Source organism: Rhizophagus irregularis, chromosome 14, assembly GCF_026210795.1.
Source record: "Rhizophagus irregularis chromosome 14, complete sequence".
NCBI classification, from domain to species: Eukaryota; Fungi; Glomeromycota; class Glomeromycetes; order Glomerales; family Glomeraceae; genus Rhizophagus; species Rhizophagus irregularis.
Window position 1 is genome coordinate 1,118,382 of NC_089442.1, and position 222,576 is coordinate 1,340,957.

The following is a 222,576-nucleotide window of genomic DNA, read 5'->3' on the forward strand; positions in this document are numbered from 1 at the left end:
TATAATAATATATTAAAAAAAACATCGGGAAAATGATTTTTCTATAAGATTATATTAGAAAAAACATTTCGCAACTTTTTTTTTGATATTTTATTGAAAAATGTTGCGAAAACATTTTTTCTATAAGATTATATTAGAAAAAAATGTTTTGCAACTTTTTTTTTGATATTTTATTGAAAAACGTTGCAAAAACATTTTTTCTATAAGATTATATTAGAAAAAAACGTTTTTAAAATTATTTTTAAATTAAAACTAATACTAAATTAGCTAAATTAGAATTAAGCAGTATTAAGAAAAATTCGCGAGAATTTCCCTTGATACTGCTTAATTTTTTAAATTAAAACCTAATACTAAATTAGCTAAATTAGAATTAAGCAGTATTAAGAAAAATTCGTGAGAATTTCTCTTGATACTGCTTAATTTTTTAAATTAAAACCTAATACTAAATTAGCTAAATTAGAATTAAGCAGTATTAAGAAAAATTTGCGAGTATTTTCCTTGATACTGCTTAATTTTTTAAATTAAACCTAATACTAAATTAGCTAAATTAGAATTAAGCAGTATTAAGAAAAATTCATGAGAATTTCCCTTAATACTGCCTAATTTTTTAGGTTAAAACCTAATACTAAATTAGCTAAATTATAATTTAAGCAGTATTAAGAAAAATTTGCGAGAATTCTCCTTGATACTGCTTAATTTTTTAAATTAAAACCTAATACTAAATTAGCTAATTAGAATTAAGCTATTAGGTTGTAACATAGATTTTTTCGAATGTCATGATTTTATTGAAATGAACAAGTTCAAAATAAATCATATTTCATATACTTTACATTTTATAGTCCTAACTCCCCTTTAAACAGAACTCTTGTTTTATTGAAAAATATTGCGAAGACGTTTTTTCTATAGAAAAAAACATTTTGCAATGTTTTTTTTTTGATATTTTATTGAAAAACGTTGCAAAATATTTTTTCCTAATATAATGATATAGAAAAAAACGTTTTCACAACGTTTTCCAATAAAATATCAAGAAAAATGTTGCGAAATGTTTTTTCCTAATATAATGTTATAGAAAAAATGTTTCGCAACATTTTTCTTGATATTTTATTGGAAAACGTTGTGAAAACGTTATTTCTATATCATTATATTAGGAAAAAATGTTTGCAACATTTTTCTTGATATTTTATTGCGAAATCGATTTTTCTATAAGATTATATTAGGAAAAAATGTTTTGCAACGTTTTTCTTGATATTTTATTGAAAAACGTTGCGAAAACGTTTTTTCTATAACATTATATTAGGAAAAAATGTTTCGCAACATTTTTTTTGATATTTTATTGAAAAACGTTGCGAAAACGTTTTTTCTATAACATTATATTAGGAAAAAATGTTTCGCAACATTTTTTTTTTATATTTTATTGAAAAATGTTGTGAAAACATTTTTTATATAACATTATATTAGAAAAAAACATTGCGCAACGTTTTTTTTCAATAATTTAATAAAAATCATTTGGGTTAACCTGAAATTTTTTAGGTTTCAGGTCAGGTCAGGTCAAACAGATAATCTGATATAACCTGACCTGACCTGACCTGACTAGAGCACCGCACGGGTCGGGTCAGGTCGGGTAATTTGTCTGACCTGAACCAAAAATTTTTATCAGGTCGGGTCGGGTCGGGTAATTTGTCTGACCTGAACCAAAAATTTTTATCAGGTCGGGTCGGGTCGGGTAACCTGCTCTGACCTGACCTGACCCGTTTGACCTGAAAGTATTCAGGTCATTTCAGGTAACCCGTTTTGACCTGAAAATATTCGGGTCATTTCAGGTGACCGGGTAATCTGATTTATAAAAAAAGAAAAAACGTTGAGAAACATTCTTTTTAAATTAATTGTATATTAAAAAACGTTTTTGCAACGTTTTTTTTTATTTAATAAAATGCTAAAAAATGCCGTTTCGGCATTTTTCCATCAAATAATATGAAAAAATGCCGTTTTGGCGATTTTTTCATAAAAGAAGTGGAAAAAAATGCCGTTTTGGCATTTTTCCATAAGATAATATGAAAAAAGCCGATTTGGCGATTTTTTTCATAAAAGAAGTGAAAAAAAATGCCGTTTTGGCATTTTTTCATTAAATAATATGAAAAAAATGCCGTTTTGGCGATTTTTTTCATAAAAGAAGTGAAAAAAAATGTCGTTTTGGCGATTTTTTTCATAAAAGAAGTGAAAAAAAATGTCGTTTTGGCGATTTTTTTCATAAAAGAAGTGGAAAAAAATGCCGTTTTGGCATTTTTACATAAAATAATATGAAAAACGCCGTTTTGGCGATTTTTTTCATAAAAGAAGTGAAAAAAAATGCCAAAACGGCATTTTTCCATAAGATAATATGAAAAAATTGCCGTTTTGGCGATTTTTTTCATAAAAAAAGTGAAAAAAAAATGCCGTTTTGGCATTTTTACATAAAATAATATGAAAAAACGCCGTTTTGGCGATTTTTTTCATAAAAGAAGTGAAAAAAAATGCCAAAACGGCATTTTTTCATTAAATAATATGAAAAAAATGCCGTTTTGGCGATTTTTTTCATAAAAGAAGTGAAAAAAAATGTCGTTTTGGCGATTTTTTTCATAAAAGAAGTGAAAAAAAATGTCGTTTTGGCGATTTTTTTCATAAAAGAAGTGAAAAAAAATGCCAAAACGGCATTTTTCCATAAGATTATATGAAAAAATTGCCGTTTTGGCGATTTTTTTCATAAAAGAAGTGAAAAAAAAATCCCGTTTTGGCATTTTTACATAAAATAATATGAAAAAACGCCGTTTTGGCGATTATTTTCATAAAAGAAGTGAAAAAAAATGCTAAAACGGCATTTTTCCATAAGATAATATGAAAAAATTGCCGCTTTGGCGATTTTTTTCATAAAAGAAATGAAAAAAAATGCCGTTTCGGCATTTTTCCATAAGATAATATGAAAAAAGCCGCTTTGGCGATTTTTTTCATAAAAGAAGTGAAAAAAAATGCCAAAACGGCATTTTTCCATTAAATAATATGAAAAAATGCCGTTTTGGCGTTTTTTTTTAATAATATTATATGAAAAAATGCTGAACCGTTTTTTCTACAATTTTTTTTATTTTTTTGCAATATTTTATTAAATTTTAATGATCAACAAAAAAATGAAATTATGCAAATATTGAATGATGCAACAATTTAACAGGGAATTTTAGTGGCACAGGAAGAGTTTTTGCGAAAAGTTGGCATTAGAAGTTTTTTTCATTGTCATTGTCATTGACATTGACATTGACATTGACATTGACATTGACATTGTCACTGACATTGACATTGTCATTGACATTGACATAAAGTTATATAAGATTAATCTGAGAGTTTTTTACCAAAAAGGAAATTTTTTTATAAAAAGGGAAATGATTTTCAATTTCAAGGCAATTCAGCAGGTGTTTTAATAACAAATTGAGAAATGATTTCCATAGAAAATCTCGTGACAAAATTTATAATAAATTTAAAAATAAATGATCAACAAAATCGTTACTAGTTTTATAAAAAACGCCCAATAATATCTTTTTATTGTTTTAATATATTCTATACTCCCTGATCCTAACGTGTTTACTTTTATTGACATTATTAAAGGAATTATACCTATGTCACTTTCGGATTTGTTGAATTCTTGGACCACAAAGAAAAATGTTGCTGATGTTTTGATTCAAATGAGACAGTTTATTTTCAATGAAATATTTGAAGAGGTTTGGATTCCACGGTGTTCGCACTTGAAGGAATTTGAACGTTCGTTAGGGTTGACTAAAAAGAAAAAATTAAAGTTTAAAAGCGTTCGTTCATTACCTAATAATAATAGTAGTAATAATAATTTTATTCATTATGATTCTTTAGATAGTATTAGAAATTACATTTATTTTGGCAAAAATATAATAGAATTTTATACTAATCTTACTTCGTAGCGCCATCGTAGATTTTAGTAGTTGATTTATATAATTTTATAGGGTCAATTTTACTTTCTTCTGCAGGGCGGGCTTCAACTTACCAAGTTTCGGCTAGTGTATGGGAGGTAGTGGGTTAATTAAAGAAATGGTTTTTAGGTGTAGTTGGTTATATCTTTAATAGTTTCGTATTTAATTGCCCCACCGTCGAAGTAGATTCTTCTGATAGTTTAGTTCATTTTTTTATTTTACTTTTTCATTTTTGATATGTTTATAAAATTTGTTTTCACTAACTATTACTGTTTAATAAAAATAAAAATAAAAATATATTCTATACTCCCTTTTCAAAATTACTCCCTTTTTTTTTTTCTTCATTTTGCAATATGGCATGCTCAAAAGTATTATTAGGAAATTTACCCGAATTAACAGAAGATATTATTCAATATTTTCGAGATGACATTTCAACATTACATTCATGTATTTTAGTTAATAAATTTTGGTGTCAAATTACGATTCCATTATTATGGAAAGATCCATTTTCAATGAAAAATCCTAAAAATCTTCATTTTATTGAAATTTATTTACAAAAAATAAATGAGAAAGACAAAGAACAATTAAATAGATGTGGAATTAATAATAATGTATTTCCTTCAAAAACATTATTTAATTATTCCTATTTTATTAAATGTATAAATACAAGAAACATATATTCCATTATTAAAAAATGGATTAATGTTAACAAACGTTTACTTGTTCAAAAGGACGTATTTTTTATTTATTAATTAAAGTATTTATTGAAAATGAAGTTAAATTAAAAACTTTTGAAATTGAAATTTCTTATAATTACCTTATGAATAAAAGAAATTTTAATAAGATTTTTAGATTAATCTTACAAAATCCAAAATTCATTAGTAATATAAAAAATTTGAAACTTCATTTTGATAAAGAAATTGTAAAATATAAATTTGATTATAATTTTTTAAAATGTTTTTATCATCATTGTAATTTAATTTCATCACTTCATATTAGATTTTCAGAATATGAAAGTTTTAGAAATAACCATATTACAATTGAAAACCAATTATCACAAATTATTAATTCACAAAAAAATCTTGAAAAAATTATTTTTAAACTTGATAATTCTACAAGTACAAATAATAATATATCATTATATAACATCATAGGTGATTCTAATAGTCTCAAAACCTTTAAAGATAATTATATTTTATGGAATCGATTTTAGGAATATATTATATATAAAAAAGGCATTTGAACAATTAAATGTTTTAGAATCTATTCATATACTTGAGTGTCTTATTTTTAATTCTAATTTTATTCAACAAATCATTGATCTTAACAAATTTAAATTAACATCTTTATTTATAAGGGATGAAACTACGAGGGACAAAAATTTACAAATTGAATTAATGCAATTATTATTTCAAAAATTTGGGGAATATTTAGAAAATATTGGATTTGGCTCATATGTAGATGATGTACTAAAATATAGAGCATTAGAATTTATTAATAATTATTGTAAGAAAATTAAATTTTTTGATACATGCAGTATATCTAGTGTTAAGAAAGTTCATATTGCATTAGATTCAGTCGGACAAAACCTTAATTATTTTTCCATATATATTTTTTATAATCATGATGAAAATTATAAACTTACAATGGAAATGATTTTAAGATTAGCACATGTACTTCCTTGTAAGTTAGAATATTTGAATTTAAGTTTTACTGGTACTCCGATTAGAAAAAATATTTGGGAAGTATTTTTTAAAAGTTTAGGACATATTTTTATTAAGAAATTATTATTCAGAATTAATAATTTATTTGATCATATTTTACCATATATAAAAGAATATATTATGAAAGAAAAAAGGGTTGAATATTTAGCTATTGAAGCACATATAGAAATCCAAGTAGGAAGTGGCACATATAATATATATCGGCATAATAAAGAGTTGTTTACTATGACAGATGAATTGAAGGAATTTGAATCATATAATATTAAAGTTAGGGAATATAGTGATTTATGTATTAGAGCCTATGAATTTATAGATGAGATGTATTAGCAGGGATATATATAATGTATATTCATAAATGAATTTATATTTACTGTATATCTATTAATGGAATTTATTATAAGTAATATTATTCATTTTTTATAGTAAACTTAAAACAGAATAAAATAAATATTATTGGATTTTTAAAAAAACACTATTTTTATGTGATTATTTTTTTGCGCTTATAAAATAATCTAAATTTTCAACACTGTGACGACTAGAAATCTGAAAAAGAATGAATATCATAATTAAATAAACAACACAAAAAAAGAAATAGAAAATTGTAAAAGTGTATGATATAATTATTTTTTAAAAGAATAAATTACCAACAGATATCCTGATAGAGCAATCTTTATCCGAATAAAATTATCAAGTTTGCCATATTATCTGGATAAAAAAGCCTAGGAAATTCCACTTTCAATTCCTACCTGGAATTATAGTTTTATCAAAATTTTACTTATATAGTGATTTAAAACAAAATTAAATGGATATAAAATTATTCAGTCTTAATCGATTGTAGTTACACGCATTGTCACTAAGTTTTATAATGACTTATGCAATAATTTGCTATAATTAATGCTCATTAGTTAAAGCTGCGCATAATTATCTAAACACATTACACACTATTAATCAGAATGAATTGTATGAATTGTGCGACATCAGAATCATATATAATATACCCAGCTCGACATAATAATAAAATTGATACTTTCCTTCAATTACAACATGTCGTGTTCAAAAATATTTTTAGGAGATTTACCTGAATTAACTTATGAAATTATAAAATATTTTCAGAATGATTATTCAACTTTATATTCATGCATTTTAGTTAACAGATTATGGTGTCGTTTAGCAATTCCATTATTATGGGAAAATCCATTTTCAATTCGTACCGGAAACTATGATTTTATTGAAATTTACTTATATAATAATTTAAATAATGATTTAAAATTATATGAATATAAAACTATTAATAATTCATTATTACCTACGAATACACTGTTCAATTATCCTAGTTTTTTAAAATATTTGAATACATATAAGTTATACACTTCTGTTGATAAGTGGTTTTGTTCTGCTATTAGGAATTCAAAATTCGGAATTGGAACAGATCGATATGATCATGTTAAGAGATTAGTTCATATGTCACTATTTAAAATTTTTATTGAAAGTGAAGTAAATTTACATACTCTTGAAATTGAGGCCTTAAGTATTTATGACAAAGCAAGTTTTAATGAAATTCTTGAGTTAATATTGCAAAATCAAAATTTTATTCACAATATTGGAAACATGAAACTTTATACCAGATTTGTTGAAGACAATATATATAATAACCATGTATTACAAATGATTCATTTACATCAAAATCTTAAGAAAATTTTTATATATAGAAATTATTTATCTTTATATCAATCATTATTATTATCAAAAGATTATAATTGTTCAAATACCTTAAATACAATTATTTTCTATTACATCAATTTTAGAAAAATAATCAATCTTGATGAAATATTTGAACAATTAAATGTTTTAGAATCTGTTCATATTGTCTATTGTTATTCCTTGAATAATAGTTTTATTCAACAAATTAATAATTTAACCAAACCATTTAAATTAAAATCTTTAATTTTATGTGGGATACTACAAATTGAATCATTGCAACAATTATTACTAAAATCTGGTGATTATTTAGAAAATTTCGGCGGGAGTGGAATTTGTTATAATTATTGTGATTTATTACAATTAACAAAATATTGTAACAATATCAATTTACTTTATCTTAATGGACATGAAAGTGAGATTACTATTCTTCAAAAAATCAATTTAATTGAAAGTATTAAACAAAGTCTCAATTATCTTATAATCAATATATGTGAAGATTCAGCAATTTATAGTTCAATCATATTAGAAAATCTAGGACAAATTCTTCCTTCTAAATTGGATTATGTAAATTTGAGTTTCATCATTAAAGATAGTTATTTTAGAGTATTCTTAGAAAATTCTCAGTATATTTTTATTAATAAATTTTTAATAAAATTAAAAAGGGGTAGTGATGATATTTTACATTACATAAAGGAATATATTATGAAGGAAAAAAGAGTCAAGTATTTGGCTATTCAGGATAATAATAAGAGGGAATTGTTGTATTTGAAAGATGAAGTGAAGGAATTCGAGTTACATAATATTATAGTCCGAAGACATAGTGATTTAGTAATTGACTTTGATGACTTAATATGGAATATTGAAAAGAAAGATATTTGATTAATTATATTAAATATAGATGAATAATCATAAATAATATTTGTAAAATTTTTACAACTGATTGATTAAAGTTACTTTAAAACTTTGCTTTTCTAAAACAAATTATTTATTTATTTATTATAGTTATTTTTTTTGTTCATGATTAAAACTTAGAGATGAGTTACCGCAGCTTGATTTTTAAATAATTTTAATCTTACATAAATGACATAATTAAATAAAAATTAAAAATGTTTAATGTTTAATTCTATAAATTAAAATGTTTAAATAATTAAATTAGAATAAATAATAAATTTATTTTATAACTAGCTGTAGTTTGTTGCGTTGCAACAGTATTAAATGAGTTTAAGTCAATATAACAATAAATTTTTTGTTTTATATACATAAACTAATATTAACATGTTTTTTTTATTTTTAGGTAAAAAATATATACTTTATTCTAACTAAAAAAGATCATACAAAGCATATTTATTCAATAAAAAAATATTCTAAAAAAAATAAGGAAGATCTAAGCCTGCCTAAAGACGAAATAAATAATAACGATAATATAAATAAAAAATATAGTTTAGATTATTATAAAGAGAAAGATCCGGTCAAAAAAAAAGGATCAAAAAAAAAATATTAAAAAAAAAATGATCCGGTTTAAAAAAAAGAGACAGAAAAAAAAGATACAGTTTAAGAAAAGAGAGAAAAAAGATTTTAAAATCAACGCGATCTGCTGCGGTTGATCATCCTGAATGGCCGAAAATGAAACATGATTGGTAAAGTGTTACATACTTGGGAATGTATTAATTGCTACTGACGTGATAAAATCTAACCATTCACCCATTAACTATATAGGACAAACTTTTTGTTATAGCCAAATTAAGCAAATTTCTCATTATTGCTTTATTAGATTTATCAAAATTTCTTCAGAAATGTAAGATGACACAACAATTATTAAACTTATGAACTAGTATTTCTATTGCTTGTGCAATTAAATTCTTTTACGAATAACGTCTACTAACGCTACTAACCAATTATAATAAATAAAACCTGCTGTTAAAAAGAACTAAATTCCAGTTTAATTATGATAAAATTTTTATTTTTTTAATTAAAATTCATCTAAGGATTTTGTACAAGAATAAATTTGCTTTTTTCATCATGCTGGTATTTTTTTATTAAGCTATAAATAAACTACCATTGCATAATTATTATTGATATTTTTGACGTTGTTTAATCAATAGTTTATTGTATTTATAAGATGATCATTGGCGGCTGTAGAATAAATAACTAATATGTAAATTCCCCGATAAATAGCTTTATAATAAATCAGACTGCATACTTATTAAATAATCAGACACTTGGCAAAATTTCGATGCTGAGACATTTTCAGTGACTTAATACATTTTTTTTCTTGATTGTCCAAAAATATAAAATTATTCTCTCCGTGAAATATTATTTATATTGTTATGATATAGTCTATCAATTCATTATATCCTTTTTCATTGCAATTGTGTGATAAACATCATATGTATTTTCTTTGGCACATTTAACAAATATTAAGAAAAGAAGTATTTTGATATTTTTCTACCTTTATTAAATTTTGGTGCATTTTTTTTACCTTTATAATAAAAGTGCATTTTTTATTATACTTTCATTTACATTTTAGTGATAAAATAAAAGATTATTTTTTATTTAATTTATGTTAATATTAAGTTAATAAAAATACATTTATTTTATTTTATTAAAATAAAAAATAATGGTTAACTTTGACGGGTATTGGATAATCTGTTAAAATTGTCCTGCTGATCCAAATTTTTTTTTTTAGCAAAAATTATTTTTTTATGTATGGCAAGCCGAGCTGGACTAAACTATCAGGCATTGGACGGGTGAAAAATCAAGCATGGATTGACAAAATGTTACACCATGCCTGACATTTTACCTGTTCATGCTTGATTTTCATCTGTCCCGTGCTTGATATTTATCTGTATGTGCTTGATATTTTTATCTGTTCATGCTTGATGTTTATCTATCACGTGCTTGATATTTTTATCTGTTCATGCTTGATGTTTATCTGTACGTGCTTGATGTTTTACCTGTACGTGCTTGATGTTTTATCTGTATGTGTTTGATGTTTATCTGTACGTGCTTGATAATTATCTGTACGTGCTTGATGGTTTTATCTGTACGTGCTTGATGGTTTTATCCGACCATGCTTGTCATTTTTATCCGTCCGTGCTTTATTTTTTTATCCGTCTGTGCTTGATATTTTTGTCCGTATGTGCTTGATGTTTTTGTCCAACTGTGTTTGATTTAATCCAACTATACTCGATAATTTTATCTTTATCAAAAATTAGTTTCTTTGTCAGCACAGGGTTGATATTTTGTCGGTCACATGTTTTTAAGTTTAGCGTAGTTTTAAAAAAAATTTTTTTTTTTTATTGGCTTTTTTTTATAAACAAATTTTGTAGGGAATTTTTATTTTTAATATAGGCAAAGGCTTTGTTCGGTAGAATTTCTTTGGGAATTTTTTAATAAGATTTTTTTTGATAAAAAATTTCGTTAGAAATTTTTTTTCACATTTCTGAGTTTTTTTTTTGATGATTATTTCGTTAAAAACTTTTATTTGATAGAAATTTTATTGGAGAATTTTTTTTTAATAAGATTTTTTTTTTTTGACATATACTTAATTTGTTGGAACAATTTTTTTTAACAAGGAGAGATTTTTTTTTTTGATAGAGAATTAATTGAGAATTTTTTTTTTTTGTAGAAAATTATTTGAAGAATTTTTTTAATAGGGAAGATTTTTTTTTTAATAGATAATTTCGTTACTAGAAAATTTTTTTAACTAGTGAGATTTTTTTTTGATAGAGAATTTTGTTAAGAATTTTTTTTTAATAGGAGGGAGTTTTCCTTGATAAAGAATTCTTTTGGGAATTTTTTTTAATAGGTGAAAGTATTTTTGACGGAGAATTTTATTAGAGAATTTTTTTTTTTTGTTGATAGAAATTTCATCATAAAATTTTCTTTTTAATAGGTAAGATATTTTTTTTTTTGATAGTTAATAATTTTTTTAACAGGAGATTTTTTTTTTTGATAGAAAATTTTGGTAAAGAATTTTTTTTTTGGAATTTTTTTTTAATAGGAGGGAAGTTTTTTTTTTGATAGAAATTCTTTTGAGAACTTTTTTTAATAGGTAAGAATCTTTGAATTTTTTTTTAATAGGGAAAATGTATTTTTTGATGGAAGATTTTCGTTAGAAAATTTTCTTAATCAGGGATATTTTTTTTGATTGAGAATTTCATTAGAGAATTGTTGGTTGAAAAGTCTTTTTATATTTTTGATGGAGAATTTTGTTAGAAGTCTCAATAGAAAATTTTATTGAAAATAGTTTTTTTTTAATAAGGGTATCGAGAATTTTGGCTTGAAATTTTTTTTTTAATAAAGAATTTCATTAGAGATCTTTTTTTATAAAATTAAAAAAAATACTAAATTACATTAATAAGATTAAGATAAAATTAAAAAAAACTATGATAGAATCCTAAGTAGCATAGTAAATTAAGCAAATTTTATATACTAGTAAAGCTCTGCATGAGCTGACATAAATTAAAAAGTTAATAATGTTAACTTTAAGAAAAGTATATAGCAGAAATTTGTTTGAAGTGTTTTTTCTTTTTATCATTAATTGGAAACATTTTTGAAAATCTACTATTTTAAATACTTTTAATTAGGGATGGCAACGGTCACGGTCATTAACCGGTTATGACCGGTCATGACCGTGACCGATATCGGTCGGTCAAAGACCTCTGACCGACCATTTGACCGACCGGTCTGACCGACCGGTTAACCGACCGTTTGACCGACTGTTTGACCGATCCTGAAAACGTTTGCGAAACGTAATTTAATAAAAAAAATGTTTCGCAAACGTTTTTTTAATTATTTTAATAGAAAACGTTGCGAAAACATTTTTTATTAAGTATTTCAATTAAATTACGTTTCGCAAACATTTTCAGGATTGGTTAACCAGTTGGTCAAACGGTCAGTTAACCGGTCGGTCAGACCGGTCGGTCAAACGGTCGGTCGGTCGGTCAAAGGTTCTTGACCGGTTATGACCGACCGATGACTGACCATGACCGACCGTTGCCATCCCTACTTTTAATATATATAAATTAAAATTGTGATTGCCTGGGTTTTTTTCTAATTTTTGATCGGTTATTATTAAAAAGATATTTTTTAAAAAAAATTTTTTGCAAACATATTTATTCAAAATAATCTTATTTAATGAAATTTTATTTACAAATATTAAAATTTAAGTCACATTACGATTTTAAAGAAAAAAATCACCATATTTATTTTTATTGAAGTGTACAAATAAAAGAAACAATAACAATAAATAAAAAAGATAAGTAAATTACAATGATCAAGGAAAAAGATGCTAATAAAAAAATAAAAATAAGAATGGAGTAATGGAAAGTAATAGAAGATGAAAGGGAGTAAAAAAGAGTAATGAGAAGTGATAGGAAACAAAAAGGAGAAATAGGACATGATGAGAGACGAAAATGAGTGATGAGAGACAAAAAGAAGTGATTGGAGACAAAGAGGAGTAATGGGTGACAAAGAGGAGTGATGGGAGATAAAAAAAAGAAGTGATGGGAAGATTAAGAGGAGTGATGGGAGACAAAAGGAAGTGATGAAAGACGAAGAGGAGTGATGGGAGACGAAAAGGAGTGATGGGAGACGAAAAGAAGTGATGGGAGACAAAGAGGAGTGATGGGTGACGAAGAGGAGTGACGGGAGATAAAAAGGAGTGATGGGAGACGAAAAGAAGTGATGGGAGACGAAAAGAAGTGATGGGAGACGAAAAGAAGTGATGGGAAGATTAAGAGGAGTGATGGGAAACGAAAAGGAGTGATAGGAGATGAAAAGAAGTGATGGGAAGATTAAGAGGAGTGATAGGAGACGAAAGGGAGCGATGGGAGATGAAAAAGAGTGATGGGAGACGAAAAGGAGTGATAGGAGACGAAGAGGCGTGATGGGAGACGAAAAGGAGCGATAGAAGATTAAAAGAAGTGATGAGAAGATGAAGAGGAGTAAAAATTTATTAAAATTGTAAAATTTAATAAAAAATTTCCGATAAATTTTCAATCAATTTTTTATAAAAAAAAAGATTCCAAATGAAATTCTTTATTAAAAAAAAATTTCAAGCCAAAATTCTCGATACCCTTATTAAAAAAAAACTATTTTCAATAAAATTTTCTATTGAGACTTCTAACAAAATTCTCCATCAAAAATATAAAAAGACTTTTCAACCAACAATTCTCTAATGAAATTCTCAATCAAAAAAAAATATCCCTGATTAAGAAAATTTTCTAACGAAAATCTTCCATCAAAAAATACATTTTCCCTATTAAAAAAAAATTCAAAGATTCTTACCTATTAAAAAAAGTTCTCAAAAGAATTTCTATCAAAAAAAAAAACTTCCCTCCTATTAAAAAAAAATTCTAAAAAAAAAATTCTTTACCGAAATTTTCTATCAAAAAAAAAAATCTCCTGTTAAAAAAATTATTAACGAAATGATCTATCAAAAAAAAAAAATCTTACCTATTAAAAAGAAAATTCTATGATGAAAATTTCTATCAAAAAAAAAAAATTCTCTAATAAAATTCTCCGTCAAAAATACTTTCACCTATTAAAAAAAATTCCCAAAAGAATTCTTTATCAAAGAAAACTCCCTCCTATTAAAAAAAAATTTTAATGAAATTCTCTATCAAAAAAAAATCTCACTAGTTAAAAAAATTTTCTAGTAACGAAATTATCTATCAAAAAAAAATCTTCCCTATTAAAAAAATTCTTCAAATAATTTTCTACAAAAAAAAAAAATTCTCAATTAATTCTCTATCAAAAAAAAAAATCTCTCCTGTTAAAAAAAATTGTTCCAACAAATTAAGTATATGTCAAAAAAAAAATCTTATTAAAAAAAAATTCTCCAATAAAATTTCTATCAAATAAAAGTTTTTAACGAAATAATCATCAAAAAAAAAACTCAGAAATGTGAAAAAAATTTTCTAACGAAATTTTTTATCAAAAAAAATCTTATTAAAAAATTCCCAAAGAAATTCTACCAAACAAAGCCTTTGCCTATATTAAAAATAAAAATTCCCTACAAAATTTGTTTATAAAAAAAAGCCAATAAAAAAAAAACAATTTTTTTAAAACTACGCTAAACTTAAAAACATGTGACCGACAAAATATCAACCCTGTGCTGACAAAGAAACTAATTTTTGACAAAGATAAAATTATCGAGTATAGTTGGATTAAATCAAACACAGTTGGACAAAAACATCAAGCACAGACGGACAAAAATATCAAGCACAGACGGATAAAAACATAAAGCATGGATGGATAAAAATGTCAAGCATGGTCGGATAAAACCATCAAGCACGTACAGATAATTATCAAGCACGTACAGATAATTATCAAACACATACAGATAAAACATCAAGCACGTACAGATAAAACATCAAGCACGTACAGATAAACATCAAGCATGAACAGATAAAAATATCAAGCACGTGATAGATAAACATCAAGCATGAACAGATAAAAATATCAAGCACATACAGATAAATATCAAGCACGGGACAGATGAAAATCAAGCATAAACAGGTAAAATGTCAGACACGGAGTGACATTTTGTCTAGCCATGCTTGATATTTTATCGCACAATGTCTGATAATTTTGTCCAACTCGGCTTGCCATATTTATGGACATGATATCATGATGTTCTTTTTTTTTGACACTACATCCTGAATTTTTCTATCAATTATTTAATAACAAAAAATTTTTTTTTTTTAATATAAAAGTTACCAATTTATTTATAGTTAAAATTATTAAAATTATCGATTTTTTCAACATAATTTCAGCCAATCAGCCAATCCGAACCATGTTGTTATAATTTATAACCAACCGTTGTTTGTATAAAACTTCGATTTTTAATCAATATTGGATATTGAAGTTGATATTGATACCAATATTGATATTAAATATTAATTTCATGTTTTATAAAATGCTCTCAATAGATACTGTATGATGCTATCCAAATTAATCAATTTAGTAAATTAGTTATTTAACCGATCAATTAATCATTTTAAAAATTTAATTTTTGTTTTGACAAGATTTTAACCCAATTAAACTATTTTATAAAAACTTGAGAAATTTAAATTATTATAAGAAAAAAAAATATTGGTAATAATAAAGAAAATGAAACCCTTCGCAAATAACAAATCACTTATAGGTATGTTGAAAATGGAGTATTAGCTGCTGTAAGTTTTAAGATAATTTTAATAATAGCCACTATTATATAGTAATTTAATTATTAATTTAAATATTTTCATAATAAATTAATTTTTTTTAAAAAAATAGCACAAAATGGTACGGTAAGGGAGAAAGTTTATAACTAAATAAAAATGTATAATTCCTTATTTAGGCAGGATTATTATATAATTTTCATTTTTTCTATTAATAGAATTGAGCTTCTGATTAAATTTGATCTGCATATTTATTGAGTAACAGTGTTGAGTAACACTTAAAAAGTAATGGCGTACATGATTTCCAATTCGATTTGTGACACGGAAATTTTGTAACAATCATCACATATTTATGTAACTGTTTTGATGTCGCCTCTATAAAATAATTAACGTTCATTACGCCGATTTTTTTTTTTTAAAAAAAAATCCTTAATCATGTCATCTCAAAATGATATTATATGCGAAAGTTGTGGTAAAATATATTCATATATAGGTGAAAAATGGTGTAAGCCATGTTTAATAAATAATTTAAAAAAAAATTTTACAAACTGGACTAGTGGAAATGAAAAAATTGATAAAATTATTCAAGAAATACAATCAAAGATTAATAAAGAGGAAGATATAATTGTTGAATGGATACCTTATAACCAATTCAATAGTATTAAAAAATTAATCAAAGATGATTTTGCTACAGCAATATGGAAGGATGGCTCATTAATATATATTAAACAAGATAGGAAACGTGAAAGAGTACCTAATAAAGAAGTTACTTTAAAATACTTGAATAATTCGCAAGATGTTATTAATGATTTGCTGAATGAGGTATGAAACTTCTAATTTTTTCAGTATTTAATCTTTAAAAAATGTTTTTTTATAACAACATTTTTATATTTAACAGATTAAAGCATATTCTATTAGAGTTGACGAATGTAAGATTCCTAAAATACATGGAATATCCCAAAATCCAGATACAAAAGATTACGTTATAGTGTTTCAAAATGATTGTAATTGCAAAGAATGTGGTGATATATATACAGATATAGAGGTTAAATGGTGTAAACCATGTCAAATAAATAATATGAAACAAAACTTGGCAAATTGGACCAGCGGCAATGAAAAAATTGATGAATTTATTCAAGAAATCCAATTGAATATTGAAAAAGATGATATAATTATTGAATGGATACCTTATAACCAATTTAGTGATATTAAAGAAATAAAAAAAGATGATTCGGCTAGTGTATATTCGGCAATATGGAAGAATGGTTTATTAAAATATAATTATGAAGAAAGGAAATATAAAAGAAATCCTAATAAAAATGTCACTTTAATGCGTTTTAATAATTCACAAAATATTATTAATGACTTTCTAAATGAGGTATGAAACTTCCAATTTTTTGTAATAAATTTTTAAAAATATATTATAACAACTTTTTATATTTAACAGATTAAAGCATATTCATTTAAATTAAATGAATATACAATGTGTGGAATATCCCAAAATCCTGATACGAATGATTATGTTATAGTGTTTCAAAATGATTGTAATTGCAAAGAACGTGGTGATGTAGATACAGATAAAAAATTTGAATGGTGTAGACCATGTCAAATAAGTAATTTAAAACAGAATTTTTCAAGCTGGACTAGTGGAAATAATGAAATTGATAATTTTATTCAAGAAATGCAATTAAAAATTGAAAGTCATAATGATATAATAGTTGAATGGATACCTTATAACCAATTTAGTATTATTGAAGAAATAAGCAATGGTGATTTTGCAAGAGTATATTTGGCAAAATGGAAGAATGGTTTACTAGAGTATAAAGAAGGAAAATATAAAAGAAATCCTAGTAAAGAAGTTACTTTAAAATGCTTAAATAATTCACAAAATGTTATTGATAACTTGCTAAATAAGGTATGAAACTTCTAAATTTTTGTACTTAATCTTTATAAATACTTTTAATATACCAACTTTTTTATGTAACAGGTTAAATCATATTCTATTAAAATAAATGAAGGTAACATTGCTAAAATATATGGAATATCCCAAAATCCAGATACAAAAGATTATGTTATAGTATTACCAACTGATTGTAATTGCAAAAAATGTGGTGAAATATATACTAATATACTTGTTAAATGGTGTAAACCATGCCAAATAAATAATTTAAAACAAGATTTTGTAAACTGGACTAGTGGAAATGAAGCAATCGATAATTTTATTCAAAAAATGCAATTAAAAATTGAAAGATATAATGATATGGTTGTTAAATGGATACCATATAACCAATTTAATATTATTCAAGAAATAGGTAAAGGTGGATTTGCTACAGTTTACTTAGCAACTTGGAATTATAGGAAAGTTGCTTTAAAATGCTTGCATAATTCCCAAAATATTACTAATGAATTTTTAAATGAGGTATGAAATAATTTATTTTTTTTAAGCTTTATTAAATACTTTTAAAATGATGAATAATGATATTTTTATTTTTAATAGATTAGTGCATATTCTATTCATTCTGTTGATTGTATTCTCAAAATATGTGGAATATCTCAAAATCCGGATACAAAAGACTATATTATTGTACTTGAATATGCAAATGGGGGAAGTCTTAATAATCACAATAATGATATTATTAGGGATTACAATTGGAGGGAAAAATTGTATGTGCTAAGTGATATTATTAAAGGTCTTAAAAAAATTCATGAAAATAAAGCAGTTCATCGTGATTTTCATACAGGAAATGTATTGGTATTATTTATTGATTGTGCTCGATATAATGGATCTGGAAATACTGCAAGTAATATATATATTTCAGATATGGGATTTTGTGGAGAAGTTAGTAATATAGATAAAACAAAAATTTATGGAGTTATGCCATTTGTAGCTCCTGAAGTATTAAGAGGAAAGCCATATACTCAAGCAGCAGATGTATATAGTTTTGGTATGATTATGTATTATATTGCAACTGGAAAACAACCTTTTGCCAAGTGTGCACATGATAATGTTTTAGCATTAAATATATGTAATGGAATTAGGCCTGAAATAAATGAGCAAGAAGCACCAAAATTTTATATTAATCTAATGAAAATGTGTTGGGATCCAAATCCAGATAATAGACCTAGTGCATCTGAAGTGGATGAAGTTTTTGCATATTCTAGTTTAGGTATATTTGAGGAATTTAATAAGCAAATTAAAGAAGCAGATGAATATAGAAAAACAAATTTTTTATCTATTGAAAATAGTCAATCAATTCATCCACAAGCTTATTATACTTCTCGATTGCTCAATCCATTTACAAAAGATCTTTCAAATGATTATACTGATTGTTTGGACTGTAATATTAATGATTGAACTAAAGTTAGTATAATTAGTGTTATTTATTTTTATTGTTTCAGTCAAATAGTTTAAAAAAAAGTAATTACTATATTTTATTGAATGTTGATATACATGATAACATTTGATAATATCTACTAATATATTTATTGTTTTATTATTTTATTTTTATATCATTATTTGTAAGAATTCTTTGTCATGCTTGTAATGATGGTAAATCTTCCACACATCCATATTTATGAAACTCCAACAAAGTTTTAGAAACAGTAGATTTGCCAATATTAAGTTGTCCACCTGACATTCTACATGAGGATTTTAAAATTTTATTTATTATATTAGTATAACATGAAATATGAAAGGTGTCTGTTCTTTTTTTTTGTGCGACATCCATTTTAGAACACAAACTTGTCGATCAAACTCCTTATTTTATATAGGATGCAACAAATTTAAGCTTACTATTATATTAACAAGTTTTATAATTAGGATTTAAGAAATTATTATTTTTTTTTTCTTTATTGATTGATGTTATTGTATTTTGTTCAACACTAATTATGGAGTATATGTAATTTTTTTACATAAGTAAAATTAGTTTGTAATTGAACGAATAAATATAAGATTTGAAAATATAAACTTATGGTGATTAGACCTGGGTCGAAAACAATATAATCTAAGTAAAAAATCATGTTACTTTCAATATGTATTGTACCTGGTTTGCATGATGCTTATTTACAAAATCTAATTGGACGGTGTGAATATTAACTTTGAATAGTAAATTCATTATAAATTGAGTTATAAATATTTTTTGTTCATTGCCTTTTGTGTTCATTTATTATTAACATTTAACATTTAAATCGCAAATAAATGTATTATAAATGTTTCTAATAGCTCATTAAATTTTAGTTTCTGAATAAAGAAATAAACCAACTTGATTCTATTTATAATGTATTATCCCAAGCATATAATATATAAAAAATGAATAAATATATTATATGTCCAGTAATTAATTCCCAATATCAATATTATGAAATTATAAATTTGACAAATCTTTTTTTAAATGATAAAAAATTGATTGCAAGCTCACGAACTTCATTTTGATGTCCTGATTTATTCTTATCACTTCATACATAATTCACTAAAAAATATTGTCAAATTCAAGTCCACCATTATTACTTTGTTTTATTATTTCAAACCTTTCATAGTACCAAAAAGAAATTTTAGAAAATTTATAATTAAAAATATAATTTTTCGGGTTGAACCAAAAAAAATTAAAAAGTTGTTTTTTTTTTTTGGCCTAAAAAAAAAAGAATTGGAAAAATAAAAAAAATATTAAAAATCAAAAATTTCAGTCTATAAGAAACGGTAAGTTTAAAAAAAAAAAATAATAACCGGGATAGCTTCATCAATGCGATCTGCTGCGGCTCACGTCATTGGTTCAGGTACGCGCACATGACCATAATAACCTCTGGCGCAGAAACATCAAGGAGATAAATAGTACTACTATTAAAAGAGTCCATATATAGTAAAATTATTGATTTAAATGGATTAAATGGATTGACTCAACTTTTAAAAAGATGGCATAAGAAATTTGCAATTATGTAAATTTGGTGACTCAAATCTGTGGCTTTGTAATACTAATAAAAAGGATCTTTATAATATCAAATTTCTTTTTTTTTTTCAAACAACATTACAATATTTTGAAATATGTCACATCTTGTTGAAGATTGTCTTAGGATTATTTTTACTAAATTGCAATATGATTCAAATTCTTTATATTCATGTATTTTGGTGAATAGTCTTTGGTGTATGATAGGAGTACAAATATTATGGAAAAATCCTTATGAGACTCTTAATAATCGTAATCAATATAATAAATTTTTTAACACAATAATTTACTTATTACCAGCATCTTCAAAGAAATTATTAAATGAAAATAATGTTGTTACACTTTCGATTCCTTTTTCAACAAACAAACCATTATTCAATTACATTAGTTTTTCTTCCAAAATTTCATCAGAACTTATATATAATATGGGGCTTGCATTAATTAATGAAGTACTTAATTCTTATGAATATCAGGAAAAGTATAAAATATTGGAACAAGAAATTTACAAATTATTGATTAGTAATTGCAAAAATATAACAGACTTTAATTGGTTTACAACATTGCCTTTATATCAATATCCTGGGGCATCAACTTTCTTTTCTCAGCTGCGTACCCTTGATATTGAATGTAATCAAAGTTTGGATTCAGAAAAACTGTTAGGAATGGCACAAATTTGTCAAAATATCGAAATTTTGAAAATATGGTATTATGGAAGGGACATTCCAGGATTAATTTTTTACGCTCAAATTTCTGTATAATAGCTCTATGCAGGGTTATTAATAAGGTCATTCAATTAAAATAACTAACCTATTTTTCATTTCTAGTAGATTCATTATATTTTCTTCGACTGATACACTAGTTTACATAATTATATTGACATCTGAAGAATCCACTTGCTTTACATTCACGTTTATCTAATATTATATTTAAGGATTAATATTTTTTTCGCATATGCGATATATCGCTCATCCCTTTTTTGATAACAAGTTAACGGTAAATGTAAAATAAGAGGGAGCTCTTATTTTTTTGAATTATATTTAATATAAAGGATTTACTTTTGATTTTAAAATAAAAATTTTTGAATGTTTTACATAACATAAATTGTAATTTTATTATGTATAGGCGCGTTCTCACCTATTATATAATGTTCAATATAAGCCCATAGGTGTATGACGTGGATAGTTAGTTTTGGATAATATTCCCTATACTTTTTACACTAAATTGTTATATTATAAAAAAAATCGATATATTTAATATATATACTATCAGCTAAATTTATTGATTGGTCAAATATTTGAACGTTAAAACTTTCTTAGAAAATTCATGTGATAAACTAATTAATTTTCTTTTATTGGCGGATTTTCATAATAATTATTAGTACCTTTAGCCTTTAGGTAATAATAATTTTTTATATATTTCATTCGCTAGTTTACTTTCGGATATAGTGAGTGAGTTTATTTTTAAAAGTATACTAATACTATTGTACTAATAAATTAATAAAAGATTTTTTATAACAAGATTGTGTTTAGATTTATAAAAAAAATTTATGAGATTTTTTTTTTTAATAACAATAGTTTGGTATAAAAAAATTTCTAGGATTTTTTTTTAATAACAATAATCGGTATGGTACAATAGGGTTACCATATAATATTAAAGTCTAATTAAAAAAAAATTGTCATATTTATATAATTTGGATTGTGTAACATTGAAAGTGTGATATTCTTGCGTCCGATCTATTTCGTATTTATTATATCATAATTTGGTTGACTTTCCTGACTACGATAATCGATCTTTAAACCAATACATTTCCGGTTAATTGAAATTTTAACTGGATTTCTGATGGATTAATACTAACCAAAAAAAGTATAATTTTTCTTATTAATTGCATTTTATTTGCGGTCATTTCTGCCACGACTCTAATAATAATTTTTTTTTTGTTATTTTTCGGTTTTTACTGTAAAGACTGAAACTACCTTTTTAGTCTTTTTTTTTATTAATTTTTTTATCCCTCATTTTATTATTATTCTTTCTTTCGGTTAACTTGGTTTGGGTCAAGACTATAATCAGATTAGAACTATGTCCTACGGCTTTTTCGATGTTTTAGTGAGATTTTTTTTAGTCAATGATAATGTTTCTGACTAATAAATTCGCGTGAAAATTTTTTTTAGTGAGAATTTTTTTGTTTATGAGATTGTTTTTTTTCAATATTATTTCCCCAACTAATAAATTTGCGTGAAAATTTTTTTTTGATATTAACGAATTTTTTTTAGTAAGATTGTTTTTAATTATACAGATATATAGTAACCATATTAATAATTTTTGTAATTAAATCATAATAAATTTTTTGATGATAAATTTATTAAAAAACTTCGTAAAATCAGCAATCTTCAGTACCACACTCTTAGAAAAGAGAAGGTGACTTTAAACATGCTTGGATATATGTTTAAATTTGAAATTTCCAAAAATAGAGGAGGGGAGTAAAAGTTAATTTGGAACGGACTAACGAAAATATATTATTCAATTTACTTAGAAAAAGTACAAATACAAATATCTATTAGATCTATGTCTTATAGCAAGATTTGTTTATTTTTTTCATAGTATCGTACTTTAAATATTATTTTTACATTTTCATGATTATCAGGTTATTACAATAAAATTATTTCGTTAACAAAGTGAAACGCAATTTCTTAAAATTAAAATTATGTTGTCGAAAATTTCGAGTCCATCCATATCATGTGACTTCCAATTACTAATGACAAAAAGAATATGCATGAAGTCATTGATCGTCAATATATTTATCATTTATTTATTTATTTGTACCTCTTTTTTCATTTTTCTTTCTTAAAATGACTTCATTTTTTTATCCCAATCTTTCGAAAGATTTTTCCTTAATTTTAAATGATGCTGATGATTATAATGTTATTATTAAAGTTGGAGAAAATGAAAATACAAAAGAATTTCGTGCTCATTCAGTAATTTTACGTGCTCGTTCTCCTTATTTCAAAAGTGCTCTTTCATCTAATTGGATCACAAAGAAAAATGATATGATCATGTTTAAAAAAACGAACATTACACCAAATATTTTTAACTTAATTTTAAGGTATGAATAATTTTTCATTTTTTTTTTAATTATTCTTATCAAATTAAATTAAATAATTTATTCATTAAAAAAAAATGTAATAATAATATAATTAGATATATTTACGTTGGCGAACTTGATTTAACTGGACAATCTAGTAAAGATATTCTTGAATTATTAATCGCATCGGACGAATTACTTATTGGAGAGTTATTTAATTATGTTCAAGATTATTTAATTGAAAAACGAATTGAGTGGATTCTTAAAAATTTATTTCTTGTTTTACATATTGCGTTTAAAATCACTGATTGCAAGAAATTACAAGATTATTGTATTGATATTATTTGTGAAGATACACATTTATTTATTACTTCAAACGAATTTCTTTCTCTAGATAAAGATATTATTTATAAAATACTTGAAAGAGATGACTTACGAATTAAAGAAGTCATCGTTTGGGATCGCTTAATTAAATGGGGTATTGAACAGACTCCTGGTTTGGGAAATGAGAATTGCTATGTAAACTTGCATCACTTAATTAAATGGGGTATTGAGCAAACTCCTGTTTCGGAAAATGAGAAGTGCGATATAAGCAAATGGTGCAATGAAGATTATGAAGCATTAAAGGAAATATTAAATCAATTTATTCTTCTCGTTCGATTTGTAGAAATAACTTCTGATGATTTTAATAATAAAGTCAAACCATATAAGAATATTATTCCTAATCACATTTATGAAGAAATCGAAGAATTTTATAATAAAGGTACCTTTCCAAAAATAAATACTTTACCACCTAGAATAGGAAAACTTGATTCAAAAATTATCAACCCAAAACTCGCAAAAATAATTATCAAATGGATTGTTAAAGAAGATTTCTGGATTTTACGTTATAAATTTAATCTTATGTATCGTGGTAGTATTGATGGTATTAGTTATGAAACATTTAAAAATAAATGTAAAGGTCAAATGGAAAGTTTGGTTTTAATTAAAGTTAAACATACAAATAAAATATTTGGTGGATATAGTTCTATTGGGTTTAATTCCATTGGAAATAATGTTCCAAGTCTTAATGGTTTTGATAATACAAAGTATTATTATTCATCGGATAATTTTATTTTTTCATTTGAAAATGATGATGATACTCAAAATATGAAAATAAGTCGTGTGAGAAATTATAATAAGGCTATATACGATTATTATGGTACTGGATTTGATTTTGGTTTTGATTCATTGTTTATGTATCATAATCAATGTTTGTATGCTAAAAATGATAGTAAAATTTACGAAGATAATTTAAATACAAATTCAGTTTATGAGATTGAAGAAATCGAAACATTCATTGTAACTAAACAATAATTTCAATATTTACTATGTAATTTACTTAATTAAAAGATTGGTTTAATTACGTGTGTATATATAGTAAGCAAATTATTCATTGTTAACTTGTATTTTCTTACCTTTATTTTACTCTTAATAATTTTATTTTTCTTTTCATTTTTAACATTACAATTGAATATAATGCTTATTCAAATCTGAAAACAAAAAAAGTACAAAAGAATATCATACATATTCAGTTATTTTACATCATCTCTTATGATCTTAAGACTTGTTAATAAATTAATGTCAATTTCAGCCTGCACTATAGTAATGATTTTGCCAACTTTACTGAGCATGATTGTCAATTAATTTCGCTATTCTCGTAAAACTTGATTTCATGTTAGTTTAATTTGATAAATTTCTTTGAATTTATGAATAATTTAAATTTAATCAAATAGTAAATTGACCAATTAACTTGAAACAAATTTGCCAGAATAATATTTAGCATTGGCATAGTTTTGTATTTCGATTAAATTCACTGTTCATGCAAAGAATATTTTTATAGCGTAAATTACTGTTCAATTATATTATAATAAAGATTCATACTATATTTATATTATAACTCATCATATTAGCGTATAAATTTGTCCCATATAGGCGACATAAACAATGAACTAAATTACTTTTACAACCTAACCTTTAATAATAAAAAAATGACACATAAGTACAATATAACTACTATGGAAAAGCCAAGAAATTATTTGTAACTTCTATGAAAGAATTTATACATTAAATAATATTTTTTAAAAGCTCGGAATTACTTAGATTTTGGTATACATAATTTTAAAATATTAAATAATAATAATACCTTTAAAATATTTTAATATTTGCTCACTTGACTGAAATATAACCTTACGGTAAAAGTTAGAGATTGTTAAATTGTTCCGCGTCAGTTGAATTTATCTGTATAATCACAAGAAATTGCATAATTGTTAAATAATTTTTTAAAAAAAAAAATTTTAATTCAAAATCGTGACATCCAAATACGATTTTATTGAATGTAAATACTGTGGTAATTTATATATAATTAGTCGATTCAAATGGTACAAACCATGCCAAATAGATAATTTAAGACATATGTTTAAAACTGGGCCAGCGGAAACGAAAAAACTGATAAATCAATTCAGGAAATAACAATTTTACGCAGGTGCGTTGCAACGCACCCACAAATTATTAAATAGTAAATTTGCTGATCATAACGTGATCATAAATGATCGACAAATTACTATTTAAAAATTTCCAAAAAAGGGGTGCGTTCAAACGCCGGTGCGTTCAAATTTTAAACCCTTAATAATTAATAGATTTGATAATATAATAGACCAGTTTAAATATATTAAAGAAATGGACAGAAATGATTCCACTGCACTATATTCAGCAATATGGCCATTAGAATATGAATACAAAATGAAATAGGAAAGAGTGCCTAATAAATGCGTATATATAATTCACAAAATATTATCAATGAATTTTAAGTGAGGTAAGAAAATTTTAATTTTTTGTAATTTAAATTTAGTACTGTCAAAAGTACGCAATAATAACTATAACTAAAAAGACTTCTTTTGAACTCTTTCTGTCTATTTTTTCGTCCTGAAATTTTCGGACTAATGATCGACAGGAAAGAATTGTGAATTTTTTTTTTTTATTAATTTTATAAATATTGCGTCATAAATTTCATAAATTATCTTATTTTTCCAGATGTGGACATTTATAAGCGTAGTAATACTATCACACAGTTAAACCGAATGGTTTTGCAAACAAATATTATAATAAAAATATTTAAACAACAAAGATTACTATGTACATGAAACAAATTATCAGTTACGATTAAAATTATATTATATTATCAGTTACGATTATAATAAGTATAAAAATAAGAAAAATAGGCAATTTCTCAATGTGATTTAAGTTGTCATTGATTGATCATTGACCAACATCCGTCATCCGGGTAATCCGGCGTAAAAATTTTGTTACACAATGCATTAATAAATGATGTACATCCGAAAAATTCCGTATACTTAATAGGGTTAAAAAAATTATTCTTAGATATTCAAATTCATTTGTAATTTATAAAAGTTATGTACCCTTTTAACAAAGTTATCAAAAAGCTAATTAAGTCATCACATGTTAAGGAATATAAAATATGTGATAAATGTAATTATATATGTGATGCAAAACTTTTTCAACAAAATTTTGGAAATTGGACTAGTGGTAATAATGAAATTGATAAATTTATTCAAGATACTCAGCTTTCAGCTCATAATGATGTGAAGAAAGCATTAGAATGGATACCTCATAATAGATTATACAATATTAAATATATTGCAAAAAATGAGTTTGGCAAAAAATATAGAGCAAATTGGATTGATGGAAATATAAATAATCGGAATGTTGTAAATCAAATTTGGGAAAGAATAAATTATAATATGTTTGTAATTCTGGTAAGCTTAAATAATTTAAAAAATCTTACACAAGAATTTAAAAATAAGGTATGATAAACTTATTTAGTAAAATTTTAAAATTTTGAATATTTTGGTTTTTACTAATATTACTATCTTTTACAGATTAAAATAGAATGTGAATTTTATGGAATAACTCAAGATCCAGAAACAAAAAATTATATAATGGTTTTAAATAATAAATGTAAAAAGTGTAATAGTGGTATATGTAACATAATATACTTTCAACATAAATTCATAGATTGGACTAGTGGTAATAATGATATTGATAAATTTATTCAAGAGACTCAGAAATCAGTTCATAAAGAGAGTGAAATATCACATGCATTAGAATGGATACCTTATGATAGATTGTATGATATTAAATATATTGCAAAAGATGGTTTTGGCAAAGTGTATAGGGCAAATTGGATTGATGGCTATATAACTTATTGGAATATTGAAAATCAGAATTGGAAAAGAAAAGATTATAATATGTTTGTGATTTTGAAGAGTTTAAATACTCTAAAGAATCTTACATTAGAAATTGTAAATGAGGTATAAACTTCAGTTATTACTTAACAAAATTATTAACATTTTATTTAATAATATATTATTACATTTGTAGATTAAACTTGAACATGAAATTTATGGAATAACTCAGGATCTAGAAACAGAAAATTACATGATGGTTCTGAATAATAAATGTAAAATGTGTAATGGCATATGTTACGCAATACATTTTCAACATAAATTCATAGATTGGACTAGTGGTAATAATGATATTGATAAATTTATTCAAGATACTCAGCTTTCAACTCATGGCAATATAAAGAAAGCATTAGAATGGATACCTTATGGTAAATTGTATGGTATTACATATTTTGCAAAAGATGGTTTTGGGAAAGTATCATATGAGGTATATTGGATTGATGGTTATATAATTAATTGGAATAATGAAAATCAAAATTGGAAAAGAAAAGATTATACATCTGTGTTTTTGAAGAGTTTAAATAAAAAAAATCTTATATTAGAAGTTGTAAATAAGGTATAACCTTCAGTTAGTATACTTAACAAAATTATAAACATTTTATTTACTAATAAACTATTACATTTATAGATTAATATGGTTTATGGAATAACTCAGAATCCAGAAACAAAAAATTATATGATGGTTTTGAGCCATGAATGCAAAAAGTGCAACAGTATGTGTAACATAATACACTTTCAACATAAATTTATAGATTGGACTAGTGGTAATAATGATATTGATAAATTTATTCAAGATACTCAGCTATCAGTTCATAAAGATAGTGAAATGTCACATGCATTAGAATGGATACCTTATGATAGATTGGAGAATTTTAAATATGTTGCAGAAGGTAGTTTTGGTAAAGTGTATAGGGCAAATTGGATTGATGGCTATATGGCTAATTGGAATAGTAAAAATCAAGATTGGAAAAGAAAAGGTTATAATATGTTTGTAATTTTGAAGAGTTTAAATATTCCAAAAAATCTCATATTAGAAATTGTAAATGAAGTATAAACTAAGTTATTACTTAACAAAATTATAATGGTTTATTTACTAATACATTATTATATTTATAGACTAAAATTGAACATGAAATTTATGGAATAACTCAGGATCCAGAAACAAAAAATTACATGATAATTCTGAATAATAAATGTAAAATGTGTAATAGTATATGTTATGCAATATACTTTCAACATAAATTTATAGATTGGACAAGTGGTAATAATGATATTGATAAATTTATTCAAGATACTCAGCTATCAGTTCATAAAGATAGTGAAATGTCACATGCATTAGAATGGATACCTTATAGTAGATTGGATGATATTAAATATGTTGCAGAAGGTGGTTTTGGCAAAGTGTATAGGGCAAATTGGATTGATGGTTATATGGCTAATTGGAATAGTGAAAATCAAGATTGGAAAAGAAAAGGTTATAATATGTTTGTGATTTTGAAGAGTTTGAATATTCTAAAAAATCTTATATTAGAAATTGTAAATGAGGTGAGGTATAAACTTCAGTTATTACTTAACAAAATTATAAAAATTTTATTTACTAATACATTATTACATTTGTAGATTAAAATTGAACATGAAATTTATGGAATAACGCAAGATCCAGAAACAAAAAATTACATGATGGTTCTGAATAATAAATGTAAAATATGTAAAAGTATATGCTATGCAATATACTTTCAATATAAATTCATAGATTGGACAAGTGGTAATAATGATATTGATAAATTTATTCAAAATACTCAGCTATCAGTTCATAAAGATAGTGAAATGTCACATGCATTAGAATGGATACCTTATGGTAGATTTGAAGATATTAAATATATTGCAGAGGGTGGTTTTAGCAAAGTGTATAGGGCAAATTGGATTGATGGTTGTATAACTAATTGGAATAGTGAAAATCAAAATTGGAAAAGATATGGAAATAGAGATGTAATTCTCAAAGGTTTAAATAATTTAAAGATTATTACAAAATTTACAAATAATGAGGTGCAGTATAATAAATTTAATACCAATAACATTTTAAAGTTTTTAATTTTTACTAATATATTCGTATTTGTAGGTCAATATATCTTTTGGAATAACTCAAGATCCAGAAACAAAAAATTATATGATGGTTTTGAATAATAAATTTAAAATATGTAAAACATGCAATGGTATATGTCATGCAATATACTTTCAATATAAATTCATGGATTGGACAAGTGGTAATAATGATATTGATAAATTTATTCAAGATATTCAGAAATCAGCTCATTATAATGTAGAGAAAGCATTAGAATGGATACCTTATGATAGATTGTATGATATTAAATATATTGCAAAAGATGGTTTTGGCAAAGTGTATAGGGCAAATTGGATTGATGGTTATATGGTTTATTGGAATAGTGAAAATCAAAATTGGTTAAGAAAATGTTATAATATGTATGTGATTTTGAAGAATTTAAATACTTCAAAAAATCTTATATTAGGATTCGTAAATAAGGTAATAAGCTTCAGTTATTACTTAACAAAATTATAACATTTTATTTACTAATATATTATTGCATTTGTAGATTAAAATTGAACATGAATTTTATGGAATAACGCAAGATCCAGAAACAAAAAATTACATGATGGTTCTGAATAATAAATGTAAAATGTGTAAAGGTATATGTTATGCAATACACTTTCAACATAAATTCATGGATTGGACTAGTGGTAATAATGATATTGATAAATTTATTCAAGATACTCAGAAATCAGTTCATAAAGATAGTGAAATATCACATGCATTAGAATGGATACCTTATGATAGATTGTATGATATTGAATATATTGCAAAAGGTGGTTTTGGCAAAGTGTTTAGGGCAACTTGGATTGATAGTTTTATAACTAATTGGAATAGTGAAAATCAAAATTGGAAAAGATATAATGAAAATATGTTTGTAGCTCTGAAAAGTTTAGATAATTCAAAAAATGTTACATCAGAATTTATGAATGAGGTATAATTTGATTAATTAATTATTTTTTTTTTTTTTGATCATAATACTTAGATTGTTTGCTTTACTAATATATTTTGTATTTTTGCATTTACATCATAGATTATGCTGCATAATAAAGTAAAAATAGATAATAATGTAATTGTTAGATTTTATGGAATAACTCAGGATCCAAAAACAAAAAATTATATGATGGTTCTAGATTATGCAGAAGATGGAAGTTTACGAAATTATTTAGATAAGGAATATAAGCTTAATTGGGATATAATGTTTGAATATTTACAAAATATTATTGTTGGACTTAAATGTATTCATGAAAAGGAATTTATTCATCGAGATTTGCATATTGGGAATATATTAAAGTTTAAATATAAAACTGCTATAACTGATTTGGGATTATGTAAACCTGCAAATTTAGAAAATGCAAAAACCAACATATATGGTGTTTTACCTTATATAGCACCTGAAATTTTAAGGGGACAAAATTATACCAAAGCTGGTGATATTTATAGTTTTGGCATAATAATGTATGAAGTGATTTCCGGATTACCCCATATCATGATTTAAAACATGATAATAATTTAGCAATAAAAATTTGTAAAGGACTTAGACCAAGATTTAACATTAAAGTACCACAATTAATTGTGCATTTAATTAAAAGATGTTTAGATGCCAATCCATTAAATCGACCAATAGCAAAAGAAATAATTGATATTTTATTTAGATGGCAATATGAATCTAGCAATGAACAAACAATAGAATTACGAGCACAAATTAAAGAAGCCGATGAAATAAACAATAATTCGCCGAGTAGCAGTATACTTACTTCAACTAATTTAGGAATATCATATAATACACATTCAGAAGCTATTTATACAAGTAGATTACTCGATTTTAATAATCTTCCTGTACCAAAAAATTCTGACGATTATTATGAACAAAATAATAATATAATTAGCGAGGAATTTTCAGGTATCATTTAATAATTTTATTATTTAAAACACAAATCAGTCTTTAAAGATATTAATAAAACTTTTTATTAAATAGAGTCTTTACAAATTGATATTTCTCAATTGAATATTAATTAAGATGCAAGTTTTAATTCTTATGGCTGGTCGATGATTAATATTATTCGATATATTGTTCTATTTTTTTTTTTAGGTTCAAAATATCGAATTTAATAAGCACAGTAAAAGCTTTTAGCGCATTTCCTGAACCACTGTTAGTTACTAGTTACAAATATTACAAATACTATTGTATGTATCATTAGTATATATAGATTTTAGATTTTACTAATTTTTTTAAAAAAACTGTTTTTTTTTTATATTAATCATTACAATATAAAACTCTGTTTAACAACATGATCGTTAAATTATTTGAAATATAGTATTTTTTTTTTACTTTTCTTCATTAATTAGAAGGGCAATTTTTTTTTATAGCTAAATTAGTGGGAATCACGATAAACAGAGTTTAAATTTTAACGATCTAAATTATATATGTATTTATTTTATTTTATTGGTTAAATAAATTATTAAAATTTAAGCAAATACAGGATTTTAAAAAATGGAAATTTCTTAATTAATAAATTTGGTACAATTTGAAGTCTTTTAAATTATAATTAGTTTATAGCAGATTTTATACACATTTAAATAATGGCAAGATAAAATTTTCAGATTCTATATGAAATTATTTTATTAATCTTTATTTAATATCAAGAAATATATAAAAATACAAAACGCATATTTTCCCGTCCTAACAAAACCACTGACTAAAAGTATGAATTCTTTTTTAATGAAAGATCAAAAGTAAATAATATTGCTGTGAATTTTTCTTGTGCTATACAATTCAACAACTGAATATTCCAATTGTAAATAAAAAACATGATAATTAAACTTAATTTTGAGCGATCCAGACAATTTTTGATAAACATTTAGAATTTATAAAATATTATTTGCTCTAGAAATTTTGTATAAAAACAAATCGTTATAATCCTTCCCAAAAAACTGATCTAAATTGAATATTCAGTTTCAGTTTCTCAGTTTATGATAATACATTATAAAATGTTTTTTACTCATCTGATAATTCAAAATCAAAATTTATTTTGTTCAATCTTATCATAATTTTAGGAATCTATTGATAATATTACTAAAGTATTTAAAACTGTATAATAAAATTTTAATGTATGACCAGGAAAATTCTTTTACTCGACGTAGTGTTATATAAATGGATGATCCGGATGACCGATCCGTAAATAACGGATGATCCGGATAACCATAATGATCCGTTACTATAAAATAATACTAATCAAACGGATGGATCCGGCAGAAATAGCAGATGACTATCTCCGGGGTGGTTTCGAATCGGACAAATCCGCGGATTGGCGAATTGACGGATCGCAACACTAACTCGACTCGACGAGAGCAATAAGACTCGTTCCAATGATAGATCCAAGAACCACTGCAAGTCCACCTTTTGAGATGAACGTTATCTGGATTAGCTTATATCATAGGAGTACTATTCGAATTTACAGAATCAGTTGGTATTCTCCTATTTAAATTTCAATTTATATAAATTTTTGATTTATTATCATTTTTTTTTTTTGAAGGATTTAAAATTAAAAAAATTCAAATTATTATAATCATCTATACCGTTTATACAAAGATTAGATGCTTTATTCTGTTAAGAAAAATAATAGAATCGACTTATAAATTGCTTATTAATAAAATAAGCATTAATTTAATTGTAAAAAAATTTTACCATTTTCGAAATGAAGTAATGTATGATATTGTATTCACTGTCAAATCAGCGGAATTTGATTGGGTATTACATTTAGCACAATCGATGCTAAACTTTGATTATAATCACTAGCACTTTTAATATTAAAAAGAAATATAATAAATCGAAATTGATCAATTGATCGATAAAAATGAAGAACTTATAAAAATTATTTAAAAAAAATTAAATACAATACTGGGGTTTCTACGTTCATTTTCAATAACTACGGTATTATTTAATAAAGAAGATCCAGATCACGCTTATTTCGATTAAAAAAAATATATGTATTTACTGTATTTACCAAGTGTTCAATAAAATTATTCAAACGGTCAAAACTCATAAAAACCAGTATAGATTGTGTTAACAGAAAAATTTCGTGATAATCTAGTTTATTATTATTAAGATTTATTGTATAAATAGGAATTTTACAGTTTTTAAAATTGAATTTAAATATTTTTATTATTTTATAAGAAATAATGAAACATGATAAAGTACAGCTCTATAAATTACTGTAACTTAGGCATAACCAGAAAATATTTGAACTCAATAATTGGGTAGATCAGACTTACGGAGAACATGATAATACATAGTGAAAAAGCTAAATAATAAGAAGGTTTTGTAGAATAATAAAGAACTTTATCAATACATCTCTGAATTTGGAATATGAGCGATATGTTTATCTTAATAGTTAATGTAAGAAAATGAAATATTAACTTTTTTTTTTTGATTGAGTATACTTTTACTGTGCATGAAAATAGTGGATAAATTATATTTTCCCGTACAAATCCCCTTAACATATACATCGCAATTTCTGAACCGTTTCCGGCGTCTTATTTTTTTCATTATAAAATGTAGTAATATCACACGAGTTAAACAAATGGTTTTGTAAAACCAATTCAATATATTTAAACAATAAATGCAATATACCACGACATTGTGATATTTTTTTTAAGAGAAGTGTCATAAATATTGGCGTTTAATAATCGTAATTTATTACTTTATATATTAAGTAACTTTACGGCTTAGAATTAAAACAAAGTTATCTAATTAGTAATAAAATCGGCGACAATTGTTACAAATTTATAACATGTAGTATATTATCTCTATTGAATAAACGAAACCAAAAAAAAATCAAAATACACCAAATGATTTTCTAACTTAAATTAAAATTAGAAACTTTTACTTGACTATCACTTACATTTATTATCATAATACTTAAGAATATTATCAAGAATAAAAATGAAAACTAAAAAAAATGAAATAAATGGTATTCTTATTTTGTTTAAATGTATATATTAATTAGGTTTAACCAATAAATTGATTTGATCAAAACTGTTTTTCTTCTTTATTGGCCTACATTATGATTCTATTAAATTCATATATATTAATACTTTTCTAAATGAACTCACTAAAAATACAACAATTAACGTGATGATATTAATTTTATTTATTAAATAAATCCTTTAGTTATAATAAATGTTTCGATTTCTTCAATACCGTAAATTTCTTCTGTGTTTAAATTATTTCCATAATTATGAGAATTGTTATTGGCATATAATTTATATCCATTAAGTGGTGCCATAAACAATGAATCAAACCCAAAATCAAATCCAGTTTCATCATAATCGTATATAGCTTTATCGTAATTTATCACACGACTTAATTTCATATTCTCGGTATCTTTACTGCTTTCAAATGAAAAAATAAAGTTATCTGACGAATAATAATACTTTGAATTATCAAAACCGTCAAAATTTGGAACATTTTCTCCGATTGAGTGAAACCCAATAGAACTATATCCACCAAAGATTTTATTTGTTTGTTTTGTTTTAATTAAAACTAAACTTTCTACTTGACCTTTACATTTATTTTTAAATGATTCAGTACTAATACCATCAATACTACCACGATAAATAAGGTCGAACTTGTAACAAGAAGTAAAGAAATTTTTTTTATCAATCCAATTAATAATTATCTTTGCAAGTTTAGGTTCGATAATCTTTGAATCAAGTTTTCCTATTCTAGGTGATAAATTTAATGTTGTCGGTAAAGTATCTTTGGTATCTTTATAATAAAAACTTTCAATTTCTTCATAAATTTGATTAGGAATAATATCTTTATATGTTCTGATTTTATAATTAAAATCATCAGGATCAATTTCCATAAATCGAATGAGAGGAATAAATTCATTTAACGTTTCCTTTAATGCTTCATAATCTTCATTATTCCATTTATTACTATCACAATTCTCACTTCCTAAACCAGGAGTTTGTTCGATACCCCATTTAATTAAATGATCCCAAGCAACAATTTCTTTAATCAATAAGTCATCTCGCTTAAGCAAGTCATAAAGAATATCTTTGTCTAGTTTGATAAAGCTATCTGAAGAAATTAATAACTCTGGATCAAAACAAATGGTTTCAAGACAATGATTCCGTAGGATCTTGCAACTTTCAAGGTTCTGTACAATATTAAGGATAAGAACGAAATTTTTTTTAATCCAATTTTGTCTTTGTTCGATCAAGTATTCTAGTAAAAATGAAACTAATTCTTCAAGAAGCAACTCATCAGATGCGATTAAAAGTCTAAAAATATCTTCACTTAGTTGTTCTTCCAAATTAAGTTCACCTGTATAAATATATCTTAATAGTATAGAATAATTTACAATATATATTTATATTTTTTTTTGAATAAATAAATAATTTATTAATAAATTAAAATTAAATTAAATTAGATTATTTAGGAATAAAAATATTTTTACCTTAAAATCATTTCAAAAACATTTGGTTTGATATTTGGTTTATTAAATATAATCATGTCATTCTTTTTTGTAATCCAAGAGGATGAAAGAGCACCTTTGAAATAAGATGAACGAGCACGTAAAATTACTGAGTGTACACGAAATTCTTTTATATTTTTGTTTTTACCAACTTGAATAATAACATTATAGTCATCAGCATCATTTAAAATTAAGGAAAAATCTTTTGAAAGATTGGAATAGAAAAATGAAGTCATTTTTAAGAATGAAAAAAAAAAATGAAAAAGCAGGGTACAAGATTTAAAAGTTTCACTAAAAAATAAATATTGATGATTATTTGATGATCAATGGCAACAATGACATTTCGTACCACTTGAATAAATTAATGTAATTTCGTTCGCCAAAATGTATAATTTTTAATATTAAGGAACGTCTGGAACTAAATTTTAATTGCTACGGAGTAATAAATAATAAGAAATTAGATAAGCAAGATAATTAATACAAAAAATGATCGCATAACTGGGATGGGCTTGGATCGGCAAAAAAATTTTCCGGCAGGTCATAGCCTCATATGGTCTACGCCGATGATGTAGCAGTTGTAGCACTGTAAAGGTTATGGCGCAGTAGAGTTAACCATGAAATTCAATGAAGGGTGTTAAAAAGATTTACCATTTAGATGAAGGTATTCATTTTCGAATTTAAAAGGTTCAAAGGATGTTTAGTGTTAGTACAGTGTAGTTAGTTTTTTTAGTTTTGTTAGTTCTTTAGTCACTTCTTTCTGTGCGACTTTTTAGATAGTATTGTTTTTTTTAAGGATTTTAATAACGGTTTTTCTTTTATAACTGCAGCAGTAATTGAATACTGCACTAGTAGATAGCTAATTCATAATAATTTTATCTATATGTTCTTTCTATGTACTTTTATATATTAATATTGACTAATAAAACTGGTTAAAAAAAAAATAAAATAATTAATATATAAGTGACTATGACGACTATGACAGATAAATACCGACGAAAGATTGTGTTACAAATGTGAAAGTTTTTATTAGTTCGTAAGAATAGTACTGTACGTTTCGGTAATAACGATAAAGTTTAAGTTCTATTTATGGTACTTTGATTGTTCTGCTGAGTTTCTGATCAGATCATATCAAATTTTTAGAATCTGATTCGGATCCAAAAAAATAGAATTTTTTAATATTTTTTTTATTCTTTTCTTTTAAAAAAAAGAATTTTTATTTAAAAAAAAAAAAATTTGCTTCTGCCGAATAATTTGATCAAAAATTAAAAGAAATTACTGTAAAAACCGATACATACTGATGAGGAAAAAATCGGGTAGACTTTTAAGTATATTTATTATAAATCTTTTACTAATGCCAATCCATTTCTAAATTTGCTGCGGCAAAATCTTGTAATGTAATTTTTTGTCACGCATGTTCATCCTGTTCATCCTGTTCATCCAACAACCATGTTACACGTTAAGTTCACGTGGCAAGTCGCGTCTATTTAAGACGATGATTTTTTTTTTTTCACTTTAAACCTTTAAACATTAACATAATAGACATGAAACGAACAACCTCCGTTAATTTTATTAATAGCGCTAACAAGGGTACTCTTAGTAAAAGAGAAAGACAAAAACGTTTTCAACGCGTCAAAAATGAGAACGAATACGAATATTGGAATTCAATTATAAACAAACATGTCAGCCTTCTAGGAGGAACAACTAAAGTCTTTACGCGTGATGGCGGCTCTTATAATCTTTTTACTCCGGGGATAAATGTTATCCTATCACTTCAAGAAATTAATAAAATAGTTTATAAAGAAAAAGAATGTTTCATTACCCTTTACAAGTTAGAGTTTATGGAATCTCGACTGTTCCCTCTAATTCTATTAAACGGTCGTCTTGAAAATAATTCACAAAAGGAAACTTCACGAATATGCGGTAAAACTAAAATATTTATATTATGATTTCATTTGATTAATTCAATTTTATTAACTTTATTAATTTAAATCCTCTTTCTTTAAAATAAAGTCGAGTTGTTAACCCGAATGACCAAAATTTATCCAATGAGTAAAAATCTCAATGATTTACCGTTTCTAAAGATGAACTCTGCTTATAAGGATTTATTTATATTGAATATTTCAATAATACGTAATATTCATAATATGTTACAATGGCATTTAAAATTGATCGATAGAAATAATGATGATAAGAAGTTTATTCATCTTTTGCTTCTAATTTCTCGTAATCTCCTGGCGATCAAAGATGCTCCTGGCTCTGGAAATCTTACCATTAACGAGAAATTAAAAGCTCATTTTGATTTGATCGTTCAATTTTGCAACGAGAATCTTTTCGAGATCATTATGATTATGGCGAGCGATAAAAATGAGGCTATTTGGCATACACTTATCTTAGAGATTTTTTATCATATTCTTGAGTATAATAGTTCTGACGATTTATTCATAGACCCAAAAATGGTATAAGCAATTATATTTGATTATTTAATTTATTTTGATTTTATTTAATACTAATTAATGTGATTTATAGGAAGCATCATCAAAAGGGGTTAAATTAATGGAACAAATGAAAAATAGACAAGATAAAATACGTAAAAAATTTTCTAAGGTTTGTCCTAAAGTATGGGTAGATACAAAAAAAGGTTATGAGAAACCAGTAGATATTCGACAAACCTGGCAAGAAATTCCAAAATTTGATTCAATAGAACTGAGAGAAAAAACTGTGAATGGGCAAAGGATCTTGGTAAGTATTTGATTATTATAATCATTAAGATCATAGTTTTTTGCGATCTAAATGTCCTGACTATTTATTTTAATCATAGACTGAACATGTTAATAAGAAAAGACGCGTGGTTCTTGATGATCAAACTCGGAAATGCATAAAATTAGCTTCATTAAAAATAATTACAAGCAATGCGTTCGAAGGTATTTTTTTAATAAATAAAATAAATTATTAATTTAAACAATCTAACTTATTAAATTATGTATTTATTGTATAGTACTCATCATCACGATCCAAAAAGAAATTGAGGCTAATCTAGATAATCCTGACATTAATAAGATCATTGCTTATTATTTGTATTTAGTCGATTATATTTTAAATTTCAGGATACGGATAACTTCAGAAAATTCATTATTTTTAAAAGATGGAGTCTTGTCAAATATATCTAAGATATCTGATATTTCTCAAGTACTTCCTGCTATAACTGTCGAATCGTTCGAATGGACGTTTTCCTTATTATTTAAATGCGAACCAAAGGAGGTAATATATGAATTAACATGTTTTTTTAAAAAATAATTAGTATGTATTAAAGATTTCTTTTGTTCATATAGAATTCGAATCGGATTTTACAATATGCTTTTAAATGCTTAAAAAGTATGTTATTAACAATAAAACATGCACTTAATGGATCAAATCACGAAATGGCGCTGTCTATATTAAAATATGTATATGATAATGAAGTTTATACAAACCGTATCCTTGATCTTCTCAAGAATATAGAAATTCTTACTTTCAAAGAACAAAAAGCATTACTTTCTGTTGTTCATGTTTATTTAGAAACATTAGATCATTATGAGGGAATGACACAATTGTCCGATGGGCCCCAAAAGAAATTCATCTCTGATGAGATTATAAAAAATTATTGTAAGATACTGGAAGAATATAACAAATTAGATGATGAAGAACTCAATTATATAGTAGAATTCTTTTATCGTATCTGGTATAAATATGATCTTGAAGGGATGTTTTATAAGATAACGATCATGTTTCTTTTTAGTCGTATCTTGGATGATATTGGACATCGTCAAGAAGTGACGCTGGGTCAAGATGAATTATTGTCATTTATTTTAAATATTAGTAACAAGTTACTTAGTGAGCTTCCAAAGAATTCTTTATTATATGTTGAACTTTTGTACCCCAAAAATTCTGAAGATTGTAAAATATCACAACAAGGATATAATCGCAATTGTAAGATTTAAACAATAGAATAAAAATTTGGAGTGGTGATGGGATATTTTTAAAGTATTTATAGTATTTGAATATGAATATATTTATATAGCGTATTTGATATAATGAAATTAAATAATGAATCATTTTATTCTTTATTGTTTTCGGATTAAAATTATATTATTCATCTTTCACATCATTTATTTGGAAAAAAAAGTTGAGAATAAATTAACCAGACGTTAAAATGTTGTATTTAATCACCTGAGATGACTTCGTAATTTCTAGATCATTATTTCTAAATCCTGTAAAACTTATTGCTTGATCGAAGTGTACGAAGGGTTAGTAATTCCCTTATAAACAATGAATCATTAAATAAAGATGTGCGAAATGCGAAACGCATGTAAGAATTTTATCGTTAGTTGATATTATATTAAAAGATTTGAAATTAACATAATTAACATCCACAACCGCTAACAAAGAAACGGATATTAGCTAAATAATTTAAGCTCACTTCATGTGATAATTTCCAAATATGATCAAAGAACGATGAAAAAAAATAATTTTAGTTACGAAGGATAAAATGGAGCGTTTGGCGAAGAATAAAATGATTTCTTCGCTTGTGATATATTGAACTAATATTTATATTTTTATAATAAACACTATTTGTCAGTATATATTATAGATTTTAATAATGGCGAGTAGGATGTATTAAATATTAAATGCAAATAACGTATAAATCATTCATAATTTCACAAATCAATTTCACAAATCAATGGTTATTGAAGTGTAGAGCTCAAATTAAATGTTAAATTTAACGAAAAGCGAACCTAATCCAGATTTAGATTGGTATTTGATGAATCATGTGATATGATTTTATTGAATAGTAAATATTAACCGATTTTCTACTATACGTACAACTAATGACTTTTTTTCTTTATTAAATAAAAAAAAAAATTTCTATATAACATAAAAAATACTTAATTTACTTAATTTACTTAATTCACTTAATTTACAATAAATGTTTCAATTTCTTCAATATCATAAACTTCTTTTGTATTTAAATTATTTTCATAATTATTATTATCATTATTAGCGTATAATTGATCTTTATACATAAATAATGAATTAAAACCAAAATCAAAACCTGTTCCATGAAAATCATATATAGCTTTATCATAATTTATTACTCTACTTAATTTCATATTTTGATTATTATTTTCATCATTTTCAAATGAAAAAATAAAATTATTTGATGAATAATAAAATTTTGAAAATTCATTACCATAAAAACTTGACATAATAATATTATTATTATTATCTTCAATTGAATTAAATCCAATATTACTATATCCTCCAAAAATTTTATTTTTTTGTTTAACTTTAATTAAAACTAAACTTTCTACTCTTCCTTTACATTTATTTTTAAATATTTCATTACTAATACCATCTATACTACCACGATAAATAAGATTGAATTTATAACGTGAAATCCAAAAATCTTCTTTATTAATCCATTTAATAATTATTTTTGCAAGTTTTGGTTTGATAATCTTTGAATCAAATTTTCCTATTCTAGGTGGTAATGTATTTATTTTTGGAAATATACCTTTATTATAAAATTCTTCAATTTCTTCATAAATTTGATTAGGAATAATATCTTTATATGGTTTGATTTTATCATTAAAATCATCAAAAGTGATTTCTACAAATCGGATTAGAGGAATAAATTGTTTTAATGTTTCCTTTAATGCTTCATAATCATCATTATTCCATTTTTCTCTATCACATTTCTCATTTCCTGAAACAGGGGTTCGTTCAATACCCCACTTAATAAAGCGATCCCATGATATATCACAATTCTCATTTCCTAAACCGGGAGTTCGTTCAATACCCCATTTAATTAAATGATTTAAAGTATTTTCATTTCCTAAACCAGGAGTTTGTTCAATACCCCATTTAATTAAATAATCCCAAACGATAATTTCTTTAATTTGTAATTCATCCCTTTCAAGAATTTTATAAAGAATATCTTTATCTAAAGAGAGAAATTCATTTGAAGTAATAAATGAATGTGTTTCTTTACAAATAATTTCAAGGCAATAATCTTGTAATTTCTTACAATTAACAAGTTTAAATGCAATATGTAAAACAAGATAAATATTTTTTAAAATCCATTCAATTTTTTTTTCAATTAAACATTCTTGAGCATAATTAAATAATTCATCAATAAGTAATTCATCCGATGCAATTAACAATTCAAGTATATCCTCACCAGATTGTTCAGTTAAATCAAGTTCACCAATATAAATATACCTAAAAAAAAATAAAAATAAAAATATAATGTTATTTTTTTTTCGAAAAATTTTCGGAAAAAAAAATTGAAAAATTATTTCTTACTTTAAAATTAATTCAAAAACATTTGGTGTAATGTTTGTTTTATTAAATAAAATCATATCATTTTGTTTTGTAATCCAATTAGATGAAAGGGCACCTTTAAAATAAGGTGAACGAGCACGTAAAATTACTGAATGCGCACGAAATTCTTTTATATTTTCTTCTTCACCAACTTTAATAATAACATTATAATCATCTGCTTCATTTAAAATTAAGGAAAAATCTTTTGAAAGATTAGAATAAAAAAATGAGGTCATTTTAAGAATTGAAAAATAAAAAAATGAAAGTACAAAGACACACAAAAATTTGAATGAAATATTTATACGGGAATAAATATTGATGATCGTTGACCTCATGCGCCACTTCCAACAAAAAATTTCGTAACAGGCGCAGCAAATTTAAGAGATTAGTAAACTGCACATTACAAATCGGAATTAATTAAGGGAATAAATCGATATAACATTTCCTTTAACGCTTCATAATCTCCATTGTTCCATCAAATAGTGAAAGTGATTAGTAATTGTACATTCTTATCTAATTAAATGATCTTAAGCAACAATTCCTTTAATCAACAACGTTCTAGCAAATCATTATTAATCATCAATAACCCTGGGTTAAGAAAAATGATTTCAAGCAATAAATCTTTTAAAATTTGCAACTTGCAAGTTTACATACATATTATTATATGACATCTGTCATATAATAATATAACCAAAAACGACAAAACAAAGGGAAAGTGAGGAAAATAAGAGAGAATCAGAGGGGTAGTATTAAGAACAAGAACAAAATTTTTTTGAATCAAATTTCTTTTATAATCAATCAAGTACTAAGTAATCTCGTAAATATTCAAACTAATTCTTCAAGAAGTAGCTCATTAGATACGATTAAAAGTTTAAGAATGTCTTCACATGGTTGTTCTGTCAATTTCACTTCATCTGTGTAAATATAAATTATATATTATAATAAAGCAATATAATAAATTAAAATATACTTTACTTTAACGTCATGTCATGTCAAAACCATTTGAAGTAATGTTTGGATTATTAAAGGTAATCGGATGTAATCAAATTAGATTGAAGGAGCACCTTTGAAAGAAGGAGAACGAGCACGTAAAATACACGAAATGTTTTGTATTTTTGTTTCGCCAGCTTTAATAATAACATCATAATCGCCAGCATCATACAAGATTAATAGTCTGTTGAAAGATTAGAATAAAAAAAATAAAATCATTTTATGAATGAATATTAAAATGAAAGTACAATTAAAAAAAGTTATACATACGCATGGATTAAATAATTTATACAAATTAGCTTCATTGTAAATTTAACTCATTGACGTTCGATGACCCAATGATCTGATCGTTTGACCACTTTTCGGGTTAGGAATTACTTGGATAAAGTTGAAGTTTTGAACTTTATATTCAAAAATCATAAATACAAATAAATAATATAGCGGAATCTCTTCAACATATGTTAATCTCTTATCTATGTCATTTGGATCATTTATCATAAAATATAGGACAAATTGACAAATTAGTAATCACGTCATCACGTAATGTACAAAATTTTTTTTGGAAATTCCTACCGATAATTAATAATTAATACTAGGAAATGGAACCGTTGTGAATTCAGGAAGCAAAAAAATTTGCGATTTTATTGGTTGTCGATCACGTGAATAGACGTCCGGCGAAGCGAAGGACAATTGTTTTGTGATTTCGTTCAAGTTTTATTCATGAATTTTACCGATTTTTTTTTTGTTTCAAAGATATACTGTATAGTTTATGATTAATAAGTTCAAAAAAAATTATAATTACGCGTTGCAAAAATCAAACTTATTTAAATATAAAAAGAAATTTATTTAATATGTAATAAAAAAAATATAATAAAAAAAAAATTATTTAATAATACTACTTCCTTCAAACATTTAATAATTTAAATGACTGGTCATTTGACAAATGACTTAAATGGCTTGTAATTCATTTCAAATAATTTGCTGAACACTGCATGGTCTTCAATTATTATTTCCAACAATGAATACTATATACTTCAATTTCTTCAATTTTAAATATTTCATTCGTATTTAAATTATCTTCATAGGCATGACTACGATTGCGAGCACATATATATTGATCTTCATACATAAATAATGAATCAAGACCGAACTTAAATCCAGTACCATCACAACATATAGCCTTATTATGATCTTTTACACGACTTATCTTCATATTTTGAGTATCTTCACTATTTTCAAATGAAAAAATAAAGTTATCAGATGAATTATAAAATTGTTGAAGATCACGAAATCCATCTCCAATCGAATTAAATCCAATAGAACTATATCCACCAAAGATTTTTCCTGATTGTTTAACCTTAATTAAAACTAATCTTTTTAATGGACCTTTACATTTATTTACAAATGAGTTTCTACTAATACCATCAATACTACCACGATAATCAAGATAAAACTCATAACGTGGATCTTGAAATGCATAAAAATCTTTTTTAGTAATCCAGCTTATAATAATGTTAGCATGTTTTTGTTTAATAACCTTTGAATCAAAATTTCTCATTCTAGGTGGTAAAGTTGTTATTTTTGGTAAATTACTTTTATAATTATAGTAGTTTTCAAAATCCTCATGAATATTATTGGGAATAATATCCTTATAAGGTCGGACTTTCTTAAAAAATTGACCGTAAGGTATATCAATAAACCGAATAAGAGGAATAAGTTGACTCAATGTTTTCTTTAATGCTTCACAATCCTCATTATTCCATTTGCCTTTGTCATTACTCAAGCCAGGAGTCTGTTTAATACCCCATTTAATTAACTGTTCCCAGGCAGTAACTTCATTAATCTTTATGTCATCTCGTTCAAGCATTTTGTAAATAGTATCCTTATCTAGGGAGAGAAATTCATTTGAAGTACTAAACGATCCACAGGTCGATTCAAAACAATAATCTTGTAATTTATTACAATTATTAAGTTTAAATGCAGTACTGAAAACAAGATGAAAATGCGTTGCAATCCATCCACTTCGCTCTTTAATTAAGTAAACTTGAACATAATCGAATAATTCTTCAATGAGCAATTCGTCTGATGCAATTAGCAATTCAAGGATGTCTTCACTAGGTTGTTCGGTCAATTCAAGTTTACCAGTATAAATATATCTATATGTATAATAATATTATTTTAATAAATTAATATAATAAAGATAATAATAATTATAAAAGTTCATTCACCTTAAAATCATGTCAAAAACATTTGGAGCAATGTTCGGCTTAGAATAAAATATCATGTCGTTTTTCTTTTCAATCCAACATGAAGAAAGAGCACCTTTAAAATAAGGAGAACGAGCACGCAAAATTACCGAATGTGCATGAAATTCTTTTGCATTTTCGTTTTCACCCACTTTAATAATTACATTATAGTCATCGGCATCATTTAAGATTGAGAAAAGATCATTCGAAAGTTTGGAATAAAAAAGTGGAGTCATTTTAAGAAAAATAAAAATATAAGGTAGACATCAATGATTTTTTTTTTTAATTTATATAAATATTAAAAATCTACAAGCATGATTATGTTTCAGATCCAACTAAGTTAGGACATTTGAAGATAATCGATATGTTAACCTGTTTAAGTATGGAACATGGATAGGTGTATTTAGTGTTGATTCATTATCTAAACTAATATGGCAAATCTTTTTAGCCCGTTGATCTGCAGCGTTTCGGTAGGTTATACAAACAGATTGGCAGCTGACCTTTACTGACCAAACGGAAAATTTAAGTCATTCTATAATGAATTTCATTAGGCAAATGACACATTTTGGAATTTAACCAGTCATTTAATTCATTTGAAGAATATTAAATATTCTGAAAATTATTAATTAATTATTTTATTTATCCGAAAATTAAGAAACTATGCAGTAAAAAAGGTGTGATTTTTTTATTACTATTTGATATCATAAGCCAAAAAATAATTATTTAAATCTATCTTTTTTTTTTGTCATAAAATAAAATCATATATCAATAAATATTTTGAAGTCACTTGACCCTGAGCACATATCCATCACGTGTTGACGCAATAATCGTTTTACAAATGACCCAAATGACAAATACCAAGGGGTTATAAACTTTGGCAAAATAACTCCACTGACGAATTTAGTGAATTTCACGAAATTTAATTGAAGTCACCAAAAATTTCCTAAACGGGCTTTAAATAAACAATATCATATTTTTTCAGGATAATATTTGCGTATTATTTAAATATGGTTTAATCAAAACAATTAATAAAAGTATATTGTGCTAACTAATACATAATATATATATATAAATTAAATATTCTGTAAAATAACAAATGGCGAATTTCTAATTCTTATTTAAATACAACAATTGACACAAAATACTGTGATAGTGTCAATTAATCTTGTAAATTCAGCTCATACAAATGTAATACTTACTTCTTACTTTCTCAATTAAATAAACAGAATTTCTCATTACATTTTATTAGTTAAATGAAACATTTTCAAGTTATATTCGGAATTTTGTTTGAATTTAGATTAAAAATTATTCCTAAAATTACACTATGAAGTTATTCATTATATTAGTTATTATGCAAGCATCCTTCAATGCATATGAGTAAATAAACTCATTAAACTATTTCTTTATTTGTTCATATATAATGCGTTAAAATACCAGATAATAAGTCTGGAAAAAAAAAATTATTAAAAAAAAATTGTAACCACATTTTTTAATAGACGAAAAATATTTCTTTTATTGTATATTCAATATGAAATTTTATAATCTTTAGCATTTGAGCAATCAATGTGAAATTACTTTTTTATGAGATATTATATTATAATTTTATATTTGATTTTTGGGATATTTAAATATATTTGTTAATATAACAAAATTAAATTATTTTAAGCTGATATACTTTAATTTAAAAGCTTTTATTTATATGATAAAATAATACTAATAAGTAATGAAAATAAAATAAAATAATGAATATAAATAATTTACTATAAAAGCCTTTATCAAATTTTATACTATACGAACACATTTATATATTTTACAAAAAAAGAATTTTTTACATTTAATAATAAAGAAACATATTTTCACTCATTTCATTATTATTATTTTCTTATTCGTCTGTAAAAGAAGTCCTTAAATGACTAGAACTAATTTTAATGGATTTTCCTATTTTAAATTAAAATAAAAAATAAATAAATAAAATATAAATATAAATTACTAACATCTAGCCTAATTAATATTTACCATTATTACCATGAGAATTAATATTTATTTCTTCAATTTTTCGTTTAGTTCCAAGTGTGTCGGATCTATTACTGGTATAAAATTACGTTTTGAATTATTTGAATTTACATATGTAAAGACGAAATCTTTTAATTCTAAATACCTAAAATCTAGGTCAAACTCCAGTTCTCTTGAAATATATTCTTTAAAAATTTAATATATTCGTTTAAAAATTAAAATATTAGTATTTTACATTTATTTATCTACGATCAGTATCTTATTCTAGTAGTACATACCTTTAGAAGAATTACTAATAGATGAACATTTGGAGATGAAAGAGTTTAATGATCTACTTGTATAAATAGCACTCGGATGAGGCTTCCACTAAACTCGGGTCCAAGTTTCTTCAAACTTATTAACTCTTTTCTTTTTGTTTCTGCTTGGTTAAATGGTGCAATATTTTTATTTGTAAGATACCATTTACCGAGAGTTATGCGAACTTTTGTTATAGAGGGTCTTTTCTCAGGATCAGGATCCCAACAACTTTTCATTAAATTAGCAAAACATTCTGGTGTATCTTCTGTAATTACAGGTCGTTCTCCATCAAGGATTTTATAAACCAGATTGATATCGTGTTCAACATTAGAAAAATATTACAACCTGTTGTAAGTTCCCACATAATCATACCCATACAATAAACATCAGATTTTTTAGAAAATGAAGACTTTTTAAATATTTCTGGTGCAATATAAGGTATAACTCCATATATTTCATTATTTGAAGTGCCATTTGCTGGTTGTGTTAATCCTAAGTCTCCAATTTGCCATTGATGTCTTTTGTAATTTGACAAATCAAATAATATGTTTCCGCTATGAAAATCTCGATGTATATAATTTGCTTTATGAATAGTTTCAAGCCTAAAATAAGTAATTAATTAATAAATTAGATATTATTACAAATAAATTCAATAAACATATTAATGTAAATACCCTTCTGAAATTTGCCATAAAATAGCTAATTTTTCTTTATTCCACGTAATTTTTGAAAAATTTTGTTGTATCCAATTATGTAAATCTCCTCCTGATGCAAATTGCATAACTAATATATAATCATCAAATTTAGGATCTCTTGTAAAACCATAAGTTTTAATAATATGATGGTCCATTTTATAACAATATTGATTGGATTTTAGCTATAAATTTCAATATCAAGGATTAAAATTCAATTATTTTTTTTATAAACACTTAAAGATAATATTATACTTACCTCATTTAAAAAATATCTACTAATATCTTGAGAATTTTTAAATCTTTTTAAAATGACAGTTTCATTACTACTTCTCTCTCGATCATAACTAACTTTTATTGAGCCATCTAGCCAAGTTGCTAGGTATATAATACCAAATCCTCCTCTTGCTATTTCTTTTACATTTGTAAATTGAGAATATGGTATCCATTCCATTAATATTTCTGCTATAACAACATGGTAGTAAATAGAAATAAATAAACTATTCGGGATGAAATAATTGCCAATGTTCTTTATCTTATCAGTAAACTCAGCTAATTTCAATTGATTGTGGATTTCAAGTCTTGAATTATCAAGAAAATCATCTAAATCACTATTCCCAGTGCTAATTTTTGTGACATCAAAAATAATAGAAGATACACTTTTGCATTTTTTACATTGTGATTGATTTGTAATTCCAAAAATAATATTTGTTGTTAAACAATATCTACATCCGATATAAAATGTAAAACAATTCTCACAATACTTTTGACAGTCTGATGTAAATTTTAATAATGTAGAACAAGAATTGCAACTATTAATATTTAGCCACCACGGTAAGTAGGGATGGCAACGGTCACGGTCATTAACCGGTTATGACCGGTCATGACCGTGACCGATAACGGTTGGTCAAAGACCTCTGACCGACCATTTGACCGACCGGTCTGACCGACCGGTTAACCGACCATTTAACCGACCATTTAACCAATCCTGAAAACGTTTGCGAAACGTAATTTAATAAAAAAAATGTTTCGCAAACGTTTTTTTAATTATTTTAATAGAAAATGTTGCGAAAACGTTTTTTATTAAGTATTTCAATTAAATTACGGTTCGCAAACGTTTTCAGGATCGGTTAACCAGTCGGTCAAACGGTCGGTTAACCGGTCGGTCAAACAGTCGGTCGGTCGGTCAAAGGTTCTTGACCGGTTATGACCGACCGATGACTGACCATGACCGACCGTTGCCATCCCTAACGGTAAGTAAAAAATTGTGATAGGTTTTTTAGTCAAAGTTAATTCTACACATTCAGAAGAAATCGAATAGCAATCTGAGCACAATCTGATGTTACAATAACTGCAAGTATCTATTTCTTGATATAATGATTTTCCACATAGTCTACAATTTTTCTCACTTTCAATCATGTTTTCGAATGAATCACTACTAAAATACGTACCATAATTAGATATTTGTTTAAAACAAAATATTCCCAAGCAATTTTTGCAGCATTTTTGAATATTTTGTGGTTCTTTTGTCATACTTATTTCATGCTCACCACATTCTAAGTTCTCCGTTAATACATATATGTCCAAATATAAATTATTATCAGTTATATTAGCAAGATAATACAATAAGCATTTTTTGCAATAGTATTGTTCACAAACTGTTTTAACATATTCATCTCCACAATGAATACAATTGAGATCATTCATATTAAATGAAACAAATAAAATTGGTACGGGACTAGATTTTAATTTTGGTGTTGGATCGAATGAAACATAATTTAATTTCTTTGTAAGTTCCATTTTATTATTATGTTATGTATAGTATAAAATAATTATCAATAAAAAAATTTAGAAAATTACAAGCATATTTATAATTTATCATTTAGATTGTTTGTGCTATAGAAAGTACTTTTCTAGATCTTCCATATGCATGGAATTCTGAGAATTTTACCATTGTACTACAGAAAGTATTTGGAAGTACTTTATTGAAAGGCAAATTCATGATATTCACTTTATATATACATTTCTAAAAAAGCATTAGCATCTAATTATTTAAAAATGTTTCACATCATTATTGAAACGTGGATTTACCTTCAAATTCCATAGATAGGTTAAGAACAAAGTTACGTTCAGATATTTTACTTTTTAAAATAAAATTTTAAGAGTTTGGTTTTGAGAACCTCGTATATTTTGCCAATAGTTCTTAATAATATTTTCCAACCAAAAGAAAAATAATAATAAATATGATATGATGTTTGTGAGAATCTTTTTGAGTCTTGGGTTTTTATTGTAAAATGATTAATAAAGGAATTTGATCAATTTTAAGTTTCGTGTAACAATAAAGTCCCCAATATACAAATTTTTATAGCTAGCTGATATACTTTTGATTTAATTAGTCGGTGACACCCTAATAAGACCTACTATATATTTACAAAATGGGTTTGGAATGTAGAGAACATAAAATAAGAAGGAGACCCTATAAGAAATATGTATATGGAAAGGATACATTTTGTATACATTTTTTGTACGTTTCTATAGATTCCGTATACAAATTCCGTATATTTAATAAGCAATTCATTTTTGAACATTTTAACCCTTACTTTGATGAGTTTGATCTTCTGATCTTCCTTTCTGTCTTTCCTTTCCTTTCTCTTTCTCTTGTCTTATTTTTGTTATTTTTTCTAAATTTTTCTTCTTTCTTCGTCACCCCTTTTAAAATAATTTTTTTTTTCGTACCTCACTTTAAAAAAATTTTTTTTTCGTCACTCTCCTTTGAAAAAAATTTTTTTTCGTTACTCTCCTATGAAAAAAAATTTTTTCTTTTATTCCCACTCTTCTTTTTTTTAAAAAAAAATTCTTCTTTCTATTTCTATTTCCTCTTTATAAAAAATTTTTTATTTTACTAACTTTGACGTCCTCCCTTTAAAAAAAAATTTTTTTTAACTTTCCTAACTTCGTTACCCCTCTTTTTAAAAAAATATTTTTTTTGGTTTATTCTTTATTCCCTTTCTTTTTTATTTATATTTAATTTCATAGGCCAGCAGATTTTTTTGTGAGAAGATTCAGTTTCTTTTTTCTTTTTTGTAGATCAGTTTGGAAGTCCTTTTCTTTTTGTAGGATAATTCAGGATTTTTTTCTTTTTTTAGGTCAGTTCAAATTTTCTTGTTTTTTTGTAAGTTGGGTTCAGATTGTAGATTGTTTCAGTTTTGTTGCTTCAGAGTCTTCTTTTTTTGTAGGTCAGTTTTGGATTTATTTGGTTGTTTTGGTTTCTTTTTCATTAGACGCCTCATAATTCTTTTTTATGTAGTTCAGACATTCTGGAGTTCTCTTTCTTTTTTTGTAGGAATGCTGACCTTTGGTGACTTGGACGATTGCAGATACTATATGGGGGTTTTGTTTCCAATCTTTTTTTTGTTCTTTTAGGTTGTTTGACTTCAAATGAACCTGAACTTATAGATAATTTTGGTTGCAATAGGTGGTTTTAATAAGGAGTGAATTTTCATAATGTATTTGTACTTTGTTTATTTTTTATTTTTTATTTAATTTAATAAAGTAAAATTAGATTTATGTAAATACAATTATAGTAAACTGTAATACAAATAGGGATGGCAACGGTCGGTCATGGTCAGTTATCGGTTGGTCATAACCGGTTAAGGGCCTTTGACCGACCAACCATTTTGGCTGACCATTTTTCTGACCGTTTAACCGACCGTTTAACCGTTTTTTTAATGAACTTAATTAAGAAAAAACGTTAAAGTGTTTTTTTTTTTGATTAAATCCACTAAAGAAATGTTATAACAACTTTTTTTATTGATTAAGTTCGTAAAAAAAGTATTAAATGATTAAATGGTCAGTTAACGGTCGGTTAAACGATAGTAAATTCAGTGACCAAATTATATAAATTTCGTGATAAAATCAGTGATCAAATTATGTAAATTCCATATAAATTCCGTGCAAATTCCATATCCAAACCATATTTTTAGTGATACGGAATTGTGCATTTTTCCATATCCTATTATGATACGTTATTTCTAAGGAAAAAAAACTTTATAAAAAACGTATCCAATTTTTTTATAAGGAGAAAAGTAACACAAAGTATTCCAAAAGTTCTGCGGAAATTGCTCAAGAATTTGATGTTTTAATAAAATGTTATTATACAATGATAATTATTTGACAAATTATATTGCTATACAAAAACAGCCATATATATGGAAAAAAAATTTGATAATGACAAGCAAGGTAAACCTTTGCCTATCTTTTTATATGAAAACCGCCCAAAAATTCGGGCAAAATCAAAATTTGATAAAAATAAAATAACAGATCTTAGATCATCAAAAGTTTCTTCCAAATATATTATGGAATTCTCTACGTAAATATCTTTAATGATGTCAAAAAAATGAAATTATACTGCAGCAAGTGTGGGTTTTCAAGTTTAACCTTGCGTGATCACTTTCAGATGTGCGTACGTACACTGGACCTGTGGTGGTATGAAAGATGACCTCCTTGGTCAGTTGGATTCTACCTGTGGTCTGGCTCACCCTTTGGGTACCTTGATGCAAATAGGTTGTTACCTACCAGCTGTGTTTTTTTAAAAAAAAAAATGAAATTATGATCCATAAATAAAATTCGCCATTTAACCTGCTCGAAAGTATTCCTAAGTTTTAATCATAAAAATAAATGTCACTTTTAATTACAAAGAAAAATACAAACAAGTTCAAAAAAACTTGTAAAAAAAACTTGTAAAAAAATTAAAAACATCTTTTTTTTTATATGAAACATTAGCAGTTAGTGGTGTATAAAATTCATGCGCACAATGTGTACGTGTGGCGACTGTGACGTGTGCACAATTTTCTAAATTGGATGTGCACCGTATGCACAAAAAAAAAAAATTTCATAGTGCACTATTAATTTCATAGTGCACCATTAATTTTTTTGTGCACAAAAAAAATTTTATATAGTGCACAATGTGCACAATTTTGTGCACAAAAATTCTATTTAGTGCACAAAAAAAAAATAATAGTGCACAATTCCGTGCACAAAAAAATTTGATAGACAATCTAATTTTTCTTTTTATTTTTTTAAACGTAAAAAGAATGAGAGACATCACAAATGATTATACTCCTCAAGAAAAAAGATCACAAAAGAAAAAAAATATTCACATTCAACCTTAAATAGAATCCACTTTGGGCTTCAAAATATTCATGGTTACATTATGAAAAAAAAAATGGAAGAAAAGTTATATTAAGAGTACTCTTAATATGCGTTTTTAATTGGTCCTCAAAATCTTGAAATTTTAATTTTTTAGCGGCTTACAATTAGGCTGTGCACAAAAATTTTTGTGATGTGCACAAAAAAATTTTCACACGTGTACATTTTTTTTTCAGATTTATACACTGATTGTACTGTACCACTCAGTGGTACAGTACAATAATAAATGCTATTATAAATTATTTATATTTTAATATTAAAAAAATAAACTGGTCTTTTAATATAAACCGGTCTCTAAAGTAAACCGGTTTTATATGAAAAACCGGAGACCGGATTTTTCAATAAAAATTTTCCAAACCGGTTTTTGATTAAAACAGGCTGAAACCGGAGACCGGAAACCGGTCTTGGAGCTCTAACTAAAATTAAACATTTTTTTTTTTTTTAAAAGAGAAATTTGAAATTTGGTTTAGAACCTGCAAGAAGTTATCTAATACATTTCAATATGATTTATTACGTTAAATAATAAGGTAAACTTAAGATACATCTTTTGTTTATGCGCGGAATCTTCGATAAAGAAAAAAAAAACAAATGGCGTTATATCCGTTATTATAATTGCCTTCTTTTGCATTCCCATTGAACTTGGATTAATAATAATACAGACAATAAAGGAAAGTTGTTTATCGTACACATGAATAAATATTTATTCTTAGTGAATTGTACAACATTTAATTATATTAAGGTCGACCACAGTTTCAAATACCAAACAAATACTATGCGGCGTTAAGGAGTAACCATATTTAATTGAATATAGTAAAAAGGTCAATTTATATTTTTATCTTAAGAAGGAAATGTTTCTTCATGGCTAAAAAAATCCGAATATATTCAATAATATATAAGTATTGTTAAATATAGAACGGTATTTCATGTGTGATATGTTACATGTAAAATTAAGGTTGCAGTTACATATGGGCATTACACAAATATTTTTTTATCAAATGAGGAAATTATTATAAAAAAAACAAAATCGAAAAATATATAAATAAAATTTCTTTTTTTTTAAAAAAAAAAGAAAAAAAAATCCTTTTCACTTACTTTTTAGTTAATCCTTTGAAGGATTAATAAAAAAATCTTTTTTGAGCACATATAAAATATATAACGTGTAAAAGTGTAATAATCAATGTTTGCGTTCCAGAAAACCAATCAAACACCATCGCAATTATACAGCGACGAAGAAAGAGCGGAGATTAAGTCAATTGCTTCTTTTGAATCAAAGTATAGTAACAAAAGGAATATTTATAATGGTCATCAATATATAGCTATAAGTCCAGATGGTACTCAGATAGTAACATTAAATACCACAACTTATCAATTAAAATTATGTCAATCCGATAATATATCAAAATTAAATACTTTGAATTATGTTAGTCTTAAAAATTTTGATGCTCCTGCTGTAATTTGGAGTTTAGCCGTATCTAATGAAATTACTTTACCTGATCGGACAACTGATGTGTTAATTGCCGTCTCTTGTTTTGATGATGATGTTAATAATGCTGATTCAACTATTAAACATACTTGGGTCATTTCTTCTGCTAAACAAGTGAGAATTTCTTCTTCAATTAATGATATGGGTGGTATAATTAAATTCTTGAATGATGAAAGTTCGGTTTCTGAAAAGACAGATTTGGTTCTTATAAATTCTTATGGAATTTCAAGATTTTCTATTCATCATGATAAAATCAATTCTATGATAAAAGAAAATTATGTTCATGGTTGGTTTAGTCTCTTCTCTGATAAATCCGTCGAAAATTTTAATTTACCAAGTAAATTATCAAATAACGAAATTTCTAGTTTTTCTATTCAACAAAATTTAGTAAAAGATCGTTTTTTAGTAGAAAGTTATAAAAATAAAATACAAACTGTTGAAATGTATAATTTAAGAACAAGTTTATTGGAAAATACTTTTCAAAAATCTGAAGAAAATGCTGCTTCATTTTTAGGAAGAGGTTATTCTTGTTATGCTATATCAAGGAATGAATCTTTATTCGCTTATTGTCGTGGTGCAAATAGTATTACCATTTATTTAATGGAGAATGGTTTGGAAGTTACTACAAAAAAATTTAATGAAACGAATATTCAAATACTTTTTTTTGATTTCGCAAAGAATGATGAAAAATTATTGATCGTTATTGAAAAAAAAAGTTATAATGAAGAAACTACACAATTCGTTAATACCCCTACTATTGTAGTTTGGGATTTATTTAGTAGTTCTGATAATTGTATTAGAAGGATAAATGATACTTTTTCGTTATTTCCTAAAAAATGTGAACATCATCAAAGGTTGGCTAGTTCTTCAGGAAATCTTATTACAATTACGGATGATGGGAAAATCACTTCTTTATTACAAGATTCTGAAATAATTAAATTATTAGATCCTGAAAGTTATAATACAAGAAATGCTATTCAACTTAACAATAATATTCAACTTGATAAAAAGTCCAGTTCTCCCTCATCAACTGTCGTAACAACTAATACTACCACGAATTATCATTCAATTTACGATTCTTATGGAAAATATTTAGGTTCTAAATTCGAAAATAGAATTATTAGTAATCCTGAACCTTGGATATTAAATAAAAATTATGAACGTACCTCGGTTTATCTTGATGATAATAAATCTATTCAATTATTTATTGGTGAATCCACTGTTCAAGTGTGGCGTAAAAGAAAAAGTGGAGCGTCAACTACAAAAGCATCATCATCATCATCTACGAAAGTTCTTGAATATATTTGGACAAATAATTTTAATAGACCAATGCAAATCCAATCTTTGGAAGTTAGTCATAAAGAATTCTCTTTAACATTATATATTCCTTCCATAAATTCACTTTCCGAACCTGGAGATACAGTTACACTTGAATGGCCTGAAAAAGTTAATCCCCCAGTACATGCTTGTGAAGCATTGGAATTTTTTAATAAGAAAAAAGGCCAACCTTTAGATCCAAAAAGGCAACATCAATTTGATGAATTGATTCAACAAACTGAACGTATCATTAGAAAATATTTAACTAAAAGATGTGGTTTATGGAGGATGTTAGATATACGTTATGATATTATGGCAAATCTAATTCGCGGTAATTGTACATATATTATTAGAAATATTTTATTTTCCATATCTGATAGAAAAAATAATTATTTACATATTCCAAGATGTAATTCTTGGGGTGGTCAACTCACGAAAGATACTGATCTTGAGATCTCTATCGCATGTACAAAAGGTGGTTATCGTAAAGATACGATTATAGTTAAATATTTATTAGATTATTATTCTAATAATGCTTTATATTCTTCAAATTGGATGTTTACCGTTGCTAAAGCAATTCCGATCCTTTATGAATATAATTTAGAATTTTACGTTGAAGAACTATTTCAACAACGTTGTTTTGGTGCCAGTGAAGTTTACTTGGATCAATCTAAAATTCGTGATAAAGACATGGATAGAAGTAATCAGAAAGATGTTCATGCGTTAAACGTAAATTTGGGTCTCACCAAGAAAAGAAAAGAGCGTAATTTCTTACAAAAATCAATCGTTAAAGGAAAACAAAGGTAGAAATTAATATTTTAATAATTAACGAGATTAAGTGTAGCACAGACCATAAACGAAAATAATTAATTTTTTCCTATCATTTTTTTTTTAGTGGAGAGAAAATTATTTCAGATTTAGTGAGCAAAACAACTTCTGCCCCTAGTTCTTCACTTATTAATCAGGTTTACATGGTACCTCTTCCCGATTTTACCGTATATCCTGAGAAATTTGAAGATAAACGAGTAGAATATTGGAAGATTCCTTTCAAACTTTTAAAATTATTATTTTGGCCACGTGGTCATGTGCTTAAAAAAAAGCATCAGATGAGTCCATTCTTGAGAATGATAAGAGCAGACAACGGCGCAGAAATTTATGATAATCCATCAATGGCCGCAGTAATTGACTTTAAATGGAATGCGGCAAGAAATCATTTCTTAAGACATGCACTTATATACGTTGTATTTGCATTGCTTTTTGCAATCTTAAACGGTGCAATTAAAGGAATAAATTTTGAAAGTAATTTGGGAGTTAATATAATGCTCGTTTTATTTTATTGGTTGGGATTTTATTTATTAAATACTGAAAGAATTCAATTGAAATTTGAGGGATGGAGAAGATATTTTAGCTTTTATAACTTTTTTGATTTGTTTTCAGTCATTTTTCCATTAGTGATAAATAGTTTAGATATATACTTTGGTACTAAATTCCCAGATCCAGATGAAGAACCAGAAAAATTTCAAGAGCAATTTGTACAAATTACAAGAGACTATCGATTATTTATTATTTTTAATTCATTTGCAGTTTTAGTAATGTGGTTGGAACTTTTTTTGGTAAGTTTTTGAATGATATTTATATATACATAACGTTTGAATATTTGATACTAACTTTATTTTTAATAAAAATAGTTGTTACGATATTTTGAAAGATCTGGAGCTTACATTTATATTTTGGTTAATATCTTTAAACAAATTATACCTTTCTTGATTTTTATTCTAGTGGTTGTCCTTGGATTTGGTCATGCTATGTGAGTGAAGGTTTTAAAAAAAAATTCCAAAAAAGTAACGTTGACGATCGATATTTTTACTAAATTTCATAATAAAATTTTAATTTATTTTTAATAGGTTCGTTTTACTTAATGATACTGCAAACATAGACATTAAACCTGATGGTTCCTCTTTTACAATCACACCTACTGATTCTGATTCAGATCAACCATTACCATATAATGTGGAACAATTTATTAATGTGGATAGTAAATCAGATAATTTTTACACAAATTTTATTAAATCTGTTGAATCGGTTTTCTTTTGGACTGGCGGTCGTTGGGATCAATTAGAACAATGGGAGTTTTGGCCAGTAGATGTTTATTCTATTATTGGTAGTATCCTTCTCGTTACAATTTTACAGAATATGTTGATTGCGATCATGACGTAAGTTTTAATATATAAAAAAAAAATAATAATGTTTATTTATAATAATCATATTTCAAATAAACTTATATATAATATTTAATTTTTAGTGGTGCATATGAAGATGCAAAAGAAATTGGTAGACATGCAGTATTAGAATATCGAGCCGAATTGATCGAAGATTATGAAACGGTCGAAAAACCTCTTGGAAATAAAAGAGGAAATCCTCGTTATATATATTATATTGGAAAATCAGATTATATTGAAGAATGGTTAAGAAAATCTGAGAAAGCAAGAAAAAATCATGAGAATTTCTTATCAAAAGTTGATGACAAAAATCCTTGGGATGATGATGATGATGACGACGAAGAAGAAGATGATGATAATGAAGGAGGAGGATATCATTATCAAGATCTTTCTACTGAGACTGATTCTACTGCATCACCAAGAAAAGAACAAGAAATTCCATTATCATTATATTGGTTTGTTGATGAAAATGATAATAAGGAGAAATTATCAAAATCAAAATCTTCAAATATTTCATCTAAATCAACTAATATTATTCAAAATGATGGTGATGGTGATGAAACAAGATTATTGAAAGAAAAAATTACATCCATGGAAAAAGAATTTTCTGGAAAATTGAATTCTATGGAAGAAACTATCAAAAATTTAATCAATATAATACAGAATCAAAAATAACTTAAATTTTTTTTTAAAAAAATTACCTGATAAATTTATTTAGTTTAAAAAAAAAAGTTAATATTTTTGAACATTTTTGAGCGTTTTTTATTTTTTATTATTTTTGTAATATATATTATTTATATACATTATGTAATTTTAAAGTACGGTTATTAAAGACTTTTATTGGCATTATAAAAAATATAAAATTTCACTTATTACCAATTGACACTATAAAAAAATATATAAATCGTTTTTAAAAGTTAAAAATGGCTTTTGAATGTCATATACAAAAAAAAATATTAAAAAAAAATTTTAAGTACAATAAATTGCTTCGAGAATTTAAGTGATACAAAAAATCAATAAAACAATGATCACCAAAAACTAAGTTTTATTGCATTGATGTAATGTGTTTTGTGGATTAAAATTAATCATTTGTTTATTATTTAGTAAAACCTGTAGGGGTGCGTGACTGATATGTTACTGTTACCACTGGTTTTGACGATTGGAGGTAGTAATTGAAAGATAAATAAGGTTAGGTTAACAATCTGTAACGTTAAATAGCAAGTGGTGAATATGTGTATAAATAATGAACAATTGGTAATAAAGCGTATACGATGTATAACGAAAGGTCAATAAACGATAATAAATAATGCGGTAAAATGAGATGGATTTAATACGCGAAATCGGAAACAATTCGGCAGGGTTATCTATACTTTAATAAAATACAATATTACTGCCTCTTTCGGCGCACTGTAATATTTGTATATTTATCTCTTTATAAAGTAAAACCAACACACACTTTCAAACCCTCCACAAATACATCGTTCAAAATTCGGTACCAATTCGCCTATCGAACATATTCGTCATCAGACCAATTTTACCCTCCGGCCAAATTCGCTGATCAGACGATTTTGTCCAGTTAAGCCACTTCTGTCTTAGCCACCCACCTATATGTATAATTATTTATTCTATGTCTGACGAAGAAGTTTTTTGCGAGAATTGTGTATCGTTGTATTATTAGGTCTTCCACGCCTAAATGACACCAACCTAGATAATAGGTGAAGTATTAGAATCTGTTTTTAATAAAAAATGGGCTGAAAAAATTACCCATCAAGTTAAACAAAGAGATGAATTGAAAGAGTAAGAAAATATTTGAGATAATTTTTTATTTATTTATTTATAATAATACACTAAACTACAATAAATTACCTGAAATTGTCTTGTCTGTTACTTTATAAATAAATCATTTTCTGCATTCTTAAAATTGGATATTTCTGATCAATAAAAAATTTTTGACTGACTTTATTAAAATTTATAAACTTTCATGCAACCTAAAAATCTTCAATTTTACTATATATTACTAAGTAAATTTTATAAAATCCGGTAATTTACTGTATATCACTAACTTATAATTTTCTTATTGATCGATACATTAGAATAATAATCTAACAATGGACATAAGTAATAATAGATGAGAAAGTCCCCAGCAAATCGCATATTCTAGTTTTTTTATTATATATTCGAGAGTAACGGTTATTGGTAAAGAAAAAAGAAGATTTTTTTTTTGCGTATTTTTAAAATTCATGTATGTATGTATGTGTATATATATATAATTTTTTTTATACATGTCAATATTTTTAAGTTGATACGATGATAAATTTCACGATAAAACCAAACAATTATCACACGCTCAGAAATTTGAATTTACATAAACATCCAACACCTGATGAAAAAAAGATCGGAACTGTAATAACTTGTAATTAGATAATTAAATAATAGATTGCTTAGTGAAACGATCAAATATTTGAACTATCTCACAAAATATATCTCAACAATTTGATCTTATTTCGGAAAACCTTTCACGCGTTCTTCATTGTAACATTAATCTTCAATAGATAGCAATTAAATCATTATTTCAATTGGTATTATGTTTCAAGTTTAGGTAGATTTTATGACAAAACTTTAATATTACAATCTATTATATAAATTAGGTATTTTTAAAAATATTATATTTTTTTTGGAATATGTAAATTATAACTTTAGTTAATTACTAGCAATCACTCGTTGCTTCGCACCGGGACCAATGAGTTTGTTTAAATAGAAAAATTTAGTATATATATATATATATTATAATGTAATACTAAGTAAATTGAAGATGGTTACAGTAGTTTTTTGTTTATTTAGTAATTTAATTAGGTCTTTCGGTTCTTCTTTGTAACTACTAAGGTATGTTTTTTATTTTTTTATATTTGTTTATTTATTACATGTAATTTCCATTCCCTACTAACTTTATTTCTTCTTTTAATTTTATGGGTTTGGTTTTACTTGGTCCCCTGTTTATCTCATTTTCGTTCCTTCTCCATTTTTTTGTTTTCTTTTTGTCTCTTCATTTCTTTTGCTCTTTTTATTCTTCCCTTACTTCATTTTTTCCATTGTTTTTTATTTCCTCTTCGTTCCTTTCGTCCTTTTCGTTCCTTTACACTACCCTTCGTTCCTTTTTTACACTACCCTTTGATCCTTTCATTTTTTATTTTTTATTCCCCTTTGCTCTATTTCGTCCCCCTCCATTCTTTTCATTTTTTTCATTAGTTCCCACTTGATCTTTTTCGTTCCTTTTGTTTCTTTCACTCCCCCTTTCCCTTTTACTCTCCCTATTTTTTCATTCACCCTCATTTTTTGATTAATTTTTTAGAAGTATTTTTGAAAAAACTTTAAAATTATGAAAATACTACAAATATTTTTATTTTAATTATAAATTTTATAATTATTTCTTATTTTATATTACATCAATCTTAAACTTATAACCAACTTAAGAAAAATATTTGAATAATTAAATGTATTAGAATCTATTCATTTCATTTACAGTATTATTATTCTTTTGGTACTTAATTTAACTAAACCATTTGAATTAAAATCTTTATTCAAAGATCTGGTGATTATTTAGAGAATTTCGGAACTTGGATATGGATTTGGTTATAATAATCTATTAAATCAACAATTTCTTCAAAAAGAATTGATATTTTTACATATTTTATAATTAATTAATTTGATTTTTAATGAAACTATTTATCCAGCGTTCAATTTAATTGAAAAAAATCTTACTCATCTTTCTATCAACATCGGTCAATTTTCCTATATCTGATATGTTATAATGATTTGTAAATATATTATTATAATATTTTATTTTTTATTTAATAATAAAAAAAATTGAAAGAAAAAGAAAAAAAAATTTAAAAAAAAATTTGGGGTCAAGAAAAGGATAAAGAAAGAAATCAGTTAAAAAAAAGGGAAATTTCTGAAAAAAAAGGAATCCGAAAAAAAATAAGTACGAAAAAATCTGAAAAAAAGGACAATAATCCAATCGAAAAAAAAAATTTTTTTTTAAAAAATAACAACACGGTCTAAAAAAAAAAGATCGAAAAAAAAATAATATAAAAAAAATTTGTCTTAAAAGACCATAACAATGGGGATTATTTAATAAAAAAAAAAATTAAACCCTAAACGTGAAAAGAATGAGAAAAAACAAATTTTTCGGTTTGAAAAAAAAACTAAACCGAAAGAAGAAAGGGATAAAAATTTTTTTCAGTTTGAAAAAAAAAACGAAAAAAAAAATTCCGATTAAAACAGTTAAGGTAAAATGAAATTGTATTAGTTGATTGGATTGGAATGTACACGGATAAATAGAGGCATGTCACAGGTTTTAATTATATGGCATGGATTTCAAGTTACACAATTCAATTATTATGCAGAGACTAATCCAAACGTCAGACAAACTTTTTTAGTTACATAGTTTTTTAGTTATATAGATTTATCAAAAAATTTATACAAAATATCTATATAATTAAAAACAATCTCAAAAAAAATTCGTTAATATCAAAAAAAATTTTCACAAATTTAGTTAGTTGGAAATAATATTGAAAAAATCAAACAAAAAAAGTTCTCACTAAATCGAAAAAAAATCTCAATAAACAAAAAAAGTTCTCACTAAATCAAAAAAATTGTCACTAAAAGACTAAAAAGGTAGTTTCGGTTTTTTGGTAAAAACTGAAAATTATTATTATAGAAATGGTTCGTGGTAACCAAGAGAGCGGAAATAACCACAAATAAAATGCATAAGAGGAATTATACTTTTTTTGTTAGTAATAATCCTTCGAAATAAAAAAAAAATCCAGTTAAAATTTTAATTAACTGTAAATGTATTAGTTTAAAGATTTGTTATCCTGGTCAGTTAATTATGATATAATTATGATATGATAATTACGAAATAGATCGAACTCAAATTATTTATACAGGGTAATCTAAATATGACAAAATTTTTTTAATTAGATTTATTATTATTGGTATGTAAAATTTTTGTTAATTATATAACAAATAAGTTTAATAACATCATAGAATATAAATTTTGCAATGATAAACTCTCATTTAGTATAAAGGATAGTATGAATAAATTTTACCAATAAACCAGTAATAAAATAATTAAGCTATAATAAAGAAGTATATGAAAATAATTATGTAAAACTATAACCGTTTTTTGAAACTATATTATTCTCAGTTTCAAATGATCGTTGACAATTATCCGTAGCGTGTATACCTTAAAATCATTTAAAAATATTTAAAGTAATTTAATCATAATCGTACCTTTGAAATAATACTGCATCATGAGCACAAAAGTGCATGAAATTCTTCTGTATTTGTATTTTTATCAACTTAAATAATAATACTTTAATTTTATTATTTAACTTTTGAAAGGATGGAATGAAATTTGAAGTCATTTTTGAGAATGAAGAAAAAGTTAGAGGTACCGTACAAAGTTTTTAATTCTATTAATAAATAATCTAAAACAACGTAATACGTCAAATTTAATACTAAAAAAAAAACTAGTTCTTCTATTCACGACTAACTCATATTATACAAATCCGTTTAACCATATATACCAGTTAACATAACGCATTTTAACTGCAATATTTCCAAAAAAGCGATAAATTAATTATTCTATAAATTTATTCAGAGCTTATCGTGAATTTAAAATAATACTTAATAACTAGTTAATTTCAGTATCTTTGAATATCTTTTAACTAATTTAATTTTTACCTACCCAATATTAAAAGATAATTTATCTAAATATATTGAATATTTAATCTTTTTTTTTTTATCCGAAATTAAAAACTATCTTTGCTATTTGACATGAAACACCAAAATATTCTGATAAAGTTGCGAATTACTTTTTTAGAAAATTAACTTAAATTGATAAAATTATTGGTGTAAGAAACAAAGAAAGAGCAAGTAATACAAAAAATAAACTTCGAAATTACTTTTTTAGAAAATTTAAATTGATATATTTTATATGTGCGTCATTTAACATTTACAAATATAACATTAATTGCTACTTGGCGCAATAAAGCATAAGTAGTACAAAACGTAAACTTCCATGCATATTACAGTAACTAACTAGCCAGTATTTTTTTGTTCCAGTATCCACCACAGAACACAGGAGCAAAAATCGAGTGTATTTTAATAGCATCACGGGATCAGTGATCGTTCGGGTTTTTTGATCGAAAATCCATTAACCAATCCTATCATGTGATCAAAATCAAAATTGAGTACTTTGATCGGCTTATTGAACGGTTAACCTTGGTCACCTTATTTTTCGTATAATAAAATATTTTTCTTTTTTAAAAATGGCAAATAAGCAATACCATAAAGTAAGGTTAGCATTCATTATTATTTTTCTATTTACGGTCTGTGAGAAAAGTCCTTGAATAACTAGAACTAATTTTAATGGATTTTCCTGTTTTAAATTAAAAATAAATAAATAAATAATATTATAAATGAAATTAATAATATATAATTAACCTAATTAATATTTACTATTTTCATGAGAATTAATATTAATTTCTTCAATTTTTCGTTTAGTTCCAAGTGTGCTAGTTCTACTAGTAGTATAAATTACGTTTTAAATTGTTTGAATTTAAAATATATAAAGATGAAATCTTTTAATTTTAAATACCTAAAATCTAGGTCAAATTCCAATTCTCTTGAAATATAATCTATAGAAATTTAATATATTCGTTTAAAAATTAAACATTAGTATTTACATTTATTTATCTAAGGTCAACATTTTATTCTAGTACATACTTTTAGAAGAATTACTATTAGATGAACATTTGGAGATAAAAGAGCTTAATGGTCTACTTGTATAAATAGCACTTGGATGAGGCTTTCCGCTGAACTCGGGTCCAAGTTTCTTCAAATTCATTAGCTCTTTTCTTTTTATTTCTGCTTGATTAAATGGTTCAATATTTCTATTTGTATGATACCATATACTGAGAGTTTTACGAACTTCTGTTATGGAGGGTCTTTTCTCAGGATCAGAATCCCAACATCTTTTCATTAAATTAGCAAAACATTCTGGTGTATCTTCTGTAATTTCGGGTCGTTCTCCATCAAGGATTCTATAAACCAGATTGATATCATGATCAACATTAGAAAAAGGTTTACAACCTGTTGTAAGTTCCCACATAATCATACCCATACAATAAACATCAGATTCTTTAGAAAATGAAGACTTTTTAAATATTTCTGGTGCAATATAAGGAATTACTCCATATATTTCATTATTTGAAGTGTTATTTGCGGGTTGTGTTAATCCTAAGTCTCCAATTTGACATTGATGTTTTTTATTATTTGACAAATCAAATAATATGTTTCCACTATGAAAATCTCGATGTATATAATCTGCATTATGAATAGTTTCAAGTCTAAAATAAGAAATTAATTAATAAACTAGATAATTATTATAAATAAATGCAATAAACATATTAATGTAAATACCCTTCTGAAATTTGCCATAAAATAGCTAATTTTCGTTTATTCCACGTAATTTTTGTAAAATTTTGTTGTATCCAATTATGTAAATCTCCTCCTGATGCATATTGCATAACTAATATATAATCGTCAAATTCAGGATCTCTTGTAAAACCATAAGTTCTAATAATATGATGTTTAAATTCATAACAAGATTGATTTGATTTTAACTATATATAAATTTCAATATCAAAAAATAGAATTAAATTATTTTTTTATAAACATTTAAAATAATATAAATATTGTAATATATTTACCTCATTTAAAAAATATTTACTAACATCTTCCGAATTTTTAAATTTTTTTAAAATGATAGTTTCATTACTATTTCTCTTTCGATTAATATCACCTTTTATTGGGCCATCTAGCCAAGTTGCTAGATATATAATACCAAATCCTCCTCTTGCTATTTCTTCTACATTTGTAAATTGAGAATATGGTATCCATTCCATTGATATTTCAGATATATAAATAGAGGAAAATAATTCATTTGGGATGAAATAATTGCCAATGTTCTTTATCTTATCAGTAAACTCAGCTAATCTCAATCGATTGTGGATTTTAAGTCTTGAATTATCAAGAAAATCATCTAAATCACTATTTCCACTGCTAATTTTTGTGACATCAAAAATAATAGGAGTTACTCTTTTGCATTTTTTACATTGTGATTGATTTGTAATTCCAAAAACAATATTTGTTGTTAAGCAATATCTACATCCAATATAAAATGTAAAACAATACTCACAATACTTTTGACAGTCTGATGTAAATTTTAATAATGTAGGACAAGAATTGCATTCATTAATATTTAGCCACCACGGTAAGTAAAGAATTGTGATAGGTTTTTTAGTCAAAGTTGATTCTATACATTCAGAAGAAATTAAATAGCAATCTGAGCACAATTTGATGTCATAATAATAATAATCATGATTAATATTATATATTTCTTGATATAATGATTTTCCACATAGTCTACAATTTTTCTCACTTTCAATCACATTTTTTAATGAATTATAATAGAGATTGTCACTACTAAAATGTACGAAATTATTAAGTAATTGTTTAAAACAAAATATTCCCAAGCAATTTCTGCAGCATTCTTGAATATTTTGTGGTTCTTTTGTCATACTTATTTTATGCTCACCACATTCTAAGTTCTCCGTTAATACAGATACGTCCAAATATAAATTATTATCAGTTATATTAGCAAGATAATACGATAAACATTTTTTGCAATAGTATTGTTTACAAGCTGTTCTAACATATTTATCTCCACAATGAATGCAATTTGGATCATCCCTATTAAATGAAACAAATGAAATCGGTACGGGACTAGATTTTAATTTTGGTGTTGGATCGAAAGAATCATAATTTAGTATCTTTGTAAGTTCCATTTTATTATTATGTTATGTATAGTATAATATAATTATCGATAAAAAAAATTTAGAAAATTACAAGCATATTTATAATTTATCATGTAGAACTTTCCGTTTGTGTTATGGAAAGTACTTTTCTAGATCTTCCATATGCATAGAATTTTGGAAGTACTTTATCGAAGGGTAAGTTCATGATATTCACTTTATTTATATATATCTAACATTCCAATTGGAAAAAACATTAGCGTCATTGAACATGACATTACATAATGATAGTGATTAAAGAAAAAGAAAAGGGAATAAAAAAGCGAAGAAAAATGGAAGAATTACTATTTGAATAATATTATACAAAACCGTTTAACTATATATACCAGTTAATATGATGCATTTTAACTGCAATATTTCCAACAAAGCAATAAATTAATTATTCTGTTTAAATGTATTCAGATTTTATCGTGAATTTAAAATAATATTTAATAACTAGTAGTTAATTTCAGTATCTTTGAATATCTTTTAACTAATTTAATTTTTACCTACCCAGCATTAAAAGATAATTTATCTAATATATTGGATATTTAATTTATTTTTATATAATCTTTAATCTTTTTTTTTTATCCGAAATTAAAAACTATCTATGCTATTTAACATGAAACACCAAATATTCCGATAAAGTTTCGAATTACTTTTTTAGAAATTAATTTAAATTGATAAAATTTTTGGCGTAATGAAACAAAGAAAGATTAAGTAATACAAAAAGTAAACTTCCACGCATAAAATTTAAATTACTTTTTTAGAAAATTTAAATTGATATATATTTTATATGTGCGTCATTTAACATTTACTTAATTGCTACTTGGCGTAATAAAACAAAGCATATGTAGTACAAAACATAAACTTCCATGCATCTTATGTATAAAAAAGGTGCAGAAGCTGCAGCGATCCAATGTTAAATCCCTCGGTATAGTCTTAATACCCTCATGTTTCTGCTTATCTAGCCGAATAATAATAGCATTTTCATTTATGAATTTCCACAAATTGCTTCAGTCATAAATTGGTTTTGTTTCATTATGACGATTAGAAATTTTGTGAGGTAACTTGGAAATTATTTTATTAAATAAACTAATATATTTAAGTTAAAATAATTGAATCCTTCAGTTCTAGAAACGATTTCGACACTGCTATTTTATTATGAGGTAACTCCATCAAAAAGTACCACATCATGTGATATAGCTCAAAATTAGTATATTAATTAATTATAACGCAGTTATGTTTTAACTAATGTTGACCAATATATTTTTAAGTTGATTGATCAGATTTGTAAACTAATATTTTTTTTTAAGTTCGAGCGCAAGTAAACGACCTTATTAGTATCCCTTGATAGTAATTTAATTTTGACCAAATTAACTTCGATATCGTTAAAGGCACATAAAGGCACAACAAAACTAAAAAATCCGACCGAACGAAATTGAATTGGAATATTAACGAAAAATTATAGTAAACTAATTTATTTTAAACCATTTCTGTTACGTGATCAAATAAGTATATGGATTGTTTTCATTATTAAAAGACATCTGCTAGCTTGATGAAAATTTATAAAGTTTAATAAAGAAATTCATCTTGCCATAGACATAAAATCTTAAGATTAATAATTGATTCATAAAAAATTTCAATCATCGAACTTATAATATTTTATTAAAAATAATGCGCGATTTTCTTAATCTAATTTTTAAAAAAATTTAATCTGTTCAAAAAAAAAAAAAATTATATTGCTTAATATGCATCTGTTTATTAAAAAAAAATGGTCTGGTAGGATAACAGATAATCAACATCACCTACTTTTCCTCTTCTTCAATTATCGTTGCCTTTTAATTGTTTTCTGCTCCACCATCAAATTTATTACATTTACAATTGGATAAGATTGAATCTTAATAATCGCGTCAAATCTTCAGGAATCTCGTCATCAACCGGCCGTAATCAAGCGTCCCAAATTCCTAAATAATAATAATAAAATAATAATAAAATAAATAAATTAATAAATAACGAAATAAAATTCTTTAAAAAATATAATTGCGTCAAATAGTTTAAAAACAATTCAAACCTATATAATAACGTTCTCTTTATAATTGTTTCACCAATTTCTTAAATCTTAACTCTTTCGTTCGATTGTTCATTACTTGCATTTTTGATTTTCCCTAAATACCATTTAGTCAACTCATCTTCGCTATAGTCTGATTTAACATTAAAAATATAAAATGAATAACGAATATTATACGTTCTCTCTCACTTCTATAGAATAATAAATAAAAACTTACATATTGTTACATTTAGTTATGCCCTTATAAAAGTAATTTCTTCCTTTCGTAAAATACGCGATTTCTAATTTTCCCTTTAAATATCAAAGCCTGTAGTTTTAGGACAGTAAATATGATTTTTAGACTTATCGACGGGAGAAAGTAAATAAAGGAATGACGTAGAACGTTATCTTTAACGCTTTATTCCATTTAATCCCATCACTATTCTCGCTTCCAAAAGTTTATATATACTGTACCTCATTTAATTAAAAATCTAGACGACGATTTCTTCAATATCAAGTCACTTTGAAATATTTCTTCCGGAGAGGAGGAAAATTATTTTGACATAATTAATAATTTTAGTTCGTACAAAAAGTTCCAAATCAATTTTTATAGATTACTACAACTTACTGGATAGATGCTCTTAATACCACAAGTTAACTCATTTCGTTGTTCTTCGGTCAAATAAACTAGATCTTCAAGTTTGTCGGCACCAATTATTCTTCAAGTTCGCGTGTGTAAATATAATATATTTGAAATTAAGTTTACTTAAAGCGAAATTGTTCTCCGGAGAAAAAGTATATCGTTTAAATATTTAATAACATATTTAAACGTGAAAGTTAACGCAAATTAGAATTCAAAAATTTCCTGCGCCATTTTGTCGATTAATCAAGTATGGTCAGTTGACGTTTGGTTAACCAAATTAGGTTCGCCAGCTCGCTAGCGAGCGTCATTATATAAACAATTCTGAATTCGTTAGTGAATTCGCCAGTGAATTCGCCAGCGTCATTATATAAAATATCTCTCAACTATCATTCTTCGCTTCGCGGTGAAATTAATTTTATTAATTATTATAAATTATTAATATTCTTAAAAAATAAATAAATAAAATCTATTTTATACATAAAACTTTACAATACATAAATGATACATAAATCTATTTCCATATGGGTCTAAATAATTCAATATCTTCAACTTGATAAGTTGAATCTTGTTTTAATAATCTTTCCTTATAACTAATTTGTTTACATTTTATACTTAAATTATCAAAATAAATAACCAAATCACCATTACCAAAAACTAATTGATTATTAAAATCATGTAAACCATTATATAAATTCTTAAATAAACCATCAATTTTTTTATAAGATTTAATATTTTGATCAAAATTAAATAAAAAACTACCACTTTCATCTAAATGATTATTAGAAAAATAATAAAAATGATTACTATAACCACCAATAATTTTATCACAATTTTTTAATTTAATTACAAGTAAAGTAGAACATTTTAATTTTTTATATTTTTCCCTAAATGATTTAATATTTAAACCATCTAAACTTCCTCTATAAATTAATGAAAATTCGTAAGGATTATTTTTTGGTAATAAAAGGTTTAAATCATCATCATTTTTACCACCATCAATCCAATTTGATAATATAGCAGCTTGTTTTGAATTTAATGTAACGGAATCAATAAAACCTCTTCTTGGTAAACTTGGCATTCCAATTTTAGTTTCAGCTCCAATCAAATGATGTGCCATAATATCCTCATAAACGTCATAAGGAATTATTGATTTATAAGGTCTAATTTTTTCATAAAAATCATCCGAACTAATTTCTCTAAATCTAATTAATTGAATTAAACCATCCAAAGTTTCTCTTAAATCTTCAATATCTTTATCTATCCATTTATTTATATTAATATTTGATAATACACCTCTCGTATTTTCTTTTCCCCATTTAATTAAAAAATCCCAAATATCGTCCTCTTCTATATATAAATTATCCAAATTTAACATTAAAGAAAGAATTCTTTTTTTTAATTTTAATGAATCCTTTGATTTAAAATAATTTTTAGCTTCAACGCAAATGTAAGAAATACAAAAATTTTGTAATTTTCTACAATTTTCTAATTTAAAAATATTATTTATGACGGTAGAAAAATTTTCTATTAACCACACCTTATGATTTTCCACGAGATATTCTTGAATATAAGCAACAACTTCTGGAAAGTTTAATTTTGATGATGCGATCAATAATCCAAAAGTATCTTCCCCTGAAGTTGATCCCAAATCAATAATTCCCGTATACATGTACCTTAAAGAGTGAGGTAGCGTTAAAATTTGGCGTAAAAGTATTTTTCGTAAAAGTATTTTATAAATAAAATTATATTTTACCTTAGGATCATAGAGAAGACGTTCGGAGTAATATTCGTAACACGTAAAATAACCATACTTAGATTTCTTTTCGAAATATTTTCTCTGGTTTGAGTAATAATTTGTTTAAAATATTCGGATCTTGCGTATAATATAATCGAATGTGCATTAAAAATTTTTATATTACTATCATTTTCTCCCATAACTTCTATTGTAACATCTGAATTATAACATGGTTTTTCTAATAAATAAGAAAAATCGCTGGATAAATTTGTCAAAAATTTGATAGTCATTGTTGTTTACAAAAAATAAATTTTATAATATAATATAAATATATAATAATTTCTTTTTTATTCACTTTTTTTCTCAAAAAAAAAGTTTTGACGTTATTTTTTATTTTATTTTTTTTAAAAAAAATTATTTTATTTTTTATTTTTTATTTAATATTTTTTTTTTTTTATTTAAATATTTTCTTTTTTGTTTTTTTTTAAAAAAAAAAAATTATTATTAAGAAAAAAGGGGAAAATATAATTTTTTTTTAAAGAAAAAGAGAAAAAAAAATAATTTTTTTTTTCGTAATAATTTATTTTTTTTTCGGATTAGTTTCGTTTTAGAATTTAATTAATATTATGGTCTCATGCATTTATGTGTAACAAATTATATAAAGGAAATGATACAAATGTTTAATATCTGTAATATCTGTGAACACTGTGAACACCCATCCGCATCGCATTACTTATAAAACTTTGTATCAAATATATTCCAAGGGGGTAACAACCTGTCGATCTTTATTTATTTATTTTTCTTTTTCGTGCCCCCCTGATTCCGCAGTAACCTAAAATCGTAAAAAAAAAAAAAATTATTCATTATATAAATTTTTACATAATAAAAAATCTTTTTTAAACAAACATAATAACCAAATTTTTAATAATAATTATCTAATCGGAAAATTTTTTTTATACATTATTAAATATTAGAAAGACGCTAAACTTTAAATGAATAAACCATTTAAAAAAAATAATTTTTATTTCGTTACACGACATTACAAATCTATCAAGTATCTTCCATTTATAATGTGATCTGCGCCACCTTTCAATTTTTTTATTTCTCTATTTTTGTAAATATTACAATGAAAAAATCACCATTTAAAAAAAAAAATAAAAAATAAAAAAAAATTTTTTTTTGTTACAATTGTTACAACTTACAATCCATTTCTCCTTTTTTTTCAACACTCTTTACCTTTTTTCTTTTTTTCTAGAATTCTTTAGAGTAAACATTTCAAAAAATAATAATGAATTCCGTAACAGAATTTTATCGAACGTTATCGAATGATTTACAAAAATTAATCGTTGATGTTAATGAAAGTAAAATTGTTAATATTAAAGTTGGAAAACATCCTCATGTAGAAAATTTTAGAGCCCATTCAAATATTTTAATGGTTCGTTCCCCTTATTTTAAGGATAAACTTTCAACACAAGCTATCATTGACTCTGTTGATGAAAATAATATGATCGTTGATATAATTCAAGAAATTGATGCTGAATCCTTTCCAGTTATTTTACGGTAAGTTTTAGCGAAAAGTCTTTTTGCGGCAAAAAATTTTTTTTTAAAAAAATTAATCCTTGTATCCTTGTAAATCCTTGTCATACCAGGTACATTTATACTGGGGTAGCGGATTTATCAACACTTGATGCACAAGGTTTATTAAATATGTTAATAGGGGTCAATATTTTACAACTTGAAGAATTATCTTATCATTTACAAGATTATTTAATTAATAAATATTCTAATTGGATTCAACAAAATTATGTTCAAATTTTATCAAAAATTTCAAAAAATCAAGAAAATTTCGCTAAAATTTCATTTTATTGTTTTGAAAAAATTGGTGAAAATCCTATATCATTATTTTCTTTAAAAGATTTTACTAAATTAAATGATGATATTTTTTATATAATCTTGGATCAAGAAACATTACAATGTGATGAAGTTATCGTATGGGAAGCTTTAATTAAATGGTCTATCGATCAATCTCCTAATATTAAAGAAAAATCTAATAATGATGATATTTTTAATACAAGTAATTGGAATGATGAAATTTTTGATAAATTAAAAAATATTGTTGATAAATTTATACCATGTATTCATTTTTTTGAAATTAGTTCTAGTGATTTTTATGGTAAAATTCGTCCTTATAGAAAAATTTTATCACCTGAAACTTATGAAGAAATATTGGCTTATCATATGAAAGAAACAAAACGTAAATCAACTAAATTATGGCCAAGGTTAGGTAAAATTGATTCAGAAATTATAAAATCAAAACAAGCAACAAGTATAACTAATTTAATAGGTAATCATTATTCTTTACAAAATAAAAAAAAAATTTCTTTCTCCCTTTTATATAGAGCAAATAGAGATGGTTTTAATCCTGGTATATTTCGTAATCAATGTAATGATCAAGGTTCTAGTTTGGCTTTAATTAAATTAGATAATGGTAAAGTTATTGGTGGTTATAATCCATTAGGTTGGATGAAAATTGATCCAAAAGATAAAAATGATTATTCTAAATCATTTTTATTCTCTTTTGATCCTAATTTAGATATTAGATCAATGAAATGTATTAGTGTTAAAACTCCAATTTTTGCTTTTAATAATCAAAATCAACAAGCTTTACATTTTGGTACTAGTGATTTAATTATTAATGGTAAAACTGGTACTTGTATTGTTAAAGATTTTCAAAATCCTATCATTAATACTCGAAATTTCAATATTGATAATATTGAAGTTTTTGCTGTAAGAATGAAGTAAGTAATCAGGATGAAGTAATTAGGGTGAAGTAATTAGGACGAAGTAATTAGGGTGAAGTAATTAGGATGAAGTAATTAGGATGAAATAATTTGAGTAATAAGAGTAGAAATATTTATGTGAGGAAGCGATTATGTATTTATGTGAGAAAGCGATTATAAATTATTTTGTATGTATCTACAGTATGTGCTATGTGCAGTATGTGAGGAAGAAATTATAAATTATTTGTATGTATTTAAATTATAGATATATATTTGTTTTTATGTATCATATTATTAAATAAAGTATATTTATATGATAGCATATATTTTGCTCAAGAAAGAAAAGAATTGCTAAACCAATAATAACATAGGACTTCATATCACGCTGATTTCATCAAATTACAATTGTTATTCAATCGTATCCTTTAAGACCTTCGTATCCATTTTCATTTCTGGGATCCTGTCTTTCAAGAGATTCATTTGATTCATTCTTTTTGCTTGAAGATCAAACCAAGGACAAAACACGGAAAACGCCTAAAATGATAATTCACAAGTAGGTTAACGTTACGTTAACTAAGATGTGCTTTTTACTCCCGCTCCTTTTCCCGTTTATTATTAGTAGTAATTTAATATCTCTCACGAATTTAAAATTTATAAAGTTCAAATTATTTTAATATATATATTTAACACTATTAAATAATTCATTAAACATGATCAATATGAGAACGAACGTTCATATTGAAGAACAATGCATTTTTGAAACATGTTTGAACGTAATAAACGTGCATGAAATTCGATCTTAAATGGTTATGTATAATGAAACAATCGTCGGCATCATTTATTTATTGCTGATCCGCTGATCCGCTCTTCTTTATAAACCTATAGTTGGTAATTTGTTTACCTCCGATACTCCCCCGATGTTCCTCCTGATAGCCCAAATTTGAAAAAATAAAGCGATTATGGCGCAGTAATACTGGTAAATTATAAATACTCGACAAAAAAAAAAAAAAAAAAAATTTAATAAAAATCTCCAATATATTCTTAATATTTGAATTTAAAGAAATGACTTTGAATTTTCAATCATGTCTTTTTAAAGACATTTCTTCAATGTTAAAAAATGCCGACGATTATAACGTTATTATTAAAGTTGGAAAATCTCAAGATATAAAAGAATTTCGTGCACATTCAAATATTTTAAGATCTCATTCTCAACATTTTAAAAATGTTATTCCTGCCGATATTAATAAAAAGAATACTATTTTTACAATAATCAAACCAAATATTACTCCTACCATTTTTGAAATAATTCTCAAGTATTGTGATCAAAAAAAAATTTTTTTTTTTTCCTAATTTTTAATTTTTATGAATTTATTATTTTAACAATATCTTTCTTTAAAAAAAATTAAGATATATTTATACCGGAGAATTTAATTTCAAGAATAAATCGGGAACGGATAGTTTTAAACTATTGGTTGCATGTAGTAATTTACTTCTTGAAGAATTAGTAGAATATTTACAATCTTTCTTAATTGAACAACATTCATCTTGGATTCGACAAAATTTTGTTCTTGTTTTAAATGCTATATTTAAATCTCCTATTCTCAAAAAGTTACAAGATTATTGTTTGTACAAATCCTTTAATAATTATAACTTCAAGTGATTTTCTATTACTTGATAAGGTTACTCTTTTTTATTTACTTAAACGAGATATTTTACGTATTAAAGAGACGGCTATTTGGGAATTTTTAATTAAATGGGGTATCAAACAAATACCCGGATTGGAAAATAAATATAATCAGAATGAGTGGACTGATAAAAATTATAAAGATTTTAAAAATACATTAATTGATTGATTAAATTTAATAATATTAATTCTAATGATTTTTATGATAAAATTCGACCATATGAAGTTATTATTCCAATTAATTTATATGATGAAATTTTGGAATATCATTTAGTTATTAAACCTAAATTATGTATTTATAATTCAAAGATTATCAAACCAAAACTTGTTAATGTATTTATTAATTGGATTGATAAAGAATTGAAAGATCCTATATATATACGTAATGAATATGATCCAATATATAAATTTAAACTTATTTATCATGGTAAACCTAATGAGATTCTTAGTAATAATAATAATAATAATAATTCATCTAATGAAGATTCTTTTGCAAATTTAATTTTAATTAAGACTAAAGGATCAAATACTAAAAATTTTGGTGGATATAATTCTCATGGTTTTGATCATCAAAATTTTAAAAATATATCATTTTATCGTTTATCAGATAATTTTATTTTTTCATTTATAGATAATGAATATATTCAAAATATAAAAATAAGTCGTATTAAACCTTTTCAATTACTGAATTTCTTCAAAATACTACTTCTAATACTTTCATTATTGATAATGAAGATTTAAAAGTAAATTGTAAATCTTATGAAAAAGATTTATGTACATCGACTTATAAAATTGAAGAAATTGAAGCTTATAATGTAACTAAATTTATATAATACTCTTAATAATTTTGAATTATTTGTTACTTGTAAGTAATTATATTTATTAAGCTCTAGTGCTTGACGCATGTGATATTAGTACTACTGTTCACATTTGAGGAAATAAGACAATTTATGACGCAATAATTATAAAATTGATAAACAAGTCGAAAATTTTAACTTACGCATTTTCGTTTCCGACCTTTTAAAGGAATTCTTTAATGCTACTAAGTAATAATTATTATAATATTATTATTCAAGTTGGAGAATGTCAAAAAGGATTTCATACTCGTTCAAACATTTTAAGAACTTGTTCCTTTAGAAGTGCTTCGGCTGATATTATTAAGAAGAATAATATTTTTACAATATATAAACTTATTCCTCTAATCTGTATAACTATCTTAACAGATACATTTACTATACGGTAAAACTAATTTAAAGAATCGATCAGGAGTGACCAAGTGAATAACTTTGGATTGTTGGTTGCATATTATGTGTCTCTTCTTGAAGAATTATTCAACTACACGCAATATTACTTAGATGATAGTAAATATCCTGAATTCAATAAAAATTTTGCACTTGTTTTATATTCAGTCAAACTAATTTAATAAATTACTAGATCATTGTATTAAATTTGTTTATGATACTAATCCACTATTAGTCAAGTGATTTCTGTCGCTCGATAAAAATCTTAATCGAGATTACTTTCACAATTTTATTAAAGAAGTGATTGTTTGGAAATTGAAATCTGTGATTAAACAAACACATTAGTTGGAAATAAAAAAATCAGGATAAGTGGACTAACAAAATTATGAAAATTCAAAGAATACATTAAATAATTTTATTCCTCTATTAAAATTTAAAGTCATTAGAGATTATACAACAAAGTTCTACCATATGAAACTATTGTTCTAAATTATGTATTCAAAATTCAAAGATTATCCGAACAACCCTTGTTAATAGTATATAATACAATGTTGAAGTTCGTCCTGAGCGTTAGTCGTACTAATTAGTAGATGTAAAGGGGTATTAACAAATTTAATTTTAATTAAAACTTAAAGTTTAAATAATGTATTCATTATTTAATTGCTAATGAATCTCATATTAATAATCAAGAATTACGCATTAAAGCTACTTGTATTTATGAAAATGTTTTATATGAGGAAGAAAATTACAAATTTATAAAATTGAGGTATATACTACATTGTAGTTATATTAATTAATTTATATTGACCCTATTTATTTTTAATATTTTTTAGTATTACAGCTTATCTGTTATTATTTAACTTTTCGCGAAATGTTACAGTTATTAAAACAATTTAAGCATATTTATTCAGGTGAATTGAAAGCCAAATATTTTCCGATAATTAATACAAATTCTTGTAATTGCAATAGTTACTAGTGAACGTGATTGGTAATTTTGCATTATTTTGATATAATATTTTATGCATAATTAGGAATTCTTTAACCAAATTAATAGACCTTAAATGTACTTCATTATTTTTATTATATAATATTCACAATATTTTAGCATAATAATAATATATATGTTGGTAATTTTCAATTGTTTTATTTGTTTAATTACAAATTGATTTTATTTATGTAAAAGAAACTTTACATATACTCTATAATCAATGTTAAACAAATTCAAAGAAAAAAAAAATAAAAAACAGATATTCTAGTTAATATAGATAATATGATAAAATAAAATACTAAATAATATTTAATAATAAATCAAATATGTTTATTATTCATTTTCAATTAATCCCTATAAAATAAATAATTTAAAATTTTAATTCCTTACCTAAAAAGCAAAATTAAATAGATATAACTTACTTTGTAAAATCAATAACTTCCACTGAATTACTGTAAGCAACATCGATTTTTGAAAGATCTTTTGTAAATGGATTAAGTAATTGAGAAGTATAACAAGCCTGTGGATGAGTGGTTAATTGATTTCTTCTAATAGATGAAGGATTTGCTTTTATATATTCATCTGCTTTTTCAAATTGCCCTTTAATCTCACTATATCTAATAGCACACGTAGATTTACGGAAAAATCCAATTAATTCTTCTATTTCAATGGCATTTGGTCTATTTTCTGGATTTGAATCCCAACACCTTTTCATCAGGTCAATATAACACTTTGGTGCTTCTAGTTCATTTATATCAGGTCTTGTTCCACTACATATCTTTACTGCTAAAATACTATCATGAGCACAATCGGCAAAAGGTTGTTTTGCAGTCATTATAAAATACATAATCATACCAAAACTATATATATCAGCTGTTTGAGTATAAGGTTTTCCTTTTAACACTTCAGGAGCTACAAAAGGCATAACTCCATAAATATTTTTTTCATTTATATTACTAACTTCACCACATAAACCCATATCTGAAATACATATATTACTATCAGGATTTGAGTAACCATTATAACCATTAAAAGATGATAAAATATTTCCTGTATGAAAATCACGATGAACCATTTTATTTTCATGAATTTTTCTGAGACCTTTAATGATGTTATTTAGTGCTTTTAATCTTTCTTCCCAACTCCAATCTGCAACATGATTACCAATATAATCATCAAGCTTTCCACCATTTGCATATTGAAAAATCATAATATAATCCTTTGTATCTGGATTTTGCGATATTCCATATATATGAAGAATATGATCATTATGTATGGAGTATTTTTTAACCTAATGAAATATAAAATGTTATAATATTGAAGGAGATTCAATTGACTAAATGAAAAATTCATACCTCATTTAAAAATTCATTAGCAACATTTTGTGAATTATGTAAACATTTTAAAGCAACTTGTTTAGGTATCCTTTCACCACGTACATAGCTTGGACCATCCATCCATATTGCTGAATATACTGTAGCAAAACCACCTTTTCCTATATTTTTAATATATTTAAACTGGTTATATGGTATCCATTCAACTATTATATCATCGTATTTATTAATTTTTGATTGCAATTCCTGAATAATATTATCAATTTTTTCATTTCCACTAGTCCAATTTGTAAAATTTTCTTTTAATTTATTTACTTGGCAAATCTTGCACCATTTACGCGCACGATCTACATAGTATGTATATATATCACCACAGTTTTCACAATAATTATATTGAAATACCACCATGATATAATCTTTTGTATTTGGATTTTGGGATATTCCATAAATTCCATTATTAAAATTATCAACACTATTATCACCACTATAAGAATATAATTTAATCTGAAAAAAATACAAAATGTTATTGCAAGTACTTTAATTGAATTACAAAAAAATTAATAATTAATACCTTATTTAAAAATTCATTGGTAACATTTTGTGAATTATATAAATATTTTAAAGTAACTTCTTCATTGGGCGCTCTTTTCCATTTTATTTCACGATAGAGATCACATTTTAATGGGCCATCCATCCACGTTGCTGAATATAATGTAGTGAAATCATCTTTACCTATTTCTTTAATATTATTAAACTGATTATACGGTATCCATTCAAATAAATATTTATCGCCGAATATATAATATGATCGTAATGCATTATTATATAAATTCAATTGTATTTCTTGAATAAATTCATCAATTTTTTCATTTCCACTGGTCCAGCTTGCAAAATTTTGTTTTAGATTATTTATTTGACATGGTTCGCACCAATCATACTGCTTATCTGTATATTTTTCACCACATTTTTCACAATAACCATCTTGAAGTACTATAATATAATTTTTAGTATCTGGATTTTGGGTTATCCCATATATTTTAAGAAGTTGATGCATATCTTCTATATCTACATTATTATATGATTTAACCTATTTACATAAAGTTTTTGTAATAAAAAATAATTTAAAAATTACATTACAAAAGAATTAATTGAATTACAAAAAAATCAGAATTTCATACCTCATATACCTCATTTAAAATTTCATTAGTAATATTTTGTGAATTATTTAAACATTTTAAAGCAACTTTGTAATTAGATACCCTTTCATAATTCTTTTTATCACGGTAGTCATATTTTAATGGACCATCCATCCATATTGCTGAATATAGTGTAGAATCATCATTTTTGCCTATTTGTTTGATGTCATTAAACCGGTTATAAGGTACCCACTCAATTATACAATCAGTTCCATTACATATTAATAATTGCATTTTTTGAATAAAATCATCTATTATTTTATTACCACTGCTGATCCAGTTTGTGAAATTATTTTTAAAATGACATAGACTACAAGTATATAGTCCTAATACGCCACAGTATTCACAATAATGACCATCTTCAAGTACTATAATATAATCTTTTGTATCTGGATTTTGGGTTATCCCATATATTATAAAAATTCCATTAAAACTATGTTTAATAACATACAATTTAGCCTGTAAACAAAAAACGTATATATAAGAAAAAGTAATTATAATAAAAGTACTTTAAAAATTAAATTACAAAAAAATTATTGAATTAAAAAAATTAAAAAAGTTGAAAATTTCATACCTCATTCAAAAATTCATTGATATTATTTTGTGAATTATATAAACATTTTAAAGAAACTTTCTTATTAGGTATCCTTTTACCTTTCTTTTCATCATAGCCATATTCTATTGGACCATCCATCCATATTGCTGAATATAGTGTAGTGAAATCATCTTTGCCTAATTCCTTGATATTATTAAACTGGTTATATGGTATCCATTCAACTAATATATCATCGTATTTATTAATTTTTAATTGCATTTCTTGAATGAATTCATCAATTTTTTCATTTCCACTGGTCCATTTTTTGAAATTATGTCTTAAATTATCTATTTTACATGGTTTGCACCATTTATCGTTTCTACGTGTATATAAATTACCACAGTATTCACATACAAAATCATCATGAGATGACATGATTTCGAAAATTTATTTTTTTTAAAAAAAAAATAGTGATGTGATCAGCATTAAAATAAATTACGCAATTTTCATGCAGGTAAGTTGGTTCACGTGATTTTAATTTTACGCCCAACGTAATAAAGTTCGGCCATAACTGAACACAAAAGTATTATACGGTATATAGCTATATGCAGTAACAGGGGAAACCAAATATTTTTAACGCAGAACAATGTAAGAGGTTGATAATATCATATTCATCGATAAATAGACGTCAATTTAATTATATAATCGAGTGAACAAATGGGCGGACTTATAGCAAAAGGTGGGGCTCGGACAATCACGTGATTTCGAAAAAAATGAACTTTAATATTATTGGTTAATTTAATAAATTATAATTTATTCCATCATTTTTAAAGATTTTTAAAATCAATTTTTTGCAAACTAGGGTAAATTTTTGCAAGGAATTCATTAAAAGCATTAGTTTTTTTTCTAAAGCATCTATATTATTTGTTAAATGCAATAATAGAAAAATACAAAATTTGCAAATTCTTAAATAAAAAATTTTTTTATTAATATATTATAAACAAAAATTTTTTTTTTCTGAAAGGTTAAATAAAGTAATATATAATTAAAATAAAATTTCAAAAAAAAAATTTTGGCCAAACCCCCCTTTTGCTACAAGTCCGCCCAAATAGAAATAAATTTTAAATTAGAGATCTAAATTTTATATGGAAACCCTATGAAAAAAATGCGTTCGGAATTTATCCTGAAATTGTCCAGTAAATAATTCCGGACATTTGATGTGTCCGGAAAATGTTCCAAAGCGGAATTTGTCCGGTTTTAGCTTAGCCGGGATTTGTCTCAAAAGATGACAAAAGCTTGTATTATCTAAAAAGATTTAAAGTTAATAATATTCTTAGTATAGTTTTATTTTGCTTTATCTATTGTACTACATATTACATATATAATATAAATGTAGGTTTGTAGAAGTATATAGAAATGAGTAATATAAAGTGTTGGTCATTACATTCTACATAGCTGGTTTAAATTAATTAATTAATTGAAATATATTGATATAATAAAATAGAGAGGACGTCTCCGTATAAATAATTTGAATTGTGTAACTTGAAATCCCATGCCATGCTTCCGGCTTCCGCCTGATTTATTTATGGTGTAATGAAGGAATTTATTAATTACAAGGCGCAGTATTATATTTGGTTAAATGTTTAAAGTGTATAAATCTTTAATGTATTTAATGTATAACACTCCCGGATCATGATTCATGAGTATGGGAATTAGGATCGGGTTATTACTAAATAAGGAAAGGGAGACGAAGATCAAAAAAAAGAAATTTTGTAATTATGAAACAAGAAATTGACTTATTAGCAGGGGAGCAGGGGAGCTGCCATTCGATTCATTCATTGTGTTATAAGATAATAAGAACCATCTAAAAGAGGAAACCAAATAGTAAAGCTTTATTCACTAGTAAATTATTATTTTAAAAAGAAAAATTATTATTAAAAAAAAAAAAATCTATATAACTAAAAAAATTGTCTGACATTTGGATTTATAGTCTCAATGTAAATAATTTGGAAATGTGTAACTTGAAATCCCATGCCATACAATTAAAACCCGTGACAAGCCTCCGCCTGATCTATTTATGGTCAAAAACTATTCGATCCGTGTGCATTCCCAATCAACTAATCCAATTTCAGTTAATAAAATTTTACCTTAATCGTCCTTTTTTTTCGGAAATTTCCCTTTTTTTAAACTGATTTCCTTTCTTTATCCTTTTTCTTCCCCCAAATTTTTTTATTATATTAAATATATTTACAAAATTATTGTTTTTTTTTAAAAAAAATCAATATAACATATCAGATATAGGAAAATTGACCAACATTGATAGAAAGATGAGTAAGATTTTTTCAATTAAATTGAACGCTGGATAAATACTTTGATTTTCAAATTCATAAAAATCAATTAATTAATTATAAAATATGTAAAATGTCAATTTTTTTTGAAGAAATTGTTGATTTAATAATAGATTATTATAACCAAATCCATATCCGAAATTGTCTAAATAACTATAAGATTTTTGAATAAAGATTTTAATTCAAATGGTTTAGTTAAATTAAGTACCAAAAGAATAATAATAAATGAAATGGAGGAACGAAAAAGATGAAGCGGGAATGGAATAAAAATGAAAGGAACGAAGGGTAGTGTAAAGGAATGAAAAGACGAAGAAACAAAGAGGAAATAAAAATGACAGAAAAAACTTTACTGTCAAGGCCAATTTTTTTACAATTATTATACCATCCATGTAATCATAATGTTACATATACATACATGTTATCATGTATGTTAACATGAATATTGACAGGTTTTTGAATTATAATAATAATGTAATAAACCATTACAAAATAATAATTGTCAAGTATTATGCAATAATTATTTTTTTTCTTAATAAATAATTATTTTGATATATATGTTGATATAATTTGTTTAGATCTAATGCATTACACAAATATTATAATATGATAAAATTCAGCATTACAATATTTTATTTACATATATTGCCAAATATAATTATAATATTTTATCTATACATTTTAATCAAAACTTTTGACCTTTAACGTTATGTAAATTTTGCCGATCGGTCATATGAATCATCACATTTTGACCAATGGCAATACTAGTCAAAACGAAGGATCAGCTGATCGGACTAGTCAATTATAGTCTGTGCGGCAAATGATAAACTTTTTAAGCTTTAAAAAAAAAACTTTTTTTCGGTAAGTTTCAAAAGTTTCGTTTTGAAACTTTTTTTTTCTTTTTTTTTTTAGGTATCAGTTTCAACTTTTGCTTTAGATCGGTAAGCTTTGAAAGTTTCATTTCAAAACTTTATCGTTATTTTGATTTTATTTTAAAATTAAAAAATTGTATTTTATTTTTTTTAGTATCATCGGTGCTTTGAATTGGTAAGTTTCAAAAGTTTCGTTTGTTTCAAAACTTATTTTTTGGATTTTAAATAAAAATTTTTTTTTTTATTTTTTTTAGGATTTGTCATTGTGCTTTTGATTGGTAAGTTTTGTAAGTTTCACTTTTGAAACTTTTTTTTTGTTTTTTTTTAAATAAAAATCTCTAATTTCTTTATTTTTTTAGATATGAATCAGCTTCAACTTTTCGCTTTGGATCAGTAAGTTTTGGAAGTTTCATTTCAAAAAATTTTTTAAATTCTTTTTTAATATTATTTTGAAGAAACTAATCATTCTTCTTTTATCTATTTTGTAAGTTATCAAGTTCGGTTTTTAGATGTAAGTTTTGAAGCGAAACTTTATTAAATATATTTTTTTAATTTTGAAGAAACTAATTGTTTCTTCTTTGTCTATTTTGTAGATTTTTGTCTTCAGCTTTGGCTTGGTTTCTTGGGAAGTTTTGAAGTGTTTTGTTTCAAACTTTTTTAGTAAATTCTTTTTTTAAAATTGTTTAATTTTTATTTTATTTTTTTTTTATATTTGGTTATTTCTTTGGTACTTTGGATGGTAAGTTTTTGAAGCGAATGCTTTCAAAATTTTTTGGATTTTTTTTAAAATAAAAAAATTATTCTAATTTTTTTCTTTTTTTAGATATCGGTGCAAAATTTCTAATCAGTAGATATTAGCTTTGCAAGCTCTGAGTCACTTTCTTGCAAATGCAATCACAACTGAAATATTCATACCTTATTCCATTTCGCTGACACCTGAATTATTTTGATCGGCACCTTCATGTGACATTGTGACGTGCGGCCGATTTTCAATTGGTAAGCTTAAAAGTTTCGCTCAAAACTTATTTTTTTTGGTTTTTTAACTAAAAATTTTTTTTTTTAGGTCTACTTTAGATGGTAAGTTCAAAGCAGTTCATTTCGGAAATTTTTCTTGGGGGTTTTTTTTTTTAAAAAAAAAATTTTTTTAAGGTTTTTTCTCCTTTTTTTGTAGATATCGGTAGATTGAATGATCGGTAAGTTCCAAAATATGTTTCGTTCTCAAAACTTCTAAATTTAATTATTCTTTGTTAATAATTTTTTTTTTTCGTAGGTGTATGACTTCTAAATTATGATCAGTAAGTTTCAAAATAGGTTGAAACTTTTTTTTAACTTTGCTTTGAAAATCTAACCATTTTTTCTTTTGTTTATTTTGTAGGCAACATCTTCGATTTTGGGTCTGCTCTTTAGATAAGTTTCAAATTGAAGATTAAGGATGTATTGATGGTAATTTATGGTTTCATCTTCACCCGTTAATAATTGTTGATTAGCAACCTAGAATGCATTTCATTACACAGATGTACAGGAGAAGGATTACATAATAAAAATAATATGGAATACATTTAACAAATTTTATTATTTAATTAATGATTATAGCAGAATTATTTTATTAATGTAATATCTATTATAATACTATTATACTAATAATAATATACATGTTATAAATATAAAACATTGATGTTGTAATTATGTATAATATATCTATTGTAATGCGAAATAAACCATGTAGAACATATTGTAAAATTCATGTTATAATACATATATGACATAGTGTTTTAATATATTTACCACTATAATAGCAGGTTGGCGCTCATGAATTTTATAACATACTTATGATAGGGTTTTTATATGGTTATCAAAAAAGTCTACATTGATAGTAAAGAATGAAGGAAGGGAAGAATAAAAAGAGCAAAAGAAATGAAGAAACAAAAAGAAAACAAAAAAATGGAGAAGGGACAGAAATGAGATAAACAGGGGGACCAAGTAAAAACCAAACTAATAAAATTAAAAGAAGAAATAAAGTTAGTAGTAGGGAACGGAATTACATGTAATAAATAAAAAAAATAAAAAAATAAAAAACATACCTTAGTAGTTATAAAGAAGAATCAAAAGACCTAAAAAAGAAGGAATTCAAAATGTAAAATAATCAGCACATTAATTTAGCCAATAAAATATCACCGGGTAAATTATATAGGTTCAATCACCCAAGGTGAAAAATTATTAAATCGCCCAGGGTGAAAATACACTCAAACGTCAAATCATTAATATAAACTATATTATTCTAAATATAATCTATATCATTCTAATATTATAAATATAAATTAATACATGTTATTTATTATTTTTTGTTGACTAATTATTACCATATTAAATTCTTAATTATAAACAAAAAACTACTGTAACCATCTTTAATTTACTTAGTATTGCATTACATTATAATACTAAATTTTCTATTTAAACATACTCATTTGTCCCGGTGCAAAGGAACGGGCGACTGCTAGTAATAAACTAATACTAAATTGTACTACAATCTAGATTTTTTGAAGATATAATAATATTATTAAGATTAATCACTTTTTTAAGAACGATAAATCAGCTGTAAAATAGTGATATAGTGATCTGCAAATTCGTATAAAAAAAAAAAAATTATTATTACGATAAATCAGCTGTAAATAGTGATATAGTTATCTGTTAAAAAAAATAATAATAATAAACTAATGCTAAATTGTACTATAATCTAAATTTTTGAAGATATAATAATATTTTATTTTTAATATTAATAAATATTTAAAAGTTACTGTAAATTTCCTATTAGTATAATGGAGTAAATTATTATTAAAAAAAAAAATCAAAAAATTATTAATTAAGAAAAAATTCATTTTGAAAATTTTGAAAGTATTTTTCCTTTTTTAAATTTTATGAATTCTTTGATAAAATTTTTTTTTGGATAAAAAAAGAGATATAAAGATAAAATAAATTAATAAATATAAATTTTTTAGAAAAGAGAAAAAAATAGATCAAAATGGAAAACCATTATTTCCTTTATATTTTTATGATTTTTTTTTGATTTTTTTTTTTCAACGAAAAAATTTTTTAAAGAGAAAAAAAATAAATTAAAAAGGAAACCCATTTCCTTTTTCATCTTATAAAATTTTTTTAATTTTTTACGAAAAAAAATTTTTACAAAAGGAGAAAAAAAAGTAAATTAAAAAGGAAACCCATTTCCTTTTTTCATTTTTGTAAATTTTTTTTTGATTTTTTTTTTCATGAAAAAAAAAAATTTTAACGAAAAGAGAAAAAAGTAAATCAAAAATGGTAGGGTATTTCCTTTTTTATTTTTATAAAATTTTTTGATTTTTTTTTTCAACAAAAAAAAGTTTTTTTACGAAAAGAGAAAAAATTAAAGCAAAAATGGAAAGTTATTTCCTTTTTCAATCAAAAAAAAATCTAAAAAATGTTAGCTTCGCTATACTAACATATATATAAAATTATCTGAGACTTTTTCATCCAAATTTGGACTTATGGTTAGATCAAATGCAAAATCTAACCCATAAAAATGCACTAACTAATCCATAAAAACGAACAATTTTTCACAATTTTTCATAATTTTTCATTTTAAGATATGATTGTCAATGATCTAATGCATTCCGGGATATGATCATCATTTTGGCACAAAAAAATCTATCGAATTATTTGATATGAGGGTTAACGTTGAAAATGATATTTTTGAAATTCTAATGATGAGAAGAAAAAGGTTTGTTAAAGGTAAAATTTGAAAAAGACAAAATTGAAAAGTGTCAAGAAGAGAAAAGGGAAAACCTTAGGAAATATTTTTAGACTTAGGATTTATCTTGATGAAATCATTTTGACAAAATAAGAAAAAGGGAAATTCAAAACACTTGGAATTTATTTTTACGAAAATTGTTTCAGTATAAAAAGGGAAAGGGAAAATATTTGATCGATGAAAAAGGGAGATTTCCGAAATTTACTTTTATAATTTTTAGTATTTCATTATTATTAAACCAAGCATTATAATATTTGTGTATATCTATACTATTAATAAAACATCATTTTTATGACAATGGTGTGCATTCCTATGGAAAGCCATCCTTGACAAAAGGTTGACATCCAGACATCATGTTGGATAATGTCTAGAGCATCATGTCAAATATATGTAGAATAATGTTTGTACATCATTCAACATGATATGGCACGCCAGACTGGACAGATGTTTAAACGTAAAAGCTAAATCATTTGACGTTTAAGGTTAACTGCGAAATTCAAATGATTTGCTGTACCAACAAACTGTTTGACTTTATAGTTAAATTCTTTGCCAATACTGTCAAACAGTTTGGCGATATGAAAATAATTTTCCATATTTGGTTAAAATTCAAATGGTGCAATTTAAGTACATAATAATTTTCTTTTTAAAAGTCTCGTGAAATCCTATTTCCTTTATAGGAAATTTGTTTATGGATTTGCAAATACTTTGGAATTAATGGCAAATGCTTTGGGAATTAATGCAAATGCTTTGGAATTAGTGACAAATGGTTTATAGTTAACGCCAAATGCTTTGTACTCCAAAGTCAAATGATATGGTGTTAACGTCAAATGATTTAGCTTTTACGTTAAACATCTGTCCAGCCTGGCGTGCCATAACATGATGCTCAAGCATCAACCGACATGATGTCTTAGACATCATGTTACCAAATATAGTAAATTTTATTTTGTGTAACTTATAAAATATACTATATTTGGTAATTTGATCAGCATGATGTCTAGACATCATGCCATATGGTTGATGTCTTTCACATCATGTTAAATAATGTACAAACATCATCCTACATATATCAATAGACAATATGGAAAGCCGTCCTTGACAAAAGGTTGATATCCAGACATTATGTTGGATAATGTCTAGACATCATGTTTGATATATGTAGAATAATGTTTGTACATCATCCCTATAAAAAAAGAAAATTCGGAATTTGTCCTGAAAAGTATGGAAAATGTCCAGAAATTTTCCGTGCGTCCGGAAAACATTCGGAAATGGTCATGTTTTGGAACATTTTCCAGACGCTCGATTCTGGACAAATTCCGGACAAATTCTGGAGTGTCAAGAAAATGTCTGGAATTTGTGCGTCCGGAAAATGTTCCAAAACGTGACCGTTTCTGAATGTTTTCCGGACGCACGGAAAATTTCCGGACATTTTCCATACTTTTCAGGACAAATTCCGAATTTTCTTTTTTTATAGGGCATTCAACATGATGCTCAAGCATCAACCGACATGATGTCTTAGACATCATGTTACCAAATATAGTAAATTTTATTTTGTGTAACTCATAAATATACTATATCTGGTAATTTGATCAGCATGATGTCTAGACATCATGTTGGTTGATGTCTTTCACATCATGTTAAATAATGTACAAACATCATCCTACATATATCAAACATGATGTCTAGACATACCATCATGATGTTTAAATATTATATTTCATGATGTTTGGACATCAACCTTTTGTCAAGGACGGCTTTCCATACATTCCAATCAACTAGTCCAATTTCAGTTTTAAATAAAATTTTACCTTAATCGGAAATTTTTTTTAGATTAATTTTTTTATTTTTGGTTCCTTTTTTTTCAAACCGAAAAATTTGTTTTTTCTCATTCTTTTCCCGTTTGGGTTTAATTTTTTTTCCCAAACTGAAAAAATTTTTTTTATTATTAAATAATCCCATTGTTTCAGTCTTTTATATATTGTTTTTTTTCAATCTTTTTTTTTAGACCATATTGTTATTTTTTTAAAAAAATCGGAAATTTCACTTTTTTTTTTAACCTGATTTCTTTATCCTTTTTCTTCCTCCCAAATTTTTTAAAAAAATTTTTTTTTCTTTTTCTTTCATTTTTTTTTATTATTAACGTTAAATAAAAAATATTTTCATATTTATTTTTAAGATATAGACATCAGGTCCGGGACTACAAGCAACTACTAGTAGACTGAAATATATAGTAACGATACAAAACTAAACTAATGCGAAAATAAAAAATAAAATATTAGGGAATTGCCTGGGTCTTCAATCACGTGACAGATTTAATAGCCAGATTGGCACATGATCGCGTCATATTTATTTGTTTATCGAATCTTGTATGTTCGTTTCCTCGGTTCTTCGGTCTCAAGGTATTTTCTTTTTTTTTCTTTTTCTTTTATTTTTATTTCTACACTTTGCTTACTAACTCTATTTCATTTTTTTAGGTCCTTTAGTCCTTCCGGTTATGCAGTTGTTTTTCACTTTACGTTTCGTTTCTTACTTATTTTTTTATTTTTTCTTATTTTGTTTCTGTTTCATATTTCGGTTTTCATTAATTTTATTTAATTTTTTTAGATATTTTGATTTTTTCGGTTCTACAATTAATAAGGGTATGTTTTTTATTTTTTATTTATTTTTTTTATTTCGTTTCTATCTTATATTTCGTTTCTTACTAACTTCAAATTTTTTTTACTTTATGGTTTTATTTTTTACTTGGTTTCCTATCATTACCCAACCTCCTATCATGATCATTTTCCATTATCTCTTTTTCTTTCCTGTTTACTTCCCATCATTTCTTTTCGTCTCCCATCACTCCTCTTCATCTTCCCATCACTTCTTTTCGTCTCCCATCACTCCTTTTCATCTCTCGTCATGTCCTATTTCTCCTTTTTGTTTCCTATCACTTTCCATTACTCTTTTTTACTCCCTTTCATCTTCTATTACTTTCCATTACTCCATTGTTATTTCATTTTTTATCAGCATCTTTCTCCTTGATCATTGTAATTTATTTATCTTTTTTATTTATTGTTGTTGTTTCTTTATTTGTATCACTTCATTAAAAATAAATACGGTGATTTTTTTCTTTAAAATCGTAAATGTGTGTCTTTAATTTTAATATTTGAAAATAAAATTTCATTAAATAAGATTATTTTGAATAAATATGTTTGCAAAAATAATTTTTTTAAAAATATCTTTTACAATAAAATTCACCGATCAAATTAGCAAATCAGCCATCAGCCGATTAATAATATATTGTACATCATGTGACATATTTGAAAAAAAACCCAGGCAATGATTGCCAAAATATTATATTATACATATTTATAAAAAATCAATATAACATATAGGAAAATTGACCGACGTTGATAGAATGATGAGTAAGATTTTTTTCAATTAAATTGAATGTATAGATTTTAATTCAAATGGTTTAGTTAAATTAATAATTTATCAAGTAAAATGAGTACCAAGGAATAATAATAAATGAAATGAATAGATTCTAATACATTTAATTATTCAAATATTTTTCCTAAGTTGGTTATAAGTTTAAGATTGACGTAATATAAAACAAGAAATAATTATAATATTTTAATTAATTAATAAAAATATTTGTAGTATTTTCATAATATTAAAGTTTTTTTGAATATACTAAAAAATTAATCAAAAAAAATGAGGGTGAATGAAAAAATAGGGAGAGTAAAAGGGAATAAAAGAAACGAAGGGGAAGTGAGGGGGAGTGAAAGAAACAAAAGGAACGAAAAAGATCAAGTGGGAATGAAAAAAAATGAAAAGAATGAAGGGGGACGAAATGGAGCAAAGGGGAATAAAAAAATGAAAGGAACAAAGGGTAGTGTAAAAAGAAGTGGGAATGGAAAAAAATGAAAATAACAAAGGATAGTGTAAAGGAATGGAAATGGAATAAAAATGAAAGGAACGAAGGGTAGTGTTAAGAGAATGAAAGGAACAAAGAGGAAATAAAAAAACAATGGAAAAAATGAGGGAAGGGAAGAATAAAAAAAAGCAAAAGAAATGAAGAGACAAAAAGAAAACAAAAAAATGGAGAAGGGATGAGAATGAGATAAACAGGGGACCAAGTAGAAACCAAACCCATAAAATAAAAGAAGAAATAAAGTTAGTAGGGAACGGAAATTACATGTAATAAATAAACAAAAACAAAAAAAAACATACCTTAGAAGTTACAGAGAAGAACTGAAAGACCTAAAAGAATGAAATACAAAATGTAAGAAACGAATGGAATAAAAAATAACTGATAAGAAGAAACGGCCATATAGTGCTGGTCATATCTTAATAGCAAAATCGAAGAGCCAAAGGACCTAAAAAAACGAAATAAAGTTAGTAGGAAACAATATGCAAAAAGCAAAAATGAAAAAAAAGAAAGAAAACGTACCTCGAGTGCCATGCAAAGGAGTAAAAGGACCTAAAGAAAAAAAGATTGTCTGAGTACGTTTAAAAAAAGAAATAGACAAACATAAGAAATGATTCCGGGTAAATTATATAAGTTAAATCACCCAAGGTGAAAAATTGTTAAATCGCACAGGGTGAAAATTAAGTTATAATCTTCCTTAATTAATCCGAATTTCATTCTACACTCAAACGTCAAATCATTAATATAAGCTATATTATTATAAATATAATTTATATCATTCTAATATATTATAAATATAATTTAATACATATTATTTTATTATTTTTTGTTAACTAATTATTATCATATTAAATTCCTAATTATAAAGAAAAAAACTGTTGTAACCATCTTTAATTTACTTACATTATAATACTAAAATTTTCTATTTAAACATACTCATTGGTCCCGGTGCGAAGCAACGGGTGACTACTAAGAATCTGATAATAATTCTTTTTTTTAGAAACAAAATTTCGCCATTTTAATTGATCATTAGTACTGTATTTGTATAACATGTACATAATGCATTCTTTATCAAAAAAATATATATATTTATTCTACAATGCAATGATTAATTTTACTGAATATCGACACTTTCTGCATTTAGTTATTTATTGAAAGTTATATATTTTTATCTTCCAAAATAGTTTTTTTTTTTAAATATTTTGTTATCATGTTAACTGTTTAATAAGATTATTTAAATTAGGAAGTTCATCATATAAGTATTAATTTAAATTTGAATAGTGTTCATTTACATATAAAAAAACTGGTGAAAATAAATTCCAAATTAGGAATTGGTTATTGGCATGACGACTGAATTCATTTCATAAGAAATTACAATAAAGTAAATCATTACCATGTGATCGATTCTCGTCATCTGAAAGTAAAAAATTTATTAAAGCAGAATAAAAATCAATAGTGAAATGAGTGAAATGGTTTCTAGATTCTTATTTATTATTTGAACTTCATAACTTTCTTCCAAGTATAACGTATATTGGCCCAAGTGAGTAACGTAAAGTCACATGTTCATCTACGTAGCAGTGTAGCACTTGCTACAATACAGAATTCTGACAACCATAATATCGATAGTCTACAATCCCGACACCAAGGTCCTGATAAACACGAAACAAAATCCCGATAATCACAAATCCTGACAATTAAAAATCCTGACAGTTAAAATCCCGAAGTTTTTTTTTTTAAAAAAAAAATTCAGTGGCGCAGTAATGTGTCTTTAATTTATCCAATATAATTATTTGAATTATTTGATTAGTATTAACGCAAAATATTTGTAAAATTTTATCAAATTTTATTAATATTAATGCAGACCAACCAAATCAAATGAATTTTTTTTTTTAATTTTAATTAAGAGAACTATGTTGGTATATTACTATAAAATTTGCTACCCAGTACATTTGCATAATCGTGCCGATCAGGGGATAATGTACATAGCCCCAAATTTTTATTATAATCATATTTCATTTACCATTTTTATTATTTTTAGCTGGTGATGAGTAACTATAAGAATTTTTCTTCAATTTTTGTCAGTGAATGATTTCCGGATATAGGATCGGAAAATCTTTTTAAATTCGAGTGGAATAAATTGTAATAAGATCAATAAAAAAAAATTTTAATATAATTTTGAGAATCTGTACAATAGTCAATAGTCATCTTTATCTCGTATAATGAAACATACTAAAGTTGACGACTGAATAGTGAATACATCGAAAATTCATTAATTACTGCGCCACAATGAATCATGTGATCGATTTTCGTTATTCTGAATCAATTAATCAATTGAATGTCCATTTGGAATTAAAAAAAATAATGAAATAATTATTAAATTCTTTGAACTTCAGATCTAACTTTCTTCCGAGTATTCCTACTAGTATAACGTGGATAAGCTGAGTAACATGTTTTAATTGTTTCATCCCACGTACTTGCATTTGCGTACACTTCAAATCTTCGTATAACAAAAATTGATTGTACTGTACGAGGTGTATTCACGTACCCTGAAATAAATTTCGTCTATCACAACTATCGGAACGCTAATAAAACTCGTTTACTCCCAAAATTTCTATAGAAAAAATCTAATTTAGTAATAATTAATATGTACAGTACATATAATAAGCAATAAGAATTTTTCTTTGAAATGAACTGCTGTATGTTAATTGAAATGATTTACAGAAAAATATATTTGTGATATAGGATCGGCATTTTTTGACTGACCTTTCTTTCAGACTTGAAAATATTTTACATCTTGCATTAAATTCTTTTTAAAATCGAATGGAATAAATTGTAGTAAAGTCAATAAAAATATTAAATGGAAAAATTATAATGGAATTTTGAGGGATTTGTAAAAGAGTTAATAGTCATCTTTATCTCGTAAAATAAAATGAAGGGTTCCGTAGTCAAGATCATCGAATACTTGATAAGGAATTAATTAATGGGATGATCACAATTTAAATTAATTGCATTTATTACATAAAGCCATTTGCTGATGGATTTTAAGGGGTAAAATTCAAAATTGGAAAATCGGTTGTTATTCTGCTTAGATTTTGCCGATCATGCAGCAGAAATTAGTGTTTAGCATAATCAATTCTGTTTTTATTTCCGCAATATATTTAAAATAATACCAATAACGGATGCCTGAAGTGATAATTTTTTCTTATAAATAAAACTAGCAGAATCAAAGCTTATATAGTTATTTTATTATACAAAAAATTCATCAATTATGAAGTACATGGTTTTTATTATTGTATCATTTCTTATATTCTTCAAAACTTTTGCTTTTAAAGCTTTTGATCAATGTGATAGTAAGTCATCTAAGAACAGATTTATTTATTGCTTTATTTTTCTAAGATATCTAATTTTAATAATCTATTCTTTTTTTTACGTTCTTGTTATTTTATCATGGTAATAAGGAGATTTTACTGATTTTGATGCCACTTCAGGCATTAAATTCCTGTCAAATCATCAGATCGAATTAACATTAGAAGGACCAAACTCAAGAGAAAATCCTGGAAATTTGCCATGTTGTGTGCAACAGGGGCCAATGATTATTAGTAATTATACGTTTCATAATAGAGATCACTCCCTTATTTATACTATTGTACCAGAAAATAAACGTATATTGGTAAATGGATACACTAGAACAGATATCATAAATGCGAATGATTGTTCGAGTGGAAACTTTGATTGTAATTCACTTTATCAAGGATCATTTATTTACACGCGGGCTGATAATTATGATCCCACGAAATTTTTCAAACCAGGAGAGAATATCGGGGTGGGAATAACTATATATTCTGCTTGTTTCCATCACTTAGAAACGGTTTGCTTAACTACTTGTAGGTATACCGGTGGTTTAATTTATACTCCACCACAATAAATGGATTTTTTTTTTTTGATATGCGGATTTACTATGAAATTCCGATCATCAGAATCCCGTTATAACACAAACTCGGCGCTCACAATCCTGATTATCCCGACACTTAATATCCTCACGAATAAAAAAAAAATACATTAAGAAAATTACATTTTTATTTAATATAAAGCAAAAAACTGAAATTTATTTTTCCTAATACTATTTTCACATTTAATACAATCTAAAAATAAACACCCCGAAAAATCCTAATAAAATGACTTTATTGTTCCAAAAAAATAAATAAAATAAAATAAATTTATGAAAATTGTTATCGCAATTTTCGAATTACTGTAAACAGTATAAACGAGAAAAATAATGATTTTTTTCAAAAACCCGTGAAACCAGTAAATTTTATTGCATTTTTGGAAGGAGAAGGTGCGATTATAACATGAAAACCTTGATTTTAGGATGAAAAATCCAACTCTTATGTAAGTTTACTTATAGAGAACTTTTTAGGTTACACGAAATCTCAAAAGTCGCTTATATGCAAACTTGCCGAAAAATTAAGTTTTCTGCTCTAAAATTAACATTTTCAGGTTATAATCGCACCTTCTCTATCTAAAAATGCAATAAAATTTACTGTTTTCGTGGGTTTTTGAAAAAAATCATTTTTTTTATTTTATTTTCCCATTTAAACTGTTTTCAGTAATTCGAAAATTGCGATAAAATGGTTTACGAAATTGGCTTTTACATTAAGATACTAGAACATTTTTTTATTGAATTTTCGCAATCACGTGATCAATTTTCGTCTTTAGAACGCACTTTACTTATGTAACTAGCAAAAATATATATGTAATTATACCTGAATCATATCGTTATTTTCGACAAGGTTATATCCAAATCTTTCACCCACTATAATATATTTTTAAACGAAAATCTTTCGAAGTTATACGTATTATAAATGAAGTAAATCTACTTAATCTTTTTTACACTGTAAATTCATTTTGTTCTATTTGTTAATATTTTGTTGAATAATAGGATGTTGACCACATACTCAATTTAATAAATTTTTCCAAATGATAATTTCATTATTAATATAAAAATTGTCTCGTTTTAAATTATTTCTAAGATAGATGGATTAAAGTTAAGAAATTGTGTTGATTCAAACTAAATGAGGCTGATAAAATCACAAATTCACAGAATTATAATTTTGTTAAAAAAAAAAGATAGTATCAGAAAATAGAAATATTTCATTTATCTTTAGCTCTAAAAAGTTACTAATAATATAAGAAAAATACTTTGGGAGAATTTCAAAATTTAGGTGAATAATAATGAAATAATCATTCTTTTTTAAATATTTTCAGCAAAAACAGTTTTTAGATTCTTTTTTTTTAAAAAAAAACGGTGAAATTCTTTATATTTGATAATCATAAATGAACATCACACTTTGATTTTGATGGTAACAAATTAACAATTTTCGTTAGAATAAATACTAAAATTGTCAACGGTGCCAATAATCAGAATTTCGTATCGACCACCACATCGATGATCGATCACTGTATTGATTAACCATCACCACCACCACGAAACATCAAATGAGTTTAACGACGACAAAGAACTTAGAAATATATATCGAAAATACATATTATATACTATGAAATCTACTTGTATAATTGAACTTTGGAAGGATAAATATTCATTCTAATTTAACAGGGGTCGAAAATAAAATATTTATCCTAACTCATGTTGTCTAAATTGAGAACGAAAAAAATTTCAACTTGGGACAAAAGAAATTATTATGCTCTATTTTCATTGCAATCTTTACATGATCATTTGCCACGTCCCCCTTCCAATTCTCCTCTATTATAGTGTGTTTGTTTGCTATGTCCCTCTCTTCAAGTTCACCTGAAAGAAGCAAATAACGAACTTGTATATCAAACTGTAATTGAGGTTTACTCCTACCTAAATTGTAGGTCTTTTTGCTGGTAAAGACGGTTGTTATCACGCTTGTTGTACGATCGGATCTGGAATTTGATGTAAAATAAAAAAAAAATGGTAAATATAAGCGTAACCCACATGATGCACTAATTCCTATCTTTAAATTCTCAATAAATCTTAAATAAATCAAATTAGTTTAAATTCTTAATAAATCCAACTAAAACATTTAAACCCTTAAATAAACTTTGAGTCTTTCTCACTAAATTAAAGTCTGGTAATATCTATTACAACCAAACGGTAAACCATATAAAGTCCAATTAAATGTAAGTATTATTGCCATATAAATTTACTAAATCTTGAAACCTTAAATCAAATTAAAGGGAATATTTCGGGTACCGTTCATTTATATGATATCTTGCCTTATGAATGAAAGCAGTCCGCGCCGCAGACTAGACACTAATTGTGTAACCGAAAATTGTCACCATTTCAATTAGAAACTGAGAACTATTATAATTTCTAAAATAGTTAATAAAGGATGAGACACATTCGATTATCATGAGTATTGATATTTCGCGAGGCAAATTGGAAAAATTACCACTTTCTCTTCTACCTTTTTCTTCTATTATATTTCGTCAAGTCAAGTCTCCACACGGTCAAATATACTTGAGCGAATATAAAAACTGAAGTTGCTTGGGTAGAGAAACCTGTGTATAATCATTTATCCTTATATTCAAAGTTAAATATGATCATATGGATAAATGAGAAGTTTATTTTTAAAAAATAATTTCTTTCTCATTTTAATGCCACGTTGCATAGGTAACGGATTTATAGGGTAATATACTTAACGGGATCCTCCTGAAATCCCGACAACCATAATCCCGATGTGATAAAATCTTGACACTCCTATTCCCGACTAAGACAATATCCCGAATGATTAAAATACCGAAAGAATTATATCCCGAATAGTCCAAAATCTGGAATTCAAAATTCCCGAAAGTTCAAGTTACTGATGAGTCAAAATCCCGACACAATAAAGAAAAGAATTTTTTCATGTGACCATTTATGTAATAAACCGGCGTAAATGGTGTAAGATATGCCAAGTAAATAAATTAAAAGAAAATTTTACAAATTGGACTAGTGGAAATGAAAAAATTGATAATATTATTCAGGAATTGCAATTAAAAATTAATAAATATGATGATATAATAGTTAAATGGATACCATATAACCAGTTTAATTATATTAAAAATATAGGAAAAGGTGGTTTTGCTATAGTATATTTAGCAATATGGATGGATGGTCCATTAAGATATTATAACGAAACAGAATATAAAAGGACACCTAATGAACAAGTTGCTTTAAAATGTTTACATAATTCACAAAATATTACTAATGAATTTTTAAATGAGGTATGAATTTTTCATTTAGTTAATTGAATCTCATTCAAAATTATAACATTTTATGTTTCATTAGGTTAAAAAATACTCCATTAATAGTGATCATATTCTTCATATATATGGAATATCACAAAATCCAGATACAAAGGATTATATTATGATTTTTCAATATGCAAATGGTGGAAAGCTTGATGATTATATTAGTAATTATGTTGTAGATTGGGTTTGGAGAGAAAGATTAGAGGCACTAAATAACATCATTAAAGGTCTCAGAAAAATTCATGAAAATAAAATGGTTCATCGTGATTTTCATACAGGAAATATTTTATCATCATTTAATAATTATTATTCTTCTACTTTAAATCCTATTAGTAATATATGTATTTCAGATATGGGTTTATGTGGTGAAGTTAGTAATATAAATGAAAAAAATATTTATGGTGTTATGCCTTTTGTAGCTCCTGAAGTGTTAAAAGGAAAACCTTATACTCAAGCAGCTGATATATATAGTTTTGGTATGATTATGTATTTTATAATGACTGCAAAACAACCTTTTGCTGATTGCGCTCATGATAGTATTTTAGCAGTAAAGATATGTAGTGGAATAAGACCTGGTATAAATGAACTAGAAGCACCAAAGTGTTATATTGACCTGATGAAAAGGTGTTGGGATTCAAATCCAGATAATAGACCAAATGCCATTGAAATAGAAGAATTAATTGGATTATTCCTTAAATCTATGCGTACTATTAAATATAATGAGATTAAAAAGCAATTTGAAAAAGCAGATGAATATAGAAAAGCAAATCCTTCATCTATTAAAAGAAATCAATTAACTACTCATCCGCAGGCTTGTTATACTTCTCAATTACTTAATTCATTTACAAAGGACCTTTCAAAAATCGATGATGTTTACAGTATTTCAGTAGAAGTTAGCGATTTTACAAAGTAAGTTATCTATTTAATTTTGCTTTTTAGTTAAAGAATTTATTCAAACTTTAAATTATTTATTTTATAGGGGATTAATTGAAAGTGAATAGTAAACATATTTGGATTCATTATTATCATTATTATTATTATTTTTTTTATTTAATCATACTATCTATATTAACAAAAACATCTATTTTTGCTTGCTTACCTTTATATATAATATTTTGTTTAACACTGATTATAGAGTATATGTAAATTTCTTTTACATAAATAAAGTCAGTTTGTAATTAAACAAATAAAATACTTGAAAGTACATTTAAAGGCTATTAATATAATTCAAATTTGGTTAATGAGCCCCTAATTATATGTACATATAATATATTATACTGAAATAATTAAAAAATAAACACATTCAGTAGTCATTACAACTATTTGTCAAATATTTGCTGCCAATTAGTGTTCCGAAAGGGTCGGGTCAAACCCGGGTCATTTGACCCGACCCGTGTTTAAAATCCGAATCGGGTTTATCATTATTTGACACGAGTCTTATATTCAACCCGACTCGTCGGGTCAGGGTCACACCTTTGCTTGACCCGGGTTGACCTGGGTTGACCCGGGTTTAATCAAATATTTATATTTAAAATATTTATAAACGTTTACATTACACGATTTTTAATTTCTAACTTTGTTTGTGTATAAAATGAGTGAAGCTGAGAAATTAACTCTTGGAAAGCGAACTTATTTAAGAAGTCTATAACACTTGAGCAGATCGAAATCAAGATGTTCCACTATGATGGAAGATATATGTTTAATAATAACTAGTCTATTTTATTAGATTTTATTAATTGTTATGAAAATATACTAGTTAAATATAGTAAAGTATTCACAGTTTCACACCTAGCAGCAATGGTAAGAGATTATATTGTAATCATTGAATAATATTAAAATTGGTTAAATTTTTTTTTTACCTGTAATTGAAAGTGTTACAGTTGAAGATTTTTTCTGGAGGAACCGGCCAAAAGAAGCAATCTAAAACCAAATACAAATCACGCGTGTATATGTTTGAAATCAGGCTGGGCGTAAGGAGGATTTAAAAAATTATAAAATATCTGAAAATTTTATTTGGACCCGGGTTATCCGGGGGTTAAACTATATCGGGTCGGGTCAGAGGTCGGGTCATGTAAATATTAACCCGGGTATTTGTACGGGTTGGTTTTTATACTCGGGTCAAGTTCGAATACATCCTCAAACCCGACCCGACTCGACCCTTTCGGAACACTACTGCCAATTCATCTGAATAAATACATGCAAATCATTTTAATAACTAACGTTTTGGATATGGTAAAATTAAAAATACAATATTTGACATATATTAAGATAAAATAGGTTAAATATATTTTATGTATAAAATTAATTTATATAAACATATGCAACTATTTAACTATGGTACAGTACTCAATTTAAATATTTCCATTAATAATGCCAATAAATCATTCATCTTGACTACCATGATTAATAGGTAATCCTCGATATAAATAAAGATTGAAGGACATTATAGATAATATAATAAACCTTTTTACCAACCAATTAACGATTATATTAACAAAACTTGATCTGAAAATCTTTGAATTTTAAATACATAATTTATTGTTTAGTGCCATTCAATCGCAGATTCCAAAGGGACCTCAAACAATGCTAAAAAGATAAACAATCGAGTTTGCGTAGAGTAGACCAAAATAATTTGTTGATTCTTTCTTTTTTTAGATAATGCCAGCCAGAATTTTGTGACACCTTAAAATTATCTACTGGCATTATGCGCCTCTGATAGTAAACAAGAAACTGGTTCAAGTGCTGACATTGATTGGTTAGAAAAAGCCATCGTAGAAGAACATATTAAATTTTATGATTATTCTCATTTTAATAATATACAAGAAATTAGTATTGGTTCTGTCGGAAGTATCTTTCGTGCAAATTGGAAAGATTCTGACACTGTATTATTTGTTTTAAAATCATCATATAAATTAACCGTTCAAGAAATTGTAAATGAGGTAAAAAAAAATAATATTAATATATTATTTTAACTGCGAATAAAAAAAATATTTCTAACTGAAAAAAAAAAAATTTATTTTATTAAAATTTTATTATAGCTGAAAATATAACGTGAGGTGGATTTTCTTACAAATATTTTGTCATGGAATATGCTGATGGCGCCACGTACACAGTTATTTGATTGAAAATTTTAATTGACTCTATTGAAATGATAAATTACGGTTAGCAATACAACTTGTAAACGCTATATCATGTAAACATAATGAACATAATGAAGATATCGTTTACGGAGATTTGGTAAAATTTTTTATAAATTTTTTTTTTATAATATTAATCAAAATAATTTTTTTAAAATCAAATGATTTTTAATCAAAAATTATTTTTTTTTCTTATTTTTTTATTCTTTATTATAGAATTCTTATAATATACTCGTACATCAGAACAATATCAAGTTAACCAATTTCTTAAGCCTCAAATAAAAATAATTTATTTAAATTACGAAATATTAAATTGATGAAATCTTATTTGAAGCTTAGCAAAAATTTAATAAGCCAATGATAATGAATTCTTTAAAAAATAGTTAATAGTATTATAAAATTAATAATCATAATTTCTAAAGAAAGTTTATAAAAAGTCTAATCCAATATAATTCAATATCAATATGAAAATCTATATTTTTTGTATTTGAAACTGTAAAAGTATGCCAATTCATTCAATCCATTTTATTTGAAAGTTTAAAATACGCGACTGTAAGTTGCGAACAATTTTGAGAATAACTGCTTTTATATTACTGTATCTAACTCATTTATTTATTAATATAGACAATATTAATTTTATACTAAAGCTATTTTGTCCAAAAGAAAAAGTTGGTAAATGTAGAAAAAAATATTTTCTTACAATAATTTGGTAGAATTAGTTCTTTTATTTATTTGTCAGAATTACAATAATGGAAGTCTGTCTCAAAAGTGTATTATCTAAAAGGATTGAATTTGTTCGGATTTTTAATCGCAAAATCCATTAATAAATCCAAACATGTGATCAAAATCAGAATTGAGTTGGCTGATTGCTGGCAAAAATTTCCAACAATAACCACTTAACACGTTTGTTTTTGCTTATTTTTAAATCTTGATCAAAAAATTCTACTTTTTTGTAGGTCGGTAAAATGGGGTCACTGATCAAGTTGCATAATTTCACCATCCAATAATTATCACGATCAAAAATCCGATATTTGCTTTATCTATTGTACAACATATTACATATATAATATAAATTGTCATTATTTTCATCAATTTCTTAATATTATTTTAAGTATATAGAAAGTGAATAACATAAAGTGTAATATAATTGATTTCATTGGTCATTATATTCTACGTGGCTAGCTTAAATTAATTGAAATATATTGATATAATAAAATAGAGAGGATGTTAAATAATAAGAATCTGATAATCTAACTTTCTTCCGAGTATTCCGGGTATAACGTAGATTAGTTGAGTAACATGTTTTATCCTATGTACACGCATTTCAAATCTTTGTATAACAAAAATTGATTGTACTGTACGAGGCATCATGACGGATTTATGAAATACCCCAAAATTTGTTCGTCATGTTAAATTAAATAAATATTGACAATATTTTAGTCACCAAATTTCTATTTAAGTCCCAAATTTATTAGTGAACAGTCAAAATGAGCTCTAAAAAATTTTTTTGTGTTTCTGCAAGTCAATTTTAATTCCCGAGGCGCAGCAGGGTTTTTGCCAAATTTCACTGCAATGTACCCTAAAATAAATTTCGTCTGAAACGATTATTAGCGTGTACAGTACACATGATAAGCAATAAAAATTTTTCTTTAAAAATGAACTGCTGTATAATAAATGCCGGTTAAACTTTGTCAATGAAATAAATGATTTACAGAAAAATATTCGTGATATAGGATCAGCATTTATTCTTTTTTAAAATCGAATTGTATAAATTGTAGTAAGGTCAATAAAATATTAAATGGAAAAATTCTAATGGAATTTTGAGGAATTTGTAAGAGTTAATAGTCGTCTTTATCTCGTATAATAAAGTTCGAAATCTGATCATCGGATACTTGATAGGGAATTTTTTTTTTTTTTGATAAACGTAAATTTTATTATTAAGTAATAAAAAGTATAGAAGCACACATTTTACACAGTAAAAATCAAAACTTACATTGAAAATTAACATAGATAAATCTATATTAATTCTCTCCTTATCAAAACTTTGCCACTTCAAGCAAAGCAAAAACTATCGCTACCAATGTGCTATTCACAAAAAAAAACCCCCATTCTACACTAAACTAATACAAAACTAATATATATATACGTTATCCTAAAAATTTCAACATGTTTTTCATATTTTTCCTATTATATCTTGTTTTACTACTATTTTCTAAATTTTCTACCAATATACTACCAAAGCACAACTCAAAGCACATACCTTTTGTTTGTGTCGTCGCGATGGTATTAAACTTGATGACGGCTCACTTTGTTGCCACTCCATCGAACAACCATTTAACCTCGAGGTGAAATTTCTATCACGTGTTCGTGAATCTTTTCTTTTAACTCGCCATTCTCGTCTATATAGTCATCTTATTTCTTCAATTTTAATTCTTTTCCAAATTCGCTGTTTCTCATCGATTCGGTTATTGCGCTCATTAATCCATTTCTTTATTAAAACATAATATAATGAATCTCATCCCATTAACTAACGATTTTTTCCAAAAAATGCTTTATATTCTTTCACATATTCTTTAATAACTGTATAATCACTGACTAAAGCGCTATCTTCTAGTTTTTTACTAGCTTGCCAAAAATATTTCTCTTTTACTTGGTTATATGTCAACCGTGAATCAAACATCCTAAAGAAATAATTACGTTCACCTTTTGTAATAGACACATTAACGCCACCATTTTTATATATTTGTTCATACGCGTTACTAAAACGCAGCGTAGCCCTAACCGTCCTGTATTTATGACATCGTTTAATTCTCATGTACTCTATATATCCTACATTTTCATTTAACTGACTATAAATTTCCATATCACTCCAATACCAAGGTATATCGTAAAACGTAATATCATGTGATTTTCTGGAAAAATGTTGTTCCAAGGCTCCAAGCCTAACCTCGCTGATCATTCCATTTCTAACATTTTGTGAGTTTCCATATTAGTCACTTGACTCAGTGACTTATCCTCTTTTTTCTCTAGCGCCTTCAGTTTTCCCCCATATTAAATTATTTTCCTCCGTTTTCTCCAAAATGATTCGTTCCTTTGCCGTAACATCAGCTTCCAAATTCCAAATTCTATTTTCCAAGTCTACAATCCCTTTCAGTCCGTCGTTTTCTTTTGAGATTTCAGCAATTTTAATCTTGTCAGCTTTACTCTGAATTATTATTGGTTCGTTGTTTTTTTCCGCAGCAGTTTTCTCACGTTGCAATAAATCTTTTACTATACTCGAAACGACCTCACTACTCAATTTTGTTAAGAAAATTGTTATAAAATAGTACAGCTTAGGCACTAGCGTCTCTCTTTTGTCAAGGCGTACCAGCATTTTCTCTGGCGTAAAAAGAGCGTTCGGTCCTAATATTTTTTTGATATTCCATAAATTCTTGCGCTTTACTACGTCTATCAAATACTTGTCGTATATTTCCTCGAAGCAGTCATAATATTTGTCCATTATCATCTTATAGTCGTTATCAACACACTTCATCGACTCCTCAGAACTTATACTTGCTGTCTATGCCATTTTTTCCTGTTATTTTATGTATTTTATCATTATTTGTTAATAAAAAAAAGGTCTTTCTTCTTCCTAAAATTTTGTTATGAAGGATCGACGGAAAGAGTTTTTTATACTTGATAGTGAGATCATCCCATCAATTAATTATTACATAAAGCCATTTGCTGATCCCTATAAAAAATTTTATCAGTTATTTCTGTAAAACTCCGTAAAATTGAGCCTGTGATATAAGGTTATTAATTCTGGAAATATGAGCCTTTTACGGAAAAAGACGGAATATAAAAAACGGATTGACTTTTTTTACAGGGGATGGATTTTAAGGGGCGATATTTTTAAAATAATACCAATAACGGAATCCTAATGTGATAATCTTTTCTTATAAATAAAACTAGCAGAATCAAAGCTTCTATAGTTATTTTATTATACAAAAAATTCATCAATCATGAAGTACATGGTTTTTATTATTGTATCATTTCTTATATTCTTCAAAACTATTGCTTTTAAAGCTTTTGATCAATGCGGTAGTAAGTCATCTAAGAACGAATTTTATTTATTGTTATATTTTTTTAAGATAGCTAATATTAATAATCTATTCTTTTTTTTTTACGTTCTTGTTATTTTATTATGGTAATAAGGAGATGGTACTAATTTTGATGCCACTTCAGGCATTAAATTCCTGTCAAATCATCAAGTCGAATTATTATTAACAGGACTACACTCAAAAAAAAATCCTGGCAATTTCCCATGTTGTGTGCAACAGGGGCCAATGATTATTAGCAATTATACATTTTTTAATAGAAATAACTCCCATATTTATACTATTATACCAGAACATAAACGTTTATGGGTAAATGGATACACTAGAACAGATATCTTAAATGCGAATGATTGTTCGAGTGGAAACTTTGATTGTAATTCACTTTATCAAGGATCAAATAGTTACACGCGGGCTGATAATTATGATCCCAAAAAATTTTTTCAGCCAGGAGAGAATATCGTGGTGGAAATAACTATATATTCTCATTGTTTCCATCACTTAGAAACGGTTTGCTTAACTACTTGTGGGTATATCGGTGGTTTAATTTATACTCCACCACAATAAATGGATTTTTTTTTTTGATATGCGGACTTACTATGAAATTCTGATCAGAATTCCGGTTATCTGTTATAACACAAACTCGGCGCTCACAATCCTGATTATCCCGACACTTAATATCCTCACGAATAAAAAAAATACATTAAGAAAAATTACATTTTTATTTAATATATAGTAAAAGACTGAATTTTATTTTTTAGTATTTTCACATTTAATACAATCCAAAATTAAACACTCCGAAAAATTCTAATAAATGACTACATTGTTTCAAAAAAATAAAATAAAATAAATTTACGATAGAAAAGGAACTTTCATGAAAAATTTTTAAAATGGTTTGCGAAATTGGCTTTTACATTAAGATATTAGAACATTGATCTTGTAATTTCTTCAAATTTATTTAAATTTAGGCCGACATTATGAATTTGGCCAGAATTAAAATTTGAAAATCGTTTTAACTGGTTAAATTAACTTTTGATTAAATTTAAACTTTTATATATTATATACTTAAAGGGACATTCTAAACTAAAAATTTTATTATAGTATTCAGGGAATGGCCTTTTACTGGTTTCAGAAAGCGGCAGGAAAGGGTTATAAAGAGTCAATGCACAATCTTGCCTTACAATACTACAAAGGTGAAGGGACAGAGAAGGACTTGGAAATGGCCCTTCACTGGTATCAGAAAGCGGCTAATAAAAAAATTTTGCTCTTAAAATTATGACATCTTCCTTGTCCGCTAATAATTAAGAATCATAATATAATTTTTGCATCTGGATTTTCAAATAAATTAAGAATTTTATCATCATTTCTAATAGAGTACTTTTTTATCTATTAAAAATTAAAATGATTATATATTAAAAAAAAAGTACCTAATTAAATTCAAAATTGTTTATCAATTTTTAGTTACAACTAGTATACTTTACAATAATTTGTCATTGTAAATAATTTTGTTTATTTTTTAAAATGCAGACTAAATAAAATTATTACTTAAATTAATATTTCATAATACCTTAATAAAATTTGTTCTATTTTACTTATAAATAACACTTAGTATGTAGAATTCACAAAATACTTATCTTTGGTGATAAAATAGGATTAGGGTATAAAGATTAGGAAGGCTGAATTATTTTTATCTATGATGTTAGAATTTAATGTTTGGCCAACGAATGAAATAACCGAATTAACTACATTTAGCCACGGTCAAAATCACACGAATCACATGCCTTAATGATTACTCGTAATAAAATTATGATAAAAATTATAATAAAATTATTGCATCAAATGCATCATCATACTTGACATACGCCACTTGTCACATAAAATTGAGTTATAACATTAAATTTACCAGCCTTACTAAAATTTTATTATCAAAATACATAATTCAAAATATCAAATTAACACTCTATTAAATGGTAAAATTAGTTAACAGTCTTTACTAAAATTTAACATCAAGCAAATTTATCACAAAAAATGCATAACCAACAATAAAACATTTCACATTATAATCAAAAAAGTATAAAATTTTCATAATTTGTGTAATATTATTATTGTGATTTAAAATTCTTTCGATCTACAGTATTAATAATTAAATTTAATTTCAAATCTTTGTCCATTGAGTTCATTACTTGCAAATGCAGTAATTTTATTTGGACCAAAAGATAATCCAAAGTTAATGCTTCTGTTGTCAAGATTTGCATCTAATAATAAAGATTTAATTGTATTAATTTTCCATTTCCATTAAAAAAAAAAAATATGGCATCTAAAACTTACCTGGAAGATCAGCGTTTAATACTTCAAGTAATTTCATTCCTGGTCCATCAACTTCATCAACATATGTTGCAGATTCTTCATTTGTGCAATAAACTTCAAATTTTGCATGTGTTTGACCTGATTCGGGTTTAAAATTAAAAGTGAAGATCTGATCTGGTGAAACCTTAGTGCCTCGTTCGACCAAAGAAATAAAATTTGAAATTTTTCCATCAGAAGTCTTCCTATTATCTTCTTTCCAATTTGAGGCAAATCGAAAACCATAAGTATGTTTAAGAATAGTTGAAATAATATTTTTATTTCCTGATTTATTTGAATTTGAATTTATTAATGATATTCCATAATCCGTCGCTCCACGTGAAATTGCAGTTGATAGATGTTCAGTAGTTGAAATAATTTTCACAGTATGATGGAATTCTTGTTTAATTCTTCTTTGCAAATATTTATTCTCACCGAAACCTCCAACTAAAAACATTGCTGAGCAAGTTTCTTTATTATTTGAAAGTTGGATATGTATTAAACGAATAATTCTATCAATAACAGTATCAAACATTTTTTTTATATCATTATATTTAATATCAATAAACCAGTTAATTTCTTCCATAATTTCTCTTGTTTCTTTACTGACACTGCGCGGTAAAAATGGAAAATTTTCCTCAACATCTAGCGTATAATAAAATTCCGTATTATCTACTGCAAAAGTCTTCTTTAAGTGTTGACAGATATTATAAATATTTTGTAATTCGAAATAATAACCATTCGTTGATAATATTAATAATGGATCAATCCCATATTTTTCATGTAAAAATGTAATTATTTCTTTATCAATAAATATACTTCCACAGAAATCTCTAACGCGATTGGTAATTTCGCTTAATTGTAATGGATTATTTTTAACCAACTTGTGAGTAGTTATATCTATAGTACTTTCGCCGCAGTCAACAATAATAAATGGCTCTATAATATTTAAATGATAATTAATTAAATAAAATTCTTTTAAAGTAATTTAAATAAATAATTACGATCTTACCTTCTGTAGATAATAAGTTATATTTCTGTAATTCATTTTTTATACAATAAGTTGCTGCAGCCTCAGCTGTAGTAAAAAAGTAAAAAAAAATCAAATAAAAAAAATGAATTTAAATAATTATTAATTTTCTTTTTTTTTTTACTTGAAACTTACATTCTGTAATAAATTGTATCTTTTCCGAAGATTTATTTCTAACGAGTTTTGCATTATGAACACGTTCTCTCATAATAGCTTCGTCTTTTTCTGAATACTCCTCAGAAACAGTAAGAACAAATAATACATTTTCAAAGTATTTAATATTTGGATAACTTCTTGCAATTATATCTTTTGTACTCTTAGAGATTTCAATTAAATAAGTAAATAATTTAATTAATATTAACGTTAAGATAATTCAGATAAGACACATTACCTTTCCAATATTTCTAAGCAGATCATATTCATACAGATAAGAATTTGATTTTGAATTACTATCCGACAAGTTACCCAGACGTAATTTGTATAATTCAACAATTTTGAGGTAATTACTAAATTGAGTATCGCAACATAACGTTTTATATACATTTTGCTTAAGTATTTTATTGTCTTGCTGATACGAATTACTTCGGAATATTCCTTGTTTTCCAACTTTATGAAGAGAGCGTGCGTAGGAAGCTGATCCAAAATCTAATCCAACCACGACTTGAATATCGGAATAAATCCCGGATTTTTCTGTATTTTTTCCTAAACCTTAAAAATTGCATAAACAAAATTAATTTTAATGTTTAATCAAATTGATAATTTTGAAATACATTATTTACTTACTTAATGAGTATATGGAGGAATCATTACTATTTATATTATTATTTAAAGATAAGATTATTTGGTTATTAATATTATGATTTTTTTGTTCATGATTATCTTTTTTGATTAAAGGTTCACATTTTTCTTGTACTTTATTATCATTAACTTTATTTAAATTTTTTATTCCTAAACTATTTCGAATGTTTTGGGAAATTATTTCAAGTTGATCTAGTTGTTGTAATAGTTCACTTTTTTGCTTTTCTAAATTTTTAATATTTTGTTCAAGTTTTTCATATTGATTTTCACTTTTTTGAAGTTCAAGTTGCTTGTCTTTTTCTTGAAGTTTTTCTTTTAAAATTTGAATTTCTTGTTGAAGGTTTTGATTTTTTTGTTTAAGATTTTGGTTTTCTTCTACTTGATGAGCACATTTTTCCTTTAAATCATTAAAATCTGCTATAAGTCTTGCAATAGCATCTGACGTCATTATTTTCAACTTTTTTCTTTTTCTTTTTCGTATAATTAATTAAAAATCACATACTGTACGTATAACTTTCTTTTATAACAAAAAATGATTAGTATGAAAAATGAGTAACTTTGTATACCAAACATCATGTGTTTCTTTTCTAAACTTTTTAAGGCATAAAATAAAATATAAATGATGCAAAATTTTATTTATGTAAGAATAAATTGATGTAAATAATATTATTTATATTATTTCGAAAAAAAAAAATATTATGTAATTCCCAATAATATATTACACAGCTATTACATTATTAATACATGGAGGAGATTTAATTTTTTAATGAATATTATTTTTTTCTTTTTGAACTTTCACATTTTCACAGATTTCATTGTGATGTAATTTTGTCATTGATGATCGGCTCGGACATAAATCGTATCGAATTATGAACGGTAATAAAATATTGTTTCCATGATTCAATGTGTATTAAAAGCAATGTGACCATGAATAAATTTATGTTTCGAAACGAATAGCGAATTATAAGATATTGTCATTTGCTATGAAATATTACAAAAAGTGACGGTTCGTGTGCATTTCTACAAAGAATTTGTTGAGAGTTGTGATGACATGTTTTATTATATTATTGAGTCAAGTTGGTATAAAATATCAACATAAAGTCGTCATAGTTGAGTGTATAAATAATGTATTCTCATTATTAGAAAATATAACATTCTCCATCATTTTATGTTACTAAAAAAAATTATATCGCTATAATTCCATTTTAATTGGTATAGAATAAATTAAAATAGGAAATACAAGAGGTTATTGTAAAAAATAACCTGTTTATTATAAATAAAAATAAAATTTTAACATAGAACGTGTGCACAATATTTGTATTTTAAACGTCGCTTCTTGTCATACTTTCATGAGGTTAAAAATGACATTTCAATGAATTCGTGTATAATGAATGGAATAATCTGTCATGATTTTACAATGTTTATATACTTAAATCAATATACGGTAGTAAATATATTTAATAATTTGAATAAATTTATTAAGATTATTTAAATTACAAACTAAGAATTTTGTAAAACATTTACTATTCTAGTCTTAGTGTTTAAATAATCCATGATAAATAAATAAATAAATAAATGATAATAATTTAAAAAAATAAAAAAAAACATTGTTAAATGTTTATTCAAAATCCATCTAAAGTTAAAAAATAACAAATTATAAATTAATTATTTGCTTTAAAAAGAAATCTTATTTATTTAAGAACTTACCATCAGGAATTTCCAGTTCATCTTGTTCTTCTGAATGAAGATTTGGATTATTATATACTTCGTCATCATCTATAAAGAAAATAAAATTAAAATAGTATAAAAATTGTGTGTTGTTACGTAAAATTTTCACCTACCATTGACATGTTGTTGAGTTATTTCCTTTTCATCATCTAAATTTTAAATAAAAGTCACGTTAAATAAATGAAATTGATAATGTAATTTTATTCGTTAGTAATTTACTTACTATTTGACTTTATTTGCAACTTTTTAAATAATTTAGATAATTTTTTATTACTATCTAAAAATTAAGATACAAGATTTATATATAAAACAATCTCGATTTGATAATAATTAAAATATATTACCTCTAAAAATAGTAATTACTTTTGATGATTTGCTATTTCGCTTATTTGATTTATTAAAATCACTAACTAAAATAAATATCAATTATTAAACATCATTATGTAATAATTCAATGCTGTAATGTTAATAATTACTTACTATTGTCAGGAATGTTAAAATCATACAATTTACTATGAAATTCTATTAGTAGTAAAATAAAGTATTTTAAAACTAAATTATTAGTTACCAAAAAATGGTAGAAATTATTATTTATACGGCTATACCTTCTTGTTCTTCTATTATAATAAAAAGATAACATTAAATAATATATTTTAAATAAATATATTCATTAATAAAATTTTATACACTCATACCTTCTGTTGCATTTCTTGGTTCAGGTAGATTTCCAAAGTTGTGAATTTTACTGCTACTTGTGTAATTTGCTCCTACTTTATTCATTTCTAAATTATCCATTTCTAATTTGAATAATTCATCTGACATATTTTGATAATGTAAATTAATTCTTCTCATTTTTATCTCAAGTGCATTAGCATCAGGTCTTTTTAATGGATCAGCATCCCAACATTCTTTCATTAAATTTTTATATTCTAATGGAGTTCCTGGCACAATTTTTGGTCTTATACCATTAATAATATTCATTACAATATCATTTTCATGTTCATAATTTATAAATGGTGGTTGCCCAGATGAAATTTCCCACATAAGAATTGCAATACTATAAATATCAGATGCAAAAGTATATTCTCTTCCAACAATAACTTCGGGTGCTATGTAAGGAAGATTTCCATATATACTTGTTGAAGATTTATCAGCAGGTCCACAAAATCCAAGATCACTAACACACCAAGAATTATTAAGTTGAGAATATAATATATTTCCAGAATGTAAATCTCTATGAATTGCTTCCTCATCATGAATATAACTAAGTGCATGAATTATATCATAAGTAATATTGATTCTCTTTTTCCATGTAAGTTGATTATGATTTTGTTGTAAATATTTTCTTAAATCCATATCCCTTTTCATCATTACAAGCATATAATTTCCATTTGATGGATTTTGAGTTAAACCATAACATCGAACAACAACCGCCCATTTATTACTTATAGTTAAATGTGATTTAGCCTAAAAGGCAATAATTTGTAAAAATGCTCATATTAATACAAAGTCTGCATAATTTTATATGATAAATTTAGAATATAATTATACAAACCTCTTCAAACCAACTTTGATTTGCACTTTCAACACTTTCTAACGTTTTGAGTACTACTTCTGTCACCATGTTTTGCATTCCAGATATTTCACCTCTTTTTAATTGTTTTTTTTCATAATCCCATTCATCATATCTTCCATTAATCCAACTTGCTGTATAAATTTCTGAGAATCCACCTTTTGTTAAATATCTAATATTTTTTAAATTACTATATGGTATCCATTCAACTATTACATTTGGTCTAGTTGTTTCCAATTGACATTTCTGTATTAAATTATCAATATCATCATTCCCAGATGTCCAATTTGAAAAATTTTCTTTTAAATAATTTCGGATACAATATTCGCAGTATAATGTGGCTAAACATTCTTGGTTACAATTTTCACAAATTCTTTTTGTACCATCATTATTTATAACTTTATTTCGATCATAATTTTTAGTTATCCATCTTATTGCATAAGTTTTTTCATCATTTGTAAGAATTTTATCAGCAAGGACTGTTTGTTTTTTAAATTCAAATTGTTTGTGTATATCATTGTAAATATTATTATCTGTTAATGTTGTTATTCTATTAATTGTTGTACCAATTAATTCATATCGAAGAGTGGACATAATATAATCAATAAGAAAGAAAGAAAGAAAGAATTATTTTAAGTTTGTTCATTCCGAACTCCGTGATAAATTAATAAAATGCAATGTTGATCAAACTTCATGTTGTGCCAGTTTTACCTTTCATAACCAAAAAAAGAAATATTATCGTTGATCAAAAGGTTACATTTTGCAAATACTTCAATAAGATCACGTGACTAAAATGGGATGTGCCGTTTTAGGGATCCTTAACCTGTACCCCGGGTATATGATATTATCCTGTTCCCCCACTTTCTTAAATATGATTGGCTCAAAATCGAGCCACAAAATTTGTGTAACTTTATCTTAGAAAATATTTTTCATTTCGCAAAAAAAATAGGAACGAAAGAAAGCAATAACACATAAAATTAAAAAGAAAAAAACTTTCAAATATTTCTTTGACATGTATATTTCAGTTTATAATGATTTTATTTGTACTTTATTAAATTTTAATAAACAAACATAGATTATACTTTTAATTTTTAAATTACGTGACATAATATCTACACGAAATATAACAAAAATTAAGAATAACTTCATGAATATTCAAATAACTTGATGAAAATTAATATTTAAATAGTCTCTCATACCCGTAAAATAGCCTTTGAAAACGCGTTCGCTTTGGTTAAGTTGTAACTATATAATAAAGTTAAAAAACAGGGGCGGCACAGTTTTTAATTTCAAAAAACTCCGGTAAACTTCAACTAGTACCAAGTATATATTTAAATAGTTTAATACCATTATAGCTGCTCAAACAATTTTATTTAAAAAGAGAAAAGGGGAAAGGGGAAAGAAAAAGCGAGAGAAAGTGTACTGTATATTATCGTTATTGATAAACAAATAAATTAGTATATGACGTAAGAGGGGTACAGGATAAGAGTGTATACCCCTAGGAACAGGTTAAGATTCCCGACCGTTTTAACCGTCACCGTTCACGTGACTGCCGCGTTCACGTTGTTTATAATTATCTCAGCGACATGAGTGGTATGATGCTTATTTGTCACCCCCTGTAAGTGTATGCAAATTGTTTGAATGCAAAAGGCTGATGTCTAGACATAATGTCGGTTATATGTAGGATGATGTATGTACATGATGTCCAGACATCATGCTAAATATATTAAATTTTTATTTATGGTAAATTTACCGATTTTCTGTGAATTTTTAAATTATATGCCCATTTCTTTTTTCTTAAAAATAAATAAATAAATAAATAAAATCTTTTTTTTAATAAAATAAAATAGAATAGAATAAGAATAAATTAAAAATTAAATAAATAAATAAATATAAAAATAGTTACATAAAAACGTTTTTTATTTTGACTTTTTTAATTAAAAAAAAAGCGAATTTTTATTCTTTTTAATGGAAATGGCAGGTTCGGCGTTTTTAATTAAAAAACGTTTTTTTAAGTTTCTTTCCCTATAAAAAATTTTTCAGAAAATGATCACGTGACGTGTCTGAGCAGCAAATCCAATTATTTCAACTATAACAAGTGAAACCTTTAATTTCTTAGCTTCTCCAATCTAATAGTCAGTATTTGTTATTCAGTTTCTGTATAGCCAATTATTTTTCAATACCATTTAAATAACAATTTGGTTAGAAAAATATATCAAAAAAGATATGATAATATAAATCTTTGCTATTAGTTAGCTTGAATTTCTGAGCTTATAAAGAAAAAGTCATATATAACAAGTTAACATTAAACATGGCAGGGAGCTATAGTCATAGTATAATTAGAACTGTAATAATTCTGACTTTTTTTTTAATTAAGTTGGTTTATACTACCATACAGTATCATAATTATTATGATAAATAGTTTTTAAGATTTAAAGAGAATTTCTAAATTTTAACTGGTGGAAAAATTACTGGTAGATCATGTGATTGTGTATTAAATATTCATGTGATTTATTATGATGATGCAATTTCATTTGGCTCGCTTCGCTCGCCGGGCTTTTCTAGCCAAACCATAACTTTCACTTTATTTGTAAAATTTTTGATTATATTTAACATATCTATAAAAAAAAATGAGAAATTACTCTTAACTAGCTATTAACATAATTTTTTTCTCATTTGGTAAAGGATGATCATTTTCGGTTTATTTTGCTTGTTAATCATTTTTGGCTTAGTTATTTCACTTGTTAATCATTTTAAGGTTAATTATCTTGATTGTTGTTTATTTTTTGGTTTAAAAATAAAAAAATATATATATCAGAATATGTGATTAACTTTAAATAACAATACAGAAAGATTGTTTATTACTTGATAAAGCATTTATTTAATATTTACTATCATCATTTTTGGAATTACGGCTCTGGAAAAAAATTTTTCATGATTATATTGTAATAAAACAATTCTACTATCCGATTGTTGATCATTTTTAGTTCTGGAAAATTATGATAACTGAATATCATAATAATAAGACAATGATAATGAAATTTTACCATTTAGTTGTTGTTTATTGTTTTGTTTCAAAATAAAAAATTACTTGATATAACATTTATTTAATTTTATCATCCAATTGTTGAGAAAAAAAAATTTTATGATAACATTATAATAAAACAACAATCTTATTATCTGATTGTTAATCATTTTTAGAATTACTACCCTGAAAAAATTTTCATGATAGCATTATAACTAAAGTTGCCTGCCAAAACTCTACAGGCTATTGTCGAAATGTCGAAACTAAAACCTGTAGAAATGCCGAAATGCCGAAATAGTTTCGACATGTCAAAATTGTCGAAACCTAAAAATATTACGTTTCACGTATTAACTCGGCGTCCAATGATCGTAGAAAGATGCACCATATCTCGTTGGAATCGTCTCATAACGACGAATCGAATGGTGGTTAGATCGTCTTTCTACGATCACTGGATGCCGAGATATTGAGCGAAACGTCAAAAATCAGCATTTTGTATTTTGCGATACTGCGCCATTTGACGTTTCACTTAATAACTCGGCATCCAATGATCGTAGAAAGATGCACCATAGCTCGTTGGATTCGTCTCATAACGACGAGTCGAATGGTGGTTAAATCATCTTTCTACGATCATTGGATGCCGAGATAATAGACGAAACGTCAAACGGCGCAGTAGCGCAAAATACAAAATGCCGATTTTTGACGTTTCGCTCAATATCTCGGCATCCAGTGATCGTAGAAAGACGATTTAGCAACCATTCGACTCGTCGTTATGAGACGATTCCAACGAGCTATGGTGCATCTTTCTACGATCATTGGATGCCGAGTTATTAAGTGAAACGTCAAATGGCGCAGTATCGCAAAATACAAAATGCCGATTTTTGACGTTTCGCTTAATATCTCGGCATCCAGTGATCGTAGAAAGACGATTTAGCCACCATTCGACTCGTCGTTATGAGACGATTCCAACGAGCTATGGTGCATCTTTCCATGATCATTGGACGCCGAGTTATTACGCGAAATGTAATATTTTTAGGTTTCGACAATTTTGACATGTCAAAATAGTTTTGACAATTTTGACATGCCGAAACTCCCTAATTTCGGCAGGGAACTTTAATTATAACGATAATGTAATGACGACGATAATGAAAATTTACCATTTGATTATTGTTTATTTTTTGGTTCAAAATAAAAAAAAAAAATGTATCTATATTTAAATAAGTAATACAAACAAATTGTAATATTAAAATTTGTCATCCGGTTGTTGATCATTTTTGGCTAACAAAAAAATTATTCAGTTTTCACATGATTTGCTAAAAATTTTATCCCATAATTTTTAAGCAAGAAAGATCATTCTATATAAGTGCAATATCACCCTATGGGTGGGTGGGTGGCGCGTCACGTTATTGCTATGACTTGAAATGATTGACATGTCATGATAGGTTAACGTTAACTTAACGTTAACATAAGATTAGTTTTTGAGTGATTTCCATTTTAAGATGCTGATCCCCCATCTTTGGTATTGATTTGCTGATTATATAAATACATTTCAAATCAAGCTTTTCTATTTTAGTACGATCGGCAACCAACAAATCTTTTAGTGTTTTAATTAAGAATTTTTCTAACTATCACCGGGGGCGGGGTGATGATCACCAGTGACTGAAATTATGACGATCGACCAGCATTAAAAAAATATAGTGCCGGTAAAAATTGATAATTCTGGCCAACGGTGGCTATAATTAATATATATATTTGTATGTCAACTTACAAACAGCAGTTTGTAAAGAATGCAATCATCTTTGTCTAATGGATTATCTAATATTATTAACTAGTTTTTTTTTAAATTGGAATCAAAAAACCAAGAATGAACATAGCTTATAGCCTGGTTAAATTATTAATACAATTTTCACAATCACGATTAAATTTAAATTTTGCTAAAAGTTTATAATAATTATTTGGTAAAATAAAATGTAATACTTTTCAGGTTATATAATCAAAAGAAATCTTATCCATATTTATATTTTTACTGATAATCAAATATAGTACAGAGTTGTATTTTTAATACTGTAGTCATTATCAAACTTTTTTATTATATTTTATTTTTATTAAATATCAGCAACACTTGTCAATCATTAATGTAACAATCACTGAATGTTTCACTTACTGGATTACTGGTAGCAGTTTGAAACTAAACTGACATGAGGTGATTGAACATTTCAAATTTGATTCAACTGTTCAAACTGTGGGTTCAACTTGTGGTTTCAAACCACAGTTCAAGCTAATTTTTAATAAAATGATTAACGAATTGAAATTTTTTTTTTTTTTTTTTTTTTATAACATGTGATTATTCTTTATTCCTATTTTTTATATAACTTTCCGATGGATTCATTAACAGGCTGAAATTAATTTTGAAAAAAAAAAATTCAAAAACAAGTTATAATATTTTTATTAACGTTTTTTTCCTTTTTGTAAAAAAAAAATCACACGTTTTCTCGTGTAATTATGATAATTCATAACTCTATTTCAAGTTACGATGAAATTACTATCTTTTTTTTTTTAACTAATAAATGAGACTCACCGTTAAAGGCATTGTCATATATTTTCTACGCTTAATTGAAAATTTGTTTTCCGACATGACTCGAATTTAGAGCTTGTCTGTAAACATAATATTTAAATAGTAAAAAAATAATGTTAAAATTGTTACCATATATTGTTAATATGTATTTTCTAATATCATACAATAATCGTGTATCTGAAATAAAGTTTTCTTATTGTCGCTTTTTTTCTGGTACCCAATATTTTTCATTAAAAGAAATAAAACCCTATAAAAAAAATTTGGAAAAAACTTTGATAAATGATCATTTTTCTAGTTTTTATTCCGAAGACATCAGTGTTAATACAGTTCCGGTTAATCAAATTTTTTTCACTAACAAGTAAACATTAAACATAACAGGGAGCTTTAAACAGTTTTATTTAAAATGAACCAATATAATTGACAAGCCTTAAATTTGTATTTAAATGTTAAATATTATTATTAAAAAGTTATGATAATTATGTATCTTGTTATATATTTAAAACCCAAAAGATGAGAATAATTTATCATATTTATCTTGCAGGTGACTATATTCCATTATGACCTTTTATTGAGTCATAATCGAGAGCAGTTAAAGTTAAAGAATCCCAAATCTTGGCCCAGCTAATTGTGAGTCTAATGGCACTGTAATATCTGGTAGGGTTAGCCCTTGAGTTTTATGTACTGTTAAAACAAGCAAAAGCACTCAAATAGGAAATTGATGTCTTGAAGCTGGTTTTCCATTGTAATTAAATCTATAAGGTCTTCATTATGAATTTCCATTATAATGCCAATTCAACCATTGAAAATTCCATTTTCATATAGCAATATCAAAGTCATCAAGAGAGTATAAATCGAATTGCCATTTCAAATATTTATTAAAAATATTTTTTATTCTTATCTTTTCAATACTTTGATTTGAATGAAATGTAAATACTATTTTCTATGCTTGGTCTGGCCTGATGGTTAATCATATACCAATTACATCAAAAAAGAGAGGTATAGAAGCTTTGAAAATCTAGGTTGAATTGGATTAGATAGTTCGAATTGACCCGAAAAAGTCAACAACCCAATCTGATCTGATCTAACTCAATCTTATAAAATTTATTTAATCTCTATATGTTCTGGAACTTACAAATATAGTAATTTACCAATTATTTTTACAAATTATAGGAAACTGTAAATTCTGGAAACATATGGCGTTAAACGCAATAATTTACTAGTTATAATTCATAAAATTATTGGGAATTGTAAATTCTAGAAGCATATGATGTTGAATACAGCGAAAAAAAATTTTAGACAATCATTCACGACAATATCACGTTTCTGTATAAGTATGCATAAATTAAGAACATATATTGTACTTTTGACACAACTTACCATAAAGACAAACAATTTTATTAATAATTACTAATTATAACTTTATTAGTAAAAAAGTAGAATATATAAAAAAAATAATATATATAATGAAAGATAGAATATATAATGAAAAAAAAATAGAATATATATGAAAAAATATAATGTATAATTATAACATTAATAATCGTTCACGCCATATAAAAAACTAGTATTTTTATCAATTACTCCTTCATCATAATATTTCTGTACAATTTCAACATGCTCTTTGGTAAAATGATAACATCTATCAAAACGTGTGATAAATTTAATTGGTTTTCTACCTCTCCAACCTTCAAAAAATTTTTTTAGATTATTAACTGAAAACCTCCAATTTTCATTAAAGGCAAATTCATCAAAATTTCTTGGTGAATAATTTAATAAATAATTTAATACTTCATCACAAATAGTTTCACGTTCATGATCATCACCATCATCTTCTTCAAAATTTAAACAAATGTCTAATTTTCTTAATTTATTACAATTTAAGATAATTTCTTTCACACCACCTAAATTTTTCAAATAAGTATTAATAATTAAGCTTTCAATATTTGGGCAATTTTTAGCAATTACTTTGAATAATTTTATATTATATACAGCATCTCCCCCCCGAAAATTATTCCATGTATCAATTTCTTTAATATTTTGAGAATTTTCAATTAACCTACAAACTCCATGAGGTGGTAAATATTGTGCTTTGAGATATTGAAGTTTTGGAAAAGAAGCAATTAATAAATACTTTTTCCAGTCTTTTTCTGATAAATAACAATAATTTTCAAATTTAAGCTTTAATTGCTCTAAATTTATTAATGATGGCAAGAATTTTAATGAGAGCAAGACATTCTCTAAAGAAAATCGTTTTAATGTAACTGCTTTTTTTTCTATTGTTTCACTTAATTGTATACTTTTCCTTTCACCTTTTATGCTATTATGTAAGTAAAGTGATTGTAAATTTTTTTGATTATCAATAAATTTGATTAATCCTGGAATATATTTATCATAATTCCATAATTTCAAATTTTCAATATCTTGACAAATTTGCGCCATTCCTAATAATTTATCTGAAATCAAACTTTGATTACATGTAATACCAAGGGTACGAAGTTGAGAAAAGCAAGTTGATGCCCCAGGATATTGATATAAGGGTAATGATGTATTCCAACGAAAATTTGTAATATTCTTACAATTATTGATAAATAATTTATAATATTCTTGTTCTAATATTTTATATTTTTCCTGATATTCATTGGAACAAATTGATTCTTCAATTAATCCAAGTCCCATCTCATTGATAAGATTTGGTGAAATTTCGGAAGAAAAACTAATATAATTAAATAATGGTTTATTTAAAAAAGGAGTTGAAATTGAAATAACATTATTTTCAATTAATAACTGCTTTGAAGATGTTGGTAATAAATCAATTATTGTATTATAAAATTTAATAAATTGTAAAATTTCATAATTCCTTATATGATAAGCTTTTTTTAAACTTCGATGATTAAGAAGAAATTCATAAGGTTTTTCCCATAATATTTGTACTCCTATAATACACCAAAATCTATTCACCAAAATACATGAATATAAAGAATTTGGAACATATTTCAATTCAGTAAAAATAATCCTAAGACAATCTTCAACGAGTTGTGACATATTTCAAAAATATTAAAAATATTGAAATGTTGGAAAAAAGATACCATAAATCATAGTCTCTATTTATTATTGTAAGCCACAAATTTGAGTCGCACAATTTGAGCGCACAATTTGAGTTGCACACAATTTGAGTCGCACAATTTACACAATTCTAAGATTATCTATTATTCAATTAAAGCTTAACCCTTTTTAATCTTTTTATAAGGAGTCTACATTGATTGATCAAGTATATTTTTTTCACACTGTGTACTATAAATTATATTTTTTCGATGGCGCTGTCATATCATTTATTTTGATAATCTACTCTGAATTTGGCTAGTATTTGGCTTATAGCAAGTTTGCATGATTATATAACCATATGCATGTTTGCCTTATGAAATAAAAGTATACTGCAATTACATTGGCTCTTACCTACTTAATATTTCATAAATCAATATAATGTATATCGGTAAAAATAAAATCGAGCAAGTTTCATCGGGAAATCAAGTCAAGTAAACAACCAGGATAATTTTGGTAAAGCCGATCATAATTTTAAGGAGAGTTCTATTGGTCATACAATAGAGTTTCAGATATTCATTGTTTAGTAGTCTAAAAGAAGGTAAACACGTTCCTTCAAAATATTACTGCTTTTGGTGAAGTCTAAATAGTCTAATGGCTTATTTGACAGTTGGATGACATCGTTGAATATTTAATAAAAACTAAATTGTTCAAATAATGTAACCTTAACTATACATAGATTCATTTATTTTGTATCTAATAGCAGAATTCTTATAGCGTAAAATTTTTAATTATAGTTAACACAAATTAAGATTCGTTGCCTGATACTGTATATGAGGTTACATTGTATGTAAATGAAGATTAAAATAATTTATTTATATTTTTTTAAGGTAAAGGTCGTTCTATAACTTTCCTTTTGGTAATTTAACTACTTTATATGCTTCATTTCTTCATAGTATAAATATTAGTTGTTTTTAAATTTATCTTCATAATATTTCCTCCAAAAAGATACATTCTCAGGATAAATATTAAATTAAGCTTGCTGTTACTGCACTTTTACGTTTAATATCTCCAATATCTCCAAATGAATCCCAACTAGCACGATAAATAAGTTCAAATTTGTATATTGGAACATCTTCAGCACGAATATACACAGTTGAATCTTCTGATACTTTTTTACCAATATAATTAGTAATTACATTAAAAAACCCTTGTTTGATAATCTTTGAATCATAAATATATAATTGTGATTTCTCTACTAAGTAATATGGCATAACTTCATCATAAATATTAATTAATTGGAATAATAGCCTCATTCACTTAACGTATTTTATAAATATTCATAGTCTTCATCAGTTAACTCTTCATTATTTTTATTCTCTAATTCAGGTGTTTGTTCGATGCCCATTTAATCAAAGAATTCCAAATGATCACTTCTTCAATATAATTACGAAAATCATCTTGTTATCTTGTTTAAGTAAGTAAAAGAGCACATGTTTGTCAAGTGACGGAAAATAACTTGAATTAAAAAATCGATAAGGAATATATAATTTAATATAATGTTCTTGTAATTTTTTTAAAATTAGGTATAAAATTAAATATAGGACTCAAAACAAGAACAAAATTTTTTTTGAACCCAAAGTGTTTGTTATTCTATTATGTCACATTGTATATATTCGAATAATTCTTCGAGAAGCAAATGATCACATGCAATCAATAAATTAAAATCATTCAAACTAGATGTTCTGTACTTAAACATTACCAACTATGAGTTCATAATAAATCAATAATTTTCATATTTGGTCAAATTACAATAGATCGACAATACTGAAATTTTATTTATTTTTCGACGGAAATTACTTTGGATGATTTTATTAAGATGGAAAACTCTTAACCGTTCCAAGCTCTATATCATTAGGACCATTTTACAAATTAACATTAAAGAAATGTTTAAAACTTAGAGATAATATAGCTTCTGCTAGGATTAACCATATATATCTGTTGCATGATTAAAAATTCATTCTATATACTTATTATTTTATATTAGTAAAATTACATAGTAAAATTATACTTCGATAAGCGTTAATAAAAACTTTATATTTCCAAATTGAAGCTTAATTCTGGCCGGAATTTTGCGTAGTGAATTAATTCCAGTCAAAAATTATTGCCGGCTAGCATTAAGTTTTTACTGTAATGGATAAAGATTTTTAGACTGGTTCCAAGCTAGTGACATAATGTCGACTACCAATGAAGAATTCTGATGAAACAAGGTTATCATCTAAAATCTTGACGTTGGTAACTTTTATAAAATATAACCTTTAAATTCGTGTTACTTACTTTTCAATGAAAGGTATAAAAGTAAATTTTAGTATAATAAATAACGCAATATAGTATAGAATGTGATTAGTGTTCTTGAAATAAAGATTGTAATATTTGTGGAATATTTGTACTAGTTCGAATAGGTCTTTTAGTTAACTGAAAATTTAATGAAAAAAACTAGCAGAAATTACCAACGACACAGAGATTGAATTTGAGAAATGCTAACTATCTGATAATTGTTCAATAAATTAATAATAAATTATGGATCATTATAGTACAAAATTTTCAGGAATTATTTCTTACAATACATAATTTTTTGGGAATTTTTTTTTTTTCTAATGATTAATCTTGTTGCAATGCAACAGGCTACAACTAGTATTTACCTCTTACAATTTTTGCATTAAATAACTTCATACAATATGTCGTACATGCTTTGACCAAAATAGCTTTACTATATTATACAATTTCGGTTTCATATTTTAGTATTTCTACTGTTACAATGGAAAATAACATTTGCTAAGTGATAAATATAAGGTATTGATATTTGTAATAATAATTATCTTAACCTCTCATTATATACACATTAATATTTTTTAACTCCCAAACATAAAAATAATATATATAAATATTTACATCTGTTGTTAATCAGCGTTCAGTAAATGTTATTCCTCAATTTCAGTAATTTCATTAATTTGATTTTGATTCCTAGTTTTAAAATTCTGGATTCTTATTAAATGATGACTTTTAGGAAAGGAAGGTTGATATTTGATATTCATATTTATTTTTAATAAAGGTTGTTTAACTAAATAATATTCCATAATATCATCATAAATACCAATTGGAATAATTGCTTCATAAGGTCGAACATTATCATAAAAATCATCAGAAGTAATATTAGTAAATTTAATAAGGGGAATAAAAATACTTAATGTATTTTTTAAATATCCATAATCTTCTTTAGTTAAATTATTTTTATTCTCTAATTCAGGTGTTTTTTTGATACCCCATTTAATTAAAGAATTCCAAATAATCAATTCTTTATCATATAAATGAATTTTTTTAAGTAAATGAAAAAGAATGTACTTATCAAGTAATAGAAAATCACTTGAATTAAAGAGTATTAAAGGATTTCTACAAATGAAACTAATACAATAATCTTGTAATTTCTTAAAATTAGGTAAATTAAATATTATATTTAAAATAAGAACAAAATTTTGTTGAATCCATGATTCTTGTTTATCGATTAAGTAGTATTGTACATATTTGACTAATTCTTCAAGAAACAAGTCATCACATGCGATCAATAGATCAAAATTATTTTCACCTGATTGATTCTCAATATTAAATTTGCCCGTATAAAAATATCTTCAAATATATATATATATGTACAGTATATAAAAAAAATGTTAAAACAAAATTTTATAAAAAATTACTTATCAAATTAGAAAAAACATACTTTAAAATAATTTCAAAAACGGTAGGAGTAATGTTTGGTTTATTTATTGTCAATATATTATATTTTTGAATTATATCATTTGAAATTATATATTTAAAATGTTGAGAATGTGCTCTTAATATATTTGTATGAGCATAAAATTCTTTTGTATCCTCATTTTCTCCAACTTTAATAATAACATTATAATTGTCAGCATTTAGCAATGAAGAAATATCTTCAAAAAAATCTGAATGAAATTTCAAAATCATTCTTATTGAAAATAAAAATAAAAATATAAATAAGTTTTTAAAAAAAAAATATGAATGAAATAGAACAGGTAAAATAATAAAAATAATTATAATATTTTTTTTTTGCCACGATGATTAATAATGCAAGATGACGCTGGTATTTAATTCTTTAAACAAAAATTAAAAAATGATCTTCAATCATATGACTGACCAGAATAACGAAAATGTCAGCCAGATTACTAAGAAGGTAATAAATTCAGCCGACATTAACCAACAACCAAATCATCATATGATTCATTCTAATTTTGGTTAGAAATTTTCTTTCTAGAATACAAATTTGGGAAAATTCGGATTATCGGAATTTTGTTACCATGAGATTACCGAAATTACCAAATATGGGTTAACAATAAGTCCATAAAAGCATAAAAGCTTTACATTTGGTCAAGAATAAAGATCGACTGTTAAAATTCACGCTCAACCATTTTATTTAAGAAAAATATTAAATCTTTTTAAAAAATGAATATTGATTTTCATTCTACCTTTTTAGGAAACTTTTCTTCAATGTTAAATAATTCTGATGATTATGATATTATTATAAAAGTTGGAAAATATCAAAATATTAAAGAATTTAAAGCACATTCAAATATTTTACGTGCTCGTTCTCAATATTTTAAATATGCAATTTTGAAAGAATCTATTACAAAAGAGGATGGTATGATAATATTAAATAAACCAAATATCACTCCAAATACTTTTAAGATGATTTTAGAGTAAGTTATTATTATAATTTAATATTTATTAAATAAAGTCTTGGTTAACTTACAATTTCTCTTTTTTTTTTTAAAAAAAAAAGATATATTTATATCGGTGAAATTAATTTGACAAATCAAGCAGGCAAAGATATTCTTGATCTTTTAATTACATCTGATGATTTACTCTTTGATGAATTATTTTATAGTGTTCAAAATTATTTAATTGAAAAAAAATCAACTTGGATTTTACAAAATTTACTTATTGTTCTTCTTACTATATCTAAACTTGAAAAATACAAAAAGTTACAAAATCATTGCATCAAATCCATTTTTGTGGGAACTAGACCATTTATTACTTCAAAGGATTTTCTATTATTAGATAAAGAAATGCTTTATTATATACTTAAAGAATATGAATTACGTGCTTTTAATATTGAAGAATCAGTTGTTTGGGAATCTTTGATTAAATGGGGTATTAACCAATTACCTGAATTAGAAAATATATCTAATCTAAATGATTGGACTGATAAAAATTATGAGGATTTAAAGAATATATTAAGTAAATTTATTCCCCTTATTAAATTTTTAGAAATTAATTCTAAAGACTTTTATCATAAAGTTCGACCTTACAAATTCATCATTCCAAATGATATTTATGAAGAAATTACGGAATATTACTTAGTTGAATGGCCTAAACTATATAGTTATATTCAAGGTCTTCGAGACAGAGAAAATCTAAATCTATATATACCCTACAAACCCAGGAAGCCAAGTCAGTGGCACAGCTGAGCCACGGATTTTTTGTTTTTGTTTATGTGTATTACCTGTATCACCTGTTTAATTTATGAGTCGATACTACTATTTGTGTAACTTATTTTATATATACGATAATAATAGTGAATTAGTGATCGTATTAAAATTTTTTTAACACTAAATAAAATAAAAACTTATTTTTGTCTTTGATAGTTTCATTCCTGTTTCAGAATTTAGTTTAAAAGGATAAGACTTTAACGTTTATTAAAATTTTTGTTTGAAAAATTAAACGCGTTGCAAATAAAACTCAAGATTCCAAATGTAAAGAAAGTAAGTTATTAAATCTGTGTACTGTAACAAGTAAAAATTACGTTAGATTAGCTAAAAGTAATTTTTCTCTACTGTACAAATTAAATTATTACCTTTCTTTAAGTGCATTTTCGATAATATCATTATCGTCCTTTCTTCTTTTAACATTTAACTTATTTTTTCCCAAAACATTTGTAGGTCTTTTCCCACGAATTTTATTTGGTATCCCAGAAGAATTTTCCTTGTTTTCTTGGTTTTATTTGTTCTGTGTGATCTTGTAAATGGATGTGGTGTAATTTTTAGTTTATTACGATCTAAAAACTTTAACAAAAATTTTATTAATAATATATTTAGGTAATTACAAAAAATGAATAAAATTTTCTTACTTCTTTCATTTGAAACTCTGCTTGCTTTTTTATTTCAATTCCATTGTCTGTATTTGGTATATTTTGTATTCTTTGTATAATTATTTTTAAATCTTCCAGTTCTTCACATAAAAGTTGATTAGGATTAGCGTTTGAATTTAATGACTTTGATCCGGAGTTTCTTCATGAAATTGATTAGCAGTATTTGAATTTAAGGTATATTGATCTTGCATCATGTTGTTATTTTGATAAAATGCTATCCTTTCAGAATCTAATGATAGATTCCATATTTCTAACCCTCCAAGAACACTAGCCGCTGCACGAATATGTTTACACAAAAGAGGACTGGTCTTGACAGTTACATCACATAAATATACCTCATATACTTTGGACGAATTTGATTGACTTTTAACAATACAATATCCATTCATTGGATCTATAATGTCAATCATATTATTTTCTGCAATTTCACATGCTTTAAGTTCACGAGATTTAATTTCATTAAATTTCTATCAAAAATAAAAAAATAATAAATAAAAATTAATATTAGAACAAATTATTTAAAACAATAAATACTTACTTTTTCATTAAAAATTTGCTGATTAATTTGAGTGTAAAATCGAATAGTAAAAAAATCAGGGCATTGATTTATCAAAATATTTATTAGCGTGTCTATCCTTTTTTTTTCTTTCCATGCAAAAATTTCCACTTTAATGTCTAGGAATTAAATAATTAATTTAGTAAATTATATAATTAAGAAGATAATATTACATTTATAATTACTATACTCACAGAAAAAAAATCTTTCTATTAAATTATTTGTCTCATTAACCATCCAACCTGTAGCAAATTTTGGTTTATAAATACTTGCCCAAAGTTGTTGTCATGACTGCCATTCTTTTTTATAGTAAGAAAGTAATTTTGTTAAGTTGTTAGTAGTTAAAATCCATTTAATAAAATCTTGTTCTAATTGATTAAATCCTTCAATAGTAATAACTAATTTAAGCTTTCTAACAAAAGCAATAACTGTTGGTCGTACATCTAAGGAAATTCTACGACACCATCTAAAAATTAAATTAAAAATTATTAATTAATTATTATTTTGTATTCAAAACAATTATAATATACAACCTTTCCCATGCTTACATGTAATGGAAAAAACAAAGAAACATAAGAACTTTTTGTTCTTTATAAAAGATGTTAATAGCTAGAATTTCAGTATCACTTTTATCAATTATAAAAACTTTTTGTGAAAAAGCTATACTGTAATATGAAGTACCTCAAAAAATTTTGTAATAGGTTCATGACTTTCCCAACTAGTAATCATAAAAGCTAATGGTATTCCATGACCTCCTTCATCTCCTATGATAATGCTATATAAAAGCCATCTATATTGATTAGTTGAACCAGTAGCATCTAAACAGCACATATCCCAATTTATTTTCTCACAAGAATTGCGCATTTCTTGTGTTTGAATATGGATTACAGTTTGCAGATTTATAATATCCTTTTTCTTTTGAATCTTTATAACAAAGGCATTGTTGCTGTTGCCAAAATAAAATGGAATTATTTGGTGATAAATTTTCTACATTAAATGGTGATTGCTTTGATTCCAAACAGGACAAGTTTTTTAGTAAAAGTTCAGTAGAAATTTTATCATTAGCATCCAAATAAGAATTACGCCTAAATTTTTGAATAATATTTTCTATACATTTTTCTGATAAATGTCATGCTGAATTCAAAAATCCTTTAGGTTTAGCAGGAGGTTTTAAAGCTTCAATGGATATTAATTCTGGATGCAACCAAAATCTCATAATTTCTTCAATACTGTGTCCCATTTCAACGAGTAAAGAACCCATTGAATAATCTGTGGATTAGTTTTTAGTGTAGAAGAATGTGTTTTGCATTCATCTAAATGCTGATTTTTAAAATAAACATGTACACTTCCAGGCTTCCTTGTTATAGTATTAAAATATTGCACTGCATATAATGCTCTTGGACATAATAACTTATTACTATCTTTTGTCTAAATTCCTTTTCTTGGCTGATTTCTTTTTCTATCTCTATCTTTTTCACATTGCATCAAAAATAATTCTTGTTGGGATAAAGCTTGAGCATTAATCTGTTCACTATTATTTTTACTTTTAGATTTTCCAGCACATATACATACCCACATAGCTCGATGAAAGATGGAATTACTTCTCAACTTAGCATTTGATTTAAGAAACCATGTTGAAGGGTCAGATTTTATAAAATATAAATTTTCTGTGTCTATACTACTACCAGGTTGGTCATAATTAAGTGAAAATGGAAGAATTTCTTGTTGTAAAAGACTCTCAACACATTTTATAGCACTGTTCCAGTTTGAATAAATTTCAACTTCTGATACATTAAAATTTTCAGAGTTCTCCTAAAAAGAGATTTTTTTAAAAATATACATATTAAACGAAAAAATTATATAGTAATATTCATACCAAATTCATTGATAAAATTCAAAATTTTTAAAAAATAACACTTTGAAATTTTTTGAAAAAATTTGTTAGAAAAAAATACTTTAAAATTTTTTAAAAAAAAAATTATTAAAAAAAAACGCGTCTTGAAGTGTTTCATACAAGTTACACAAATAGTAGTATCGACTCATAAATTAAACAGGTGATACAGGTAGGATTTGTAAGGGTTACCAATCCAAATAGCTGAGATCGAAAACAGCACGTTATTGCATAAATATTATACAATAAGTATATACACATGTGTATTATTAAATTTAAAAACAAAAAATTTTAAAAGCAAGAAATCAATATTTTTTATACTTTAAAGTATGAAAATTTAATTTTTTAATATTTTATAAGTGCGAGAAGCAAAAAAATTTTGCAATTAAAATTTTTCTAAGATAAATGTTACGCAAAAAAGAAAATGAGTGAATTTCTAATCTGACGTATCCAATCTGTTATAAAACGGTTGATGGATGATCATTCAGATTGGCGGAGAGTAATCCGTATAAAATTATATGATTATAGATTATCAAAGTTACATCTCTTTTCTTAACAATGTCACAAAAAGAAATGACAATGGGGCCGGTCAAACCACATTCTAAGTATTTACACTCATTGAAGCAATAAATAGAATAGATTCAAGTTTCAGTGCAAGTTTTAGCGAAAATATGGGACGAAATTGAGAAGGGTAATAAAATGATACATTTTATTTTCCATTATTTAATTTCTCGTATATTTTATATAAATAAAATAATGTTGCCAAAACTTTTTTTTTTGTTTAAATTGTTTATTACGTTTTATTTTCAACTTTGAATAAATTTTTTTTTAAATTATAATGAGATTTCTATAGGATGGATAGGATGGATCCATTAAAGATTGGTTAAATTTTCAGATTCGAATTACTATCTGGATTCAGCTGGATTCAGCTGAAGCGCCACGGCAGATGATGCTTGATGATGATGATCAGTGTTTAGAAATATGATAATAAGATTTATCAAATTAGTAATTTAATGCAACATCATAAATAAATTATAAAACGAAAATTGAAAATAAACTTTTTGTTTTATTATGGTTAGTTACATAAACGTTAAATCAATAAAAATAAATGAAAAAAAGAATGAAAGAATAAAAATGAAAAAAAAATTATAACAAATTGTTATCCAATTAAAAAGAATAATTCACAATATCTATTTTATACATATATAAGGTTCATAAAAATTTATCCATTATAGCTAACGAAATCTTTAACAAAAAATACGCAGTACGCACTTATGCCAATCCTTAGGATAAGTCATATAATAAAAAACCGGGTTCAATCCTAGAATATTAACCGTTCAAGAGATGCACTAATTATTGTAAATATTTCAATTTCTTCAATTACATTGCCTAAATAAAAATTATTAGTGCATAAATCTTGTTCTTGTCCAAACAATGCATCCCAACAAAAATTAAAACCGGTAATATCACCATCGTATATAGTCTTGGAAGAATTTAGGTTACGACTAATTTTCATATATCGAGTATCCTCATTATTCTCAAATGAAAAAATGAAATTACCATAATAGTTACCATAAAACATTGGAGAGTTTTCAGTTGAAGTGCATCTATTAGAACTATATCCGCCAAAAATTTTTTTAGATTGTTTAACTTTAATTAAAACTAAAGTTTTCTTGTTATCATTCCATTCATTTTTAAACGATTCATTATCTATCCCATCACGACTACCACGATAAATAAGATTAAACTTATATAGTAAATCCTTTTTAGTGCGTAAAGTTTCAGCATCCTTCTCATCAATCCAATTAACTATTATATTTGCAAGTTTTGGTTTGATAATCTTTGATTTGATTCGAGGCACAGTAATATTACTATACAATTTAGGTTGTTCGATGAAGTAATATGCTATAACTTCTTCATAAATATCATTTGGAATAACATATTTGTAAGGTCGAACTTTATGATAAAAATCCTCAGAAGTAATTTTTGTAAACTTAATAAAGGGAATAAAATCTTCTAACATATTCTTTAAACTTTCATAATTTTTGTTATTATATTCATGATTATTTTTAGACATCTGTTTGATACCCCATTCGATCAAAGAATCCCAAGCAACTATTTCTTGAATATGAAAGTTTTCAAGCTCGAATAGACGATAAAGTGAATCTTTATTTAATGAGAGAAAGTTTTTTGAAATAATAAAATTTCCAACATTTGCACAAATGATATCAAAACAAACCCATTGTAATTCCTTACAACTTACAAGATTATATATACTATTAAGAACTAAAACATAATTATTTTTAATCCAAGCTTCTCGTTTATTAATTAAATAATCTTGAAGGTGTTCAAATAATTCTTCAAAAAGCATTTCATCAGATGCGACTAAAAGTTCAAGAATGTCTTCACTTTTTTGTTCTGTCAGATCAAGTTCACCTGTGTATATATATCTAAAAAAAAAAATAGAAATGTTAGAATTTTATGAATAAAAAAAATTTATTTAAGTCATAAATTTAATAAAATATATCTTTACTTTAGAATCATCTCAAGAACTGTCGGAGTTATATTTGGTTTATTAAAAATGATCATATTATTCTTTTTTGTAATCCAATTAGTTGAAAGTGCACTTTTAAAATAGGTAGAACGAGCGCCCAAAATAACTGAATGTGCACGAAATTCTTTTATATTTTGATTTTCACCAACTTGAATAATAACATTAAAATCATTAGAATCATTTAATATTTTGGAAAGGTCTTTTGAAAGATTAGAATGAAATATTAAAGCCATATTTTTTTTAAAAAAAAAAAAAAAATTTTTTTTTTGACAATTAATAAGTACCCGAAGGAAATTACCAAATGAAAGAACTATTTAGTTTAAATAATTTGAATTCTGGTGAAATTATACTAAATATAGCTAAGTTTAATTGTTTAACGTGATATCTTGCATTTGTATGACAAAATGACTATCACAATAATACACGTGACGTCGTGATAACGTCTATGATCAATATTCAAAATAACTAGTGATAATAATGCAATTTATCAATTCGTATTAATTCTTGGATTGTAAGATTCCATAATTATTGGAAATTACAAATGATGTAATAGCTAGAAAATTAAGGTGCTAACTATTTTATTAAGTTTGATCAATCATTATTTAGTCATTAGAAATATTAATAATGATCATTGTCTGAAGCAGGGCGGAGAACATTTTACGTTCAGCACAAGACTATTCGTCTGTCCAAACACGTGATCAATGATCTACGTAACAACCGTAACGTATCCATTTTTTTTTATTTTTACGAGGACGCAGTTTCAGTACTATCTACATGCAACTATATAACTATAATTACTTGAATGGTAAGGGGAAACTTCGAAAGCCATGGGGCTGCGATATTATACTAAAAATGAAACTGTACTAAGCCAATTGAAGGCAGAATCTTGTTCAATCTAAATGCTTAAACAATTCTATATTATTAATATTTTCGTGTAATATTGTGATTCTGTTCCCAACCTTTAAAAGTTTTTCCAAATCGTCTTCTTCGCCTTCACAAGGGAGAAAAATTGATCTGAAGAAAAGAATCTAAAGAATCTGGAAGTTAGGAGTTTTTTTCAAATTTTTTTTGTAGGGTTTATTAGGATGGGAAAATATGCGGTTTATATTTTTATATATTTCTTGATAATAAAGATTAATAAAATAATTTCATATAGAATTTAAAAATATTATCTTGTCATTATTTATGTATAATATCTGCTATAAAATAATTATAATTTTAAAAATTTTAAAAGACTCCAAATTATACCAAACAATACATTAATTAAGATATTGCAATTTTTCAGAATTCTTTCACGTTCTGCATTCGCTTGAAATTTAATAATTTATTTAACATATAAAAAAAATAAAATAAATACATATACAATTTAGATCATTAAAATATAAAACCCTGCTTAAAAAAGCATCTCAATTACTTAATAATAACATCCGGAAATGGTAACCTTGAAAATGTCAGATTGTACATTTTGAATAACTGATAATAATATAATATGTTTCATGTACTGTACATAGTAATTTTTGTTGTTTAAATACATTGAATTGATTTTAATATAATATTTATGTTGCAAAACTATTCAGTTTAAACTCGTGTGATATTACTACGTTTATAAATGCCCGCATCTGAAAAAATAAGATAATTTATGACGCAATAATTATAAAATTGGCAAATAAAATAAAAATTGAAATTACAAAAATTGAAATTTTCTTATCTTAAAAATTCATTGGTAATATTTTATGAATTATATACACTTTAAAGTAATTTCTTTATTAGACACTTTTCCCATTATTTCATTTTGTATTCACATTCTAATAGGCCATCCATCCATATTGCTGAATATAACTGAATGCAGTGGAATTATTTCTGCCTATTTCTTTAGTATCATTAAACTAGTTATATGGTATATATTCAACTATTATATTATCAAATCTATTATTTTTAATAGCATTACTTGAATTAATTTATTAATTTTTTTGTTTTCACTGGTCCAATTTTTAAAAATTATGTCTTAAATTATCTATTTGGCATGGATTGTACTATTTAGACCGGCTAATTATATATAAATTACCACGGTATTTACATACAAATCATATTTGGATGACACGATTTTGAATTAAAATTTAAAAAATTATTTAACAATTACGCAATTTTATGTGATAGTACAGATAAATTCAACTGACGCCAATAATCTGTAATTTTCGTAAGAGGTTGATAAATGAATATTAATTCATTGTTTATGTTGACTATATAGGATAAATTATACGTTAATATAGGACCCCGAAATATACATAAAAGGGTCAGGTCAGAGTTTGCGTATAATGAGCCAAAAAAATCATGTAGATCATTCCTTTTATGGATAATCCCAGTAAAAATAATATTTCCTAATTTAGATAATGGCTGAAATTATCGTAATTCCGGCCCTGAAAGAATGCGTATTTTGGACCACTTCTGGACCTGACCTCTACATATATATTTCGGGGTCCTGTTAATATGATGAGTTAGAATATAGATATACTATGAATCTTATTATATAATATAATTGAACAGTAATTTATACTATTTAAATTCACGAAAAAATATTCTTTGATGAATAGTGAATTTTAATCGAAATATAAACTATGCCATTATTTTGGCAAATTTGTTTAAGTTGATGGTCAATTTACCATTTGATAAAATTTAAATTATTCATAAATTCAAAGAAATTCATCGAATTAAGCTAACAACTAACGGTAACGAAATCAGTTTTACGAGAATAGCGAAATTAATTGACAATCATGCTCAGTAAAGTTGGCCAAAATCATTATAATGCAGGCTGACATTAATTTACTAACAATTATTAAGATCATAAAAGATGATGTAAAATTACTGAATATGTATGATATTCTTTTGTATATTTTTTGTCTTTAGACTTGAATAAGCATTATATTCAATTGCAATGTTAAAAATTAAGGAAATGAAAAAGAGTTATTAAGAGTAAAGTAAAGGTAGGAAAATACAAGTTAACAATGAATAAGTTGCTTAAATATACACCTTAGGTTCATTGTTAAATTAACTTTGAATTTAAATGACGTAATTAAACCAATCTTTTACTTCATTAAATTATATTATCGGCTAGATTAAACTCAAAAATGTTACTCCTCTAAAAATATCAATGAATTCATTATCTTTATTTTGTTATTTAAAATAATACATAGTAAATATTGAAGAAGTATAAAATTATTGTTTAGTTACAATGAATGTTTCGATTTCTTCAATCTCATAAATTAAATCTGTATTTAAATTATTTTCGTAACTTCTACTATAATTTTTAGCATATAAACATTGATTATGATACATAAACAACGAATCAAAACCAAAACCAAATCCAGTACCATGATAATCGTATATAGCCTTATCATAATTTCTCACACGACTTATTTTCATATTTTGAGTATCTTTATCGTTTTTAAATGAAAAAATAAAATTATCCGATGAATAATAATACTTTGAATTATTGAAACCATTAAGACTTGGAACATTATCTCCAATCGAATTAAACCCAATAGAACTATATCCACCAAATATTTGATTTGTATGTTTAACTTTAATTAAAACCAAACTTTCCATTTGACCTTTACATTTATTTTTAAATATTTCATGATTAATACCATCAATACTACCACGATAAATAAGATTAAATTTGTAACGTAAAATCCAGAAATCTTCTTTAACAATCCATTTGATAATTATTTTTGCGAGTTTTGGGTTGATAATTTTTGAATCAAATTTTCCTATTCTAGGTGGTAATGTGTTTACTTTTGGAAAGGTACCTTTATTATAAAATTCTTCAATTTCTTCATAAACTTGATTAGGAATAATACCCTTATATGGTTTGACTTTAATATTAAAATCATCGAAAGTTATATCTACAAATCGAATGAGAAGAATAAATTGATTTAATATTTCCTTTAATGCTTCATAATCTTCATTGTTCCATTTGCTTATATCGCACTTCTCACTTCCCGAAACAGGAGTTTGCTCAATACCCCATTTAATTAAGTGATGCAAAGTTACATAGCAATTCTTATTTCCTGAACCAGAAGTCTGTTCAATACCCCATTTAATTAAGCGTTCCCAAATGACAACTTCTTTAATTCGTAAGTCATCTCTTTCAAGTACTCTATAAATAATATCTTTATCTAGTGAAAGAAATTCGTTTGAAGTAATAAATGAGTGTGCATCTTCGCAAATAATTTCAATACAATAATCTTGTAATTTCTTGCAATCACTGATTTTAAACGCGATATGCAAAACAAGAAAAAAATTTTCCAGAATCCATTCAACTTGTTTTCCAATTAAATAATCTTGAACATAATTAAATAACTCTCCAATGAGTAATTCATCCGATGCGATTAGTAATTCAAGAATATCTTTACCAGATTTTCCAGTTAGATCAAGTTCACCAATGTAAATATATCTAATTATATTATTATTACATTTTTTTTTAATTAATAAATTATTTAATTTAATTTGATAAGAATAATTAAAAAAATGAAAAATTATTCATACCTTAAAATTAAGTCAAAAACATTTGGTGTAATGTTTGCTTTGTTAAACATGATCATATCATTTTTCTTTGTGATCCAATTAGATGAAAGTGCACTTTTGAAATAAGGAGAACGAGCACGTAAAATTACTGAATGAGCACGAAATTCTTTTGTATTTTCGTTTTCTCCAACGTTAATAATAACATCATAATCATCAGCATCATTTAAAATTAAGGAAAAATCTTTCGAAAGATTGGGATAAAAAAATGAAGTCATTTTAAGAAAAAAAAAAATGATAAGAGGTACAAATAAATAAATATGTAATAAATATTGACGATCAATGACTTCATGCATACGTGACCTGCATAAAATGTCACCCCGTGTCACACCCACCGTTTTCATTTTTTCAAAATTTTGTGGTGAAAAAAATTTTTTCATGCCCCCTTAAACATCACTGGTCACGTGGGATGAAATTTTACTTAGAAATCTTGGGGTGATACTGGGGTAAATGGACGCCATTTTTCTCGAATTTTTCATGTAGACGAGTAGAAGATATATAATAATTATTGTTTACTTTATGATTATCATAGATTATAATATAAAAGCATCATAAAAAAACAGACAACTACCATAAAAAAGAATTTTTTTTTAAAATAAAAAAAAATACCGTATATTGCAGGCCACAGCCGGGAATCTTGCAAATTTTGGGCGTTTCCAGAGGTATATTACATACTGTAAGTGGGTACTATACATAGGAGGGTAGACAGGGTACAGAATTTTTAAAATACCCGGGTACTTATATTCGGGTATTGTGGATAATCACTATAATGTAATCTCTCGTTAAGAATATCTAAATGCATCCTATTTCACATATCTTGATACTTTTTAGGATATTTTGCACAAAATTACTTATCTAAATACTCCTATTAATACATAAAAATGTCTTGTTTGATTTACGTGTCTTCATTTTATGTGTCTTTTTTTTCTTTCTGCTAAAAGTAAAATGGTAGTTATTGGCAACAAGAGAAATAACACACAATTGTTTGCCACAAAAGAAATAAAGACAATGAAACGTAAGGGAAAAATTAGAAAACAATAATAGAAATGTACGTGGAACTGCCAAAAGATTTAATATTCAGCTCAAACAACTGCGTGATTAGAAAAATAAAAAAGGAACTTTGTTAATGACTACTCCTCATATGGCTAAACTCCATCTGGGTACACCTTCTAAATATCCAAATTAGAAGTGTATGGATAAGTGAAAAAGGAGCCAATGCATGGAAATGTTGTTACGTAACTCGAAAATTAAGCCATTTCCTTATCCAAAAGTCCAGAATTATTAGCAAATAATCTGGGTATTGCTGGGTTCAAATTATCTAGTAAGTGGTTTGATGAAGATATGACTAGAAGCAGGTTTGGTTAACGGTTCTATGGGCACTATCCGGGAAATAGTGTTCGAAGAAGGTCAGGGTCCTCCACCCTTCCCAATGTGGTCCTAATAGAATTTGATAATTATACTGGTCCCGCTATTGCATAAAAGGCTTATCCCGATTCCACCCATTAGACATACCTGGGTTGCAAAAAGTGGCACTTGTTCGCGCATGCAAATCCCTATTAGTTTTACTTGTGATATCACTGTACATAAGAGTCAGGGGCTAACACTATAATAGAACTTGGGAGAAAGGAATATGCCGCTGGTCTCCCATTTGTGGCAATTTTCAGGGTCCGTGCTCTTAATGATGTACTTTTTGACTTCAACGCATTAAAAACTGTAAGAGGTTGCAAGAGAGGTTGTCTGAAGAAAAGCGATTAATTTCAATGATTAAATCTTTAATAAAATAGTTTAATATGTAATTTTAAACTATTTGTGATAATAAATAAAATTTAGTTAAGAACTGTTTATCAATAAAAAACTTTAACAATTGAGTTTGACAATGAAGATAATATTTACAAATCGTTGCAAAATATAATAACACCAATAAGTTTCACTTCGGAAAAACATGCAGCGTGATGTTGTAACACCTGAGCCCATAGAGAATTATGTTTGCCACCTCAGGTATTAACAAAATGACTCTTTATTAATAATATAAATAAATACAATAATATGCTTGGTTTAATAACATTAAATAACAAAATAAATAATTCATAACAAAATTCGTCTAGTTTTCTCTCTCTGTCCTTTCCAAAAGGTGATCTTCACGCCCTTTTATGTTTGTTTTTGTGTAACTAAATTCATAATTTCGATTCATGGATTTAAATTATTAAAGTATTTCCATTGTTTTAAAGTATTTCCATTATCTTAATTTTGTATCCATTTGATCATCATGAACTCCTGAATTATGATTTATAATATTAACGTAGTGATCAACAAATTATTCACTTGACATCTCAGATCACTTGATTTCATTCAATTTAGTATCTTTCGGATCTTCATTTATCCTTAAATCTCGTGACTAATAGTTTATGGTCATCACGGACCAATTATCCTTGATTCTCATGATTAATAGTTTAACGACTTTTCGGTCCAATTAAAAAATAAAAATAAGTTAAAATTTTTATACACTAAGACTAAATGTAATACTGCGCCTTACAATTAATAAATTTACTAGGTATACTACGGCATTACAACTATCCCCCGCATAAAAATTTAATGCCCACATTAAATTTATTCTAAGAATCGAACTCGTGTCTCGAAGTGGTAGGTGCGAATTATACCACTAAATCAAGCATGCATTGTCACTTGACTCAGCTGCGTTTTAAATATTCCTTTTTGCTGCGTCTACATCTGCGGTTTATCATGTGTTTGTTAAGTCTACGGTTTTCCTGTACCGGATTTCACTTCGGTCTTTCTTAGGAGATTTTCATTAGTTTTTCCTATTTTCGAAAATTATTTTTATGTCATGTGATTTTATTTCACATGATTATAAATTATCTTTATTTTTCTAAGTCCATTGATGATAGTTATCATTTACTCATCGGTGTATGGTAAGTCTTTAATAATTCTCCATTTACAGGTATCTTCTTGATGACACCTTTAATATTTTTAATTCTATAAGCTCCATTCGGTAGTATTTCATGAATGTAAAATGGTCCCAACCATTTTGATTCTAATTTTCCCGATAGTTGTTGTGCTTTGGCTTTATCATAGAGTAGTATTTTATCTCCAATTCCAAAGGTGTGTTCTTTGATTATTTTTCTGTCATGATACTCTTTTTGTTTTGTTTGAGATTTCAGTATTTGTTCTTTGGCTTCATGTCAGATTTTTGGTAGTTCTTCTAATAATCCAACTATTCTATCACTTAGGTTAATTTCTTTGATATTTTCATCCATTATTGTCCGTACATTTCTTCCGTATGTTAAATAAAATGGTCGAATTTTTGTTGAACTATGCTTTTTATTTCGGTAAGCAAATAATATGGGTGCTATCCTTTGATCCCAATCATCTTTGGTTGATAATTTTGCTAATGCTTGACCTAACGTTCGGTTGAATCTTTCAACAAGTCCGTTTGTCTCTGGATGATAACTTGTAGAAAAATTCCATTTAATTTTGAATTTTTCCATTAATTCCTTAATCATTTCATTATTGAAATGACTTCCTCTATCACTCAATATTTTCATTGGACATCCATGTCTACAAATGATGTCTTCATAAATAAATTTTGATACTTCTTTGGCAGTTGCTTCTTTTACTGCTTTGGCTTCTGGCCATTTTGTAAAATAATCCATTGCTACTATGATGTATTTATTACCATTTGTTGTTGTGTTCAATGGTCCAACAAAGTCAATCCCGATTTGATACCATGGTTCTACTACTTTAATTGGGTGTAATTCATTTTTCCCTTGTGGTTTTCCTCTTCTTTGACATTCATCACATGTCCTTACATATCTTTCAACATCATTCAGCATATTTTCCCAATAATATTTATCTTTTAAATTATCATAAGTACTTTTGATTCCCATATGTGCCGATAATTCATGACTGTGAGCTAAATATAGTGCTCCCATCTTTTCAAAGTCTTCTATTATTCTTATGTTTTTACCATTTTTCTCAATATGCTTTTTACCATCAGTTACTCTGATGTTATCCTTAATCTCAACATTTTTAACCTCTATTGGTGGTTTATCTCCATCTAATTCTATTACTTTATTATATACTCTTTCCCAATCTGTGTCATTATTCGATATTTTAATATTAGCATATCTTTCTCCTTCGTAAATATCTTGACATTCTTTAAATGATTTCACCATCTCCATATATCTTTCTTCATCTAATAATGGATATGATGTTTTATGTCCTTGATCCTTTTTCGAATGTTCTCTACCTTTGTAATTTTCCCAACATTTTTCATTTTCTAAAAATATCACTATTGATTCATCAATTATCCTTTTGTTCCTAAATACTTCCTTTTCTAATAGGTGGTTCTCATATCTTGTTATGTATCCTCTGTCGAATGATGGTGTTTGTTGATAAAAGTACTCACTATAGGGACTTTTATCTAATATTAACCAATCCTCATTATCATGTTCTTCCATTCTCCTGTTGATTTGTTCGACAACTTCCTTCCTGAATTCCCATTCTATACCTTTCTTTGGTATTTTATACTTATCATTGTCCTCTCTTCTCCTTTTAAAGGTGTTAAACCTCACACTTTGTCCTACTTTTTCAAATTCTTTTATAAGTTTATTTACAATGAATGTTTTTCCAGTACCATCAACTCCACATATGATTATTATTTTAGGTCCCATTTTTACATAATTCTGATAATTTTAGCTTGTTTACTTTACTTAATATCACCTCTATTTGTAATATTTCCTCTTGAGTTTCCAATATTAATGGTCTTTCTTCACTATCTTCAAAATTTTTGGCTTTGAATTTATAGTTATAATTTATCCTGTTTAATTCCTTTGTTATACCTTCTAAATTTTCGATTATATCCTTTATTTTATGATTTGTATTTCTTACCACTTGTTCCATTTTTATTTTTGGAAAGTAACTCTTTTACCCATCTATTTATATTATTCTTGATAAGGCATCTGCATTTTTATTTTCTTTTCCTGGTCTATGGGTTATTTCAAAATCATACTGTTCCAATTCCATGACCCATCTTGATCTCTTTCCTTTTGGTACTTTTGCAGTCATTAATCCCTTCAAAGCTGCATGGTCTGTTACTACCTCAAATTTTCTATTGATCAAGTATTTATGGAAATGTTGTATTCCCCATACAATTGCATAACATTCTTGTTCGGTTATTGGCCATCTTTGTTCTGTCCTGTTTAAACTTTTACTGGCATATTCTATTACATATTCTTGACCTTTATCATCTTTTTGAGCTAACACTGCCCCTAATCCTATTCCTGAAGCATCTGTAATTAATATAAATTTCCTTAACCAATCTGGTTGTCTTAACACCGGTTCTTCGGTTAATTTCCTTTTTAATATTTCTAATGCTTCATGTTGTTTGATGCCCCATTCAAACTTTTCATCTTTTCTCAATAAAGATGTTATTGGTTTTACTATTTTTGAAAAATCTTTAATAAATTTTCTATAATACGTACATAACCCTAATATTGACCTTACACCTTTTATATTTATAGGTGCTGTTAATTTTTGTATCTTTTCAACCTTTCCTGGACTTGGTTTTAATCCATTCTTACCAACTACATGTCCTAAAAATTCTATTTCTGTTTTCCCAAATATACATTTCTTTAACTTTAGTATTAAACTGGCTTCCTTTAATTTTTCTAACACTAACTTTATGTGTTTTAGGTAATCTTCGAAATTTTCCGAATATATCATTATATCATCAATGTATACTATCACAAATTCATTTAGGTACTCCTTTAATACTTTATCCATTAACCTTTGAAAACTTGCAGGTGCATTTGTTAACCCAAATGGCATGACATTATATTCATATAATCCTGCCGAGCATATGAATGCTGTTTTCTCAATATCTTCCTCAGCCATTTCTATCTGATTAAACCCTGATGCTAAATCTAGACTGGTAAACCATTTTCCTGAACTTATCCTTTCTAATTGTTCATCAATCCTCGGTAATGGATATGCATCTGTTATTGTAACTTTATTTAATTTTCTATAATCGATGCAAAATCTATAATTTCCTGACTTTTTCCCTGCTAAAGTCACTGGTGAAGACCATGGACTTCTAGATTCTCTAATTTTTCCCAATTTTAACATCTCGTCAACCTCTTTTCTGATGAATTTACCTTTTTCATCATTTTCTTTGTACCTCTTTTGGGCTATTGGTTCAGTACCCCCTTTTAATCTGATTTCATGTTTTACTAGGTTTGTCCTATTATATTTTTCACCATCGTACTCAAATATATCCTTATATTTTTCTACTAATACTTTTAATTTACCTTTTTGTTCATTGGTTATGTCCCCTACTTTAAATTTTTCAGTAAATTTTTCATGGTCACTTTTGTGCTTCTTTATCGTCTCTTCAGTATCATTCTGACCAAGACTTATACTTTAAAATTTTCATCTTCCTGACCTTCATGGTCATCTTCATATATGTTATACAATTCATCCTGGTATAATTCTTCTAATATTTCCTCTTCATCAAATGTTTCTTCAAACCCTTTAATGGTCCTTTGTGTGTATCTTACTGGTATATCCATAGTTTCATCATTCATTCTAATTATTATTGTTTTATCTGTGTAATCTATATTTGCTTTGAACATATCTAATACTCCATTTCCTAACACAATTTCGTTTTTTCCTGAATCAATTACTTCAACCTTAATGGGTATTTCCTTATCCCCAAATTGTATGTATATTGTCGTGGTACCCCTAGATGCTAATTTATCCTCATTTATCATCACACATCTTACTGTACTCGGTTCCTCAATTTTTAGGTCCATTTCATCCATTATCTGACTAGTTATTACATTTACTGCTGCTCCTGTATCAAACATTACGTCCTTTAATTCTTGGTTTATTATTAATTTACCCCTTAATGCAGTTAAATGTTCTGCTTCAATGTTGTTCATTGATTCTTGTAGTAAATCTGTTTGTGGATACCTTCTCATTCCTTCATAATATATTTTCCTTTGCTCTGGACTCATGTTTATAATTTGTGAAAAGGTTGCATTTGCTCTGGTATTTTTCAGATCCTCTATTATGTTATATTCTGGTATGTTCCTCTGAAATGCGCTTGTCCTATGGATACCTTCAACACGTTCATTTTTACATTGTTTTGCATAGTGACCTCTTTGTCCACAATTTCCACATGTATTATTATTTCTCCTTGCTTCTTGTGCTTTCCTCAGACTTTCATCAGTGAATCCTCTTTTTGGTAATGCTGTTGCCCTTTCCTCTTGGCTTGCATATTTATTATTCCTTCTTCGTGTTTGTTCTTGGTCAATTTCCATATCTACATCTCGATTACTTGACCTATTCTTTATGTTACTTCTCGTTTGTCTTTCACCAATATAAAAATCTTGATCAACATGGTTAAATGTTACATCATTATCTTGGTAATACGGGTCATCATAACTATATCCTTGGTCATAATTATCCTGATAATCCTGACTATCATAATCATATTGGTCATATTGGTCATTATAATTATCATATTCCACTACATTGAATCCTCGATTATTGTTTTGGTAGTTTGGTGGTCTGTTATAGTTATTTGGTCTTCCATTATAGTTATTTGATCTTCTATTATAATTTTGATTATTTGGTCTTCCATAGTTTCTTTGACCATTATTTACCCTACATTCATTTGCATAATGTCCTGGTTGTTTACAATTATAACATGCTCGAGGTGGTGGTCCTTGTCTATTATTATTGTTTGGTGGTCTCTTTTGCCCTCCAAGTTGATTTACTAGTTTTACCTCTAATTTTTTAAACATGTCGGCAAGGTCATCCTCATAATTTTTCTCCAATGGTTTTTCAAATATATTCTTTGGTTTGTCATCTTGTATATCGATTCCTTTTCTTTGGGTACTAACTGATATACCACGTGTCTTTCTTATTAATTCATTAGTAGCTTCCTCTTCTCTTCTTGCTGTATTCACTGCATCATTTAAGTTTGCTGGGTTTTGTCTTCTGACTTGATATCCCAATGTTGGTGTTAATCCTTCGATATAATTATCCACTTGTAATTCATCATCTAATGCATGGCCTCTGGTAGCTATCCTTAATATTTGTCTAAACCTTATCGTATATGCCTCAACATTTTCATTTACTCCTTGTGTTATTTTCCTTAATTCTAACATTTTCCTTTTTCTAACATCTTCCCTGGTAAATCTTTGTTTAATCCTATGTTTTAAATCATTATCATTATCGTTATCTTGCCAATTTACCAAATGACCATTGTTTGCTTCCTTCTTTTCATTATACCATTGTGCTGCTGCACCTTTCAAACAGGTAGCTGCCATTGCTGCTTGTCTAGCTCCATTTACTCCTGCTGCTTTTCCTATAGCAGTAAATGCTGTTTCAAATTGTCTTACCCAATCGTTTATGTCTTCTTCTTCCCTTCCATAAAATTGTGGCATACTAATTATTCCTCCAGCTACATTTCCTGCATCCTCAATTGCATTTGCTAATGGGTTGGCTGCGACTAATCCAGCCCAATTACCTCCTATATCATGTCCCGTTGCTGCTAGTAAAGCCGCTCTAAAATCTTCCCTTACTTCAGCTCTTGTTGCTCCCATAATTATTGGTACTATTGGTGGGATTGGTGGTATCGGTGGTGTTAAAGGTGTTTCAAATAAATTTTCTATATTATAATCAGATATTTCACTTTTATCCTCAGAGTTTGATTCTGAACTTTCACTTGAGTCAAAACCAGGTCTATTTATAATGTTTTCTTCATAAGGTTCTTCAAAATTTTCATTGTTATCAGTATCATTTGGATTTAAAATTTCTCCGTCTTTTCCAGATCCATCTGATTTTTCATTATCAGATTCATTTCCACTACTTTCACTATCCTCAATTCCAGCTTGCTGTTTTAGAAATTTATCTAATATTCGCCTTAAATTTTTCTCCATTTCATTTTTATTTCCTTGGAATATTTCAATAAATTCTTGATCCAATATTTCTCCATCAGTATATCCCATACTGATTAACCTCAATAACTCTCCATTAGTTATTTCTATTTTATTATTATCACATACTTGTTTCAATCTTTTAACCCTGATATCAATTTCATTTTCGTCATTTTCACAATCCCTACACTTGGTTTTTCCTTCGTCAAATTTATTGTTTATCCATCTTATTTCACATTCATCACAAAATGTGGTATTTTCATTTGTCCATTCATATAATTTTATCTTTAATTCTTTATCATCTGAATCAATTTCTTGAAAATATTTTTCCATGAATTCCATCGTTAATATTATGCTATTGCTTATCCTTAACTCCTTTATTCTCCTTGTCTCTAAAATATCTAGTTCATATCCTAATTTTTCTAAATCATCTTTTAATTCTAATACCTCGGTTAACTCACACTTTCTACATTGTTGTGAATCTTCCATCATATCAGGTAATTTTTTGTTTCCACAATCCTTACATGTTAATGTTTCTCTTACTAACCATTCATTTATCTCATCTTTCAATTTTTCATCACTTAGTCCCATTAATTCGAAAAATGTACCTAAAAAGTCCTCTGTTAATATCAATTCTATCCTTATCCTTAGGTCCCACATTCTTTGTATATCTTTGTCGGTGAACCTTCCACCCATTTCTTCAATTTTTCTTTTTAATGATTCCACTGTCCATTCGACATCATCCTCTATTTTTATTTCATAATGTATACTACCATCACTGTCCTCTAATTCATAACTTTCAGGACTAGCACTTTCTGGGTCTTCAGGTTCCCTTGTAAATTGTTTGGTGTCAATAAATCTTTGTAACACTTTCCGTATCAATCTTTCCCATTCTTGTTGTTTTGATTCTCCCTCTCTTAATGGGTTCCTGTAAACAATTGTACTTGTTAAATCTATTACTTTTCTCATATTTTTAGTTATGTTTTCTTCCATGTATAATAATTTCCTGAATATCACTATCGTTTCTGGTGTCGCATGGATTGCTTCCACCCCAAATTCTAATATTGAACCGTACCATTCCCAAAATTTTTGAAATCTGTTTTCAACATCCCAATCTTCCAAAATATATCCATGTTCCATTATTTCTGGACATCCAATTAACCGGTCAAATACTTCATTTTCTAAATTTCCTTCAATACAATCCCTTACAATTACTACAATTATTATCCTTAAACCTTTTTCCTTCATTTTTGGTTGTTGTCTGTACCTTATTGATTCAATTATTCTATCTACTATATTCCTACATTTTCCCTTATGTATTGTATCCTCCCTTTCTCTATTGTCCATACTTAATAAATTCAATAATTCTTTATGTGTTACATTATTGTACATTAGTATTGTATCCTCGAATTTAAACAAAGCATCCCAAAATTTCTTGAATGCCGCTGATACATCTCTTTCTATTGGGTTACATATTTCACATGCTAAACATTCCTCTGGTTCTATCACTCCTAGGTCATGTTCTTGTTTATGGTTTATATATTCAGCGTTCCAAACATGGTACCATTCCATTTTTAATAAAATTCTCTAAAAATTTTCACGTCTTTTACTTTTTATCCTTCTTTTATATTTTATTTGACCTATACTGGGCTTGCCTTTACCTCATTTGTTCATTACTGAGTATGGTAGTTTACAGGTTTGTACAAATAAATTTATATTCCATAAAATTTTCCAACCTAAGGTTGAAGTGTGAATCCATATTTGATTTGTCCGATTATTTGTTGTATTTCCAAGACTGATGTATCTTTCCTCGGTGTCAACAATTCATTTAATAAGTGGGAGATTCAAATCTCCCTCTTTCATATGCTCCTACTACGCCTCTAATTCTATTATATCCTAAAATTTACTGTGCTTTGATAATCTTTAATTAATAATCTCGACACCTGTATTGACATTTTATATAATTTTACTACGCTACAAAATCTCTTATCATTTATATCCTTATTAATTTTTAATAACTTTCCTTGAATATATTTGTCCAGCAAACATTATTTTAATTTTTGTTAACGTTAATCATGATTCTTCTTGGGTACCCTCACACAGAATTGTTTTTGGAAGTTCACACAGAACTATTCTCAATTGATCACACAGAATACCTCAATTGAGTTCACACAGAAAAAGCTCACACAGAACTATTCTCAATTGATCACACAGAAAACCTCAATTGAGTTCACACAGAAAAAGCTCACACAGAACTATTCTCAATTGATCACACAGAAAACCTCAATTGAGTTCACACAGAAAAAGCTCACACAGAACTATTCTCAATTGATCACACAGAAAACCTCAATTGAGTTCACACAGAATTACCCCACCATCGTATTTATAGTGTCAGCTTTTGGGTACACTTTTTATCCTTAACTTAACCTCAATTATTTATAAAAATTATTTTTAATCCTTAATTCATGGAACTTATTTACAATATTCTATTAAAACCCCTTCTAACTTGATTAGCCTCGCATTTCCCTTGATAATCAATTACTACCATACATATTTGGTTCATATGTATGAAAATTATTATAATAATAATTTTTCATTGACTTATCAGCCGGTGGTCAAGTTAGATCAAAAATTTAATTTTGAACATTATCTCTTCATACATTTATGGTCATACTTACCCAAATTAATACTTTTTACATTGGTAACCATTGTTTTTACGTATCCTTTAAAATATTTGACTTTATTTTATTAAAATTTAACGTTAATACGCCTTAAATTCTTTTTTTAACCAAGACTTAGAACTTTTAATTTTATAATTCCTTAACTTCGTCGATCCTTTATTTGTAACTTCTAATGATCACGTGGGGGTGATCATTTTCTTTTCTCAGAGATCCTGTACTTATAACCTGTAGTGATCATGTGAGGATGATCACTTTTCCTTTCTCGGAGCATGCACCACTTGTAACACCTGAGCCCATAGAGAATTATGTTTGCCACCTCAGGTATTAACAAAATGACTCTTTATTAATAATATAAATAAATACAATAATATGCTTGGTTTAATAACATTAAATAACAAAATAAATAATTCATAACAAAATTCGTCTAGTTTTCTCTCTCTGTCCTTTCCAAAAGGTGATCTTCACGCCCTTTTATGTTTGTTTTTGTGTAACTAAATTCATAATTTCGATTCATGGATTTAAATTATTAAAGTATTTCCATTGTTTTAAAGTATTTCCATTATCTTAATTTTGTATCCATTTGATCATCATGAACTCCTGAATTATGATTTATAATATTAACGTAGTGATCAACAAATTATTCACTTGACATCTCAGATCACTTGATTTCATTCAATTTAGTATCTTTCGGATCTTCATTTATCCTTAAATCTCGTGACTAATAGTTTATGGTCATCACGGACCAATTATCCTTGATTCTCATGATTAATAGTTTAACGACTTTTCGGTCCAATTAAAAAATAAAAATAAGTTAAAATTTTTATACACTAAGACTAAATGTAATACTGCGCCTTACAATTAATAAATTTACTAGGTATACTACGGCATTACAACGTCCGATTCGGACGTTTAACGGTCACCGTTATCTAGTATATAAAAGCTAATCAACTGTAGTTTTTTAAAAATGTAATTAAAAATGTTATATATTTGAAATTCATAAAGTTGATTATTTGTAAATAAATATATAAAAGAATTCTAAAAAGTTGCTATAATTAACAATTAGACAATTCTTTTCATACTTTAAAAATTAAAATATCTTTTTTATTTGAAATTTAAAATCTAGATTTCAAATAAAAAAAAATTTGAGTGATTTTCATCAGGAATTTATAAACTTTCATGAATGAAAATTACCAAGCATTTTTAATGAATCCAGTAATTTATTGTGGGTACGTGTATTACTTCTAGTTTTATTTTCTTTTAAACAATCTTTTTTTTTATTTTTGCTTTTTTCTCTTCATAAAGGATCATAAAGGTAAATTCTAAAATTCTATGAACTAAATAAGTTTTAAAACTCTGACAAATTGATTTTGCAGTTTATGATTTTAGCTACGATATATTAATAGTTTAATATAAAAGTTTATTTAATCATATTTACGTTGTAAAAAAATATTTTAAATATACTATAAGCTAAGACTATTTATTTATTAAACAAATGTATAATGCGCAAAAATTATTCTATTCTTTTTATAGAATCTTATTGTCCGAAGTGTTAGCTGAACTAGCAAAATTTGTTTTAACCCCGTTTTTGTCCCTGTCACAATCAATAATTTTATTTCCTTTTTTTGAATATGTATCACGATTTATGTAACACTACCTATTTGAACCCTGAAATATGTCAAATAAATAAATGACACGTAACACTTGCGAAGCGAAGGACTTAAACGGTTTCCGTTTCCTAGCTTAATTATTGCTATTTTCCTCTTAATAGTCCGCGAAAGAAATACTTGAATGACTGGGGCTAATTTTAATATGTTTTCCTAGTATTTTTAATTGAAAAAATAAATTACAAATGAATATAAATTATATAAATAGATTAGATTGAATTAAACAAATATTTTACCATTATTTCTACTAGTATTAATATTTGATTCTTCAATATTTCGCTTAATTCCGAGTAAATTTGACTTACTAGTGTATAAAATTGTATTGAGTAAATGATTTTTAAATTTAGATTTCGTAAGGATAGCGAAAATATTTTACTTTAAAATACCTTTCAACTAGATCTATGTCAAAATCAAATTCTAGCGAAGCATAATCTATAAAAAGAAATTTAACATATTTATCCAAAGATTTGGTCAATAATATTTATCTATCTTATTTTTTAGTACACCACATACCTTTTGAAGAATATTTAGACGAGCATTTAGAAATGAAAGACTTCAATGATCTACTTGTATAAATAGCACTTGGATGAGGTTTTTCACTAAACTCGGGTCCAAGTTTCTTTAAACTTATTAATTCTAATCTTTTCGATTCAGCTTGATTAAAAGGTTCAATATTTTTATTTTTAAAAAACCATTTACCAAAGGTTTTACGAATTTCTGTCATAGAAGGTCTTTTTTTAGGATCAGGATCCCAACAACTTTTCATTAAACTAGCATAGCATTCTGGTGTATTTTCCGTAATTTTAGGTCGTTCCCCATCAAGAATTTTAAAAGCAAGCTCAATTTCATGTTCATCATTAGCAAAAGGTTTACAACCTGTTGTAAGCTCCCACATAATCATACCCATACAATAAACATCAGATTCTTTAGAAAATCCAGACCCTCTAAATATTTCTGGTGCAATATAAGGTATCACCCCATATATTTCATTATTTGATGACGTATTATTTGAAGGTTGTGATAATCCTAGATCTCCAATTTGCCATTGATGTCTTTTTTTAATTGATGATTCTTCTCCTCGTCGTCGTAATTGGTTCATGCCTGATAACCTGGATAATATGTTTCCACTATGAAAATCTCGATGTATAAAATCTGAATTATGAATAGTTTCGAGTCTGAAATAAAAAAAATAAAATTAATAAATTGGAATTTATAATATTAATAATATATTTATCTAATTACCCTTCAGAAATTTGCCACAAAATAGCTAATTTTTGTTTATTCCACGTAATTCCTCTAAAATTCTTTTGCAACCAGTTATGTAAATCTCCTCCTGATGCATATTGCATAACTAACATATAATCACCTAATTTATCTTTCGTAACTCCATAAATTCTAATAATATGATATTTAATTTCATAACAATGTTGATTCGACTTTAGCTAAAATTTCATGATTAAGTATTTTTTAAGTTATATAATTTTAATAAATAAATATACGAATATTTACGATTAAAATAATGTTTACCTCCTTTAAAAAATATTTGCTAAAGTCTTGAGAATTTTTAAACTTTTTTAAAACGACTGCTTCCCCATTATAACTTCTGCCACACCAAGTTGCTTGGTATATAATACTAAATCCTCCCTCCGCTACTTTTTTTACATCTTCAAATTGAATATATGGTATCCATCCCATCAACTTTTCTGGTTGTTGAGTATTATAACTTCGGTCAATAGTTGAATTTATTTCTGATGGAAGAAAATAGTCAGTATTTTTTATTTTATCCATAAACTCATCTACTTTATAAATATTTTGAATGTCAGGGAGTAAATTAAGGAGAAATTCATCTAATTCACTATTTCCACTCCAAATATTTGCGATATTGATGATAGATGATGATACTCTTTTGCATTTTTTACATTGTGATTGAATTGTAAGTCCAAAAATAACATTTGTTGTTAAACAATATCTACATCCAGTATAAAATATAAAACAATTCTTACAATATTTTTGACAGTCCGAATGTAAATATTAAGGATTCGTTGCAAGCACCACAAGAAGATTTAATATACCACCATGGTAAATAAATAGTTGGAATATTAGGCTTTTTAGTCAAGGCCGATTCTACATATCCAGAAGAAATTAGATAATAATCTGAGCATAACTTGAATTTTAACATATTATCATTTCCTTGATATAATTTTCCACATAATCTACAATATTTTTCACTTTCTAAAATATTATCACGTGCAATTTTGTAACTGTCTAAAACATCCATAATATTCACACCATATTCTTCATCAAGTATTTATTTAAAATATAATATGTCCAAACAATTTTTGCAGCATTCTTGAATATTTTGTGGTTCCTTTAACCTACTTATCTCATGTTCATTACATTCTAAGTTCCTTGTGAATACATATACGTCCAAGTATATATTATTATCAGTTATATTAGTTAGATAATTCAATAAACATTTTTTGCAATAATTTTGATCATGATAATGCGTTTTAATGTAATATTCTCCACAATTAAAACATTTTTTTTCCCATATATTAAAGGGAACAAAATTAATTGGTATAGGGCTAGATTTTAGTCTTGGTGTTGGATCAAAAGAATTTTCATCATTTGTATTTGTAAGTTCCATTTTATTATTTTATAGGAAATTATAGAAAATTCAAGTCATATTTATAGTTTTAACAATATGTTTGATCAACTAGAAATGGATAACTAAGTTTTTCTATGGAATTCTAAGAATGGTTACACGGAATTTACATGGAATTTTGTAACAAAGAAATAACCGACTTGATTTTAATAAAAGTAACATGATAAATATCGAATGCTCTTTTTAGAATTCTATAACAACCGAAAATTCCAAGAATGCTTTATGGATTTATAGATTTAATAAATAGTTTATATATGGTGTTCATCAATTATTATTTATTTTAAAATCAAGCCCAAAATTATCGTATCACAAAAATAAAATAAAGCTTCTAAAATTAGGGTCGATTCACTACATTTTTTAAATGTACTATTATAGTTAGTCGATATTAATTTGCATATTATCACAAAACAAAATATGCTACCGTAACAATTAAAAATATCCTCAACAACTTTGAAAAACGAATTAAATCTGAAAACTCAATGACAATAATAAGTTCCCGTTTTCCGGTATTTATTGAAATCACCTGAAGTAAATAGCAATTAATATCATGTAATACAATATAGTGAGGTCACTATATCAGAGTTACTAACTTTATGAATTTTTTTGATTGAGAATTAATATTCATATATAAAAGACGGTTCATATTTTTTTTAGACTGCCCAAATCGAACAAATCTTATCTATATATTGGAGGTTGATTTTTGGCGGGTATTTTATGTTAAATGCAACAAATAACTTCGTAACTTCGTTTATAAGAGCATATTTGTTAGAGCAGTACATCAAGTTTAACAAGATGAATATATACAGTATAATCATACAGATGCGAGTTCTAAATAATAAAAATTAGCAAATAAAAACTGACCAATCCAATGCTACAGGGCCGCCAAATAATAACGCACTTTTGACTTACAATTTGATATAAATAAAAGATCATGATAGACTTTATTAATTTAATTGTGCCCAACCTACCAAACTTTGATATGTTCTAAATATCAACAACTTTAAAAAATTATTATTATTGATTTCAATTTAAATGTTTTTTAAATCAAATTATATTATTGCTTTCTAAGAATATTATCTCTTGAAAATTTAATTGTGGAAAGCTAATACATATATAATTAATTTCTTAAATATTCGTTAAATTGAATAATAAGTCAAGCTCTTGTACACTTCATAAATGACAATGAAATGTTAATTTCTTCATAAAATATTTTTTTCTTATTTTGTACTGTATTTGGAAATTTAAAATAAATTGCGTTTTAATTTAATGTATTTATTGATTTAATAATAAAAAAATAATTTAATGTTACGGTCAAATCTCGATATACAGAACCTACGGTTTGGGAGTAAAAGTTCGGTATATAGGTAAAGAAAATTTTTTTTATTTACCGAAACCCTAAAGTTTTTTTTAGGAAGAGTTCATATCCAGAGAATCACGTGATTAATATCCCAATTTCGGCCAGAATTAAGATGTTTTGGCATCAATTAATTTAGCTAGGCAAAAATTAAGTGGCATATCGGCTGATCAGAAAAGCCCCTCATAATTTTATATGCTAATGACAATAAGTAACCTATCAGTTATAATGAACCCATCAACTGAGCTTAAATATTGATTGGCTTGATTTTTCCAATCAGTCGATATGGTTCTAATTCTGGCCGAAATTAATTAATTTCAGGCGAAATTGGAAAATCATGTGACTAAGTTCGGTATATCAAAAAATTTTTGTTTTATAATAATAATAAGCGGTAATTCAACAAAAATTCGGTATACGTTATTCACATCGAGATCAGACTGTATAATTTAACTATTAAAATACTTTTAACTCAGTTTTTTTTAACTATAATACTGGCACAACTTTGGCATTCTACTAATAATAACAGAATCCATTTTTTCCCCAGTTATGTTTTCTTTATTTTTTGGTTAACTATTTTATACCATAGGTTAATAATTATCCTGATTCTATCTTTCAGCAAGATGGAGCATCATGTTATACACTTTCCTATAGTGCATCCCAATTCTAGATTGGTAGCTGATCTCTATCCGATTGAGAGGGAACTTGTGGAACTATTTGGACCATCAAGCAACCTTACCTAATTATAAACAAGAATGTGATATAATAAGAGAAATGGAGAAACATTAGCATAGGAACATTATTATCCAATTTTAAGTGTACTGAAACACATTAAAGCAGTAATTAAAACTAAAGGTGGACACACTCAATATTAAACTTCATAATTTTGTTTTTTGGTTAATTAATATACACAAAATTTTTTTTTGTAATATGTGAAAAAAATTGAAGTTTTAATGTATTTTTGTAGGCCAATATCTATTGTTGATGTCAGTCCCATCAAAAAATGCAAGATAAATTTAATAAATTAATTTCATCTCAAAACTTCTAATCCTTCTAATCTTCTAATCATAATAAAATTTTACTTTTATTAATATATAAAGCTCTCTGCCATGTTTAATGTTTACTTGTTTATTATAAATTATTATTTTTAATTTATCGACTCAAAAAATATATAAGATCAACTTCAATAAATAAGCAAAATTGCAGCAAATTTGGCAGCAAAGCATCTAAATGGATAAGAATTACGTATTAATATTTTCTCTATCTTTCATAGAGCAAAGTCTTGGAACAGTAATAATGCTTAATAAATTTTCCACAATACAGTAAATTTTGAGTTTAAATGGGACAGATTAGAATGCTTGTATCTAACTTGGAGTGTTGAGGTTTTGAGTCTTTATAATTTATAATGAACTTTCTGGATTTGAGTCGGTCAACAATATATAATTTCTTTTTTCATTTTGAAATGAGTTAGTATATATTGCACATTGAACTAATGATATGGCAATCATTAAGCATTAATTATAAGAGATATTGTTGCTCCTTCATTTACACTTTATTTTTAACAAATAAATAAACAAATAAAAAAAAATTCAAACATATCAACTACCAACAGATGCAATTATCAGAAGCATCCCTAGTATAATTATATGACCATAATCACTATCTAATAATTTTCAATTATCGCTATATGGATTATTTTTATAATTTTTTTTTACAACTTATATCTGATTTTTTTTTCATAATTGCTATCCGATTGATTTTTATAATTACTTTCCGATTTTTAAAGTAAGCGACATTTGAATTTTTTTTATCCATTTCTGTTTCCTTTTAATAATTAACGCTATTTCCATTAACATTGCTATCCATTTTAGACAGCATATCTTTTAAATTATTCTTCAATGGTTTGACTACAGCATATGTTTCAATTTTTTCAATTTTTTCATTAGTATAAACCCTAGGTTTAGGTTTGAGCATATTTTTAGGGTCAAGTTTATAAAATCCCTCACTTATTACGTATAAGGAAGAACCATACAAAGCTTCAGATCCATCTTCAAAATATGAATCAGTTAATTTTAATTTTATATTTTGATTTTCTTTATCATTTTTAAATGAAAAAACAAAATCACATGGTGAGTAGTTACGATAATCATCATAAGCACAAATACTTTCAATTTTTAATGACCCAATGCCGGCTGAACAATATCCAGCAAATATTTTATCTGATTCCAGAGTTTTAACTAAAATTAGATTTGCTACTTCATACTTATCTTGAAAAAACTCCTCATCAACTCCATCAAGACCACAACGACTAAAAAGTTTAAATCTGTATATTGGATCATCTTCAGTACGAATAAATATTGAAGGACAACTCAATCGTTTTTTATCAATCAAATTAGAAATTACATTAACAAATCTTGGATTAATAATCTTTGAATTGTAAATACACAATTTAGGTTGTTCTATTAAGTAGTATGCCAAAATTTCATCATAAATAACACTTGGAATAATAACTTCATAAGGTCGAACTTTATCATAAAAATCTTCAGAAAGTATGCTGGTAAAATTAATATATGGGATAAAAATACTTAATGTATTCTTTAAATTATCATAATCTATGTCAGTCCACTCTTTCTGGTTATTTTTATTCTCCAATCCATATGTTTGTTTTATGCCCCATTTAATCAAAGAATTCCAAACAATCACTTCAATATTCTTCCCATGAAAGTCATCTTGTTTAAGGAAGTACAAAAGAATATATTTATTAAGTAACTGAAAATCGTTTGAAGTGAGAAATGATAAAGGATTTCTACATATGGATTCAATGCAAAGATCTTGTAATTTTTTGTAATTGGGTAGGTTGAATATAGAATTTAATATAAGAACAAAATTTTGTTGAATCCAAGGTGTTTGTTGTTCAATTAAATAAAATTGTACATATACGAATAATTTATCAAGAAATAAATAATAACATTCAAACATTAATCTAAAATTATCCGCTCCAGATTGATTCCTCAAATCAAGTTTTCCCGTGTAAATGTATCTTGATTATCAAAAAATAAATGTTAAAATAAATTCATAAAAGTAAAAAAAAAAATTACCCACATACTTGAGAATAATTTCAAAGATAGAAGGAGTAATTTGTGGTCTTATTACTGTAAACATACTATCCTTTTTAATAATACCAGCCGGAATAATATCCTTAAAATACTGAGAACTAGCTCTTAAAATATTCGAATGTGCATGAAATTTTTTTGTATCGTTTGCTTCTCCGACTTGAATAATAACGTTATAGTCTTCAGCATTCAACATTGAGGAAATGTCTTTTAAAAGACTTGAATGAAATTTCAATGTCATTTTTATTGAATATTAATAAATAATAAAATAGAATTTTTTAAGTATATGAATGAACAAGTAAATTTTCGTTATTCTTATTATTAAATAGTTAAACTAATTAACCGGATTTGGATCATGATTACTTCGAAAAATTCAGTTCGCAACTTGTCAAAAAAGCTAAGCGATATAATCATGTAACTATGTTTTTACAGGTGTACAATATACTAAATATACTAATTATTTCATGCAATCATTTTGATTTTGGCTAAATGTTCTTTTAAAGAAGTAATGGCCCAATTTGGATCATCATTTACGAAATGTAGAAATGAAGTTTCATATTTGGTCAAATTACGAATAGATCGACAATCTTAAAAAAAATTGGTTAAATAGGATTTGTTATTTCGTGAACCAGCTATATGATCGACAAAATCTAAGCTAACCTACAGTTGGATATTCATTTGAAATTTGAAGATACAATCTTTAAATGACGAACTAAATTAGATTATGTGCTTTTTAGCCATAAAGTTAAAAATATGGCAAATTAACTTAGTTGGACAATTCATTTAATAAATGAATTACATAATTTTTCGTTAATTTACTTTTTATATTCATATATTTCATTTTAATAAGAATGGTTTGAACGTCACTAAATCCTTTGAAAGACATTTCATTAATGCAAAATTCTGAAGATTATAACACCATTATTAGAGTTGGAGAGAATCAGAATACAAGAGAATTTCACGTCCAATCAGATAATTTCAGTATTTTACGTATTATGTAACAATAAATAAACCAAAAATTACTTTTGCTATTTTCGAGAATATTTGCGTGTCGATCAGATCACGTGCAATAACCATATGTTTATCATCACGTGCGACTGAATTATAGTCTGTCGCAAATTGACATTTATATCGAAAATCAGCAATGTGACGATTGATTTCTTAAAGGATTAGTTGAATGTTTACAGCAGAATTACGTTCGAATTATATATTCAATATACCTAATTGCAAGATCATTGTCTTAAATCCATATGTAGAATTACTCTACCATTTCTCACTTCAAATGATTTTTAGTCACTTGATTATATATCCTATTTTATTTTAATACCTAAACGAGATGACTTTCATGCATATATTGAAAAAAGTGATTAAACAAGCACCTGAATAGGAGTATAAAAAGAGTGGACTAACATAGATTATGATAATTTAAAGCATACATTAAAATACTTTTTATGAGATTATTATCCCAATATAAACTTTATGGTGACCTTATAAAATATTACTTAGTTGAACGGCATAATCTGTATTTTATTCTTTTTATAAATGTAATTATTAATTGGATTGACAAAAAAGAATTAAATTGGTCTTTATTATATTTATTCGTACTGAAGACGATCCAATATACAAAGCTCGATCTTATTTATCATGGTAGTCGTGATGTATGGTACCAAGTACAATTATGGGAAAGTTTAGTTTTAATTAAGACTCGTGATTTAATGAACTTTCCGCGCAATGAAGGAAAATATTTTTGGCCTCAGATGGGAGATTATGCACAATCGTGCGATACTTGTCAAAGAAGATGAGGACCGAACCATTGCACCCAATCAAGCAGTGTTGTTAAATTGCCATGTCATTTGCCCATTTTTCAAATGACATTTGTCATTTCTCATACATTTTCATAGTAAAATCGACGTAATTTAATATCATTTGATGTCATTTCAATGTCATTTCAGTGTTATTTGACAATACTGCAATCAAGGTTGGGCAACCTTACGACTCCCTATAAAAAAGAAATGTCCGGAAATTGTATCTAAAAATGTCCGGGTGCATCCAGCAGAAAATGTCCGGAAATTGTCCAGATATTGCAGGATTTAGGACGAAAACCAATTTTCTGAATGTTTGATTGTCCGGAATTTGTCTAGAAAAATGTCCAGAATTTTTGATCATCTGGAATTTGCCCAAAAAAAATGTCCGGAATTTTTTAAATGTACAGAATATGTCTGGAAAATGTCCAAGGAATTTTGATCATCCGGAATTTGATATTTTTGATCGTCCGGAATTCGTCTATAAAATAAATATCCAGAATTTTTTTGATCATCCACCATATTTAACGAGAATGTAGTGTATATAACTGACAGTTACAGCAAAATATCTCACAACTTTTTCCTCTACTATATTCAATAATTAATGGTTGAACAATAAAAAAATTAATTTTATAGAATTACTATACCACGTGCAGTTGATTTTTTCGCTTTACATAAACATTAATTTTATTAAGATCAAAATTCAAATGATCGTCACTGATATCACGTGATTACATTTTTTGTTTATTTGTTTATTGTTTACGTGATAGCTGTAAAAAAATCTTTTCCCCCTTTTTTCCCTTTTTTTCAAAAGTACAAACTAACACATAATAAACTCTTTTAACTCAGTTTTTATTACTTGTTCTTGTAAAGTTATAATATTTTATATAATATATAGTACCTTAATTTCTTCTTTTTACTTTTGTATTTTTATTTTCTAGTTTTGAAGCGTAATTTCACGCATAATCTCACCACTTTGGCCAAACGAAGCTATCTTTTATGAAGCAAAGTTGTCCAGCAATGTTAAATTATACTGCATAGGTATGATAATTATAGAGGAAATCATGATTTTTTATAATAGTACTGGTTTTCAAAATTTTCGTTTTTCTGTTTTAAACTTCAGGGTGTAATTTCACCACTTTCACCAAAAGAAATTACCCTTTTGTGCTTAAGTAAAGTTGTTCAATGAGGTCGAAATTACTTGTAATTTAGATTTCATAAGTGTAGGTACAATATTCATAGAGTAAGTTGCATTTTTTAATTGAATACTAATTTTTAAATTTTACTTTTCTATTTTCCAACTTTAGAACGTAAGTTCATCACTTTATTCAAATGAAACTACTCTTTTATGCTTAAGTAAAATTATTCAGCAAGGTTAAAATTACTTGTATCTTAATTTTAATGAAAGTAGATTATAATATTAGTGGAGGCATATCGTATTAATTGATTAATTTATAATAAAGTTATTTTTTTTATAATATAATAAATAGTCTATGATTTTTATTGTTATGCTTTTAATTTGAATAAATAAATAATACTGCTAAAAAAACTATAAAGTAAATCATATAAGCAAATTACTTATTTATGAATAATCAAAATTTGGACAAATGACGGACAAATATATGGCAAAAACCGGACGAATTCCTTATTTATGAATGTCCGGAATATTGCAATATTCCGGATGTTTATAGATCCTGTTTTTGTCCGGAAAATATAGGCGGACGATTTCTGAACAAAAACTGGACATTTTTTTTTTATAGGGACTGGATAGGAACGGATATTGTAGGTCCTTTGCCTCTGACTAAGTCGTGAATCAGATAAAATCTTTGGTTGCTATACCTCCATTGACTTTAATAAGATAAATCACATTTAGGTAAAAATTGTCAAATGTTATAGTCATGTTTTCCTAGATTATCTATAGCAAATGCTTCAATTTCTTCAATAATATAATACACTTATGGATATTGCAGTCGTAACGTTATCATGTAATTTTGTGTAATTTCCTTAACGTATTTATAATATCTAGAATAAAATAGACATTTCACTTTCATATCTTGAGTATCTTCACTATCTTTAAATGAAAGCAAGAATAATGTCACGTTCGTAACAATCATAAATATTTGTAAGATTATTTCTATTTGAGTTAAAACTATGAGAACTATAGACAATAAAGATTTTACTTGATTCATGAATCTTAATTAATCCAAACTTACTACTTCATCTCATCTTAACTTTATTATAAAAGTCTTCAGAATTGATTTCTAGGAATATAATAAAGAGGAATAAAATTGCTTAACAAATTCTTTAAATCCTCATAAATTTAGCAATTCAACTCATCCTGTTTATTTTTATTCTTCAATGATTTCCCATTCTCAACTTGCAAAATACGGATTTTATCCAGCAAGATATTAATCCAATATTTAAAATACATACTGTATGATCTTGCGAAAACTATTTCAAAAACAAAAATCTTTTAGTTCTTATATTTTTCAAAGTTTAAATACAGAGCGAAAAATAAACAACAAATTTTGTTTAATCCAGGTTGAGGTTGACCCTCCTTCAATCAAATAATCTTAAAACATCACTGATCAGATATAAATGAAAACTCGATAACACCGTTATGAAAAGCTCAGCTATATAGAAGAAAATTGCAAAATTTACGTTAAATTAAAAGTTTTAATAATCATAAGATATGATAATGCAATCAAGAATTAACTCAAAAAATTGATATTTGACTTAGTAAATATAAATATTTCATTCTTCTTGGCTACAAATAAGTGAAATAAATGGTGAAATAATTCTATTACTTTCTTTTTCATGCTTATTTTTGGATATAAAATTTTTATTATTTTTTAGAGCATTTGAATATTTTGGCGTGTACTTTGCAATTATCATTAGCGAAATTATTTATCTTCCTATTAAAGAAAAATGTAAATGATTCATTCAAGAGAGCATTTTTTAAATGATTTATTAATAATTCCATCGTGACCACTACAATAAATTTGCATGGTTGATTCCTTTTTCCTTTCTCCAAAATCATATGAATCAGATTAATAATTACATTAACAAGTTTTGATTTAATCAATGTAAGTTGTCTAATTAAGTAATATGTTATGGCTCTATCATGAAAAAATATACTTAAGATATACTCAAAATAAACTTAAAGTTGCAAATTTTAAGAGTATTTCAAAATCTTTTTAGTATATTTTAAGTATATTTTAAAATTTAAATATATCTTTGGAAAATTTTAAAGAAATTTTTTTTTTTCATAGGGTAGATTCTTCATAAATATTACTTTAATTATTAATATATTAAGTCATATTTTATGATGAACGACTTCGGAATTAATTTCCTTTAGTTTAATAAAGAAAATAATATCACTTAAAACATTCTTTAAATCCTCATAGTTTTTGCCAGTCCAATCATCCTAGTTGTCTAATTCTAGTGTTTACTTTATTCCATTTAACCAGAGAATTCCTTATGCATCATGTGAAATACGAAAGTCATATCGTTTAAGTAAGAAATGGAGCATATCTTTATTTTAATAAGTGATAAATTGATTTTAATAAATGATGAATTGTTTTGTTCTGATTAAAAACAAAAATCTTTTAGTTTCTTGTGGTTTTCAAGATAATACTAATTCATCAGACGAGATCATCTAATTGTATCGTCAAAAGTTCTCCGGTATAAATATATCTAAAAAAAAACTTAAAATAGTGAGAACGTGCACGTAAAATATTTAAATGTGCATAAAATTCTTTAGTAATTTGATCTTTTCCAACCAAATAATAATCGTCAGCGCCATTTAAAAGGGTTTGTCAAAAGGATTTAATACTGTAGATAGCGCCGTTCTCATTACGTAGAGATTGTGTCTAATTTTTAAAGTTTCTTTTAGACGGCGTCGATCTATAAAAATTTATTAACGATGACCCAAATTAATGAGGGATAGAATGATAAATAATTAACGAATATATCTAGTGTTTTAAATTTTACTAATATTATATGACTATTATACCAAAATTATCCAAATTGAATTGATAAAAAGATACTCGTGGTGATGATCGATTTAAAGCTCATCTCTACGTTTATTTTTAAATGGTCTAGAATTAAACTATTAAATATATCGCGACTACCACGATAAAAGACTCATTAGGTAAAATTTTTTTTATATTGAAGATTGTAAGATATCCAAAATAAACAAAATAGGTCATGTCATATCATTATTTTTACATTGAAAAAAATATTGAGTTTGCAGAATATGCTATTATGTTATGATTTACAGTATGTTGTAAAATTATAAAATTATTCATATTATACTTTTTTTTTATAAGAATTTATTAAACTTCGAATATTCCAGACTCCATCAAAGTTAAAATTATAATGATAGCCTTGAGAACTTTTATGACGAAAAAGAATAATTTTAATAATTTTACAATAAAATTAACAATTATAATAACACTTAAGTGATTTTCGATCTTGATTCACATCAAATTTAACGAGAAATAATTTGTTTATATAAAGACGGAATAAAATATTTATCGTCCCTATTTATTAACAAATAATATGTTAGTTAATTTCAAAGGAACTCGTAATAATAAATTAAAAATACGCAATATAATAATATTGAGAAATTGGCCCTTGCGAAACTTACCATTTCGACGTTCCGGTCCGAAATCTATAAAAAAGAAGTATATAAAGATCATATTAAACTTAAAATTATTCTTATACATTAAAATAAGATTTTTTATTAATAGATCATGAAGATATTATATATTATACAGATAGTTAATATAAATTTGTTAGTATAAATTATATAATTCATATAATGACGAATAAAAACTCGTGGAGTTAAATAATTTTTCATTATTGAAGTTGAATTCTCAAATTCAGAAATAAATTCCGCATAAATTAATTTAATAAATTTTTTACAGAAGACGAAACTTACACATTACAAAAGAAAACTTAACCCACGGGCTTAAGTGGAATTTCTTCATCGTGAATTATGTTATAAATCAGCGCCAAGTTTGTTAGGAATTTAAAGAACTTTTATTTAATTTTGTTAAGAAGGCGTTATTTACCATCACGGTTAATGCACGTATTTTGACGATTAGAATATGATACGTTCGATATAAACAGACAGTCGACGAACGTCCACATAAAAAAATTATTATAATTTTAAAAGGTCAAATAAAAAACATTTATGAATTATGATTTATGAGTATTAAATAAATGTATTCTACGTTTAACGCCTATATATATATATACATTGTACAGTAACATTCTTACATGCGACACACTAATTCGTTAGATTTCCGATTTCTAATAAAATAATAAAATGAAATACTTTATATGTAAATTAATTTTTTACCCAAATACTAACAAGTAAAGTTATTGCCATTAAGTATAAACTATTTATTTGTTTGTTTATTTATTCATTTATTTATTTATATATAATATCTGTAGATATTCTGTATCTGTATACACAAAACAGATATTAAGTTACTATGAGTTCTTAAAATTTTTTATTAAAATATTTTTTTCACATGCTCTATTTTATAATAATATTATTATTTTTATTTAAATATTCTATTAAAGATATTTATTAATTTATTTAATTTATAAAGAAAAAGAAAAGAATATTAACAAAAAAAAGGTCGAATATTTTTAACTAAACATTTTATAATAAGAAAATTATTACCTAATAAAATTTCTTAAAAAATTTATATAATTTTATATTAAAAATAAATAATATATTAATAGTTTAAAAAAATTAATAAATAATAAATAATAAATTATTATTAACGGCTTGAGTATATTTTTACGAAATTGGAATTTAATTATCATAATGAAAAAAAATTTTATCATGTGAATATACAGTAATGAATATTAATTTTTATCGTTGCACAACAGGATTTTTTATCAAATATGTCGTAATTGTTGCGCAACATGTGACAATCCCTAACTGTATTTCATTAAATATGCAGTAATATGCGGTAAATGATGTGAGGATTGAAATAAATTCACATACACAATAATTAATTTATCCAAATCCTGATTTAATTGAAACATCATATATAGGAACATTCGGAAGTCGTTCAGGCTCATGCAAAGAAAGTACAGCAAACGTTCCCCCTGAAAAGAGGCACGGTTTCTGCGCGCGGGTGTTATCCCTACTATTCCTGCTTATAAAGAGTTTTACACAATTTACACAAGTTATCTAATTTATAACTTCTTAAAGCTACAAATCGACATCTTACATAAATAAAATTAACATGAAACTTTTTTGTGCACTTTCTTCCCCCCTTTTTTTTCTTCTAAATATTAAAAATATATAAAGAACTACTAAAAAAAAAAAATTTTATTTAGTTGTACATAGTGGTAACCTTCCAATTTATAACAAGTTATTCAATTTATTTTTTCTTGAAATTCCTTTTTTCATAAAAACTTTTCAACGATCATTTTTATTATTTACTTATAGAACTTCTAAATTCAAAACAAAAGTACAAGTCTTGAAAACGATAAATTATTCTAATATTTTTTTCTTTTAAAAAAAAAAAGTGAAAGTGCATAATCAAAAACTTCGATAAAAGGAACCAATTTTTTGACAAAAAAAAAAAAAAAAAAAAAGATTATCAGGATGCATTAAGCGTACATGATATGTTTAAAAAAATTAAACGCAAATACAGAAACCCTTGCCCTTGGTTCATTTATTACGTAATTTTTGTAATTTCCTGAATAAAAATTTTTTTTTTTTTTTTTACGAAATCTTAGATATGAACGAACGCCCAAATTTTTTTTTTTTTTTTTTTGAAAATTTAGTGAATTTCTCCCCCCTCATTTATAAATGCCAATTTAACTTAGCGAATGACGTATTATTTTTCTCGAATTTCTCAACCATTTCTCATTTCGGAAACATTTCCGAAGTTATAATTTTTCAAAAAAAACAATGAAATTTTTTTATAGTCTAAAAAAAGAATTACGTTTCAGACAATAGGCGAATATATCAATTATTAAAGGAGCTAGCATTTTTTGTGTAAGTGAAATTATGTGTAACTGTAGTGTAACTATAAACATGTACGCCCAAGTCCACATGTAGATGAATAACCAAATTCTAAATCGAGGGACAATGAAACTCCAGCCAAAATTTTTTTTATTTGGTAAAATAATTTTTAAACTTTTACCGTTAAACTTTTTAACTGTTAAGGTTCGTTAAATATTTTTTGTTTTTTTTTTTAAATACAAACAAAAAAAAAATTTTTTTTCCTTATTAAAAAAAAAAAAAAAACTTTACGTATATAAAGACATGCTTTCAGACTTTCTTCCTTGTTTAAGTAAAAATTTATTGAATTTACTCCAAGACGCTGACGATTATAATGTTAGTATTCAAGTAGGAGAAAATGAAGATATAAAAGAATTTCGAGCACATTCAAATATATTAAGAGCTCGTTCACCATATTTTAAAATTGCTTTATCAAGTGATTGGGTTAAAAAAGAAAATGGTATCATTGTATTTATCAAACCGAATATTTCTCCTACCGTTTTTGAAATAATTTTAAGGTATTTTTTTTTTCTTTTTCTTATTCTTACTTCGTCGTAATTATATATTTGAATCAAGTTTTTATTTTTCCCTTCCTAATTTTTATTTATTTTTTTCGTAATAAAGGTACATTTATGCAGGAATATTGGACTTGGATAGATTTATAGGGGAAGATATATTAGATTTACTGGTGGCAGCGGATGAATTACTATTAGAAGAATTAATTTATCACGTACAAATTCATTTAATACAAAAACAATCAAGATGGGTTCAAAAGAATATGGTAGAGGTATTACATACCGTATTTAAACTTGTAACTTGTAAAAAAATGCAAGATTATTGTCTAGAAAAGATTTGTGAAGACCCTACAACTTTTTTCACCTTAAAAAATTTTACTACTTTAGATAGTGATATTTTTTATTTATTATTATCTAGGGATGATTTACAAATTGAAGAAGTTTTGGTTTGGGATTATTTAATTAAATGGGGGACCTATCAAAAAAAATTATTAGAATCTGAATATGATGATTATCAAAGTGAACAAAGTGAGCAAAGTGAACCAGAGAATCAACAACAACAACAACAACAACAACAAGAACAAGAACAAGAACAAGAACAACATCAGCATCATCATCATCATCAAAAACAACGTCATCAAAAAAATTGTTCAATTAATTCAACTTCATCAGTATCATCATCGGATGCATCTGATGCATCTGCTACATCTTTATCATCATCACCAACGTCAAATATTCCCACGACAAATATTCTTACGACAAAATGGAATGAAAAGAATTTTAAAGCATTAAAGCGTATCCTTGGTAAATTTATTCCATTAATTAGATTTTTTGAAATATCTTGGAGAGATTTTTTCGATCAAGTACGTCCTTACAAACCTATAATTCCACAAGAGATATATGAAGATATTATGGCTTTTCATATGAATGACGTAAAACCAAAGATGTGTACTTTATTTCCTAGATTGGGTCATATTCCTATAGAATCAAATATAGTCAAACCTATACACGCTGCAATTATATCAAATTGGATTGAACGTAAGGATACGAAATCTTTTGTATCAACAAATGAATCTCATTTAAATTTTAAATTACTTTACAGGGGAAGTAGGGATGGTTTTAATAATAGAGAATTTCGTTATAAATGTAATAATCGTGGTCCTTCCGTTGCTATCATAAAATTAAAATCTTCTGGTAAAATAATTGGTGGTTATAATCCTTTCGGTTGGCAATATAATACTACTGCTTGGAAAAAGACCTCGGATTCTTTTATTTTCTCCTTAGAAAATGGTGAAAATTTTCATAAAATTAAATTGAGTAGAGTGAATATACCTGTAGCTGCTATTTATGAACATCAAAGTTCTGGTTTGAATTTTGGTGGTGGTGATTTAAATATGGATAATCATATTGTCTCTTGTCAAAAGAAAATGCAATCTTATGAATATAGTATTTTAGATAATGATGCTTATTCTGCTGAAGAATTTGAAGTATTTTCTACTTCAATGAATTACGTATGAATTGAATTAGAGATTTAATGGAATTCAATGAAGGATTGTAAAATATTTGATGTATCTTTTTTGGATTTAGATAGATTTAATTTATATAAAAAATGAGAATATTTAAATAGATTTTGATTCTTTTTTTTTTAGAGAGAGTTTTTTTTTAAGCGATTCAATATGTACGGTTGTATCTTTAAAAAGATTTTGTAGTAGGTAAATAAGTTGTATAAAAAAGAAAAAAAATTATATATAAATTTATTTAAAAAAATTTGTACAGTTTAAAAAAAAGATTTCTCTTTTTTTTAAATAAAAATTATTAATTATTACCCTTTTTTTTGAATATTATTATGATTTTATGAAAAAGATATATAAAATCAATTCTAATATTTTTTTTACAAATTTACGAACTTTTTTTTATCTTAAAATAATTTCAAAGTTTCTTCTCTTAGAATATGATGACGTAAGAATGAGTAATGGGATCAGACCCGGCAGACCCGGCAATAATTTTGGTATAGGACGATCATTAAAATTTTTAGTGTTGTCATTTCCAAATTAATCTCATAATAAATCGGACTCAAATAAAAATGATAATCACTATCGACCGAGTTATCCTTTAAAAGATTAGAGTAAAAATTTGAAGTCATTATTATTAATCTTTTTTTTTTTATATGATGAACCAATCGGAAACAAATACTGTATTTGGTTAGTTACAATTGTATAGAATTTAAAACAATGGTTCGGACGAAAATTAATTAATTTGTAGAGCATTTATTATTTATTTATTATTTCAAAAAACGTTGGATTACTTTATTTATAAATGTTGACTATAGAAGGTTAACTTCTTTGGATTCATTTTGTAGAAATTTCTTGTCGAAATAAAATCTGCGTGGTTATCATCCTAATTTTTCTACTTTGCCAAAACAAGAAAATTTTATTATGCAATTTAAATCTTGTTTATCATAATTTTTTATCGAGTAATTATTATGAAATTTTTTACCAAAAAGAGAAAAAATTTGTTATGTCATTTAAACCTTGTTGTAATTCGTAAGGTAATTATTCTATTATAAAGTTCTTTATTCTTTACCGAAACAAGAAAAGTATTGCTATGATCATTTGACATTTAAACTTTACCAATTATAATGCGTGAAATAATAACTTTATTATAAAGTTTTTTACCAAATGTGCTATTTAAACTTTATAAGGTAATAATATATTATAAAGTCTTTTACCGAAACAAGAAATGATATTTAACCTTTTGCCTATTATAATCTGAGTTAATTATTCCTAATTTCCGAAACAACGAAAATCTTATTTACTACCTGTGAATTTGGATAGAATTAAGTTTAAATAACGATCATACATATTATACATTTGAAGTTACTGTTTTTTATGACATTTCTTTTTTTGTATCTTTGGACCGTTAACAAATATTATTATGTATTTCAATTTTTTAGAAAGTTGTGATCAGGTGATGATCAAGTATTACACATGACGTAGTTTTATGTAATAATTTTATCAAACCTAAGTTTAATAGATGTATACGGTAGAATAAAAAATGTAGTACAAAATACTCACAATAACTACTTTGGAATTTGTTGTTTTATACTTTAATCTTAATTTATTATAAATAAATTAATTATAAGAGGTTTGTAATCAAAATTACATAAAAGATTTTTATGTTATATCATTAGTTAGTCCAATAAATTTGTTGTAGAAAGGACGGAGGACGGAAAGAATCATAATATTTATAAAATTATGATTTGACAAAGAGACACGAATTAGAATTATAAAAATTTGCAGGGAATAAACAAATTTTCATCTTTTCATGTCGATTGAGAGAGTAAATAAACTCATATATATATAGAGTTAATAAACCAGAATATACATTCTTAAAGGGATCCAGTAAGAATAATAATTTTATAAAATGTTTTTTTAAAAAGATATTTCAAAAAAAAAGTGGGCTCATGGCCAAATGGATAAGGCGCCTGACTACGAATCAGGAGATTCCAGGTTCGACCCCTGGTGAGCTCGAACTAGATTTAATCCTTTTACTATTTTGCTTCGATAAGCAAATAATATATCTTAGAAACACGATAGTCAATCTATGTTACGTCAATTATTATTAAATGAACCACTTGCTAATACATTCTTTTGCGTGATCTTTAAAATCTATTTTTTATAGAATTTTTTATAGAATTTTATAAATTATCTTTTATTTTCATTTAATTCTTAAATTTTTTTAGAATTTTATGTATATAATTTTAAATTAGACTTTTTTTATTATTAGAAGCAACGCCCAGACGGAAAGGTATGGCTTAAGGCTTAATTATTTATGAGGCTGTGAAATTTATCTTTTTAGACTGTTCTTTAATAAATATTATTTTATGAGGCCATGTCTAGTTATTTTACTTGTTTTTCTTGTAATAAATTTAATAAGTTTGAGTAATAAATTGACTTAAACGTAAACGTATAACACGAATGGCATATGTCCGGTTAACATGTTTTGATGCGCCACAAGGTACAATTTTACAAAAAAAGATTCATCATAATCAATTTTTCCTGTAAATACAAACGGCCAATAAGAAGTTAAGAAATATTTAAGATCTTTTTTCGTTATGGATGAGTTATTTTAAACGAAAATAACAAAAATCATAAAAATTCACGTGATCAAAATTTTGAAGATCTTCAGCAGGGCTTGGATGAGCGGGATCAAGTGCCAAAAATTACGGCATAAAATATTGATAAATTAAATGTTCTAGATTTCTAAAAGTATTATACAAATATATATGATTTTCGAAAGCATAATTACAATTTTTCTTAATAATTTTCATGTAGATAGATAAAATCCCATAAAAGGAACAAAGAAATAAAATTATAAAATTAAAAAAAATATATACCAATTTTCTTATTTATCTTTATTTACTTATTCAAAAAAAAAAATTTTTTAATAAAATCTAATTATGAAATAATTAATTTTAATGGCGTAAGCATATGAGAAATTAGCCAAGAAATTCTTATGTTATCAACAAATTTTCTGTAAAGAATTTCTATATATACAAAAGAAGAAAAAAAATTTCAAACCCTGTTTCATTTTATAACAGGTTTTAATAAGAATTTATTATTAATTTTTTAAACAATTTAATATAAAAATCTTATTATTCATTTGTGATCATATTAATAAGTTGATTGTTTGTTTTAATAAATATAACAAGTGAACAGCCTTATGGCTTGTAATGTTGGTCTGGCTTGTAATGTTTGCATGTGGTGCTACGGCATATCATCGGGTACTCTTTTTTTTCCATGTGTTACACAACAGAATACATTCTAATATTTAAATGATTGAAATCCTTTACTTTTTTTCTTTAATTGTTGATATTGTGATATTTCCTTAACTAATATTCACCCTATTATGTACTTCATATCATTAATATGGATTTATCTATAACATAATTTAAAAAAATATTATTTATCCAGAATAACAAGGAACAAATTTCTATTAATTACTAGAGAAAGACAATATTGGATTAGAACTTCATTGATTTACAACAGTCATGAGTTTATTTAATAATTTTTAATAAAATATTAAACAAATGGCAAATTTGGATTGGAACATCACTAGAAACACAAAGTTTCAATATACTAAATTATGAATAGATATTGTGTTACTATGCTAATATTAAGTTTATACACTATGCAGGAGATTCCAATTTGATTATTCACTCTTGTCAGTACAGAAAATCTACCAATCTTTTAATGCTTCATTATTTCCTTTCAGCAGATTATTCTTTATTGACATATGAATTATTAAGGATTTATAATTTTCAAAATTATAAAATAAGAGACTCAATGAGAGGCTAAAACTTTACTTTCTAAAATGTACAATATACTCACTCCCTTTTCATTATTTTTGGGAGATGATTGATGATACAACAACATGGTTTAATAATAAGATAGAGAATATATTAATTTTTTATTCTTTTATTTACATTTGTTTAACAAAAAAAATTAATATAAATGATCAACAGGCACCCAAGAAAAAAGTACTGATAATCACAGATATATATTAGAAGTGTAAAAGATAGAAATAGATGGCTTAAAAGAAATTTTGCAATTACTGTAAATGCACTTTAATTATGATGATGGGTTAAATATTATAATGATTTAATCATAATTTAAAAAATAAATTACTTTTCACAGATGATTTGAAATTTGAATTTCAGATACTACTACAACTGATTAGATTAAGTAAAGTAAAAATATATGACATTCTTATTAATGACATTATGAAAGATAGAACAATTTCAAAAAGTTTACAAAATGAGAAATAATCATCTTAAGACCAAAATGAGATGTTACTTGAATTGAAAGTAAAATATTGATGGACAAATCCAACATTTTCACCAGAATTTATAAATAAGCAGTGAAGAGAAAATCTTGATTAATGATTCATCATCAACAATCACCTGTCATTGTTTATGACAATATTAGTCAATTAGTTCATATAGATTCAGAAACTCTGATTTTTTTCAGGATTATGCAAAAGACAATGCTTTGCCACATTTGTCAGTCTTGAATACCTCAAAACACTATATGAGTGGTTAACACCAATAGTAAAAATTCCTATTGGAGCTTTTAGCAGATATACATCAGTTTCTTCTCTCTGTTTACTCTCTATCCATTAGATTCCTTTTTTCTCTCTCATAACTTTTTTTTTCTCATTTTTTTGGTGAAAAATAATGGACAAAACTAAAAAAAAAAAAGAGCACGGAAACAACAGTAGAACATACTGATAAACGTAGGAAAACTGATGAATCTGCTGATGAATTAATTATCAAGGTTAATAATTATATAATTTCTGCAATCATTTATTAGCATAGGAGAGAACTTTTGTTCAGTAGAATAAAAGATATGGCAAATTTTCACTCCTGGTTTTGGTGAGGAGTTACAATCATTCATATTTAAACAGTTGAAAATTGGAATCTGGCAAATATAATACTAATAGTATTAAAAATAAGATTTAGTTTAGAAATTCTCTTTAATTATATAACAAGAATATGAATTTAATGAAAGGCTTTTATTTTATGAAACACATCTGGATTATTTTAAAGATGCATGAATAATATACTAAAAGAACATCATTATACAAATGAACTATAGTATATTTGGATGATGCTCCCAACAAAAATTCTTCATGTAGTATAAAGAGGAATTTTTACTACAAATAATAAAAACAATTGGCATTATCCAAATAATCAATTCTACCACTTTAAAAACTGTGATTATTTAATGGAAGAATTCTGAGCAATTGTATATCAAGATCAATAATGCTTAAGCCAAATGAAATTATATAATAAAAAAAAATATTTCACATTGCCATTTAAAAAGAAGCGAAAGGAGACCTATTCCATTTAAAAAGAATTATTTAAAGCCAGCCGATTTAATCCAGCTTAAATTGAATCAAATGGAATACAATTGTTTCTGATTGAAAACAGAAATAATTTTTTGATTTATTATTGATCATTTCATCTTTGCAAAATATAGACAGAAGCTCCTCATAATCATCTTATAGCTCATCTATCTTGCTGCAACTTCTTTTCTGCTAATGTAATACAATAAATTTACATACTGGAACAATATCATAAATATCATTGTGAAAATGTCAAAGATGCCATATTCAAAGTAGAAAAATTATCTGATCAGCAATCACTGCTAGTCTAATGTCTTTGCATTATTAGGCCACTCCAATTTAATAGTTTGTTTAACGTACCCCACCCCCCTCATTTTTGAAAAATTTTTAAAAATAAACAAACATATGTTATATCACGTGACTTATAATAACATCACCGATCTGTATAATATTTAAAAGAATTTCTTTCCAGTGTATTTGAATCTACCAAAGAAAATGGTATAATTAATAAAAGTAATATATGTAAACTTATTAATTGCATTATCTGTAATAAATTAAGATGTATTTTTAGTAAAAATGCATTGAGTAATAAAGAAAAAACTATGTTTATTTTTAAATGTTTACTTAATTTGACCCCCTCCCTCCCCTCAATTTTTATATAAAGTTAGGACGTTAAACAAACTATTAAATTGGAGCAGCCTTATTGTGTAAATGTAGTGTAACAAGATAATTATACAATATATAAAGACTGTTTCAAATAATTAACAAAACAGATATGGTATATAATACAAATAATAGAAGAACTCTATATACATAAAATTACTTAAAGATATGTTTAGATTATATTTAGACAACTGAAAGAGTATTTAAAAACAAAATACTCTTGTTTACAACTTGTAGATATTGTAATAATACAAATAGAAAACTGGAATGAATCTTATGCTATACTATAATCAATACTTCAACATAAATGCAATGTGTCATCATTGTCATTGGTAATATTATACATGTCAGAAAATGTGCTGCTATCTCCAAAAAAATAATTGGTTGGTTGCAGTAGGTTCATATAATACACCATGTCATGCATACCTCTATTTCGGATATGGTTAAACAATTGTTTTAACATTCAACCAGAAGAACCAAATAATGATAAATGTACCTATTGTTTCAAATCGGGACATTGGTTAAAGGATTGTAAACAAATTCCAGATAAATATAAGAGTTATTGTTTTAAATGCTGGAGGTCAAAGTCCCATAAAGTCACCAAATATCCATGAATAACCAGTAAACAAACCCCATGGTTAAAAAAATAAGGTAAATTTTAGAGCAGACTTATTAGGTTGTTGTGCTAAGTATTAGAACAGAAATTATCACTGTTGGTAATACCAAAGTAGTGCAGAGAAACTTGAGTGGAAACTTCATTCAAAAACAATTATATTAGCCTGAACTTAGTTCAATTAATGTTGGATAGACTAAAATAGGGGTGGCATGCATTTTTTTTGGTTTTTTTTCAAATTGCTGAATGGTTTGCTTATTATAAAAAGAGTAACAATAGCAATAACATTCATTATTTAATTTAATTGGACTTTATTCTAGAAATTTGAATATATACTATATGGGTTAAACATCTGGAACACAAAAATTTAGATAATTTTGATAAACTACTATGGGAGAAATCTGAGGAATAATATTAGTCATAAATTATGTTTATTGGTGTAAAAACATAAAAAATTGTAAATCAATTGAGATAAATAGTATTATTGAAAATGGCTATGAACAATTGTGCCTAATAATGGAGTTGGTGTATCAGATAATAAAGAAGACTATCTTGAAAATATAGAAGAAAAGTTATCTGTTCAAGATATAAAAATATCAGTGAATCAATCTATAACAACAAGGAATAACTCAAATACTATTAATAAATAACAGTAATATTTCTTCAAAAATAAAAATATAAAAAAAAATGAAAGAAGGATGAAATTTTATTTCAGGATTTGAAATTAATTTTTTTGATGTTAAAAATTAAATATAATTTACTATATGAAATAATTAAAGAGGATCAACAAAAAAATAGAAGAATCGACCAAAGACTATAAGAAACCATCAGTTAATGAGCCATCAGTTAATGATAATCAGGAACAAGAAACTAGTAATTATTTTTTTAAGCATAAAAATTATAGTAGAAACTTATTTTTAATTTAAAAACTTAAATCATTAATTGCATCTGAATACCAGAATTTGATGAAAGTTATGTTATTCGCTTTAGATGATTTAATATCAAATAGAAATCTTAATAAGAAATTATGTGATCTTTTTCATTATGGATTGATATGTATATATGGAGCCAGCAACAAGAATATACTGAATCTAATCTTTATGAATTTAAAATAAGTTTATTATAATAATATCAATTTTTTTAAAACAAAGAAACTAATAATTTTAATTAACAGAAGTCAATCATTAAATGGAGTAACTTGTTTATTAGTCTTATATTAAAATTTCTCCATCAAATTTAAATTTACCTAAGTTGCATAGTTGGCAATTTCACTTAATACCATCAATTCATCAGTTTGTGCTGTCAATGGATTTACAAGTGAAACTTATGAATTGCTACACAAAACTAATGTTAAACAACCATATTATATGACAAATAAATGTAATGTAATACTCAAATGCAGGCTATTATAAGTAGTATCTTTAATCATGTTATATTTTTTTAGTTAAATATATTTAATATTATTATATTTTTTAAGGTATGTCATCAAAATATTTTTACAGTTTTAACAAAATTTCAGTCAATATTTTATTATAATAATTATCATAAAATTATGTCAAAAAAATTTACCAAACGAATAATACAACATACAATTGACCAAACAATAAATCAACTAAAAAATACATCAAGTTCAAATAATTTTTGGTTGTGTGATTTTGAAAATCTCAAAGCTTGTATTTATGATTACTTCCAAGATGTTGAAGAATGGACTTTTCAGGAAATTGAAAATGAAACAATTCAAATTGATATATTTGAATATACATATTTATTAGATAATAATAATAAAATTATTATTTGTGCATAACCTAATTATTATGGAAAAGCTATTTTTTCAGATGTTTGTATTGAAATGGATGAAGCAGAACAAGGAGATTATTTGACAAATGATGGTTTATGTTATTAATTAATATTTAATATAATAGATTACTAATAAATATTGTTTATTAATTTACTTAGATTCTTCTAATTATACAAATTATATCAACAAAATTAAGTGAGAAGTTGGATTTTGCTCTTGTTCATTGGTATGATTTTGCATATCCAACCAATATACAACTTCATTATTTTTACAAATGTGTAATTCTTAAATAAGTTGAACTTTATACTTTAATTCCTATTGCTTCAATTGCAAATATAGTACATATTATACCAAAATTTAGTGAACCAGAAATTTTTTATGTAAATAAACTAGTGTACTTTTGGATATAGTGAGTGAGTTTATTTTTGAAAGTATACTAATAAATTAATAAAAGATTTTTTTATAACAATAGATTGTGTTAGTGAGATTTATAAAAAAATTTAATGAGATTTTTTTTTAATAATAGTTTGGTATAAAAAAATTTTCATGATTTTTTTTAATAACAATATATTGGTAATAAACAATTAACTTATTAACTGAAGTTAATAATTGTTTTTAGTAAGATTTTTTTTATAGTTCACAGTAACACTAATATTACTGATAAGTAATATAAATAAAACAATAGATTACATTTAATAAGGTTAATAAAAAAATTTTCCAAGATTTTTTTAATGGTATAGTACAATAGATAGATATAATAAAATTTTCTGAGATTTATATTAATAACAATAGGTATGCTAAATTTTTGGTGATTATTTTTTTTTTTAATAACAATGATAGATTGGTATCATAGTACAATGGATGGTATAGTACAATGGATTGATTTAATAGAATTTTTTGTGTTTTTTTTAATAACAATAGATTGGTAATAGACAATAAAAAATGTTGCAAAAACATTAAAAACTGAACTGATAATGAATTGGCAAATCATATTGGTTTTCAATAATTACTAGTCGCAGTAATAATTGTCTATTACCAATCTATTGTTATTAAAAAAAAGTCACCAAAAATTTTATCATACCTATTGTTGTTAAAATAAATCCCAAGAAATTTTATACCTAGTATCTTTTGTACTATACCAATTAATTTGTCATAAAAAATTCCAGAAACTGATCTATTGTATTAATAAAAAATCTTAGAAAATTCTTTATATCTATCCATTATAAGTTGTAACATACCAATCTGTTGTTATCAAAAAATTTTTTATATTGATCTAATGACTCTATTGTTAAAAAAAAGTTCAGAAAATATATTTATATCAATCTATTATTAAAAAAAAAATTCAGAAAATTTTTTTATATCTATTCATTGTACTATACCAATCTATTGTTAAAAAAATCTCAAATTTTTTTTATATATCTTAATCTATTTTATAAAAGTTTATTAAGTTATCTATTACCTATTAGTAGTATTAGTATTACTGGAAAAATTTTACTAAAAAACAATTATTAACTTAATAAGTTAATGATTGTTATTACCAATTTATTGTTATTAAAAAAATCACAAAAATCTTATTAAATAAATCTATTGTACTATGATACCAATCTATTGTTTAATATTAAAAAAAAATCACCAAAAATGTTATCATACCTATTGTTATTAAAATAAATCCCAGAAAATTTTATTATATCTATCTATTGTACTATACCATTATATTATTAAAAAAAAAATCCTAGAAAATTTTTTTATACCAAACTATTATTAAAAAAAAGTCTCATTAAATTTTTTTATAAATCTCACTAAACACAATCTATTGTTTATAAAAAAATCTTTTATTAATTTATTAGTATACTTTTACAAAAGTACACTATTTTTTTTGATTTTTAGCTAACAAAAACGTCAAGTCTGACGTTTTTAGCTAATAAAAATCAAATTTCCTTGATTTTTAATAACAAAAACGTCAAGTCTGACGTTTTTAGCTAATAAAAATCATTTTTCCTTGATTTTTAATAACAAAAACGTCAAGTCTGACGTTTTTAGCTAATAAAAATCATTTTTCCTTGATTTTTAATAACAAAAACGTCAAGTCTGACGTTTTTAGCTAATAAAAATCATTTTTCCTTGATTTTTAATAACAAAAACGTCAAGTCTGACGTTCTTAGCTAATAAAAATCATTTTCCCTTGATTTTTAATAACAAAAACGTCAAGTCTGACGTTCTTAGCTAATAAAAATCATTTTCCCTTGATTTTTAATAACAAAAACGTCAAGTCTGACGTTCTTAGCTAATAAAAATCATTTTCCCTTGATTTTTAATAACAAAAACGTCAAGTCTGACGTTCTTAGCTAATAAAAATCATTTTCCCTTGATTTTTAATAACAAAAACGTCAAGTCTGACGTTCTTAGCTAATAAAAATCAAATTTCCTTGATTTTTAATAACAAAAACGTCAAGTCTGACGTTTTTGATTAAAAAATCATTTTTTTTTGATTTTTTAATCACAAAAACGTCAAGTCTGACGTTTTTGATTAAAAAAATCATTTTTTTTTGAATTTTTAATCACAAAAACGTCAAGTCTGACGTTTTTGATTAAAAAAATCATTTTTTTTTTGATTTTTTAATCACAAAAACGTCAAGTCTGACGTTTTTGATTAAAAAAATCATTTTTTTTTTGATTTTTTAATCACAGAAATGTCAAGTTGATTAAAAAAATCAATTATTTTGACGTTTTTGATTAAAAAAAATCAATTATTTTTGATTTTTCAATCACAAAAACGTCAAGTCTGACGTTTTGATTAAAAAAAAATTAATTTTTTTTTGATTTTTCAATCACAAAAACGTCAAGTCTGACGTTTTGATTAAAAAAAAATTATTTTTTTTTTATTTTTCAATCACAAAAACGTCAAAAATTTTTGACGTTTTTGATTAAAAAAAAATTTTTTTTTTTTTCACATTTTAATAAAAAATGATCAACATACTATTTCATGATCTGTCAAGTTAACATTCTTTTTGAGCAGCACAGTTAAACTCAGCGCAAAAAGTTTCCATAGTGAATGTTCACTTTCTCTGTACATGTACATGTACTGTACATGTTCATGTTCATGTTCATGTTCATGTTCATGTTCATGTTCATGTTCATGTTCATGTTCATGTACATGTACAAGTACATAATAATATAAAGATTAACTGGAGACTTTTTTACCAAAAAGGCAATTTTTTTCGTATCCACGGCAACTGTGCATGTGGTGATTTTTAAAAATGGAATGGGAAAATTTTGGCGAAAATCTGGTCAAAATGGGATGATCGACTAAAATTTTTTCCCCTTAAAGATAAAAATTACCAGAAAATCTTATCTTTGGGTTAATATATTAAATATTACTAAATAAATGTATAATTATTAAATCCTTAAATACTTAAAAAATATTTTGATTTATTAGCATTTTATTTTTTACTTTAATAATAAATTAGTATTAATTAAGTATTTATTTATAGATTAATCATAAAATATTTATAATTAATATTTTATTTGTATTATAATATAGTAATAAATAAAATTTTTAATACTTATTAAATAATTGCGCTTATTAAATATAGGCTAAACTTCATGATGGTATATGATATATTGGGTTTATAATCTATATTGTGAGGAGTATAGTGGATATGCCTTATATTACTTGCTAATCACTTTTTTTTTTATTATAAATATTAAAAATTTAAAAAAAGTATAGCAAAATAAACTGGATAAAATCAGATATAGAACCATATTATTCCATACTTTAAATCATTTAAATTTTTAATATAGTTTTTATTTTTTATATGATAAATTGTTAATATATGATAATTTGAAGGTTCAGACAAAATTTGATGGCTAGAGCCAAATATGTACTAAGACCAGAACTTAAAATTTTGCACAGATACTCTTTATATTATATGTAATTCATGACAAGATATTTCAATGTTTTTGGTCCATAATCCAGGTTTTTTACTTATAGAGAAATTGGTAAATTTATAATAATAATGCTATGAAATTCAATATGTAAATGCCACAAAATTTAGTGAACAAATGCCATATTAATACGTAGAATTTTTCAATAATGGCATTTATATTGCAACAAGATTGAATAAATGATCAACAAATAATCAATGAATGATCGGCAAAAATTGTGATAAAATAAGAATGTCCACTATACTATTGTGAGGTCAGAACTAAAAATTTAATTTGAATAAAGAAGCTTGCACTTTTATTTAATAATCAAAAATATTTATAATATTGGGATAAATTGAATGATAATTGATGAGGTGATTTGTTGATAATGATGTAGAATATTGGATAAAAGGAAATTGCAGCATAAAAACATTTTGTATACAAAATAAGGTTAAATTGACAGGAGGAGTTTGATTGGTACCTGGATTAACATCTTGCATGGTAATTTCTAGAATTAAAGGATTTTTAGGGCATCTGTAGAAATGCATTGAGAATCATAATATGTGACCTATAGAGGTGGTAAGATGATTTCTCCTTGTATTATACCAGTTTCATTATATATTGCTTACTGATTGAGTCTGATAATATAATACTATTTTTGTGGTCTGCAATTAAATAAATAAGAAAAGAGATTATCTTATTAGGTAGAGTAATTCTTTTGAGTGTATGCTAATTCTAATAAGAGGATATCAACATAGTTATATTATATCTTAGGTCCATATGCGCTGATCTTTGGAACTAAGGATTTAACAATTTAATTTTGAAAAACGTGATATTTGTTTCACAACCCCTAATTTTAATTGCGTTACATGATCATCTTTTGCGGACTGATAAAAAAAATGGAACTTTTACTTTTGAAATAAAGAATATACTATCTATAAACACAAATAAACAACGTGAAAGAAGATGGGTTTTTAACGTTTAGATGGGTTTATGATATAGAAAAGTCTTTCACGTTATTTGTACATTAAATATAATAAGTAACTATTTTTATTTGTTTCTAAAGGTTTTTAATGTGTAGTAAAGTTGTAAAAAAGTGTAAAAGCCTAAAACTTAAAGCAAAACTTGGTATGATTTATTTGTTTATTTATTTGTTTATTTTATATCATATTTTAAAGAATTTTAAGTAATAAAAAGTTTTATCATTTATTTTAAACTTAGGCAAATTTTATTCAAGAATCTGATAGTGGGAAACTTATGTGATCTCTTTAACTCCTTGTCAATAATAGGTTTATTTTAATATCATTGGAATTATCTTATTTAAAGCTTTATTTTGGTATAATTTTACTATATTTGAATCATAAGTTACAGAAAAAATATTTTTATTTAAATAATAAATAATATATTACAAAAATTAATAACTTAACTAATATAAAATTTATTTTTATGAAAATATTATTAGTAGATTCTACTCAAATAGAGCTTTCAATTAAGCATAATTTTGTTTGGTTTAAATAATAGGATGCCAAAATATATGAGTTTTTTGAAAATTTCACGTACGCTTATTACAAATGTTAAATGCACGTGATAGTATTGTCCATCCGATCATTTCCATAATGGTTTTTGGAATATTTTTATCATAAACTAAATGACTAAAGGATAATTAATCCTCAATTCTGCAAATTGGCAGATATGCTTGTAATAATAGATAGAAGGGTGAAAATGTATTATTTTAGTATTTGACAATGGTTTGTATATTAAGGATGATTTCACTACACAAAATAGTATAATATTGATCAAAAAAAATTTTTTAATTTCATTTTAAGGTATATGATATGGATATCCTGTACCCTACTTTTGTTATACAAGATCTGAAGTGTATAAAAATTGTTTAAATTCTAAAATCTTTCTTCTGGAGCTTTTACTAGGTCAGTATAGTGCTGTGACTGCATTTGGGTTTGTGTCTGGAGTTGTGACAGTGACTGCATTTGAATTTGCATTTGGAGTTGCAACTGTGATAACGGGCTTGAATCTGACTGCTGAATCACCAGCAATAATGGTGGTTAGAATTAGTTAAGGTTACTTTTTACTTAAGAGAACATACCTAATAGTTACTCTTATTTTAGGAATCCTGAACGGACAGATGAGCAAATGACTAGTGATCATATTTGTAGAAGAAATCTTTTAGTGGCTGGAATTGCTAGGTGTAGTTAAAGATTTGTGAAATTTGAAATCCATTTTTATATAATAAATATCTGCAATAAGATTGATGCAATTGATAATTTTAACTAGTATTAATTCTCTTAAAACCTTTTTCTAATATGACATTATAAATTTTTATTTCCTATAATTTCCATAACAGAAAATTTTCCTCCTGTATTCTTTTATAAGTAATTTAATATTATATATGCTTTAAAATATCACATAAATCTCCTTTAACATATTTCTGTTTCTATTAAAGTAATTGGATATGTTAATTTAAAATCATAGTTCCATTCTGTTTTTTTTAATTAGATATATTAAATCTTTTTCTAATCATTTATCTTTTTTTTCATCTAAGTAGTATTGATTTATCAGTCTTACTTCTTATTCTTGTATAAGTAAACTTTTCTTTTGTTTAAATTATCTATTTTAAAAAGCTTTGATTTTATATTTTATATTATACAATTTCTCACTATTTTCCATGCAAGTTTTCCAGTTAATACTTTCTCCTTAAATATATGATCTGTATATTTTCAAATTAACATTTCACTTTATAAAAGTCAATTACTAGGGATATATCATTTAATATTGGTTTTTGTTAATAATACTTGATTTTAACCCAAACCTTTCTAATGCTTTATCAAGACCAGAATTAAATAATACAGAAATTTAACCCCTAATAATATTCGGATGTTGAATATCTGTAAAAATGTTCTGGTTATGTGATATTGACTGAGCACGTGTTGAAGTAATTTTGCAAAGTTAAATTTTCATTAATAAATGATAAAAAGTACATTGCAGACCTAGCATAATTATTTACCAGCAACTTGTTTTCCCTTATCCTTTGTAAATAAATTTGAGGAATGTTCCTATTTCATATTGTTACTTTACCGACTTTAATGAGTTTGAAATACATTTATCTATTAAATATTTTTACAAAATATTCCTTATATATGATTTCCACTTTAGCATTTGATTATAACAAATATGAATAGATTCTATTACATTTGTAATAGTACTATAATTATGTCTTATCCAAATATAATAATTATCTGATCATTTTATCTAGTATAAACTCTTTAACCTTTTAGTAAGTTATAAAATTCCAGTATTGATGGTAATTTACTCTTTAAAATATGTTTGGTAATTATATATGTTTATCATATATTATTAAGAAATTAGGAGTCTACTATATTTGGATATATTGCCTCACTTATTTTAATATAAAGTCTAATTTTTTTGATGCGGTAGATTTTAATAAAGTTTTATAAAAATTATAAATTTACTAATTATAATAAAAATAATTTAGTAATTATTAATAAACTAACATATATTTTTACCAATATGTTATTGATATTTGTTAAATCTAAAATACCAATGATTATAATCAATCTTTTTATAATAATCATGAAGCTATGATTATAATTGAAAGGATTTTAGAGGCATTTGATGCTTATCAAAGTAGAATGGAAAGCAACAGTGAAGCTAAATAAATGTTTAGAATAATAAAAAATAATGAATAAGTATATTACAGTTTTTAGCTATCTAGCTTCAGATGCAATTTCCCAATCATTATCCTTTTTTCGTAGCATATTGCTATCTCCGAATCTTCTGGTAAAATAATAACGTAATCACCTATGGTTAATGTAAATTTGTTGCTTTACTAATAGGGTTACAATTAATATATTTTAAATTTAATATTTTGAGGTTTTCTCTCTTAATTCTTAATTCAACTGGTGTGACAAATATGAGTAATGAGTTATGCTGGAATTAGTAATCTTAGCATTTCTGACAAGTATATATGAATATTTTAAACATACTGTTTTCCTTTTCTACTTAATGTTCATTTAAACTTTACTTTCTAAACCTCTTTCCTGTATACAATTTCATGATCTCTATGATATTCTGTTGATTCAATGTTGAAAATAATTATTTAACTTCTTAAGACAATTGTTTTGGCCTTAAAGCTAAAGAATATTAATAGATATATTAATTACTATCATTTTTATTTATAAAAAATATTTCACATTAAAAAGGCTATGATTTAATCAAACAGAAAAGATGCATGGATTATTCATCATGAAATTAAAGAAGAAAGCCCCAAAAAGATATACTTTTACACTCTATTAAGTAGAATGCAAAACCATTGTAACTTGATATGTATTGCAGTATATTTTGTGAATAGGATGCAATTATATTAAGGCTAATATATAATTCTGCATGTTGATAATTAATAATAAGCCTATCTGCATTCCAGAATGGGAATAGATATCTATATTATGTATAGTATTGTGAAAGCTACTTTTTATACATTAAAGACTCTCCTCAATTCCTTGATTATATTTAATTTTGACATATACATAGGTTATGTAACAAATATATTTGCTATAGTTTTACTGAAGTCAATGTAAGGTCAATCTCATTTCTTTAGATTCTCCATAAGAATATTCAACAAAACTTGAAAAACCTTCTTTACCCTCATCCTTACTTGCTTTATGTAATTTAATATAATTCATTCTTAATTATCATTATATATTAAAAGTAAGTACCTCTTTAAAGTTTGATAGTTCATTAATTAACAAGATCATATTATGATTTAAAATTTTGAAGTTATTGGTTGTAGTTTAAGTCCTGATTATTAAATTTTCGCAAAACTAATTAAAATATTACAATTTTATAATTTAATAACTTTTATGAATAAAATTGCCAATCCACAAAGTCCAGTCGTTCCATTGGATATTGCCAAAAAGTCTAACAAGAACCACAATCAGCAATACATATAGTAATTAATGAATGGATAATATGACTGGTAATCTATCTCCTCTTGAGTTTGTAATGAACTTTGTTTTGTAACTTATAAAAATCAAAATAGTATAGCTTAACAAATTTTAAATGTAAATAAATCTTTAACATATGAGAAAACAGTAATTCTTTCAAGTAAAACAAAGGAGTACCGATCCAAAGCATTGGATATCTTAAATATTTGAACTTTTTCCTAACAGTAATTTCTCTAAAAGAAATTTTGGAATAAAATTCGAAAATGGGAAAAAGTGAAGATTGTCCAACTACTAAACTTTATTTTTGGTAGATGGTAACATGTTTCGTCTTTGGAAGAATCAAGGCTGTATCATTCTCCCACTTTAATTTTTTGTAGGAATATGTACATGTATTGTTTGAAAGCACATTAACAACTTTTGATTTAAAACATTATTGTTAGCCATTACAATTTTAGTGGAATTTTTCAATATTATAAGAGTTAGGAGAATAAGGAATAAAATTAAAATAAAGTGTATAAATAATGTATTAAATAGTTTAACTATAAAACCTTTTCTATTTGATTATTATTTTGGCTTTCTGATTTTTACTTATTGAATCTTTTTCAATAAAAGTTGCAGAACATGCATATAAACATTAAATTAAATATAATGCTTAATGTGATTACTATTAGTAAACACAAATCTTTTAATTGAATATATGTTTAATCTAGTATTTTCTGATTTTAACTACATAAAAAGTTATTAAGTGAATGAACTTGAAAATGAATGAAGGATCAATTCCTGACTTTATGAAACTGGCATGGCTCATTATTAGAAACTTGTTTTCTAATGTAATAATTTTTCATTTTGAACAAAGTTTATCAATTGTTTCTGTGGATGTATCCGGTGGATGCATGTGTTTGTGAGTGCATCAGCGAATAGTTTTATAAGTATTTGCCAATATTCCTCACAATGGTAACTATTATATAAATTTTGAAGTAAATGGATGTGGATCATTGGATCATCATTTGAGGGTCATATATGAATGGGCATCATCAATGTTGTTGTTTAGAATTGGGCTAACATATTTATATAGTAGGAGGGAAAATTTATAACATAGAACTCCATGCCAGACAGGAATATAAAGCTGATTAACTTGAATTAAAATTAATATTTTAACATGATGTTGACATATATATATGAGTTTAAAGAAATTGTAGAAATTGTTTTCTATATAAAAATATATAATGCATAAAAAGAATAGGAGTCAAAAAAAAAAAGAAAAGTTTTGAACTCCTGCTCATTATATATTTCTTTCAATATCATAAGCCCCAATTTGTACAACATAATGGTTTTTTTTTGACTGTAGTATCTATGTAAACTGTATGAAATTCCTGATGAGGCACAATAAAATTTAACACAGCCATTGTGAATTACTATTCAACAATAACAAGATAGTTTAAACTTTACAATACCTAAATACCTAACCTAGATTATTATCCTTTTTGATATTGAATTTATTGGATTAAATTTTTTTATTATTGTTTATGATTAATATTTACTAATGAATTGCTGAATCAATGAAATAACTAAATATTTTTTTTTTTTCCTTACAAAATATTAACATCTCATAATTTAAATCTAAAGTTAATTACTTGTATTAAAAATGGGATGCTACTAAAAGTAATACATTGTGGTAAGATACATTTATTGATTTATTATTATCAAGACCATAAAATCTCTAATGTTAATAAAAATATTTATAAGACAAATTTCGTGCAACACTTGGATCACAAAGTTAATAAAGTTTATTAATTCTTTATAAAATTATTTTGTGATGAATAGATCTCTAATAGAAAAATTTTCTTTGCAATTATATTTATTGAACATAAATGTTAAATCCAGCTTATTATTAATAATGATATTAAAATTTAACTTTATATATTCTCTAAATTCGGGTTTACTCTCAAAAGAATTCATTTATTAAATGAACAGATAAATTATTCTAACACAATGAATATTAAAATTAAAGTATATTAAATGGTTTGATCAAGTTTTATCATAAAATATTTGCAACTTTATATCTATATTGGTGTTTTATAAGCTACTATATACACTTTGATCATGTGCAGTGGCTTTTCGAAAATTTCCAATCAAATTATAACACATTTAAATCAAAACAAACAATAAGCCTCCCAAACAAATTACGTTAATTAAAAAGTAATTTTCATACCTGTAGTTGGTTTAAGTAATTTTTCAAGTTAATGAGGTATGAGGAAGTTATGAAGGCAAGAGGAAAAAATAAAATTACAAATTGGTCGATGATTGCAATCATTGAAAATTCTTCAAAAAAGTTTGCATACCACTACTACTGTATGTAAGAAGCTTAATATTTCCTAAAAAATAAATATAAATTTATCATTTTTGTTGATTATCTCAGGACCAAACAAAATCTATTCGTGTAATAGTGTCCATATAAAAGAAGCAATTATTCACATGGCGTGATTGTGGCTTCAAGCACCCAAGAGCACCGTAACCAAAAATTACAGTCATATGATTTTTTTGATTGTACTACAAAACAAAATGTCCGATCAAAACATCCTATATTCATTAATAATTACGAATATCAAATATATAGATAATCTTTTTTCTGCCAATATATTGACTCATTTTAACGTTATTACTCAACAATTTTTATCTTTTCTTTATTTTAATAATGGAAGAAATATACACTTTCGCCGTTGTTCCAAAAACAAAGCAGCAAATTTTTTTCTTAGTAAAAAGGAGAAGAGTTAAGGAAAGTATGTACTCACTGTCGCGAACAAATATCTAATAACAATAAAAAGCAAAATATCGATAATAGAACTTGATGAGTTAAAGCAAATCATTGCTAGAAAGATACGTGTTAATGATCATAACTGTTTTTATGAAATTTCATAAAAGTGTGTAGCATTTTCAAACTCAAATGGTAAATTTTTCAAAAGATTTTATTGATTTTATTACTATAATATTGCTAATTTTTTCATTTTTTTTTATTTATAAGCTTTATGTGATGTTACAAATGATTTAGTGCAATAATGGCAGCATACAAAATATTGAAGAAATAAAAGATGGTGAATTAATTTTTGCTGAACTGGAAACTTATTTGTATGAAGCTAAAAAAATAGGTATAGAACAACACCAAGCAAAAAATTAGCACTGGGCCAATTAAGTAGTTAAAAATTTTTAAGGAATGAAAGAGGTAGTTGACGATATTAAATTATATTCAAGAAGAATAACTTTTCCACGCACTTTTTAATTAATAAAACGCGTTACTATTTTTTTTAAAAAAAAAAAAAATTCCACGCACTTGGAAGGATCATAACGAGAATACAATGTTCTTAAAATAACTTTTTTATTAATATGTACACGTTTAATAAAGCCTATTTAGTAATAATAGTATCTAATATATATCAATAAAATATGTTCAATCTTTAAAATAATTAATAAATTACACCAAATTTTAAAGCAATTTTATAAGTTGATGCATAATAAAATATAAAAAATAATAAAAATAAACGAAACTTAATATTCGTAATACAAATTTTTATCTGCAAATTATTGATGAACAGGAGAGATGTTTTTGATTGGACATTTTGTTTCGTAGTATAACCAAAATATCACATGACTGTAACTTTTGGTTATGGTGCTCTTAAGCTTGATACCAAATTTTTTATTGATATTTACTTATCCGCCGTATGGAATATCATTGATTTTATGAAAATAATTAAACATGAATAAATTATATCCAATATTTATTTGAACAAAATATGAATACTTCTTCCGTAATATGAAATTTAGATAATAAATTAATTTATATAATGAGATTAATTCATTAGATATCAACTAAATATACAAAAAACTAAAATTATCTTATCTATTTAGGCGCTTTATTTTTATTGAGGATTGAAAGAAGAGAATATTTTGAGATAATTCAAATTCTATTAACTAAAGAGTTTTAAAACTGGGATAAATATATGTTGCAGCATTTATCAGCACTATTATTTAGGATTGAAAGTATTTCGAAATATTTCGAAATATTTCTAACTAAAAGGTTTTAAAAAAATAGATAAAAATGTTTTGCAGTTTAATTAGCTACATCACTTTATTACTAGCTGCGAAATATTGTTATTTAGCATAAAAAAATATACATTATTATAAAAGCTTATTTAATCATATTTACGTTATGAAAAAATATATTTTCAAATATACTAGAAGATTTGATTTCTTCAATTTAATATGTTAGAACTAGATATTATTGAACGAAACGTACGGTGCGCATAATTACTCCCCTATTTTTCCTGCAGAATTATTTTTCTTTTAATAATCCGAAAGAATTATTCGAATAGATAGCTGGAGCTAATCTTAATGTGTTTTCCTATTTTATTTACATAATAAATAAATATAAACAAAATTTAATAGGTCAGATGAAATCAAATAATATTTGCAACTATTCCTGCAAGTATTAATATTAGCTTTTTCAATATTTCGCTTAATTCCGGGTAAATCTCGCCTACTTAGCGTTAGAGATCTTAAATTATTAAATTTAGATTCCGCATAGATAACGAAAATACTTTTTACTTTAAATACCTTTCAATATCTATGTCAAGATCTAGTTCTTTCAAACCGAAAATTTTGTTTTTTCTCCAAACTGAAATTTTTTTTTTTATTAAATAATCCTATATTATTTTTTTCCGATCTTTTTTTTTAGGGCGTATTGTTTTTTTTTAAAAAAATTCGTTTCACTCTTTTTGGACTGAAATATTGTCCTTTTTTCAGAATTTTTTTCGGTACTTATTTTTTTTTTTTCAGGTTCCTTTTTTTCGGAAATTTCTCTTTTTTTAAACCAATTTCTTTCCTCTCAAATTTTTTTATTATTATTAAATAAAGAAATAAAATATTATATTAAATATATTTACAAAATTATTGTTTTTTTTAAAAAAAATCAAGTATCATGTAGGAAAATTGAAAATTTGACCGATGTTGATAGAAAGATGATTAAGGTTTTTTCAATTAAATTGAACATTGGATAAATATTTAATTCATAAAAATCAAAAAAAAAATAGATATTTTTACAATATTTTATAATTAATTAATTGAAGTAATTGTTGATTTAATAATAGATTATTATAACCAAATCCATATCCGAAATTCTCTTTTAATCAAATGGTTTAGTTAAATTAATAATTTATCGAGTAAAATGAGTAAAATGAGTATTAAAAGCATAATAATAAATGAAATGAACAGATTCTAATACATTTAATTGTTTAAATATTTTTCCCAAGTTGTATCTTCATAATATTAAAGTTTTTTTGTAAATACTTTTAAAAAATTAATCAATTTATATTGATAATTATTTTTTCACAATTCCTTAATTAATTCGAATTTCATTCTACATCAAACGTCAAATCATTAATATAAATAGCTACATTATTGTAAATATAATTGGGAATTGCTGAACGTCGCTTGGGCAATTGTTGCCTGGATTTTTTCGAATATTTCACGTGATGTACAATATATAAAGAGCAAAATTTATTAATTGGCTGACAGCTGATTTTTTCAGCTAATTTTTGATTAACTAAACTTTTTATCGTAAAAGATATTAAAAATTTTTTTTTGCAAACATATTTATTCAAAATAATCTTATCTAATGAAATTCTATTTGCAAATATTAAAATTTAAATCACACGTTTACGATTTTAAAGAAAAAAATCACATTTATTTTTAATGAAGTGATACAAATAAAAGAAAAGACAAGTAAATTACAATGATCAAGAAGAAAGATGCTAATAAAAAATGAAATAACAATGGAATAATGGAAAGTAATAGAAGATGAAAGGGAGTAAAAAAGAGTAATGTGAAGTGATTAGGACATGATGGGAGATGAAGAGAGTGATAGGAAGATGAAGAGAGAGTGATGAGAGACAAAAAAAAGTGATGGGAAATAAACAGCAGGAGAGAAAAAGAAATAATGGAAAATGAAAAGATGTAATAGAAATAATGGGAAGCAAAAAGAGAAGTAATAGAAGGTGAAAAATGATGAGAGACAAAAAATAAAAAATGATCATGATAGGAGGTTGGATAATGAACGAAACCAGGTAAAAAATAAACCATAAAGGAAGTTAATAATAAACGAAATATAAGATAGAAACAAAATAAAAAAAATAAAAAACATATCTTTATTAATTGTAAAACTGAAAGAACTAAAAATCCAAAAAAATTAGTTAAAAACGAAATATGAAACATAAACAAAATTAAAAAATAAAAAAAAGAAACGAAATGTAAATTGAAAAATAACTGAACCTTAATTGCAGAACTGGAAGGACTAAAGGACCTGAAAATAATGAAATAGAGTTAGTAAGAAACAAGTGTAAGAATGTAAAAATAAAAGAAAAAAGAAAAAATACCTCGAGATGAAATAAACCTCAAACCTATAATAAAAATGAGATTTGATAAACAAATAAACATGACGCAATCATGTGGCCAATCTGGCCAAACAAAAATATTAAATCTGCCACGTGATCGAAGACCCAGTCAATAACTCCCCCAGACCCACAGCGGCAAATGTATCGTTCTTATACAATCAGGTGCTATGTTCTTATACGACGTATATGTCACATAATATAAGTCGTATAAAATAGTATGTCATACATGTATAAAAACGATACATTTGCCCCCAACGTAACCATCAAAAAAAGCTTGGGCACGTGATTCATGTGATTTGACTGCAGCTATGGAAATTGCACTACGCAGTTATTGCTAAATTAACTTCCTAAGGTCAACACTAACTCCAAAGGTAAAAGTTTCAGCCTAAACCAACCTTCCTTACCTAACCCTAAGATACTCCTATGTCTACGTTATCTTCAAGGATAAGTATTTCCGCCTAAACCAACTTTCCTTACCCTAATCCTAAGATACTCCAATGTCAATGTTATCTTCAAAGATAAGTATTTCAGCCTAAAGTAACTTTCCTACCCACTCCAAAGATGATTGCTTGAGAATATAATGAAATTTTATAGATGTTAATTCATAAGAGTAAAACAAATTCTTTTAAATTAATAAATTAGTGTAATTATTTTATTAAAATAGAATGTAATATTAATTTGACAATAAAATTTATTCAATTTCAATTTATTAAAATAATACATTAATTTAAAATAAATTATTTTAAATAATGAGTGCTATCAGTATGCCTTCCATGTTAATGGCATGGTTCACTTATTTTGCCTTACTACTTTATGATTCAGACTAGTTTTGCTCTTCTAGAAGAGAAGGTAGCATTAATTAAACTGTCAAATAACAGTTGCAAATTAGTTTGTTGAACTGGTATTATTGCTTACTTGGTGATTTCCAAGATATTAGGTTTATTCTACAGGTTTCATATTTTCTGCAAGTAGCTATTGTAAATAAAATAAGCCAACTTTTTTTTTAAAAAAAAAAATTTGTATTCTTTGGTATTGGTAATGTAGATGCGAAAAGAAAGGAAAGCTTAAATAATAGCTTAAATAATACATGATAAATATTTAAATAGATCAGTTGACACAAACTGCGCCGTATGTAACAAAATCACATAAATCACATGCCTGAGCTTTTTTTGATGGTGTTACTGGGGAAGATCCCAGTCAATGTTTACCAATTCCCAATATAATTTATATCATTCTAATATTATAATTATAATTTAATACATAAATAATTACATCATTTGATGACATATTATTTACAGGTTGTGAGTTGTAAGTAATTAAGATTATCATTGATATTTGATAACCATTTCCACTATGAAAATCTCGTGTATAAATCCGATCTATGAATTGTTTCAAGACTAATATAAAAAAAAAATCAACAAATTTGTATACATTAAATTAAATAATGTATCATATATACCATTATGAATACCTTTAAATATTTACAATTAAATGTTTAATACAATATGCAACCATGGCAAATAAATGATTTGAATTATAGACTTTTTAGTCAAGGTTGATTCTATACTTGATAACAATTTGAGCATAATTTGCATAATATTAATTTTGAGTCCTTAAGTATATTAAAATATAAAAGCATTTAATATTGTAATATTATAAGAAAAATTGGTAAATTTATGCAAATAATTATTAAATACTAATTTTTTTTATTTTAATTTATATTATATCATTATAAAAACATACTAATTAATATTATAAAATAAAAATACATTATCATATAGGTAAAAAGCCTAAAATCAAATTAGTTAAACTTTTTATAATGAACTCCATATTATATTTATTATCAAACTTAAACACTTTTTTTTTAATTAAACTTTATTATATATATAATTAGATACTATTTCTTCAACAGGTCTCCATAAAATATGACGAAAACCAATTACTATAATAATAAATCCTTTTAATTTATTTGGATTTGATTTAATTGTTTTAATACGTTCATCAAATACCCCTGAATTAGAATAATTAACAACATTTCCCTTTGAGATTGTATTCATATATGATTTCAATTGGCTTATACCACCATTCAATACATCATCTATAGTTGTCTGCATTGTTTTTTTAAATTCTTTTGACCAATATGTATATTGTCTTTTTAATAAAACCTCTTCATTTTCCTTTTCAAGAATTTTATCTAAATTTTCTAATTCATTTGCACCAAATTTAACTTTCTGACTTATTAGTCCAATTAATGATATATATTTTAATTCTAGACTAATATAATTATCTCCTATTCCTTTCAGAATAAAAACATCTGAATAACCAAAACGGCCTGATCCCTTTGGTTGTTTGCCATCCATTACTAGTGAAAGTTCTGGAATACGATATTTTAATGGTAGAAGACTTTCAACAATTGCTTGAAGCATAGATTCATTTGCTGAAGATAAAGACATCCTTGATCTTGTTAATAAAAAGGTCTTTAGAATTTCTATGAAAGGTAAAATATTTCCCATAACAAGGCTTTCATATGCTGAAGCAATGAGAAGTGCATTATTAACAACCTGTCTGTACATTAGATTATCCTTATTTTGTTCTAAAATTTGAATTTGTTTCTTCCAGGATCTTTGTGTATCATCAGCATCATTATCTCTTACTCTTTTCAGTTCTCTTGTTTGTCTATCTTGAAGAATAAGTTTTTCATTCCATTTTTTATTAAAAATAGATTCTAATGTTTCACCTAAACAATATATATCACTTTCAACATTATTATATGTATAGCAATTATGAAATATTAAACGAATATCTTTCTCAAACTCTTCTAAACTTGTATATTGATTATTCTTTAATTTTAAATTTATAGTAAATAAGGATATTGGATGTTTTATAACTTTATTTTCAATATCTTTGTCAATATATTTATTGAATTTATGAGCATAAAATTCATTTTCAAGTTCATGAAGAATATCATAACAGAAATCAATAAGTTTAATGTTCTTTTTAGATAAATCTAACTGTGAAATTTCAGAAAGATTTACTGTTTTTTTTGGAAGCAATGCATCTGGTTGTGAAGAAACTTCAACTGAAGATGCAATACTAGTAACAGCAGGCACTAGATTCTCCTTTTCACACTTCTTAATAATTCTTTGCCAGAATATTTTTAATTCTTTTTTACGTTGTGAATGTTCTGTAATTGCCTATAATAAGAAAGAAATGGTTAATAGTGTGTCAAATTTTATTTAGTGATAAAGAAGGTACATAGCCAGTTCCTCCTCCAGAACTAGCAGACTTTACCAACAACAAAGTTAGGGTGCCTGGATTGAGAGCTTGGGCTGGTTACCAAGCGAACAAACCCAGTAATTCTCACTAAGAGACCATGGCGAGTATTAGGAGTTACCCATACTTTGCAAAATAAAAACAAACACACCTTCTTTTTCACTGTATCAAAATCATCTGGTTCTAATAATCTTTTGGCTTCATCTAAATAGTGAGTATACCAAATAATGTCAACATTTTTCCACTCGTTCAATGCTAATGAAGTGCTAGTTTGTGAATTTAGTGAAGAAATAATAATGGTTCTGTTAAGATCCAAAAATCCATGGTAAGACTGACAATTTCTTGATTTAATTAAGTAAGAAACAAGAGCTAATAGTAATCAAAGAGTTAGTTAGAAACTGAATATGAACATTTTTGTTAAAGATTTAGATTTTCTAACTAAGATTATTTTCTTACCATCATATCCAATATATTTTTCAGTTGTTGTTGTACTCATGATTATTTAGTTTATTAACTTACAAAAAATAATATAAAGTATTTGCAAAATATTTTTAGAAAATAAGTAAAAATAAAAAAGCAAAAATCGTAGTAAAGCAAGCAAAAATTGTAAAAAAGTAATTGTAAAAAAGTAATTGTAAAAAAAATAAAAAAAAAGTAAAAAGCAAATTATGTGAAATAAATATAAAAAATACTACTGACACATTGACACAAAAAATGCTCTATCAAATACTCAGCTTTTGTCAATCTGATGTATTATTACAAAAAATACTCAGCTTTTGTCAGTCTGGTGCATTATTACAAAAAATAATAAACTAGTGAATGTAATCCATGTAAGAATGAAAAGAAATTAAATTTTATTAAATAAGTATGACTCAAATTACATAGATTTAATACTCTAAAACAAACTAATGAGAACAAAAATAAATAAGTATGACTCAAATTGCATAAATCGAATTACTCTAGAACACACTAATGATATAAACTAAGAAAGGTATATATACCAAATGATTAATTGTTATAAAACTTTTGTTATATTTGTTCATTTTTTTGTTTCACATATAAAATTTTTTATCTCTATTAAAACAATATGGTGAGTGTTGCAATTAGTTCATCTTAGTGTTGCAGCAAAATATGGTTATGATTAGGTACTAGTCTTCCATAAAGCACTTTTCCTTCAATAAATCAAGATAATTAGTATCTATTAAAAATTAAAAAAGCTTTGTTCTATTTGTTAGTTATGTGATTATTTCAAAATTATGCTCCAGATTTTTATATATTTTTTAAAATGATTGCCCAAACACCCAAACAATGAAAACAAAAGATGAAATCATTAATGGGCAGCCGAAAATAATAATGATGAGAGAATAAAAAAATTCGAGGTTATGTACATATTAATAATTACTAAATAAGGACAATACTAAAAAAGAATTTTTTTTTATTTTTATGCGAAAGTTACTTTGAGTTGACCCATTTAGTACATACATGTTTTAAACCAAAAAAACTGATATTGTGATATAATTGTGGATAATGTTTATTCCATGTATTTGTTCAAGTCATGAGCTATCTTAATAAGCTATCTACTAGTATCTTTGTACACCAGCTACTAATGTTAAAAAAATCTTTGGTAATATAATCACCTGAATTATAATATGGTATGATAATCATGATATCTTGAGAATTATGATCTTGAGAAATTTCAAAATATTTGCCAATATTGACATTGTATTCAAAATAACAATTACTGTACATTTTAATAGATTCCGAAAAATAGTCATAAAAAACCTTGAGCTAACATAAAAAAAGCTCATTGATTATTAATCTCATTAATAGTAATTAAAACAGCATACTATGTATTATACTTCATTCAACTCCTTAGATGTGATGTTTTTAGAACCATTGATTTTTTTGAGGACAACTGTATAATTTTGGAAACAAATATTTTCTTTGTGATCATAATTATTAACTGGGCCGTCAATCCAAGTAGCTCTATAAATTTTTTTAAAATTTCCTTCAGTAATGAATTTTAAATTTATGAATTATACATATTCCATTTTCCCATAACAATTAATATGTGTATGTCTAATAAAATCATCAATAATTTTATTTCCACTTGAGACATACTTATATACCATCTTTGTTTTGTAACAGATATGACATATCTGATAACTTTCATCTAAAGGTTTCCATCTTATATTACATTCAGGATATTTATTTTTTTTTGTATCTTGATTTAATTAAAAACGTATTAATAACAAAAAATTAAGTTTATATTTATAGTTTGTTGGTTGTTCTGTATTTTTTTTATAAAAAAAATTTAGTATTTATTTGAGTCAAGAAAACTGCTGTATAATATAGTGAAATTTGATAAATTGGTTCGGATCTATCAGTTCCACTAAAAATATCTAGCTAAAAAATTTCGATATATTGAAAATCTATTTAATATACTGAATTTTTTAAAAATTTCTATTCTAATAAAACTAAATACAGTCAGAACTCGATATAACGATTCGTGATAAACTGATTTTAGCCTATAACAAACTTTTTTCTCAAACCAAAACTGTCTATATTAAATTTTATCACTATATACCAATTTTATTATAAATTTCGCAATATTATATATAATGAAGTCTGATCATAAACCAGTCATATGTATTTATTCTCGATAAGCCGATTACCACCTAACTCCGGTCAGAATTAACTTATTCCCGGCTGGCACTATGCAGCGCAGCAGATCACCTGACATTTATGCCTTAATTTTGGAATTTAATAATTCCTGTAAGAATATGATATTAATAATAAACAAATTAGCACAGCATGTAATACAATTAAAATCATTTTTTTTATTAATAAAAATTTGGTATACCGAATTTTTATATTTTTTACTATATAATCGGTATATTAAGAATATTTGATTTATCGAATATCCGGATATAACGATCCAAAATTGCCTAACCGGAGGGTTCGTTATATCGAGTTCTGACTGTACACTATATTTTAATTTTTTAAGTCTTAGAGGTCATAAAAATTAATTCTTGGCTAAAATTAAGATTTACTGCATCACGTTACTTAAATTTTATTGGTTAACGATCATGTGATCCAGTTTATCAAATTTCATTGTGTATATACAGTCAAATCTCGATATATCGAACCCACGGTTTTGGATAAAAAGTTTGGTACATAGTATAGTTCGGTAAAGAAAAATTTTTTTATATACTGAACCCCTAAGTTTTTCAGGAAAGTTCGGTATATAAAGAAAATCACGTGATTAATATCCCAATTTCGGCCAGAATTAAGGATGTAACTTAATAATTAACTTTTTTTTGCATTATGATCACAATTTCTAGAAGCAGTACAATTTTCTAAGACATGACATGCAAAGAATTCCTATAGTTATGCATGATGCTGCATAACTGCTGCTGAAGGTTATTTTTTAGAAATGTTCAGAATGAGTTATACATAATTAAATATTTACAAGCAATGACAGGAAACATGTCATAGTATAATCAAAGATTAAATAAAAGTACCTATATTAAAAGTGAGCCATGGACTTATTATGGTTTTTCCAAGTTGCTAATTAAGATTAACAAGCAATAAAACAGGAATAAAATTATAAAGCTTGAAAGTACTATACTACAATAAGCATATATATTATTTAATAAAAAATGATAATTATATTAATTTCTTGATTATTATATTTACTAGACTTTATTTTTATAATTTATAAAGTTTAACTCAAACATTTAATTTGATTAATGGTATTACAACTAATAATATGTAAGAATACACTAGTAATTTATATTGTATGAGTAACAAAATGTATAATAGTTTGTATTCATGCAAGACACAGATATAGTAATTTTGTTGCAAAAAGATGCAATGATACTAATAGTCTAATATTGTATTCTAAAATCTAGTTATAATTAAACTTTATTACCAAAATTTGAATCAAATTGAATCAAATTAACTATCCAGTTTGATTGATGTGAAGCACAAAAAAGGTTTAAAAATCCTATATATAGTAACTTTTAGAAAGTAATTTCAATAACTTTTAAAGTGTTGAACATTTTCATTTGATAACTTTTTAAAGTGATAAACATTTTCATTTTCATTCTTAAAATGACATCATTATTCCATTCCAAACTTTCAAAAGACTTTTCTTTTATTTTAAATGATGCTGATGATTATAATGTTACTATTAAAGTTGGAGAAAATGAAAACATAAAGGAATTTCGTGCACATTCAGTAATTTTACGTGCACGTTCTCCTTATTTCAAAAGTGCACTTTCATCTAATTGGATTACAAATCAAAATAACATGATTATGATTAATAAAACAAATATTAAACCAAATGTTTTTGATTTAATTTTGAGGTAAGGATAAATTTTTTGTTTTCTAATTATTTCTTATCCAATAATTTGTTTATTAATGTAATAATATACTTTTTTAGATATATTTATGCTGGAGAACTTTATTTGACTGAACAATCCGGTGAAGACATCCTTGAATTGTTAATTGCATCAGATGAATTACTAATGGAAGAATTATTTTATCATGTGCAAGATTATTTAATTGAAAATCTAACTAAATTGGTTCGAAACAATTTTCCTTATTATTTGCATATTGCATTTAAACTTATCAATTGCAAGAAATTACAAAATTATATTCAAGACTATTTAATTGAAAGACAATCTGCTGAATTGATTCTAGAAAATTTTTCTATTATTACAAATATTGCATTTAAACTTAATAATTTCAAGAAATTGCAAGATTACATTGTTGGATATATCTGTAATAATTCATACTTATTTTTTTATACACATTTATTTCTCTCTCTTGATAAAGATATTCTTTATAAAGTACTTGAGAGTGAAGAATTACAAATTAGAGAAGTTGTCGCCTGGGAACACTTAATTAAATGGGGTATTAACCAAATTCCTGGAGAGAAGTGTGAAATAGACAAATTGAGTTATGAGGCTTATAAAGAATTAAAGGAAATATTAAATCGATTTATTCCTCTCATTCGATTTGTGGAAATTACTTCTGATGATTTTAATGATAAAATCAAACCATATAAGATTATTATTCCTTATCAAATTTATGAAGAAATTGAAGACTTTTATAATAAGGGTATCTTTCCAAAAATAACATTACCACCTAGAATAAGAAAAATTGATTCAAAAATTATCAAACTAAATCTTGTAAAAATAATTCTTAATTGGATTAATAAAGAAGATTTCAGGATTTCACTTTATGACTTCAATCTTATTTATCGTGGTAGTATTGATGGTATGAAAGATGATCAATTTAAAAATATTTGTAAGGGTGAAGTAAAAAGTTTAGTTTTAATTAAAGTTAAACATACAAATGAGATCTTTGGTGGATATAGTTCTATTGGATTTAACTCAATTGGAGATAGACTTTTACGTGATGAATATAATGTACATGATCGATTTTATTATTCATCAGATAACTTTATTTTTTCATTTACAAATGATGAAGATACTCAAAATATGAAAATAAGTCGTGTGATAAATTATGATAAAGCTATTCGTATTTGTAGTCACTATGGATTTAGTTTTGGTAAAAATTCATTGAATATGTGTGGTAATATGTTGTTGGTTGATAATGCTAACGATATTTATGAAGATAATGTAAATACAAATTCAGAATACTATATTGAAGAAATTGAGACATTCGTTGTAACTAAACAATAGTTATTATCTTTATTAACTCGTCTCCTTTTAATTTCTATTTTAAGAGATATTATTTTCCTTTTCCTATTCATTTCCTTAATTTTAATGATATAGATGTTGTTATTCGAGTCTGAGAACGAAAATATAAAGAATTTCATATGATGACAATTGTTTATTAATTTCAATCCATACTGTAATGATTTTGACCGAGTTAATTGTCTCGATAAATTTTTTCATTGAGTAAATCATGTTCGGAAACTTGATTCTAGTATTTGTTACCTAACAATTCAGACATGTGATTATTAAAAATAATTTTCAAAAAATCGCTATTTTGCTTTGTAGTCATGACTAGTGATCTTAGGCACTGTAATTACAAGTCATCTTTGGTAATCTCATTATTTTGTGACCAAAAATTAAACAATTAAACATGATTTCCAATAATAATTTTGAAGGAGGTATATCTATAGAGATAGAAATTATTTTATGTACATTGGATTAATAAAATTCGGAATGTATTTGCAAGAGATGGTTTGATAATAATATTATTATATAATTTGGCTATTTAACATTTTCGAATTATTAAATTTTATTCATCAATTAATTAAAATCGAAGAATTATTGTACCACAAAAAATCAATTTCATGTTAATAGAAATAAATCTGTGGATAATATAGAAGTCATTGAAATTTAAATTAATCCGTTATTAAGCCCTATAAAAAATTTTTATCCGAATATTTCCATTATTTCTCCGTGTCTTCCGTAAAAATTCCGTGAAAATGATACATTCACGGATATCCGTGTTAGCGAGATGAAAATTTCCATAATTTAAGGCTATAAATTCCATTAAAATGATACATTCACGGAAAAAATATGGAAAGATAAAACACGGATCAGATTTTTTACAGGGAAGAAATTCAAATTACAAGATTAATTTTAAAAGGGATATAATTAAAAGTAATCTTATTAAGACATTTTAACTTTGAGCAAATTATGATACACAACTAATGAAATTTCAAATGGTTTCAGTAAACAATAAAATGTATGACTTTGTAATATAATTTTTTCTACTGAGAAGACTTTACTTTTTGTCCTACAGAATGAGCTTTTTAATGGTACAAATCAATAAAGTGACATCATTTATTGTGATTTTTTACTTTAATTATAATAACTCGTTTATTTTATATCATATTATATAGCATCGTGATCAGTTTCTACTTGCTTTATTTAATTGGAATTATGTTTTATATATACCAAATTATAATAAAACATAGCAGATAGGAAATAAATTATACAAAAATAATTAATACAACCTATATAAATAAGGTTACAAAGAAGCTGCTTGTTTACAAATACTTGGAATTTGATTTGTTCTATTTGGGCATCTAAAAAAATATTATACATAAAATTTCGATTACATTATTTATAACAAATCTTTCTCTAAAATGTAATTTAATATATTCACTGGTTCAAAAAACTGTATATCGATCTTACTAATGTCTATCACTCGTCAGGCGGAATCTACAATATATTTTATAGTTTCTGCAAACTCGGTTAAACTTCAATTTACTTAAAATTATCATATATAATATCATTAAGACGGAAACCATCAAACACCTATCTTTATTACTGTTTATATTAAGTACATTCTTTTACATTGAGATTGGCAAAAATAATGTTTGTTGTTAAATAATATCTGCATACAGTATAAACATATAGACAATCTAACACAAATATTGATCCTGATTGACAACTTTTTCAATGAGAATTATTAAGTTACCATGGTAAGTAAAAATTGGAATTTTCTATGATTGATTCAATTCATTCAAAGAAATTAGATAACAATTTGAAAATTCTCAAAAAATATTATATATGTTCCTCGTCTGATTTAATGATTTTCCACATAATTTACAATCTTTTTCACTTTCAACACTTTACTTTCTATGTTGGGATAGTTGATATCAAGTCATGACTATTAAGTAATCCACCTACTTGTAAAAAGCATAAAACTTATACAACATTCTTGAATACTTTGTGGTACTTTTGTTTCATTTCACGTTCACTACATTCAAAGTCTATTGCGTAATACACATTCAAATATATATTATTATCTGTTGTATCATTAATGTAATAATGCAATAAAACATTTTTCAATAATATTTGCTACAAGAAAGCGTCTTCAAATTCAATATTATTATTTTACAAGTTATTTTCTGAGTTATTTCTCCCTTTTCACTTAATTTACCTAAAGTTGTTTTACAAAGATAACATATCAAGTAAGAAAGAATTGATCTAATAGTTTTAGATCTTTTTATTTAAAAAATACATTATATTTTAAAATGACCGATTAAACAACTCATTCATGAGTATATTTGAATAGTTCAAGTGATAATTTCCTATAAAAAATTTTTAGAAAATTGATCATATATCAAGAGTTTTTTGGAATGAAAACGATCATTTATCAGAATTTTTTTCAGAAAATTTTTCATAGGGAGTTATCTGGTGATCCTATCTATTATTCAAACCATTAAAGTAAATTTTAGTATAAGTTATACATAAATTCAGTATACAATTATAAAAATCAATATCATCACTTTATAAATAGTGATAACAGAACTTTATAATTTTATTATTGTAAAAGAGTAGGTTTTATATTTGATACATTAGAATGAAATTTTAATTTTCACATTTTTACCCAAAAGCTAAATAAATACAAAAATGATTAAAGAAACTGAAGTAAATAATAAACAAGAGTAATTAAATTATTTTCTCACTATCTTTAATCACTCTTCAAAGCTAATTACATACAGTATTTTCAGATTTAATATAATCTTTGGTATCAAGTCTTCAATATTAGTTTACTATTATACTGCTATTATGCTTGTGTTACCACCAGTTTTATATCGGTTAAGAAAAGGTAAAGTAGTGTTGGAAATTTAAATTATATACGATGGTGCATAAGAATACTAATTGGTAAATATCAGTTTTTACTAGTGAGTTATTGGATATTACTGTTATTTCTGTATGTCATGGAAAGCTATTTTATGAAGAATTTTCATCGTGAAAATCTAGATCTCTTTTTGTGACTTATCAACATTCTTTGATACATATTTGAAATATGAATATGTAAAACTTCTACATCAATCAGTAATTAATAGGATAAAATGAAAATAAATCATCCAAAGGATTTTAAAAAACTTGTAATATATACAGGTAGTTTATCATATAACATTGAGTCAGTAACACTCTGCAATAGGAAATTTCCTACCAATTGTTGACTATTCCGACCATCATTTTATCTCGTAAACATTAAAAATTTGATAACATAATTGTAGTCCAAATTTTTAGCCTATTTCTAATAATTTCTATTCATCTATATCATTAGGATGATTATTTCAACATGCAAAATATTTAATAATTCCAAGATTATATATAAATTAAAATTTTGTTTCCATTTATTTATCAGAAGTTTTACCACTATTTTAATATCAGCAGACATAATGTAATATATGCAAGTATTTATACATGAGTTGATTGTGGATGCAAAAAGGTTTGTTACTGACTTTTTGTCATTATTGTTTTCAAACTACAATAACCATTTAAACTCTATTTATTATTTACAAATACCGTATATCTAATTTAAATCTTAAAAGTTGAAACTTTGAAATTCTATTACACTCCTTTCTCAAAATTTCTTGATGTAATTAATGAAATATCAAAAATTTCTGCTATTTTATTCCCTGAATTCTTGTTCATATGTGAGTTTAATTGCTTCTATATTTATGATAGTCCACCAAAATATTTCATTTGTTTGTCTAAAAGTCGAAGTTTCAGTTATATGAATTTGGTACGATAACAGATTATTAAAATTATAAGTTATATATATATTTGTATAGCTTCTGTGGTAACAATAAATGTAAAAGAATAAATAAATAATCAACAATAACGAAAAAATAAGTAATTAGACTATTGAAAAATAAATTTATAATAAATTAATAATAAAATGGTAAAATATTTTTAAAATAATTAATCAATGACAATAATAGTTGTATTAATGTTAATAAAGTTGCCATAAGAATTTATAAAGGTAATATTTTCTTATTAATGATAACTTCTTATTATAAATATGAACTAAATTCATTCAATTATAAACATTGAAGACCGTTCATTTTGGAAATAATTCTGTAAAGTGATTATATTATTAAGAGGGTGATTATATTATTGTATAAAAAAGTATTTTAAATATTTAAAATAAATATATAATATTATTGAATAATTAAGTAGTATAAAAGCAAATTATTTAAGGTTATTATTATTATATTATAAAAATATTCATTTAAGAAGCCAAATGCCATAGAAGTTAGTATTATCATCATCTTTGGTGTTATTACATGAATTATAATATTCACTTACAGAAGCTACTACTTCTCTAGAAATTACCAAAATAGCAGAATAAAAATGTATAAGTTTTTGTAATTCCATCCTTCTATTAAGAAAATAATTACACTTGGAAAATACAATTCCTCGTCATAATTTTCCAAACTACATACTTTAATTACTTTATGTTGCGGCCAAATTTTTTTTCAATTATTTTTTATTATATTGTGTATTAGTTCACTTAGTCATATATGTAGGTTTGTTGAAGCCTATTAAAGCAATATCATGTTTATCTTCAAAAAAATCTTCTAATCTTCAATATTGAAATTATTATAATTTTCATAACGTTGTGGTGTTGGCTTTGTTGTATTTGCTGTTAGAATTAGAAGGAACTATTTTTTTAATCAGATAGTCCAGATGTATTATCTTGTATTTCTGTTGTAGTATTAATATACGACCAATATCTTGTATAACTTGTTATATTCTTTTATATTCATAATCCGTACATTAAATTAATATGCTAAAAAGTTCGTAATGTTTTATTGTTTTTGCACGTTTGGAGGCATAATGACTTTTAAGAAATTGATATACTTATAATTCAACAACTTTGACAAATTAGACGTCCATATATTAGGTATTAAAATGTTATTTATGAAGAATAACAGTATATAGTACTTTTTGTATCAAGAAATCATAAATGAATCAGTGTATTATTTAGTATGATAAAAGTCAGATAATAGAATAAATTCTGCTTTTCAGTATGAAATGTTTATTGCAATAAACCAAAGTTTATATATATGTATGTATATATATATATATATATAGAACGCAGTTATTTTAAAATTGCTTGTTACGAGGAAAGATAATAGGAAAGTACTATATTTTTTTTTTAAAAAAAAAAAGGGAAAGGGATTGAAAAAAATTTTTTTCTTTCAAACTGCAGTTTAATGAGTTTATACCCTTAATGGTGATCAACATTCATAAGCCACATATTGATCGTTACAGACGTTACATACATTGTGATTTTTGATTGTTATTAATTGTTACAAAGATAAATTTAACTTTTTTTGTGTATATATTCAGCCTTCGACATGTGCGACATGTGCATGATTTACTCCTATTAGCAAACTAGTTCAAATTGCGTAGTAAAATCGATTTATATTAAAAGAGAAATGGTATGGCTCGTTTTTACTTTAGTTTATGTTAAACTAATCAATCATACTTCATAATTAGAAAATAATAAGATTGCTTGTCGAAATCAAATAGTATAATTCATACTGAAATTATCATTTCAATAACGTGATTCTTGTGTCTCGTTCGTTAAAGTGTTATTATCTAAGTCGAAATGTGAAGTAAATTTGATCATTTTACTGTTCGTTCTTATAAATTTTAGATCTTTATTAATACTCATACATTCATTATTGAATTGAAAAAGAACTCACTACGCTCGATAAAAAAAAATCTGACGTAAAATTCATAACTTTAAATTCTCTAAATTTCTGTCTAAGATATTGCGCATCATTTGACAATCATCAAAAAAATGATTTGAATTGTGTAGTATTAAGTAGTATTAAAAAATATTTATGGATATTTCACAATCATGTATGATCTGTCATTTCTATCAAAGTACTCTTATTAAATCTCTTTTGAGTTCTATTGAGAAGTCTACATTTTGATACCGGATCGTCTATTCTATAGTAGTAATATAGTGATTATATATTTTGACTTTACATTTGAGATAGTTGATAGAATCAGGAAAACAGAAACTGTTGGAAAGTCCGAAGAGGTATCGCAAGTAACACAAATATAAAAATTTAAAACGTATTACAGAACTAGTGTACTTTTGGATATAGTGAGTGAGTTTTATACTAATACTACTAATAAATTAATAAAAGATTTTTTTATAACAATAGATTGTGTTTAGTGAGATTTATAAAAAATTTAATGAGATTTCTTTTTAGTAATAGTTTGGTATAAAAAAATTTTCTGGGATTTTTTTTTAATAACAATATGTTGATAGTAGACAATTAACTTGTTAATAATTGTTTTTTAGTAAGATTTTTTTATAGTTCACAGTAACACTAATATTACTAGTAAGTAATATAAATGAAAGATTTTTATAACAATAGATTACATTTAATAAGGTTAATAAAAAAATTTTCTGAGATTTATTTTAATAACAATAGGTATGATAAATTTTTGGTGATTATTTTTTTTAGTAACAATAGATTGGTAATAGACAATAAAAAATGTTGTGAAAACATTAAAAACTGAACTGATAATGAATTGGTAAATCAGATCAGTTTTGGTCACAGTAATAATTGTCTATTACCAATCTATTGCTACTAAAAAAAAATCACCAAAAATTTTATCATATCTATTGTTATTTAAATAAATCCCAGAAAATTTTATATATTGTACTATACTAATTTGTCATAAAAAAATTCCAGAAACTGATCTATTATATTAATAAAAAATCTAAAAAATTTTTTATATCTCTCCATTATAATATAGTACTGATCTGTTGTTATCAAAAAAATTTTTTATATTGATTTATTGACTCTATTGTTAAAAAAAAATTCAGAAAATATATTTATATCAATCTATTATTAAAAAAAAAGTTAAAATTTTTTTATATCTATTCATTGTACTATACCAATCTATTGTTATTAAAAAAAGTCTCAGTAAATTTTTTGTATTGATCTATTGTTATTAAAAAAAATCTCCCAAAATTTTTTTTATATGTCATTAAATATAATCTATTTATAAAAAATCTTTTATTAACTCATTAAACTAACTATTAATACCTATTAGTAGTAGTATTACTGGAAAAAATCTTACTAAAAAACAATTATTAATTGAACAAATTAATAATCAGTTGTCTATTACCAATCTATTGTTATTAAAAAAAATCACAAAAAAATTTATTAAATTAGTCCATTGTACTATACCTATCTATTGTTATTAAAATAATCCCAGAAAATTTTATATCTAGTAACTATTGTACTATACCAATCTAGTATTATTATTAAAAAAAAATCCTTAAAATTTTTTATTTCTATCCATTATACCATACTGATCTATTGTTATTAAAAAAAATCCAGAAAATTTTATACTGATATAATGACTTATTGCTAAAAAAAAATCCCAGAAAATATATTCATATCAATCTATTATTAAAAAAAGAATTCAGAAATATTTTTTTATATCTATACATTGTATTATACCAATCTGTTATTATTAAAATAGATCCCAGAAAATTTTATTATATCTATCTATTGTACTATACCATTCTATTATATCTCAAAAAATTTTTTTATTAACCTTATTAAATGTAACTAAAATCTTTTATTACCATTACTTATTAGTAATATTAGTGTTACTATGTTGAAGATAGGGCCGTCTGGCTAAGATAACGCATTAAAAATGTTGTCTACCTACTGAGTCTAACGATCACTCGACAGTGCACACGTGGGGTACTATACGTATGACGAGTGGTTTGTAGTTTAATTATATTAGAGTAGCTTTTAGAATCATACTATGTATACATATTCTTTTATTTTTCTACTTTAATAAAACTGCAAATGCGCTGCGATTAAAAAAAAAGTAATATTAGTGTTACTGTGAACTGTAAAAAAATTATTAACTTCCGTTAATAAGTTACCAATCTATTGTAATTAAAAAATAAATCACAGAAAATTTTTATTATATCTATCTATTGTGCTATACCAATATATTGTTATTAAGGAAGAATTCCAAAAAAAATTTATTATATCATCTATTATATGATACCAATTTACTGTTATTAAAAAAAATTCCAAAAAATTTATTACATCTATTTATTGTATAGTTAACCCTATTGTACTATTACTACTATGCTGATATATCGTTATTAAAAAAAAATTCTAGAAAATTTTTTATACAAAGCTATTCTTATTAAAAAAAATTTCATAAAATTTTTTCATAAATCTCACTAAACACAATCTATTGTTATAAAAAAATCTTTTATTAATTTATTAATAGTATTAGTATGCTTTTAAAATAAACTCACCCATTATATCCAAAAGTACACTAATATAATTAAAAAAAAATCATTTTTTTTTTAATTTTTAATAACAAAAACGTCAAGTCTGACGTTTTTAATTAAAAAATATTTTTTTTTGATTTTTAATAACAAAAAACGTCAAGTCTGACGTTTTTAATTAAAAAAATATTTTTTTTTTGATTTTTAATAACAAAAAACGTCAAGTCTGACGTTTTTAATTAAAAAAATCACTTTTTTTTTGATTTTTAATAACAAAAAACGTCAAGTCTGACGTTTTTAATTAAAAAAAATATTTTTTTTGATTTTTAATAACAAAAAACGTCAAGTCTGACGTTTTTAATTAAAAAAATCACTTTTTTTTGATTTTTAATAACAAAAAACGTCAAGTCTGACGTTTTTAATTAAAAAAATCACTTTTTTTTGATTTTTAATAACAAAAAACGTCAAGTCTGACGTTTTTAATTAAAAAAATCACTTTTTTTTTGATTTTTAATAACAAAAAACGTCAAGTCTGACGTTTTTAATTAAAAAAATCACTTTTTTTTGATTTTTAATAACAAAAAACGTCAAGTCTGACGTTTTTAATTAAAAAAATCACTTTTTTTTGATTTTTAATAACAAAAAACGTCAAGTCTGACGTTTTTAATTAAAAAAATCACTTTTTTTGATTTTTAATAACAAAAAACGTCAAGTCTGACGTTTTTAATTAAAAAAATCACTTTTTTTTGATTTTTAATAACAAAAAACGTCAAGTCTGACGTTTTTAATTAAAAAAATCACTTTTTTTTGATTTTTAATAACAAAAAACGTCAAGTCTGACGTTTTTAATTAAAAAAATCACTTTTTTTTGATTTTTAATAACAAAAAACGTCAAGTCTGACGTTTTTAATTAAAAAAATCACTTTTTTTTGATTTTTAATAACAAAAAACGTCAAGTCTGACGTTTTTAATTAAAAAAAATATTTTTTTTGATTTTTAATAACAAAAAACGTCAAGTCTGACGTTTTTAATTAAAAAATATATTTTTTTTTTATTTTTAATAACAAAAAACGTCAAGTCTGACGTTTATAATTAAAAAAAATATTTTTTTTTGATTTTTAATAACAAAAAACGTCAAGTCTGACGTTTATAATTAAAAAAAATATTTTTTTTGATTTTTAATAACAAAAAACGTCAAGTCTGACGTTTTTAATTAAAAAATATATTTTTTTTTTGATTTTTAATAACAAAAAACGTCAAGTCTGACGTTTTTAATTAAAAAAAAATCATTTTTTTTGATTTTAATAACAAAAAACGTCAAGTCTGACATTTTTGATTAATAAAATCATTTTTTTTTTGATTTTTAATAACAAAAAACGTCAAGTCTGACTTTTTTAATTAAAAAATTTAATTTTTTTTTGTTTTTTAATCAAGTTTTTGACATTTTTAATTAAAAAAAAAAATTTTCACATTTTAATAAAAAATGATCAACATACTATTTCATGATCTGTCAAGTTAACATTCTTTTTGAGCAGCACAGTTAAACTCAGCGCAAAAAGTTTCCATAGTGAATGTTCACTTTCTCTGTACATGTACATGTACATGTTCATGTTCTTGCTCTTGTACTTGTACATGTACATGTACAGTACTGTACTAATATTTAAGATTAAACTGAGAGTTTTTTACGAAAAAGGCAATTTTTTTTGTATCCATGGCAACTATGCATGTGGATGATTTTCAAAAACGGAATAGAAAATTTTGGTGAAAATCTGACTGAAATGAAATGATCAACCAAAATTTTTGCCTTTTAAAGTAAAAAATCGCCTTAAAATCCTACTTGGGTGTTAAAAAGAAACGTATCACAAAATGTGTAAGTACAAAAGGAAATTAAATCAGTAAAATATACAATAATAGCAAATTTAAAAGGGAAAACGTGTCAGCACGACCAGAAACTTTATTGCATGCGGACAGAAATACCTTACATGAAGAGAGTCCAACCGTAAATGCCCTCAACTAAAACCTCGGACAAATTACGTTGTAGACTTAAATGCTTCCAAATTTGTCCAAGATTTATTTGAGCAATCGGAATGAGATTGTAAGAGATCTGATATACGAGCATTTTACATCTTCTTCTTGCGCTATTGTATATATTGTTGGCAAGATTTTGATGTGGATAGTTTGTTGGTCTGCACTTATGAATATTATTCAAAATTCTGTCTCTTTCGGACGACTTTATGGAATTTTGATTTGTCAAAAGGTCTATCACGTTTATATTATCATTCATTTCCTCACCAAAGTCGTCTCTTCGGCCAAGGGAGAGAAAATTGATCTGAAGGGAAAATCTGGAGGTTCTCAAAGCATCTGATTGTATATATATGTTTTGTGAGTTATAAAATTTATCTTGCAAAACCTGCTACTACTGAAGAAGGAATCATGAATACAATCAGCAATGGTGAATTTGTTTTAAGATTGAAATTATTAGAGATAACACTAAAGGGAAGCCGAGCGATCGGTCACCTGAATTAGTATCTGTTAATCTGCAAGAGCAAGTAAAAAATTGGTTCATAGATTATCAGGATCCAGAAAAAGAAGAAGCATACGAAGGCTCAAAGTAACGAGCTTTGGGAATGCCCAATTGGTCGTACAAAAAGAAAATCCTTTTATCCCTTATCTGTTTTGTGGCATAGTAATATACGTAATACGCAGAAAGGAGTGGCACAGTAATTAACTAATCATGTGAAACCGTAACAATCATATGATCAGAGCAGCAATCAGGTGATTGTCAAATATTGGTTTTCCATTGCAGTCTGTGTTTAATTTCTTTTTCATTTCTATTTTCTACGACGGAATGTTTAGTAATTACGCTCGCATCATGATACTTGTAAAATATTGATAAAATTTTTAATATTTTTAATTTAAATCCTGTGGAAAAAGTTTTTAATTTGAATAAATTAAAGATTGTTAATTACATAATAACATTATAAGGATTTATTAAATTGAACAATAATTCAATCTCTTTTAAATTTGATAAATTTAACTCCTTCATAAAAGTTTAATTTATTACTATTATTTGAAATTTTTTGTATATTTTTTTTATTACCAAATAATTACTGGTGATTACCAATATTACAATTACCAAGGATGACTTGTGATTAAAGGAGATTTCTACAATCACAAAGTAGAAGGCTACACAATTTCTTATTGAAGTATGAAAGAAGGCATATTGCAATATAGTAAAAAGGAGTGGACAAGAACTCATGAAAAAATAAGCTTTTTATTATGATGAATTTAATATTAAAATAGAAGTTTTAATAATTGAAAGAATATGACTTCAGTTATGCTTACTGCATCTGTATCTTACATGTATGCAAAAATATAAGTTATTAACTCTTAGCTGTCATACTGTACATATAATATACAGATTATTATAATGTTATTAATCTAATAAAGAAGCTTATTATTATTCACTTAAAATCAGTCATAGACTAAATCATATGTGCAGCAATGATTGGTTATTTAATATATAAAATATTTATGGTTTTTAATAATAGAAATAATGCGTCAGATTGACAAGTAAAAAAACTGAAACATGACCTTTTATGTATTGATGCATCAAATCTGAGTCATTATTGCATTTGAAAACACGTTTTTTTATTTAAAAGCCTCTCATATTCTCTAAAAATCAATTTCTGAATTTGAAATCAATTTTCTGAAAACTTCTCCATAAATTTAATCCAATTTGAAATCTCTCATTAAATATTGAACTCCTAAATTTAATTAATTCTAATTAAATTTTATTTCAATCACTAAATTCTTCTTAAAATCAATTTAACATGAATGCATATCCTGGCCAAGACAGTAAGTATGTGAATAATATTTCAACTTATAATAATTTTTTTCTTATTTAGTTTTTTACTAACTAAATCTTAACTTTTAATGCTCATTTTTTATTTAAAAAATATAGCAATAAATCATATCACAGATTTTATATCACACCTTAATGTCATTGTTGCTTCAATAACTTCAAATCTCAAGTTGGAATAATCTTGGCTGTTAATTACTATATAAAAGAAGCAGAAAAGATTTTTGTGGATCAACAAGTTATTGAATCATTAAAAGAAAAGGTGTGTATTTTTTTTGTTTTGCAAGGATAGGGTAACTCTTAAGACGAGCCATACGGGAGATTGACCAGTTGATATCAAGTTTGAACATATACCATTATGTGGCCACATGTGATGATGATTCAGTTTAGCTGGATTTGAACATACAGTGGAGAGTGAGTTATATGTAAAGATGACAAGATTGCTGAGTTTATCAAACAATAAGCCTTGGCTTCTGAGAATTACTGTTTGGAGACGCTTGGTAACCACTCCATAGCTCGATATTCAGGCATCCTGTCTTTGTTATTGGTAAAATCCTGTTAATTTTGGAGGAGAAATTGACTATGTACCTTCTTTTACTACTAAATAAAAAGTTTACACACTGCTAACAATTTATTTTCATAAATAGATAATATTGAACTAAACAAATGTTATTAGGTGAAGATACTTTCCATTATAATTTACTTGAGTTAAGCAAGATGATGATAAAAGATTTGCTTGGAATTGTTTTATACTTTTATTGAATGGAAATTATTATTTAAACTGCTCTTGGTTTGAGAAGTATGAACAGTAGTGATTGTGCAATTAAATAAAATATATAAGATTAATTAATATTATATTTTTAGTACATTAACTAGTACTACTAGTTACTTATTTTTATTTTTATTTTTCTTTCTTTTGCTTTTAATTTATATCTAACTTCAAAATGATTATTATTTTATAAACATTGTAATTTTATTGGATAAACCTTAAATTAGTAAAGTATTTAGAATAAATGTATTTGTAACAGCCTGTTACATATCTTATTTGTTACATCCTTTTTTTATTCTTTTTTTTTAATAATAAATTTAGTATGTGTTTTATAAATAAAATTTTTATATGCAAAATTTAATTTGAAGTTATTAGCAGTTTCTTGAAATTTTAAAAAAATTCTTTTGTCTTAGTTACACAACTGATCTTTTATTTTTGTTTACATTTCACCTGATCTTAAATTTTAATTGGATAAATTGGGGTTGTTACAAATAAGATGCATAACAGGCTGTTACAATTAGATTTATCCAAATATTTATATTATCAGTACAACTTTTATTCATGATTCATTTTTATTTCATTAACTTAAAATAGCTAAGAGTTTTGATAGGTAGGCTGGAGTGAAGTAGATTTTCCTAAGCCTTAAAACTTTAACCATCTTAGATAATTAATTAATTCAAACCCAAGCTCAATTCATAAACTAGCTGGGCATATATGAGATATGTCAATATTGATTAGTTCAGTAGAAGCTTAGCCTACAATACTAGCACTAAGTAAAAGAATAGAAAATAAGTATAATACTTATAATCAAAGGTGATAGTTGATGCATTTAATATTAGAGTTTAAAAATGAAATTATAAGCAATTTTTATTAAAATTACACATGTTACTGCAATAACATAAATTTTATTATAAAACCTTCAATATCTATAATGCAAAACAGTATGATTAAGCCATAAATAAACCAACACTTTTTTTTATCAATTTTTACCAATTTTTAATTAATTAATATTAGTAACGGCAAAAATTTGGTAGATCTACAATTAGTTAATTTATTACCGAATTTAGACTATTAATATTGATTATGTCAGCTACCATGGATCAACTTGTCTAACTTACCTATAAATTATGATCAGATAAGGACCCGAAATATATATGTAGAGGTCAGGTCCAGAAGTGGTCCAAAATACGCATTCTTTCAGGGCCGGAATTACGATAATTTCAGCCATTATCTAAATTAAGAAATATTATTTTGGCTGGGATTATCCATAAAAGGAATGATCTACATGATTTTTTTGACTCATTATACGCAAACTCTGACCTGACCCTTTTATGTATATTTCGGGGTCCTATCAGATAAATATAAAATAAAATCTATATAAATTATATAATAAAATCAATGAAGTCTTTTATTTATTACTAATATTCACCATCATTAAACATTTTTCCTATCTTTTATGATCTATAATATCATGTGATGATTATGTGCCAGTTCGGAATTGATCAATATTTAACATATTAAACATATTAAACATTTGTAGTTTTATTATAAATACAGGTCAATTTTTTGTAGTAATATTTTTTTCAGATAACAACAGAAATAAAGTTTTATTAAAAGTTAATAAAAGGTTATCTCAATTATTGTTTAAGTGTGCAGTTTTTTGTGTGAAATCCTTTATTCGTGGTTGAACATATATGCCGACGTAAAGTGCTATACTACACGTCTGATTGGATATTTTTCGATATGCGATTAATTATATAAACCTTCTGCTTACATAATTAAATAATTGCTTAATATTTTTAAGTGTAGAAGAACTGACCTAACAATACTACAATTTATGTTAGAGGATGGAGACTACCAAAGAAAAAAAATTACAATAAAAATGATCAATAAAATAAATAATAGCAAAAAAAGTCCTTTTTTATTAGCATTAATTATCATTAATAATTAATAAACAGAATTCAACCAAATGTATAATAATAATAAATAAGAAAAAAATCACTAAAACAACAACAAATGATGATAAAAAAAAACCTGAAAATGTAAAAAAAATATTGAAAATAAAAAAAAGTATTGAAAAATTTATTTTTCAGTTTGAACTAAAAAAAAAATAAAAAAATAAATAATTAAAAAAAAATTATTTTTAAGTATAAACAATTAAAAAAATTTCCAGTTTGAAAAGCCTAAAAAAATAAAAAAAAATATCAAAATTTCAGTCTATAAGATCCGGTAAAAAAGGTATTTAAAAAAAATTGGCCCTAAAAAAAGACAGAATATAAAAAAAAATTTAGTCCAAAAAAATAATAATATAAAAATAATTTGGTCTAAAAAGACCATTTGTTCAGATAGCTGCGGCTATACTTGCCACAGGAATATATCCCATCCTATATTCCATTTATCCCATCCCATTTGTCATAATTCCATATCCCCATCTCCCATTGGTCAAATTTATCACGTAAATTACGTGATGCTAATGCAAAATTCCAAAAGGTTCCACACACATTTTAAAAAAGGAAATTTATGCACCGATCACACAATTCCGGCCAAAATTACGTATTACAGGAGTTTAATAATTTTACCAATTTTAAGAATTTACTGATTACTTTTTCAATAAAATTTATATCATTGGATTAATCCAATGGTAGTAAAATCATATTTAGTTTCATCATTAATATTGATTGAGTTATTATGAAAAATGTATTTTTATTATATGTTACCCTTATTTTATTAAAACTTAAATAAATGATGAACTGAGTTAAAGTGGCCTTACAGGTTTTCCATAGGTTTGTATAAATTTTACATATTAATTTTAACTAGAATTGTATATTACAGGAGTGGGTTTAAAAAATACTTTATTTAAAACCAATATTTTATATCATTAAATTAATTTTAGTAAGAGGAATCTATTGGTAGTAAAATTAATATTAATTAAATTATATTATAAAATAATATACAGTATTTCTTACATTTTTTTTTACTTAGTAAATTTTAAGAAATAATGATTTGTTTCTCCATTTTATAAAAAGAAATTTTTTTTCATTATAATATATTATTTTCCATTATGTATATAAAATTATTTTTTCATCATAAAAATTTCTCTTCATTATAAAAAATTTTTTAAAATATTTTCCATTATAAGGTGATGTAACAATAAAAAATTAGTTCTTATATAGTCTTGTAAAAGTTTATGGAAAAAAACTTATATGCTAATATTGATAATTCATTATAAAAATATATTTTGTATAAACATTTTAACAATAAAATAATTTAAAACTTTATTTTAATATATTAAAAAATTTATCTATAAAATATTAATTATAAATCAGAAAAATTCTGATTTGTAATTCTGATTTGTAGTTAATTTACAATTAATAACAAATATTTATATTATTAATTAAAATACTCATTTTTAGATGATAATTTATAGATGATTTTATATTCTAATTAATGAAAGAACTAAATATTTAACATAAAATGGCTCGGTATTTAATAAAAAAGGGCTTGGAGTTTGGTAGAAAGTGGCTTGGTATTAACTTTTAATAAAGTGGCTTGATGTTTAAGAATTAATAGCAGTGACATATATTAACTAATAATAGTTTCATAAGGAGCTTTATTATCCACCCCAGGTAAGATCTTACTTTTAACCAATAATATTCAATTACACATATAATACTAATTTTAACCAATAAAAATGTTTAATTTTGTGTCATGTAAGATTTTGCTTAACCCTAAAATATTAGCTAATACATGAAACAAAAGGCTTTGTATTCAAAAAACATGCTTAGTATAATGGCTTGACATTCACCAAAAAGGACTTTGTTTTCTAATTTTGAATTTCAATTTTAAATTTATATTAATATATACTACAATATAAGATGAATATATTTAACCCAATCAATGATCAATAAATTAACAGATTATGTGATATTAAATGATATAAATGCTCAATAGTATAATACTTATAAATAATTAAATATATAAAAAATTATGAAACATATTAAAAACAAATCTTTTTAAAGAAAATGTTAAAATATTATAAATATTATATCTGGAAAATTTTATATTAAAAAAAAAAATCATGGGAATTATTTGGGTGGCAAGTATAGCTGCGGCCGCCAATCATCATTAATAATACAGACTAAGTTTATTTTCGTTAATTAGCAAAAAAAGTTTCCTATTAAATTTCATTACCCATAAATATGGAATAAATCAGCACAAACATATCAACAATTCAAATTATTATCTAAATGTGACAATTTGTTTAGTATATTTTAGATGATCAACCAGTCACTGATTAACTGGCTACCTACTATAGAGGCTAATTAATTATTTGTTATAAAAAAAAATTAGTTTTAAGACTTTTGAATACATAATAAAATAATAGTCAACTATTCAACATTTAATATTTATAAATATACATTGGTCAGTTCATTTAATGTTTGGTATTTTTAGTATTTTTTTTCATTTTTTTAGAAGGTCTAAGCTAATAATGTGTCATGTTTTTTATCATTAATTTTATTTGATAATAATAAGTTAATAACTCAAATTATCATATTATAAGTCTACCTTAAAACTTTGTGGTGTTGGACATTTATTTTCATGTTTATATATTTTATAGATTACCCATTTTGTTAAATTAGATGTACAATTTTACTGTTTTGTATCATTAGGAAATAATTACATGGAATAATTATACAATCTTATAAACTATGTTACAATAATCTATTTGATACAACTTATGCAAATATGTATTTATTAAATTTTTGATCAAAAAATTTTTACTGCTGTAAAAAATAACCTGATATAGGCTTTCAGTTTATGCTTTACTACAATAATAATCCAGAATTAAAATATATAAATAAATCTTTTTATAAGAATATTTCCATTTTTAAACTAAATTTGTAATTTTGAATTTCTTAATATACTTAATTTAATATTTTATCATTTTCATGTTATCTTCATATTGATTATTAATAGCAATATTAGTAATAATCATTAAAGAAATTTATTTTTTGCAATTTTGATTTTACGTAAATGAAATAGATAGTAATTCGAAAATATTATGTTAATGCCACACATCTTTCTACATCAAACTTTGATACTTGCAAAATATTGTCAACTTTTAAAATTATTTTTAATGTTTTCAATTTAATTTTGAATAAAACTAAATTATCATTATGATTCATTAAAATTGAATAATAATTCAATATCATGTACTACAATTCTTTATAAAGGTTTAATTAGATTATTATAATCTTATATTATTATTAATATATTATTTTATTAATATGTACTGTATATACTATATACTCTTTAAAGTTTATTTATTTTGCACACAAAAAGAAAAATAATAATTTTTTTGTGTTAATGTACCAAGTGACTAAAAAAGAAGATTAAAATGTATCTTTGTGTTACTATAGATGTGTCACGTGCTGATCACGTATTTATCTAATAAACTGCGTGAAAAGTATGACGAATTACGCACGCAACTTCATCCGCAATTAGATCATGCAGTTTTATGAGAAATAATCAGTCACTCTGCAAAATGACATTTTTACTAATGATTTAAAGTTGCGTAATAAAAAAATATATGCTAGAACTTTCAGGAAAAACATGATTACGCAAGCAACGCAAATTAACAATATTGACTTTTAATAGTTGTACTAATTAATACAGTAATACATCTTTAAAAGGTATGAAACATAATTAATAATATAATTAATTAAATTAATTAAA

General features: G+C 25.3%; 38 protein-coding genes across 39 annotated transcripts; 15 read left to right on the forward strand and 23 right to left on the reverse strand.

The window, feature by feature from the left end:
- Positions 1–4,318: 4,318 nt before the first annotated feature.
- OCT59_005933 (uncharacterized protein) lies at positions 4,319–6,016 on the forward strand (the record flags this gene model as incomplete). The annotated part of the gene is made up of 3 exons (XM_025324881.1): positions 4,319–4,622; positions 4,724–5,119; positions 5,226–6,016. 3 exons carry the CDS (start codon positions 4,319–4,321, stop codon positions 6,014–6,016), a joined length of 1,491 nt encoding a protein of 496 aa, XP_025183881.1.
- Positions 6,017–6,733: 717 nt separating this feature from the next.
- OCT59_005934 (uncharacterized protein) lies at positions 6,734–8,269 on the forward strand (the record flags this gene model as incomplete). The annotated part of the gene is made up of 1 exon (XM_025331701.1): positions 6,734–8,269. The coding sequence occupies one exon, from the start codon at positions 6,734–6,736 to the stop codon at positions 8,267–8,269; it is 1,536 nt and encodes a 511-aa protein (XP_025183880.1).
- Positions 8,270–15,990: 7,721 nt separating this feature from the next.
- Positions 15,991–18,910, forward strand: OCT59_005935 (uncharacterized protein; the record flags this gene model as incomplete). The annotated part of the gene is made up of 8 exons (XM_066140943.1): positions 15,991–16,377; positions 16,454–16,933; positions 17,003–17,168; positions 17,274–17,470; positions 17,543–17,648; positions 17,868–17,974; positions 18,053–18,500; positions 18,669–18,910. 8 exons carry the CDS (start codon positions 15,991–15,993, stop codon positions 18,908–18,910), a joined length of 2,133 nt encoding a protein of 710 aa, XP_065997781.1.
- Positions 18,911–20,593: 1,683 nt separating this feature from the next.
- OCT59_005936 (uncharacterized protein) lies at positions 20,594–21,253 on the forward strand (the record flags this gene model as incomplete). The annotated part of the gene is made up of 1 exon (XM_025331699.2): positions 20,594–21,253. One exon carries the CDS (start codon positions 20,594–20,596, stop codon positions 21,251–21,253), a length of 660 nt encoding a protein of 219 aa, XP_025183877.1.
- A 2,088-nt stretch (positions 21,254–23,341) lies between these two features.
- OCT59_005937 (uncharacterized protein) lies at positions 23,342–24,930 on the forward strand (the record flags this gene model as incomplete). The annotated part of the gene is made up of 2 exons (XM_025324880.1): positions 23,342–23,595; positions 23,691–24,930. The coding sequence occupies 2 exons, from the start codon at positions 23,342–23,344 to the stop codon at positions 24,928–24,930; spliced, it is 1,494 nt and encodes a 497-aa protein (XP_025183876.1).
- A 6,178-nt stretch (positions 24,931–31,108) lies between these two features.
- OCT59_005938 (uncharacterized protein) lies at positions 31,109–32,004 on the forward strand (the record flags this gene model as incomplete). The annotated part of the gene is made up of 3 exons (XM_066140944.1): positions 31,109–31,185; positions 31,578–31,888; positions 31,964–32,004. 3 exons carry the CDS (start codon positions 31,109–31,111, stop codon positions 32,002–32,004), a joined length of 429 nt encoding a protein of 142 aa, XP_065997782.1.
- Positions 32,005–34,660: 2,656 nt separating this feature from the next.
- OCT59_005939 (uncharacterized protein) lies at positions 34,661–36,706 on the reverse strand (the record flags this gene model as incomplete). The annotated part of the gene is made up of 2 exons (XM_025310274.2): positions 34,661–36,333; positions 36,453–36,706. The coding sequence occupies 2 exons, from the start codon at positions 36,704–36,706 to the stop codon at positions 35,142–35,144; spliced, it is 1,446 nt and encodes a 481-aa protein (XP_025183875.1). The 3' UTR covers positions 34,661–35,141.
- Positions 36,707–38,011: 1,305 nt separating this feature from the next.
- OCT59_005940 (uncharacterized protein) lies at positions 38,012–40,576 on the forward strand (the record flags this gene model as incomplete). The annotated part of the gene is made up of 6 exons (XM_025330142.2): positions 38,012–38,390; positions 38,481–38,926; positions 38,997–39,209; positions 39,289–39,391; positions 39,466–39,728; positions 39,800–40,576. The coding sequence occupies 6 exons, from the start codon at positions 38,012–38,014 to the stop codon at positions 40,445–40,447; spliced, it is 2,052 nt and encodes a 683-aa protein (XP_025183874.1). The 3' UTR covers positions 40,448–40,576.
- Positions 40,577–41,419: 843 nt separating this feature from the next.
- OCT59_005941 (uncharacterized protein) lies at positions 41,420–43,099 on the reverse strand (the record flags this gene model as incomplete). Its single annotated transcript, XM_025324879.2, has 2 exons — positions 42,813–43,099; positions 41,420–42,728 (listed from the first exon to the last, which is right to left on the reverse strand). Exons 1-2 carry the CDS (start codon positions 43,064–43,066, stop codon positions 41,420–41,422), a joined length of 1,563 nt encoding a protein of 520 aa, XP_025183873.1. The 5' UTR covers positions 43,067–43,099.
- Positions 43,100–43,655: 556 nt separating this feature from the next.
- OCT59_005942 (uncharacterized protein) lies at positions 43,656–44,125 on the reverse strand (the record flags this gene model as incomplete). The annotated part of the gene is made up of 3 exons (XM_025324878.1): positions 43,656–43,744; positions 43,895–44,004; positions 44,091–44,125. The coding sequence occupies 3 exons, from the start codon at positions 44,123–44,125 to the stop codon at positions 43,656–43,658; spliced, it is 234 nt and encodes a 77-aa protein (XP_025183872.1).
- A 701-nt stretch (positions 44,126–44,826) lies between these two features.
- Positions 44,827–46,059, reverse strand: OCT59_005943 (uncharacterized protein; the record flags this gene model as incomplete). Its single annotated transcript, XM_025330141.2, has 2 exons — positions 44,827–45,976; positions 46,049–46,059. 2 exons carry the CDS (start codon positions 46,057–46,059, stop codon positions 44,827–44,829), a joined length of 1,161 nt encoding a protein of 386 aa, XP_025183871.2.
- Positions 46,060–47,948: 1,889 nt separating this feature from the next.
- On the reverse strand, positions 47,949–50,868 carry OCT59_005944 (uncharacterized protein; the record flags this gene model as incomplete). The annotated part of the gene is made up of 9 exons (XM_066140945.1): positions 47,949–48,004; positions 48,083–48,147; positions 48,225–48,264; positions 48,358–48,371; positions 48,452–48,641; positions 48,722–48,978; positions 49,051–49,253; positions 49,328–49,842; positions 50,295–50,868. 9 exons carry the CDS (start codon positions 50,866–50,868, stop codon positions 47,949–47,951), a joined length of 1,914 nt encoding a protein of 637 aa, XP_065997783.1.
- A 4,585-nt stretch (positions 50,869–55,453) lies between these two features.
- On the forward strand, positions 55,454–59,970 carry OCT59_005945 (uncharacterized protein; the record flags this gene model as incomplete). Its single annotated transcript, XM_066140946.1, has 5 exons — positions 55,454–57,879; positions 57,972–58,689; positions 58,765–58,883; positions 58,981–59,289; positions 59,379–59,970. The coding sequence occupies 5 exons, from the start codon at positions 55,454–55,456 to the stop codon at positions 59,968–59,970; spliced, it is 4,164 nt and encodes a 1,387-aa protein (XP_065997784.1).
- A 5,711-nt stretch (positions 59,971–65,681) lies between these two features.
- Positions 65,682–68,210, reverse strand: OCT59_005946 (uncharacterized protein; the record flags this gene model as incomplete). The annotated part of the gene is made up of 6 exons (XM_066140947.1): positions 65,682–65,740; positions 65,821–65,885; positions 65,960–65,999; positions 66,088–66,710; positions 66,784–66,986; positions 67,074–68,210. The coding sequence occupies 6 exons, from the start codon at positions 68,208–68,210 to the stop codon at positions 65,682–65,684; spliced, it is 2,127 nt and encodes a 708-aa protein (XP_065997785.1).
- A 3,043-nt stretch (positions 68,211–71,253) lies between these two features.
- Positions 71,254–72,934, reverse strand: OCT59_005947 (uncharacterized protein; the record flags this gene model as incomplete). Its single annotated transcript, XM_025331698.2, has 2 exons — positions 71,254–72,582; positions 72,663–72,934. The coding sequence occupies 2 exons, from the start codon at positions 72,932–72,934 to the stop codon at positions 71,421–71,423; spliced, it is 1,434 nt and encodes a 477-aa protein (XP_025183868.1). The 3' UTR covers positions 71,254–71,420.
- Positions 72,935–73,932: 998 nt separating this feature from the next.
- On the forward strand, positions 73,933–75,744 carry OCT59_005948 (uncharacterized protein; the record flags this gene model as incomplete). Its single annotated transcript, XM_025324877.2, has 2 exons — positions 73,933–74,204; positions 74,294–75,744. 2 exons carry the CDS (start codon positions 73,933–73,935, stop codon positions 75,444–75,446), a joined length of 1,425 nt encoding a protein of 474 aa, XP_025183867.1. The 3' UTR covers positions 75,447–75,744.
- Positions 75,745–76,486: 742 nt separating this feature from the next.
- OCT59_005949 (uncharacterized protein) lies at positions 76,487–77,941 on the forward strand (the record flags this gene model as incomplete). The annotated part of the gene is made up of 4 exons (XM_066140948.1): positions 76,487–76,737; positions 76,832–77,046; positions 77,335–77,667; positions 77,844–77,941. 4 exons carry the CDS (start codon positions 76,487–76,489, stop codon positions 77,939–77,941), a joined length of 897 nt encoding a protein of 298 aa, XP_065997786.1.
- Positions 77,942–79,684: 1,743 nt separating this feature from the next.
- On the reverse strand, positions 79,685–80,794 carry OCT59_005950 (uncharacterized protein; the record flags this gene model as incomplete). Its single annotated transcript, XM_025308576.2, has 3 exons — positions 79,685–79,691; positions 79,760–80,628; positions 80,693–80,794. The coding sequence occupies 3 exons, from the start codon at positions 80,792–80,794 to the stop codon at positions 79,685–79,687; spliced, it is 978 nt and encodes a 325-aa protein (XP_025183865.2).
- Positions 80,795–81,843: 1,049 nt separating this feature from the next.
- On the reverse strand, positions 81,844–82,837 carry OCT59_005951 (uncharacterized protein; the record flags this gene model as incomplete). Its single annotated transcript, XM_066140949.1, has 3 exons — positions 81,844–82,326; positions 82,442–82,569; positions 82,801–82,837. The coding sequence occupies 3 exons, from the start codon at positions 82,835–82,837 to the stop codon at positions 81,844–81,846; spliced, it is 648 nt and encodes a 215-aa protein (XP_065997787.1).
- Positions 82,838–96,578: 13,741 nt separating this feature from the next.
- On the forward strand, positions 96,579–97,235 carry OCT59_005952 (uncharacterized protein; the record flags this gene model as incomplete). Its single annotated transcript, XM_025334124.2, has 2 exons — positions 96,579–96,660; positions 96,769–97,235. The coding sequence occupies 2 exons, from the start codon at positions 96,579–96,581 to the stop codon at positions 97,233–97,235; spliced, it is 549 nt and encodes a 182-aa protein (XP_025183864.1).
- Positions 97,236–100,242: 3,007 nt separating this feature from the next.
- OCT59_005953 (uncharacterized protein) lies at positions 100,243–101,586 on the forward strand (the record flags this gene model as incomplete). The annotated part of the gene is made up of 4 exons (XM_066140950.1): positions 100,243–100,249; positions 100,404–100,558; positions 100,623–101,494; positions 101,565–101,586. The coding sequence occupies 4 exons, from the start codon at positions 100,243–100,245 to the stop codon at positions 101,584–101,586; spliced, it is 1,056 nt and encodes a 351-aa protein (XP_065997788.1).
- Positions 101,587–106,249: 4,663 nt separating this feature from the next.
- OCT59_005954 (uncharacterized protein) lies at positions 106,250–106,681 on the reverse strand (the record flags this gene model as incomplete). Its single annotated transcript, XM_025331696.1, has 1 exon — positions 106,250–106,681. The coding sequence occupies one exon, from the start codon at positions 106,679–106,681 to the stop codon at positions 106,250–106,252; it is 432 nt and encodes a 143-aa protein (XP_025183862.1).
- Positions 106,682–106,732: 51 nt separating this feature from the next.
- On the reverse strand, positions 106,733–107,095 carry OCT59_005955 (uncharacterized protein; the record flags this gene model as incomplete). Its single annotated transcript, XM_025331695.2, has 1 exon — positions 106,733–107,095. The coding sequence occupies one exon, from the start codon at positions 107,093–107,095 to the stop codon at positions 106,733–106,735; it is 363 nt and encodes a 120-aa protein (XP_025183861.2).
- A 628-nt stretch (positions 107,096–107,723) lies between these two features.
- OCT59_005956 (uncharacterized protein) lies at positions 107,724–108,383 on the forward strand (the record flags this gene model as incomplete). Its single annotated transcript, XM_066140951.1, has 2 exons — positions 107,724–107,805; positions 107,917–108,383. 2 exons carry the CDS (start codon positions 107,724–107,726, stop codon positions 108,381–108,383), a joined length of 549 nt encoding a protein of 182 aa, XP_065997789.1.
- Positions 108,384–109,952: 1,569 nt separating this feature from the next.
- OCT59_005957 (uncharacterized protein) lies at positions 109,953–112,435 on the reverse strand (the record flags this gene model as incomplete). 2 transcript variants are annotated; one of them, XM_025331694.1, is made up of 6 exons in its annotated part: positions 109,953–110,071; positions 110,145–111,098; positions 111,172–111,237; positions 111,325–111,505; positions 111,581–111,897; positions 111,973–112,435. In XM_025331694.1, 6 exons carry the CDS (start codon positions 112,433–112,435, stop codon positions 109,953–109,955), a joined length of 2,100 nt encoding a protein of 699 aa, XP_025183860.1. The 2 variants fall into 2 exon arrangements, with proteins under 2 accessions (XP_025183860.1, XP_065997790.1); XM_066140952.1 differs by lacking the exons at positions 109,953–110,071; positions 110,145–111,098; positions 111,172–111,237; positions 111,325–111,505 and having other exon boundaries at positions 111,563–111,897.
- A 1,174-nt stretch (positions 112,436–113,609) lies between these two features.
- OCT59_005958 (uncharacterized protein) lies at positions 113,610–115,339 on the reverse strand (the record flags this gene model as incomplete). The annotated part of the gene is made up of 10 exons (XM_066140953.1): positions 113,610–113,620; positions 113,695–113,763; positions 113,829–113,864; positions 113,939–113,992; positions 114,060–114,125; positions 114,196–114,237; positions 114,321–114,332; positions 114,411–114,530; positions 115,161–115,182; positions 115,271–115,339. The coding sequence occupies 10 exons, from the start codon at positions 115,337–115,339 to the stop codon at positions 113,610–113,612; spliced, it is 501 nt and encodes a 166-aa protein (XP_065997791.1).
- A 7,079-nt stretch (positions 115,340–122,418) lies between these two features.
- Positions 122,419–123,927, reverse strand: OCT59_005959 (uncharacterized protein; the record flags this gene model as incomplete). Its single annotated transcript, XM_025324876.1, has 1 exon — positions 122,419–123,927. The coding sequence occupies one exon, from the start codon at positions 123,925–123,927 to the stop codon at positions 122,419–122,421; it is 1,509 nt and encodes a 502-aa protein (XP_025183859.1).
- A 1,025-nt stretch (positions 123,928–124,952) lies between these two features.
- OCT59_005960 (uncharacterized protein) lies at positions 124,953–125,240 on the reverse strand (the record flags this gene model as incomplete). Its single annotated transcript, XM_066140954.1, has 1 exon — positions 124,953–125,240. One exon carries the CDS (start codon positions 125,238–125,240, stop codon positions 124,953–124,955), a length of 288 nt encoding a protein of 95 aa, XP_065997792.1.
- Positions 125,241–126,905: 1,665 nt separating this feature from the next.
- On the reverse strand, positions 126,906–127,947 carry OCT59_005961 (uncharacterized protein; the record flags this gene model as incomplete). The annotated part of the gene is made up of 2 exons (XM_025331693.2): positions 126,906–127,608; positions 127,700–127,947. The coding sequence occupies 2 exons, from the start codon at positions 127,945–127,947 to the stop codon at positions 126,906–126,908; spliced, it is 951 nt and encodes a 316-aa protein (XP_025183858.1).
- Positions 127,948–129,769: 1,822 nt separating this feature from the next.
- Positions 129,770–130,940, reverse strand: OCT59_005962 (uncharacterized protein; the record flags this gene model as incomplete). The annotated part of the gene is made up of 5 exons (XM_066140955.1): positions 129,770–129,782; positions 129,854–129,989; positions 130,272–130,614; positions 130,686–130,822; positions 130,898–130,940. 5 exons carry the CDS (start codon positions 130,938–130,940, stop codon positions 129,770–129,772), a joined length of 672 nt encoding a protein of 223 aa, XP_065997793.1.
- An 892-nt stretch (positions 130,941–131,832) lies between these two features.
- Positions 131,833–132,588, reverse strand: OCT59_005963 (uncharacterized protein; the record flags this gene model as incomplete). The annotated part of the gene is made up of 3 exons (XM_066140956.1): positions 131,833–131,972; positions 132,182–132,515; positions 132,580–132,588. 3 exons carry the CDS (start codon positions 132,586–132,588, stop codon positions 131,833–131,835), a joined length of 483 nt encoding a protein of 160 aa, XP_065997794.1.
- A 1,327-nt stretch (positions 132,589–133,915) lies between these two features.
- OCT59_005964 (uncharacterized protein) lies at positions 133,916–135,138 on the reverse strand (the record flags this gene model as incomplete). Its single annotated transcript, XM_025331691.2, has 2 exons — positions 133,916–135,044; positions 135,128–135,138. The coding sequence occupies 2 exons, from the start codon at positions 135,136–135,138 to the stop codon at positions 133,916–133,918; spliced, it is 1,140 nt and encodes a 379-aa protein (XP_025183854.2).
- A 3,223-nt stretch (positions 135,139–138,361) lies between these two features.
- OCT59_005965 (uncharacterized protein) lies at positions 138,362–139,947 on the reverse strand (the record flags this gene model as incomplete). The annotated part of the gene is made up of 2 exons (XM_066140958.1): positions 138,362–139,601; positions 139,694–139,947. The coding sequence occupies 2 exons, from the start codon at positions 139,945–139,947 to the stop codon at positions 138,362–138,364; spliced, it is 1,494 nt and encodes a 497-aa protein (XP_065997795.1).
- A 4,459-nt stretch (positions 139,948–144,406) lies between these two features.
- On the reverse strand, positions 144,407–144,646 carry OCT59_005966 (uncharacterized protein; the record flags this gene model as incomplete). Its single annotated transcript, XM_066140959.1, has 1 exon — positions 144,407–144,646. The coding sequence occupies one exon, from the start codon at positions 144,644–144,646 to the stop codon at positions 144,407–144,409; it is 240 nt and encodes a 79-aa protein (XP_065997796.1).
- A 14,231-nt stretch (positions 144,647–158,877) lies between these two features.
- Positions 158,878–160,404, reverse strand: OCT59_005967 (uncharacterized protein; the record flags this gene model as incomplete). Its single annotated transcript, XM_025330873.1, has 2 exons — positions 158,878–160,090; positions 160,157–160,404. 2 exons carry the CDS (start codon positions 160,402–160,404, stop codon positions 158,878–158,880), a joined length of 1,461 nt encoding a protein of 486 aa, XP_025167164.1.
- Positions 160,405–169,091: 8,687 nt separating this feature from the next.
- On the forward strand, positions 169,092–171,315 carry OCT59_005968 (uncharacterized protein; the record flags this gene model as incomplete). Its single annotated transcript, XM_066140960.1, has 3 exons — positions 169,092–169,169; positions 169,346–169,352; positions 170,015–171,315. 3 exons carry the CDS (start codon positions 169,092–169,094, stop codon positions 171,034–171,036), a joined length of 1,107 nt encoding a protein of 368 aa, XP_065997797.1. The 3' UTR covers positions 171,037–171,315.
- A 25,398-nt stretch (positions 171,316–196,713) lies between these two features.
- OCT59_005969 (uncharacterized protein) lies at positions 196,714–198,614 on the reverse strand (the record flags this gene model as incomplete). Its single annotated transcript, XM_066140961.1, has 3 exons — positions 196,714–198,039; positions 198,270–198,487; positions 198,575–198,614. The coding sequence occupies 3 exons, from the start codon at positions 198,612–198,614 to the stop codon at positions 196,714–196,716; spliced, it is 1,584 nt and encodes a 527-aa protein (XP_065997798.1).
- Positions 198,615–202,234: 3,620 nt separating this feature from the next.
- OCT59_005970 (uncharacterized protein) lies at positions 202,235–203,832 on the forward strand (the record flags this gene model as incomplete). The annotated part of the gene is made up of 2 exons (XM_025329550.1): positions 202,235–202,488; positions 202,566–203,832. The coding sequence occupies 2 exons, from the start codon at positions 202,235–202,237 to the stop codon at positions 203,830–203,832; spliced, it is 1,521 nt and encodes a 506-aa protein (XP_025167167.1).
- Positions 203,833–222,576: the final 18,744 nt, after the last annotated feature.